Below are 288,358 nucleotides of genomic sequence, written 5' to 3'. Positions count from 1 at the left end.
GTAAACCGGCCTAATTGGTATAATAGGACCTGTAGACTGGCCAAGAGTGAACTGCTCGATGCCATAAAGAAGAAAGTCTCAAAGCCTGATATTCAACATAAGAGACAGACTTACAGATCCCTGATACAACATGATAAATTGGAATGGGCTTCAGAAAACTGGGAAAATTTAACATCAGCTTTAAAATTTAGAGATTCTCGGAGATTTTGGTTGATCGTATCTACTGGTACAACCGAACCTCCTGCAATTGTTAAAAACAACATTGCCCCAGATGTCTGGGAAAATCATTTTAGCACTCTTTATAGGGCCCCAACATCTGCCTCGGCGGCTCCATTATATGTTGTACCTAGTCAGGCTCAAGTAAATTTTACGTTAAGCGAGATTCAGCTTGCAATTTCTCAGCTTCCTGCAGGCAAAGCACCAGGGCTGGATGGGTTTCCAGGAGATCTGTATAAACATGAACCCAGAGTATGGGCACCTTATCTTACACTTTTATTCAATGCTATCCTTGATGGTCTGCCTGTCCCTTTCACATGGCTTGGAGCCGAAGTTGTGCCTATTTTTAAAAAAGGGTCCCCCCTGCTTCCGGGAAACTATAGGCCCCTTAGTTCAATAGATGTTGCCCAGAAGCTTTTCTCGAGGTTGATCTTGGATCGTATCATGGAATGGATTGAGTCCTCTGAGATTCTGAGCAACTATCAGGCTGGCTTCCGTAAGAGCATTTCCACAACTGACCAGATCTTCAGACTGTGTATGCTCTTCTGGAAAACAGTAAAGATAGAGGGCGGCTCCCTTTACACAGTCTTTGTAGATTTGCGTGCGGCATTTGACCTGGTTCCCCGCACAAAACTGTGGACTGTGTTACAAGATCTAGGCCTTCCAGGCCCACTTTTGCACATACTAGTTCGTCTCCACACTAACAACTATGCAAGGGTAAGATGTGTTAGAGATGGTAGCCTCTCAGCCAGATTCCCTGTCGATAGAGGGGTAAGGCAGGGATGTGTCCTCGCACCCACGTTGTTTTGTCTATATGTAAATGGCCTTATCTCCCACCTAAATGACGTACCTAATAGAGATGCTCCACGGCTAGTGGGCTCCGGCATTTCTGCCATTATGTTCGCTGACGACACGTTGCTTCTAGCTAAGACCCCTATGGGGCTTCAACGTGTCGTGGATGGCTTCGTCTCTTTTTGTACTGACCGGGGGCTAGAGATCAACACAGCTAAGACTAAATTTATGATCTTTAATCCCCCTAGGTCCCTTCGCCCTAATCCCACCATAAATGGAATTACCCTAGAGAGAGTCCATACTTTCGAGTATTTGGGACTAACTCTCAATGAAAAAATGACTTGGTCCCATCATCAGATAAAATCAAACTTAAAGTTAACTCAAAGAGCAGGTGGAATTTTGAAACTATGGAATCAATCTATGATTCATCCTATTGGTCCGCCGCTGGAAATTTATAAAATGCAGGCACGTGGGGCTTTAATATATGGCGGCGAACTATGGGGCATTGATTGTGCCCCTGAAATTGCAGCCACGGAAAACAAGTTCCTACGAAGCTTGGCTGCACTTCCATCTAGTACTCCGTTACTCCCCTTAAGGCTCGATATGGGACTGAGACCAATAAGGGAGGAACTAGGTGTGAAGCCTCTAACTTTTTGGAGGCCTCTTTGGTCAACCCCTGAACTCTTGAGTTACCGTTCCGAACTTATGGAACTCTACCTTCATCCAGCTCTAGGTAATATTCCATGGCTTAAGTACGTTAAGTGTGAACTTTTTAGGTTGGGCCTCCCGACCCTTTGGACAAAACCGTTAGAGGCCTGTGCAACTATATCCCGCAAAGAACTCGTTGCACTTTATCATAACTCTAATCTTTCGGCATCTTTTACAAGTGACTCTCTGGGATCAATGACTACCACTTTTTTAACCTTGAAGGACCACTATAAATTGGAAACTGTGTTAGATGACATAAATCCCATCGCCCTGAGAAAATTATTTTTACAATGGCGATACAATGCGCTTCCAATTAGAGCCCTCACTAGTAAATGGCACCCCCCCCACTTCTAAAAATTGTCCTGCCTGCTCATGTGAGCTGGAGGACGATATTCATTTACTGTTTTTTTGTCCCTCCTACATTAAATCTAGGAAAAAGTGGATCGTTCCAATTTGCAGGAACTGGGGCTTTAGGCACCACTTAGATGCCTATAGGCTGCTGAAAAGTGATCTTTCTCCTCCTGCCGTATTTGCTATCTGTAAATATTTAGCAGCAGCATGGTATATTAGAAGAATTCATTTGCTGAAATGAAATGTAAAATTGTTATCATGTGGTTTGGATTATGCTGAAGTATTCCTGTCAATTGCATCTGTATCCATTCTAGATTACAGTTGTCTTACTATTGTTTTTTATTGTTTTCTCAAAGATAATTTGTTTTTTTAAATTGTATTTGTATGTTTTCTTTTATGACTCGTCTGAGTCGAAATAAAGATTTAAGAAAGAAAGATTATGCATTTTTCCTCAGAGTGTAAGTGGACCCACTGGGGTCAGAGTTGGGGTTACCTGTAGCCCACAGGGTGGAGGCTGCCAGCTTGTTAAAGTCTGAGGTGAGGTGTAAATAACAGGATTGGGGTAAAAGAAACACTTTAGTGTGTTGTGTGGGACAGAGAGCTTCATTTATGATATATACCTGTTCTGAATAGCTCATTGAAGCCTTGAAACTTAATGTTTGCTCCTGCAGATCCACTCCTGCGATATCTCAGTGTCATGGCACGGTTTTAAATCCAGGACCCTCATTATAAAGACACAAAGTCATCTTGCCTTTCTGAAAGGAGGTGGGGTGAGCCCCACACCACACTCTAGGTTTAACTTCACATAATGGATTTTTACTCTTTAAATGTTTTGATGTCAGATGTGGAGTGAGAAATTTGGGAATGAATGATAAAATGATATTTTGTCATTTGTACACTCCCTTTCCACTAGCTACAAGGCCATTTGACATTTTCATTGTGACACCTTCTTGAGGAATTTTAAGGGGCACAATAAGGCAGAAGCCTGCAGTGGCCTTACAGTGGCACCAGAGTGTCACCATCACAAACACGTGCAGACTGAGCCTTTTAGTAAAAATGAAAAACGTAAATGTCCAGTATTTGTAAAGCTCTAACAATTAATTACCCGAAGGTGTCAAGGCGCTAGGGGCCACCGGAGAGATTAAGCGAGCTACTGCCCAGAGTCACATGGTGCTGGGCTGATCTGCCGCCGGCACCGGGGATTGTACCGTGAGCCCCGGGTTCCGGAGTCAGTTGCCCTGGCCGCTGCGCCACACCTCTTCCACTAAAAAGATGTGGGGATGTCTTACCTCACCACGAGATCTGTTCCAAGAGTCCCGCACCCTGTGGAAAGGAAGCGAGGTGACCCCAGAGCAGGGTACCCTAGGAGCAGTGCAACTGTGTAGGGTGTCCTCCCTGGCAGCTCACAGTAGGAGAGGGCTGTAGTAGGACTCCTACAGCCCAGCAGCGTCCATCCCTTCTCTGGAGATGAACCACCACCAGCTTGTTCCTCCACCCCCTTATATTCCTCCATGTGCACATCCACCATCATTAACACACACCTTTGAGTGTCTCCTTGGGACCAATTTAGAGGTTGATGATTGTGTGCATTTTTTCTGTTGAAGTGTTATGTAGCACGGCCCAAGGGTTTTAGAGCGCTTTACATGAAAACCACTTTTTTTTTACACAAGGTTGCCTTAATTTTTTTTAGGCACGTCGAGATTCTGTAGGACATTTACTAAGGTTTTGCATCGTGGTTGCATTACTTTTATGGCACAGCCTCGGTGCACAATCCTTTTTGGCATTAGTTAGAATTTGGGTTTCTGGTTGTCAGAGTGTGCACCCTTTATAAGCAGGAACCACAATCCAAGTCAGGGTAAGTCAGATATACACTAAGGGGCAGATTTACAAGCCCCTTGCGACATCTTTACGACACCGTTGCGTCACTTCTGTGACTCAGCAGTGTTGTAAACAATGCACTGCTATGTGACATGTTTACAACGTGACGTATCTAGTGAGATGCGTCACATTGGAAATCCCTGCGCTCCACTATACCTGCGTCAGGTATAATGTATGCAGGGTGGGCGTTCCATCGCAAGGAAGCCTCGTAAAAGTGACGCAGTGAAATCTACAAGATTTCACTGAGTCACTAATACGACCCCGCTGCGTCGAACCCTTATGCCTGCTTGAATCAGGCACAAGGAGTGACGCAGCATGTTAGGTATAGGGCGCCCCTGAGCATTGCTGGAGTTGCATCACGCTTGCAATACGACTCCAGCAATGCGCTGCCTTTATGACAAAAGATGCAACACGCATCTGACTATCTTTGCACCACGGTGCGCCGCATTGTAAATACGACACATCCGTGGTGGCGCAAGGGTATTTTTACATGTTGCATCTTTACTGGTGCATCCCTGCTACTATGCAGGGATGCACTAGTCCTTGTATATCTGCCCCACAGTGATTATCTGTGCTTACCCTCTGGTAGCTTGGCACAGAGCAGTCATGCTAATGTAAAGAGGCAATGTGTGAAGAAGTTGTGCAACAGAACACACAGTAACACAAAGAAACACCACGAAAAGACTGCACAGTCAAAACAAGATTAGAGGACAAAAATCCAATAAGTATATGTCAAAATATGAAGAATCAGTGAAAAGACAGCGCTTAGAACCAAATGTTGCGTTTGTATTTAAAAGAAGTCCCGCAGGACCAGGGCTAAGTCAACAGTTTAAGTCAACCGCGATGGAGCGTGGCCTGAGTACAGGAGCACAACGGGCTTAGGGAAGAGAGTACCTTTATCCTGGTCACAAAACATCTGAGGCAGGAAGTTTCAATAGATGTATCACTACTGCAATGAAGAGATGCGTTGATTTCACACACACATTGGTGGCGATGAGTCAGTTTCCGAAGACGAGCGTCTGAGCCACGATGCAAGATTCCAAAGCTGATGTTAACATTTGTTGAAGGGATGCATCGATCGTTCTTCGGTGGTGGCGGTGATCCAAACGTTTCTGAGTCGATGCTGACGCACTGGGCTTCTCCATACTAGTCGAAGGGATGAGTTGGTCATCATTCTGTGATGGCAGTGATGCGTCAGTAAATGCAGTGGCTCCAATGATGCTGCTCAGGCACCAAATGCAATTCGCTGATGATACTCCCACAGCAGAGTCAATGCTTTAGGTGCTGCTTCCAACAGACAGGAGATGCGTTGTATTTACTGGTGCAAATATTTTTGTCCACTTCTAGTGAACCAGGCACAGGAGCTGGTGTAGACAGTTTGATAGCCCTGTGTCTCAAGTAACATGAAGCAACCCAAAAAGCTCTTGGAGATCACTTTGGTTTCAAGGAAAAGTCTAGCTCTCTCTCAGCAGTGTCAGAGAGCAGCAGGTAGCAGGACAGCATAGAAGAAAAGCAGGGCTTCCATATCAGAAGGCCCACAGAGATTCAGTCCTCGGTGCAGCATAGCAGTCCTTCTGACAGAGATTATTTACAGGTCCAGAAGTCTCTGATTTGAGGGGGTCAGAGACCCAGTGCTTATGCCCAGCTGTGTCTTTCAAATAGGTAGTGACTTCAAAGAAGTGTCTTTGAAATGCAGAGAAGTCCTATCTGTCCAGCCCTGGCTCCAGACAACCTATAGGGGGTAATAAGCCCTTGGTGTGGGGACAGGGCACTACCCTTTCAGGTGCATGGGTCTACTCTTTCCTCCCATCCTGCCATGGCTGAGCAATCAGAATGAAGATGGCTACTCAAACACACTTACCCTGTGTTTGTAGCTGTCTAGAGGGAATGCAAAAAGTGAAGCTGTCACCCTTCCCAGACGTGTATTGGAGACAGGCTTGCTACACACAGAGCTGTAAGTGCAGAGAAATTTCCCCTTTCTAAAATTAGCATTTCTAAAATAGTAATGTTAAATCTGGCTCTACCCGTAAAGAGGATGTAACATTACCATTCCAAAGCTATGACAAATAACTGAGTTACTTCTTACTTCTGAGCATCCTGTTCCCATGAGGGGAATGGCATGGTGAGCAAAAAAACAATGGATTTAGGCGCAGATCTCTGTACTGGGGTGAATGAGATTATCTCATATGCTGATGATACTCAGCTTATGTATACCATCGGACCAAACCCAGAGCTCGACAAACTTCGTTTTGCCTCCGGAATGCACACCATCTATGACTGGATGACAAGTAATTGCCTCCAGCTCAACCCAGAAAAACAGAGGTTATGTTGATGGGAAAAGCCATAAATATCTGGTCTGACGACTGGTGGCCTATCCAATTGGGTCTGCCCCCCAACCCTAAACAGTCAGTAAAAAATCTCGGTCTGAAACTGGATCAGGCCCTGACCATGAAAGATCATGTAGCGGCGACAACAAGCTCATGTTATTATGGTTTAAGGCTTCTTAGGAAAATCTTTCTCTATCTGCCTACCTCCCAGCGCAGAACCCTAGTCCAGGCGATGGTTATTAGCCGTCTGGACTATGGGAATGCCTTGCTGGCTGAAGTGGGTCAAACACAACTGGCGAAACTGCAAGTGATTCAGAACACGGCAGCACGTCTGATTTTAAATCGCCCGGCAGGGTCAGCTTCAACCCCCCTCTTGAGGGAGTTGCACTGGCTAACAATAAAGAACAGATCTTTTTTCAAGATCTGTTGTCTTACATACAACGCCCTGAAAAAAACTGGTTAAATATTCCCCAGGTAGGAAACTTAGATCCAGCTCTTTAGACCTTCTCCAAGTCCCCAGAATTCGTCTTACCCACACTGGAGGGAGAGCTTTTTCATATTTAGCTCCGAGTTACTGGAATAAGCTCCCTATAGCTGATCTAAAAACATTCTTGTTACAAATTGAACTCCCCTCCGAGATGTAGCTTCTTCCTTTCCCTCAGTATAGTCTCCCAGTTAGCGCCTAGATGCCCCAGGGTGAGTTGTGCGCCTTATAAGAAAGATCTAACATAACATAACATAACATAACATAACAAGGTATGACATTGTTCTGCATTCTGTCCATGAACTGTTGTTTTTGCATTTGTCACTCCGAAGGGTATGCCCAGACGTGGGTCCCGTGCTCTCCATGCCACTGGAATCAAGCTATCCTGGCTGATGAGGGGTGAAACCCCGAAACCGGTCCTAGGATGCTTGTTGCCAGTCCAGACCTGGCTTGGCAGTTCGGGCTGGACTGTTACCATGAGGCACAGGGTCAAGACTGATTTGCATATGGCTGGGTTCAAACTGGAACGGCATGGTGAGCAAAAAAACAATGAATTTAGGCCCAGATCTCTGTACTGGGGTGAATGTATGACATTGTTCTGCATTCTGTTTATCAACTGTTGTTTTTACTTCTTTCTAATCAGGAATTACAAGTGTATTAATTTTATTTATTTATTTATTTAGAGTTTGTAGAGCGCGTAGTCACCACGAGGGTATCCCAGCGCTAGAACCTTGTTGCTCAGGAGGGGGAGCGGCTAGGTAAGAGACCGGATTAGGGGAAGAGGAGAGTTTTGAGGGTTTTTCTGAACCGAAGTAAATCGGGCTCTGTTCTGACGTTCAGAGGGAGTGCGTTCCACTTGAGTCCGGTGTTTACCGAGAAGCGGCGGCCCCCTATCCGGGCCTTTTTCACCATGGGGATCGTGATAAGGTTTCCGTGCTCTGAGCGAAGCGCTCTCGTGGGTCTGTAGGGGGTGATCCAGTTGTTTAGTATGGGGGGGCCGGTGTTATGGAGAGCCTTATGGGCCAGGCAGAGGGCCTTGAAAGTGACCCTTTCTTTGATCGGGAGCCAGTGTAGCTTCCTAAGAGCGGGTTTGGCCGATGATCTGGCCGGGGTGCTAGTTAGGAGTCTGGCGGCGGCGTTCTGAGCCTTTTGCAGAGTTTGGAAAGTGGATTCCGGGGCGCCCAGGTAGATGGCGTTGCTATAATCCAACCTGGATAGGATTAAGCCCCGGATCAGCATAAGGCGTGACTGGAAGGGTAGGAGAGGGATTACTTTCCTGCAGGATTTAAGTAACCCGTAGCAGGTTCCGGCCGTCTTTCTGGCCTGGGTCCGGAAGGTAAGGTCGGTCTCCAGCCACACGCCAAGGCTCTTGACCTCCTTTTTGGGAGTGGGAGGATCGCCCATGCAGGCGGGCCAGAAGTTGGAAGGGATGTTAGTGGTTTTTTGTCCGAGGACCAGGATCTCTGTCTTGGAGCCATTAAGCTTCAAGGCGGAGTCGCTCATCCACTGGTATACGCTGGTAAGGCAGTCGTGGAGGTTGGAGGGCTCGAGTTTGGGGTGGGAAAGAGTGACCACCAGTTGCGTGTCGTCGGCGTAACTGACGATGGTGACTCCGAAGGGTGAGACAAGTTCCTCCAGTGGGGCCATATAAACGTTGAATAATGTAGGGCTCAGGGAAGAGCCCTGTGGCACACCGCACTGGAGGGGGATGGAAGAGGAGCGGCTTTCGCCTTCCCATACTTGATAGGAGCATCGGGAGAGAAAGGACGAGAGCCACTTCAGGGCTTTGCCCTTAACTCCAACAGTCCCGAGGCGGTGGATTAGAACCTGGTGGCTGACCGTATCAAAGGCCGCACTTAGGTCTAGGAGGACCACTGCCACTGATCCTCCTGAGTCGATGATTTCCCTGGTTCTTTCCACTGCCACAAGGAGTGCAGTGTCTGTGCCTTGGCCAGGTCTGAAGCCAGTCTGCGAGTTGTTGAGAAGATGGTTTGACTCGAGATATTGCGACAACTTTTTGTTAACTAATTTTTCAGCGACTTTGCCTATCCAGGGGAGAAGTGAAAGGGGTCTGTAGTTGGAGAGGTTAGTGGGGTCAAGCGACGGTTTCTTGAGAAGCGCTTTGACTACGGCTTCCTTCCAGGTGGAAGGGACCACTCCGTGTTCCAGTGAGATATTGATCAGGGCAGTCAGTTGAGGGACTATGGTCTGCATGATAATTTTTGCGAAACGTATGGGGACGGGGTCGCTAGGGGCTCCGCTCTTGGTTGAGGCCAATGTGGTTCTTACTTCTTCTTCCGAGACCGGGCCGAGCAACTCTAGAAGGGGTTTGTCTACGGGAGGCGTCTGCTCCTTGGCTCTTTCTGAGATGTTGGAGTTGGCAGGTGGGAGGGAAGAGAGTATTTTTTTTATTTTTTCATCAAAGAAGGAGGCCAACATGGCGCATTTTTCCTCGGCTTCTTTGGGGTCCAGGGGTTTCTGGGGGGGGGCAGGGACACGGAGGAGTTCTTTAAAAATGGAGAAGGTCTCCTTGGATGAGCAGGCAGAGTTTTTTATCTTTTCCTCGAAATAAGTCCTTTTAGCGTCATGAAGGGCTTGTTTGTAAGCTTTCATGGAGCAGAGGTAGACGCTTTTCTCTTCAGCTGTTTTGTGTTTTCTCCATAGGCGTTCTGTCTTTTTACAATGCTTTTTGAGAGAGGCAAGGGCGGGTGTGTACCAGGGGGAGGGACTAATTCTTTTCATGTGTTTTAGCGAGCTCGTCAATGGAATGGAGCTGTCTAGAGGTTGGACTAGCCAATCCATGAGTTCTCTGTCCGCGGTATTAGGGTCCGTGGACAAAGGGAAGATGGTATTGCGTAGTTTGGCTTCCCATTCCTCTGGAACTAATTTATGCCATCGTCTGGTTTGTACCCTAGTTTTATAAGAAGGCCCTGGAGATGTGTCGAGTGGCCAGTGCATGGGAATCAGCATGTGGTCTGTCCAGGGCAGGGGGGTGGGGTCCTGGGCGTACAGGTTCGCAATGTTAGAGAAGATGGGGTCTAGGAGTTGGCCCTTCTCGTGGGTGGCTTTAGGATTTTGCAGGAGGAGGTCAGCTGTGGTGAGATCAGCAAGCAGGTTTGCTGCGGTGTTATTCGTAGGGTCCAGGAAATGAATATTAAAGTCCCCTAAGAGGAGGAAATTGGAGACCGAGATGGACTTGAGTAGGATATGGTCAATCAGAGTGCTAGTAAATTCCCCTAGGGATCCTGGGGGTCGGTACACAAGTATTCCGGAAAGGGAGGTGGAAGGAGAGATCTGGATTGTGAAGTAGCAGTTCTCACAGTCTTTAACAGATCCGGTCTCGATTCTGCATTTGAGGTGATCTTTGAAGAGTATGGCTAGACCTCCGCCTCTACCGATTGGCCTATTTAGGCAACATATTTGGTAGCCGGGGGGAGTTGCATTGGCCACATCGAAGTCGTTGTGCGGGGTTAGCCAAGTTTCTGTCAAAAATAGCAGATCTAGCCGCGAGTCCTGGACAAGGATGTTGATTTCATGGGCATGCTTTACCAGGGATCTGCAGTTCAGAAGACCGAGCCGGAGACCTGGGTGGCATTCCGTTTCCTCGAGGTTATTACAGAGGGTGCATCCTACATAGGGTGTGTCCTCCTTGTGAATGAATTCTCAATCTTGACCTATGAGAGGAGAAGGCCACACAGTAGTGTAAAACGAGGTTGGGAATTTTACACCACCTGGACATGCAAACCAAAAAGTGCATGTCCTACCTTTTACTTAATTCACTTTGCTTTATTAACTGCATATTCCATAAGTGAAATACTTCTTCATTGGTATATTGTTTTCATTAGGTCATTGTAACGAAGTCACAGAGTTTAACAATCCATCAATGTTTGGTTCACACAGTTGAGATTAAAGTTCCCCGATGCATTTCGGGTCCAGCCCTTCTTCAGGAGGTTCTCCCTGTAAAAATCAAGAATGCGTACTTTGATCCAAGGTCCGGAATGCGATTCCGTGATTTTAAAAGGCACAGTGCATGTTAGTATTCCCGAAGAGTGGGTTCTATTAAGAACTGTAATCGTGGGATTCGTGAAAAAAAATGTAGCAAACGTTAAATACTAACGAAAATAAAAAAAATAAAGAATAACACGATGTGAGTTTGCTACAAATTGAGCGGTGTACAGTATCTGGCTAATGGGATTAAAAATGTGTGTTAATAAGGTTATTAAAATTGCCGGTATATCGCCAAACAATCTTCATTGACAAAAAAAAGTGAAAATGAATGTGAGTACTGAAAGTAGCTGTGCGGTCCTTCGTAAGGTAGTCCTGAATGGTGGCATGCTTCGTGATCCGAAAAGCTGAAAAAAAACGTGATTATCTGGCTTGCTTCATTGCAAGCGTGTACGTTAGAACGAGTGAAAAACGGGAGCTAAAAATCGTGCTGATCAATAAGAAAATAGTAACGTTATTCGGAAAACAGGTTATCTGCGGTTAGTATATTTCATACCTGTGTGAGCGTTCAAACGGGCTTGCTCCGTGTACAAGACCTTCGCCTTGTGACAATAAACCGGTAGTAAAATTATATTGACGTACAACCCAGAAGTCAGCGTGAACGCGGTATGCATGGAAATAGAGATATGACTTACTGGGAATTACTAAGTGAACAAAATAACCGGCTCTAATACAAACATTACATCGTTGCCAAAAGCAGTTGCTTAATGAAGCATGCGTATGAGCGTATAGTTCTGTCAACAAACTCATGTACGAAAGAACAGGGTTAACATGGTTAGTTAAGTCCACCACTCGAAACTAAGATTGAAAAGTAAGTGTCATGAATCAAACGTCAATATCATGGATAATGATTGAAAATAACAAATAAAACATGAATGTCATGTATTAAAAAAGAAACTAAATTATGCATATTAACTCAATAAAAATTACAGTGCGTTACTTAGGCTCGTGCCCATGTGGGCTACCCTATGTTGGGAAGACTGAACGTAAAATCAAAACATGTCTTGTTGAACACAAAAGTAACATCCAACAGAAGAATGTTAAATCTACTGTAGCAGTACATTTTCATGAGATGAACCACAACATAAGCCAACTCAGATTTTTGATTTTGGAAAAAGTGGAAATCAAAGCAGGAAGAGATAACAAAAACGTTTTGTTGCAACGAGAACTTTATTGGATTTACAAATTGAATTCACTTTGCCCGAGGGGCTTAAATGAACGATTGGAATTCAGTTGTCATCTTTAAAACATAACAAACATTTTTTGTCTAAATCAGACGTACAAATGTACTGTCAGGAGCTTAAGCAACGCACTGTCACTTTTTATTCAGTTAATATGCATAATTTAGTTTCTTTTTAATGTTTAATTTCTCCTCGTTTTTACTTTTTCCACTAACTACTGTTAGATACAGAACCACTTCCATAGCATTAACTTGTGGAAAGGCATTTTGATTCCTTCAGGATATTCACAAATTCAGTTGGTAACTTTAAATGCCCATATTGTGTGATTTCAGTAGCCATGCTTGTAAATTCAAAGATTGGATGGTCAGATGTAAAATTTGGCCCTGAATTCTGGATAGGAAATCTGGTCTGTGTGGAAGACGATTGTGGTGTCTTCTGGATAGTCTTCTGGATAGTTGAAGAAGGTCTGTGTACTATCACTTCCTCGGTCATTGTGGTGCTATTGGAAGCATTTTCAGGTTCTTCCACAACCAGAATTAGTGGTATCAGTGGAAAAGCGCAGACAAATGGAGTCAACCAGTTGTTCCAAAAACCATTGGCCACTGATTGTGGTTCTGGTACCCTGGATGTGAAGTCTCTGCATTTTTTGTTTTGTGTTGCAGCAAATCAATCTTATGTTGGAATACCCAAGTCTACAGAAATATATTACATTTTTTCATCGTTGAGAACACATTTGTGATTTTCTTCCTGATAATGACTGAGAACATCTGCCACGATGTTTTGAACTCCTGGTTTATAAAACACTGTGAGCGATAAGCCTCTTGCTAGTGCCCTGTGCCACATTGTTTGAGCCTGAAAATATAATTGTGTTGGTTTTGTTCCTCCTTGTTTGGTGATGTAATACATCATTATGGTGTTGATTGTTTGAATTAAAATGTATTTGGCCATGAGAGATGGTAGAAATGCTTTCAGTTCTAATAGATTTATGTGGTGAGAACTCCCCTTGTGTGACCATAGACCCTGAATCATTAAGTAATTCATATGTGACCGCCAACCTGACAGGGAGGCATCTGTGATAATGGTTTGTGATGGAAGTTCCTTTTAGAAAGGAACTCCTAATAGGATTGTCTGTCAAGTAAATGTGATCTTCCCAGTCTCCTGTTTTCTGTGTGTTCTAGACAGTTTTGAAGAGGTCTCCTAAAAAGTCTTGCATTTTGGACTATGAATATTTATGATGCCGTGAATCCTAGGAGGGAGGAGATTTGATGAACAAATCAAATCTGCACGTTTCTTTTGTAAGTATATACTCTCTCTTCCAATTTGCTTTCTGTTTTGGTATCTATTTTTGCACCTTGAAGGGTTAGGCATTACACTGGTCATGTTATTGATGTGCTAAAATACATTTGAATACCGAGCCTGGTCAGTAACTTTGTTAAAGTTCTGAAGCCTTATTTTACCTTCAACTGGAAACATGCCTTTATCAGCCAATTGTCAAGAAACAGATAACCCTTGTTGCCTCAAATGAGCTGTGATCACTGCCATACATTTTGGGAAGGTTTGAGGAGCTGATTTTAGACCTAAAGGAAGTACAGCATACCAGGAATATGAGATATTTTCTGTGAGGCAGGAAACAGAAATTTGAAAATATGCATCCTGTAACTCTATTGCAGATAACCAATTTCCTTTTCTTATGTGTGGTAGATTTGATGAAGAGTAAACATCCTGGATATTTCTTTGGTCATGCATTTGTTGAGGAACCAAAGGTCTAGAATCAGTCAAAATTGTTTGGGTTGACTTATTTTTAACCAGAAAATATCCTGAATATATTCATTTGTTGAGATGGCCTGAAGGGAACTTTTTAATTGCTAGTTTTATTTGCTGAACTAACATGCTCTATGTTGCAAGTTAGATAAATGACAGCTTGATAGAGGATTTGGAGAAACATGACGTGGAACCTGTCTGAATCAAATGAAATATGCTTTTTATATGATTTTTAATAGCTACCTGTCCGTATTTATATTTTTCCACTCTTAGAGAAAGAGAATCACATCTCCCCCGATGGGAGCGGAAATCTGTAAGGGGGGGGGGGGGCAGATCTATATTGTTTGTTGTTTAAGAATGTTTTCCCTCTGGAATGGGAGGATTTTGGTGGAGTGGACTTCTTTTCTGATACCTCATCTGTTGTTGCCTTGGTGTTTGCCTCTGATATTGCGGCTGATATGGCGTTGTAGGTTTTTGAACCCTTTGATAAGAATACCATCTGTCTCTGGGCTTGTAATGTTTGAAAATAAAATTCTGCTCTTCTAATCCAATGAGTTAAAAGTTTTCCACTTTATTCTTCATCTGACCATTTCTTCTTCGGGTCGGTTGTCCAAAAATTGATGTGCCTAAAAAAGTTCACAATTTTAATTGAGTGTCAGGTTTTAAAGAGGACCAAAAGCCAGTCACTTGACTGAATGATGTAGCTGAGAGTTCAACCAAATCCACCTTGGCCCTGATGGGTTAGTCTTGTTGCCTATGTTATGGTAAATCAGAGACAAAAGATTTCATACCATCCCATATCTGTCCATGATATCTCCCCAGGTAGGCTGCTACACTGGCATTCTGTGAGTGAGTGAAAGCCGTACTACAGATCTTTATTCCTGTAGGGTTGATTCTTTTGATGTCTCCATCAGGAGGAGCTGTGGATCCTAGATCAGAAGCATGCCTCCTACTAACCACTGTAATTATGAGTGGGTCACGTTTAGGATCCATTTTTTAAAAATCAGGATCTTAATTCCTAAGAAGTCTAAGAGTGGCAGCTTTTACAGTGGTCAGGTTAAGAAATATTTTTTCCACAATGGCCAGTACACCTGGTAGAAGGGGCAGAAGAGGTTTTGGAGCTGCCCGTGGCTGCAGAGTTTCAAGATTTAAAGAAACTGCTGGTCGAGGCGTGTTTTTATTAATGTTCAATTTAGTCGCTCCTCTGATTAGAACATCCTGAAAGCTAAGAATATCATCTGCTGGAGATATTCTAGGTGGAGACTGTGGTGGTGACGTTAGAGTATAGGAAGCATGCGTCAGTATAGGGTGATCTTCATCCTGATCTTGATGGGGAACAGGATGCATCCCTTCTGTTAGTGGGTGCTCGGAGTGGTGAGGAGAGAGACACTGGCCATCTCAAAGCCAAATTTGACAGCGAGCAGCGACAGTAATTTGTTGACATTGGCCCTTCTTTTTAGGGGCAGCATGTTGCCCTCAAGCTCTGAACGGTGACGTTACTGGTCTTGACGTTGACAATCGGTGTGAATGAGAGTGGCATCGCTGGCGATGTCTTCAAGGTGATCTTTCATCTGTAGATCTCCCTCTCTCGGAGTCTTTGCCTTATTCATGATGTTTTACACAGATGGGACAAGAGGAAGAGCTTTCAAATCTTCTTCTTTTCTTTTTCTCTTCTTCTGCTCTCATATACAGCATCAGACCTCCTAATCTGATGCCCTCTCCTTCTCTAAGTGTTCTTTTTGACATCTTATTACAAATGTCACATCCTTTTGCCTTACGAGATGGTGACCGGCATACCACAGAGACCTTACGTGCATCATTACTTGCTTCTTCCTAATCATTAGAAGGACAGATGGTAAATAGAGAAGGCTTTCTGACAGAAAATCTGAGTGCAAAAATGCACAGTTTGTTTTTTCATGTTTCCACTCACTAGAAACAAGGCGTCATTAATGCAGCAACTCAGCCAGAGTCCGTGTGCCTCTTTGTAGTACAAGGAAGGTTTGGTGGTATTTATTACTGGAAGCCCCGCACCAGCTACACTGGCCGCCCTTCATGGTTCTGGTTCATTTTGCGAGGCAATCTTTTCTGGGACAATTTATGTTAGAACCGGACCTGCTTGCCCTCTGTGCAAATGCTTCCAGTGTGTGGCGAGTTGGGAGCTAAAGGAACAATTTCCTGAGGCTGCGAGCTGATGCTGTGATTCTAGTGAGTGGAAACATGAAAAAACGAACTGTGCATTATGGCTGACTGTACCTTAGCGCTGGGGGACAGACAAGCAAAGATGAAGGTTTACACGCATATCAAAGCGCTTCGTTTAAAGTTTAAAGTAATTTTCCCCTGCGCGTTCTGCAAAAGAATACGGCCTGCAGTGTTCAAAAGGAATCACGTGGGTCATTCAAAAGTCAGAGACTGCAGAAGCAGAAATGTTGGGAAAAGGAAGCCTATTGCCTTCATGCTATTTCCATGAATAAACGAAATACAGCAACTCAGCCAGAGTCGGTGTGCCTCTTTGTACTACAAGGAAGGTTTGGTGGTATATATAAATATACATGTGTGTATATATATATATATACATATATGCATAAACACAGTCAGCTCCTCCTGGGAATCTCGCCCGTAGTTGGGTGGTGCGTTAAGCCGGTAGAGCTACCGCCGGCAAATTCAATCCAAAAGTATCCGCAAATAAGCAACACACTCTCAGTAGCAATCGCAGTAACGAGTTTAATTCACACTGTTACGCGTTTCGGGAGTCTCGCTCCCTTGGTCACACAGTGAAGCACCATGACACAAACCTCCATAAGTACGTAGGCATAGTAAACATAATCAAAGGACTGCCGGTCTCAGTCACATACAGAAAAATGACTTTGGCGGCCATCTTGTAGTGCACGTAATATATACACATGTATTTAGTAAACCCATGTAATGAAACCAAGTGGTAAAATAAATGGAAATCATAGCATATACCACTTACTAGCTTACTGTTTGCTGTGTGACTAAAACATCATATCATCGAGACCTGCATATAAAACTCGTCATAGTGACTCATTGACAGAGAAAGGCCAACTACTAAGCCACAGGGAAACCGGCTTAGGTGGCCACCTCTCGGCAGTTTTCGAGTAAGAATGTTATCACAAGTGCTGGCACAATGAGATAGAATACATGTCGTAATGACAGTAAGTTAGCATATACAACATAGATATTTACAACCTATATGCGTCATAGTGACTCATTTTCAGAGAAGGCCAACCATAAGTCACTGGGGGAACGGCTTCGGTGACCATCTCACAGCAGTTAGGATGTTGGATATAATCACAAATACATAGAGACTGGACAGATTCATATACCGCGTCATAGTGACATACAGTCAAATTGATATCCAGACATCCTAAACCATATGTGCATGTGCAATTAAATACAATACTATAAACCAATACACGCACCAAAGTGTTGGTACCATGTAAAAAGAAAGCCTATTGCCTCTGTTTATATGTTCTGGCTGCAAACCGGCATAGACATCCATCTACACTCATACACGTACTCAAGAACAGATATACTAAATTTGATATTATTTAAGAAAATCATGAAAATAAAATAAATAAATGTGAAGAAAATGTGAAAAAAGAGGGTGTTTCCTTATCTACTCATCTTCGGATTTCATATCAGTGGTTACGAAGAAAAGGGTAGGAGCCCGTGAAGTGCTCGTGGAGATCCTTTCCTCCTGAAAAGATAAAGAACAAGAAAAGAGTGATTAAAAATATTACCTGTACAATATTTCCAATAAACACCTAAACAGGCTATACTTAGTTACACATATACAAATGGATGAAAACAACAATAATACAGGCTAGTCTTCAATGAGATGTGTTGCCAGCTCATCGTCTTGGTTATGGCCTTTCGGGAACTTAGTTTTAAGGTCCATAATCCACTTTGATTCTCGTTTTCTCAGACTCAGTTCTCTACTACCTCCTCTACACCCTACTTTAACTTGTTCCACTACAAAATAGCGAAGTAGGTTGCTGTTAGATAGATGGAATTCTGCAAAGTGTCGTGCAATGGGATAATGTGGGTCTTTGTTGTTCACTGCTCTCAAATGTTCAAGGACTCTCTTTTTAGCCATGTGAGTGGTGCTCCCTTCATACCTCTTTGCACACGGACATTCCAAAACATACACAACAAATGCCGTGCTGCATGTAAGGAACTGTGTTATAGTTTTCATGCCATCATTCCCTGGTAAATCAAATTCCTTAACCAGTTTGCTATTCCTGCAAGCCTTGCAATGGCCACAAGGGTAAAAACACCTCAAGTTGTGTTGGTTGGGGTCCCTATTGACAGTGACAACCCCACGTACTAGTATATCCCTCAGGCTTTTGCTTTTCCGATATGTTATTTTTGGTCTAGTGCTGATTGTGGGACCTATGATGGGATCATTTTGTAGAATATTCCAATTATCAGTAAGGATTTTTTGAATCTTATGTGATTCTTTGTTGTAAGTAAGAATCTCTCTTGTCTCTTTATTCTCCATCATGTTCTCTTTTGTCTTAACTTCTAATGTTTCTTCTCTTGTTATGTTCCTGACTTTGGATACCGCCCTGTCCAACACCCAATCTGGGTAACCACGTTCTCTAAATCTGCATAGCATTGTCTTTTCCTATTCTAGATATCCCTCTGTGTCACTACAGTTACGTCTTGCCTTCAGCAGCTCTCCATATGGTATACTCCATTTGAGTGTGTCAGGGTGGCTGCTGAGGGCATGAAGGAGACTGTTGCCTGCTGTTTCTTTACGGTACAGTCTCGTTTCCAAGATATTCCCACTAGCCGTAATCTTGATATCAAGGAATTCTATTTCCTCTTTTTGCAAATTGTGGGTTAAACGAATGTTATAGGGGTTGTCATTGAGCAGATTCACAAACTCTGTGGCCTCCTGTTCACTACCTGTCCAAATAAGAAACAAGTCATCTATGTATCTTAACCATGTATCCACTTTGTCAAGGTAAGTAGCATACTTCACATCTTTACGTACTTCCTCCTCCCACATATCTAGAAACAAATTCACGAAACTAGGCGCGAAACATGTCCCCATTGATGTACCTGTTATTTGTTTATAAAGGTCTCCATTAAACAGAAATACATTGTTACTAAGAAAAATGTCCATCATTTCTATCAGCATCTTAGTGTGGTCTAGATACATGATGTCTCTATCTATCCATTTATTTTACCACTTGGTTTCATTACATGGGTTTACTAAATACATGTGTATATATTACGTGCACTATATGATGGCCGCCAAAGTCATTTTTCTGTATGTGACTGAGACCGGCAGTCCTTTTATTATGTTTACTATGCCTACGTACTTATGGAGGTTTGTGTCATGGTGCTTCACCGTGTGACCAAGGGAGCGAGACTCCCGAAACGCGTAACAGTGTGAATTAAACTCGTTACTGCGATTGCTACTGAGAGTGCGTTGCTTATTCGCGGATACTTTTGGATATATACACACATATATATATATATATATATATATATATATATATATATATATATATATATATATATATTGTTTAGAAGCAAAAGCGTTTCCCCGTTTAGGGAGCCCCAAGCCCTTCAGGGTGGCCTCACCATGCGAGCACGGAGCAGCCCACGAATCCACACTGGAAGAACAGAAACGTGAGGCCCATTACCTGGAACATCTTTATTTCAAAAGTTTTACAGCAGCGCTTATTTCCTTCTGGTCCAACGTTTCGGCGGAATTGCCTTGCTCACGGACAGGAATGTAAGCGCCCAGGTGCGCTTGATCGTAATTTATTAGCTGCATCACGTGACTGCAATCATCAGTACTCTCGGTCCCATAATGCACTGTGAGGTAAGTTTGGCAATTTATAATGGCAGTCCATAACTGTTTGAAGCCCCACTGGCGAATTTCATCTTCACAGGCACTAATGTTATTTTAGGGCTCGTTTTTGGCAGGCAGGTGAGAAAATGTCCATATTGCAGCAAACTTCACTTGTCACTTTTGAAAGGCTGTTGTTACCAGGCACGATCACGACGGGAGGTAATCCCATCAGAAACCCTTATATATAGATATGTAACCTACTGGCGGTCGCCAGTAGGTAGTTATAGTTAGGACCTAGTTGCTATAGGAAAATGGCAACATTCTATTTGCAATAACTTTGGCGCCGATTGACGAATCTTCGTGAAATTTTCAAAACGAATTCTTTGTTGAGATCAGCTCCTATGTTGAAAGTTTGGGGGTGATTCGTCAAGGGCGGGCCGAGAAAAAAGAGGGTCCCAAAACGTGTTTTCTCCATGTTAATTTCCATAGGAAACTTTAGACAAGGCTACGGGTCAAACGGGTTAACGGAATTACCCCAAATTTGGCAGGGAGAAGGGTCTTGGTTTAGAAAGCACACTTTTGTTTATTTGGTGTAAATTCGTTCAGTAGTTTTTTGAGAAATATCAAAATTTACAGATATCGATATTTGGGAATTCTGCCATCTGATTGGCTGAGGCATTACGAGCACGAGCTTGTTGCTGATTGGTGGCGAGTGGTGCGAGCAGTTGCAACTAGCAAGTGTTGGTCGCCATTTTGTAATTCCGTGGAAGCGAGTAAGGTGAAAAAAGGGGGAAAAAAGGGGGAAATAGGAGGGTAGGAGCAACGTAACCTCTGCGGGGTGTTTAGGGTGTGCTACAGAGGGGGTGCGAAGTATTTACCCCTACCGGTGTGTAAGTGGTAGGCTATGGAAATTAAGTGAAGTATTGGGTAGAGTCTGATGCGGGTAAGGTGAGCTGGTGCAGGACTCAGTGATTAAAGCGAGAGCCCAAATTGTGTGTCTTATGCTGTGAAGTCATGTGCCGTGGCCGCTGCACTACAGTTGTGGAAGTAGTGTCCGGATGTGTTTATAACTACTAGGATGAACTACTGACCCGTACTGGTATGAAAGTCGTGGGGTACATCATATATGTGAGGTATTGTCGAGAGTCTCATGTTGCTAAGCTGAGCTGCTGCCGGAGTCGGGGATTAAAGCGTGAGCCCAAACTGTGTGTCATATGCTGTGAAGTCATGTGCTCTGGCCGCTGTGCCACACCTGTGCAAGTAGTGTCTGCATGTAGTTATAGGTACTTGGATGAACTTTTGTTTAGAACATTGTAGCTTGTGTATTGTGCTTAGGTGGTGTTGTATAGTCTAGTCTACCTCCCCGCCCCTTAATGTTAATACCCACAAGCTTTATTCCCACAAACATTTCGTATGTGGATCGATAAGTCTATTTTGCAATGTTGCTTCTTCTTCCTCTTGTAGGGTCAGGAGTTGGTTTCCCATGTCCTTGCAGGGCTTAGGGTTTGGCACCCAGTCAATTATTTCACTTGTTCAAGACAAGCAGACATTTGTGCAAGCATAGAAACCACAAGGAAACAGAGAAGCGGTCACCCTCCAAGGCCCAAATACGAACTATTAATAAATTCAGAGACAAACAGGTTAGAATACAAACTTAAATTAATTCACTGTATACCACTTACTTCTACTCTAACCCTGTTTACTTAATAAATCTTTTGCATTAATAGCTTAGTAGAACTTGCATAGGTTAGTTTCAGCACAGCATGTGCATTAGTGCGTTACTTTAAAGCGGCCATATTAGAAGCTATCGCGCCAAGCGACATAAAACGTCATACTACGTAGATGTAGTAGACGCATGCGCAGAGGAGTTCCCACGTTTTAGCGGCCATTTTAGGACACTCGGGTTATTCATTAGCGAAGCACATAGAAAAGCTTCCCCTAGATACAAATGTAAAATGTGGTGCACTGTTAGTACTCACAGACAGGTTGATTATAATGTTACAGGTTATTCGAGAGGATTGCATACGAGCAAGTTTCTTTTTATGCGAAAACTTACACCATCAGTGCCGGGCGTTACAGTAGTCTAAGCGGAATAGAATAAGAGCCACCACAACCATTTTCCTCAGCTCCATAGGAAGAAATGGTAACATTTTTACTTAGCATTTTTTAAAAGGAAAATGCATTGAGAAATAAAGATATTGTTCCTCGTTATGCAACCCTTGGGAAGGTGTAGCTTTTTGGCGCATTCCCAGGTCTATCAGGAATGGTAAATTTGGGAATGCATCATTGTCCATGGTTGTTGTGTGGGAATACCCATGCAGAACTCATAGAACGACTCCCTGGATCAGATTAATGAAATGCGACGATATGCATTACTCTGGATTCACAAAGCCAATCAGGGCCATGCCAGATGGCCTTGAGTGGCTTCATAAGCCACATGTTGGGAGTTTGGTTGCTTTTGCACCACGGTGTACTGTAAAAAAGAAACGAAACTCCTTGATAAATATGTCCCAATGTATTTAAAGGTGTTCCAGGTTCTGCACAAGCAGAGAGGAATTATTCAGTGTTTACGACTATCAATGAAGATCCTATGATGCAGAAATTAAATTTTACAAACGCTATTATTGCTGTAAATGTTATGAAAAAATACATTAAAAAGTTAAAAAGATGAATAGGAACAATTCAAAACTATATTTGCATGTCAAGCTTCTTTACAGAAATTAAAATAACGCAGAGTTCCATGGAACCTAATTGATGATGTTGAGGAGTTTAAACCATAAAACCTGGGTTATTATTAGACAGAAAAAAACTCAGTAAAGGAGATTCTAGATACAGGTTAATTTCAATACAGGAGTTTGAATGGCTACCTTATACCCTAATACCAAAAGTCAAGTATGACATAATTAATTTGTTAATATGGATGTCGATGTACGCAATGATATATGTCTGAATAAAAACAAAATCTAATCACTGCTGTCGAAATCACCCAATAGGACCTCTCCATTCACATCAAGTCAGAAATACGTGGTCAGGCAGGCCCTGCAACCTAGGCCTGAGGCTACTGATTGACAGATCACAGATGGGGTGGCCCGTAACCAGCAGGACAAATGCACCACAATGGCCCAGGGAGATTGGCCCCATTAAAATGTGCATGGTGTTAGGTGACACACGAAGTTAGGAACACTCAGCCAATGAGAACACAGCACATGCAGTGATCAAGCGCCCCCTATGCCAGACATCTGGACACGTTACCCACTGGCCCTCGTGTCCATGCAAGGTCGAGACCCACCTGCCTTTCTCATCAGATGGGAGTCATTTATGGCTCCATGACTAGGCCTATATTCCTCTCCCAAAACAGGATCTATGAATAGTTTTATGATGCTTCAAGAAATGTATATAAAGATGCTCAAAATTATTGACCTGTTTCTGTGTGCTGTGCTCCCGGGTGTAGTGTTTGATCAAACAAACTGTTCGTGTTTTGCCAAATGCCTCTTGTCTTTGTTGTTTTAAGGTAAATTTATATTCGAGCAACAACTTCCTGAGGATTGCAGAGATACTTACATTCCTTAGCATGTAAATAGCTAGGGAATTCTAGTAACCATTCACCCAATACAATAACCATGAAATTGATAACATACCTGGAGATCTCAGGTATGGACTATTCTACTCTACTGGAGAGAATAGGAATGTGCAATGTCAAATGTTTATTATAATTCGAATATTCAACGTGTTTCCTATTATCACTATTATCACAATAATTACCAGCACCCTGATACATAAGGTTGATTAATGAATTGTGCTTAAAAAGAAGCTTTCATTGTAAAATACCAACAAGTGTGTGTTGTGTGCTGTTTCTAAAGGCCAGGCTGTGGTTTCCCATCTCCATACAGTGCTTCCCCTGCAGATGAGAGATGCTCGGACAGTGCTGTCTGACTCCTAGCTTTAATTATTCATTGTAGCCAGAAGTGAGACACAACTGCCTGTTCCCCTTTTTTCCAAAGACGGCATGGTACATATTTTTCCTCTGGGGCATAGGAGATCTACTTGGGTGTGCTCCCTCCCGAGAAGTGGGGTTCACGACAAATGATCCTTTTTGAAGCCTTGTCACAAACAGGCCTTGCTGAAACATCAATCAAGACAGTGACAGGTCGGGGTAAACAAGTGTGGGAGGCAAGGTGCCCCCTCCAGAGTCTCGACCGAGGGCATCCGGCATGGGATGCATCTTGGCTCCCTTTTTAGGTCTTGCCTGAGCCAGCGCTTTAGCGCTGCTCTGGCGAGAGCTATTGAAAACGGGGATTTGGAAGTGCAAACAAGTGCTTTTCCAGACCCCAACTACAGTGCATGTGCGCCGGGTGCGCGCACCATTTGGCAGCCTGCGTGTACATTTCGCGGGCGCTTTGATGTTCTCAGTGAGCCGCGCGGCCACTGCGAACATCAAAGCGCCCGTGAAATGATTACTTTCACTTTAGCGGTAACGTTCGCACCTACTTGTCTTCAAAGCAGCAGCAACGCTTCCATGTCGTTCCGCTTAGTCCGTGTAATCTTGCAGGCACTGTATTTTCCTTTTGTCGTAACTCGTCAAACTAATTGCTTATTCAAATATTATTGTTCCTCAATAGAAACCGACATTAATAACAAGTGTGAACAGACATACTGTTATTTGTAGACATTTGCATAAGTCATGGGTTATGCCCTCCCCCCGTCGTGTTGCCTTCTCCCGCCCCACTCGTTGTTCTTGTTTATCTCCTTCATCTCTATTTTATTTCTACTTGCTTTCAGAGGATTGATATGTGTTTGACCCCCCGGATCCCATCAAGCTCCTCTATTCGTCCGCCATATTGGGTGCTGCACCACAGGCTTCCGGCTGGTCTTTCTTGCTGTAAAGTTTGATATCAGCTATGCTTTCATAAAGAAAACTGTTTTACCAGAGCGCCATTCCCCTGCTGATCAGACATGGATACGGAGGTACTGGACGCTGCGATGAGGCGGGGTGGTGGAGGCAGCTCTTTTCCTCATTCTTTCCCTTGGCCCTCCCCAGCAGTAAACTTTTCCATTCTCCAAACTTTTAGTGAATGGGCGGGTCAAAGTGCAGTGTTTTCTTTGTTTCGACCAGGGGCATACTTTGCGCACTTTGCTTTAAGAGACATGCTTCTGTCTACATTTCATGCATTGAACACATTGTTTTACATTTGTGAACATAAAATAAAGCCCCCATCTTATCAGAAATGTGCCCGCCCTCCTCCATCTGGCTGTGCTCTATGCAGTATCAGTAGACCCCCCTCTAACACCAGCCCCTCCTCTCCAGCCTCTGTTTCAGAGAGCCAGGGCTCCTCTGTCAAAATCTACCATTAATTTATCAATAATGACTGTTAAGCATTTGGAAGCTACATTTGTATTTATTTTCACGGCATGCTGTCTGGTTTCTGTAACTCTTGTGTTTTTTAATGTGAACTTACTGTTGGAGGTAGGGTATGTTTATGCGCAGCTCTTTTCATCATCCCTTTTCTTAGCTCCCCTCTCGCACGTAAATATTTTCATTCTCCAATATTTCTGGGAATTTGTGGGTTAAAGTGCATTGTTTTCAGTCTTTCATGCGGGGCATACTTCTCACAATACCGTGCTACTGTCTACAATGTATGCATCCTCCCCTCCCTCACGCGAATCAAGAGCTCACCTACATGTGGCATTACAGGCGCGCGACACCCATTGGACTCACAGGGCTTCAGCCCCCCCCCCCCCCCCCCCCCCCCCCCCGTCGCGTGTGGCAGCCCGGGATGAGACAGCTTCCGGCGCACACACAGTCTCACCCGAGCACTTCACAGGTCTTTAAAAGACCATTTGCATGTTAATGAGGCCTCGCTGTTGTTTCACCCCTTCTAAGAGCCCCTGCAGCTCCACTCTGCCTATGGCTTAAAAGACTCAGCCCCCGCCGAAATTTTTTCTTAGCGCCCCCCCCCGAAATTTGGCTCTAGTTGCGCCTCTGTGTGGCAATGAAGTAAACTTTCTATAGCCAGGACTGCGGGTTGTGTCGAAGGCGGAAGTGAGTGGATGTGGGTGCAAGTTTACTTGCTACAGAGTTTACGATGTGCACTCCCCCAGCCTCCCCACATGCTTCAGTCTTTTGTACACATAAAGGCCCCATGCGATACCTGCACCACTAATTATCGCACTCGAGTGAATAACAGCTGGGATAAAATTATGCAGCGAATGCATTGCTAATGTAATGCAACCAATCTTTTCAACGAGGGCCAAGCGACTATAAAAAGCAGATCCCCTTTTTAATTGAATAAAATAATTAGCGACTGCAGTTAAATATTTATTTTCTGTGAACAAAAGCTGCTTTAACTATCGAAATGAAGGTCATCTAGATTATGATAAATAAATGAAAGGCGTTACCTTTATCAACAGCTTGGCATGTAATACCGTGAAGGTCGATATCCAAAAACACCAAGCATTGGCATAGCCAATAGGTCTCGCCTTTGGGACCTTATAAGTGTTTAGCCATGCAACAGCTGAGGTTGTTGCAGTAAGGATATTGTGCTGCATAACTAAATACTTAGAAGGTCCCAAAAGCGAGACCTATTGGCTATGCCAATGCTTGTTATTCTTGATCTAGATAAATGGCTTGGAGACCCACTTACTGAAGGAGATGTTTTTTCAGAAAAGTAGGGAGTGTTGGGGTTTTGGCTGCTCTAGACTTCAAAGTTTAGAAAATAGTTTTCTTGTGAAACTATTGATGGTCTCTAAGGGAACTTGCACTACTTTTTGTCATTCAGAGGAGGCCTTTCGATTTCTAGAGGACTGTGTGGGTTTGGCTTAATTACTTCTATGGATAAAGGTATGGAATGCACCAGAATTAGGATTCTCTCAGCTCATCCTCCAGGATTGCTTGGCCTGGATACCGCTGAGTTAGGCTGACAGTATTCCCTGTCTTGTATATACACTGCAGTGTTAGGCTGACAGTATTCCCTGGCTTGCATATACACTGCAGTCTTAGGCTGACAGTAATCCCTGGCTTGTATATACACTGCAGTGTTAGGCTGACTGTATTCCCTGGCTTGCATATACACTGCAGTCTTAGGCTGACAGTATTCCCTGGCTTGTATATACACTGCAGTGTTAGGCTGACAGTATTCCCTGGCTTGCATATACACTGCAGTGTTAGGCTGACAGTATTCCCTGGCTTGCATATACACCGCAGTGTTATGCTGACAGTATTCCCTGGCTTGCATATACACCGCAGTGTTAGGCTGACAGTATTCCCTGGCTTGCATATACACCGCAGTGTTAGGCTGTCAGTATTCCCTGGCTTGTATATACACCGCAGTGTTAGGCTGACAGTATTCCCTGGCTTGCATATACACTGCAGTCTTAGGCTGACAGTATTCTCTGGCTTGCATATACACTGCAGTCTTAGGCTGACAGTATTCCCTGGCTGGCAAATACACTGCAGTGTTAGGCTGACAGTATTCCCTGGCTTGCATATACACTGCAGTGTTAGGCTGACAGTATTCCCTGGCTTGCATATACACCGCAGTGTTAGGCTGACAGTATTCCCTGGCTTGCATATACACCGCAGTCTTAGGCTGACAGTATTCCCTGGCTTGCATATACACCGCAGTCTTAGGCTGACAGTATTCCCTGGCTTGCATATACACCACAGTCTTAGGCTGACAGTATTCCCTGGCTTGTATATACACTGCAGTCTTAGGCTGACAGTATTCCCTGGCTTGCATATACACTGCAGTCTTAGGCTGACAGTATTCCCTGGCTTGTATATACACTGCAGTGTTAGGCTGACAGTATTCCCTGGCTTGCATATACACTGCAGTCTTAGGCTGACAGTATTCCCTGGCTTGCATATACACTGCAGTGTTAGGCTGACAGTATTCCCTGGCTTGCATATACACCGCAGTCTTAGGCTGACAGTATACCCTGGCTTGCATATACACCGCAGTGTTAGGCTGACAGTATTCCCTGGCTTGCATATACACCGCAGTCTTAGGCTGACAGTATTCCCTGGCTTGCATATACACTGCAGTGTTAGGCTGACAGTATTCCCTGGCTTGGATATACACCGCAGTCTTAGGCTGACAGTATACCCTGGCTTGCATATACACCGCAGTGTTAGGCTGACAGTATTCCCTGGCTTGCATATACACCGCAGTCTTAGGCTGACAGTATTCCCTGGCTTGAATATACACTGCAGTGTTAGGCTGACAGTATTCCCTGGCTTGCATATACACTGCAGTCTTAGGCTGACAGTATTCCCTGGCTTGTATATACACTGCAGTCTTAGGCTGACAGTATTCCCTGGCTTGCATATACACTGCAGTGTTAGGCTGACAGTATTCCCTGGCTTGCATATACACTGCAGTGTTAGGCTGACAGTATTCCCTGGCTTGCATATACACTGCAGTCTTAGGCTGACAGTATTCTCTGGCTTGCATATACACTGCAGTCTTAGGCTGACAGTATTCCCTGGCTGGCAAATACACTGCAGTGTTAGGCTGACAGTATTCCCTGGCTTGCATATACACTGCAGTGTTAGGCTGACAGTATTCCCTGGCTTGCATATACACCGCAGTGTTAGGCTGACAGTATTCCCTGGCTTGCATATACACCGCAGTCTTAGGCTGACAGTATTCCCTGGCTTGCATATACACCGCAGTCTTAGGCTGACAGTATTCCCTGGCTTGCATATACACCACAGTCTTAGGCTGACAGTATTCCCTGGCTTGTATATACACTGCAGTCTTAGGCTGACAGTATTCCCTGGCTTGCATATACACTGCAGTCTTAGGCTGACAGTATTCCCTGGCTTGTATATACACTGCAGTGTTAGGCTGACAGTATTCCCTGGCTTGCATATACACTGCAGTCTTAGGCTGACAGTATTCCCTGGCTTGCATATACACTGCAGTGTTAGGCTGACAGTATTCCCTGGCTTGCATATACACCGCAGTCTTAGGCTGACAGTATACCCTGGCTTGCATATACACCGCAGTGTTAGGCTGACAGTATTCCCTGGCTTGCATATACACCGCAGTCTTAGGCTGACAGTATTCCCTGGCTTGCATATACACTGCAGTGTTAGGCTGACAGTATTCCCTGGCTTGGATATACACCGCAGTCTTAGGCTGACAGTATACCCTGGCTTGCATATACACCGCAGTGTTAGGCTGACAGTATTCCCTGGCTTGCATATACACCGCAGTCTTAGGCTGACAGTATTCCCTGGCTTGAATATACACTGCAGTGTTAGGCTGACAGTATTCCCTGGCTTGCATATACACTGCAGTCTTAGGCTGACAGTATTCCCTGGCTTGTATATACACTGCAGTCTTAGGCTGACAGTATTCCCTGGCTTGCATATACACTGCAGTGTTAGGCTGACAGTATTCCCTGGCTTGCATATACACTGCAGTGTTAGGCTGACAGTATTCCCTGGCTTACATATACACCGCAGTGTTAGGCTGACAGTATTCCCTGGCTTGCATATACACCGCAGTCTTAGGCTGACAGTATTCCCTGGCTTGCATATACACCGCAGTCTTAGGCTGACAGTATTCCCTGGCTTGCATATACACCGCAGTCTTAGGCTGACAGTATTTCCTGGCTTGCATATACACCGCAGTGTTAGGCTGACAGTGTTCCCTGGCTTGCATATACACTGCAGTCTTAGGCTGACAGTATTCCCTGGCTTGCATATACACTGCAGTCTTAGGCTGACAGTACTCCCTGGCTTGTACATACACTGCAGTCTTAGGCTGACAGTATTCCCTGGCTTGCATATACACCGCAGTCTTAGGCTGACAGTATTCCCTGGCTTGTATATACACTGCAGTCTTAGGCTGACAGTATTCCCTGGCTTGCATATACACTGCAGTCTTAGGCTGACAGTATTCCCTGGCTTGCATATACACTGCAGTGTTAGGCTGACAGTATTCCCTGGCTTGTATATACACTGCAGTGTTAGGCTGACAGTATTCCCTGGCTTGCATATACACTGCTGTGTTAGGCTGACAGTATTCCCTGGCTTGTATATACACTGCAGTCTTAGGCTGACAGTATTCCCTGGCTTGCATATACACTGTAGTCTTAGGCTGACAGTATTCCCTGGCTTGTATATACACTGCAGTCTTAGGCTGACAGTATTCCCTGGCTTGCATATACACCGCAGTCTTAGGCTGACAGTATTCCCTGGCTTGTATATACACTGCAGTCTTAGGCTGACAGTATTCCCTGGCTTGCATATACACTGCAGTCTGAGGCTGACAGTATTCCCTGGCTTGTATATACACTGCAGTCTAAGGCTGACAGTATTCCCTGGCTTGTATATACACTGCAGTCTTAGGCTGACAGTATTCCCTGGCTTGCATATACACTGCAGAGTTAGGCTGACAGTATTCCCTGGCTTGCATATACACTGCAGAGTTAGGCCGACAGTATTCCCTGGCTTGCATATACACTGCAGTGCTAGGCTGACTGTATTCTCTGGCTTGCATATACACTGCAGTGTTAGGCTGACAGTATTCCCTGGCTAGCATATACACTGCAGTCTTAGGCTGACAGTATTCTCTGGCTTGCATATACACTGCAATGTTAGGCTGACAGTATTCCCTGGCTTGCATATACACTGCAGTGTTAGGCTGACAGTATTCCCTGGCTTGCATATACACTGCAGTGCTAGGCTGACAGTATTCCCTGGCTTGCAAATACACTGCAGTGTTAGGCCAACAGTATTCCCTGGCGTGCATATACACTGCAGTCTTAGGCTGACAGTATTCCCTGGCTTGTATATACACTGCAGTCTTAGGCTGACAATATTCCCTGGCTTGTATATACACTGCAGTCTTAGGCTGACAGTATTCCCTGGCTTGCATATACACTGCAGAGTTAGGCTGACCGTATTCCCTGGCTTGCATATACACTGCAGAGTTAGGCCGACAGTATTCCCTGGCTTGCCTATACACTGCAGTGCTAGGCTGGCAGTATTCCCTGGCTTGCATATACACTGCAGTGTTAGGCTGACAGTATTCCTTGGCTTGCATATACACTGCAGTGTTAGGCTGACAGTATTCCCTGGCTTGCATATACACTGCAGTGTTAGGCTGACAGTATTCCCTGGCTTGCATATACACTGCAGTGTTAGGCTAACAGTATTCCCTGGCTTGCATATACACTGCAGTACTAGGATGACAGTATTCCCTGGCTTGCAAATACACTGCAGTTTTAGGCCGACAGTATTCCCTGGCTTGCATATACACTGCAGTGCTAGGCTGACAGTATTCCCTGGCTTGCATATAAACTGCAGTGTTAGGCTGACAGTTTTTCCTGGCTTGCATATACACTGCAGTCTTAGGCTGACAGTATTCCCTGGCTTGCATATACACCACAGTGTTAGGCTGACAGTATTCCCTGGCTTGCATATACACTGCAGTGTTCGGCTGACAGTATTCCCTGGCTTTTATATACACTGCAGTGTTAGGCTGACAGTATTCCCTGGCTTGCATATACACTGCAGTGTTAGGCTGACAGTATTCCCTGGCTTGTATATACACTGCAGTGTTAGGCTGACAGTATTCCCTGGCTTGCATATACACTGCAGTCTTAGGCTGACAGTATTCCCTGGCTTGCATATACACTGCAGTGTTAGGCTGACAGTATTCCCTGGCTTGCATATACACTGCAGTCTTAGGCTGTCGGTATTCCCTGGCTTGCATATACACCGCAGTCTTAGGCTGTCAGTATTCCCTGGCTTGCATATACACCGCAGTGTTAGGCTGACAGTATTCCCTGGCTTGCATATACACCGCAGTCTTAGGCTGACAGTATTCCCTGGCTTGTATATACACTGCAGTGTTAGGCTGACAGTATTCCCTGGCTTGCATATACACTGCAGTCTTAGGCTGACAGTATTCCCTGGCTTGTATATACATTGCAGTCTTAGGCTGACAGTATTCCCTGGCTTGCATATACACTGCAGTGTTAGGCTGACAGTATTCCCTGGCTTGCATATACACTGCAGTGTTAGGCTGACAGTATTCCCTGGCTTGCATATACACCGCAGTGTTAGGCTGACAGTATTCCCTGGCTTGTATATACCCTGCAGTGTTAGGCTGACAGTAGTCCCTGGCTTTCATATACACTGCAGTGCTAGGCTGACAGTATTCCCTGGCTTGCATATACACTGCAGAGTTAGGCCGGCAGTATTCCCTGGCTTGCATATACACTGCAGAGTTAGGCCGACAGTATTCCCTGGCTTGCATATACACTGCAGTGCTAGGCTGACAGTATTCCCTGGCTTGCATATACACTGCAGTCTTAGGCTGACAGTATTCTCTGGCTTGCATATATACTGCAGTCTTAGGCTGACAGTATTCCCTGGCTTGCATATACACTGCAGTGTTAGGCTGACAGTATTCCCTGGCTTGCATATACACTGCAGTGCTAGGCTGACAGTATTCCCTGGCTGGCAAATACACTGCAGTGTTAGGCCAACAGTATTCCCTGGCTTGCATATACACTGCAGTGCTAGGCTGAAAGTATTCCCTGGCTTGCATATACACTGCAGTCTTAGGCTGACAGTATTCCCTGGCTTGTATATACACTGCAGTCTTAGGCTGACAGTATTCCCTGGCTTGCATATACACTGCAGAGTTAGGCTGACCGTATTCCCTGGCTTGCATATACACTGCAGAGTTAGGCCGACAGTATTCCCTGGCTTGCATATACACTGCAGTGCTAGGCTGACAGTATTCCCTGGCTTGCATATACACTGCAGAGTTAGGCTGACCGTATTCCCTGGCTTGCATATACACTGCAGAGTTAGGCTGACAGTATTCCCTGGCTTGCATATACACTGCAGTGTTAGGCTGACAGTATTCCCTGGCTTGCATATACACTGCAGTGTTAGGCTAAAAGTATTCTCTGGCTTGCATATACACTGCAGTGCTAGGCTGACAGTATTCCCTGGCTTGCAAATACACTGCAGTTTTAGGCCGACAGTATTCCCTGGCTTGCATATACACTGCAGTGCTAGGCTGACAGTATTCCCTGGCTTGCATATACACTGCAGTGTTAGGCTGACAGTTTTTCCTGGCTTGCATATACACTGCAGTCTTAGGCTGACAGTATTCCCTGGCTTGCATATACACTGCAGTGTTCGGCTGACAGTATTCCCTGGCTTTTATATACACTGCAGTGTTAGGCTGACAGTATTCCCTGGCTTGCATATACACTGCAGTGTTAGGCTGACAGTATTCCCTGGCTTGTATATACACTGCAGTGTTAGGCTGACAGTATTCCCTGGCTTGCATATACACTGCAGTCTTAGGCTGACAGTATTCCCTGGCTTGCATATACACTGCAGTGTTAGGCTGACAGTATTCCCTGGCTTGCATATACACTGCAGTCTTAGGCTGACAGTATTCCCTGGCTTGCATATACACCGCAGTCTTAGGCTGACAGTATTCCCTGGCTTGCATATACACCGCAGTGTTAGGCTGACAGTATTCCCTGGCTTGCATATACACCGCAGTCTTAGGCTGACAGTATTCCCTGGCTTGTATATACACTGCAGTGTTAGGCTGACAGTATTCCCTGGCTTGCATATACACTGCAGTCTTAGGCTGACAGTATTCCCTGGCTTGTATATACACTGCAGTCTTAGGCTGACAGTATTCCCTGGCTTGCATATACACTGCAGTGTTAGGCTGATAGTATTCCCTGGCTTGCATATACACTGCAGTGTTAGGCTGACAGTATTCCCTGGCTTGCATATACACCGCAGTGTTAGGCTGACAGTATTCCCTGGCTTGTATATACCCTGCAGTGTTAGGCTGACAGTAGTCCCTGGCTTGCATATACACTGCAGTGCTAGGCTGACAATATTCCCTGGCTTGCATATACACTGCAGAGTGAGGCCGGCAGTATTCCCTGGCTTGCATATACACTGCAGAGTTAGGCCGACAGTATTCCCTGGCTGGCATATACACTGCAGTGCTAGGCTGACAGTATTCCCTGGCTTGCATATACACTGCAGTCTTAGGCTGACAGTATTCTCTGGCTTGCATATACACTGCAGTCTTAGGCTGACAGTATTCCCTGGCTTGCATATACACTGCAGTGTTAGGCTGACAGTATTCCCTGGCTTGCATATACACTGCAGTGCTAGGCTGACAGTATTCCCTGGCTTGCAAATACACTGCAGTGTTAGGCCAACAGTATTCCCTGGCTTGCATATACACTGCAGTGCTAGGCTGACAGTATTCCCTGGCTTGCACATACACTGCAGTCTTAGGCTGACAGTATTCCCTGGCTTGTATATACACTGCAGTCTTAGGCTGACAGTATTCCCTGGCTTGCATATACACTGCAGTGTTAGGCTGACCGTATTCCCTGGCTTGCATATACACTGCAGAGTTAGGCCGACAGTATTCCCTGGCTTGCATATACACTGCAGTGCTAGGCTGACAGTATTCCCTGGCTTGCATATACACTGCAGTGTTAGGCTGACAGTATTCCTTGGCTTGCATATACACTGCAGTCTTAGGCTGACAGTATTCCCTGGCTTGCATATACACTGCAGTGTTAGGCTGACAGTATTCCCTGGCTTGCATATACATTGCAGTGTTAGGCTAACAGTATTCTCTGGCTTGCATATACACTGCAGTGCTAGGCTGACAGTATTCCCTGGCTTGCAAATACACTGCAGTTTTAGGCCGACAGTATTCCCTGGCTTGCATATACACTGCAGTGCTAGGCTGACAGTATTCCCTGGCTTGCATATACACTGCAGTGTTAGGCTGACAGTATTCCCTGGCTTGCATATACACTGCAGTGTTAGGCTGACAGTATTCCCTGGCTTGCATATACTCCACAGTGTTAGGCTGACAGTATTCCCTGGCTTGCATATACACTGCAGTGTTAGGCTGACAGTATTCCCTGGCTTTTATATACACTGCAGTGTTAGGCTGACAGTATTCCCTGGCTTGCATATACACTGCAGTGTTAGGCTGACAGTATTCCCTGGCTTGTATATACACTGCAGTGTTAGGCTGACAGTATTTCCTGGCTTGCATATACACTGCAGTCTTAGGCTGACAGTATTCCCTGGCTTGCATATACACAGCAGTGTTAGGCTGACAGTATTCCCTGGCTTGCATATACACTGCAGTGTTAGGCTGACAGCATTCCCTGGCTTGCATATACACTGCAGTGTTAGGCTGACAGTATTCCTGTATCTGTATTATTATTGTATTCCTTTATGGCTGTTCAAGCCACATAAATATTTATTGAATGAATGAATGGATGAATATCAAGAGAGGTTGTCAAATTAATTCCTTCGGCTATTTCCAACCATGATCGTGCAGGTTTACTGCAGTCCATGAATGGCACCAGGCTGGCATCTCTAAACCTCCAGCATTCGTCTTTACCTCTAGACCTCGGTTGAATATTATTTCGAGTTTTCCAAGGAGACGAGTGTCTTTTGTGCCAGATGGGTGAATCCTGCCTTGTTTTTTTTCATCCTCATGTCGCTTCAACTGTACAGAGATGAGATCGCCATATCTGGGGGGTGGCGGGTTTTGAAATGAGTGTCTAAAATGTACCCTGGTGTAACTGTGGTACAAGCATTGCACTTACAAGTCACATGTATCAACCTTTGTCTGAGCACTTAGTACACTTCATGTCTACTCACGCCCCACTAGAGTACGTATCATTTCAATTGTATTCATTAATTAATCCCTTCATATTAAAAACATTGCTCGGTTACCCTCATCCAGCTAGGGACCCTTGTTGGTCTTCAGTAGCCTTCTGGGTGGTGTTAACTTACGAGGAGCACCAAAACTGGTTTGGTACTCAGTTACCACACAAACACACATGCACGCACGTATGCATGCACACACACACACACACACACACACACACACACGCACACACATGCACGCACGCACACATGCACACACACACACAAGAATGTTTGTTTTGGACGCCTGAGTAACGAAGGACCATGTGGACAGTACTAGCTGGTTGTACACCCTTTCCAAGACCTGCCCCGTTAGCGCTCACTGATATAATAGGGGTTTTAAATGATATATTTGCCTTAAACACAAGACTTGTACAGTTTGTAGTGTGTACCATTAACTCTAGATCAGTTCTAGCGACTGGACCAGTAATACTGGGATAAGTACAATCAAACAGTCCCCAGACAATAACACTATCATGGAAAATGTGCCCCTGAAGTGTGATGAGATTGCCTACTGAATTGCTCAAAAGACCAAGCAGTGGGAGGCAGTCTATCCACACACTACATCCCAAGCCAAACATATAATATTGACTATGTGTCTTCCTCTTGCGATGGTGCCACCCGCAGAAGACACCTGGGGAAGCATATTTGCCAGGATGTTTGCTAGCATGCATGGCATGCCTTTATTGGCAGCTCTCCCTGGTGTACTGAAGCAAATATAAAACAAGCATAGGACTTATGAATGTTGTTTTTATTGCATCTTGTGCTTTTATGATTTTATCATTTTTTTTAAATCGAATAAAGCATTTATTGATTGATTGATTAAGTTAATGGCAACATTCTCTACAATTTCCTCCATCACCCTGCGTAACATTAACAGATAAACTCTAGTTCTCACTATACATCAGAGACTTGAAGCAGGTCCAGTTCAAGATCGTGACTGGAAACTACCAAAAATAATTGCAGAAATGATACCTCTGTTGGTCGTGTTACCTTGGCTTTACGAGCAGTTAAGCCAAATGTAAAACCTAGAAGTGACAGTGAATGGTCAGTGAAAGAGACATCTGCAATGGAAGGTTGGAAGGAAAGACAGGAAGAAAGCAAATACAGACTTGAGCTCCTCTTTTTCAGGAAACTTGTAGGGGTGATTATAATATAAGGGACTATGATAAGAATAAATGCATGGAATGGGATCAGCATTCACATCAATTTCAAGACACTGGTGGTAAAGAAGCAGAGAGGAAGTTAAAAAAGTACTGCATAAAAGGTGAATCAGGACGAAAAACTAAAGTCAGCATACAGAGGAATGAGAAAGGATTGTACTCTGTGCCTCCAGTTAAGAATATAGAAGGACTTTCAAAGAAACAAGCCACTACAGTTACAAGTCCTCATGCAAATCAAGAGTTGGGTGAGAGCTCTTCTACACAGCACCACAGAAGTCACCATAATGCATCGGAAGCTTCAGAAGTTTCAATTGACACATCCAACTAATCATTTCTTACGAGTTGAGACTCCAGATAAGCATTTATATCCTCCTGATAGGGTTTATAATTTATAGATACAGACTGAAGGGAAAGGATCTTGCATTATAAAAGCAGTCTTCTGATCGCCTTTATCAGAGAGAAATCATTCTCGCTGAAGAGGACTGGCCTCCAGTCTTTGTCAGGGAAGGGCATTGCTGGGAGGAAGCAATAGGGTAGCTTTTAATAAATAGACCTAATGTTGGAAAGTGGATAATTAGTAGTGATAAGTAGTGACCTACCCCTAGTAATATGGACACAAACACAATAAAAGGGTCAGTCATTTATTCCCTTGCTCAACCATTGATAGTTGGCTATGAGCAGGCAGGTGTACCTTAGGAGATAGGTGTGTAAAGCATTTAAAAACACCAATAAATTAAATAATTAAGGCACAACATATAATAAAAACCCAACTCCAAATTATAAACATAGATTTTATTTTTAGAAACAAATAGACACCAAAATGACAAATTTCCAATGAATTTTTGAAGGATGAACCTTTTTGCAGTGCTTAAAAACATGTAGCGCCACTTTGGGACATCTGGTCGTCCTTGACCGGATCAAATTCAAAGTTTGAGCCTGACCATGATGGAGTCCTGAGCAAAAAAACACAAAAAACTCTACCCCTATGATTAAAGAATGTACAAAGTATCATATATTTAACTCCAAAAGTATGGCACTCAGGTAGGAAAAGGACAGTGTGGCATCAAAACACATAAAGTAACCATAGAAATGGATGCAAGTGCAACAAAACGCAAGACGATCACAATAGAAAGGATATTGTTTCCTTTTATTTGGAAATAAATTAGGGAATTTGATTCATTTGTTTATGTTACTTTGCAATACATCAATAACATACAAAACATACTAAAAATCAGTACAGAAAAGGGATATAATACAGGTATGAACGAATTACAGGTTCCCAAACCGGGGGGAAAAAATAAGGAATAGGGGGACAATTTTTTATCAGACAAGCATGCATTCAAATTCAAACAGCTCGCATTCATACAGCATCGCAAAATTCATTCAGCAAAGACCAAGCAAACTTTCGAGGACCCATTCCCAAAGAGGAAGCTGTTATCAGCAAGATTGAGAAATCTATTAAGTTTGTTCCTGCTCCCTCCTTTAACACCTCTAAAGATAAGAATTCTACCCTTTTGTCCCTTAAAAACGACAGCAGTCTTACCATCAAGCCGTGCGACAAGGGTGGCGGCATTGTCCTTTTCGACACCAAAAGATATAAGGAAAAGATGCTTGAGCTATTGAGTTCCGCTAGACATTACTGTAAAATCATGCTCAACCCTGAATCAAGAATCAAGAAACGTATCCTACAGGAGGTAGAACAAGGAGTAGAAAGAGGGGACATCTGCACGTCTGAAGCTCTCTTCCTCACACCTACCTATACCCGCATTCCTATTATTTACGGCCTGCCAAAGACCCACAAGAACCAGTTTGATCCCCCTCTGAGACCGATTGTCTCAACGATTGGCTCAGCTACGGAGCCTCTCTCGAAATATCTTGACAGGTTCCTTCAGCCCTTGGTGGGCAATCTGCCGTCTTATGTAAAAGACACAGGGCATTTTATTTCCAAAATTGAGGGACTCGATTACAACTGCGAACACGAATTCCTTGTCACTCTGGATGTGGAATCTTTATATTCTAACATTCCCCAGATAGAGGCAGGCAGAGTAGTCAGCAACATCATCCAATCTGACCCATCATTATCAAACAAGACCTTCATGATCAAAATCCTTGAAATTGTCTTGGAAGAGAACTTCTTTGAGTTTGACGGGCAGCTATACCAACAAGTGCAAGGTGTTAGCATGGGGGCAGCATGCGCACCGAGCATTGCCTGCCTGTACATGGGTGACTTTGAGAAATCCAACATCTTTAATGAGGTCGCACCATTTTTTGAGAATGTGCGACACTGGTCGCGATACATCGATGATGTCTTTTTTATTTGGGCTGGCGACCAAGACTCCCTGGAGGAATATATTGAATGGCTGAATGCGGCTGACTGTAACATCAAGTTCACTGCCCATTCCAGCACTACGAGACTCGAGTTTCTGGATGTCTGGGTGGAACACCATGATTCCAAACTGGTGGTGTCTCTCTACACCAAACCGACTGCCAGAAACACCCTCCTGCATTTTGAAAGCTTCCACCCAAGGAGCCAGAAAGATGGGATTCCTTTCAGTCAGTTTCTGCGTTTACGCAGAAACTGTACTTCCATCAAGGATTATCTCAGCAATGCCGAAAACATGAAACAAAAGTTCATTGACAGAGGATATCCATCGAGACTAGTTAGGAACGCTATGAAACGAGCTCGTTTCTACAACCGAGAATCGATGTTTCAAAATAAAAGCCAGGAATCTATGGACAAACTTGTTTGTGTCACCAAACATTCCACTTTCAATAACAAGATCAGACAGATCGTTAACTCTGAGTGGCATCTCCTGAACCTGGGCGAACAACCATCAGCCATGCCCAAACCGGTTTTTGCGTTCCGCAGGGATAAGAATCTTAGGAACCTTCTGGTTAGAGCTAAGATCCCTAACCTGGGAACATGGCTACAACGGTCGATCGAAGGAATTTCCCCTGTGAGGGGAAACCACAAGTGCGGCACTTGCCATGCTTGTGCCAATGCCATTGTTGACACTTCCTTTTGTGCAAATGGGTTCACTGCTGTCCTCAAAGAGATTACCAACTGCAGAACATCGAACTGTGTCTATGCGATCCAGTGTCCCTGCTCATTGACCTATGTCGGCGAAACCTCGAGAGAGGTCAGAGTACGCATTGGTGAGCACAAATCTAACATCAGACGACTCAAGCATGCTGCTCCCTTAGTGGGACATTGGGCGGAAAAGAATCACATAGAGGAAGACCTACGGTGGACAATACTGGAGAAAGTACAAGCCCAAAAGGGCACGAATCCAGACAACCTGCGTAAAAAACGCGAAGTTTTTTGGATTTTTGTCCTTGATACGAAGAACAGAGGGCTTAATGAATCCCTTCCATGGGAAAATGCCATCATATAAGAGCTTTTGTGTTTCTTTGGCTTGCCTGCATCCTTGAACTTTACAGCTGATTTTTTTGATGCTTCTATCTCTCATCATCTATCTTCATCTTATTCTTATTCTGTTTTATGTTATTTTATCCTTTTTTTAAAACATTTTTTAGTTTTTCCATTTCTTTTATTCTTTTATTAAATAATGTCCCCTGTTTCTTTCCCTTGTTTTTTTTTTTTTTTTTTTTCTTGGCCTACTTTTGTGGTATCTCGCATTTGTGCTTGGCCATTTGGATTCCTTTTTATTTCTTTTTACTTCTACCTTACTTCGGCATTTATACGCCCTTCAGGACCACCTTTTTGGCCCTTTGTTTAGTGGATTCAAGCGTTTCACACATTTGCTACTCAAAAAATATTGCTTTTTGGGTGGTCCTTCGGCTGTATGCTGTTTCTTCGTTTATTTGTTTACCAATAGATGTCCCTCTATTCCGTCTTGGTCCGCTTACAGCCACTCCGATTGGTTTATATATTCCGGCGTTTTCGGCTGGTCGAAATTTGTGTTGCCTCGCGCTTTGATTGGTAGATTAGCTGGGAGGTTTTTACTTGGAGGACTTAAATATCTGCCCACCAATAGGGTCTTTTCTCGTGCGATCATCCCCGCGATATTTTCCACTTTGACCGTGTTCGTTTTGAGCGCTGACATCGGACCTATCATTGAGGTAAACTTTGAGAGACCGCTAGTGCAACGTTTTCATATATATTCTATTTTTGATATCTTTGTGGCTTTGTGCACCGTGCTGTCGTTCTGGACGATATTCTATTATCATTTTCATTTTCTTTTTTCTTTTTATTTTTTCTCATCTGCTGTTTAGCGTTCCGACCATCTTGGCCTTCTATATTGAAAATATCTCAGTTAACCTGATTCCGTTCGTTCGTTGAAGTGTGCTCCACGAAAGGTCCTTTGGACCCAGGTGAGCTGATCTCTCTGTATTAGGTGTTATCTTGATTGACAGCGGCTGCGAATTGCAATTCTTGCAGTTTTTTGTTGCTCAGTTTGTTGATTGAATATACTGCCATGTCTCTCAGTCCTGCCTTGATATCACATCCTATGAAGGTGCGTGCAGTCCTAACGCTTCTTTCCTTGTATGCTCTCGGTTTCTTAGGTTCCACGTGAACCGCCTTTGGAACCTTTTCACTACAAGTGTACCTGGAACTAAAACGGGAGAAATATGGCCGGATCTGTTTTTTTCTAACGGGTGCATGTTTTTCCCGCTCTACATTCGGCTGCCTTGGAATTTAGGTAAACTTCTTCGATAGACTTTTTACCTACCTTCTCTTTCCCCAGCAGGCCTGTGAGATTATTGTGAGCCTTTAACCCTTGAACAGCATTTTTGAATCGACATTTGTAGATTTTGAACGGATGTCCCTTATTTTGTCTTTTTCTTTTCACTTTACCATAGACTTCCCATCTGTTTATTTTTTCCTCTACTCAGGTTTGGAGAGATCTGCCTAAGAGCTTTACTGCTAGGAAACCTCTGGCCTTTTTCTTTGTGTCTTTCACGCAGGTAAGCGCGTGCATCTTCTTGTGTACCTTTGAGGCTTTGAGTCTGTATCTCTTTGCCTTGTTGTCTTTTCATGTTCATACATAGATTTCTTGTAGAAGAGTTATTAATGAGCCTTTTTGGTATATTGGCGCTTTTGGTGTATTTTTATACCTTTTTCCCTCTGTTAACGTTTCCTCCTTTTGCTATTCTAGGTGTCCATATTTATGTATGTATATATTTTTGCATATTTTGTCAGTTTGAATAAAACAGTTCTACAAAGAAAATTACACTATAGAATCCATAGTTTTCCATTTTAAGGTTTTGGCACTCAGTTTGGAGCTTATTTGTTTTTTTGTTCATCTGTATTGTTTTTTGTCTCAATTCTTTTTATTATTATTATTATTTTTTCTTTTTTTCTTATTTCCAGAGGTCCCAGCCTGTGGGGGTCTGTCTGTCACGCCCTGAAGAAGGTGGTACTCCTGGTTAGGAGTTGTTTCACCGAAACGCGCGTCGGCGTTGTTTGTTGGGCCTGCCATTCCCCCATTGAACTTCTCTATATACTTTGATAAATAGTTTTCTCTGACCATCTTGACTAATTATCAAAGTCCCCTGGGATCACCTCTTTGGGAATGGGTCCTCGAAAGTTTGCTTGGTCTTTGCTGAATGAATTTTGCGATGCTGTATGAATGCGAGCTGTTTGAATTTGAATGCATGCTTGTCTGATAAAAAATTGTCCCCCTATTCCTTATTTTTTCCCCCCGGTTTGGGAACCTGTAATTCGTTCATACCTGTATTATATCCCTTTTCTGTACTGATTTTTAGTATGTTTTGTATGTTATTGATGTATTGCAAAGTAACATAAACAAATGAATCAAATTCCCTAATTTATTTCCAAATAAAAGGAAACAATATCCTTTCTATTGTGATCGTCTTGCGTTTTGTTGCACTTGCATCCATTTCTATGGTTACTTTATGTGTTTTGATGCCACACTGTCCTTTTCCTACCTGAGTGCCATACTTTTGGAGTTAAATATATGATACTTTGTACATTCTTTAATCATAGGGGTAGAGTTGTTTGTGTTTTTTTGCTTACTTTCTATTTCCCCTACATCTCTACCCATATTGTGTGATTAGGGGTTGCCCTTTGTTCTTTGGCCATGATGGAGTCCTGGCTGGATATACTAAGCGGGAGGTCTCAGTTAAAATTTTACCTTCACACTTAGTTGTTTTCGGTGCTTTTTCCCTTGAAGTCGAGCAAGGTATTTTATCAGGCTGGATTCTGTGCGGGTTAACTGGCTTGACATTCTGTGAGTCTCCGGTCAAATCCTGGAAGTCTGGAGGTCGGGAGCTTTCAGGAGGATGAACATCATATCCAGGCTGGGTCTCGATTGAAGGTAGCCGGCTTGACTCTCAACGTCGAGTTGGTCACCTTATGGAGCTTTTTCCAAAAGTATATCCAAACTTCTCCTAACTTCTGGAATTTCTTCCAGAAGTTCCTCCTGAGGGTACACAGTGTCTAAAACACAAATCCAAGGGTATTGAATCTCCTAGGTGGTCCCTGGGATGTCTGGACTACAATTCCCACAATGTCAAATCCTAGAAACATCCACTGGACGCACTCCAGGATGGGGACATATGGTGGAAATGATGTAGGTGGGTTTTACTAACCTGTAGCTTGCAGGGAGTCCACTCCTTAGACCTTCAAGTCAGGCAAAGTTTTTCTGGTGATAAGTTCCACAGATGTTTCACATTTTTTTTTCCAATTTTTCCCTTTTTCTTCTCTTATAAAAAGCTGTATTATTTTGAATTTGGTATATTAAGTATCATGACTGATCTGTTTAATCATCCAACACGCATCTCTCTTAAGTTCACCATCATGACATAATATAATTTTAACTATAATGTTCTGTATGCTATAGATGTGCCTATTATTGCTCAAAACATGAAGGGGCAGATTTATGTTTCCAGGCGCATCCCTGCAAATCAGCAGGGATGCGCCAGGAAAGATGCGTCACGCAAGTTTACCCTTCCGCCACCACAGATGCGCCGCATTTACAATGCAGCGCATCGTGGCGCAAGGATAAACAGATGCGTGACGCATCTGATGGCGTAAGGGCGGCGCATTGCTGGAGTCACGTCGCAAGCACGACGCAACTCGAGCAATGTTTAGGGGCTGCCCATACCTAACATGCTGCGTCATGCCTTACGCCTGCTTCAAGCAGGCGCAAGGTTTTGACGCAGCAGCGTCGGAAAAGTGACTGAGTGAAATCTTGTAGATTTCACTGCGTCACTTTTCCGAGGCTTTTTCCGATGGAACGCCCACCCTGCATATATTAAACCTGACGCAGGTTTAATGTAGCGCAGGGCTTTACAATGTGACGCATCTCCCTAGATGCGTCACGTTGTAAATAAGGCGCAACATGGCGCTTGGTTTACGCCGCCGCTGCGTCACAAAAGTGACGCAACGGTGGCGTAAAAGTGGCGCAAGTCTAACATAAATCTGCCCCGAAGTTTCCAGAAATGCACAGTTTATTGCATTATTGTTTGTGATTTTATGTGATCATATCTTTTATGCAGTTACATTTATGTATATTCACTTAATGTTGTATGATGGGGATAATAAAACAATTCTAAATATAGAATGTATATCCTACTGTTCTGAAACTATGGATTTCCCTATACATTAGATAAATCCCTATACTTCTCTCTGCACATACAACGTCACAATTCAGACGTACAAGTCGGGATGACTTAAAGCCCATAAGACTAGACTGCATCCTAAGAAGACTCAGACCGTATTTTCTCAATCTTTGCAGAATCATTGACATGTCAGACTTTGTCTGCCTTTGACACGTCATAACCAAGAATCTGTGAAAGTATCAGGTTATTAAGACAATGACACTGATAAGACACCTGATGTATGGTCAATGACCTCGCTAGGACACTTGCTGCACCGTCAGTCTGAAACAAGTGCCATATTATCTTTATTTCAAGGACAAGCAAGAACAAATATGAATAGACATATTTTTACCTTACATGTTCACAAGAATCCGTCCAAGACTAGCATCTTGATGCACACAGACATTCCTAGGGTTGTGTCAGAAATTCCAATCTCAGATACGATATAGTATGAAAGACTCTTCAATCAGGCACTTTGGAGGAGAGGTCCTTCGCCCCAGCTTATTGTGCAAGATACTGCAGGAAGATCTGCAGAGTGCTGTGATGCTGCTGCGTCTCATTCTGCACTGAAAGTCTGAGGGCAAGACAAGCTGGGGCTCTCAGAGGTTACAGCTGATGTTTGTTTTCCTCTAGAGCGAACACTGGCTCCTGGCAACGACCACTTTTTTCTATATACGGATATGCAACGCATTGATGATTCCTAAGAAATTCTAGATGCGCTCTAGTGTATATAAGTAGGTATTAAGGTGTTAGGTGGATAGATGGCACTTTAACTGTGGTAAAATGTTCATTTTATTCTCGTTGTTAGCAACATGAATTGATGGTGTTTGAATATTATTCTCAGTGGTTATTTTAGATGTGCTATGCTACAGGATGAGACTATTGAAATAAACGTTGTTCAGTTAAATGATATATTTCTTAGTGCATTTTGTGTGTGAGATATTTTAAGGAGTGAAATTGAGCTTCTCAAATGACCACTGCATCTCGGAATTCTTGTTTAGACAACTGTTGGTGACACATAGGCACTAAGGCTACTTCAACTATGTATTGGGTCGGGTCTTCCGTGGCTACAATAACCTGTTGTTCATATTCAAGCACTATTGCTTTGAACTAAGTTAACATGTGTCACCTGTGGATGTGTAAACAAATATTGTAGAGGTAAACCGGAGTCTTAGTTTACACAGCAACCGTGTGCTTAGACAAAATTCAACTTGGATATACTATGTCCCAGAAAACCCATGTACCAAAATGTAAAGATGATATATTTCATGTCACAAAAGAGAAATGATAATTTAGTTTACTCAATGTGGGTTCTAATAAAAGTATGTTGCATTATAGAGGCTGTAACTAATTCTATTTTTATAATTAATGATTAATTAAGTTTTTCTTACTATTATCACAGACTGCCTCCAATACTTTTGCAAGGTTTTCTCCTCTTTCTTTGGGCACAACCGGTGCCAGATGTGCCCCCTAGACCTAGTGCTGACTGCTTCAGCCCATGAGCCTCATGCTCCCATTCATTTCATTGTGCCCTATGCATCTTCAGAGAGACTACCTATGGATAACATTCTAGCATGTTCTAGCACTCTGTGGGCTCATGGGAAATACCAGTGTCATAAGTTGCAAAATATTGTGGGCAAAATTAAGACCCCTCTGCAGTTAGGTGTGGATCCACAATCACTATTTATCCACCCCTCTGTTTTCCTTGATTACAACAATCTAATGTTACAATTTGAACTGTACACCTTCTGTGGTAGGGGTACGTCGGGCATAGGTGTTTGAGCATCGGGATGTAAGTCTTGTGTCACCAGAACGTAAAGATACCGCTGCATCATACTGGGTAAGGGGGTGCTTCCTGTCTCTATGTTTCAGTGACATCTACTGTAAATTAAGTACTATCATCCCCAAGGTGCAAGAACATGCAACACTGATCCCTGTTATGTGATTCGTTTTGAAGTACGTGAAATCACTTTCACTGACCATGCTATTTTGGGGAGCTGGGACCTTTCAGTAAAAAAATGAATTGACTATCCTATCCTGTATTTATGAACCAGGTGCCAGGGAACTGTTTTGCTGGAGGGCTCTGCATGTTTAACATGAATTTTAAATGTTCCACCTTTGCATTCAAGGAACTGACGTTGAGATATCCCTAAATGCAGGCCTGATCCTTCTTTCAAATTGCTCTCTTGAAAGCCAATTTCATCTCTTTGTTCCTCAAACTGTAAATCATTGGGTTAAGGATTGGTGTTCCGGTTGTGTAGATGAGAGATGCCATCCAGACATTGGGCTGCGAGAAGCTGGATAGGGGTCTGAAGTACATGGAGATGAGAGTGCCATAGTACAGGGACACCACCATGAGGTGGGAGCTACAGGTGGCGAAGGTCTTCTTCCGGCCCTCATTGGACACAATATTCAGGATAGTGGAGATGATGCGGGCGTAGGAGCCGAGAACAACAGTAAAGTTCCCAATGCCCACGAGGACTACACCGATGAAGATAGTGATCATGTTCACACTTGTGTCAGAGCAGGACATGAGTAGGAGTTGTGGAACGTCACAAAAAAAGTGGTTGATCACATTGGATCTGCAGAAGATCAGCTGACTGGTTGCTACCGTGTAAATCAAGGAATAAAGACCACCACTAATCCATGGGCCAACTGCCAGTCGCACACAGACCTCCAAGCTCATGATGGCGTGGTAGTGCAAGGGCTGGCATATGGCAACATAGCGGTCAAAGGCCATCACTGACAAAAGGAAGCATTCCGTAACAGCAAAGAAGATGTAGAAGAAGACCTGGGCAATGCAGCCATGATAGTAGATCAGCTTTGTCTTTGAGACGAGGTCTGACAGCATCTTAGGGACTGTCACCGAAGGGTACAGGATGTCCAGAAGTGAGATGTTGCTTAGAAAGAAATACATAGGTGTCTGGAGGTGAGAATCAGTGCTGATTAAGATGATGATGAGGACATTACCCAACAGGGTGGCAGCATAAATAAAGGAGAAAGACAAAAATAACGGAATCTGAAAATATGGAAAGTGTGAGAAGCCCACAAGGATAAACTCTATCACCATGGTCTGGTTCTCCTCCTCCATTGTGAAGATCTATCAATATAAAGGAGGGCATCGTTAGTAAGATTACAGAGAATGACAGTAGTTGGTGATTAACCCCAGGAACATCAACATCAATTATTAGCTAGCTCTGTATCAATACAGTCATCTAACCATGCATTCACTCCCACTTTTTTATGCATGTTTATCCATGCAGCCAATCTCTGAGTCAGGAGTGAGGGCGCTGTGAGCAAGACTGTCAAGACATGAATCTCACCCAACAGGTTGCAGCAGGACCCTTCCTTACAAACCCTCCTACACATCTCCATCACCATATTGATACTGTGGCGTGGTACCCCAGTTTAAGCCTAATATGCTGTGTGGACTGCTTCTGGATTGTTATAGGACACTGCCTTTGACCATGGTTTCGACCATGAGGGAGCCCACATGGCACCACCACCAAATTAAGTTCTAGTCCCTTCAACAAAAATCACATATGAACCAATGTGCCTGGAAAAAGTAGGTGGTACAATAGGAGGGAGAGGTGGCTGCAGCAGTGAAGCTAGAGGGTGGCAATGACAGCAAGGATACAGGTGGACATGGAAATGGTGCTCAATGAGCTGCAGATGGTAAGGGTCAGCATGTTTAGTGGTGGTCTTCTTTCTCACTGTTCATAGTGCTCACCTCTAGTGCTGTTCTTTAGGTGGGGTACTGATATGTCAATCAATATCATCATCATTATGTGTTGTGTGGTGTCTTCCAATTCAATTGCCTCTATCTTTTGTTATTTCTTTTCTTTTGACTTCTTTTTGTTTGTCCTTTTTTTCTATTTTATGCTGTGGGACTGAGGGCAGTGCAGTTGTGACGAAGGAGGACAACCAAGTAGAGTTAGGAGAGGTCTTGAGGCACCACCTGAGAATAAGGGACAACATACCTGTCCCACGTGCTCATGTCACCTTCCCTTTGGTATGATTGGAAGGAGGAGTACACTCTCTTTATTGCTTTCTAAGTTTGGGGCAGAAGGGCCTCAAGAGGAAGGGGAAGTGTACAACTGAGTGTAGGGACTATTGAGTGGAGTAAAGTGGGAGAGGTGGCACGTGGATTAAAGCTAATGTTTTTTCTTCTCCCTAACTCTTCATTGACTCCTAGGTTTTTGGCCAAAGGAATTGCTGGTCTCTCACCACTTCCACCAAGTAAGTTCCACACCCTAGTTAGCAGCTAAATTCAAAATAATACATTTAAATGAACTATGCCAGAGAGGGAGAAAGCAAGGAAAATGGCAAAAGGGGGCATCTGTTCCTGCTGTTATGAAGGGTGTAAGCTGCACTGGCGATTGGTCATTGTGTTGTGTTTGTTCATGTTACTTTTTTGCACTCTAGTTTATTTATATTGTGTCGTTTTCCTTGTGTTATAATTAGAGGGTTGAATGTTCTTAAAAAAATCTAGACACTGATTTCTTTCATCATTGAAAGGGGTGTAACTTGTGGCTTAAGGTTGCATCCTTGATCCTGGACATTACCCTTGCGAAGAGGGAGGTAGTGTCCACAGGTAGCAGCTGCTCACAGAGAAAAGTGGTACCGGAAGGGAGGTGCTCAGTGAGATAATGAACTATATAAACACCCGCCTCCTGTTCGTCCTGGAGAAGTACCGACCAACACTCAGAGGATGGTGGTGGTGGAGATGCTTTGATGTATCTCTCAGGCAGTCACTGAGGATCCTCCTCTCAGCCCTGCTGTCAACGAGACTAAGGAACTGACTCAAAACCTATAATACAGTGAAAATCCCACAGATCCACTCCAAGGGAGAGGGAGAGGATGTCAGAGAAATACATGGATCTGCAGAGCACAAAACTAGGATGCAATGACCCCAGGACCACTAAAGAAGAGAGCATGACTAGATGGGACAGTTTGTGTGTGAGAGTTTAGAGCCACATGAAAATATTTACAAAGTTGAATATCTTGAGCTGTCACAGATCTGCTTTGGAAACTGAACCAGAGAAGACACTATTCTAAGCCATCGCCCTGTCCCCTGCCAAGCACCGTTCAGAAATCAGGTGTTGTAATCACAATTTGTTTGGATTTACCAGTCTGTCAAGGAGCAAGAGCTCCTCATTTCCTCCTAACTTCCCATCCCTTGAGTATTTGTCAGGGCTCCTCAGAAGGTCTAAGCATCTGAATTTAGATTTCAAAATTCCAGAGCACAACTTTTACATTTCTTGAGTGCAGTGTTATCCGCTTCTTTGAGATGACGGACAGGATGTTTGCCTCAATCCAAACCATGATCACCGATGTCATGGACTAAATAATGTGTTACAAATATTGTATGTCATATGACATCAGAGTTTTCTATGTCTACCTGTGTCCTAGCAATGCCAGTGTGTGTCTGTGAACCTGCTACTCAGACTGTTGTCTGGTTACACCATGCCTGAAATCTCAGAAGCAGTAATTTACAACACATATAAAGAGCCTGATTGACTTGCTTATGGCGTAGGGCAGAGCCTCAAGCCTTCCTGCTGAGCTGCCCCACATCAAAGGAAAGGGCAGGAACGCACCATATCTATGAGATACAGAACATTCCTGTCCTCATTCACAAAGCTCAAGGAGCGATTGATGGACAGAATGTTGAACAAAATCAAACATTGACACCAGTGCAGAGATGTGGGCCTAAACCCATCGTTTTTTTGCTCCCCATGCCATTCCAGTTTAAACTCAGCCATATGCAAATCAGTCTTCACCCTGTTTCCATTGGGAACAGTCCAGCCCCCAATGCCAGGCCAGGTTCTCCCTGGACTGAAAAAGAAGCATCCTAGGACCGGTTTTGGGGTTTCACGCCTCATCAGTCATACTAGTTCTACTCCAGTGGCATGGAGAGCATGAGATCCATGTCTGGGCATACCCGTCCCACTCGGGGTGACAAATGCAAAAAGAACAATTGATAAACAGAATGCTGAACAATATCAAACATTCACTCCAGTAAAGAGATCTGGGCCTAAATCCATTGCTTTTTTTTTGCACGCCCTGCCATTCCAGCCATAAGCAAATCAGTCTGGACCTTGTTCCCCATGAAAATAGCCCAGCCCGAACTGCCAGGCCATGTTCACCCTGGACTGGAAAACAAGCATCCTAGACAGGTTTCGGGGTTTCACCGCTCATCAGTCAGGCTAGCTTGACTCAGTGACATGGATAGCACAGGACACTGGGCTGCAATTCTGGCAGGAGACGGGTCTTTGAGTGTCATTTGGCAATGCAAGGCGGCAGGTGGCATGGCGTCCTGTGTTTAGGGCGAGGAGGGTGCAAGCTTCATATCAGTGGAGGGGTCCGAGAACCAGGGTCTGTGGTGCTGGGCGTGGTCCAGGTGTGGATGGGCGCAGACGGCTGGCTGGAGGGCATGTCAGTGTCCCCCATTAATGTTGTGTGGGGGGCAGGGCAGCTGGGAGGTGGGAAACGTGGGGAGCAGGAAAGGGTCACTGGAGGGGGTGGGGCAACAGGGGAACATATCGTTCTGTTTTAGTATTTCATAGTTTTAAACCGTTTTATCTCTTCACCAATCCGTCTTAAGATCTGAAGCACCAAATTATGGTTTTAAAACGTGTATATGTATTGTGTTTTATGGAGTATGTACTGTATGTACCGTGCTTTTATGACTTGTACGTCGGATGAAGCTTGTTGGAATGATTGGTAAAAGAGAGAGGGAAGAAAAAAAAAGTATAAAGGGACAGAAAAAAAGAGTAAAAGGCAAAAACAGAAAAAAGGCAGATGCAGAAAGAGGCAAAAGAAGCTGAGAGACAGAAGGGCAGCCCAGCAGCAGAGCAGTGACGTTCTACCACTAGACCACCAGGGCTTCGAACTCCTAACCAGAGGGTTAGCAGCAGCAATGGGGGCAACAGCAGCTACCAGGCGGAGCTGTCCAGGGAAGTGAGCAGTCCACTATAAGAGGCTTGGGAAGAGGTGGAGGGCAGTAGTTGCAGTTTTGGGTACTTTGCATTTGCTGATTTTGCCTATGGTCCACCTCTAGCTGGCGGAGGGGATGGAGTGTTTAATTCAAAGAGTTTGTATGCATCTGTACTACTTCTTTGATTCTATACCTCTGATTCTTGTGGTCCTGAAGGACCCAAAGGATTGTGTCCCTCTCAGTCTGTATATTTGCCCCTGTGCTGCCCTCTCGCGGGGTTGATTGTTGCAAACTGGTGCAGTTCATGTTAATGTCACTAACTACCCCATCCCCACTGTATCTCACCGGGGTAGGAGGTGGGGTCTATCATTCATTGTTTGTAGCACTTTATGTTGTCACAAGGGTTTGGTACTGTTTGCCTAGACAATATCTTGTGCTGCAGAGTGAGGTTTCCAAATTTCTATTAACATTTTGATGATGACACAACGTGCATTATCATCAGTTTGAAGAAATGCAATTTCACTTATATTAGGCTTTTAAATTCTGCTGTTCCTTTGTATTCTGTACTTGTTTGATGATAATGTGTAGATTTAATTGCACTTTCTTCGAGATATGAAGCTTATGTTTTTGCACTTTATCAGACAAAATTCCACAATAAAATTATTTAGCCAAAAATGTGGTTGGAGGTTGCATGTTTGATGGGCATAGTTTTCAGTGATTTAATTTTTTAAGTAGACCACACCTGAAGCAGTGTCTGTGCTTAAATGATGCATGGAGGACTGAAAGACATTTTTATTACTCCAGTAATAGTCTCAAAATTCCAGAATTTCACATTACACAATGTTCTCTAAGGAAAATTCAGTTATGTCAATAATGCCAAATACTATAAAACAAAAGCAATATTTCCCATTGCTATATTTATCTTCAGAGTATCAGAAGTGGAAAGCCATGTGGACATTTAGGTACATCTTGGCAAATTATCCACGTGAAAAACACTAACCAACAGACAATCCAAATGTGCAGAGTTGTGGGAGCATCAGCAGTATCAGAGTTTTCATCCTTGTCTGTAAAATCCCAAAGCCCTGGCAACTTTACCAGCCAAGCATAGGTAAAGTATGATAGCACCACAGCATATGATAGGTTGCTACCCTGGTACACTAACGTGCCACCTGCATACTGGTTAAACACCTGCTTCCTGTGTCCTTTCAGGAGTGGGGAGATTTTTTCCATGTGTTATTTTATGTTATGCGATGTGTATTTGTAAAGTGCGCTATCACCGTCGAGGGTATCCTGGGGATGAGCAGGTATTTGTGTCTAGCCCTGCCCAGAGTGGGTTGGTTAATCATCCACAGGGTATCTTGGCCCTGAGCAGGTTTTTTGAGACTAGCCCTGCAAATAGTTAGTTGTGATGGTATCCTAAGGCTGGGCAGGTGTGTGTGCCTAGCTCTGCCTTGTGGTAGGTTGGTTAATCACCCACAAGGATAAGCTGATACTTAGCAGGAGTGTTTCCAAGCTCTGCATTGGGTAGGTTGGTTAATCACCCATGCGGGTATCCTCGCACTGAGCAGGTGTGCATGCCTGGCCCTGCCTCGGGTAGATTGGTTAATCACCTGTGACAGTATTCTAATGATGAGCAGGTGTGTCTGAATAGCCCTGCCTTGGAGTAGTTTGGTTAATCACCCTTGAGGGTATCCCAGTACTTTGCAGGTGTGCATGCCGATACCTGCTTAGGGTTGGTTGGCTAATCACCCATGAGAGTATCCTGGCACTGAGCAAGCATGTGTGTGCCTGGCCCTGCCTAGGAAAAGTTGGTTCATTACCTGCAAAGGTATCCTGGCACTGAGCAGGTGTGTGTGCCTGGCCCTACCTAGGATAGGTTGGTTAATCACCCGCAATAGTATCCTGCCTCTGAGGAGTTGTGCATGCCAGGTCCTGTCCGTGGTAGATTGGTTAATCACCAGGGAGTGTATCCTGGCACTGAACGGGTGTGTTTGCCGAGCCCCACCAGAGGGGGGAGGGGGGCGGTTAATCACCTGCAAGGGTATCCAAGGGCTCAGTAGGTGTGCCTAGCCTTTCCTCGAGTAGATTGGTAAATTAAGCCGCGAGGGTATGCTGGCGCTGAGCAAGTGTGCATGCCAGGCCCTCCCTATGGTAGGTTGGTTAATCACCCGCAAGGGTATCCTGGCCCTGAGCGGGTGTGCATGCCTATTGCTATATAACCGTGGGCAATGAACTCCGCTCGCGGAGGCTGCGGAGATTCGTTAAATACATATTACATTGAAAACATAGAATTCATACAATAATTCAACTCCACCACGTAGCAGAGATAGCTACTGCACCCACAAACCTTGGATAATACAACTTTACCTTTACATGCTGAAAAGCATAGAACCAATTCAAAAAAGTGAACTCTGAAAAATACCACGCAATGAGAGAGGTGATGATTTTGGGTTCACCCCTAACCTAGGGGGAGGGCAAGCAGATGCCTTGAACACAAATAGCATATCATGCTGAGCGATTAGCTGGTGGTCCCATTCTCCTACACACCACAAGCAAAGTTATGGGCAAAAATATAATGCTAACGAAAGGCTCAGCAAAGCATTATGGGCGAGATTCTAGAGTGCAGTGAATATTATAGTATTAGCTCTCAGCTGAGCCAGGAGAGCCAGCTGCCCCTTGAGGAATGATTTGATATTGGATACTATAATATCCACTGCACTCTAGAATATCGCCCCATAATGCTTTGCAAGGCCTTTGGTTGGGATAGTACTATTGCCCATAACTGTGCATGGGGTGGTCCAGCTTGGTTCCGCACTCTGCTTGATGCCCTGGAATAACACCTTCCACTGTCCCCCTATACGCTCGGCAACACTCACCTTGGACCTTGACATAGACTGCCATATTTTTCTGGTTACCAATGGCACAGCAATCACACTTCTGCTGAATTTGTCAATCCCTAAAGGACTCTGGCTGGCCCTCCACAGGGCAACAATGTGAAGTGGGGTTTGCATGGCCCTGTACTGCACCAGCTACAACACAACCACTGAATGTGAATAAACCATTCTAATTCACACAGATGTGTCATGGCTATGATCAATCAAGTATGTAAGTATGTATGGATGAATGTAGGGCCAGTGATTCAACAAAAAGGTACTCCCTGGGCAATGCTATCAATGTGCATGTCTGGCCGTGACCCAGATGGGAAGTGAGACACACATTGTCATTCAAATCAACACTCATCACAGTGAAGATGCGTACACTTTATTAGCATATGCGTGTCAGTATTGTCAAGATAAGTGCCACAACATGCAGACCAATGCAGCAGTATGTCAGAATGAGTAACATTGCCAAGCGCCGGTGTCCACTCAGGGGAAGTGCCTCACCTTTCACAGGTGTGTGTCAACCTGCATTGTTCGCTTATGTAGTCGGAGTCCAGGCGAATGCAGCCATGTCCACTGTTGTCGTGGGATATGTGACCAGATCTCCAAGATGCAACAAGGTGTCAGGACATGTGCAATGGGTTCAAATCAGTTGTGGCTGCAGGTACGTAGTTACTCCTTCATGAAAGCGATTGCAGCTTGGTAGGCCATCATTACCAACATGAGGTAGTTGTCGACTTCATCAAACAGGATGGCAAGTCCATCCATTAGCAGGTCCGGACAGATGTGCTGCGCCCACCCCCTTCCACCAATTAGCACTACAGCCCAATAGGGGAACGGTTCAATGAGGTCACTGCATTCAAGGATTTGTGCAATCTCCCTGGTCCAGCTGCCAGCATATATGCCAAGTAGCAAGGCATCCCATAAACGGGTTTCACGTTGACACTCCTGGTCGTCTGCCAACAAGGGGCGCACACACATGTCAAGATCCAGTACATCTGCCATCCTTTTGGATAGGCAGACATCCATACACCACTCGAATATGCACGATCTACAAGGCAACACAGGCTGAACACAGGTGACGTTGGCAAGGCGGAAGCTTAGCCAGTAACTGATCTGCAGCACTGCCAATGGCAGTGCCCCCAGTAAATGCAGCATTCGTGCACAGTACAGTTCCACGTGACAGGGGTTGTGCATGTGTGCGGGATGTGGAGCCATTGCATTTGTGGCTCATGTTGAAGCAGAACTGTTCTGACCTGCACCAATTCTGTAGATGAAATGACACATCTCGGATCAATGAGTTGTTTTAGTGTGCACCGGTTGTACGCCTGGGATGTTGTGGAAGTAAGTGTGATGGCCATTCCATGCAAGATTACTTCCAGCAAGGACTCCTGTGTGAGGGGTGTGTATACATTGGTCTCTCGTCGGGCTGTGTGTAGTGTGGGAGTCGGCATCAGCTGCAATAGCATCTGTCAGGGATTGCCGGGCACATGCAATTCCGAGGTCGGAGGTGCAGATGTGCTTCCGCCTGATAGTTCAGACAAAGGAGCTTTCATCCCTAGAGTAAGTTTGTAATCTGCTTGCATTCATGAAATGTGAAGTGGCTTGTTGCGGGTGGGGTGGGATGATTGCGACTTTGGGATTCATGTTTGACATGTCTTGCATGTGGTATCTGATCGGCATCACTGTGTGTTACGTTGCCTCACAGCTGCTCCTCCCTCCCCCAAACCCATTTACTTATGTGCGCTGCGCGATTGCATCACTTGCACTCCTACAGCACAGTATTGTCATGCCTGTCTTCCATGTCCACAAGCCTGAAAACTACACTGTGATGTTGGCCATTGAAGGTGGAGGACCACATGAGTGTAGGCCTTTGGTGAGGATAGGGCAGACACAGATGTAGGCTACATGCCTGGCTGAACTGGCGCTGCTGATGTGGCTAGACAATTGGCTCATGCTGCGGCAATACAGATACACACAACACTTGGCATGTATGATCCAGGACCCCAAGCGGTCTTGCACTCCTTCATTACTCCGTTCGTGCAAGCCCGCCCTCTGGGTGCATGCTACATTGCAACATTGTCGCTTACAGGGGGTGCCGACTTAGCTACTTGTCCAGGCTCTTACCAACTGCCTGAGGTGACATGGTTGCGTCCGTTGTCCACAGCACAATGTAATGTGGTAGGGCCCGGGGCCATCATTCATACATAATGACCACACAGACACACTTGGATAGATAGTGGAACTGGCTATGGGCACGTTCACCCGGCCCCTTTTTATTACCAGGATCACATATCCAGTGACGCCTGTGCTGGATGAGTGTGGGGTAATTGTGAGCCAGCCCTCACGAGTGGTTGGTGCTGGCAACAACTTGAACAGTGATCACTATTAAAGTGGAAACAGAAAACACCAACATAACACAAACAAATGTGAAGCATCATGGTGGTAACCGGAGCAAGTACAGAGGTCACCCAATATTAAATCAGAAGGGGCCATGACTTGTGGTGCACTGAGGTAGGGGCACCAGAGCTGAGCGTGCTCATGTGAAGAAATTGTCAAGGATTGTGTCCCTTCGGGATATTCCTATTGCAGCTGAAATGGGGTGTGTTACACTTGCCTCATCTTCATCATCATCGTCCCAGGTCTTCCACACTGCCTGAGGTGACATTGTTGCGTCTGCAGTCCACAGCACTACAAACACCAGCAGTATGTCCACATGGACAGGTCTGGGCTCTGCATACTGAGGTCTGCCCAGAACATCATCGCCACACTTGGCATTGTGTGCATTCTTATTCATGGGTAACTTGCCTCCTTCACACATACGTGGTTCCCACCTCTCCCCACATTCTGCTATTATGTGGCTGAGGGGCCATACCATTTTCGGAACGTCCGCTGTCCTGCTCTGCGCTGCCTCGGTTGTAGATGGGGGGGTGGGTCTGGGGGGGTAATGGGGTGGTGGCGGTGGGTGTTGTGGACCTCTTGGGTCTCCGAGCTGCATGATCAGTGTCTCCATGACATGTGTTGGTCTTCAGATGTGGCTCTGGGATGGGATCCCTTTCATAATACAGGTAGTCATCCTGCTTTACACCAGTAAAAGGCAGGTGTTAAATCCCTGCTGCTAACGCGCCTTATTGCCTGTTTTTGGGTCGCATCGCAGGTCTGGCTGGTCGTTGAGAATATCGTAAAGTGGTGTTTTCATGTGTTTTTGCATGGGAACGCCTATTCTGCATATCATTAGTGTTAGTTGTCACTCTCATCCGTGGCGATGCTTTTTTGCGGCAGCTATCGCTGGAAAACTGGCAATGTCGGCAGTTTGCACCAGCTTGAGAATGGGCCGATAATTCTTTCACCACTTTTGCTGTGCTAAAGTGCCGATAACTCAGCGATAAGTCCTTGAGAATATGCCCCAAAGTGTAAGATAGATATATGACATATTTTAAACAAAATGAGTCTAGCTGTTTAGTAACATCATGGTTTAACGTTATTCGCACATACTTGGTTCCCACCTCTCCCCACATTCTGCTATTGTGTGGCTGAGGGGCCATACCATTTCCGGAACGTCCGCTGTCCTGCTCTGCGCTGCCTCGATTGTAGTCGGGGGGGTGGGTCTGGGGGGGGCATGGGGTGGTGGCGGTGGGTGTTGTGGACCTCTTGGGTCTCCATGCTGCATGATCAGTGTCTCCATGACATGTGTTGGTCTTCAGATGTGGCTCTGGGCTGGGATCCCTTTCATACTACAGGTAGTCATCGTGCTTTACACCAGTAAAAGGCAGGTGTTAAATCCCTGCTGCTAACGCGCCTTATTGCCTGTTTTTGGGTTGCATCGCAGGTCTGGCTGGTCGTTGAGAATATCGCAAAGTGGTGTTTTCATGTGTTTTTGCATGGGAACGCCTATTCTGCATATCATTAGTGTTAGTTGTCACTCTCATCCGTGGCGATGCTTTTTTGCGGCAGCTATCGCTGGAAAACTGGCAATGTCGGCAGTTTGCACCAGCTTGAGAATGGGCCGATAATTCTTTCACCACTTTTGCTGTGCTAAAGTGCCGATAACTCAGCGATAAGTCCTTGAGAATATGCCCCAAAGTGTAAGACAGATATATGACATATTTTAAACAAAATGAGTCTAGCTGTTTAGTAACATCATGGTTTAACGTTATTCGCACATACTTGGTTCCCACCTCTCCCCACATTCTGCTATTGTGTGGCTGAGGGGCCATACCATTTCCGGAACGTCCGCTGTCCTGCTCTGCGCTGCCTCGATTGTAGTCGGGGGGGGTGGGTCTGGGGGGGGCATGGGGTGGTGGCGGTGGGTGTTGTGGACCTCTTGGGTCTCCATGCTGCATGATCAGTGTCTCCATGACATGTGTTGGTCTTCAGATGTGGCTCTGGGCTGGGATCCCTTTCATACTACAGGTAGTCATCGTGCTTTACACCAGTAAAAGGCAGGTGTTAAATCCCTGCTGCTAACGCGCCTTATTGCCTGTTTTTGGGTTGCATCGCAGGTCTGGCTGGTCGTTGAGAATATCGCAAAGTGGTGTCTTCATGTGTTTTTGCATGGGAACGCCTATTATGCATATCATTAGCATTAGTTGTCACTCTCATCCGTGGCGATGCTTTTTTGCGGCAACTATCGCTGGAAAACTGGCAGTGCTGGCAGTTTGCACCAGCTTGAGAATGGGCCGATAATTCTTTCACCACTTTTGCTGTGCTAAAGTGCCGATAACTCAGTGATAAGTCCTTGAGAATATGCCCCAAAGTGTAAGACAGATATATGACATATTTTAAACAAAATAAGTCTAGCTGTCTAGTAACATCATGGTTTAACTTTATTTTAACAACACATTTGACACAAACAACAGTTACAAAAAATAACTTTCAACATTGGAACTCACAAATAGAACTTAACCATCCATCAAACTACACATTGTCACCCAAACTCATTTTGAAAATTGTGCTGGTTTTTAACTTTTTTTCACTATTTCTATTAAAATAAAATGGAATCATAAGAACCAAACAAAGACCTATCACTTGTTGAAGTACTTGAACAGTAGCTGAACATGAAAATTCTTGTGATGAAGAACCACCAATGAACAAACAAAACATAGCTTGAGATTTTTTCACTATTCCATCTGTTAAATCAAAGACCACTACTAAATATGTGAAGTGCAGCACATGTGAGAAGACATTATCTCGGGGCACCGAAAAACAATATTAATGTGGTACAACAAGCATGTTTTACCCCTTACAAACATACCAGAAGAAGCAATATTAATTTACACAGAGAAAAAAAGGAGAGGAGTCATCAGTCTCCAGACCTCCTGCCCCTGCTCCTGAAAGCAAAGTTCAAGCTTAAGTGCAGAGAAGATGAATGTGAAAAAACATTTTTATTCTTCTTTTATTGCAGCAGTTCAAGCACTATTAAACAATTTAAACAAACAAAATGTATTAGGATTTAGAACATTAGGTAACCAAAACAAGATACAATGGTGAAGTGGAGAAGAAACTGCCTAGATGCAATTTAAGCCTGCAGGTATTGAAGTACCTCCGTTTACTTGGTATCTGTAGTAACAGAATGTAGTCCTGTAAGGTTTCATAAATTCCTTCCCTTCAGTTAAAAATAGTCTCTCATTTCTTATAACAGTGCTATAGACAATATCCCTAATAGGCCCAATAATGTCTCAGAAACTCATACTTTGTACACATTTCAACACAATACCACATTTTGTTATCCTAAATTGTCTTTATTTATTTAGAGTTTTATAGAGCACAAAAGTGACCCGATTAGGGTGTCAGAGTGCTTCACAGAGAAGAAGAAACTTTTAGTGGAAAAGAGCAAGCAAGCATAACTAACATCAGAGGGAGAAACAAGGCAAAAAACAGAGCAGGAGCAGAGCAAAGGTGACTACCTCAACATCTACCCTCTAAGGCTACACTGAAGTACACATTTTGCAACATCCTAGACAACATATAAGAGAGTGTAAGTTACAAATATCAAATTGGGTACTGCCAGGCCGATCAGTGGTCAGCCTCTCAGGAAGGGGGTACATAGACGATTAGGTTGAGTATGCAAAGGTTTGTGAGGTTATTCCCCACGGGAGTTAGTGAGTAAGCTAGGCCACAGTTCGGAGAGTGCTCTGGGAAAGTGTTAAGGCAGGAATTCACCCATTAGAAAAATCTTGGCTTCCTTCTTGATTCTTGATGAGTTTGGCGCTGCGAGTTCCAGACTCTAGGTGCGGCCCTTGAGAAAGCTCTGTTGCAGGTTTTCCTCTTCCGGCCGAAAGGTGGTTTCAGCAGGTCACTATTTTCTGAGCAAGGTACGTAGGAGCCTTAGCATGTAGAGCTTTGTGTGTGATAAAGGCTATTTTGAGTTCGATTCTGGCTTCGTAGGGAAGTCAATTCAGTGCCTTCAGGTGCGGAGTGATGTGGTCAAATTATTTTTAACCTGTTAAGAGTCTTGCGGCTGCATTGAGACAGGCTTTTAGGGGAGCGGTAGAGATTTTGGGCAGTCCTGAGAGAGTTGTACATCTGTATTCTATCCTGGAGATGACTAATGCCAGCACTGCCATATTAAGGTCTGAGGTATCTAGGAATGGTTTTAGTTTTCTGAGGTAGCTCATGTGAAACCTGGCTTTTTTTGGGGAGAGTGTTGAAGTGGGTCAGAATGTTAAGATTCTTGTCCAGTGTGACTCCTAGTGATTTGTCAGAGTCCACAATGATAGGGTGCAGTTCAGCTTGGGGATTGATTTGGCCCATTCTAAAATGACAGTGGAACTTTTAGGAGGGGATATTAGTAAGAATTTTTTTTTACGCATTAAGTTTGAGTTGATTACTGGCAAATCATTGCATAGTCAGCTTTAGCGCCTCACTCATTATCTTGATCTCCTCAAGGGATGAGATTTTGATGTAGATCTGCGTGTCATCTGCATGCACATGGAAGGAGATGTTGGCGCTACGCACGTTCACTGATAGAGGTTCCAGAAATAGGTTAAAAAGAGTAGGGGAGAGAGTTGCGCCTTGCGCAACTCTGGTTGTAGTCAGGGAGGGAGGAGATACGTTTCTATTAACTAATACTCTTTGAGAGTGGTTCCGCAGCATGAATTTAAACCATTAGAGAATGGGTCCTCCTAAACCCATCCTGTTTCCGAGTCAGTTTAGTAATTTCTCATGGTTTACTGTGTCAAATACCAACAATAGGTCCAGAAGAATTAAGAGGCATGTTTTGTCTTGGTCTAGCGCTTGTAGGGTGTCATCCACAATATGGAGGATTGTGGTTTCAATACTGTGATAAGGCCTGAAGTACGACTGACATTTATCAAGCAGATTACATTTCATGACGTGTTGGCTGAGTTGTTGATGCACACATTTTTCAAGCACTTTCACTACAAGTGAAATATTTGATATAGGCCTGAAATTGTCCGGCTCAGCAGGGTTCAGTGTCGTTTTGTTTAGAATGGGGAAGGACTTAGACCGATTTTAGTGAGTCAGGTATAGAACCTTGTGTTAAGGACGCGTTGATTATTGTGGTGCAGATGGGAATGATAGCTTGGCTGGCTGAGAACAGAGTTGGAGGGGAGCAGGTCATTGAAGTGAATGTTTGGTTTTATGGATGCTGGGATTTTGGAAATGTTGTGGTCATCATAAAGATTGAAGGTAGACCAGTGGGCTTCATTTTTAGGTATTTTCAGATGGGAGTGTGTAGTTGCATTGATCTATAGCACCGGTGGATGAGACATATCAACAGAGGCAGATCTCAGATCGATTTCCAATGCATTGATTTTGGCTGAGAAGAAGGATGGCCAATTTGTTTGATTGTTATTTGACCATTTCAAAGAGCTTACGAAATCTATTTTTAATGTGCTCCAAATCCAGTCTAAAGAACTCATTTTTTTGAATTGAGAATGTTTTTGTTGTACGCCTTCCTGGTCTTGCTAAGATGTTGTAGCTGGGGAATGAGGGGTGTTGTATCCCTTTCCGTTCTGTTAATCTCAGATCTCTCCTTTCCAAGTTTAGGGACCCGTGAAACCCGTGTTTATTGTCTTTTATCTGGATTCTTTTCAATTGTAATGGGGCTAGAGAGTCAATTATATCCGACATTGTTGAATTGTAGTGTGCCGTAAGTTTGCTCATGTTTGAGTGCTTAGCGGGCGGGGGAAATTCCATCTTGTAATGTGCTGCCCAGTTCTCATGGTCTCAGCTTTTTGTATCCCTACCAAGTGTTTCCGTTTCACTTATTGCGCTGGCCATTTCTTGATTGTGCCCTGTATACAGATGGTAATAATGTGGTGGTCTGACTAGTCACAGGGAGCAATTGAAGATAACCTGATGGCTTTTTCCTTTGAGATAATCAAATCCAACATAGAGCCTTTCATGTGGGTTGGCAAGGTCAGGCTTGAGTAAGATATTAGTCTGTTAGGACATCTTTAAGGATGTTGACCTGACTATCATTAAGGTCGTTCCAGTAGAGATTAAAATCCCGCAGGAAGATATTGTTGGAGTGGGGGAGACATTTGCTGTGATGATTTCCATGAGGTGGTCAATGAAAGGGTCATTCTTACCCGGGTAGTGGCAAAAGGTGTGCAGTTTGCACAATTGGTTGGATTTGTTCCTTATGGAAAGTATGAGGTGTTCGCAGGAATCAAGAGGTTCTGAGTGAAGTTGAGAAACAGCAAGGTCGGAGCGGTGAATGCAGGCTATACCTTCCCATTTTTTACTTCTCTGTCTAGTCTGACAATATGGTAGCTTGGAGGAGACCAGTAGATCCATGCAGGGCAAGGAGGCTTCATTGAGCCACGATTCTGTTAAGATCGCCACATCTACTTCTTGGCTAAGGATGAGGTCGGCGAAGTGAGAGGCGTGCTTCACTGCTGAATGGCAGTTGAGTAGAAGTCCTGATAGCGTCGTCGCTAAGTTCTCTGGGATTGTATTGTGACTTGAGTTGGTTAAGGATACTCTCTTCAGATTATTGCTGTTTACCCTTCTGTTTCTGAGTGGACGTTCTATTTGCGTTAATTGTGACCGTTCAAATTTTGTTTTCATTTTCCTTGTCAGGGCAACTGGTAGGATCAAGAGTTGGCTCATAGGATAGAAGTACAGCTAGTGTTTCATCCTCTGATAAATAGTTAAGCTATTTACGAGTGCGACATTACCTATTTGTTAGTGACATGGGTTGATGGCAGGGCTCACGTTATAAGATGAGCACTGCTTTTTGGATGTGTTAGAGTTTAGAGAGAGTTATCAGTGAGGTGTAAAATGCTCTTCATTTCAAGAATCACATTATGGATGTTCAGGGATATTTTGATTGTTTGGTGACTCAGTGCTTCTAGGTCCCTTTGAGTTGACTGAGAAGGTGGCGAGGCACCCCAGGGATCTGGGCAAGGATAGCTATTAGGTTCGGTGGCCAGGCGTGGCCAGAGAGAGTATCAATAAAAGGGCGGAGGTCGCTCGTGACCTTCCGGCCCATACCTGTGCACCAGTCTCATGTGTAATTACTTATCGCTCCCAGTCCCCACGTGGTCCATTGCATTAGGCCATTGGCGTCCGCTGAGTCCCGACACACGAGACTCTCACACTGGCGACAAGGGTGTGACCCGAGCCCTCGATTAAATTCCCCACGGAGCGAAGATGCGATCCCAACACTCACACGGTGCACCGGAGGCTGTGGAGGCCCGTAGAAGTGGAGCGGCCTGTCTGCTGTGTCCAGATCGCGTCACAGCGCGATCTAAAGTCGCCCAGACCCAGCACCTGCCGATGCATGTGCTGCCGAGAAGAACATCGGAGGAGCAGTGCGCGCGCGCGTCCAGCGCGTGACTCATCCTTTCAGCGGAGTGCCGGTAAGCCTGGGGAGAGACACGTGCGCGGCGGAACGCTGCAGCTACCAGCTTCGTGGGAAGTGTTTTGCGAGCCAGATACAACCAGATACTCACTCATAAAGCCAGTCACATAACCACACACTCACCAATACAGCTACTCATACACCCACTTATTTACCTACAAAGCCAAACATCCAGTCACTCATCCAATCAGCTTCTCAACACAGTCATTCATTCACCAATACACACCCTCATACACCCACTCACACAAACACTTATATATCCATTTACACATCCATAAAAGAACTCACACATTCCTGTACTCATCCATGTAGCCATTCACACACAAAGCCAATTAACGAAACACCTAATCAAACAGTCACTCACCCATACAGCCACTTACACACTGAGTCACTCACTCATACAGCCCTTCTGACACACACTCACTCACCCATACACTCACATCACAGAATCTCACCAGAACAACAATGGATAGCAGGTGAGGGCTCTCGCAAACTCCAGTGGGAATTTTAGGCTAAAATAAGAATCTCTAAGGTTGAAGGGGACATCTTTGGAAATGTACTGATTGCAACAATGTCTTACTCAATTAGTTTTCTGCTCATTGATCGTGCACCACAAGCAGGAAACCACTAGACCAACAGGGATTCTCTGTTTTTGGGGGTCAGCACCCCTGTGAAATGGGCCTTCACCCCCTGAGGGCATAATTATTATTATAAAACTATGTTTTCCCTTGTAATCATGCCCCACCAGGGAAAAACAAAAAGGTGGCCACATTTTTCTAGTTTTTTGTTTGGGGGGGGTTGGCCCACCCTGAAAAGTGGGCCCACTCACCCCATGGGCATCAATTGTATATATATAAGTAGGTTTTCCCCTGGGGACCATGATGGTGCACCCCAGGGTAAAACAAAATAGTAGCGCTATTGTTTGGATGGGCAGCCCCCCTGGACAATGGGCTGACTCCCTGCAGGGCATAATTATTTATTTTTGGGGCGTAGCTTGGACGGCAGAGCTGATGGCTTCCTGATCCTGCCGCTCCGCTGGAACGGAGAAAACAAACTCAAAATACTCCAACAACTATTGACGAAAAGAAACCAACATTAGAAAATTGAACTTCGGAAGTGCCAGGCCCAGAGGTGCTGCCCTCTCCAAGGGCCTAGACACCAACAGAAACGAGAAAAAAACGCACTTAGGAAGCGGTGCAAGAACGGACGTGAGGGGTAAAATGGTGGCATCCCAGCCCACTGCAGAATCGAAACCAACCACGGAAGCAGGTGTGCCACCGGTGTAAGATGCGACGGTGCTCTACTAACCCCAACGACAACAGGTACCAACAACGGCAGACAGAAACCCTGAAGAAAGCAGGTGACAAAGTGCACACAGCGAGAGGGGGCTGGAGCAAGAGGGCGCGAGGGCGAAAGTAACGGCAACAGCAGCGGATGGCAAAGGCGCTCGCAACACATGAAACCCGGCGCTGCAAGATCCCATGCTGAAGATCGGACTATCAGGAACAGAAGCGGGTGTCTAATGACCCCTTAAGAGACAATAAGGCAATAAGGAGATAAATAACACTAAAGACGATAAGTGCTCGGTCCCCTCGAAACTGAAACTGAAACCATAAAGAGCTCAGAACAGACCTCTAGTAATGGCGGCCGATGCAACAGGACCACAACAAGACCGCGTGAATACCTAGGCAAGCAGGACAGGACACTATGTGATAAGGAGTAGACAACAGGAAGACAAGAGCCTCAGAAGGAACAAGCACCGGCAATACAACACTCGGAGCTACAGTGCGCTGCGCCGCTGTAGAAGGCTCTGCTGAGGTTGTCCGAACGCTAAAGAAATCTCACCCTTTCAGCGGCAGCTGGTGTTTTACTGGAGATGGCAAGCCCTCCAAATTAAATTAAACTAAGCAAAACTCTTGCAATAAAATTTCAACAAAGAACAAACACAGAGGAGTGCTACATGCTACATGGAGGCTCATAACGAACCTCCCTGCAGAGCGAAACCGAAACCGGATCAATGAGTCAACCTTGCACACACTTCAAAATGGCAACCGCCCCAACAAAGGCTTAAGGGGAAGATACAGGCACTGCCCCAAAAGGCCTCCTTGGACCGCTGGATCACCCGCACACATTAAGGAACGTAACCCAAACTAAACAATGTAGCTTGCCCTGGTAGAACAAAACTCAATGTGGGATACCAGCGAGCGATAACCCAGGACTGCATAAAACCCGGCGTCACCAAGTGGGGACAGACACTACCCTCCTGAACTCTGAGGTACCCTGTGTTCATAGCAGAGGGGTCAAAAGCTGGGAGTTGGAGCACATGAAAAGGATAGCATGCTACCCACAGCTGTTAGCAGCTACAAGGTGGTCACAGTGCTCGGGCTACATACTGCCTCTTCTCCTCTCATCTCGCACTAGACCACAGGAACCTGAAGCACCAACTGTAGTGGATGTGGAGGACGGTGCCAGGACTATCAGATCTGCAGCACTCCAGGTGAAAGACCCCCACAGGAAGCTACTAGAAAAAGGGGAACGAACAGACCCATATAGGTGGCAGCTGAGATAGTGAGAGGGGGAAACGACAATGACGGCAAGAGGGACATCAACGTAACAAGCAAGGCAAAGAAGCAAACATGGCGGACAGAGAATCAAGACTACAGCAACAACTAAAGAAGAGCAAAGGTGAGCCAGCAATATCTGACTCACCGATCAAACAAAAGCCAGACATCAACAGCACCCTAGAAATTATCCTAAAAAAGCTAGCCGATGTTCACGACTTGCCAAAAACCACAAAGCACACCACGGACGCGATTCAACTTGAGATCGCAGTGGTCAGAGCGGACCTGAACTCAGTAAACATCAGCCTCGCAGCAGCTGAGCAAAGCATCAGTGATGTAGAGGACTCTACCCACAGCTCAAGTAAGGAGATGAAAGTAATATCCCAAATTACCGCGTCACTCTTGAAACAGACAGCGGACATTGAGGACCGCAATCGCAGAGGGAACATCCGAATACTAGGGGTCCCGGAGGGCTTGGAAGATGCAGCAGGCTCCTGCTCTGCCTCTCTCGAAGACCTGATCTCCAAACTTACCAACCTAAAATTCGATCGCCAGTTTGAGCTGGATAGGGCTCACAGAGTTCCCACTTTTAAATCTTCTAAAACCAAAGCAGCACGGCCTATCATCTGCAAGCCATTGATATCACAGCATTTTTTTACTACGCTCACAAAAATCGCTAAATTAGCTTGAAAGATCACAAGATCATCCTCACACAAGACTATTCCAAGCCCACTGTCGACACCAGGAAGGGCTTCCTTGCCTTACGCGACAGGCTCAGGAGCAAAAACATCCAATTCTCATTTGTGGGCCCCAAAAACATGTAAGATAATAGACAAAGGTAAACATCACTTTTTCATTGACCCCAAGGACCTGGCGACCTTCCTGGATGGCCAGGCAACACTAGACATGGAAACGTCACAAGCCGGCCCCACCAAAAGAAGACCATCGCCAGAACCGAATACCGAATGAAACATGACCTCACACAACACTAGAAGGGCAGCTCAAAGGTACCTGCTTCAAGAAGAAATCAACAACCAGTATCTACCTCAAATATACCTTGCACGGTGCTATTTTGGGCATCCAAGTACTGCAACCGTTATCTACCTCAGCAACGATGCAACATCTACCTCGAGCGACTCAGACCAACAGTCCCCAACAGGTACCCCATGTTGACATCCCAACATCAAGAAGGGAAAGCCATTGGAAGCACAGCACCGTATCCTTTTTAGATAATTATACTGTATAGGGTCTCTACCCAAAACGCTCTGTATGTATTGTAAGATAACAATGTATGGGCCCAAACTCTTAGGGAGTACAGCGGGTCAAACTACTCAACAGTAATTCTCCGTGAGGCGGGACGGCGATCCTGCCGTCGCACCTCTGACATACGAATATTTTCAATGGGGGGACGTGAAGGGGGTGGAAGGGAGTGAGGGGGGGGAGGGGAGCAATCCGCACTAGGGTTTCTCAGTTCTTTGACTTCTATATTATCTATCTCCCTTTCCTTTTTCACACCTTTTTTCTCTACAAAATGTATCTGGCAGATCCTGATAGCCAACGCATGTGGGAGACCACCCATACGAACACATCTGGTGAAAAAACATTTTTTGCTTGCAGAAAGCCTGGGGAACTTAGACACACAGACCCGTGGCAGAAGGGAGGTAGAACAAATAGGGTCACCTCCCAACCCCATAGTCCGAGATAGCGAATCTGAGAATTGGGTATACTGAACGGAGCCTACCGCCACACTACACCATAGTTGATGGCCCTTAATAACACACTCACCCTGACAATGGACCTCAACATAGTGTCCCTTAATGTCAAAGGTCCTAACCACCCTATTAAACGCCGGAAGATAACAGATTACCTATCTAAATCTAAAGGCGATATAGTCCTCCTACAGGAAACCAAACTATCCATGGAGGATGCCAAACTAGTGAGAGGTAATTGGATCTCACAGATGGTTTGCTCACCAGCCGACAAGAAGAAGCGAGGGGTTTTGTCCTTGATATCCAAAAGATCAAACATAACAATAGACTCACATTACCACGATAGTGAGGGCAGACTGCTAGTAACACATCTGAGGAGGGGGGAGGAGCTGATCCACGTAGCGAACATATACGGCCCCAACGCAGATGACCAATCCTTCTGGCCCGAGGTGTCATGCACGTTAGATAGCTTCCCCCAAAACGATCCCATGGTAGTGGCAAGGGATTTTAACATCCCATTGGACCACATTACGGACAGACAATCCTCCTGTCAATACCACCCCACGAACACTCACGCTGCACTCTAAAATATCTGTTCCAAATTCAACCTTAAAGACGCATTGTGCCTACAGCACCCCGACACTAGGGACTACACTTTCTATTCTAACCCACACAATTCCTACACCAGGATAGATTACATACTAATCTCGGGGTCTCACACGCACCTAATTGAACACTCTGAAATAGCGCCAAGACTAGTATCAAACCACTCATGTATCAGCCTAAAACTGAGCGGGTGCCATAACGAAGCCGTCTCCCGGAGGTGGCGGTTTAACAGCGAAGTACTATCAGACCCCCATGAACAAAACAAAGATTGAGGAGGCCATAACTGACTACCTCAAATATAACGACTCCCACCAATACATTCTGAGATGCCCTAAAAAGCGACCGTCAGAGGCATAATAATTGAAATTATGTCAAAAATAAACAAGAGTACAAACCGGAGATTAACTCAACTTGAGCAGGAGATCAAGTGCTTAGAAACGGCCCATGCAAAGGCCACACAAGATAATAAGCTCCTAGCAAAACTAACACAAAACAAATATGAATATAACAAAATCCTGAGCGAGAGAGCAGGATTGTGGTTTAATAAGTACAAAGCCTTTAATCTATGCGTAGCCAACAAAGAAGGAAAACTTCTTGCTTCCTACCTAAAACACAAACGCAATCAGTTTGCAGTTTTATCTATCACAGACTCAAACAACAAAACCCACACAAGGCACAAAGACATCCTTAAGCATTCCAAGAGTTCTACAAAGAACTTTACAAAAACGACCAGAACCTCAACCAAGAGGACTGTACAAAATACCTCGACAGAATCGGGCTTCCACAGTTAAGCACCGAGGACATATTCAGCTTAGGTCAAGAAATTAACTACACCGAAATTAAAATGGCGGTCAAATCACTGAAAATAAATTAAGCCCCTGGGCCAGACGGGTATACAGCCGCTTTTTACAAGACCGTCTTAAACCAGCTCAAACCAACCATGAAAAAGGCTTTTAACCACACTGCATTTAAGAGGGCAGTTCCACAATTCATGTCACAAGCTAACATGATAGTCATCCCAAAGGAAGGTAAAGACCACCTATCACCAAAAAACTACAGACCCATATCCCTCATTAATCTGCATTGTAAAATGTATGCTAAGATATTGGCAGTTACACTCAACGCGGCTCTCCCCAAACTAATAAGCAACTCCCAGGTTGGCTTCCTACGCAAACGTATGTCTAACGACAATACCCGACTTCTCTGTCACATATTGGAACATGTGACCACTAATCCAGATCCGGCAGTAGCTATCACATTAGATGCAGAGAAGGCCTTTGATAAAGTCTCCTGGACCTTCCTGGAACGCTGCATGCAATCCTTCTACTTGGGGGAGGGATTTATACGGATGGTTATGGCCCTTTATCGTGAACCTTCAGCTTGTATCATAGTCAATGGCTCACTCTCTGACCCCTTTACATTGCAACAAGGAACTTGACAGGGATGCCCACTGTCTCCTGCGCTATTCTTACTGGCCTTAGAACCCCTTAACCAGGATATAAAGTTAAACACTAACATAAAAGGGGTTGATATCAATGGCGTTGTTAGACGGACCGGGAGGGTCGGCCGAGGACAAGGGGAGAGGTCTCCGGGGAGAGCCGTCTCCAGCGATCGTACAGACGAGTAACTTCCCCCCCACAGATGTACACCACACGAAGATAAGGTTTAACGTTCTTTATAAGCAATCTTTAGGTACGATAGAATGGTACAAGGAGGTCAGGACTCAGGGGTCCCCTCGATTCTAGTCTCTTGGTTGGGAAAGGGGGTAGCGGGACAGTCTTGTTACCAATCTGGTAGATGCGATGATATGATGGATAGCTCACAATCCTCGAGCTCGGCGTTCTAGATGGACGGGCCGCGGCAGCGCCGGCAGGTCCCGAGATGATCGTAGGTAGTGACGGTCCGCGGCGGCGCCAGCAGGTCCCGGTGAAGGTGGTAGTTACAACGGTCCGCGGCAGCGCCAGCAGGTCCCGACGAGGATGAAGGATGCAGAAGGTTGCGGCAGCGCCAGCAGGCAGGACGATAGTTCGCAAGGCAGGGCTACGGCAGCGCCAGTAGTCCGTCAAGGATGAGTTCACGGTGTCTCTCGACTCCAGGATACAACTGCCTTCCTGCTCTGGAGCTGCCCCAGTTATAGGTCTGGCGCCCTTTGATGTCTGGACCCTCGCACTTGGAGGTCGGGAGGTCCGGGATGAGGGAGTCCAGACACCCAGCAGGGGGGGTGGAGCCAGCGCCCGGGGGAGCTGGGGGGCGATCGGCACCTGGCGGGGGAGAGCCATCGACACTTCTTTCTCCCATTGACCTGCCAAGTGGTCCGTTCACCTCCTGGGTGGATGGTGGTGCCGGGATGTCGGGGCCTGGCCAGGCCCAGGGTTAGGGTCGAGCTGAGGCCACGCGGCCTCGTGGTGCAGTGTCCAAGATGGCGGCCGGGCCGGGCGAGGGAGCCGGTAGTGGTTCGGCCCCATGATACAGAGATGTCCGGGGGCAGGAGTCCCGTATGAGACGGGGTGCGGGTTGCTTCTGTGGGTAACACCTGGAGGGCCGGGGCTCGGGCCCTGTCATGCGGGGAGGGAGCAAGCCCTTTATGTGGCCTGTCCAACATGCGTCCCCCCCAGCTGAAGGCGGGGAGAGTCACCCATCCTCTTGGGGACTCTCCTCATCGAGGCGGAAAAAGCGTGACAGGCCATCCGCGTTGGCGTGGTCTTGGCCAGGTCGATGTTCCACAGTGAAGACCATCCCCTGCAGGGAGATGGACCAACGCAATAGTTTGGGGTTTTCCCCCTGCATCTGCATTAGCCACTGCAGGGGCCGATGATCTGTTTGCACCCGGAAGTGGGTACCGAAGAGATAGGGCCGGAGCTTTTTGAGGGCCCACACAACTGCGAAGGCCTCCCTCTCGATGGTGCTCCAGCGCTGGTCTCGGGCCAGGAGGCGTCTGCTGATGAAGGCCACTGGTTGGTCAAGTCCCTCGGAGTTCAACTGGGAGAGGACCGCCCCGATGCCATGGTCGGAGGCATCTGTTTGTACGATGAATTCCAGACTGTAGTCGGGGGCCTGGAGCACAGGGGCAGTGCACATGGCGGCCTTCAGCTTCTCGAAGGCCGCTTGACAGTCTGGGGTCCAGTTGACCTTCTTCGGGTGGTTTTTGGATGTGAGTTCCGTGAGGGGCCCCACAATGCTGCCATAGTCCCTCACGAACCGCCGGTAGTAGCCGGTGAGCCCCAAGAAGGCTCGGACTTCGGTCTGCGTGACTGGAGGCTGCCAGGACTGGATGGCAGCGATCTTGAGTTGTAGAAGGGCCACCAGACCGCTTCCCACCTGGTGTCCGAGATAGGTCACAGACCCCTGACCAATTTGGCACTTGCTGGCCTTGATTGTGAGGCCGGCCCGTTGGAGGGCCTGCAGGACCTCTCGGAGGTGGTGGAGGTGGTCGGACCAGTGGCGGCTGTACACAGCAATATCGTCCAGGTAGGCGGCGCTGAACTCCTCGAGTCCCGCCAAGACCTGGTTCACCAGTCGCTGAAAAGTAGCTGGGGCATTCTTCATGCCGAATGGCATGACTTTGAAGTGGTAGTGGCCATCGGGGGTGGAAAAGGCGGATCGTTCTTGAGCCCGGGGTGTGAGACCGATCTGCCAGTAGCCCGCTGTCAGGTCGAAGATGCTGAGGTAGCGGGCAGCCCCCATGCGGTCGATCAGTTCATCCGCTCGGGGGATGGGATGAGCGTCGGTTCTGGTGACAGCATTCAAGCCCCGATAGTCGACGCAGAATCGGAGCTCAGGAGTGGTGCCGGGGGCAGCAGCTTTGGGGACCAGCACGACCGGGCTGGCCCAGGGGCTGTCCGAGGGCTCGATGACCCCGAGCGTGAGCATCTTTGACACCTCCTCTTGGATGCAGGCCCGTACCCGATCTGGTATGCGGTACGCCCGATGTCTGATAGGGGGACTGTCCCCAGTGTCCACGACGTGCAAGCACCAGGGGGTAACCCCTGGGGTGAGGGAAAACAGGGTCGCAAACTGCAGCAGGAGGTCCCGGCAGCCTTGGCGCTGTTCCGGGGTGAGGGCATCTGAGAGTCGGACCCCGTCCACGGAACCATCTTTCTCACGAGTCTTTAGGAGATCAGGGAGAGGCTCGGAGTCTTCTTCCGCTCCACTGTCTGTAGCCATCAGGAGGCTGAGCTCCGAGCGCACAAAGTGGGGTTTGAGTCTGTTGGCGTGGAGGACCCGGAGGGGGTTCCGTTGGGATTCCGTATCGATGAGATAGGTGACGGGGCTCTTGCGCTCGACCACTTTGAAGGGCCCCGTCCACTTGTCCTGCAAGGCACATGGTTCGGTGGGGGACATCACCCACACTTGTTGGCCAGGTTCGAATTCGATGGAGGAGGCATTTTGATCGTACCATTTTTTCATGTCCTCCTGACTGGCCTCAAGGTTCGCTTTCGCCATTTCTCTGAATCGCCTGGTCAGGTTGCGCAGGGTCAGGAGGTACTTGAAGACGTCTGGAGGGGTCTTTAGGGGGGCCATCTCCCAACCTTCTTTGACTAGGCTGAGGGGCCCTCGCACAGGGTGTCCGTACAAGAGTTCGAAAGGGCTGAAGCCGAGGGACTTCTGGGGGACTTCTCGATATGCGAAGAGGAGGCACGGAAGTAGCACATCCCACTGGCGACGGAGGGGCTCTTCCAACCCCCCAATCATTCCCTTGAGTGTGCGGTTGAACCGCTCGACTAGTCCGTTTCCTTGAGGGTGATAGGGGGTCGTGAATTGGTAGGTGACCCCGCACTGTTGCCAGAGGGACTTCATATATTTTGAAATAAAGTTTGTGCCTCTGTCGCTGACGACTTCTCGGGGGAAGCCCACCCGGGAGAAGATCCCCATTAAGGCCCGGCCGACCACCGGGGCTGTTACAGTTCGCAGGGGAACAGCCTCGGGGTTGCGGGTGGCGTGGTCCACCAGTACCAGGATGAACCGATGTCCTTGTGCTGTACGGGGGTCCAGGGGCGCCACAATGTCTATTCCCACCCTCTCGAACAGGGTGGTGACAACTGGGAAGGGTTGCAGAGGTGCTTTAAGTTTGCGGCCGCTCTTCCCGCTGGCCTGGCACGTGGGGCAGGACCGGCAGTGGTTGAGGACGTCGTTTCTCATCTTTGGCCAGAAAAAGTGGGTCACCAGGCGACTGTAGATCTTGTCCTGGCCCAGGTGTCCAGCCAGAGGGACATCGTGGGCCAAATTTAACAAGAAGTCTCTAAAACGGAGGGGCACCACCAGCACTCGACTGGCCCCTAACTCTGCGATTCTCTGTTCACTGTACAACAGGTCGTTGTCCCAATAGATCCAATGGGCTCCAGTGGTGTCCCCTGCGCTCTGGGCGAGGGCTTGCTAGCGGAGTCCCTCGAGGGAGGGACAGGTCTTCTGCTCTTGACGGAACTGTTCCTGGGTGGGCCCCCCTTCTTGACGCCACTGAGCCAGGTCGGGAAGGTCCTGGGGCTGAGCGAGCCCTTCGGGGGTTTGCTCTGGGGGGTCGGTATGGTCGGTGTCCTCTACTGGAGCGATCGGGGGAGGAGGTGCTGGCCATTCTGGTTCTTCTGGTCGGGGGATGGCACGGGCGGCCATGGACCGGGTGGTTACGCACGCCCAGTCCGGGAGGCCCAACATCCCCAGGTGCTCTCTTCTTTCTACGGCGGCCCACAGGGAACTCTCAAGATCATTCCCCAGGAGACAGTCCACGGGGGCATCATCTCGGACCGTCACCTTCAACATGCCGGAGACTCCTCCCCATTCGAAGGGGACGCAGGCCATCCGACATAGACTCTCCGAATTGTCGGCTGAACGGACGGGGCAGAGAATGTTCGGCAGGATCTGTTCTGGGGTCACCAGGTGACAGCGGACGGCCGTCACACTGGCCCCCGTGTCACGTAGTGCTTCGGCCCTGCGTCCATTAATGTTCACCCACTGACTATATTTTCTGGTGTTGGCGGGTAGGGGAGCCCGCGGGACCATGTCTCTTCCCCCTAGGCACGCTAGAATCATGGCGGCCGGTTCCCACTCTTGTTGTTCTTGTTCGCATTCTTCCTGTTCTTCGGAGATTTGTTCTCCCCCCAGAGCGGCGGCAGCTACCTGGCGGGGTCTCGGAGTTTGGTTCTGTGGACAGTTCGGGTCATTGGCGTAGTGGCCGACTCGCTGGCATCGGTGACACGTGACATTGGCTCGGAACCCCGGGCGCATCGGGGGGTTGCCCCGGCTGGCCGGGGGCGGGGTGCTGGCAGCGGGGGCGGCCGGGACGGTGTCTCTTCCTCGTCCCTGGCCTCCTCCTCCTCCTCGGGGACGGTGCTGACCTTGGTTGTTCCGGTTCTGTTCGTGCGGCCCCCTCCGGCCTACTCGGGTGCTTTCCCACCGGTCAGCTTCGGCGGCGAGCTGCCGTGGGTCAGTCAATTTACTGTCGAGGAGGTGCTGCCGGAGCTCGACGAAGCAGTTGTTAGAGAGGTGCTCCCACACCATGAGATTAAAAAGTTGCTCGTAGGTCGTTACGTGGCTTCCCTTGATCCAACCCTCGAAGGCTCGGCTGAAATAGTTTACATATTCCACCCAAGTTGTACCCGGGATCCGGGTGCAGTCTCGGAACCTCTGGCGGTACATTTCGGGTGTGAGCCCATACCGGGTGAGGAGGGCAGCCTTCATGTGGTCGTAGGATGTCATCAGATGGTCTGGGAGCTGTAACAGGGCATCGCGGCCTTCATTGACGAACCTCCCCCATAGACCGGCTCCCCAGTCACTTCGATCGATCCGGTGGGAGGTCATGGTGATCTCGTAGGCCTTGAACCACTGTTGTATGTCGTCATCTCGGAAATACTCTCGAACGACATCCTTGGGGATGTGGACTTTCTTTTCTGTCGCTCCTGAGGTGCGCGGTTGCTCGGGCACCCCCAGTTCTTTATTCTGCTTCCGTAGGTCTATTTCTGCTAGTTTGCGCTCGTGTTCGTACGCTAATCTCTTTTCTTCGAGCTCTCTCTGCCTCTGTTTTTCTTCCCATTCTTCTCGGAGCCGCAGATGTTCTAGGTTCAGTTTTTGTTCGGCTAATTTTAGTTCACCGTCCATTTTGAGCAGTGCCATTTCTAACTCATGTAGTCTGCTTTTTTCTCTCTCTTGGATCTCTTCCTGCGAGAGACCCGTTCTTCGCTCCTCGGGAGCCGTGGTGTTCCTCTCTGATGCTGCAATGTTTTGGTCCGGGGGTCTGGCGGCCCCGGTTTCTGCCCACGACTCAATGGCGTGCTTGAAATCGTCTTTGGTACTCAGACCGGTGGTAGCAATGCCTAGTTCAATGCAGAATTGTTTCAACTCACGATGGCTGTACTCTTCCAATTTCTCCATCTGGAATTTCTCGGTGGATCCGCTCTCTTTGGTTGTCATTGTGGTTTCGTCGTGGGGTGAGCTACTCTCTGTACGATTACGCGTTGATTCGGATCGCGCCTCTGGCCACCAATGTTAGACGGACCGGGAGGGTCGGCCGAGGACAAGGGGAGAGGTCTCCGGGGAGAGCCGTCTCCAGCGATCGTACAGACGAGTAACTTCCCCCCCACAGATGTACACCACACGAAGATAAGGTTTAACGTTCTTTATAAGCAATCTTTAGGTACGATAGAATGGTACAAGGAGGTCAGGACTCAGGGGTCCCCTCGATTCTAGTCTCTTGGTTGGGAAAGGGGGTAGCGGGACAGTCTTGTTACCAATCTGGTAGATGCGATGATATGATGGATAGCTCACAATCCTCGAGCTCGGCGTTCTAGATGGACGGGCCGCGGCAGCGCCGGCAGGTCCCGAGATGATCGTAGGTAGTGACGGTCCGCGGCGGCGCCAGCAGGTCCCAGTGAAGGTGGTAGTTACAACAGTCCGCGGCAGCGCCAGCAGGTCCCGACGAGGATGAAGGATGCAGAAGGTTGCGGCAGCGCCAGCAGGCAGGACGATAGTTCGCAAGGCAGGGCTACGGCAGCGCCAGTAGTCCGTCAAGGATGAGTTCTTCACGGTGTCTCTCGACTCCAGGATACAACTGCCTTCCTGCTCTGGAGCTGCCCCAGTTATAGGTCTGGCGCCCTTTGATGTCCGGACCCTCGCACTTGGAGGTCGGGAGGTCCGGGATGAGGGAGTCCAGACACCCAGCAGGGGGGGTGGAGCCAGCGCCCGGGGGAGCTGGGGGGCGATCGGCACCTGGCGGGGGAGAGCCATCGACACTTCTTTCTCCCATTGACCTGCCAAGTGGTCCGTTCACCTCCTGGGTGGATGGTGGTGCCGGGATGTCGGGGCCTGGCCAGGCCCAGGGTTAGGGTCGAGCTGAGGCCACGCGGCCTCGTGGTGCAGTGTCCAAGATGGCGGCCGGGCCGGGCGAGGGAGCCGGTAGTGGTTCGGCCCCATGATACAGAGATGTCCGGGGGCAGGAGTCCCGTATGAGACGGGGTGCGGGTTGCTTCTGTGGGTAACACCTGGAGGGCCGGGGCTCGGGCCCTGTCATGTGGGGAGGGAGCAAGCCCTTTATGTGGCCTGTCCAACAGGCGTCGAAATAAAATTAGCAGCCCACACAGATGATATACTGATAGTAACAGAACAGCCGAAGTCCTCAATCGGGGCCCTGATGCCTACAATAGCAGAATAATCCAGGCTCTCAGGGTATAAGCTAAACAAAGACAAATCTGAATACAAACCACTAAACATTCACTGCACAAAATACATCCTGGGGAAATCGGGTTTGGCCTGGCAGACAGCGCATATTAAATACCTAGGCATACACTTTGGTAGTGACCTAATGGACACGCTACACCACAATGAGAAGCTACTACTAGAAAAGATTATCCCCTTCGCTGCTAGGCCTTTTCCCCCCTGTGCTAAGCCTTTGTTTGGTTATTTGGGGTAGTGCGCGCTTAGGCCCCTGTAACTTTTTGACCACATAAGGTATCCACGCTAAATTTGCGGGGTCCCAGAAATTAGCCAAAAAACAGCAACATTTAGTTTTTTCGGGGAAAAATGGGAAAACAGGCTGCAAATGAAAGCGTCTGGGTTTTTATCTGCAAATGGTATCAATAAAGGGTTTGTGGGGTGTAATGGTGGTGGGGGTAGGGGCATTGGCATGCCCGTTTCGGGCAGCCCCCCACTAAAAACAAATGGTGCAAAAACAAAATCCCTGGCGTTTAGTGGGCTTTATGCCCCCCTGGGGGGCATATTGGGGGATACTGCCCCATCTGCCCCCCAGGGGAGGCAGAAAGACTAATTTTGTGGTGGGGTGGGGGCATCGGCATGCCAGTTTTGGGCAGCCCTCACCCCTAATTAATACCCCAGAAGAAAATCCCTGGTGTCTAGTGGGCTTTCTACCCCCCGGGGGGGTAGATTGGGGGCTACTGCCCCAATCTACCCCTGGGGGAAGGCTGTAATGGTTGTGGGGCGTGGGGGCATTGGCGTGCCCATTTCAGGCAGCCCCCATCCTAAAATAAAATGGGGCAAAAACAAAATCCCTGGTGTTTAGTGGGCTTTCTGCCCCCCCCGGGGGCATATTGGGGGCTACTCCCCCATCTTCCCCACAGGGTGGGCAAAAAGACTAATTTTGTGCCTGGGGGATGGGGGCATCGGCATGCCCATTTTGGGCAGCTTCCACCCCTAATGAATACCTTATAACAAACTCCCTGGTGTTTAGTGGGCTTTCTACCCCCCCCCATTGGGGGGGGGCAGATTGGGGGCTACTGCCCCCATATACCCCCAGGGCAGCAGAAAGACTAATGGTGCCAAAATATTTATGGGGGAAGTAAAAGCCCTCCTGGGGCAATCCCCAAGCAGAGATTCTCCCCTTTCCAACGTTACCTCTCATGAGCTTCTACCTGCTCAGGGGGCTGAGAGAGCCACCTGAGCTTGTAGAAACTGAAACTGAAATGAGCCTCTTGGCTCATTTCAGTTTTGGTTTCACTGAAATGACGTCAGCCTGACGGTGTGCGCCGATCGTCATTTAAGGGAAACCAGAGGGGGGGCCGCGGGAGCTGGGGAAGCTCTTCCCCAGCCCCGAGGCTATTCTAGCATAAAGGGAATCCCTCTGGTGGATTTCCCACGCGATGTTTCATGACGAGCTGGACTCGTCATGAGCACACAACCACTGTGTGCCATGATGAGTCCAGCTCGTCATGAGCATCGTAGGGGTTAAGAAACGTTTGGACTCTTGGTCCCCAAAATTCATAACGTGGTGGGGTAGAATCAAAACTATTAAAATGATGATCACCCCAATGGTTAACTATTTGATCAGTATGCTGCCACTCACAGATGATTTCCACCGTAAAGTCGATATCCTGATTTCTAAATTCCTCTGGGGCGGAAAGACGGCATGGATAAGCATTAAGAAACTAAGATTGGCTAAAACCCAAGGAGGGGTAAACCTAGCAGACTTCAGATTATTCCAGTTAGCTTTTCTAGCAAAACAAGACTCATACTGGATATCACCGCTGTCCGATTACATACCGGTATGGCTTCAGGTAGAGAGGGCCATCCTGAACATTCTGAGAACAATGGCCCTACTAACAGCAAATAGATACCCCCACACCTCCCAGTCTCATAGGATAGAATGAGAGTTTACTTATAACATCCTATGAGCAGATCTACCCATTGGGACAAGATAGGGAAATGGGGTTTAATACGACTGAACTCAGAATATAAAAATGCATCTTTTAGTAACAATGATTTTTGTGTTCTGTGAAAATACCACTTTTATAAAGTGCTTCTATGCTGGTAGTGTGGATAGATATCTGGCTTTGGAGTGACAGGGTGTCAGAGCCTTACTTGAAGTGTTCCCAGATTCTTCACAGGAGCAGAATGAAGCCGTTACCCAATGCCTCTCCAAAGAGCCCCTCAAACCCTGGAAATATTTTTTATGAGGGCACAGAGGAACCTCCGGGGGTAAAGGTGAAGTGGACAGAGAAGAGACAGTCTAGCCTTCTGGGTGCCTGCTGTAGAACTGCTGATGTAAACCTTTTTTCACAGCTGCAAAATAAAACAATAATTACATAAGCCCTAACATCTTTTAACTACTAACAATGATTTTCCTCTCCTTCTTCCTTGACCTTTACATGCCCTTTCTGACTAGACTTTGGCCTCTCTTCTGTTTTTTAGGGTTGTTAGCTAGATCTCTCAACCTGTTGTGTTTTAGTTTTCTAGAAAAGCCAGTTTTTTAAATACCTGAAAAACATTAGGAAGATAGCTCAATTAAACAATTCTATTTGATCTGTGATCTATTTATTACTTCAAAAGGATAACCTATACTAACTAACTTCTCTTCTCTTTCAGGTTTAAAAGACTATTTTCAATATGCGACTTGGTAGAACTGGTAAGTATCCTCTTTTATCTATTTAATGATGTATTTACATAAAGCACAAGTATATTCTCATGAAGCAGAACAGTCTCTTTCTTTCGAACTGCTACAAAGAAGAGTTCAAAGTGTTGTTCTTTCTGTTGCATCTTCATGAATGTGCTGACAAGAATTCAAGAGATTCTCCTGAAGAAAACTGGAACCGGTGAGTAGGCAGGATACCCTATCTACCGTCGGAATACTCGAAACGCCTCTAAACTACACTACTAAGACTCTCGATGAACTAGGCTGAAGCACAACCATTTGCGGTTGGGACTTCGGTGAAGTACGCAGAGCGGTGGGCGCGCTCGAGCTTCAAACGGCTCCTCGCGCCCTTCTTGAAACAACTAGAGTGCTGACTCTAGTAGGCCGCCATCTTGGAAAACCGCATCTGCACTAATGCAGTCCAAGATTGGTGTTGCCTATTGTTTAGATAGTCAGCGGAGAACATTCTCCTTGTTTTATTGACTATTATAGTAGCCCCTACAGTTTGGCAAGCAACCTGATTCTTCAGGTATCACTTCCTTACACAGGGGCTGGGGATGTGCATTTTCTTCAGACAGCCACTTGGGGGGGGGGTTGAGGTGTGTCCTGCCTTTCCTTGGTGAGTCAGGGCTGGGCTGAATAGACCTGGGCTGCATTTAAAGTAGTGGGAAGAGAATTCCTTGTACCTGAATGGGCTTGGTCTGCTGTGGACATTTCTGTCTCCACCTCCTGCTGGGAAGCTGGGCCCGAGAGCACCAAACTGGTTTGGACTAACCACAGACACTCTCTGCCTGGAAGAACAAAGAGAAACTGAGTATAAATATGGGGGCCCAGACCCCAGAACTTTAGAACTCACTTGAATCAAGGACCCTGCCAAGAACAAGAGCTGGCGGAGCTGCCAGGAGGAGTACTGCCCCTTTGCTGTGTTGTTGCTTTGTTGGGTTGGCCTGCAGTTGCTGCTTCTGCCTTGTGCAGTGAAAGGACTGGACTGAACTTTCTTTACGTGTGCTGAGTATCTCCAAGGGCTTGGAATAGAGCTTGCCTCCTCTTCTGAAGTCCCAGGGGCCACAAAGACTTCACCGACTTCTGGGTACTACCTCTGGAACCGTGCTTTTAGTTGTCACAGAGGGGGATAACAGCCGACTCTTTCGCTGGCTCCGTGTCCTGAAGGCACTGCAGAGGGCACCTCCGCATCTTGCACCACAACCCTGGTCTCACCAATGACCACCACTGCCACCATCACCGAGCCACTGCTTGCACTGTGACCAGTGGGCACCGCATACCACACCACCTTGTTTAACTTCATCACCCTGGTCTCACCGACTCCTTCGCTGCCTGCTGACTCCGACCCACATGACCTCACCGCAGCTTGGGGGCACGTATGTCTCACCACACACCACCCCGTCGCACAACACAGTCCAGACCGACCAAAGTCAGCTCCCAGTAAATGGCTCTGTCACCTATACTGTGATCTGTCAGCACTGTAACACACACCGCCTTAACCATGCATCGTAGCCTTGGTCTCCCAAGCGCCGCTTGACAAACGTCGCCGAGTCACTGCCTGCGCCGCGCTTTGAGGGGACTGCACGCTGCACCATTATGCTTTGCATTTGCAACCATGATGGTTGCCCATACTGGCTAGCACCAATGTGTCAGCCGCAATAAAAAGGTATTGTTTATGAGCATGCCAACACCACAACCGATGCAGTCAGACAGAACTGTTGGATTCTGTTATTTTCAGTATCATGGTAGCTACCGACTCCAAGGAACTGCATTTTTTTAGGTTATTCTTTCAAAGTGCATATTTTTAAGTACTGTATTTTGGATTCTTATCATTTTGTCTTGTTTTAAATATATAAAGTATTGGATATTTTTCTAAACTGGTGTGGTGTCCTTTTGTAGTGTTGTCACTGGATTACTGTTGGTTATTTGCAAATGCTTACACACTGCCTCTCAGATAAGCCTGACTGCTCGTACCAAGCTACCAAGGGGGTGAGCAGTGTTTATTTTAGGAGTGTAAGTCCCTTACCCTAAGAAGAAGGGTCCTACTTCGACAAATGTGCAAACCATTGCCAACTAGAGACCCCCATTTCTTACAGTTATCTGTACATCCTAAGAATGTATACAGCAAAGGCAGCGCTCTAAAACCTGTAGATTACCCTTCCACAATAAGAGTCATGGCAAAGATTGTATGGGAGCGTGTCCAAACACTTCTTTGCACAGGTTAAAACCTTTATTTGGACAACTTCTATACAGGAGACAAGCTGTTTAAAGCTGGCACTGTGGCCTGCGGTACAATCCGAAGTCTGCAAAAAGGACTTCCATAGGAGCTTGTTTGTAAGAAGTTCTAAAAATTCCAGAGCAATGAATTGCATTCTAAAGAACTGAGTGTTGTCAAATTTTCTGAAAAGTGTGATGTGCACATGCACACTACAATTAGTGATGAGAGCACTTCCTCTGTCACAGTTTGGGATCAAATGGCTGAATTTCACAAGCCCACCTGTATAATTGATTACAAGTATGTGGATGGAGTGTATAAGAATGACCAGGTACTTCGTCCATACAATGTGAGTCGTAAAACTCACATATGGTATAAAAAGCTGTTTACCCAACTGATCGAGATGGCAACATACAATGTGTATGTTGTTTACCTTCAGGCCCCAAAAGCCAATGTCTTTCCTTGACTTTTAGTTAACCGTCATTGAAAGTCTTACAGCTACAGAATCAAAAGCCTCCACTGCATATCGTGTGGAGGGCGTGGCAAGACTGCATGATTGACACTTTTGCTACCACATTCCTGCAACAGATAAAAATAGACCATATCATCATCGCAGACTATCTTCTAAGCAAGGAAAGAGGCAGGAGACTTGTTATTACTGTCCCCAGTGCCAATCTCAGCCAGATCTATGTTTTCCAGCTTTCTGTATGTAGTACCATACAAAAGTGAAGTATTGGGGAAAAAGACTGAGGAGGAGCTGTCCACATGTCAATGACTGTGCGTGGATTAATACCTTTCAAGGGCCACTACTTCACTAGGCAAGCAGCCTTTCAAATGTTTCCCTTAGTTGAGGAAATCTTGGACTTGATTATGGCGTGATTGATACCATTCTCTGCCGGCAGATGCTCTGTTCGCCGTATGACATGCATTACATTCACTGCACATAACAGTGAATGGAACATAGGCCACATTGTCACAGAGTACCCTGCGCAGCAGAAACTAAAGCATTTAGTAGTTTTTGAAATTCTCTTTAGGGAACTGAAGACACTCTTCCCAAGCATGTTGACCTTAGTTTCAAAGGTAGATATGCTCACTCAGTTCAGGGAATCAAGTCCTTGATGCATTGTGGACACCCCAACTTGCATCCAAAACCTGGACAGAACTGTATTTAGCACAGTGAGTCTTCTAAATATGCATGAAATACACATCATGAGCTCCATGTAGCTGCCATGGAAGGCATGGCTGTGTAAAGTCTAGCTGATATATGAGCTTATTGATTTTATAAATCATCGTTACAATAAATTAAAGATGAAAACATTGCCACAAATGGCTGTTTTTCCCACTCATTCTACATATTTATTTATGTTAACAGTCAGTTACTTTAAGAAATATTCGATGGATCTACACAAATGACCCCTTTCTGAATTCAGAATTTTAATAACTTTTCAGAAATGTAGAGCTTTCCACCTTCACCCAAGGGTTTCACACTGTTTTCCACCACAACCTGTAAGTAGACTGAAAACACACAATTTAGAAAAAATGGACTACCTCTTAGAAAAATGTCAACACTGTGGTTAACAAAATGTTGAGGGGCAAGTATATGGGATTACTCATGACTCTGTAGGAGACAAAGGCATCAACAGGTAAGAAAAGATTAGGCTAGGTGTGCTTTCATGGGGTTATTGCATACGTAGAAGGCAGATAGTCAAAGTAGTATGGACAAACATGCCATCATTTGATCTTCATCAAGTGACTAAACACACTCACCCTAACAATCTATTACTCCCTCACTTAATAAACTTGATGACTTGACTCTAAACCATATAGAATGTAGCAGTCAGGCTCCCCCTCAGCCTCTCAGCATGTACACACCATGTACCTAAAAGGGTTTCACTGTCTCCCATACCACATATGAGCCCTCTTCAAATTCCTCAATCACACATTGAAATCGCTACACTACACTGGCATAGTGCACCTCAACAACTGCCTCACATTTCAGAAACCACCCAGACACCTCTCTGCGGCACTGCACATAACGGTGGATGGGACATGTGCCACATCGTCACTGAGTACGCTGTGTGCCAAAAACTAACGTCCTTAGTATTTTTGGACAAACTCAGGAGGAATAAAAGTGAACTTGGAAAAAGCAATATAGGCCAATCAAGGAGAATTAAAAAAGTGTCAAATCTGGTATCAAGGTATTTATTTGGGATTTTATTATTAAACTGAATCACTGAGTGGTACTTCAGGATTGCGCCACTGCCACCCTTCACAAGCAACAGCCACAATTGTTGTCAGGGTTCACCACAAATGTCACTAAACAAAAGTTATACTTAGTGCTCTGGTAGCTTAGGACAAAAGCAGTCAGGCTTAACTCAGAGGCACTGTGGGGCATATAATCAAGACAGGCGATAAAATTATCGCCGCTTTAGCGGCAGAAAACTGCAGCTAAAGCGGCGATAATGGGCTTGATAATATGCTCTATGCAATTCCAATTGAAGCCCATGTTAGATGTCCTTCGCATCTAACATGGGATTCAATTGGAATTCCATAGAGCATATTATCAAGCCCATTATCGCCTGTCTTGATAATATGCCCCTGTGTAAGTTATTCATTTAGCTCTCAAACAGTAACAAAATGCAACATAAGAAAAATCCCACACCAAATTAGAAATATAGAGAAAATGTTCATAATAATTGTTCAAAAAGTAAATTCCTTTGCAAATGATTGGCCTCAAGAAGGAATAGGATCATAAATATAAAGTGACAACCATAAACTCAATGTACCAATAATCACAGTAAAAAATATTTATTTTATTTGTACAAAAAGATCTAAAATAACTACAAGAAAACATTGTGCTATATAAATAGACATGTTATGTAAAATGCAAACTACAAGAAACAAACAATAACGTTCAGACCTGATATGTGTTATGAAAATATCGAATACAGCCAAAGGGTACTTGATATGTAATAATCATACCAACATTTTTGACATCACAATATATACTAACAAAATCCAGTGAGGCAATTGACAGTGAGTGTTAGGGATTAACCGAGATCCTTTTTGCCCCTCGCCATGAGTTTGAAATGTTCCCGGTAGCATGACAGTAGGACTATAGCGGGGCTAAAAATATATTCCACCCTTCAGGATTGCTTTGAAGAATTTGAATTGGAATTTTGTCAGGACCCATTGCTTTAGAGAATCTAGCAACCTTTATATAATGAGTTATTTGCTAGGCAGTTGGAACCAAGATGCCTTAATTTTCTTATATCTTCTGATGATTATACTAACTCAAATTTCCAGAGCTCATATTTGAATTTTACAATTCACAGATGATGAAACTGGTGAAGCTTGTCGGGATTTCCTTGTTCCAGTTTCTTTAGAAATTAAGTTCCAGAATGCCTTGCTGGTTTTATTTTTTACCCCTATTTGAATATGGACCCAGATCTTATCCTTTTGGTCTTGGTATTTTTCCTCTTTTCTGCATTTGCAAAGTATTTTTTGCTTTATTATTGCTTTCCGACTGATTGCAGAAAAATGCTGGAACTTGTTTCTAATTAATCTATTTAAATGTTTTGTTTCATAATCTGAACTCTTTCTTTTTTGATACTTAGTACTCTTTTCTTGGCTGTTAAATTGTTCCTGAAGGGTAGCCACAATAGTGGAGATGGTGTCTTCATATCTTAATATAGGATCAGAAAGATTTTGGTGCAGATCTAATAGAGAGGAAATAATTGCATGATTCATTTAATTGATGGTGTTGGAATTCCACAATAGCCGTTGATTTTTATGTTCTACTTCGACAGTGCCATTCACTTGTGTTAAGGAGCATGAAGAAATTGACTGCGTTAGAACTTCAATTGTCAAATGCAATATTGCGTGATCACTTTCGGATGTAAATCTAATATATATGGATTGATCTTTTTCAATAGGTTCTGGCTCCAGATTACATAGTCCAGAATGGAGGAACTGAAAAAGCTTTTCCTCGTAAATTTTGCAGGGATATTTCCCTCTACTCTTCAATTCAAGATAACACCGTTCATTCCAATAACTGCGGAGAGAAATATTTTCCCATGCATCACTGTTTTTATCTTTATTAGAAATGTGGATAGTGGAATAGACCTTGCTTGCTTTTGATCATAGATCCCCCTTTTTACTTGAAGTGCATTTGAAATTTTCCCATTGAAATCTCCTGTCATGATTACGGAAGGGAATCCTTTTAGTTCTATTATTGATTTTTAAGATTTCTATTATTAATCAAAATCTGGTCGTGGTGAAATATAACTATTCAAGATTAGAAGATCTTGAATTGAGTCCAAACTCTCTTTCCAGTACTTAATCCTAATGGATTGAGCATTCGTAAGAGACAAGTTAATTAATTCCAGATCCCACTGAATTTCTTCCCATGGGAGGATTGCAAGTCCACCTTTTGCATGGCCCCTTCTCACAACAACCGCCGGGACATCATATGCAAAATAGTCTTTTTGATCGAAAGATTGTAACGCCCAAGTTTATTGAAGGGTCACTAGCACAGGAGTGGTTTCGTAAATTAATGCTAACTTTTCCGGGTCTTTCCCTGCAATGTTCCATGATGCGATTTTTAAGCCTCTGTTAAAAAGGGAGTTTATGTCCCTTGACCTGTTTGTTGCTGGTCAGATTACTGGAGATCCATGACCAAGTATCTTTTTTAGAAGGTAACTCTACTTTTTAGAGGATTTTTATTCCAAACTCTCCTTTCTCCATCTTTGATATGAACTGTCAAATTATCTTCAGAAGTTTTTGTTAGATTCTTAGGACCAGAAGTTATATTGTTATGGAGGAAATTCTTACTCTCCTTCTTCTCCAAAAACGTTTTGGGTGAGTTTCAATTTCCTCTTGCTTGACTCCTATTACGTAAAATCCATTTCTGTGAAGAGTTTCACTCTCTTTAGAAATTATTGAGGGGATCACATTGGACCAGAACTCTATACTTGCCACTGAGAGTTTAGGTTTATTCGGGAAAGCCTCTAGCTTTATTTCAGAAGTTGTAAGTGAATGGAGTGAATGAATCTTGTGCAGAAGGTTTAGAATTTTCCTGCGATTCAATGGGTCATTTTCCAGCAGGAATAAGTCTATAATTTCCATAATATGAAAATCACTATACTGCCCCTTTCCACTTAATTCCCCTGGAATTGGCAGAGTTTCTCCATTTGGTTTAGTCATAAGCTGTGGATTATTTATTGGGTTTATGGAGAATTTTGGAGCTTGTGGATTTAGTTGTTTTTGTTCTTCACTACTTTCAACTTTTGTATAGACTTTAGAAACAAAGAAGTTTGACCATTTGATAAGACTTGCTGTTCAGGGGATGTGAACTGCAGAAATTTTAATTTACGTGACTTTTGTTTTGGAAATCTTCGTTTTGTTCTTTCCTTTTTTCTTTCCCCCTTGATTTTTTATTTCTTTGTTCCTTCCTCCTTGATGTAGACCCTGACTTGTTTTTCATAGGAATTGATGGGATCGTCTTTTCTTCTTTCTTTATTAATTGGTTTTGTGTTCTTTTTGGTCTTCTCAGATAAAAAATTGGATGAAGTGGAATGACATCTTGAGAGTTATTTTCATTTTCAGGGTCCTTAAACAAATTTTGAAGGGAGTATATATTGTCATTCTTAATGATTGAACTTTTCACTTTTTTTGGTATCGTTCCAGGCGTTTGGGTCAGCTTTTGCTTCTTAACTGGTAAGTGAGCTTCTGTTAATACTGATGTTGTTTGGGGTTGCTCTCTTTCATCCCTGATTATGTCTGTTTTACTTAATGTAGTAGGATTTTTTCTTAAGTTGTTTTTTTCTCTTCTGGTCCACTAAATACTGAAGTATTCCTGTTTGTCTATCCAGAATCATGTCAGAATTTTCAATATAATTTTCTAAGTGTGCCAGTGTTGATTCCAAGATCCTCTGTAGTGTAGTTAGGATACTTGATACTGGCTCCTGCCTCTCGGGAGATTGTAATGTCATGAACAGTGAAAATATGGAGATTGAGAAAGATTTCTCACGAAGGGGTCAATTACAATCTCGTTCAGAAGGGCTCCAAATCGAATTCTGCTTTTCTGAATCCGATCTGAAACCCCTGTTTCGGACCTACTCATTCCCAGTTCCTAACAACCAAGTACGATGCCTGGAAATCGGTTCCGGAAGGCATTCGGACAGGAAGAGCCTTTCTAGAGCCGATTCGTACAGCTCTATGGACTTGGTTTCTGAGCGAGCAAGTACAAGGGCCGAGTTGGACAGCCTTTCTGATTCGGTCTGCCTGGAATGAGACGGATGCGGGTATTGGTCTTGAGGGGCCTGTAGCAGGCCCGCGTTCACTTTAGGCACTCCGAATCTGGCCCATGGGGGTACCCATGGGTCCCCCCTTTCCAACCATGCACCGTGTGGCAGGCACCATGGGGTGCCTGCCACAGGGTACAAGGTTTTTTCCAACCACCCCTTTCATCAATGGGAGCCTGTGTTCTTATACGGAATACAAACTCCCGTAGGAGGCAATGGGAGTCTGACCGAATCATATCCGGATGCCTACGGATGCATCGTAATCGTTCAGTTGGACTCCCGTGATCCGAGTCATACAGAAAGCATTCTTGGACCGATTCAGTAGGAATACTTTCCGGACAAGATCGTAATTGGCCCCTTTGTCAGAAATATTGCTTGGGGTGCTATTTTTTTAATTTTTTTTAGAGTTTTATATAGCGCAAACTAGACCCGAGACATCGGGTATCAGAGCGCTTTACATACCACCAGTTTTGTTACAGAAGGACACATTCATTTTTGTTAGGCATGGAGAGATTAAGTGATTTGCCCAGAATCACAGGATGTTGAGTGTTGTTGTCGAGACTCGAAACCGGTTCCCCAGATTCGAGATTGAGCTCTCTAGTCATAAGGCTACATTTTCTCCTCTCTATGAAATAGTTGTAGTGACTCCTTTATTGTTTTGAATCTCTCTAGTATAGGAACAGAATTATAAATTATATCAGGTTGAGTAAAATCTGCATCAGGAATTGTCTTTGGTACCACATCTGTGCTTTGACTTGATGATTCCTGATAAACTATATGATCTACTGCTATTAAATTCTCGGTTGCCTGTTTTTTCCCATTTACTTTAAGTGTCTCTGTAATATTATTATCTTTTGATTCCTCGTGTTCTATTTCTATATTATTGATTCGATTCTGTGATCTTTCATGTTCAACCTTCTCATTTGTACAGCCCATGTTAGAAGACAAGGGAAACAAATTTTTATCTCTATGTTTCCAGGCAGTACTCTGATTAAACCTGGGCGTAGTAGGCGTACCGGGGCTACTCAGAGGTCCATGGAGTTGCGAACAAACTCTGTGGAACTCCATTCTGCTATGCCACCAGCCTCCACTCCCCTATATTAACAAGTAATTCTACATTACTTAAAAGTCAATTAAAACCACTAACCTGTACTGCGGTGTCCCTGGGCTGCCCTCCTCCTCTTCCTCGCCATCTGGGTAGTCCTTGAGAAAACTGCGCATGCGTGCGCGCCCAAGCATGCGCATTTCCTGCTAGGAATGGATTTTCTCAAGGATTACCCAGATGGCGAGGAAGAGGAGGAGGGCAGCTCGGGGATGCCGCAGTACAGGTAAGTGGTTTTAATTTACTTAAGAAATGTAAAATTACTTGTTAATATAGGGGGTTGGAGGTGGGGGCTGGCCAGCTTCGCTCCGCTGAGTAGTGTGCGGAGATTTGCCTTCTCCGCATGTTTCGCCAAACGCGAAGGAGGCAAATCTCCACAAACTCCACAGGCGGAGCGGAGGTCTCCGCCAGGGCTTAACTCCGATATGGTCTGCTTTGCACTTATTTTTTCTTATGGTCTTTTCCGTGCCCATTCGTTTCATATGAATTGTTCTAGTTCTCAATTTCTTATAGATAATGGATCACTATAGGTTTTTGCCTGGTGGTTGCTACATGCAAGTGTTGAGGTTGACTTGCCCAGTTATACTGCTTGACCTGCCCGCCCGGGTCTTCCAGAAGACGTACAATGGAGAGACCGGATGAATTAAACAATGCTGCCTGGACTACAGTTTCACTATTGGCCTGGAATGTCCAAATAATTGAGTATTGCTGCAATCTTTAGTTGTTGGTGAGAAGGACACTATAGGCGGGACGGTGCCCCGGCTCTTGCCAGACCGCCTCAATGAACCACTGCTGGAACAACCACACTCACCATGTATAATATATTTCCAACTCTTACCAGTGCAAACCGTGGGCATAAACTCCTCTACGCCGGCGGAGTTCACAGAGTTCTTGGCACTCCGCACTCGCTTAGAGTGTGAAGTTCAGTAAAAAAAACTCCACCGAACTGCCGCCGGAGCAGAGTTTACTGACATGCGTGCTCACCTTAATAAATAATACTAAAAGAATGCGATCTTAAAGTTTAAGAAAACGGGCTACACGCCCATCCATTTAATTATGTAAGGGGGAACATGTCGACCTTTTTCTACAAGCGCCACTCCAAAATGCTCCGGTGCGAAGACAGCAGTTTTAAAAAAAAGGTTTGGGAGTGGGGCTGGAGGGGATAATGTGTTGTGTGCAGTGTGCTGCTGTAGGATAAGAGAGAGCCAGACGGGGTGCGAGTCTGCAGGTCAACAGTAGCACAGGGCAGGTAAGAGTTTGGACTCGGAGCCTGAGAGAGGTACAGGGGTAGAGAGGGAATCCACAACTAGAAGGTAGTCAAGGGACAGCTGACACCCCCGTGACACACGCACTGGAGTGGGCTCACATTCCTCCTGGGTCTCAGAGCCGAGGGATGGCCAGTTCAGGCCTCGGGACACACATCACAAGCTACGGAGTACGGACTGAGCCAAGCACTGAAGGAGGAGGCGGGCAAACTGCGAGGGACACCCTGCCCTCACTCCGGGCCTCAGAGCCGAGTGATGCTCTGTGCAGACCTCTGTGGGCCTGCCCTTTGTTAGCGGACATCAGATTCATCACCAGATGCCATTGCCAAGCCGAGCACAGGATAAAAGGTGAGTGAGCTATGAGAGACACCCTGCCCTCTCCCTCTGTCCTTGGGTCACTCACTCTTCTTACTCTTCCCTCCCCCTTATCACCCTTACCCCTCTTACCTCCATGCTCACTCTTTTTCCTCTTACCTTTCCCCTCGAGTCCTACTCCTCACGACTCCCCCACATTATCTTTTTTTCTCTCTCAGCTCACTCACACCACATCTTTTCAAAGCCGATATATATTTTGTTTACGCATGTAGCCTTGATGGAGCAATAACTCGTATAAAAGAGACTTGCTTGGATGCCATCCTCTCATATAACTCGTAACACTGTAATAATTGAAGTTTTGTATAAGCTAATCTACACCACATTCCATACTCTAGCTACAATGACGCTTGCTTATGTGTTTTACTAACAAATAACTCGAGTGAAACTTAAGATGGCTGCTAACGCAGGAATCTGTATTGCGCATGCATCAACTGCATCTGCGCAGTCTGACGGTCTTTCATTTGGAGGGAATTTTCTACAGCTGCGCATTTGCATCTAAAATGGCCGCTTGAGAGCTCACATGCTAAGCATCTGCCTTGCCAAAACTAAAACATGCTATTTACTAAATGCTAATGCGGGGAGAGTTATTATAAATAAATGGGATTAGAGTAGAGATAGGTGGTATACAATGAGATCATTTTATTTTGAATTGAATATGTTTCTTTCTGACCTCTCTACTAGTTCGTATTTGGGCCTCCGAGCGATACAGAAGTCCATACTACATGTGATTTTCGCCCAAGCGCAGTAACAACCAGCCATGATGGTGTACTTGAATCTCATCCAAGGCCACTTTTGCAACATGCCCTGAGAAATTTGAACAAGAATAAAGTCACATGCATACAATGTGTTGATAAAAATGTGAATGCGGGTGGGAAATAAAGCTTGGGAAAATAAATTAATGGGCGGGAACATTGAACAAAGAACTAAAGAAAATGATTAAACTTAGCATGGTGTGATGATCATCCCCCCCTTGCCTGTCCAATCAGAATTAGGAGTTTCACAAAGTTGAAAAATGAAGGGGTGGTACATGTCATTAGGAAGGTATAATTGAGGAAAGTTTAGTTAGTTAGAACAGGCTTGTGTGGCTGAGATGCTGAGAGACCGGGATGCTGTCCAAGAGCTGAACGAATGCTGAAGAAGAATCGAATTGCTGAACTTAAAACCTAAACTAAATTAAATTAGAAGAAGATCACAGAATAATCGAGGAGGAAAAATAGGGTAAAGAATTAGAAGAAGATTGCGGAAGAATCGAGGAGGAAGATAGTGTCAGAAAGGGGTGCAACGCGGGCGTCGGATCTAGAAGAGGTAATTTGTCCTGTCCTGAAATCCTGTCCTGAGTCTTTTTCACCTGATCTTTCCCTGGGGACCCTTCCTGCTGCTTTCCCAAGGGGTTGTTTCCACACCTACCTAGGTAAATATACTTCAGTGTAGTATGTCATTACACTGCTCTCTCTATTCCCTTCTTTTCTGAGTACTGTCATTGTGAAATCTCGTTATTATAGATGACTGAATAATCGGATTAATCGACTTTCCTTCCTTGGAGAAACGGAGTTCATACTGTATTTGATCTTTTGCTCTCATAAAATTAACTAGATAAACATTTAAAACGTTCCCGAGTCTGTGATTATTTCACACCGGAAAAAAAATTAGATCTATGTCATTTCACCATCAACTAGTTCCAACTAATACGTCCATCGACCAGAGGAAATAACTTTTTGATCGGTGAAAGGTTAGTTAAAATAACAGGTAACTAATCTTAAAGCATTTTACAGATAAAATTGACCCCCAGTGGTATTTACTACCCTATGTGAATGTGTGTGTTTATGGGCCCAGGTGAGTATGTGATAGTTGATTACCTGAGGTTGGTAACCCGCTGGACCAGCCTTCAAGGGATCCTAAGCCTTGCGCCGACAAAAACAGAGCAAAGCTGCATGATTAAATAATTATTTAACTGTATAAGCAATGCACACTCTTCCCACAGAGTACATTGTAAAAGTGGTGCCCTTGTGTTTTATTGCAGCCTACGTCCATCACGGGCCCTCCATCTCAGTCACCAGTACTGCTGACAATGTCATATACCAAGTGCTAACAATTGCTGGATAGCACACATACGCTACCCTTCTTTGTATACTGTGCTGCTCCTCAGCAGGCCTTGCATTCATTAATGTTGTTTTAATTTTTTGTATTAAATAAAACTACAGAAGTTTAGATGGAAAGCGTCACAGCAAAGTTAACGTCTTGTTGCCATCTTGTGGACTATAGTGGCAGGTCTATACAATAATTTATTTTATAAGTACCAGTGTAAATATGCATTGGTATAGCCAATAGGTCTCGCATTTGGGACCGTATAAGTGTTTAGCCATGCAACGGTTGATGTTGTTGCAACAAGGATATTCAGCTGCATAACTAAATACTTATAAGGTCCCAAAAGCGAGACCTATTGGCTATGCCAATGCTTGTTTACTTGTTTGAGGAGGAGCAAGGAGAGGGGGGGGGGAGAGTCCTGTGTCAGATTCTATGTGAATTAAGTACAAAGGCTCTAATGATGCGAGGAAGCCATCATGTGTGTTAGGAAGAAAGTGGTATATGCATCATACATATGGTTAAAGGGACCACAAGGCAATGATGTAGCGAAGAAATGTCACAAGTTAGGAGAACTGTGTCCGCAAGTAAGCAGACAAATATCACAGAAACAAGTCTAAACCTGAACACAGAAACAGTGTCAGGCAGCGTATGGGGAATTTTTTTTTTTGTGCATATTTATATAGCGCAAACTCGACCCAAAGGTATTGGAGCGCTTTACATGAGCACCAGTTACGTTACATAAGGACACATTCAGGCAGATGAGGTGATTTGCCCAAAATCACAGGATGTGGACGGGACCCCGAGGCTCCAACCCTGGTTTCCAGCACCAAAGTCAGCAGTCTAGCCGACGGACCACATCCTCTCCCCATATGAAATGAAATGAAATGAAATGAAATGAAACGTAGACTTATAAAGCGTGATTGCTGCCCTGAGGCGCCCAAGCGCTGACTAGAGAGTCAGAGGCGGTCAGCTGGGGGATTAGTTATGGGCGTTAAAGAGAAAGGTTTTTACTTGCTTACGGAAGGAGAGCAGATTAGGGTTGGACCTAAGTTGGAGGGGAAGGAAGTTCCACAGTTTGGCAGCATTATAGGAGAACATCCTGCCACCAGATCTTGTTCTCTTGATTCTGGGAGCTATGGCTAAAAAGGCCTGGCTAGAGCGAAGGTGTTTTCTAGGGTGGTACTGTGTGATTAGTTAACGGCTAATTGCCGGTCCTTTGTGCCAAAAGGCTTGATGGGATATGCACATTGCTTTAAAGGCAATTCTTTGCCAAACCGGGAGCCACTGCAGGCTACTCAGCCCAGGTTTGGCTGACAGTCTACGTGGCAACTGGAGCAATGTGCGAGCCGCGCAGTTTTGGACAATCTGCAGCTTCGGCAGTGTGTAGTCGGGGGCACCGAGATACAGGACGTTGTTAAAGTCCAGTCGAGACTGGATCAAGCCTTGGACGGCAACTTGCTTGGCCTCCACAGGTAGAAGTGGGAGCACTTTTTTCAGCATCCTAAGGAGGCCAAAACAAGTTGCAGAAAGCTTAATGGCCTGGGTGTTAAAGGTTAAGGCTTTATCCAGCCATACCCCCAAGCTTTTTATGTTGTCCTTGGGTACAGGAGGAGTGCCTAGGCATGGAGGTCAGAGGGAGTCAAAGTGCGTTAGGACAGCGGGGCCCAGGAGCATCAGCTCAGTTTTGTCCCCGTTAAGCTTAAGGGAGGATGTCATCATCCAGCTTTTTACTTCCTCCAAGCATTTCATTAACCCCATTTGTGCTGATTGGCCGTCCTCCTGCGCCAGGGAGAACACTAGCTGAGTGTCGTCCGCGTATGAAATGATATTAATGCCAAACGGACGAACAACCTCAGCCAGTGGTCTCATAAAGATGTTAAATAACGCGGGGCTTAAGGAAGAGCCCTGCGGTACCCCACAGCTCAGAGGTTTGCTGGAGGAGACCGTATCTCCCTCAAAGATCTGAAAAGACCTGTTGCTCAGAAAGGATTTGAGCCAGAGTATTGCCCTACCTGAGATTCCAACATCAGAGAGGCGGCGCAACAGCATATCGTGACTAACCGTGTCGAATGCTGCGGCCAAATCGAGGAGGACCACTGCCACTGATCCCCCTCGATCTAAGATCCTTCTGGTTTCCTCGGTGACTGCTAGTAAGGCGATCTCCGTCCCATGTCTAGGTCGAAAGCCTGTTTGGGTGGCATCCAGCAGCTGGTTATTCTCGAGAAAGTCCATCAGATGTATATTGATGTGCTTCTCTAGAATTTTGCTCACCCAGGGAAGCAGGGAGATGGGGCGCTAGCTGCTAAAGTCACCAGGGTCCAGGTTCGGTTTCTTCAGCAGTGCACGCACCATAGCCTGCTTCCTTGGGAGTGAGACAATGCAGGAGGTGATAGAGGCATTGAGGAGATTACTGATAGTGGGGAGGACAACCTGAATTACCGAGATCATTGCCTCTGGTGGAGCTGGATCACATGGTGACCCTGATTTTACTTGCCGAGCTAGAGATTCCAGGGATTCCTGTTCTAACAACGGAAAGTGTCCCAAAGTTGCAGGGGGTTGAATGGGAGCCTCCACCGGACTTGACCATGCCTGAGCAGCGGGGTCAAAATCCATGGCAGGAAATGAGGAGTAGATTTGGTGAACTTTTTGATGAAAGAATTCTGCCAAGTCATTACAGTGGGCTATTGTTTTACACGGATGCGTAGAGGGTGGGGGAGGTTTAGTGAGGCTCTTTACTATCTGAAAGATTTCTTTAGGTTTAGATTTTGCCCGCATGATTTGTATAGAGAAGTAGATTGACTGGGCAGTTTTTACCTCATCTTTGTAGGCTCTAATTGCCTCTCTATATTGGGTTTTATCGTCCTAGGAGTAATCCAAACGCCACCGTCTTTCTAATTTCCTGCAGTGTCGTTTTTTATCCCTGAGTTCCTCGGAAAACCAGGGGGCAGTTTTTGGTGAGCGCTTCGTAGTGATTTTACGGAGGGGGAGGGTGACCTCAAGAGAATTCGAGATCCACTCTTTATAGTCCTGATTGGCTGCGCAAGGATCCCCGTTACAGGGGGGACGGGAGGTAATGAGGCTATTGGACCAGGACTCCACTGGGAGTCTAGCCCAATTTCTAGCGTTCTTCACAATGGGGGTTAAGTGAGGTGTCTTGCGAAAAGACCATGTAAGGGGGACAAGTGAATGGTCGGTCCAAGGAAGACAAATAGGTTGCCCAGCCTTGAGCTCGATATAGTTGCTGAACACTGGGTCCAAAAGATGGCCCTTAATGTGGGTGGGTGAGTTGACCAGCTGGTCCAATTGTAGAGCCGCTAAATCATCCGCCAACTCAGTGGCGGTATGGTCATAGGCAACTTCAAAATGGAGATTAAGATCGCCTAGCAGTGTATAGTTTAAGTTGTGACCGACTCGGCCAGAGTCGGTGGGAGGGTCTTGTGAAACTGCTTTTGGGGGCCCGGCGGCCGATATATAAGGGTGCCTGAGAAACAGTTATTGGGGTTGAATTCAATGCTGAATGCGAGGCTTTCGCAGTCTGGAATTGATTCAGAGGTACATCGACAAGGATACTGTTCTTTATATATTATTGCCAGGCCACCTCCTCTCCCTACAGCCCGGTCCTTCCGCATAATTTGGAAGCCCGGGGGCATGGCTGATACAATGTCTGGATCGGAGTCTGGCGTCAGCCAGGTTTCTGTTAAGAAAACTACGTCTGGCATACGCTCCTCCAACATAAGAGCAATTTCCGTCCTGTGTTTGGGTAGGGACCTGCAGTTAAAGAGTAGCAAGTTGTAGTCCTGCTTCCTATCATGATGCTGGATAGTATTCAGCTTATATTTGCACATAGGACAGACCGCGGGCAATTCCAACGCTTGGAATGAGTGCAGACAGCCTCTTTCCCCAGTAGTCCTCATGCTAAGGAGGGACTCAGAGCTGTAATACCGTTTTCTGTCGAAGAAAAGATACAGGGGTTAAGGCCCCTGGTCCCGACCGGTCGCGGACGGGCGCAGGCGGGCTCGCCTTTGGCACACAGCCGGCGCGCCCGCTGCGCCTATCCGCTGCGCTTCCTAGGTGGGGGATCCATTTTATATCCTACAAGGGCGGGAGAGGCCGAGCACTAGTCTGCTCGCCCTAGTCCTCACCCAAGATGGTGGCCGCTAAAGAACAAGCCCCCAGGGAGCACCTGATTGATTGCAATGGGGTAAAAGACTGAGTATCAGGTCGAATATAGGCAGGTTAGTGCTGCGCTTTAATTATTAACAGTGTTAACAATTTACCAAATATTTAAAAACAGGATCTGTGCAAATGGAGAGAAGTGCACGTATTTTAAAAAGACACAATCTAAATTAAGCACACGCACAAAAGTCCCGGCTTTTCGCCTCAGGACAGTCACGGACACACACTCAAACAGTGCACGTGTGAATAACGGTGATTTTTTATATCCTACAAGGGCGGGAGGGGCCGAGCACTAGTCTGCTCGCCCTAGTCCTCACCCAAGATGGTGGCCACTAAAGAACAAGCCCCCAGGCAGCACCTGATCGATTGCAATGGGGTAAAAGACCGAGTATCAGGTCGAATATAGGCAGGTTGGTGCTGCGCTTTAATTATTAACAGTGTTAACAATTTACCAAATATTTAAAAACAGGATCTGTGCAAATGGAGAGAAGTGCACGTATTTTAAAAAGACACAATCTAAATTAAGCACACGCACATAAGTCCCGGATTTTCGCCTCAGGACAGTCACGGACACACACTCCGAAATTGGTATCGCAGGAGCCCCACCGGCATGTGAATCTGAGCTGGCGGGTCCCTTCCATAATTCTGGAGGTGATAAGGTCAACAACCGGGAGGAGGTAGTAGTGAGTTCTGAGAGAATTGCTCTTTCTCATCTTGCCCATACCTAACTTTGCGTCATTAATGCCACCAGGAGGCAATCGGGTGCCTTGAAATAACAACAGCAGGCGGCATCGGGAGCCTCGAATTCTCAAGGTGGCAGTGTACTACCTCAAGACCGACACTCCTGTAGCCGGTGTTGCTAACGTGTGTAGATCCTGAGACACAAGCGGTATCAAATGCCTTAGAAATTCCCGGCAGCGGCGGCTCAACATGTGGTCCGGTAGCCCTCACTGGTTCAAACACTTAGGGGGGGGGGGGAATGAGTCGCAGGAATGAACAGGTGGGTCGAGGTCAGGAGATGCCAGACAGCACAGCTACAAGACAGTGGCTCCTTCCGCGAGAGGTCGATAGGTTCAACTCTCGGACGATCGGGGGAAGGGGGCGAAGAGCAGCTTTGGCAGCAATACTCGGTCGTTTTAGGAGTGCGAACAAAAAGAAACACGTTTTTTGGCTAGGAGTTTCAAGTTTTTATTATGTCAGGAGTAGGGTACTGACCACCAGCATGTTTCTCAGCAGCAGAAAAGCTCAACTTTAAGTCTGTATACTGAATATATGATTCGTACTGTCCTATTATACCCATAACTAACATCAAAGGGAATGATCATTAACCTTTAGGGACAACAGGTGTGGACAAGTGGGTCAAGGTCAGGTGAAGCTGGACAACACAGTTGCAAGATGGCGGCTCCTTCCGCAAGGAGTCGGCCCATATCTCATATGATTGAGGAGGGGGAGAATGAACGGGTGCAGCGAATAGTTGTACTGACAGCACTGTGGGAGCTCAGAGGAGCCGACCCCTTTCAGGGTGAAAAGGCAGTGGCAGGTTCCAGGACATGGTGGGGGATGGCCTGATCTCCTCACCCACCTCAGAGAAGATGATTGGTTCCTTCGTCTGAGCAGAATGGTCAAGAACTTGGGCAAAGAGTGGGGAGCACAACTGGCGGCACCAATGACCTCGCAGTCAGTCCCAAACTGGCTGTGGGTCACTAAGCAGCACAAGCAAGCGCGCCTCACGCGGCAGCTGGAGGAGGCGCACGCACATGCCTTGCGCGGGAGGAGGGGGGCCTGCGCGATTCCCTTGCGGGAGCGATGATTGCTACCATATGACGCCGCTCGCTCCCGCAAGTGAATTGCCAGACGTGCACGCGTTGCCATTGAAGGCAATGGAACGCATACACGTTTTTGGCTGAAAAGTCGAAGCGATTGCTAAAGGTCTTTTGCATGCGCGCTGCGTAGGCGAGACCTAAAAATGGGTTTCAAAAGTTACTCTGAAGTTCACAGAACCACACAGAATTTTGCGGAGTTGTCCAATGACTCCGTGGAATTTTGCATCGTGAAACTCCGCGAGCTCCGCCCAGTCCTAATTTCCATCATACCTTTCTACTTCATTCCTGCACAATCTGTAAGTAGTCTGGGCAGACCAGCCAGGTTAAGAGATCCTGCTGGACCAAAAACCTAATAAAGTGAGTGTATCTCCCTGCTCCCATTAACTCGTGGGTCAAGTTGGTCCTACTTGGCCCCGGGGGCACGAATACAAGCAGGGGCAGGGCTGGAGCAGGAGCCAGCAAGGAGGGAAAAAATAGAACCAGAGCAAAGGCAGCCCTTACTGGCGTGCAAGCCTCACCAACCTAATGCCGGCTTCTTGCACACGTATACAAAAAAATGGAGTAACCCTGTGTCCCTCAGAACCGGGTATGTGTATTATACGGATACAAAGGTTCTGTTGGGGAATTACAATTGCTTTGCTTTGGAATGTTCACAACATCAATACATTACGTGTGACACGTATCCATGATTTAGGAAAACAAAAAATAAATGACAACACCCAAGCAATACTTTTTCATTCGATATTTTTAAAAAGAATACTGAATCAGTTGGGCTACAACAATACAATAGAAAGAATTGTGAAGAAAAAGTGACATGTAAACGATACACTTAATACACTAAATATAACAAAAAAGATTAGGCAGATGCAGTTTTTTTGATGATTGAGTCCATATGCTTGATCACATACGCATCATGTTCATGTATGAATTGATTTGTTTGAACTGAGACGTTGTGTAGACTCATTAATGTACGTCGACGTTTCGACCCTATGCTAAGCGCAAAATTTAGTAAGCGTCGCGGCGGGTCTTCCTCGGGACGAAGGGGTAGATGTGTAGCCTGCGCAAAAAGTCAATAATCACTGCGCGTGCGTTTAGGCTTCTAATTGCAGCAAGGGTCATTATGAATTGACCTCCAGAGGGGCACGAGTCGTGGAAGTCTGGGAAAGTTACCAGGTGATTAATCCTTTTAGTGCCAGTCGGGTATTTTACCTGATCTGGTGGAAGGAAATCTCTCCAGCTCTCAGTCCGAAGCAGTCCGAAGCCTCACCAACCTAATGCCGGCTTCTTGCACACAGCCGGAGGGCGCACCAGAGCCATCCTCACCCGACCTGCCGCTCTCACCGTCAATTGCTTCGGTTGTCGCTTCAGCTTTTGCCTCGTCTCCGGGATCGGCAGCCAAAGCTGCCACACAGCGGTGCAGCTGCTTGCCTGCTCCCCTCCGTCACTCATCGTGTCACTTCTGCATCACTTTCACAGGAGAATGGCACCCCAAGAAAATGGATTAAATAGACAAACATTTGAAAAAAAACTGGATTAATATTGTTGACTTTCCAGTCTTATGCGAGCCGGTAGTGCATCTTGGGTCTGGTGCACCATTTGGGCACCAGCTAGTGACAAGTACGTTCAAGTGTTTATGATCAGAGCAACCACCAGGGTTGCACACCAAATTTCTTCCTTTGAGCATTGGTTAAACTTTTTGATTATATGATTGTAGCAATCTCTTAATGCCCTGGGGAAGGGGTCTTCGACGAGCCATGAACTGCAACATCAGAATGTGAGTTCATCGGGTCTTTGGCTTTGCCAATCCTGGGAAGTAATTTAACAAGCATTAGCAAAGCCAAACTGAGCTTGAGTTGGCACCAGATAGTGTGTGTTGGTGGAGTGGTAACGGAGGACACATCCTGCAGTGGGGCATGAGGAGGAGAGGGAGGTTTGGGAGGTATACAGGTGAAGTGACAGTGGGGACAGGGCAGTGCATTCAAGAGTTTACAGTGGGGAATAAATAAAGTCCGAAGTAACCATCACAAAATTCCAGACAGCCGAGGGAAGCTTACACAGAAATGCAAACAGCTAATGGCTGAAGGAGGCTGGTGAGAAGAAGCATGGTCTTCTTCGACTGTATGAGTGTATTTGTGTGTGTCTGTATGCGTGTGTACTGGTGACCTGAGGTCTACAACACCCAGCTGAAGACATCAATAGGTCAGACCTAAAGCATGAGGGCATTCGGGAACAATATTTCTCAGCCACAACACCAGGAAGGTTGTGTCCAACCCCTTGGATATCACTAACTCCTCTCAGCATTTGATATGTTCTTACATTAGTTGGTTGGAGAGAAGAGAAACAAATCTAAAACATCAAAAGAAAATACGCTGAGAAAGGGATTAAGCACCTGAGTATTAATATGACTGGGGCAAATGTAAACCCACAATGGGATTTAAAAACTTAGAGACCTGCTGGGATGTTCATTTTGGGGATGATTAGATGTCATAAAGATGGCGGCGGTGCCTAAAGTGAACCAGCAATAAATGTATAATAATTCTAGAGCCTGATGAAAGACAACAGGTCCTTCAACAGGCTCTAGAGGATGATGAAAGAGAACAGGTCCTTCATCAGGTTCTAGAGCATGATGAAAGAAAACAGGTCCTTCATCAGGTTCTAGAGGATGATGAAAGACAGGTTCTTTATCGGGTTCTAGAACAAGACGAAAGAGAGCTGGTCCTTCATCAGCTTCTAGAGGACTATGAAAGACAAGAGGTGCTTCATCAGGTTCTAGAGGATGATGAAAGACAACAGGTCCATTATCAGGTTCTAGAGCATGATGAAAGACAGCAGGTCCTTCAACAAGTTCTAGAGAATGATGAAAAAGAACAGGTCCTTCATCAGGTTCTAGAGGATGATGGAAGAGAACAGGTCCTTCATCAGGTTCTAGAGGATGATGAAAGAGAACACGTCCTTCATCAGGTTCTAGAGCATGATGAAAGAAAGAAGGTCTTTCATCAGGTTCTAGAGGATGATGAAAGACAGGTCCTTTATCAGGTTCTATAACAAGATGAAAGAGAGCAGGTCCTTCATCAGGTTCTAGAGGACGATGAAAGACAACAGATGCTTCATCAGGTTCTAGAGGATGATGAAAGACAACAGGTCCATTATCAGGTTCTAGAGCATGATGAAAGACTACGGGTGCTTCATCGGGTTCTAGAGGATGATGAAAGACAGTGGGTACTTCAACAGGTTCTAGAGGATAATGAAAGACAACAGGCCCTTCATCAGGTTCTAAAGGATGATGGGAGACAAAAGTTCCTTCATCAGGTTCTAGAGGATGATGAAAGACAGCGGGTCCTTCAACAGGTTCTAGAGAATGATGAAAGACAACAGGTGCCTCATCAGGTTCTAGAGGATGATGAAAGACAACAGGAGCTTCATCTGGTTCTAGAGGATTATGAAAGACAACAGGCCCTTCATCAGGTTCTGGAGGATGATGAAAGACAATGGGTTCTTCATCGGGTTCTAGAGGGTGATGAAAGACAACAGGTCCTTCATCGGGTTTTAGAGGATGATGGAAGACGAAAAGGGCTTCAACGGGTTCTAGAGGATGATGAAAGACAACTGGTCTTTCATCGGCTTCTAGAAAATGATGAAAGACGTCAGGTACTTCATCGGGTTCTAGAGGATGATGAAAGACAACGGATCCTTCATCGGGTTCTAGAGAATGATGAAAGACAACGGGTCCTTCAGGTGCTAGACTATGATGAAAGAAAATGAGTCTTTCATCGGGTTGTGGAGGATGATGGAAGACAACAGGTGCTTCAACGGGTTCTAGAGGATGATGAAAGACAACGGGTCTTTCATCGGCTTCTAGAGAATGATGAAAGATGTCATGTACTTCATTGGGTTCTAGAGGATGATGAAAGACAACGGGTCCTTTAACAGGTTCTAGAGGATGATGAAAGAGGACCGGTCCTTCATGGGGTTCTAGAGCACGATGAAGGACAGCAGGTCCTTCATCAGGTTATAGAGGATGATGAGAGACATCAGGTCCTTGACAAGGCCAGAGAGAAGGAGTTGTGGGCAGGCACCAGTGCTTGAAATCCCAACTTGTGCTCATAGAGGAGGGTTTTCTCAGTCAAGAAACAAACCAAACTGGCTATAAATCAAGTTAGAAATTGTTGTCCACCTGAAACTTGTCTCTAGGGACAAACATACAAATAAAAGAAACAATTCCACAATTTCACATGCATTGTTGGAAAAGGACCCATAACTTTATATTATTAACCGTCCCCGCTGTGGTCGAATCACAAACTTAGGTTAACCAGCTCTCAGGTTAGGAGGAGCATCTGGGACAATGTGGGTGTAAAACAGAGAACCGTGGGCAGGACAAAAAACACATTCCATCGATGAAGTTAAAAGACTGTTCAATGGAACCTATCACAAGTATGGAACTATGCCAATAATATGTCTCGAAAAGCAAAATGAAAAATTTAGTATTTACTTCAATTCTTCAAAGCAGCACATCTTGGCAAGTGGGGAGACTTCGGGGGTCTATTGTGCATTTTATTCTTCCTGAAAGGTAATTTTTCACTCTGATATTGAAAGAATTAAAACTGAAATTGGAAAGCAAGGTAGAAAATGCCTACAGTGGTCAAGAGTGGTCCAGGAAAGTCAGTATTATAAGTGGTCACAACAAGAACAGGGGTTGGACTCGGTTTACGTAATTTGTCATTACCATGGTTGATACTTCGAGCTGGAAAGGCGCAGTAGGGCGGCCCTAATGGACCCAAAGCTGGCTTCAGTATTGTACCAGTGGTTGGGCTCGCCCTAAATGGGAAATGTCTAATGTGAGCGCGTGGTAAGGCTGCCATATCAGGTTGAGGTGCTTAACGACTGTCCATCCATCCTAGTGACTCCCTGATATCTTTGCGGTGCCAGTCATTTATTTATCTATGTGTTTGCATATTTAATGGTTTTATATATCTGTTAGACACTGTGAGGTCTGTTGAGACTTCACAATCAATGCCAACTGGTGAACAAACAATGGTCAAACAAGAAGAAAGATGACAGAGGCTTCGGGCACCGCTCAGACAGATATCGGCACATGCCACCCTGCACCCTGCACCCTGCAGACCCCACACTGGAGCAAGTGCATATCAGGCAGAAGTAAGGTGCAATGCAGTACTCCAGGAAGAAGCTGGGATAACACAATGATGGAGGAGGGGTTAGGCGATGACCAGAACTGGGATGTAGGGCAGGGAGCAGGGCAGTGTACAGAGCCGAGGCAGCTGCAGTGTACCAAGCAGAAGCAGGCCAGTGTAAAAAGCATGTAATGATGTATGTATATAGGTATGTTGGGCTCAGGAGCTCTTCTCTGTTCTTGGCGGCACAGTACATAGGATACCATTAGTAGCATTCTTACTGTCCCGCCCGTGCCACATTATATTTTAATGATTGAATGTGTATGCACGTGAGGCAGTTTCTCGTTTAACGACAGATGCACTCTGAGTTTCGTCGAGGAGAGACGCACTTCCATGTTGTCCGAGTTGCTTCTTATAATAAACATAATTTAACATTTTGGATTACACCTCATCAGTCTTATTCCTCCTGCATGGATCAGTACTTTACATTTGGCAACATCTGTGAAACATTCCCACGCATATTTCGTATATTCACAATTTGTTGTGCAACTCGACAAAAATGTGCTTTCTCTCTGAAAATCTTCACTACCTCTGGAGTTTTTCATCTTCAAGCTCTCCGGCATTGGAATTGCTAACATTTGCTTTGCATAGCTTGGATGTGTCGTTTTCACGCTTTTCAGCTGTACTAGTCTGGCTCCACTGCCCTCATTGTTTGAATGAAGCGGACTTCCCTCCAATACTGACATCATCCCGCAAGTGACGCTTGGCGGCCATCTTGGATTGGGCAACTCGGCGTTACAGGTTACTTCCTTGTTTGCCTCAGCAGTTGATTGACTGAAGCAACAAGTGATTCACCTCTGATCATAACCTCTTTTGCTTATGTTGCCAACAGTCATTTAAGGATCATTATTTTGGCAGCAAGTTTTCAAGGATTTCACAGGTATTTATAACTGTTGGTGAGACTACTTATTATTTTAATCTTTAATATTATTTTCTTCAACGTCTATAATTTATCATGTCTTCTGATCAGAATATAGTCCAAACACTGTGGTAAATTTGGTTATTCTCCTTTGAGAGCTATCTTGTAGCCATTGACACTGAAGAATACTCTCCCAGAAGAAAATTGGCAATTCTATTTAGCTATTTAGGCACTGAAGGGCAAAAGATTTCTGATAACTTACCTGTGGCTATTCCTCCAACGGGTGATGATGATGGATGGAATGTCTTTACAGATGCAATACAAAGACTTAACAAGAAGATTGTGGATCATGCAAGCGTCATTCTTGAAAGATTTAATGTCATGAAGAGAAAGCAACATCCTAACAAATCTGTTGAGGAGTATATAATTGCCCTGAGAAATCTTGCCGCTAATTGCAATTTTGGAGCTGCACTGGATACTTATTTGAGGGATCAATTTGCCCACAGCTGCCACTGCAAAAAAATACGAGAGCGTATACTAAGCTTCGGAGACCCTTCTCTTGCAGAGGTCATTGACATGGCTAGAAGCATTGAAAGAGCTTTAACTACGTCAAAATGCATTTCTGTTGGCAAGTTTTCCTCTGTTAATTTAGTTCAAGAAGATGCTTCAAGTGCTTCCATTAATGCTGTTTCTTTTAAAAACAAAAATGTTAAACCTAAGACAATATGGTATAGATGTGGTTCTAGGTCACATCTTGGAAAGAGCCCTTTGTGCCCTGCATTGGGTAGAAGATGAGAAACATGTAACAAGAATGGTCACTTTCAATCGGTCTGTAGAGGTAAGGGTGTTGTTCGCGTCAGCACAGTTTAGACTCATGATTGTAATGGTTCACGTTCTAATGAGCATGATGTTTGTGTGCTAGATGAAGTACAAAATTCTCACTCTGTTAAAGTTAAAGGTCCTTTTTGTCAGGTCACTTTAGGGGATTTTATATCAGAGATGATGGCAGACTCAGGAGCCCCAATCATATCTCATCAATTGTTCAGAGATCATTGGGGCACAAATGTCATCCTTGAACGGACAGATATTATTTCAAAGGCTTGTGGCGATAAAGAGATTGATACGCTGAGCTTCTTTTTTGGAAATGTTACTTGTTTGGGCAGGAATGTTTACACCCAAGTTTACATGGCTATTAAAGGGATGAATAAAGTGGGGTGGCAAGACCTGGCCAAAATGGGCCTTATGTTAGTACATGGTTCAGATAATCCTGTACAACTAAATGATATTTCTATTTTTTTGATTTCGGAATCTGGTGACTTAGATGTACAGGAGATATTAACTGAATTCCCAGAAGTTTTTTGTAATTGTATTGGCAAGATTACAAAATTGGAATATTTGATTAAGTTAAAACCAAATGCCATACCCATCTGTCATAAACCCAGGTCTATACCATTGAGCGTGAGAGATGATCTCAAGAAATTGCTTGATAAGTTAGTATCAGAGAGCATTATTCCGGCCACTGACTCTTCAGAGTGGGTCAGTCCCATAGTGGTAGTTCGAAAAAATGGGGGGGCATCCGCCTGTGGGCGTATTTGGGCACCTTAAATACAAATATTATAGATTACCATTTGGCTTAGCCTCTGCGGCCAGTGTATTTAAAAAATTCATGAACCGCATACTCAAGAGAATTGATGGTGTACAAGCATACCAAGATATTGTATTGATTTATTCCAAAACCAAATCTGAACACATGCTCATTTAAAAAAAAAAACTTGTGACGGTGTTTGAAAATGTTGGGATAAATCTAGGAAATGAAAAATGCAAATCTTTTGCCGACTCACTGGACACCTTGGTCATACCATCTCTGCATCAGGAATCAAACCAAAATGTTCACTTACACAAGCCATTTCACAAGTTTCCAATCCCAAAGACAAGGACACCTCAAGGTCATTTTTAGGCATGACAGAATATTATTCCAGGTTCATTGCTGGATAGGCTGGGGTAGTTCAACTCCTACCTGAGTTGCTTCAAAAACTCTATTTTTTGTTGAGATGACGTTGCTGAATGTGTTTTTAGTAAAATCAAGAAGTTGATCATTGGTGTCCTGGCACTGGCGTCATTCTCTCCTGGTCAGAGATGTTTTATTTCCGTTGATGCCAGTCACACGGACCGGGTGCAGTGTCATGTCACTGGGTGAAGGGCAAAGAACACACGGTTGGATTTACTTCCAGATCTTTAAGTGTTGCTGAAACCAATGTTAGCTCCATCGAAAGGGAGGCCTCAGCCTGCTCATGGGCTGCAGAAAAATCCCAAACCTTGATAAGGGGCGCCTCGCTTGACATCGATGCAGACCATAAACCTTTTTTATCTTTTATATGGTAATGGCACAGGAAAGGCCTCTGAGAGATTGGTCCCCATCTTGTCTTACTTACTTGAATATAACTTTATTATTAAGTACATTCCAGGTGCAGATAATGAAAGAGCGGAGTGTCTTTCTAGGGTACCACTGAATGACAACACTATAGAGAGCAAATTTAATGAGGTGGAATGTGTGGTGGCCGACATCGAAGACTTATTTGCTTCGGGAGCATGTCTTTCTTACAAAGAATGGCTTGATGCTTATGACTAAGATAATGTACTACCGTCTGCAGAGCACATGGTAGTGAATGGTTGACCCAAAGAACATTCTTTACCTGCTCCTTTGAAATCATTTGCTCAAATATCAGAAGAAATATCCCTAGCAGAAAATATTCTCATGCGGGGAGACTTATGCATCGCTCCGGTCGCACTCCGCTTTAAACTTTTCCAAAAGGCTCATGTAGGGCCTTTAGGAATTGGATGCGCCTGTAGGAAGTCAAAGGAACACTACTGGCGGCCGCGTTTGGACAAAGAGGTTTCTCAATGGGTCAATGATTGTCAGACATGTCTGGTTTCGGACAAACATTGGAGAACTGTCAAAACACCCTCATACACTGTGCCTATTCCAGATGACACTTGGTCGAAACTGGCTCTTGATTTTGCTGGTCGCTTTCACCTGCTACCTAAAGATAAAAGATACATCATGGTCCTAGTACACTACTTTTCTAAGTGGGTAGAATTTGAATTCACAAACACACCTAACACTATAATCAAAATTCTGTCTAGAGTATTTAATTCTGAAGGATTTCCCAAATGGCGGGCATCTCACGTCGTGCAAGATGAAGGACTTTCTTGCACGCCAGGATATAGAACAACTCAGGGCAGCCTTATACTCGCCTTCCTCCAATGGTCTTATCGAGAGGATGAACAGATTCAACAAAGAAGGAATCCAATCTGCTTTTCTTGCAATTTTCCTGTTGAAGATTTCTAAAAAACAGAAAATAAGGTAATATGTAACCACTCTCCGTTCCACCACAAACATTTCTCCTTTCAGGTTCCTTAGAAAAAGAGACCCAAATGCAACATATGCCCTGATTGGCTGAAAGAATTAAAAGAACAGAGTTGTGTGAATTGCTTGAAATGATAAACACATTTTGAGAGAGAATGTTTTGTGTCAGCAAATGGTACATAAATGTAATTTTGACTCCAAACATACAAGTAAGTATAGGTCCTGCTTTTCAATTGGCGATTGGGTAATAGTTACGAAACTCAACCGAGTCATTAAAAGTTTTCAGATCCAGTCCGTGATTTGAGAATATCTAAAGGCGCCCTCTTTCTGGATAAGAAGGGGTGGCGGAGCAAAAGAGCTGTCGTCAAAGTGTCTCAAGAACAGGCAGCTGCGATGATGGCGGCCACAGCTCCTGAAGCTCCAGATGTGGACTCTGCCTCGATGCTGGGTGCCCCGGCTGACCAAGAAGCGAACGCGCGCCAGTCGCCAGTCCCCTGATTCTGTCCCGCCCATGGGGTCCACTCCTGTCCCTATGGAAGCTGAACAGACGGGAGATGCTTCTATGCACAGGAACGTCTCTTCTCGTTTGGGTGCCTCGGAGGAACAGGCATGTCTGGTAAATTCGAAGTCTTCTCGCAATTGTAAGTTGCCTTCACAATTTGAAGATTTTTAAATGTATTATGTTTCTGTTGCAGAGAAGGGGGGGGGGTGTAATGATGCATGTATACAATTGGGCTCAGTGGCTCTTGTATGTTCTTGGCGGCATGGTACATGGGATTCCATTATTCACATACTTACCGTGCCACCCATGCCACAACAATGTGTTAATGATTGAATGCGGAGGCGCGTGAGGCGTTGGCGAGTCTGGAGTGCATTTAACGACAGATGCATCTGATCTTCGTCGAGGAGAGACGAACAGAATTCAACATTTTGGATGACGCCTCATCACTCCTATTCCTGCATGGATCAGTACTTTACAAGGGGGTAGGCGGTGACCAGAACTGGGACCTCACCTAAGGCAGGGTGCAGGGCAGTGTACAGAGCCGAGGCAGCTGTAGTGTCACAAGCAGAAGCAGGGCAGCGTACAGAGCAGGGCAGGACAGGACAGCGTACTGAGCAGCAGTAGCTGCAGTGTACAGAGCAGAGGCAGGGTAGAATACCGGAGTAGATGCAGTGTACAGAGTGGAGGCAGAGCAGTGTACCGAGCGGAAGTGGGACAGAGGCAGGGCATTGTTCAGAGTGGAGGCAGGGCAGTATACAGAGTGGAGGCAGTGCAGAATACCGGAGCAGCTGCAGTGTACAGAGCGAAGGTAGGGCAGTGTACAGAGTGGAGGCAGGGTAGTGTACAGAGTGGAGGCAGGGCAGTGTACCGAGCGGAAGTAGGGCAGAGGCAGGGCATTGTTCAGAGTGGAGGCAGGGCAGTGTACAGAGTGGAGGAAGGGCAGTGTACAGAGCGGAAGTAGGGCAGAGGCAGGGCAGTGTACAGAGTGGAGGAAGGGCAGTGTACAGAGCGCAGGCAGGGCAGTGTACGGAGCTGAATTAGGGCAGTGTACAGAGCGGCAGCAGGGTAGTGTACTGAGCAGGAGTAGCTGCAGTGTACAGTGCGCGAGGCAGGACAGTGTACAGAGCAGAAGTAGGGGAGTGTACAGACCAGAGGCAGGGCAATGTACAGAGCAGAGGCAGGGAAGTGTACAGAGCGGAGGCAGGGAAGTGTACAGAGCGGAGGCAGGGAAGTGTACAGAGCGGAGGCAGGGAAGTGTACTGAGCGGACGTAGGGGCAGTGAACACAGCAAAGGCAGGGCAGTGTACCGAGTGGATGCAGCTGCATTGTACAGAGCAGTGCCGGGCAGTGTGCAGCGCGGTATCAGCTGTAGGCCTGGGCGAAAATTCCGTTCCACTCGCGGGAATTGCAATAATTTGACATTTTCATGTTCCGCGGAGAGCGCGAAAATGTCAACATTTCCACAATCCACATCTTACCGGAAATTTTTTTCTTGCTCGTTCTGTAAAAAAATACATTATCGCGTGCTCGCGATCGCCTTACCTGAATCCCCGCATTCAGCGACAAGTTTTCCAGACCCGGTCGCGTTCTCCACGAGATGTTGCATTGTTGGTAGCCATTTACGCTGTCTCATGACAGTTCGCGCCCGCATTAACATCATTTGTCGCGCGATCACGTCATTCGTCGCGCGATCACGTCTTTCTTCTCGCGATCATGCACAGCGAGAGTATGAGATGATTGACATCTCGAACTCGTCATTCTCCACCGCGAGCGAGAACGTGAGGACGCGGGCACGTCATATCGAACGCAAGCAGGTGAGACAAGTGAAAACAAGATGGACGCGCCCATGAGCAACCGCATGGGTAAGTTGGCGAGCCGAATGATCACGCAGAAAATACCGCGAATGGGCGAGATTTTTAACATTTTCACGATAGTTTGCGAAAGTGAATTTCGCAAATTCCGCCCACCCCTAATTAGCTGCAGTGTACAGAGCGGAGGCAGGGCAGTGTACTGAGTGGAAGCAGGGTAGTGTAAAGAGAGGAGGCAGGGCAGTGTACAGAGCGGAGGCAGGGCAGTTTACCGAGCGGATGCAGCTGCAGTGTACAGAGCAGAGGCAGGGCAGTGTACAGGGCGGAGGCAGGGCAGTGTACAGAGCGGAGGCAGGGCAGTGTACTGAGTGGAAGCAGGGTAGTGTAAAGAGAGGAGGCAGGGCAGTGTACAGAGCGGAGGCAGGGCAGTTTACCGAGCGGATGCAGCTGCAGTGTACAGAGCAGAGGCAGGGCAGTGTACAGGGCGGAGGCGGGGCAGTGTACAGAGCGGAGGCAGGGCAGTGTACCGAGCGGAGGTGGGGCAGTATAGTGAGCGGAAGTAGGGCAGTGCACAGAGGGAGGCAGGGTAGTGTACAGGGCGGAGGCAGGGCAGTGTACAGAGCGGAGGCAGGGCAATATAAGGTAACCTTACAAAGGTGCGACGACACCGCCCTGTTTCAGCCTCCTATGAGTGTGACTCGATTACACACCTGACTGCCCGGGCCCACCCTGCGTCTGTCGCCCTCAGGAGGAACCGTGGGACCCCCTGGATGAGAGCTTCTAACACAACCAGGAAGAACCGAGCCAGGCAGAGGCCGAGGAGTCTGTAAACAGCACTTGTAAAGACACGTGTGTCGTGTCCTAAGGGCATCAATAAGGACAGACACGAAGGGTTCTATTCAGGACACTTTATTCTCGAGTCCTTACACCAGCATAGCCCTGCACTCGACTGCCTGGCTATGCCCTTTCTCCGCCCCTTCCTGTCCCAGCCCATACCTTCCTTCCTCCACCCACTCTGCTCCGCCCACACCAGCTACTAGACCACCTCATCTCTACATCTCCCCCTTTGTTAGCAAGAAATGAGTCACCACGAGTTACATTTCTTCAATCAGCCGCTTGGGCTGGCGGATTGTTTGTCGTGGTCTGAGTGTGCGGCCTTCAGGCACTGCGGCGGTGTCGGCGCCGGATATCTGTCCCAGGTGGCCATCACCGTCGCTCTGTGCTTCGAACTGTCGAGTTCCTGACAATGTCACTCGCGACTCAAGTGTCTCTTGTAGGCCCGGGCTGCACTTCTGAAAGTGGGACACATTTCTTGTTACACGCCTGTTGTCTGACTCCGCTGTCAGCATGGTACCTCTTTGTCGGGTGACCGTTAGAGGTTCCGCTCTGAACCTGCTATCCGTCTTCTTGCACTGCTCCTGCTTGACGACCACGCAGTCTCCCTCGTGGAATGAGAGGGACCGAGCACGTCTTCTGCCATCCGCGTATGCCTTCATGCTTTCTTTGCGAGCTTTGTCGGTGGCTTCCACTTCCCGATGGATGCGGCTGGGCGAAATGGGTCGTAGTGCCCCCTCCCAGGTGGGTATCCGTGTCCGGACTGGGCGTCCCAGCATGAGTGTGGCCGGGCATTTGCCGGTGGTAGCATGCGGTGTCGTCCGATAGGCTCGGAGCACATCATTGAGGGCTGCTTGCGGGTCTCTCTTGTCTAGAGCAGCCTGTTGGAATGTCTTTTTGAGAGTGGCCATGAATCTTTCCGCGGTGCCGTTGGCCTGCGGCCATAGTGGTGTTATCCGTCGGTGTCGCACATTCATGAGCGTCAGGAAGTCACTGAACTCCCGGCCATTGAAAGGGGGCCCATTGTCTGTTTTCACCTCAGCGGGTATGCCCCATGCTGCAAAGACTTCATCCAGGATGGTAAGCGTGGCAGCCGCGTTGGTGGATGGGACGAACCGGGCGATGGGAAACCGCGAATATTCATCTATTATGACTAACACGTACTTGCCCGACGGCATGGGGCCGTAGAAATCCATGGCCAGTTCTTGCCATACTCCTGGTGGCAGGGGCGTCATCTGAAGTGGTGCTGGCGGGTCTCCTTGCCTTACCACTTGACACTGCAGACAGTCTTTCAGAGTGTTCTCTACCATCTTGTCAAGGAAGGGGAACCAGACACGTTCACGAAGTGCTCTTTTCGTCGTGACTACTCCTCGATGGCTTTCGTGTGCCAGGTTGACGACTCCCTGTCTCAGTTGCTGGGGTATTACAATTCGGTTGTCCCGTAACAGTAGGCCATCGGGCGTGACAGATAGTTCTTCGCACACATTCCGGAACGCTTGCCACTCCTGACGCTTTGTGCTGTCACCCCTCCCGTCCTCCGGCTCTTCGTGCCGCCACCTGTTGGTTCGGACCCTTCGGATCACCTGTTGTAGCATGGTGTCTTGCTGGGTGGCGTCCAGGATGGCCTCTAGGGGGACTGCAGGCGGTCGCGCGTGGTCCACCCCAAAGTGGATATATTCGTCTGCCATGGACGGTGTGAGTCGCTGCGAGTCTTCCGGGTGGCGCGACATGTAGTCGGCCGGGTTGGCAGCCTTCCCTGGCTTGTGCACGATTGTGAACGTGTATTCCTGCAGACGGAGTCCCCACCTCTCGATGCGTGGTGGCATTTTGGACCTGGGGTTGCCATAGATTGTGACGAGCGCCTGGTGGTCTGTTACCATGGTGAAATGCTTCCCGTAGATGAACACGTGAAAGTGCTCACACGCCCACACGACCGCAAGGCTCTCCTTTTCCGGTTGGGAGTAGGCCTTCTCCGTGTCGGAGAGGCTCCGGCTGGCGTGCGCCACAATGTGGCGGTGGTCCGTGTCCTTGTCATATTGAGCCAGGATGGCTCCCAGCCCGACGGGGCTCGCGTCCACTGTTATTTCGGTCTTGCGATCCGGGCTGAAATAGGCCAGGCTTTCCACTGTGCCCACAGCTTTCTTTATGTCCTGGAATGCTTGCTCGCATTCAGGGGTCCACTCAAATGCCTGCCCCTGTTTGGTGAGAGTGCGAAGTGGGTGACTGATGGTGGCATAGTCCTTAATATATCTTGAGCAGTAACTCGCCATGCCGAGGAACGACCGCACGTCACTGACGTCAAGTGGACTCTTGGTGCTGTTCAGAGTACTCACTTTGTCAGGGTCTGGTTGCATTCCGGCTCCAGAAAAGATGTGGCCAAAGAATTTCAGTTGCGACTGATGGAACTCGCATTTCTCCCTGTTGAGTGTGAGGTTGGCTTCCAGTAGAGCATGACAGACCCTGTCTAAGGCCGTGTCGTGGATTTGGAGTGTTGCCCCGTAGACGAGAATGTCATCGCTGTAGTTCAGCGTATTTGGGATGTGATGTATCGTTTGCCGGATGGCTTCTTGGAATATTTCCGCGGCTGATGAAATGCCAAAGTTCAGTCTCTTGTATCTAAACAACCCCAGATGTGTTGCAAACGTCGTGATATAGCGGGAACTCTCGTGTAGTTCCAGCTGATGGTAGCCTTTGTTTAAGTCCAGCTTGGAAAACACCCTCGCCCCATTGAGGGCGGCGATCATGTCACTTAAGTGGGGTCCCGGATGACGCTCTCTCTCAATGGCGGTATTGGGCATTCTCATGTCCACACAGAGTCGTACTTTCCCTGGTATTCCTTTCTTCGGTACTATCACGACTGGAGAAACCCACGGTGTGGCGCCCTCTGTCCGTTCGATGATGTCGGCGTCCAGCAGATCCTGCAGCTCCTCCTCCACCGCTTGCTGGAGGTGGAACGGTACCTTCCGCGGGTGTTGGGCAACCGGGCGGACCTGGTCATTTATGTGGAGGCGGATCTGGCCCCTGTTCATTTTTCCGAGTCCGGAGAACAGCCTCGGGAACTTGTGAATGGTGTCATTGTCACTGGTGACGCGGTACAGGATTTCCACCAACTTCAGCCGTTCAGCAGTCGGGAGACTGAGGAGACAGTCAGCTTCCGGTCCCTCGATGACGTGAATTACAGCCGGAATAGATGTTGTTTGATGCCTCAGTGTCGTGGAAAACTTCCCAAGGCAAGGGAGTGGCTTCCTGGACATCCAGGTGTAGACACGCACATGTGCGGGATTGAGCCGAGGTCGAGGGTTCATCTTTTTGTATTCCGTCACTGGGATGTAGTTGAGGGATGCGCCACTGTCCATCACGAACTTCGTAGGATGCGTGCCAACGCTGATGTCCAGCCGAGGGTATTTTTTTAGTTGGTCTGGGTCGGCGATCATGTTGGCATATTCAACGGAGTACTCATGTTCACTTGAAAGTGATTCGGAGTCTCTGGATGGTGACCTTCTAGACCACCGTGAGGACCGCGACTCCCTGCTGGACTGAGAGGACTTGGAGGAGGACTTCCGGCGGTCTCGTACCGCACGCGCGTGATGACGGCGCGTCTCGCCTCTTGGTGACCTCGTGGAGGCTTTTTCCTTCTCCCGGCGGTAGTCCCCGCACATTGTCTCAAAATGATTGTTGCGACCACACTTGTGGCATTTCTGTCCCAGGGCCGGGCACGCCCCGATGTGTGGGAAGTCGTATCCACAACGGTAGCATCTTCTCAACGGCGCCTTCTTCCCATAGTCTTGACGCCGGCTTCTCTTCCCCGAGTCAGGCCGCCGATGGCCAGAGCGACGGGGGTGTCTCGATGGCGGCCGTGCTTGTCGTTCCCGTTCTTTCGACCCCCGGCGAGGGCGGTCGGTGCGCACTTGACACACTACCTCCTTGCGATCCACGCGTCCTGCCTCCATGGTCTTGGCTTGTTCTTCCGTCTGATCATGGAGCCTTGTGATCTCTTCTATTTCGTCCAATGTGTGGCTCTTTTTTAGTAGCTTCCTGCGTAGCGTCTCTGACTGGCAACCGTCGATCACCCGCAGGCGTATGGCGTCGTCCGTCGAGAACTTGTCGAATTCACAGTGACGCGCCAGTCGCCGCAGCCTTGTGATGTATGAGCCCATGACCTCATCCTTTTCTTGTCGCGCTCTTTGGAACACGTAACGTTCGTAATCTACGTTCTTCTTGTGCACAAACTTCCGATCCAGTGCTGCACGCACGTTTGCATACGTTCCCGCGTCTGCGGCAGGAAGTTCCTTTATCATCTTGCTGATGTCCTTGCCCACGAGGTTCCGAAGTGCGATCATTTGATCTTCATCCCCTATCACCTTCGAGCCCTTGATGTAGTCCTCAAAGTCCTCAATCCACTCTTCCCAGCGAGGGCCCATGCTGCTCCCAACCACGAGCGCTAATGGTTCTGGGGGGCGCAGGTGCGACAGCCCCATGATGATCGGCTTCGCATCCTGGCGCGCTGGAGACTGAGCAGGGGATCCGTGGTTCGACATCGTGGTGCACGTGCGATGTGCGCAGCGTCGGCGCAAAGCAGGCCCAGGGACTCCTACGTGGAATCTTGCAAGCTATATTCAGGTATGTTCCTCGTTTCCTTTTTTTTTTTTTTGTATTAGCCTGTGCTTGTTTAAATTTCAGCTTTGCCTGACTTCAAAATGGCCGCCCGGGTCTACTTGTATGGGGCGTCTGGAAATCCGCCTGACTTCAAGATGGCCGCCGGCTGAATAACGCGCGTAGATACCACACGTGGTGCCGGGCTCTCACTCCATTCATTTCAGGACTGCGCGCTGCTCAGGCGGCCCCTCTCATCATCCGCTTCACTCACTGTTCGGCAGCAGGTAGGCGGGCGGGGTCTCTCTTCGCGCTCACTGCTCCAATCTGCCTCAGGGGACGCGCGCGTCAGCGTCGTCGCTTCCCTTCCTGCCGTTCCTGGTGCCGGCTTCTCCTCAGGCAGGGCGCGCCTCGCGATCCTGTTCTTTTCTGTTGCGGGGCTTTCACACGCTTCGGGTGTGTCGCGAGTGGCGGCGCTTCCGCTGGTTTTCTTGACCAGCCCTTCACCGGACTCGCTAGTGTGCTGATGTTCCGGGGAGAGCAGCTAGCTCGATCCCACCCTCGTCGCCAGCTGTCGTGTCCTAAGGGCATCAATAAGGACAGACACGAAGGGTTCTATTCAGGACACTTTATTCTCGAGTCCTTACACCAGCATAGCCCTGCACTCGACGGCCTGGCTATGCCCTTTCTCCGCCCCTTCCTGTCCCAGCCCATACCTTCCTTCCTCCACCCACTCTGCTCCGCCCACACCAGCTACTAGACCACCTCATCTCTACAACGTGATTCAGCCGCCTTAAAAGAAGGGGCGGCCCAGGGCGTCTGCCCTCCTTACAGCTTGTCTTGAAATATTACAGTGTTTGTTTATCATCCGTGCCCGAGAGGGCGATCACGCGAGTAATTCGCCATGGTTGGAGCACCCTGCGTGAACAGCGGAACCGAATGGGATCAAGTTTGAGGGCAGTGCGACTGGTGCAGTTGCACCTGGCACGTACCTGGGGGAGGGGGGCGAGCTATATTTAGAACTATCTCATAGGGTTTAAAAGTACCTGATGCAGAGTTCCTTGTGTGCTCAAATGTTTTCAGGTGGCAACAAAAACGTCAATTTTAGTCTAGTGAGTAATATTCCTATTGTAGAAAGATGGGAGCTTTGTCAAGTGGCAGTTTTGACTTACAATAAAGTAGCGCAGAGGGTTAATGTGCCTGCTGCAAAGAGCGTGTTCGATACAGAGCGCAGAACTGCATTTTATGTCGCTAGCTCAGTAGGTTGCAGATTTTGACACAAATATCCTTTTATTATTTGCAGTTAATAAATTATAATTCTAATCTAGACGAGTGTCCTATGAATTGTAATCAAGAGCGTCATGCAAGCTGCCCGATACAGGCTAGAAAGATCTGTTTCCCCACTCTTTCATCACCCTACTGGTGCTAAAACGGGTTCCATGGGTAGAAATGCATGCTTGTTAGTAAAGCCAGCCACTGTGGTACCTTTTAAAACCAGCACGCCTGCTTCTCCAGGCCAAACACTCTTACAATAACCTGCCTGCTGGTATCGGTGACACGTGACGCCCGCACCTTGTGATCCTCTCTGTCGTAAGTAACATTCCCTATCGAGTGATGTACACATGTAGGAACCATTGTCTCTGTATCATGTGTGTGATGTAAAGTGCTCTGACGCCCTACACTGGTATGAATAGCGCTGTAAACCAACTGAAATACCTGTCAATGAGGGACTATGGAGAGATGAGGGTGGTTGAGAGGTAATCAGTGGAGAAGGAGGTATTGAGGCCCACCAAACACTATTGTCGCACCAGCCGCCACCACGACCTTATAAGCATTGGACACTTCCAATGACACACACATCTCTGCGGCAAGCACTCAACCCACCGGGCTATGAGACGAGGTAAAGCACTCCCCCTCTGTCAGTCCCTCCCCTCTGTGCTCAGATACAGCCCGCCTCTGACTGCAGAGGGGTTGGCAGCCCCTGCCTTTTCCTGTTCACCTGCCGGAACCCACCTTGAGGTGGCCCGCCCTGTGCCAAGAGCCTGGATGGGGCGCTCAGAGGTTGGTGCAGGACACATCCCGGCTGATGAGCCTGTGGGCATCTGTGCTGCCCTAATATAGAGGTCCCCTCCCATACCTCCACACTGCTGCCTGGCACAACCTGTCACGCCACAGAGCAGGAGGCTAACTGCCCCCCTGGCGTGAGCCTGAGAGAGTCAGCAACAAAACTCCCCCCCTGGTGTGAGCCTGCAGGGACCCAGCTGAGGGACCAATTAGAACTTGAGCCCAGACTTCCAACAATCGTTTACTGGAATTATTATCCGAAGCCAGCCAGTCAGGCAGTCACAAGCTTGTATTCGGCTTCGGCCATTAGAAGATGAAACCACAGCCTGAACAGCACAGAAGATTCAATGCAGCCCTTCCACATTCCACATTCCAAAACGACACACAAAATCAGTTAAAAGGCACAATAAAAACGTTCAGCAATAAAAACAGGACAAGCATTTACAATGCAATGGTCTCGGGAATATTAGAGGTAGAGCTATTGGTATTGCTCATTATTTTTTTATCATTTTTGTATCCCTAAATAAATGGCATTGTCATTTCTATAGGCATTAGCTTTTTTTTTTGCATATGTTTGAATTTTTTGAATCCAGATATATAATACAACAAGTAACATTACACCTACAACAAGCCAGGGCTATCAGCTTTGTCAATGGTTGTTAGTTGCATAAAATAAATAAGCAACGACTATGGCTGTGTGGTATATAATATTGAAAATGTTTCAGTTTTTAAAATGATGAGACTGTGAAAGAACTAAGACGAGTCTCTTTGAAGTTACCTCAAAGTCTTTGAGCAGGGGTACCCTTAGGGTGAGGGCAGACATGCAGAGCCCGATAGGGACCCGTCTCTGCAACTGCTTTGAAGAAGCGCCGGTGCTTAGCACCGGCAAGACCCGGCACACTTAAAGCCCTGAAGCGGGTGCCACATTCAGCACTGTGTCCGGGAAGATAATCGCAAACAGCTTGGAATTAACAACTGTCTATGACAGACCAAAGCTCTGATGGTGGAGAGAGTGGGTTTGGGATCAGTGGTTTGACAGCTTGTCAGGGGGCCTAGTCGAAGTAAGGAAACGCGCCATTGACTGATGTGTGAACTGGGAAACACAGCAATATTCCGAGTGCAATGAGCTACTCTGGCCTGTGTCCTGGTGTCACTGCTCCTGCTCCACCAGTGGAAATTATGCCCCTGTTCGGGGTAGCTGCTCTTCCGCATGCCACGTGCTGTACAAATATTCACCATACCGTGTGTCGGGGCCCTGCGCACGCTGTGCGGGGCCTGCCTGGCATGTGATGCCACTTCCTACTGTACCACCTGGAATGCGGGTTGCCATAGGAATGTAAGGTCCGTGTCCAAACCGCCACCGAGACTCGGACAGTTTTTCAGGGATGTGCACCACCCCGTGCCTCAACCCCTCCACCTCTGTGTGCACGTGCTTGCAGGGGCAGGCATGCAGCGCCACCCCTCCTCCGCCCCTCACACAGACACACACACACACACAGACGGCCGGGGAGCCGGGCCCGCAGCAGCCGCTCATCTGGTACGCATTTGCAGACTCTGAAGTAAACCTTCATTAAGTGGCAGGAGCACACTGCTTCCGATTCATTCACCAGCGCAGTAAAGCGCTCAGTTTTCTTTCACAGAATCCCCAGGGGGGCCTAAAAAGCACCACGTCCAGGGTGAAAAGTGATTCTGACGGCGCGTCGCTCTCCGGACTCCCAAATATAAACTCCCCTGCACGTCTCTCACCCTCAGACACTCGCGCCCCTGACTCGGGTTCCGCTGAATTCTCCGACGTCTTTCATGAACTTGCCATATTTATTCAAGAGGTCATGAAAGGAACATTTTGTTTCCCCGCCCCCAGTTATTTTATAGACCTAAATTAAGCCTGCGCCCTCACCTCTGCTCTCAATTGACTGCATGGGAACACTGTAAAGAAAATGAAAGGGAAAAAAAAGTCACACCCAGCTGCTGATGAATGCGCGTGTTTGTTGGCGCTAGTCCAGCGCCTCCACACCGCGAGAGCAAAGGAACCTTCACTGCTCTGCAGAAGCCGTCTCCGCCGGCCCTCCCGCCTTAACCACCCCACGACCCCCCACCCCCTTTATTTTCAGAGAGGCATCGGGTGGCGAAAAAGAAAACAGGCAGCAGCGAACCTGATTCCAGAATAATTATATCCGGCTTCTGTCCGCCTGCGAGTAACGGCTTCCTCTCTCATCACAACGAGTGAGCCTCTGTAGTGCCGAATCGGCCTTTCCACCAAAGAGTCACGGGCCTCCAAAAATCGGGAGGGGCTTCTCCCAGCCTGCAATGGAGCCATGATCCCGGAGCGCGAGCTGGATGCGAGCTTGGGGCTCTAAAAAGGGAAGACGGCGGAAAATGCAAGCCTTTGCTGCCTGCTCTCCACCTTCCTTGAGACTGCCGCGGCGAGCGAGCCCAGCAGCCAGTCTTCCAGCCGAGACCTGAAAATGGCGGATGGAAGCTTCGAAACTTTTTCGGATTCGGGGGCGTGTTCCTGCTGTTCTAAAAGGGCGTGGCTAAAAAGTGGAAAGAACAGCAGGGAACACGCCCTCGAATCTGAAAAAGACGGAGCCTATTTGGAGAGACGGCTCTCTCCTCCAATGGCTGGCCTCTGTTTAGGAAGCCAGCCAATGGAGGAGAGGCAAAAAGAGAGGCGGGCTAAAGAGCCACTCTCAGAAACATTAAATCTCCGACTTCCGGTTCTGCCTTCGGCAGACCGAACGGTACTCGACCTAAAAAACAAGAAAAACGGCCAAGAAATACAGGATTAAAAGTTCATAAATTGAATAGAGTTTAAAATGTTTGCCACTTCTCATCCTAAGGGCTTATTGGACGTAACTAAAAAGAGAGTGGCAGGGAAACTATGCCTCAAGGCGCTGTACTTATTGCAAACATAGCACATCCGATCTGTGGCCAGATGACCGCAGAGCAGGCCATAAACACTGCTGCCTGCTCCAATAGAAAAACCCCAAAAAACCATAAAACGTGCAAGACATTTCTTACAAGTGTTACCACACGGACAGCAGGTCATATAGACACCCAGGTACCCTGCTGCGGAAAGGGTACCAGAAGGGCAAAGTGGCACATCTGAACCTGGTTCGATACCATCTATGTTCATGGTTTGTTGTCCATCCTAAACATGGTTCCTTCCCTTCTTCATGTCGGATCTTGAGGTATCCACAGATTGTGTTCATAGTCAGACTTTTTCAAAGCTGGCATCTTTCCTAAATGTGTAAAGAGGGATTTCACCACTTGTCGTCATTCTCATTTGGGGAAAAAAAACACATTTGGGAATCCAAGATCGGTCAATCAACTTTTAACCTAAAATAGCGAGGGAATGGAATCCATGCGGCCTGACCCAAGACAATCTTAGATTACTAATCTGTAAGGGTGGGTGGAAATTTTATAATCGCGTTACGCAAATCTTCGCGAAAACGCAAAAAATGATCACGAACACGCGGAAATATCGCGAAGACGCAGAAGTTTTTGTCCCGCCCGTTCGCGATGTTTTTTGCGTGATTGCGTTAGAAATGTGTCGCCAACTTGCCCATGCGGTCGCTAATGGGCACAGCCGTCTTGTTTTCACTTGTCCCGCCAGCTCGCGATGCTATTTCCTGTTCCGGGTCACGCAATGCATGCTCGCTCTTGTTTGCGTTAGGTATTTCCTTTTCGAGAACGCGTATTGCGTGTTTGCGATGCTTTTTGCGTGCTCGGGGGGGAAAATATCTCGCGAACTTGCCCATGCGGTCGCAATGGGCGCGGCCATCTTGTTTTTCACTCTATGCTATGGTTCTGGGGCCTGATTTTTAATCCTCCCTATATCTTTTTAATCATTTGCTTCTGAAAACTTTTTTTTGATCTTTTTTATTTATTATCTCTCTCTCTATTTTCCTGACACTCTATTTTTTGTCTACTTTTTTGTTTTTTAACTACTTTTTCACTCTTTTTCTATTACCTGCTTTTTTCATTTCTTTTACTTACTTTTTTATTTTTACCTTTTCTTTTCCGCCCCCCGCCTACCCCAGAACCATGGCAAAGGGCCACAGGGGGCATCGCAGCCCGAGCCGCGACCGCCTTCCTTGTGGAAGGCAGTGCCCACAAGGGGTGCAGGCACGGGCCTTATTTGGGGAGGTGAAGTTGGCTGCACTGGTTTTTTTTGTGCAGCGCCACCTCCCCTTAACCCTGGCAGCAGGTGGCAGGCCTGGGTCCGGGTACGGGCTCCGGGAGCGTCGGCAGCGGTGGGGGAAGGTGCGCCGGGCAATGTTTCACTGCTCGGGTGTTCGGCGCAGCCAGAACCAGCTAACGCACTGGTGGTCCGATATCCTGGACCGGGAGCAGGACCTGCTGGACCTGCTAGGAGTGGAGGTCCCGGGTCTTGGTGAGTAGCTATTTAATTATTACTACTTTGTGTCTGTTCTTCTGCTGTCTTATATATTGCGAATATATTTTTTTTCCGACCAGCTAGAATGCTGCTGCTTATACACATTATGGGTAATTTACGTTTAAAAGTCTTCTGTGATTGTTATGACACTGGTGCTCTGCGCTACTAATCTTGTTATTTGCAACTTTGCGTTTGCGCTCATTTTGCGTGATTATGTAAGAGTTTATTTTAGAAAACTTGAGTTAGGTAATGCTAGAGTGACTCTAGTCCTTCCTTTGTCCCGTCACTAAGAGATAGGGGTGGATTGATACTTAGGTTTAGTTACTTATTATATGTTTGTAATTTTTTAGTGGTCTGCGACGCCCCCTCTATTACGTCACGTGCTGCTGAGTGCTGCTAGTGCTTACCCCAGTCCTTGGTAGAACCTTTTGTAGTTTTTTTCAGTGAGTGCTAATTGGCTTAGCACTAGCAGAACATCTGCATCAACGAACCAACAATTTTGTATATGCAAAAATACAGGCATATGTCCTCCATTTATGCATTTTTTGAGGACTAAAAAAAGTGGAAATGCTTACTTAATGTACAATTGCCACGCCGGGAATAGGTGGGCTCGGTTTTACATAAAACTCAGATTTACCAGTAGCTCTAGCCATTGAGTCCAGTCCTTTGGGTTGTCCTCTTGTACTCCTTCTAGTCTTCTTAATCTTGACGCTTTATTAATCTTGAGGCTTTTTGACAATTCCCACCAACAAAATGCCCAACCAGATTTCACAATTTTGATAGGATAGGACATACTACTACTGTTGTGGGGATTTTGCACATACAGAACTTTGCACAAGAAAATAGGATGTTGGTGATGGGATTTTGGACCTTCCTCACACCTCAATCAGAACCCACCACAATCCCCTGCCCGACTAGTTATAGTAGTGTCTCATAACTATTAGCTCTCCGAACCCTCCCAAGATACCCAATGAGTAGACAACCCAGAACATGACGCTCCCGACCTCTCAGTCGGGGAAGCAATGCACATGCACACCCTTCCTTTCGCTCGCTCACTCGTGTAAGTCCATCCACACCGAATACCACCGAGTCTACGTAAGTTCAAAAGTTTTATTTGCAACTGACAAGCTCTGTACGTTGTTCTATAATGCAGCACCAACAGCAAAGTGCATAAGATTAAAACAATAAACATTGTTACACTTAGTTACACTTACAAAAACTACAAGTCCATAGAACGAAGAAAAAAATGCGAAATCATGATAAGTGAACAGTGGTGGAAGCACCACCATCCGCTTGGTAGGAATATAGTTTATATAAAATTATAAATGAAGATCTCTTAGCAAATTCTGGGGACCCCTCACCTTAGAAGAACCTAGTACTTGTTACATCATAAGCTCCGCAAAGCATTTCTCAGTCGTGCCAAAAAGTGTAGCATCTTTATGGATAAGCAATATGGACTAACACCAGAATTCCATAACAAAGTGGCTTGTTTTGTTTGACCTTGTATGCAGCGCTTAGACAGTAGCAGTATGAGCTCACGTGGGCTCAAAGGCATCTTTATACAACAAGCTGCGAGGTAACGTGTGCAAAAATAAAAGACACAAAGGTAAAATGGTTGCATGGCTCGGGCTAACTAAGCAACGACTCGAATGACCCTAGGGACCATATAAATACTAGTGTCTACTCTACTACTACCTGATTTGTACTAGTGATGTATGTTGTATATATATATATGTATTACTATTAACTCATTTTTCAATCTTGCTAGTGAAAAATAGGGGGAGGTGGATAATGACACCTAACAAATGTGTAATGTTTTTTCAAGGCGCACTACCAACCACCAGTGCCGGGACCAGAGGCGACGTGGCTGCTGACGGAGGAGAGGAGGAGGCGGCAGTTGCAGGAGGAGCTGCAGGGGGTGAGCCAGCAGCAGTGGCGGGCGGTGGTAAGTTAGATACCTAATCCTTACTTATTGACATTACACTCACTGCAAGGGTGTGCTGTATGATACTGTACAGTTGACTTACTAAGTAAGAGGTTGTTGTGAACGGTTGAAGACACCCTTTACTTAGCATTAGTAAAAGCATTAGTGGCGGGAGTGTTGTTGAGTAACCAAGGGCCTCTTCTATCTGATGATTTCAACTCAGCTGTGAAAGTTTTATGGAGAAGACTAAAAGTCAGATCAGATGACCTTGATAGATGGGTTGAATGAAAAGGGAAAGAAGAGTGAGAGGAAAAAGGACGGGCGAGATTTAAAATTTATGACTGACAGAGAAGGATTTGTGGGATGCATGCAGCATGCATACTGGTGGCTGATAGGAATCAGAAGCATTGTTGGTTGAATGCCTGAAACTCCCACAAATGTTAAAGTCCAAGAAAGTGGGAGGATAGTACATGCATACCACAAATGTTATGTGCTTGCTGGTGCTACCTTGACACTATGTGTAGAAATATTTGTCTTACTGCTTTGCTAAGAGTATATTTTACAATAGTCTTGTTTTTTCTTCTTCATATATAGCTACTCCTTCCAAGGGGAAACCTGACCGGAAGGAGTTGGCAGCCAAGGCCCTGCGTCGGAAACTGGAGGCAATACAGAATGAATATCGACGGCTGGTGGTCCTGGAAGAGGAGGAGGAGGAGGCGGCAGCAGCTGCAGCCTCCTCCAATGCCCCGGGCCCCAGCCACCGCCCTCCAGTGGTACGGTGCCACCGTCTGTCAGCTGCCCGCCGCCACCCCTCCATCAGTGCTGCCCCCCCCGTGGATGCAACTGCCGCGCATTGAAGCACTGTGTTGCTCGCCTGGAGGAGCAAGTTCGTGTCCTCCTGAAAAAAGCCCGCCGAACTTAGACCTCGTTCTTATTACCCCTTTTTCAATTATTCTTGGGGTGGGTTTTCTTCACGGACATTGGTTGGGGTTAGGGAGAGGGGTGGGTCAGGTGTGGGATTTTTTTTTACATAGTTTATTTTTGTTAGGGTATTAAATAATATATTTCTATTTAAGTTTGCATACAATGCTGTTAATGTTTTCTGGGTGGGGTTACTGTTTCACATCACACTGTATCCTTCTTTCCTTGCTGGTGCAGGGCCGCACACAGCCAGTGTTTGATTTTAATAATTGGATGACTTTGTAAGACAGAAACAAATAGATGCAGCACCCATCACTGAGTAACTTGTCCTACTACTAGTACTGTCAGTCTCTTCAACTCTAGGCACTCTGCAACTGGACTCAAAGGGGTGTGTGAAATTGAATTAATGAAAACATGTCCATTATTAATGATGCCTCCCCCAAACTTCTCTCACCTTTGCTTGATGTTGAACTTAGGCACAGCGATGGCTGTATGGTGATGGTTTTCTTACCTAACATGCCATGGTTGTGGTGGTGGTAGTAGTAGACAATAGCAGCAGCATTTGCCAAAATAGAAAATGAGACAGTCAGTAACCTGAGAGAGAGTCTTCGAGGAGTAGTAGAATGAAGTACAGTACAGAACAGAACTTACTGCCAAACAATAATATGCCCAAATACAACAAAACATAATGGTGGTGGAGATAGCCTAGTAGTACACAGCAACTCTAGTTGTGTCGAGTCACTTGACTAGGCCTACAGCACACTGACACAAGCGCAACTGTTAGTGCTGTGTAGGAGGAGGACAACGAATGAAAATCCATTAATCCAATCATTGCCGTGAATTAATGCTGATGTATTAGCCGGTTCCTTTGGTAAAAAAAATACCTCACAAATATACTGCTCAGGTGCGTTGAAATTGAAGTACTGTTGCTTTTGCCACATCCACCCCAGCAAGCGTGTGATAAATTATTGATGTACATTTAATGTAGTCATACCTCAATAAGTCACACAGCCCGTGGGGAGAGGGTTAGGGTTTGTTGAATGGTTGGGAAGGGGGTTTTGGGAAAAGGTTTGAGAAAGAAAAACAGTATGCATGGACAAACATCAAACAACAGAATCTTTGTAGACTACCATCTCCATATCAATATGTTAAGGGAGAAAAAGGAAATAAGGCATGCATGATGATTGATGATAAGGAGAGACCCGGATTACATACAGTTTGTGTTCAGTGTTACGGGGCTTACTTTTACAGACAGCAAAGAAAATTTTAAAATATCTGTGGGGATGAATTATAGACAGAGAGCAAACTTAATAATGCCAGTAATAACAACAAGAACACACTGTTGTAATGATTGTAGACAAAAAAATGAATCAAATTATTTAAAAGATGAAAATTTATACTGTTACTGTGTTATCCGGGTCAAATGGTGAGTTGAATCTCAGCATTCCTCTTGGTCCTCCCTTCCATGGATGCTCCGTCTATCAATCTTGGGTGATGCCACTGCCTGCCTGGCAGATGTAGATTCATTGGTAAGGTAAGTGTGCATTGTTTTCCCAAGTATAGCACAGGGTAAAGCCCGGCCTGTAATTATAGATGGAAAAACAAAAGGGATATTGAGATTGAAACCAAGTTGAAAAAAATGCACAAGTTAATGATGTAGTGCAACAAGTACACTTTCCGAGGCGGCATGGATGCATCATCTCTATTCTAGTCTGTTTCCTGCATTAACCTACAACACCAACAGGACAGAGCAGGCCCACGGTGACGGCACCCTTTGCACATCCTCCATTTAGAGTACATTGTTTGAAAGAGTTGGACAAAGCAACATAGCATTTTACAATTTACCGCAGTCATACCCCCGCTACACTTGACTCCACTGCTACACAGACATTTAGGTCTGCTGTGGTTGTTGTTTACTTGTTTACCTTATATGCCACTCATTTAACGGCTTGATTTATTCCATCAATCATCTCCGCTCCTTGTACTGAGTGACTGTGAAGATACTATGTCACTGTGGTCATCATGATGGTGTTGTTCAACTCAGTCTGGGTGTACCGAGTGAGTCCCCTTCCTATATTCAAAATGCAATGCATCGGCCTGCAGTAGAAGTACAAATTTGGTATTAAAAAAACAAGAAGGGAAAAGGGATTTGAGTTACTTTTAGTGTGTAGATTATTAAATAAAGTACACAATGAAGTAACTTCATGCACAACAAACAACAACAAAATCATCACTCAGTCAGCGTCCAATGCGTGGCATCATTCAGTACCTGTTCCTTCTCATCTTCAGTTAATGGGCAGTCTCTCTCGGATCACAAAGGAGGATAGCTATAGTAGTCATCATCAATCATGTTCCACTTATTTTGGAGGGACTTGGATTTTTTTTTTCTTTTTTCTTCTATTTTGCATCATCCAATCATCATCATCTGACTTCTTGAGGGCAATGCATTTAGGGAGATTCAGGAGGATGGAGGAGCAGGATTTTGAGGAGCGTACTGTGATATGCAGCGCAGCCAGTCGAAACTTGTATATGGCAATAAAACAATTAGAAGACGGTGGTGATGGATTTGTTGTGATTCAAAGTTTCTAACCAGAAAGACAGATACACCAATAAAAGAAAATAAGTGAGGAAGACAGTAAGGACTGGAAGTGCAAGCCTAATTGTCAGGGAAGTATAACTCATCCTCAAACTCTGGGGGTTCAACCAGAAGTAGGTAATCATCATCTAATACACCAGTTCCGTCACCTGAGCCGCTGTCCTCATCTTCCGCCCTTGATTCATGTATTGTTAATTCGGTGGTATAAAGTGCTGATTCATTTTGATCATTGTTAACCTCTCCATGTTTTTGGGTGAGAGACTGGTTCTTCTCACTGTTGCAATGGAACCAGCAGCACTGAAAACACGTTCTGAAGAGACACTTGCGAGAGGCCAAGTCAGATAGTTTATAGCCAGCCTGCTGAGCACTGGCCATTGGGCCCTTTTTCCATACCAATACCTCAATGGGTTTTGATCAATGTACACATCTGTTGGGTAGTCCAGATAGGCCTGAACCATCCGCTTAATGTTCAGGGGTGTAAAACTTTATTCAGGCTCTTTTCTTGTTGCATCAGCACTGGACTTACCAATGCCTTGCTGTAAATACCAATCCTGTAACGATTTTACTGGGCCTGAAGATACAGCTCTTGCTGTTGTAGATAGTGTTGGTGAGTGTTCTGAGCCAAACGCACTGCGCTCAGGCTCCCAAGTTGAACTTGACGCCGGATGCCCTGCTGCAGTACTTGTTGTGGGTTTATCTAGCGGGCTTTTAATTAGCAGCCGTTCATTTTCCAACTTACTCGCTGACTCAGCTATCCACGTTTTGTACCGGGCAACATCCATTTCTGAAAAAGGAATTAATGTCTTCAGTGCCCATTTTGTCCGTGGATCCAGAATTGTGGCACAAATGTAATGTTTTTGTGACAAAATCTTATTGTGCACCCTTGTATTGTCAGCTAAGCGATGAGCTAAGCTCTATTGTCAGCTAAGCGATGAGCTAAGCTCTCCACCAACTCATAGGTTTCTTTTTTTCCTCTACATCTTTGTATGCTTCTGACACCTCCTTCAGCTGATGCTCTAGCATTCGCAACAATGGGATAGCGTGGCCCATAGTACAGTCCTCCTTGCTGACTTCACGTGTGAAGACCTCGAAAGGAAGAAGCATCTCAGTCATGCATTTAACTAGGCACCATTGGTCCATCTGAAGGCTCATGCCTTTCACAGTAGCATCCCCTCTTCGCATGACATATTCACTGATTGGCCTGTACTGCTCAATCAGACGGTGAAGCATGTAATAAGTTGAGTTCCAACCTATTCCCACCTCCTGGACGAGTGCTTTGAGTGGCATTCTATAGTCATGTTGAATGATCCTCAGCTGCTTCCGAGCTTTAAAAGAATGGCTGAAACAAGTGCATATTCTTCTGCAGATGGTCAATAAATTGCTGACTATGGCTTCTTTTTTCAGAAAGTCTTGAACAATGATGTTAATGTAGTGCGCCAAACACGGAACCCTGAAATAGGAACCAAGCTCCATGGCCTTAAATACATTACTGCCATTATCCGTGAAAACAAAACCAATCTTAAGCCCTCTTTAGGCGCAGCCATTCAAAAACCTTGCTCTGAAACTCTTTCAATATGTTTACAGCAGTATGAGATTTTTCCATGGCGAACATGGATACAGTTGCATGTTTCCGAGTAGCTTTAAAAATCTCAGCTGCGTCAACAGCACCTTCTGATAGCTTATCTCTAACCCCCACAAATGAGACCCAGTGTGCAGTGATGCACATGTAATCAGTGGCTTGGCAACTGGTCCACATGTCTGTTGTCAGGTGGATATTGTGAACAGCACTCTGCTGCAAAGCTTGTCCAACCAATTCCAGCACATCATTATATAGTGCTGGAACAGCAACTCTTGCAAACAGGACCGGCTGGGAACCTTCCATTTAGGGCAGATGGTTGACACAAATTCAAGGAATCCCACCCCTTCCACAAATGAAAAAGGAAAAAGGTCCAGGGCTAACATTTTATCCAGCTTCGTATTGTACAACCATGCCGTTGGGTGGTTGCGTTGGTACTGCCCCTCCAACCTAAGCATGCTGTCCATGGTAGGCTGGATTATTTTCCTTTGTGGTGCAGTTTTCTTCAACCCAGTTAAGCTCAACGACGCACTTTGTTTCATAATCATTGCAGTACTACTCGGTCGCCTTGGTGTCTCAGCCTGACTCAGACTTTTACTGCGGTGCCACTGAGATGTTGCTGAGGAGGATGTGGGTGGTACCATTACACTACTGTGGACAGGGCTAGAATTGTCTCCCTCTTGTTCACCTTCCACCGCGATAATATCCCCCCCTGATTTTTCATGCCCAACAACAATGGGTTGAGTTTTACTTTGTTCTATGCAAAGTAGGTGAGCCTCCCACCAGATAGTGTGGTGTATTTTGAGATAACTTGTTTGGCCTCCGGTACCATAGTTTGTACCAAGCTTACCCCGCCGAACAGCATTGCGACAAATTGAGCATATAGCAATGCTCACCTCCTTACTGCTAACCGAAAAGAAGTCCCAAACTGGGGAGGAGAACTTTCTGGTGCTGCTGGATGTGCCACTTTCAATACCAGATGAACTGGAGGGAGCGCTTGGAATGTGACTCTGAGCAGCTACACTGCGACTTCTACCACTACCTACTGAGGTGGTGGTTGAGCTCGATGTAGGTCCCTGCCTTTCCTTTGCAAATGCAAATATGGAAGTTGGAGGTCGTGGTGGTGTTACCTGTGTTGGTGGTATCCGTGCTATATCCCTTGCAGCCATTTTGGATAGGGTAATAATGTTGGTCACCGTATACTTTGGGCCGAGAGTGATGTCCGTGATGATTGGCTCGTCATCATCATCATCTCCCTCTTGTACATCTACCTCCATAACTCTAGGGCTTTCTGGAACCTTCTTTTTCACTAGCCTGGTCTTGTGGCGTGCATCACTCTCAGACTGAGCTGGTGGCTTCCAAGTGGCATCAAGATCATCAGAAGCGGGTCTTGAAGAAGAAGATGATGGAATAACCCTCCTTTTCCTTGCTGGGGGTCTGGAAGACAATGGATCTTCTGAAACAGTGGTTTGACCCCCTTTGTCTGCAGGAAGCTCGATTTCCTGAAATGCCCCTACTTCAGGAGGAACAACCACTATTGTGGGCTGTTGTTGTGGTGGTTCTTGCGGCAAAAGATGCATGCTAAACCACACTGCTGTGCCTTTTTAATGCAATAAAATGCAAAAACGAAAATCCACAAGGCAAAACAAGGTCTGCAGGGTTCACACCAACACACCAGGCACACACAACAAAGGCATTTCTTCAACACCCCCCCAAAAACAGAAATCCCCCCCAAAAAACACAGGGAAAGATTTACTACTTCTGGCACATCTCTGCCAATCAGCAGGGATGCGCCAGAAGAGTTGCGACGCATCTGCCCACCCGTGCGCCTCCACTGATGCGCCGCATTTACAATGTGGCACACTGTGGCGCACGGATGGGCAGATGCGTGTTCATCCCCCCATGGAAAGGAGGCGGATTGCCGGAGTTGCGTCGCAAGCGTGACGCAGCTCCAGCAAGGCTCGGGGTGCCCCTATCCCTAACAAGCTGCGTCAATCCTTACGCCTGCTTCAAGCAGGCGCAGGGTTTTGACGCAGCATGGCTGTAAAAGTGACTAAGCCACTTTTCGGAGGCGTTACTGCACCAGAACACCCCCCTCCTGTGCAGCAATGCCCACATGTGGCGCAGGGCTTTACAACATGACGCATCTCCATAGATGCGTCACGTTGTAAATACCCCACAGCATGGCGCTGGCTTTGCGCCGCCGCTGCGTCACAAAAGTGACGCAACAGCAGCGCAAATCTGGCGTAGGGGCTTGTAAATTTGCCCCACAGTTTCCAACTCAATCCAATGCCATCCATGCCAAAAATGATGTTTGAAAAACATTCAACACACACCAAAGGAACAGTTGCTTCATCATGCACCCACCCATGACTAGCTCTGGGCCTACTGGCTACCCCCAACAATTTAAAACAAAGAATGATAAGTACCAAAATTGTAGTTGCAGCAACTGCAATGCCCCCTATCAAACAGACACAACACCAACTTACTTGTCCTCAAATCCAATGATAATGATGCCGCAGACACAAAGAGTGATCCTTCCAGCTGAAATCCAAAGGCAGAATGAACAGGAGATGGACAAAGCACTGGGAGGAGCCTGATAGACAGGAACAGGAAGTTGGAAGCTCTGTGGCACTTCCTCCCTCACCCCCCCAAAAGTTTTTTTTTTTTTACAAGGACTCCTTTCACAAAAAAGGACAGCCAAATGTCAATCATAGGAGTTTTTTCCATCCAAATCATCTTTTAGAGAAGGTTTTATGCAGCTAGAGTTAATATTCTTCTCCAAATCAAAAATTTGGCGTGTTCGCGATCACGACGTTCACCACTCTTCCGCCGGATGGCACGTCCGAAATGATGTGTTCGCGATCTCATGGTCTTTGTCGCTGTAGAGATTGACGTGTTTGCGACCTCACGCTCTCTCTCGTGCTGGAAAATGACATGTTCGCGATCGCAGACTCTCTCGGTGTCTGATGGCGAGGAGAATGACATGAACGCGATCGCAAACTCTCACGGGATAGCGCGACTGGCTATCAACATCTCGTGGCGCACACGAACGGATTGAAAAACTCGTCGGCGAACGCAGGCATCCCGGTAAGGCGATCGCGCACGCGAGAATGCATTTTTTAAAGCGCGAACAAAAAAAATACTTCTGCTTCGCTGCAGGTTGCGACACTTTTGGCATTTTCTCGCTCTCCGCGGAACGTGAAAATGTCAAAATATCGCAATTCCGTGAGCGGAACGGAATTTGACGCCCACCCCTACTAATCTGGAGGATTCAGTGTAGATGGACAGTAGAACTGCCAGAGATCTTGGGTGCTCCAACCCTCTGCACCAAAAAGTTATTTTCTATTTGAGTTTTTTCTGCGACGGTGTACCCCCAGACTCCATCCCCGTAGGTACCCATGGAAAGACATCTGCTTTTATATAAGGAAACCAATCTTTCATAGGTTTATGGCTGAGTTTTCTTGCGAATCTAAAAATTGCCTCTACTGTCCCGGCATTTTATAGGATCTCCTGGTCAGAAGCTTGTCCCAGCTCATGTTTTTCTCCGGCAAAATTCCAAGGTAGTTGAAACTCTCCACCCTAGAATTTGGGATTCCATCAATATACTGGCTTCGTGGATGTGATTTTATTGGACGGCAAGTCATAATATATGATTTATGGAGATTACCGTTCAGTCCAAGACCCCCCACAAATTCATGCATGAATCTAGCAGCAGTTGCAGACCGTTTGCAGTGCATGAAGTAAGGTAGGGGGCTGGACAGCTCCCTACCATTGGAAATCCTTTCCTGTTTTCCCAGCACTGAATCCAAAGAATTTATATAAACAAGCATTTGCAATGCAATACGTCTCGCATTTGCCTGAGTTAGAGCTATTGGCGTTGTGAATGACACTGGGGCAGATCAACAACAACCGGCGATAATTATCACTGAGCGCACTTAGCGCTTGGCTAATTATTGCCGGCTAGCGCCGATTTTTATCGCTGAGATAGCGTGCTATTAGCAACGCTTATCTCATCAGCGATAAAAATGCTAGCGCTAACTGGCTAACGTGAGATTATCGCTGGAAACCCAGCGGTAATCTCAGGTTAGCTAGTTGATAGGGACTCACAAACTTAGCCATGATATCCACCTTCCATAGGATATCATGGCTAAGTCAGTCCTGAAGCAGGCGTAAGCAAAGTAGCGATAACAGGGGTTATCGCTACTTTTCCTGACGCTATGCTTCATAGCGTTAGGCTTGCTGATAGGAGAAATGTCGCTTAGCGACATTTCTCCTGTCATGCCAGGTCTGGAACGCCCACTTTGCATCTCATTAGAGATGCAAAGCTGGGCGTTGGGAATCCTGACGCTAAAGCAAGGTTTCACGCGTTAGCATGACCTTGCTGATTAGGCGATAAAATTATCGCCGCTTTTCGGCTGAAAACGGCCGCAAAAGCGGCGATAATTTTTTATCGCCTGCTTGTTGATATGCCCCAATGTCTTTTATGTATGTGTTTTTGTTTGGAGTGGATGTATGCAGTGTGGAGTGGAAATATGTTGGTTGAATTGGAACTGTTAGTTGTGGAATTTTGTGGGTTTGAATTGTGTGGTGTGTAGTGCATTTGCGTAGTGGAATTATGTGGCATGGTGAATTGATAGGGATATGAGCTGCACAGAATAGATAGAAACCAAGAGAGAGAGGGATAGGTAATTTGTGCACGAAGCAGTGAAAGAACTCCACACAGAGGAGCAGAAAGAGTATGAGAGAAAGAGAAAGAAGGGGATCGCAGGTCACAGATGCATAAAAAGGAAGCTCCTGTGGAAACAGAAGACAACCTAAGAAGGGAAGGAGCGTGAAAATGCTCGGGAAAGAAACTGTGATCGCAGAGCTGTGAAAGAGGTGGGAAGAGTGTGTGAGTGAGTTAGAGAGAGGTGTGAGAGAGTACGAGAGAGAGAGGGATAAGTGGGAGGGGAACCCGGGGAGGTGGAAAAGTGCACAACATGAAGAGGTATAGGAAGGTAGGATGTGTAAGCAGGAAGTATAGAGAGGAGACAGGGAGTATGAGGGAGGGATGAGAGGTGCTCAGTGGAATTGCGAGATAAGAGTGGTAGTGGTAGTTTGAGGGAGAGAGGTGAGGGGCAGTGGATGTGTGGGGGAGAGATGACATGGTTGGTGGAAGTGCGAGGTAGAGATGGGTTGTTCTTGAATTGTTTGTTGTGGAAAATTGTGTTGTGGAATTGTGTGGTGTAGTGTGAAGTTGTATAGTGGAAATATGTGGAATGGTGTGCTGTGGAATTATGTGGATAGAAATTAAATGATATTACCTGTCATGGAAATATGAAGAGTGAGATTGCGTGTGATGGACTCTATTATGTGGAATGGTATTGTGCATTGTGGAGTGCTGCAGGATAGACTGGGGGAGAGTGTCGACGTTTCGACCCTGGTGCCATGAGGGTAATTTATATCCTCTGCAGGCGGGTCTTCCTCAGGGCTGTATCCTGACTGTACCTCACCCTAGGTTGCCTTCCCTCCCTCCATCCTGAGGAAGATTCACCTGTAGAGGATATAAATTACCCTCATTGCACCTGGGTCAAAACGTCGTCACTCTCCCCTAGTGGGCCTGTACCTGATATCACCCCAGCCCTGTCTTTTCACAGATGAATGTTCTCTGTGCGTCATCAGAAAATCATGAAATGAATATTTGTAAATCCATAAGGGACAGCCCTATCTGTAAAACTGGTGACACTATTAACCACGACCAGTTTTACCAAGGATATCAGAATGTGTAATTGATTGGTTATTGAATTTTCCTTTTGAATTCCTCTCCTTTATATCTGTCCTACCTCACGAGCACTTTCCTTTTTCACACTCCCCTTGGAGCAACCTCTTTCTCTATTTGCAGCATTGAATATGGTGAACTGTTATAAAAGTAACTAAAAAATAAACAGTCACTATTGGAGCGATGTTTTGTGCCTTTGTGTCTTTTGAGGATATACTTGTTTGCGTTGCAAAGAAAATGGTGGTACATTAATGATACAATGCTAATTCAATATGTACCGGATGCCCTTTGACTAATGAATGTTTTTCATAACTGAATTGTAGCTTTAAAGAAGTCTAGGACCATTGTTTCCCATACCAATGGTGAGCATCCATGGCATATGACTGTATCACCTGGGAATCCAAAGTAGTCTGTCCATATGAGGCATTTGTACATGGGAATACATAATGATAATGACAAGATGATGTTTTGAGACTGCATTTCTCAAAAACTGATATTTTAAAGGCAGTTTTAGTTTTCAAAAATGGGGTTTCTTCTGGAAAATTGAGTTTGTGTGCCCACAGTGGAAAGTAGTTTTAGATAGAAAAATGCGCATTTTCAGAAACTGGTGAATGATAATTCAAGCTGAGCTGGGGAGACGTACTGCTGTGCTTATGTCCTTTGTGCCACTGGGCATGTCAAGATTTGAATGTTACTTCATAAGTCAAGGAAAGGCATTTAATATTGAAGAACTTTTTCCCAGCATTTCTGCTGGTAACCACACTTGGTATACTTGGGTGGTAACTACTGAAAATCTTGCTTTGTGTGGTCATAGTGTAGTCACTATTCTACAGGTATAAAATTTGCTAGTAGCTCGGGAAGACGTTCTTTGAGCAGAAGTAGCTCTCACTACAGGACAAGTTGGCGACCGATCTTCAATTGGAATGACTATTGCATCTGCACTGACATACAGTTTTACTGATAAACGTACACAGCACACAAATGATAATTGTTATGGTGACACTGACTGTAATAACGTTTTTCAAGAGAAGATAATGTGTGGAAATGTCATCACCTAATGTAATGATTTGTTTTGATTGCATTCAAATATTTGTTTCCACCACATTCTGAAATCAAAAAACATGTTTCATTCGTGCTTTCCTTATTCTGAAATATCTGCACAGTTAATTTACAGACATTTACATTTTGTTTTGTGCTAGAAACAAAATTAACATGGTAAAGCATACCCAGAGTAGCCAGCATGATTGTCACATAAATCCCCTCACTTTGAAGTCAGAGAAAGAAACACCAAAATTCCTGGAAGACAGACCTTGACATTTGACCTCTGACTTTGAATGCACAGCACATGTGACAAGATAAGAACAAGATTTAAAGACCTGTTTACAGAAATTGTGTAATGGTGGAAGAATACAATAAAACGGGTTTGGGCAAGGAAAGGGACAAACTCAAGTTGGACAGCCTAAAACAAATAAAGCCAGCAAACAGAGACCAAGGAATTGTGAGTTACAAACCACAAAGCCAATGGTAAGCAATGGCTGGAATGCATTTCCGGGGAACCTTTCCAAATGTCCCTAAAATGTTGTTAGCAAACCAGAGAGCTGTGCTGTCTGGTAGGCTTTGACCCCAAAACAGTCTCCCTTGCATTCCACTGGTGGTCACAGTGAAACAGACAAGAGAAAAATGGTGAGATGATCAATGATGTGCCTTAAAATGTCTAATGCCAATGGCTGAAGGTTACGGAGCTAAAGAAGCCAATGGCTTCGTGAGTTACATCCAAAGTCCATTAAAGTAAGTTCAGGAGCCTCTAAACAAAAACAAAAAAGGAGGCTAGGCAACCCATAACCAGCCTACCCTCTTCTCACCTCCATCCCACATGTAGCACTGACAATGTGAAAGAATCAAGTCATTCTCCAAAAACTCCATTCTATTGCATATTAACTCAATCTGTTAAAAGGTGCAGAGAGCTGGCGTGCCCTCCACCTCACCAAGCTTACTCTGGTTATTTTTAGAGCTTTCTTTGTGTCAAACCAGTCTTTCTTTGCATTTATCTTGTCACATTCTTTACACCTCCACTGCTCCTCAGTAGCAGATGCGCCCGTTTCTCACCAGCCATCTTCATCCATCTAGCACTTTCCAAAACGGAAAGCAGTAGGTCTTCGACTGAACTGAACACAACTTCCCATTGACAAACTGTTGCAAGAAGTCCCAAATCAATAATAGGAACGCACTGCTCTTGAGCAAAAAAATTGATTCTCTGTATACAAGTCAGACATCACTCAGAGGGATGATTAGCTCATGGATGTGAGGTAGGTGAGTGGTGGAATGGCACCCTGAATGTCTCTGCTGTCAGCAAGAGTTCAGGCAAATAGAACAAGATCACCATCACCAACAACAAAGAGGGGCTGAGCAAAGAGTAGATCGAGAGGACGGTGCAGGAGGAAGAGAGATACAAAGCAGATAATGAAGCCTAGAGAGAGAAGGCTGCTGCCAAGAACTCAGTTGAATCCTATGCCTTCAACATGAAAAGCACTGTGGAGGACAAAAAACTTAAAGACAAGATCAGTAAAGAAGATCTTGGACAAATGTAGCCAGTCCGTCTCCTGGTTGGAGAGCAACCAGCTGGCAGAAAAGAAGTACGAGCACCAGCAGAAAGAGCTGCAGAAGGTCTGTAGCCCCATAATCTTGAAAATCTACCAGTGCGGGATGCCTGGGGGAATGTCCGGTGCCGTCTTTGGCGACCAGGCTTCACGTGGCGGTGCCAAGCCCCGCCCTACTATTGAGGAGGTGGATTCATCTATCAGATGCCGTAGCATTTTCTTTCACTTGTGAATGACTAGTGGGCATGTTAACTCACACTTGTTCAGTTTTCTGCCCCCAAATTATAACATTACAAATGTGATTTCAATAGGAAAATCACTTTGTTTCCACCTTATGTTGACAACAAAATATACATTAGTCCAACACGTACTGGTTTCTCTCACACAAAGACTTAATTTGAGGACCGTTTCAAATCCCAATTGTTGTGCTTACTACTTTTAATTAGTTATGTTGAACTCTCTATTTCATATTGGTATTCCACGTTCTGTCATGTTGGTGAATGGGTTTAGAGAGATTATCTGTCAAATATATTTTTGTTAAGAAAAAGACTACAATAAAGCATCAACAAATTATAATGTTTTCATTTTTCTTATTTCAGAACCATCTGATTGTGGCATTAAATTACCTAGCTGGGTTATTGCCAACTAAAGTGCTGGCTGTTTGGGTGGGTTAAATGTGGGTGGGGATCTGTAGCTTGTGTGGTCTTTAGCTGTTTATTCAAGACTGCGTGCTGTGATTAGCCCATGTCATGTTGCAAATTGTTATGCATACTTTCAAGGAGATAATTATGTTGGGACTGTTTCTCTTTGGTGCTACCATTGTTTCATGGTAATTCGTGAGAGGCGCATTAAATGAAGTAACATAGAGCCCCATTTAAAATACTTTGCAATGTTGGGCCAAACAAAAATAACGCTGCAAAACATTGCGTTTTTAATGGTACTGGATATTGCAGTTTCGCTATATGCTGAAAGGGCCACAGGGGTCATCCACTGATTGTTATGATTCTCCTCTCCACTTTCCAATCCTGCTTCAGGTCTACACACATCTCCACTGCTCATGCCTGCTTCCATTGTCCAGACCAGGTGGCATTTCTGGCACAACTGCAATGCCAATACTTTTCTTCAAGGGGCAGCACATCTGTTCACCTTCTCAGTGTCTGCATCTCTGCATGGGGTCTGATTCAAGAAGCAGACCTTGTATTTTTGACGGTGCTCTATTTTTGGTGGTCTTGTACAGTGTGATTTTTAAATTCTGTGTGGATGCACCACACAATACCATTTCGGGAACAAATGTTCCTTAGGAGAGGTGTGGCACAGCGGCCAGAGTGGCTGACTCCAGAGCGCACAGCTCACTGTTTGATTTCTGGTGCCAGCAGTTCACATCACTGGCGGCCACACGCGCGGCTGGTGTGGAGTCTACTTTTTTCATTAGGCTACGGACGTATCATGGTCTGGCCTTTTGATGCTCTTTCACCACTTCATGAGCATGTGTTCTACTAGCGGACATTACACTTCGTTTCTTTGATGAAGGACGTCACTGCAGTTAACATTTATTAGCTCTTGTATGCACTAGCTGCTATATCTTTGGGACTCTTTTGCAGTTGGCCACAAACAACGGGGGACTTATTTGATACGGTTGCATCGAGATTTTTTCTATTTTTGCACTCGCGATCACTGTTTGTGGACCTTTTTGTAGCAGACCACGATTACCAGTGTACATTTCATCCCAGTGGTTGTTTTGGGAAAGTCAGTCTTATTACATGATCGTTTTGAGTTCATACCAGATCTTCATTCATACTTATGATCCGCTGTGTCATGGATCTTCTGCCTACAACATTGTTATTGTGCCTTGAGAATGTCTGAATACAGATGTGTACAGATGAAACACGTGTTGGCTTCAGTATTTGCTGGGAATTTCTTTAACATCAATCAAAATAATTTTTCAATGGGAGGTGTTTGTGAATTAGCTCTTAAGCCCTGCACAGGATTGGAATAATTATACTCACCTTATGACTATAGGTATTGATCATTTTATTGTATGATGAACAAATGTCCTAAACATTTGTTTTGGATTCATTTAAATCAATAAGGGTGTGCTGTACTAGCTTTCTTCTAAATGTCCAATTGCATGTTATTTGTAACGTGCTGATAGGTCCCCGTAGCTACCCTAGCACCCCTATATACTTACATTCAATTACTATTCACGCTTGTACTTGTTATTTGTCAAACTGTCTTTTTTGATGTGCGTTTTTTCCCTTTTAGGGAACGCTACTACCAAACTTTTGATTGGAGATGCAGAGTAGGCGTTCCCGAGCAAAAAGCCGTGACACCATTCCACACCATTCTCAACGACCAGCCACAATGGCCATAAGATCCCAAAAGAGGCGATAAGGCGTGTTAGCAGGAGAAAATTAATACCTGCTCCAACCTGTGCAAAGTCGGACAACAACTGGTAACAGAAAGAGAACCAAGCCCAGAGCCACACCTGAAGATCCACAAATGCCATGGATCTACTCATCATGCAGCTCGGAGCCCCAACAGGCCCACAACACCCACCGCCATCACCCCCAGGACCGCCACCCTCACCCGAACCACCACCCTCCCATTGGACCACCACAGAGGCAGCGCAGACAAAGACAGCGGACCTACAGGAAACATACCAGCCTCACAGACGTAACACCAGAGCATGTCATTGCCCACTACAGGCTCAAAAGGACAACCATCCTCTGCATCCTGAACATCATTGCCCACAGGCTGACGGTAGCAACACAGCGGACAACCAACATACCTCCAAGAGACAAAGCTGCTGGCTGTACTGCACGTGTTGGCCTCTGGGACATTCCAACCAACAGCTGCCATAGTCAGAGGAGTCTCACAGCCAGCCTTATCCAAGTTCCTCACACCTGTCCTGGATGCCATCATCAGCTTGGTACCCCAGTACCTATACTTCCCCCACACTGTGCATGAACAGCTGGAGACCAAGCAAGGATTCTACGCCATAGCTGGATTTCCGCACATCTTGGGGGCAATCGACTGCACACGTGTCCTACTTGTCCCCCCTGCCGACACTGCACACAATTGCCGCAGCAGAAAGCACACGCATGCAATCAATGTGCAGGCAATAGTGGACCACCGGGGACTCTTCACCAATGTCGTCGCAAACTACCTAGGCAGTGTGCACGACTCATACATCTTCCGACAGTCCATCATCAACCGGCACTTCCAGGATGGCACCTACGGAAAGGCAGTGCTCGTTGGTAAGTACCAAATGGACACATCACACACCTCAACTCAACAATCATGCAACCCACAACTTTGGCAATACACATGTCACAATCCCACAAACAACATGCCAAACAACATACCCACCCACCAGACCCAACAGCACAACTTACTGTGGCAACCTGGGCTAGCCATGTACATGACCCACCAATGGCATGACACAGCCACACACCAGCAGAATGTGGAGGTAGGTTGCAACCAGGCATGTGCCAATGAGGCGAGTGACCCTTGAATGAGAATGCACACAATGCCAATTGTGGCGTGGATGTGCTGGACAGACAGCAGTATGCAGACCGCAGATATATCCATGCTGAAAAATACTGGTGGTGGTGGTAGTGTTGTGGACAGTGGATGCAACCATGTCTCCCCAGCCAGTGGGGAAGATCTCAGAAATGTAGCTTGTTACATCCCCCTGTAAGCGTGTGCATAGTGGGCTTGCCTGGCGTATGCCAGGCTAGCGCAGGGGTGTGAATAAAAAGCACGTAGCCCTGGGCGTGGTTCTCTTCCTTAATGCCCAACGTCTCTGCCAGGGCGGCGCCTCTCACCCCGCCACAAGGCCAACGCCGTGTGTGGCGGTGACTGCGATCATGTGTGCCTGCCGCAGCCCAGGCCACAGCTCCCCGAATCAGTCTTGTCCACCCCTGCGCATCCTGGCCACACTGTACACCTGCCGACACTGGCGTGTCTCCAAAGTGCCCACCACGTGCCTGTGCCAGCTCCATGCCTGAGGCCCGCAACCATGGCAGACTCCTCAGACCATCAGGGCCTCTGCGAGCAAGGCACGCAGAACTCCTTCCCGTTGACGCACACCACCGGCATACACAGTGGACAAGTAGGTTGCACATGTGGAACTGAGTCTTGATTACACAAAGGCAGAGTCCATATTTAAGGCAGAGCTCAAATCCCTATACTCCCTTTGATGTGGTGCCACCAACTCCTTGCATAGCAGTCCGACCAAACATATCTGTGGGCCCTTGCGGACTTCTGCCTTAGGCCTACACACCGGTCCAGCAGGCCTCAGACAAATCCTTTCCAGTTCGTCCAAGCCAGGACACAGCATTGTCGATGTGTGCACACCCGCCCTGCTCTGGTGCCTCCACCTACATCAAGCAGCAAACCTTTCCACATGCCATTCCAACACCATGTGTTGGTGATCCAGGAGTAGCTGGCAGCACAGCGGTTACCCCATGCTGACCCCTGCCTCCGGCACACACTGCGGTCGAGTCAGACACACATTTGGAACTGACTCTAGATTTGTCAATTGCAGAGTTGACATCAGTGTACATGCCTCATCACAGACTGCATCCCCTTCCAGCTCTGGTGCCACTGGCTCTGTGCCACGTGAGTCATGGGCACCCTTCCATTGGGCTAATTTGGCATCTGAGTCCATGGTCTGGGGGTTGTCTTCATCATGAAGCTGATACTGACATGGTGGGATACAGGAGACTGTAGCATTCATCTCCTCCATGATACCTGTTTCAACTTGCTTCTGCCCTCTCCATCATTCCCTGGATGGACACCTTCCACTGTCCCGAGTAACACTCTTTGACATTCTCCTGGGACATCAACGAGGACCTGCTCAGCTCTTGTGACCCTATCTCAGTGCACCACAAGTCACCGTTCCATGCGGGTGTGCCTGTGCCTGCCACAGTGCATCCTGTGCCACTAACTCTGTACAGCTACATCTGTGTCTGCCCTGTCCTTACCATAGGCTTACACGCACGTGGCAGCACACCTTCAGCATACTACATCACAGTGTCATTGTCAGGCTTGTGGACATGCGCAGACGGGCATGGCGATGGTGTGCCGTGGGATGCAGGTGATGCAACCGCACTGCGCACGCTGGTGAATAGGCTCGGGGGGAGTGTGGAGCAGCTGTGAGGCTACGGACTACATATTGATGTCGCTCATGTGCAACAGGCAGTACATGTCATACAGGAATCACATAGTCACACATATCCACACCAATGACACAGTGAGCCTGCCAACACATCATGCCGAACCAACTGTTGACTCATGTCTCTCTGCACTGTCACAGGTGACCAGGGATATGCACTCTGTGCTTGGATGATAGCACCCCTCCGTGCCCCGAACCACAGTCCCAGAGGCAGTACAAAGCGACCCACAAATGCACCGGGGGCATCGCGGAACGCACATTTTACGTGTTGAAGTCACATTTCAGGTGCCTGGACATCACAGGTGGACGGCTCCTGTACAGGCCAGACATTGTGTGCAAGATGATCGTTGCATGTTGTGCATGGCACAACATATGTGTACGCAGCAAGGCACCATGGATACCAGTTTCGGAGGCACCGGACGATGAGGATGAGGATGAGGCAGGTGGACCATGCCCCACTGCAGCTACAGCAGGAATAGCCTGCAGGGACGACATCACTACACATTTCTTTAGATGATCAAGTCACACTGTGACTGTCCTTGGCATTCATGGGACAGCACAGATTGATCACAGGCACGGAATTTGCAAATAAATGCCTTTCAAACCTACATTCACTAAGTGCATGTCACTCATCTATACCGGCACGTTACTAAGTCATGTGTGAGTGCGACATGTGTTAATGGCGAGTTTGTGATGTGTTCATGGATGGTGGGTGTGTCACCTCTGTGCTGTGGTGTTGTTTGGGGTGTCACGTATTCAAACTGCCAGTCCTGTGTGTCACAGTTGGTATGGTATCCCACTCTTCGGCGTTTCACATGTGTCCAGGGTCATTCCATTTCGGTTCCATTTCTGGCCTATAGGTGACATCAGGGCTCATTACGGGGTCGTTTATGTACCACCTTGCCCCCTGTGATTCAGATCCCACAACATGTCCAACATGTACATAAGCGGGAGTCACTGCCCCTACATTCGTCCACGCTGGCATGATTGATTGCTCATGGTCATGAGACGTCTGTGTGCAGGAGGGGTTGCTTATCCCTCTGCAATGCCGTTGGAAAATGCGGTTTCACTGCGTGTTCCAAGCATGTGTCTGCATTGGCACAGTTTACATGCAGGCTGAGTGTCATTCTACATTGTGACTGTGTGGAGATGCCTATGTGATGCGGGACGATGGTCATTTGTTCTACGTCACGGATGTGGGAGTGTGCTCGTACATTGTCATGTCGCCGTTCTTGTGCTCTGCTTTTGTGTTGCGTTTTCTAGCATGAGCCATGGGAATTGCAGGCCTGTTGCTGGTTATCGCAGATTTCTGTATTGCGGTTGGCCTCAGCGCTACTATTTTGGCGTTGGTGTTTCGCATTTTTGCGGCATGGTGTTGTGTTTAATGCAGTCATTTAACGTGTTATCGCATGGTGCCTCCTGATTGTGAATACCACGTTAACATGGTGTTGTTTTCCCGCGATGGACTGAAATATGCAAAGTTGCGCTACACTAAATTTGCGATGGTTATCACACGTTCTTGAGAATATACCCCTACGTTTTTACCCTTGGGCTCCAGCTCAGGCCATGTTTTTAATAGTTTATCTCTTTTCAACTTTTTAATTTTTGGACGTATTTATTTGAATACTGTATTTTCCTGAACTTGCCATGCATTTTATGTTTTATTCAATTCCTGAATCTGAGGCGTATGAGCAAACTGTAAATTACACTTTTACGGTCTTTTGACCGAAGAAAGTTAATTGTGTAATAAAGTGCAGAGTGAATTGAAGTGAGAGAGAACCTGTTTGTTTCTGGCCTGAGTGTTGTTGTCCTATAGAACATGTGAAGGATGAAACTCAGCACTTCCTTAACTCACCGAAAAATAACTTAGAAAATTAATATGGGCTGAAGCATTTAGCAGTGGTTTGCACCCACTGACATTAATCTTTTGTGCTTTTTCTCATCCTCATGTCAATGAATCATAGTTTTTAACTGTCCAGGGATGGGGCTGACATGTGGGGGTAAAAGTGCAGTGCATAAAATGTGTCTTTTTGGGTTGCACAGTAACATGATATATTGTACAAGAGAGGCTTTGATTGTTTTTGAGATTTACTGCTTTGTGGTTGGCTGGCTGAGGTTGGTGGCAATAGCACACATCTGTGAATCCTACTGCTGCCCTCCTGTGGAGTAAGCTCTTGATTGTCCCACAGCAGTAGTCAGAGATTAATGTCAAAAGACATGCTTATATGGCCATAGATTCCATATTAAAGACACAAGTTAAAACACTGTAATGTCCTGTTGCCTACTGGTGCAGAACATTATACAGGAAAGGCTTGGCTTGGGGAAGAGGTTTAACTCACTCTTGCTATTATCACAAAGCCCCAGGATTCAGGGTTTTATTTCCACCTGTAGAGTAGTTCCTTTAGTACCCTGTCATGCAGGACCTAAAATGTTTACGGATAACATATACTGTGGGTCTGGTGGCAGACTAACTCTGTACACCCCCGCCGCATATATTAGCCTATGATTTGCATTAGCTAGCTCGCAGTGCCACTAGAATTTCCTGCTATCAGAGAGATTAGGTTTTGGCAACATTAGAACACAATAACCTCAGACTCGTGGAAACAATATGTTAATTTTCACCTAGTCACTTGTGCATGTTTGTTTTTGCTCTCAGAGAGATACAGAGAAGAAACAGTAAGGGCGTTTACAATAAGAATTTATTGTAAAGTAGTTCTTCTCATGTAGAATAGGTGCGCTGTTACAACTGTAACACAGTAGCAGAGATGCAAAACCAGCAGTACAGTGAATAGAAAGGAATAGTATTGTTCTACCATTTTTCAATAGTCATGAACATATACATGAATAAGAAAATGCATTTATAAAATGAAGTGTGTACTCCTAAGATGCCTGACTAGATGTACCTAAGTATACCTAGCATGTGAGTAGGTGCGAAAGAGCCTAAACCTAAGAGCCTAAGTCTAAGAGCCAAAGTCTAAGAGCCTAAGTCTAAGAGCCTAAGAGCTAAGAATCCCACTAGGCTTTAGTCAAACCCCCATATCTGAAATAGTGAGAGTGTGGGACTTCGTCCTGGACTTGAGCTGGACACCCCGCAAGGGATCTTCAGACCACTGTCAGCTGGAGCGATGGCATGCCGGAGCTGCAGCGTCTCTGGTCAGTGTGTCGGCCGTGAAGTCTCGGGTCCCTCCTGCTTTCTGATAGGAAGAGGTGCTGTATTTATACAGTCTATGTATGTGTGTTACCCATTGTTCAGTATGAGGATGATGTTGGGGATTAAACCTTGTGTGTTGATGGGAGAGGTGAAGTGTACCTCCTGGAGAGTGTACTCATCAATTATTCATATGTGCTAAGGATGACGTCTTAGCATTATCGATTGGGAAAAACCCACCCTCGGTTTGGAACTAGGTGAAAGGTTTAGTCCATAAAAGGCTGCAGTCCTTATAAGGCGTGATGTCCGTATAAGGCATTCTGTCCTTATTTGGAATTATGTCCTTATAAGGCTCGTTCATCTGAAACACCTGGAGCTCATGTAGGGAAAGTGTACGATGTTACCTGGACCTATATTAGAGTACCGATATGAAATATAACACACCTGCCGGAAATGAAATGTTATCATTCCCAAGGTCCAAGAGTATGTAATATCGAGCCCTGGTGAACTTACATTGTTTAGTAAAAAGAATAGAATATTGTTATAAATTACCACCTTTTACATGATATTTCCCAACATTTTTACCTTGACTATCTTGTTGACCATAAACCTCTGTGCACCTTACCCCAACTAATCAGTGTTTTTGTTCCCTCTCTAATCACAATGAAATTGGTATAAACCTGATTGGCACCTTTAAATTGCCTATAAGTTCCTAGTATATGATAAAAGGTGTACCCACAGTCTATAAGTTGAGTGTCACCAGTGGGCTGCGGCACACATTATGCCATCCACTAACGTGACACAACAAAACCGCCCTCAGGCATACATTTGCAGCCTGGCAGAGCAGTTTTTAAACTGCAAATCCAAGCTGTCAAGATAAACCCTTTTGACGGGCCTAGGCCTTCCTTTTTTAATAAGGCACTCCTCAGTAGGACATGTAAAGGGTTAATGTTCCACACATCCTTACAGCAAAAATCCCCATCAGCTATTTTCACTGTAACAAGGTTGGCTGTTTCCAAAACAAATTATTGGATTACATTAGTACACCTTTTAATGCTAATTTCAAGTTGGTAGCAGCTAGTTAAATATTGCAAGGACTTTTTTTTATTATGAAGCCAACTCTGAATTAATAGTAAAGGTAAATTGTATCTAACTATTAAGGTAAAGGGAATTTATAAAAATCATCTTTTCTCCGGCCAAGCCTCTAAGACCTTTCTGTATGTATTTTAACTGTCATTGTGCAGCAGATACCCTTGTAATGAGGTGTGAATTGCTCCCAGGACAGGGACAAAGGGTTTTGGGTGTGGGGAGGTGTTATTCTTCACTTGACAAAATGGCCTGGCGTTAGTGTCTAAGCACTTCATTAACCCGAAAGGAGGCATACCCTGTCACAGGCAGACATAGCGCACAGCTTTCCTTGCTCCATGTATTGCCCTTCTAGGCAGGCTGATGCAAAACCCTCTAGGGGATTAAATTCCCCAGAACTGATTTAGAGTGACCACTTGGGAGGGGTTATCCATTTCCATAGCCATACCTCTGGGTGGGCACAATGAGCTCTGACCATGGGAAGACAGGTTCTCCCATTTTGGATTTAGGTATAGAGGGGCAGTATAGGATAGAAAACAATAAAACCCATAAGATGTTCTGGAAAAGGTGATAGGCTCCCACTGGGAACTTTATCTCATTGGTTAGTGAGCAACCAGGAGTTGCCCCACCTACAGGCTGGCGCTGGCCATAAATGTGACATCCCCAGTCCCATCATCAGAATACTGCTATACCTGAGAAAGATTCATAAGAGGACTACACTGCTCTATGAAGACCTGAGAAAACGGAACCTTTTTTCCATGTACGCAGAAAGGACTCCAAGGGTCATAAGGCTGTTTCAGCAACAGGGACACAATAAGCTTCAAGATGCCTTTTCCTGCTGACCAGTTTCAACTTGACTTGACATAGTCCCTTGTGTTTGCCTCTGCTGCTGGAATGAGTCCTTACTCCTTAATGCTGTCCCAAAGGTCCTGGGCCCTCAGCTGGTGTCAGAGTGTACTGCTCCCTCCCTAACCCTAAAACCTGAGACTTACAAACTGAGAAACAAAGTTGGACCTAGCCCCAACCTGACAGATAATTCACTGAGGGTGCATCGCTGCTGGGAAACAGTTAATAGCAGCTCCTGTTATATGCAGTCAACTGGCATACGGCAATGTTAAACTCTCTTTAGCTTAGTCTTGCAACCTTGCCCCACTGAGGAAATCTGCTGCCTGAATCCGATTGATGTTGAGGCCAGTTCGGGCTTGAAACTCAACTTTTCCTGCTCAGAGCTTTAGTGTCTTTGTCAAGGGCTTCACCGAGACCTCGTTGTCAATAAGGCCTTCTTCAGCCAAAGCCTGCTGACTTTATCAGCTGAGGACCTTCTGCTGCTCTGAAATGTTCTAAGTCTAAAGGTAACATTTTAACTGTATCCAACGCTTGCTCGATCGCGGTCAGCCTTAGCTGTCACCTAAGTGGTGGTGGTGGTGGGGCACAACCAGATGACCTCGGTTGGATCCTAAAACCTTTTGGGTCCATTTTCAATAGGTGTGGGTGTAACTGGTGCAATTCTTCGTAGTATAATAACTCATGTTTACCACAAAATTAACCATTATAATTAATATTTGTGAGAAGCATAATCCAGCTTTTAGCACTATGTTCTTAGTGCAAAATAGAGTCTTGTGTCCAAAATGAGCCTGAGGATGCATATTGTACTAGGAAAATAGAACTTAATGCTGAAGGACATGCACGGCAGTCACCAGAAGCCACTCAGTCTCTCTTAGTTCATTAATCCTGTGATCCTGAGGTAGGTGTTTTACCCCAAATTACTCAGGCTCAGATCAATCAATCAATCAATCAATCAATCAATCAATCAATCAATCAGACAGGCAGAACTAGCATTCAGGAAGGCTCTGAAGACCTGGCTTTTTAGCCGTCCTTAAAGGCCCCTCTCTTACTGCCGAGTCCGCCACTGGCACGGGACACCTCCGTTGGAGGTAGCTGTGGGCTGAATAAATGACCATTGATTGATTGATTGATTAATTACTCATGCTAGAATAATTGTTTCCTTTCAGAAATTTCACGCCACAGGAGTAATGCGTAATTACTGAAATTACTCTGATTACTGTGGCATAATAACATTTTACTCATCCCTAATTTTGAATTCAAATTTTAGAAATTCATATCTCCGGTTCCATTTATGGGTTTTTTGTTGTTCTGGTTTCATTTTATTTATGAAATATTCTCTGTATTTCTAAATTGGTTTGGGATTTTGTTTGTGTTCTAGTTTGACCTTATTAATGTTTGAGCACTGCAGAAACACTTTACATATTGCTTCTAAAGTTAAGCCTGTCTACTTTGTGCCATAGCTACGAGAGGGTTGAGCTCAAGTTTACTCGAAGCTCTATTATAAGTCTGGTGGTCCACAGACCACCAGGTTCTCGGGGGCGTGATGGTCTTCCAACCGCCCTATTACAATTAGGGCAGTAGGACCAGCATTGCCCTGCTGCAGCCATCAGCAAACCGCCATCGCCCTGCGGTGTTGCGGAGGTTAGGAGGCCGCAATATGCTTAGCGGGATCATCACGGTCCCACCAAGCATATTATGAATTTCCTCTCCGACATGGTTTTTATTGTGGTTCATGGCTGAGAGGAAACATGTGCCTCCCTGTGTGCCTACACACCAGTTCCTGCACAGCATAGACTTTACAGTCCGTGCCATGCAGGAGCTGTTTTTTGTGTTCACACTGTGGTGCCCATTTCTGGAGGCACTGCAGTGGGAATGTCAAAAAAAGCCCGCCAGGCATGAGAAATAGTTTTAATCTGGTGGGTGGCCTCACCAGGGGTTTGGCGGTGCCGCCGCGAGGTGGACCCGGTGCCGCACATCAAACTCGTAATCAGCCACATTTGTGGTTCACACTGACAATTATAGTGATAATTATTTGCACTGGCATTTCACTCCTGTCAATTACTAACCCAATTTCTTACAATTATCCTATCACGTATTTCGTAGCCAGTTGCCAGTGAAAGAGATTAGTCATTTAGGAGCGCTGTGCATGTTCAACATAATGTTTAAGTGTTTCACCACTGCATTCAAGAAGCTGATACTGAGATATCACTAGATTCAGGAATAATCCATATTTCCTACTTTTCGCCTCAAAGCCCCTATTATCTCTTTGTTCCTCAAGCTATAAATCATTGGGTTAAGGATTGGTGTGCCAATTGTATAGATGAGAGCAGCCATCCAGACATTGGGCTGTGAAAGGCTGGCCAGGGTTCTGAAGTACATGAAGATGAGAGTGCCATAGTAGAGAGACACCACCATGAGGTGGGAGCTACAGGTGGAGAAGGTCTTCTTCCTGCCCTCCCTGGACACAATCTTCAGGATAGTGGAGATGATGCGGGCATAGGAGCCGAGAACAACAGCAAAGTTCCCAATGCCCACGAGGACTACACCGATGAAGATAGTGATCATGTTTACCCTTGTGTCAGAGCAGGACATCTGCAGGAATTGTAAAATGTCGCAAAAAAAGTGATTGATCACATTGGATCTGCAGAAGGTCAGCTGACTGGTTGCTACCGTGTAAATCAAGGAATAAAGACCACCACTAATCCATGGGCCAACTGCCAGTCGCACACAGACCTCCAAGCTCATGATGGCGTGGTAGTGCAAGGGCTGGCATATGGCAACATAGCGGTCAAAGGCCATCACTGACAAAAGGAAGCATTGCACAGTGGTTAAGAGGATATAGAAGAAGAGCTGGGCCATGCAGCCATGATAGGAAATCACCTTTGTCCTTGAGACGAGGTCTGACAGCATCTTAGGAACTATCACCGAAGGGCACAGGATGTCCAGAAGTGAGATGTTGCTTAGAAAAAAATACATCGGTGTCTGGAGGTGAGAATCAGTGCTGATTAAGATGATGATGAGAAGATTCCCCAACAAGGTTGCACCATAAATAAAGGAGAAAGAAAAAAACAATGCAATATTCAGATATTGAAAGTGTGAAAAGCCCACAAGGATAAACTCTCTCACCATGGTCTGGTTCTCCTCCATCATGCCACTCTGTAAATATAAAGGAGGGCATAGTTAGTGGGTTTACAGAAAATGACAGCAGTTAGTTGATGAATACGTACAATCTTGCCTTTCACCAGTGTCATTATGCATTGTGTGTTGTCTTTAAGTTGAATTGTCTATATCTTTTGTTATTTCTTCACTGTTCTTCTCTTTTTCCTTTGCTTTTTTATTGTGTTTTAGACTCCAGGTCAAGGGCGAGGCAGTGGTGAGAGAGGTGGACAACCAAGTAGAGTGAGCGGAGGTGTTTAGGCTCAACCTGAGTCTGTCTCCCAGACTCACTGTCTCTCTCACTTTCAGATGACTGAAACGAGCGCCGGTGGAGGAGGAAAACAGAGTGGAGCAAGTAAAGTTGTTAAGGCACCACCTGAGAATTCAATGGGTCTCTTAAACTCTTTTCAAGGCCTTAAATAATTTGGGGTCAGAAGGAGTCCAAAGGTCCTAAAGCGTGGCCCAACCTGCCACTACCCATAAGAGCCTCCTCCTCACTTCTTGAATTCCACAAGAAGCTGAAGGCCTGGCATTTTGCGTACTCACCATAGGACATAGTCATGACTAGATTCACTCCTGCTCAGTGCCAGGATACACTCCCAGGTGATGGTGCACTATACAAATCTGCATAACATATAACATAATATAACATAGAAAGGGGAAGTGAACAACTGAGTTCAGTGACTAGGGACTGGATTAAAGTGGAAGAGGTGGCACATGGGGTGAAGTTAATGTTTCTCCTTCCCCCTAACTCTTGCTCTCTGTTCGCTGAGAGAGGTGTGGTGCAGCCGCCAGGGCAGCTGACTTCGGAGCACAGGGTTCACGGTTGGATCCCATAAGGGTGAGTAGTTTGCGCTGTACAAATACGGATTTACATTAATATTTTTTATTTAGTTGACTCCTTGGTTTATAGCCAGAGGTTCTTCTGCTCTCACCACACACATCAGGAGTGTTCTGCACCCTTGTTAGCAGCTGACTGGGAACACTGTATATCATTGGTCCATGTCAGAGATGGAGGAGGGCAGGGAAAATGGCAAGAGGGGAAATCCATTCTTGCTGTTTGGGGGTGCTAAGCTGCATTGGAGATTGTTGATTGTATTGTATTTATTCCATCATGTTACTTTTTTACAAAGTAAATTATTTCCAATTAAAAGTTTCCTTTGTGCTGTATTTTTTGTGACTTATAATTACAGGGTTGAGTGTACTCAAGTTCTGTTTGGACATTGGCTTCTTTAATCTTTATAGGGGAGGACCTTGAGGCTTTAGGTTGCATCCTTCATCTTGGATATAACCACTGGGAAGAGGGAGGTAGGGTCTACAGGTAGTAGCTGCTCACAGAGAAAGGTGGTAGCCAAGGAGAGGTGCTCAGTGAGGACATGATCCATATAAACACCTGCCTCCTGCTGGTCCTAGAAAAGTACCGACCAACACTCAAAGGATGGTGCTGGTGGAGATCCTTTGATTCATCTCACCTCAGGGTTCAGGCGGCTACTGTGAATTCTGTGAGAGATTGAGGATCTGCCTGGACACCTAAAACCAACCCAGATAATTCCACAGATCCACTCCAAGGCAGAATGAAGAACTGCAGAGCACAGTACTAGGATGTAATGAGGACCAATACAGAAGAGAGCATCATTAGTTGGTACACTTCAGGTGTGAGCATTTAGAGCCACATGAAAGATTTACAAGGGTGAACATCGCGTGCTCTCACAGATGTGTAATCTACCTTTGAAACTGAACTAGGCAAGACTGTGATGTAACCCATGGGCCTGTTCCCTGCCAAACACCAGGTCGAAAATCACGATTTGTATGCACAATTCGGTTACAATGTTTAGATTTACTAGTCTACCTCATTTCCCCCAAGTTTCCATTCTTTGAGCATGTGTTAGTCCTACACTGTTTGTGCCTCTCATCATCCAAATGGTCTGCTTACCTCAGTGGCGTAGCTAGAGCTTGTGGCGCCCGGGGCTATCCCTAAGATTGCCGCCCCGGTGGGGGAGGGGGGCCGGGGGGGGGGGAGAAAGGACAGCACGCACAGCTGAATACACCAGTGACCGGCAGTACAAAGGAGGACACACAGACTGCATGATCTATCTGGGGACTCAGAAAAACCACATGCGACATCTATCAGAAAGCTGCGTGAACGATTACCTGGTAATCACCTCAGCACAATGTAAACATGCACATACATGACACTGTTCGGGGATCCGTCATTTACAGCTGACAATAAATGACCAAACATCATGGTCCCCCCCATTAAAGCAGTGGGGACGTGCACAAACGTGATGTGCTCTGAGGACCCAGAGCCAACTTAACAGTGTCGAAGCCTGTAATTCTTTATCTTTCAAAAACAGCAAATTAATTATTCACAGGGAATGACTCACTGGGTGCCCTTAGAACTAAACTCAGCACAAAGGGGTCAGTCAGCTCCACAACCTTGCCAACACAGACCAGATACAAAGCCCGCTCTGGTGGCCCAATGGCAACAACCAGGGATCACGCCCTGTCATTACTTCTAAGCAGCAGCAACCAACTCCCTGGGACCCAAAGCCAGCTTGTAATAGTGCATCTCTCCTTCAGAGCAGCCTCAGCACACACATGGTGCACAGCCTACCCAGGGGCCCAAAGCTAAAATACAGGGAGTGGAGACACATTGTCATCACAATCCTTAAACACAGCTGTAGGGGCCATGGGAATATGTTCAACCCTATCCAGGGACTCCGTGAATAATCAGAAGAAACAAGAAACATTACATTTTTCTGCAAGTTTGTTTTCACATTACTTTCATGGTAACCAACAGTGTTAAAAGTCAGCAAAAACAGTAAAATCATAATAACGTGTCTAGTATGGAACGCCAAGGCTGTGTAACACACGTCCCTGTAACACACGTCTTCAGCTGTCTCCCAGACCCGAATGTAGGCATGGCAGAATCAAGGTCTGGAGAAAAATAACCACTTAAAAGAAGTCCGGATATGAAGTAAGTTATGTGTGCTTTTACGCATGTGTGTTTCAAAATGTCCACGGCTCAATCATTGGACAGTGGTAGCTTGCTACTACTGGTATCGCTCTACTCACAGACATCCAGGAATAAAGCCCTTCATCAGATCCCTTACGCATTTCAAAAGGTTCATAACCTTAGTGGACACAGACCTGGATGCGCCTAGACAACTGCTGACTAACTGGAGCAATCACACTGGCAACCTGCGATCACAACTGGAGCTCTCGTAACCTAGGCCCTGGTGCCCTGGGATCAGAGAATACCAGGTTCTTCTCTTGTATCTTGTATCTCAATCTTTTGTGTTCCTTTCCTCTCACAAGCCAAAATGCTTAAGGTAAATAGCTCACACAACATTCAACTCTCTCTAGAACTCTAGGCTCTACAGATGAATGCATTATTTAGGAAGAGAGAGTAGAAAGGCTTGCCTGTGCTCGCAGGTAAATGTATCAATGAGAGAATGGAAGCAGAGAGGTCAGTTTATCCCTGCTGTTTCCTGAGGAGAATTACAAGAACACATCAACATAAGGGCAGGGTACAGACTGACATTTACCCAGAGACAGGTGCAGTAGCCCACATGTCTAACTGGCGCTAACAGCACAGCCACCACTAGCTCAGATGAAGACTTATTCCACACTCAGCGCTTATAGTACAAGTATCACTCATATGTCACAGATAGCAAAAGTACTACTTACGTGCCACAGTGACCACAGCTATCATCACATGTCAAAGGCAGCTGATTAGTACCATTCATCTGATCAATCCCCTGCTCTTCTGGTTTATTTCTTACTCAGTACAAACAGCAAATCTATCCTTTAAGGTTTTTGTCAGCAGAGCTACTCTCACCAGACAACAGAGCATTCCCAAACAAGTTACAGGGAGCAAAGCTATGCCTTAATAGCAGCTGAGCTATCCCTGGATCGGTGATTGTCCTTCTGACAATCTGTCTGCACGGTGTCTAAGCAACTAGGGAACAGGGAACCAGTGAACAAGAGGGGTTCGGGAACTAATGCTTGCAGGATGGCGTTTGGAGAAAGAGAGCCTCTCATGCTTTAGTGGGACAGGTAAAACAAAGGAACCGGGAGACACAATAGATCGGCCTTGGAGACAGAGAGACCTCAATATTGAGCGGCTTTAGGCTGGGAAAAATCAGGCAAAGTAGAAATGGAAGGCCAGAACAAGACAACAGAGACATTGAAAGCAAGAGACAGGCCAGTTCCAACTACAAGGATGCAGGCAAATAAGAACCTCGGGTGGAATGTTTGAATTTGAACCTAGATGAGGAACAATGCATACCAAAGGAGAAACATAAAATCCACAAATATTGCACTAGAATGACTCTTGCATCAACCACCTGTGTCATGTAGAAGGGCACATGGCATTACTTTCAAACAACACTACCATAGCTGACACTAATTAGGGGGAAGGATTCAAGGCCCTAACCTCCACTGTGAACCACCATGCAGAACCCCCAAACACACTCAACATTAACACAGGTTAGGCTGGAAAGTGTCAAGAGTCTCTCCTCCCCCCCAACTCCCTTTATAGAACAGCTCTATGAGGATAACCAATGTCTTCCAAGCCAGCCACCCACATTAATGTGATTCAGTTCCTCTACTGGAAAACCTCTGATGGATGAATCACAATGTCTGCATAAAGTGCCGAGGCCAAGTAATTGGCTATCTCTGAACCATATCTGGCAGGTCAACATAACAGAACTGCTGCTACACATGCTAAACAATGCTCTGTGTGTTTGGAAACGTTGCATACCAGCTGTCCATACTGTCCCTATGCTGTGTGTGAATTAGCGAAGCTTTAAGAGACCGTTCCACTTAAAAAAACAAAAGAAATCAAAATGACTGTCCTTGTCAATTTTTTTTATATTTAGCTGCTTACAATTGTGTTTCCATTATTTTTTTATAAAATTTCCCAAATTAAGCTTGAATATTGACGTTCAAACAGTTTGAATCAAACTTCTATGTAGGTACACCAGGAATACACTGTTGTATGTATCAAGTCTGCATCATCTAGGGCTGTAAGGGCACAGCCTGTCACCATTTCACATAATTATATTAAAAAGTAACGAAGTGTGCAAGGATAAACGTTTCCTGTCTCTGTCCCCAGTTCTCTCACAAGAGGAACCTAATAGACAAGAACTGCGCCGGGGCTTACCTGTTTGAATGAAGCTCCCCTCACGCTACATTCCACAAACAGTGCTCCAGGTTTAAATGTCTCGTCCTCGCAAGCACCAGGAGACCCCAAGCCTAGGCACCCCAAGCTCCGCTGCACAGCGCCGTCCACAGGAAGCGAAAGCACTATTTTGTGTCCCGACCCGGACCAGACCCCAGGCGGCGCGCACAATGAACCCGGACGCCTCCGCCCAGCGTGCAGTCAACCTCGCAGAAGCTCGTGCGACGTCACGGGCCTATGCTAGGTGGTGGTGGCGTGCGTACGCTGCAGGCAGCAGTTGCAAGCAGCAGGTGGCGGTGCGCATGCGCTCGTACTTCAAACAGGGCCGCGCGCGTGGCACTGGTGGCCCATTGCAGTGGCCTTTATAATTTATTTGGGGACACTGACACTACTGTAACAGTAGTGTCAGATTCCCCAAATAAATTATAAAGGCCGCCGCAACGGGCCACCAGTGCTGCGCGACCGCCACCCCAAAAATAGTGCCGCCTGGGGCGGACCGCCCCCCTCTTAGCTACGCCCCTGGAATCAGGTGAGTGAGATGGGGCGTGAGAAGATGGGATGAAATGGGAAAAGGGAGGGTGGGGAAGGGAGATGCAATGGTGACTGAAGTGTAATGGATGGAATGTAAGTGGATGGAAAGAGATGGGAGAATGGTGGGATGGAATGCAATGGGATAGGGGATGGGAAAGTAAAAGGGATGGGGTGGTCTTTGGGATGGGCTATGATGCGAGGTGATGTGATGAGATGAGGAGAGGGTAGGTGGGGTTGGGGTTTGATCTTGTAACGTTCAGATGGGATGGATTGAGAAGATGGTGAGGTAGGATTTGATGCAAATGGGATGGGGTGGGGTGAGATGTGAGGGAAGAAATGAGATGTGAGGGAAAGGGGTGAGATGGGCATGGTGGGGGTTTGGTTTGATGGGACAGGGTAGAGTTGTGGTATAGGGTGGGACAGGAAGGAGTGGGCCAGGGTGGAATGAGGTGTGATGAGAAGGCAGGGTACACTGCTGCATGGTAATTGTTACTTCAATGCTGCACACTGGAGAACTGAATGTCAGCCTTGGATACATGGAGAATGTGAGAAAGGACAATTGTAAGAGCACTTTTCAAAAACTTCAAATAAATAAGAGTTATTGGCACCTGAAGCATTACTACAATAAAAGTAAATTGGATTTTTTTTCCAAATTAAATAACATATTCTATAATTACTCACAGAGTGCTCTGGTTATCAACCTTGAAAGGATGAAAGGCTAAGATCCACTTTACTGTGATTCAAACTTCTGACCTGCAGGTAAAACTAGAGGTCTTAACTTGCTGGGCCTTCTTGCTGGCTGCTGACGTATTACCACTCCTCCACCCACTCCTTCGGCATCGTAGTGCAGTGTGTGCACATTTTGAAACATAACTAATCAGTCCAGAAAGAAGTGCGGAGGAGCTATTCAGTTTCACAGTCCCGCAGGTTTTATATTACTAAAGAGAGAGAGAACGCACATATTAGCCCCACCTTCAGGGGCTGGAGCCTACTTCTGCTGCTAAATTAGCTGGGGTAAGGCTGATTTTGGATATTCGCACTGAAGAGGAGAGAAAGAGTTGCTTTGCTGCAGAAGATGCAGGGCCTGCGCCACTAAAACATTTTACAAATGCAGTGATCCAACCTCACGAGCGGGCGGTGGGGAGGGCAAAAGTTTAAGCATTATCAAAATTTCAGGCACTTTTGTAAAATGCGAGGCATTTTTACAAAAGTGTTGATATTGTGATTTTTTTTGCAATCATGACATCCTGAAGGGTTTGATTTACACCTTAAACAATAAGCATGCTAAATCTATTCATCGGTTTCTATGAAATGGTAAATGCAGTTCATCCCGAAAGTTTCCAACAGTCAGTTTATGTGGCATTTAACCGTTTTTCTATGAAATCACGTACAACCCTGTGGAGCAGGTAGGCACAGACTATGGCTGGTGCTTTGAAGAGACAGCCATTGTCACTTGGTGCTGTGTATCTGTGAAAGCATGCAGAACTTCCACAGATCAGACCCAGTGATGGCTCTCTGTGATCTCACTTCCAAGCAATCACCTGCTCGCACACAATCACCTGCTCACTCGCACGCAATCACCAGGCCTCGGGTCATCTACTGCATGCATTAGCTAGGCTGTGAAACAGTGGCGGTCTGTAGCCAATCAGTTCATGGACTGTCCAGTGCATCACACGTGAAAAACTATTTCAAGATGTTATGCACCTACCACATGTTTACTGCAGAATGTGTAACGTCATGCATATGGTTGCTAGATATCACAGCTGAACACTGACACACAGGCTCACCATAAACCCATGGCAAGTTTAATTCAAGAAACTAAAGAAGCTATAAACATATCACAAACACACCCTCCTTCACCCCCACTCAGTGGAGTGTGAACACGGAAGCACATTGGAGCAACTGTGCTTATAGCAGAACTCACAAAACTTGTGTACTTTGACATTTTTTTTTTTTGCATATTTATATAGCGCAAACTCGACCCGAAGGTATTAGAGCCAGGGCCGGCTTAAGTGCTGGTGGCGCCCTGTGCGACGTTTGTTGGCGCCCCCCCAATGACCACCTCCACCACCACAGGTATCTCTCGCTAGCACCCTTTAACAGTGACCAAGTCTCCATAACCACACTCTCTCAGATGCACTGAATTAGTTATAGCGCCACTCATACCAGTGTAGGGTGTCCGAGCACTTTGCATCACACACACATTACACAGAGACAATCAATCATACGCGTGTAAATCAGTGTATAGGAAATGTTACATAAGCCAAAGGACTAAAAGTGTAGGAGTCACATGTCATCCATACTGATAGGCAGTATAGTTTAAGAGTGCTTGGTGTGGAGAAGCACAAACTCCGAGGCAAAAATGAAACCGCGTAGTTGGGAGTTTTCTTTAATAATAAGAATCGATTTCAAGCCAAATTAACCCTTTTTGCAACATTAATTAATGTTCTAATAATGTATACTCTGCAGTCTGTATGCAGTTCCAGGATGAAAGTTAATAGCTCACTATACTATATTAGGACTTTAAGTTATAAATTGCAAGTAACAAAAGGATGCCTCTTTTGAAAGCAGTAACCTGCTGATCTGTTTGCATCATACGCACTCTGTAATCTACTTGGTACACGTTCTTTGCAGCAGGAATATTAACCCTCTGCACCCTCAACTATACAAAATGCTGATCTCTCGCCAGGAAGGTAATTAATTACACGAGTTATCTTGACATTTATGTAAGGCCTGGTAATTGGGGGGAATGGGGAGGGGAGAAACGCTGCAGCAGGTGCTTCAAAAGCATAATAAAACTTTCAAACACGGCGCCGCCAGGAAGCCAGCACCTGGTGTGGTGACCTCGAGGCTCGAACAACTCTGGTGTCCAGCACCAAAGGCGGCAGTTTAGGCCGGCCGAGGGACCACATCCTCTCCCCTTCATCTAAAATCACTTACTTGCGAAGTTGCGCCCGGCGTTCTCAGAAAGTGCCGTGGAGGGTCCTCTGGTCTCTGCCCTGCCTGTAGTCCACGTCCCCGAACAATCAACTGCTTCGAGCCTAGGGCGGTACATCGCTTCTAGACTCGCAGATTTGTATTGTATCTATCTTCTCTCTGCCTGCAGCTCCGTCGGCCTGCCACCACCTCCGCCCAGATCGCTGTCAACCTTGCAGAAGCTCGTGTCCTGCGACGTCACGGGCCTATGCTAGGTGGTGGCGGGCGGTGCGCATGCGCTTACATTTCAAACAGGGCCGCGCGCGCGGCACTGGTGGCCCGTTGCGGCGGCCTTTATAATTTATTTGGGGACACTGACTGACACTACTGTAACAGTAGTGTCAGTGTCCCCAAATAAATTATAAAGGCCGCCGCAACGGGCCACCAGTGCCGTGCGGCTGCCGCCCTAAAAATAGTGCCGCCTGGGGCGGACCGCCCCCACCGCCCCCCCCTAGCTACGCGCCTGGCTTACCTTTCTGTGTAGTAATCAAGAGCCATATTTCATTGTGCTGTTAGACTGTGTAAAGATAGGTCTAAATATCTGAATCTTGATTTCAAAATACCAGAGCAGCACTTGTATATCTCTTGAGTGCAGTGTTGTCCGCTTCTGTGAAATGATGGATAGGATGTTTGCCATTGTCTTAGTGCAAACCCTGATGACCCATGTCCAGGACTAAATAATGTGTTACAAATACTGTACGTCCTATAACATCCTGAATTGTTTTATTGTCAACCTATTGTTTACCTATGTCCTACATATGCCAGTGTGTCCGAGGGCCTCTGGACTAAAGTGGACACATGTTTACAGTGTTGGAGAAAAGGGGAAAGTCCTTTGACGACCTCTCAGCAATCCAGCATTGTGGGTCCAACTGGAGGTACCAGGAGGGCTAGTTGGCCCCCAAGGACACTCAAGAGCCAAGGGGACATTCCCCTCAACTTGTAGTGCACCAGTAGGCATGTTTGCAGAGTAGGGGAGAAAGGGGGCATGTTTACTGGAGGTAACAGGAGGGGTAGTTGGCCTCAAAGAACATTCTAAGGCCATGGCCCCTTTCTCCATCTGGTACCTCCTATAAGTCCTACATATTGTGTTTCCTGAAAGCTGGTCGGAGGCCCAGCCCCCTTTCTCCACCAATCTACAAGCATAATTACTACTTAAAAAAACATAGAAATTCACAGAAAAAAACAAAGGTTACAGGGACCAGTGGCGGCCTCTATGCTATGGCGGAGTAGCGTCCCCCCACTGCTTTTAAGCAGTGCATAATAGAAAAATATAATGATAATAACTTTGCCTTATTATCATTTTATGCTTTTATCTGCTTTGTGGGTGTGTGTGTGCTTAGGGCTGCTCTGCTATGGGAGCAGGGCAGGGGAGGAGTGGTTTGCCCACTCCTAAGTGAGCAATGACTGTTTGTCATGTGCACATTCCCCGTTCTCTCTGCAGCCTGCATTACAGCCTACATGGAGAACGTTCGCAGGGCCCCATTCCCTGGTTGAGTGTTGAACCAGGATGCTTAAAACCAACCACAATGTGGAGAGCAGGAGCAGAGACGCGGGACCCTACTGCAAGGTACTTTGTTTTATATATGTGTTCCATTCGACTACACCCGCATCCCACCTGCAACCCCCCCGTGCTTGCCCCGCGACCCACGAGACATGCCGGTCTCCACTGACAGGGACATTATAGTTAGGCATTAGAATTTTAAAAAACCTTAGAAATTCACTGAAAAAAACAGAGGTTACAGGGACATTATAGTTAGGCTCACGTTTCACTTGCACAAAACCAGTGAAATTCAGCAGTTATAGTTAGCTGAGCTAGCTATAACTCATGCCCCGGCAATACACTGCTTATGACCTCATAAATGACATCACTCATGACATGGTCAGTGACATCACTGGTGACATCACTGATGGATGATATCTCAAATGACATCACTGATGACATCATCCACAGAACCTCTGACGCATCCACTCACACCCCCACATAACTTTTCATACACCCACTCCAACTTCCATACTCACTTTCTCAAACCCATTCACACACCCATACCAGTACTTATACAGCTGCTCACTGATTCATAGATCAACATGCACATCCACACACTCACCCAAATAGCTACTCACACACCCACTCACTCACTAATACAGTGACTGACATCCACTCATACACCCATGGCCGAAGGCATGCCAAAGGCAAGCCCGTATGCACCCGTCCGGGTCTGGAACGTGTCTAGCACCAGGAATGCTGCCTTTTTCTCTTCAGGTCAGGGTTCGACTACGAAATCCATCTTAGCCTTAAATAAAAACCTCCCAAACTGCAACTACAACTTTGGATGTAGAAAAATGGGAAGAGCCAATCGGCTGTAAGAATTGCAAACATGTTTTTAGGCACAAACAGCACCATACCCACTCTCTTATGTAGTGGGCTAATAAATTGCAGGTCTATGTGCAAGCATGCCCAACACATTTGCGATTTAATAATAAATGACAATCTTGATTGCCTTTTCGTCACCGAAACTTGGCTGAAGTCCTGGTGCAATCCAGATATTGTCAATGCTCTCCCCCCTGGCTACCTCATTCAGAGATTAGACAGATTAGAACAATGTAGGGGAGGTCTAGCAATCATCCACCGTAGCTCTCTGAGGTGCTCAACATCCCAACTATTAGACATAAAAGGAGCAGAGGGCATTAGCTTCTGCTTCCAATTAGAGGACTCCCTCGCATTTGCAGGAGCACTACTTTACCGTCCATCAGTGTCCCATAAGGCCTTTTTGGAAAATATTGGAGACATAAAAGGCTATGCATGTAGAACTCGCTTACAAAATAGCGATTTCTAAACATTCCTTAATTGCTACTCGCAAATTGCGAGTCGCAATTAAGGAATACCTCCTCATTGATTCCTATGGGCCTAGAGGCCCATAGGAATGAATGGGAAGACTTTCTCAATTTGCTAATCTCAATTAGAGAATCGCAAATTGCTCATGCTATTTCAAGGGTGCCAGGGCGTCAAAAAGACACCCTGTTGCACCCCTGAAATCTGCATATGAATACATCTTGCACACACACATGCCCCAAGGGCATGTGTGTGTAAAATGGAACTTTGAAAAATGCACTTTTCAAAGTTTTTGCAAATTACCATGAAGTTCAACTTCATGGTAATTTGCTCCCCCTATTAGCGAAATCGCAAATTTTTAAACTTTCATGCATTGCATTTAAGGAATCTCAATTTGGGATTCCTTAAATGCAATAGCAATTTAAGGAATCGCAATTTAGAGATTCCTTAAATTGCGATTTTTGCATTTGGGATGATGCATCCCAAATGCAAAAATCCCAGTCGCAAAGGGGCGGATTCTGAGAATCTGCCCGTTTGCGACTGGCTTTTGCTTTGATGCATGTGGGCCATAGTGAGCAAACTTGCTCTTAGATTCCCCAATTGCACTTTGTCAGGAGACATGAACATCCATCTTGACGAAATAAATAACAATCCAGGTGCAACCTGTATCAAAGATATTAGAGACACACTCGGCCGGAAGCAGCGGATGTTTTCCGCTACTCACAACGCCGGTCACTCGTTAGACTGTATTTGCTCCAACCTTGAAACTCTCAAGCCCCAGTTGACCTAACTTGGACAGACGCAAACTGATCCCCTTTGAAATCATAGCCAAGAGTGGGTCTACTATCAAGGGGCACGTCAGGTCCCATCAACAAGATAAGCCCAGGTGGAAGGAGATGACAGCCCACCCTGATCTCCATCCAGCTGGCTAGCCTGCAGACCCAACCTGCAAGGAGACCCAATAGTAGATAACCAGCTTTTTGTGCAGCAGATTCACACTTTGAGGGACTGTTTTGCCCCTCTCGGCCCACACAACGTCACGACCAAAAAAGAAGCCCTCCACCCCTTGGTTATCACAAACCCTGAAAGAATTACAAATTCATTGTAGGTTCTTAGAACGCAGATGGCGTCGTAATTACGAGCTGACGGAGCTAAGTAAATTTAAAGCTGCCCTCAAAAAATATCATACACAGATTAAAATAGCCAAAAAAGCTTACTATACAGAAGTACTCAAAACAACCAATTCCTACCAAAAAGCCATCTTTAAGATAGTTAATACCTTCACTAATCCTAAAATCTTACAACAGGAGATCACCCCCTCGCAGTCCCTCTGCAATAGCATAATAGATTACTTCGAACAGAAAGTTTAATACTACAAAAAGATTTCTCCCCTCCCTTTTTTCCTCCCAAAAATAATGAGGCTGCCTTAGGCAAACTTTTAGGCAGATTACTTCAGAAGAATCGCGTCAGGCGATCCTTACCAATAAATAATACTCCCCCTTTGATCCCTGCCCTCCCCTGATATTACATGCCATTATTGACACTGTGAATCTCATCATAAACAACATAATAAACGTCTTCTTGTCAACGGCTAAGATTCCTGCAGAATGGAAGCTTGCAGCTGTAGAGCCTCTACAAAAGAAACAACTTGCGGACCCTTATACACTCTCCAATTTGCGACCTATTTCTCTCCTACCCTGTCTCAGCAAGATCACAGAAAAACTCGTTAACATCCAACTTACAACATATCTGGAACAAGCAAATCTACTCCAGCCCAACCCATCCGGTTTCAGATCTCAACATTCCACTGAATCGACCCTACTGTTCACGGCTGAATCTCTTAGAGCCACCCTTGACCTGGGAAAAAATGCAATCTTGGTGTTATTAGACCTGTCGGCCGCGTTTGACACTGTCTCACATGTAATCCTCCTAGACCGTCTTGCATCATTTGGTATCTCCCACATAGCCCTGGCATGGTTAAAGAATTTTCTGCCGAATCGCAGACAAGTTATCACACTAGGCAAATATAAATCAGAAGAAAAACCACTACTCTCTGGCGTACCCCAGGGGTCTAGCCTCAGCCCCACACTTTTTAACGCCTATATGGCCCCATTGATTAACTTGATATCGTCCTTCAATATAGAGACCATCTCATTTGCAGACGATACACAGCTTATTCTGGTTTTGGACAAGAACACCACATAGGTGCAAGAAAACCTATGCCTATGCCTTGCCGCTACCTTCAAATGCATGAAAACTAACCATCTAAAGTGTAATTCCCCAAAAACTGAAATATTACTATTGGGACAAGGGAATGCTTTCTCTCCAAAGATTTTGTGGCCAGGTGACACCAACCCCCCACCCAACATAGTGAATGTGGTCAGAAACCTAGGAATAACATTTGATGCCACTCTTTCCTTCATACAGCAATCACTGGCAGTAGCTGGCACTTGTTTCCATATAATAACAACTCTCAAAATGTTTTCTGATCTGCTTCCCATCTCAGCCAGACAGACAGTTGCAGTGGCCCTAATCCCTTCCAGACTGGACTACTGCAACAGCCTTTATGCAGGTGCCAACAGTTCTGTTTTGAACAAGCTTCAGATGGTTCAACATGCCGCAGCATGTTTAGTGCTGAAATGGCCGAGGAGGTCCTCTTCATCAGCAGCCTTAAAAACACTTCACTGGCTGCCAATTCATAAATGAGTGCTATTCAAGGTCCTGATAATTACCTACAGGACTGTTCACTCCTCAGGTCCTTATTATCTTCGAACCAGATTTATGCTCTATATGCCCTACCGGAGTGTTAAGTCGTCTAACGCTTATCTGCTAAAAATACCAGCTTTTAGATTGGCCTCGAAAGGAGGAAAATCGCTTGCAGTGGTTGGGTCTAAAGCATAGAATAAACTCCCAATCCAGATTCGTCAGATCCAATCCAAGACTCTCTTTAGGAAAGCCCTAAAGTTCTGGATTTTTTCAGCATCGGACGCTCTGTGCAAAACTCTTATCTAACACCTGCTTCCCTCGCCTTTGGCAGTCACCCAGTAGGTTTCCAACTCTGGGTTCCGTTCAGCGCCAAGATGCTCTTTGGAGTGACAGTAGCAATCTACAAGTGTCTAATTATATTGTATTATATTACATACAGCCACTCACACACTGAGTTAGTCATCCATAGAGGTATTCACACACCTACTCACTCACCCATACGATCACACAGCCACTTACTCACCCATGCAGTTACACACATACTCACTTACTTACCTATACAGATACTAACATGTACTCATCACCTAAACAGTCACTGACAGAAACACACACTCACAGCCACTCTCACATTCAGTCGCTCACCCATACAGTCCTTAACACACACATTCACTAACCCATAGAGCCACTGACTCACCCACTCACTCACTCATCCATATAGGCAGTCACACACACTCTCACCACCCACACAGACACTCAGACACCCATAACGGTATTCAGACAACCAATCACTCTCTCATATAGAAACTCACGTACCCACTCAGACATCCATACAACCACTTAGATACCAACTGACAGATAGATACAGACATTCACACAACCAGTCATTCACTCATTCATTCACTGGGACACCAAATCACTCACTTATACCGTTAGTTATGCACCCACTGAATCATCCAATCAGGCACTCATACACCCACTGATTCACAAATAGACCTTGGTATATATTTAACAGTCATAAACTTTTTTCAACCACTCACAGTGTTGCAATTAGTGATGTCATTTGAGATGTCATCAGTGATGTCATCAGTGATGTCACTGACCATGTCATGAGTGATGAAATATGTGAGGTCATAAGCAGTGCAATGTGGGGTGACAAGTTTTAGTAAGCTCAGCTAACTATAGCTGCTGAATTTCACTGGTTTTGTACGAGTGAAAGCTGAGTCTAACTACAGCAACCCTGTAACCTTTGGTTTTTTTCTGTGTATTTCTATTGTTTTTATTTATTCCATATCCTAACTATAATCTATAATGTCCCTGTAACCTTAGTCGCCAGTAGGTAGTTATATTTAGGACCTAATTTCCATAGGAAAAGCGTTTTTTGATTTGCCTATAACTTTGGCGCCGTTTGACGAATCTTCACAAACATTTCAAAACTAGTGGGGTGCTCTGGTCAGCTCCGGTCTTAAAAGTTTGGAGGAGATTTGTCCAGCGAGGGCTGAGAAAAAAGGGGGTTCCCAAAACACATTTGCCCCATGTTAATTTCCATGGGAATCTTCAGACAAAGCTACAGCCCGAACTGCTGACCGGAATTACACCAAATTTGGCAAAAAGGTAGATCTTGGTTCAGAAAGAGACCTTTTGTTAAATGGTGTAAATCCGTTCAGTAGTTCCTGAGAAATGTGAAAAAGAAAACGTTTCAATATCTATGGTCGCGGTGGGTTCGCGAACCCTCCCGAGCACAAGCTTCATTCTCATTGGCTGCCAACACTCCAAAGCAAACACAAGGAGATGATTGAAGGAGTGATGAAACTTTTCAGACACTCACCCCCAGTCACAGATCTGGGTTGAATCCATCATCATTCTTTAGCTCACTCCACCACCCCAGTTCAGACATAGCTATATGCAAATCGTTCTTGACCCTGTGCCTCATGGGAACAGTCCAGCCCGAACTGCCAAGCCATGTCTTCCCTGGACCATAAACAAGCATCCTGGGACCGGTTTCAGGCTAACAGCCCTCATCAGCCAGGCTAGCTTGAATCCAGTGGCAAAGTGAGCAAGGGACCCACGTCTGGGCATACCATGCCAACTTAGGGCAAACAAAGCAAACACATGGAAATGATGGACGTAGTGCTGAAACATTTCAGACACTTACCCTCAGTCACAGATCTGGGTTGAATCCATCATCATTCTTTAGCTCACTTTACCACCCCAGTTCAGACATAGCTATATGCAAATCAGTCTTGACCCTGTGCCTCATGGGAACAGTCCAGCCCGAACTGCCAAGCCATGTCTTCCCTGGACCGTAAACAAGCAGCCTGGGACCTGTTTTGGGCTAACAGCCCTCACCAGCCAGGCTAGCTTGAATCCAGCGGCAAAGTGAGCAAGGGACCCACGTCTGGGCATACCATGCCAACTTAGGGCAAACAAAGCAAACACAAGGAGATGATGGACGGAGTGCTGAAACTTTTCAGACACTCACCCTCAGTCACAGATCTGGGTTTAATCCATCATCATTCTTTAGCTAACTTTGCCACCCCAGTTCAGACATAGCTATATGCACATCAGTCTTGACCCTGTGCCTCATGGGAACAGTCCAGCCCGAACTGCCAAGCCATGTCTTCCCTGGACCAGAAACAAGCATCCTGGGACCGGTTTCGGGCTAACAGTCCTCATCAGCCAGGCTAGCTTGAATCCAGTGGCAAAGTGAGCAAGGGACCCACGTCTTCGCAAGCCCTCCAAACCAGGAACTGTTGGCAGCCATTTTGTGACTCGGTTACCGAGTCAGAAGAAATCTGTTGAAAAAAAGGCTGAAAAACAAGAAAAGGGGGCAGTGTAGGAACACCCTTACCCCCTAGGCCTGCTCTGGGGGTCCCACAAGGAACCCCAGGGCCCCAATTTGTTTTTTAAAATAAAAATAGAAGTTGCGGAGTCTGGGGTTATTAAATAAGGGGTGGGGGGCTCGGGGTCTCCCCCAAGCCCCGGGGACCACCACCTCCCTGGGACACTAAAAATTGAAAATTGGTTGTCCGTTATGCACCCCCAAGCCCTGGGGACCACCACCTCCTTAAGAGATGAAGGAAGGGGGGCTTGCTCCTGCAATGTCCCGGGGTGCCCAACCCCAGGACATTGCTGTTTGCTATGACAGGGCGGGAGCACGGCTTCCGCCCTGTAATAGCAAACGCTGCTTTGCTTGATTGAAGCGAGAGTAGGAAAACCTGCAAATGAAGCAAAGCAGGATTGCTTTTGGGCAAGGGGAGCTGCATGTCAGCAGCTCCCTTCGCTCAAAAGCAATGCTGGCTCCCACAGGAGGTGGGGAGCCGGCGGGACCGTGGGGGCATTGGGGCTCCCCCCCACGGTTCCAATCACAGTGGCCAGGACCCAGGGGATGGGGTTCCCGGGGCCGTGCGGTCTCCCCCTTTTTTAAATAAAAAAAAAAAAAAAGATTTGGGTAATGTCCCTGAGTATGGGCCCCCCGGGGCAAATATAAATTAATGGTAGTGGATGTTTTTTTTTGCCAAAGTTTGGAGTCTCGACTCTAGTGCGGCACTCAGCGTGGCCCCCTGGTGTGAACGCGATGGGTGCGCGCCTCCCTTAGTCACGCAGGGTGCACGACTCCAAGCAAAAATAATTACGATTTTTTATATAAACCTAGGTTATATGTTGGGTTATTCAGTGGCTCTAAAAAGAGCACTTGTTTTCATTGGGAGATTGTTGTAGCTACATGCAAGTGCGGATGCAGAGCTTCAGGTTGTTGAGAAACACTCTGTTCCCTTGATCAGTGAAGTGTACTCCATCACTTCTGTAGATGCCATCCATATGGAAACGTAGATTGTTGTTATAGATGGAGCCCATCCTATGGTCTCTGAGATAAGCAGAAACAGCTTTATTGACATTTTTTCTAGCTTTCTCAATCTGAGGACAACATTGATTGGACCACTTCCATTTCTGTCTTTGGCATATGTTAGAGTACACAAAGACAGTTTGGGGGGAAAGCAACATCAATTCTGTGAATGTGTCCTTCATTAGCATTTCCAGACCTACCCCAGTCAATGTGCTTAGGTCATTGCCACCACATTGCACAATCATGAAGTCAGGGGGTTGGAGATGCAAAAAGGTTTGAACCAAAGGCATCAATTGGTGCCACTTTAATCCTCTCTGTCCAATCCATTTAATGTCTACATTTTGCAAAGTTAGGTCTTTGTCAATACCTCTGTGTTCAGCATACCTTTTGCACCAGAAAACATAGCTGTGCCCAACAATCCGCACAGAAAGTATCTTGAAGGGATGTCTGTAGGTAATCAAAAGATGTCTGTGGCTGAGGTAGTCATTTGCTAGAATGAGAGACATCTAACATGATGGAGAAGATGCTGTTTTTAAGAAAATATAGATTTGATTGGCTGTTTAAGAAAATTGTACATTTAAAAATAGGGTGCTTTTTACTTAATTTAAAAAGCAAGTTTCTTATTGGTTAGTAAAAATGTTTGAAAGGTACAGCAGAAAGGATAAGGTCATATTTTGTAAAGTCAACCACACCTGCTGTTTCCATTTGTAACATTGTGTGGTGAACTTGAAAATATGGTGAACTTGTGACATGTCAGTTAATTTGAATGCTCCATGAAATGTTGCTATGGAAACTGGCATTAAGAAGTTGCTAAGGGTGATGGTCTGTAACCAATGTAAATTTGTTTTACAATTTGAAAAACTCTGGGAAGCAATGTTATTTGTTGCTTATGTGTATTTGTATGGAGAAATAGAGGGAAACCTTGCCATTACTTGTTTTATCTTGCTGAGTCTGGTGATTTATATTGATTGTGTGTAAAAGAAAATCCTGTCAGATATTGTGAGATTTTTCATTCAACACATTTATTTGCAATGTGAGTTATACATTTGCGAGGTTTATTTGAAATAAAATTGACATTATTCTAATACTGTGTTGTTTGAAATATATTATTAAATGTAGAGCTGTATATTGGAGTTTGTTTTATTGTACTTAGATGTTGTTTAAGAAAGAGTCTGTACAGTAATATGTGTATTTTTTAAGATGATTACTGATGTTATTAATTAAGCTTGTTTTTTAGGTCCATACAAAGGTATAGCTGAATGATGCTGCATATTTTTAGATAGCTGGTTGAAGATGCAGCACAAATGTGTAGTTTGAAAGATGTTCATATAAGGTGTCAATAATTATTTTTTTTTTATTAGTTTTTACAAAAGGTAAAGTTAAATAATACCACATATTTTATTTTAGAATGGTGAAAAAAGGGGGTGTTAATTAGGCTTCTTTTTGTAGTCTAAACAAAGGTATACTTGAATGATGCCATATAATTTTAGATACAAAGGTGAAGATGTACAACAAAAGTGTGGTTTTAAAAATGCATATAACAGGATCTGTTAATTAGCCTTCTTCCTTAAGTCTGTTGAGAGGTATAGTTGAATGATGTTGCATATTTGTAGATAGAATGGTCAAGATGTAGCTCAAAAGTAAACCATCACATATGACCCTTGCAGGCATGTTGTACTTATCTACTTAACTAAATAGTATGTAATGACTCATCTATGTGTTCAGATTCTATTTATACAGTTGTATGAATGCTTAGTGAACTATTGAGAGGTGCCTGACCAATTACAGGACTGCAAAAGTAGTGAATATATCATTTTAAAACTACATGAGATATGATTCCATATTCTGCAAACACCCAGTTAGTATCCAAGCACTACACGTGCACTCATGCAATGACCCAGGCACTAACTCATGCACTGCTACAATCCCCTGAGCACTACCCATGCAGTCCAGCCAACCCCCTGTCAATACCATGTACTTATCTAATCGCTCCGCCAAAACCCAAGCACTTATAAATTCACCATGCACTCTCCTTGCAGTACTCTAATCATCCAGTCACTACCCATGTACTCATAAATGACTCAGGCACTAACACATGCAGTGGTACTATCTCATCTATGCACTGCACATGCAGTCCACTAATCTCCTTGACACTACTCATTCACTGCTTCAATTACTCAGATAGTACCCATGCACTCCTCTAATAATCCCGCCAGTACCATGTACTAAGCCAATCAGTCTGCTAAAACCCAAGCACTTATAAATTCACAATGCACTCTTTTTGCAGTACTCTAATCATCCAGTCACTACCCATGCACTTATGCAATGACCCAGGCACTAACTCATGCAGTGGTACAATCACCCGTGCACTGCCCATACAGCCCTCTAATCACCTTGGCACTACTTTTCACTCCTTCAATTACACAGGTAGTATCCATGCACTCCTCCAATCACCCCGCCAGTACCATGTACTAATTCAATCACTCTGCCAAAACTCAAGCACTTATAAATTCCCCATGCACTCTCCTTGCAGCAGTCTAATCCTTCAGTCACTACCCATGTACTCATGCAATGACACAGGCACTAACTCATGCACTGCTACAATCCCCTGTGCACAACCCATGTAATCCAGCCATCTCCCTGTCACTGCCTCTGCACTCCTCCAATCACTCAGTCAGCACAATGTACTTATCCAATCACTCTGCCAAAATCCAAGCACTTTTAAATTCACCATGCACTCTCATTGCAGCACTCTAATCATCTTGTCACTACCAATGCACTCGTGCAATGACCCAGGCACTAACTCATATACAATCACTCCGCCAAAAGCCAAGCACTTATGAATTCACCATGCGGTCTCCTTGCAGTACTCAAACTATCCAGTCACTGCCCATGTACTCATGCAATGACCAGGCACTAACTCATGCACTGCTACAATCACCTGAGCACTACCCATGTAGTCCAGCCATCTCCCTGTCACTGCCTATGCACTCCTCCAATCACTCAGTCAGCACCATGTACTTATCCAATCACTCCGCCAAAACCATAGCACTTATAAATTCACCATGCACTCTCCATACAACACTCTAATCATCCTGTCACTACCCATGCACTAATGCAATGACCCAGGCACTAACTCATTCACTGCAACCATCCCCTAAGCACTACCCATGCAGTCCAGCCATCGCCCTGTCACAACCCATGCACTCCTCCAATCACCCATCCAGCACCATGTACTTATCCAATCACTCTGCCAAAGCCAAGCACTTATGAATTCACCATGCACTCTCCTTGCAGTACTCGAATCATCCAGTCAGTACCCATGTACTCATGCAATGACCAAGGCACTAACTCATGCACTGCTAATATCCCCTGTGCACGACTCATGTAGTCCAGCCATCTCCATGTCACTGCCTATGCACTCCTCCAATAACTCAGTCAGCATCAATGTACTTATCAAATCACTCCGCCAAAACCCAAGCACGTATACATTCACTATGCACTCTCCTTGCAGCACTCTATTCATCCTGTCACTACCAATGCACTAATGCAATGACCCAGGCACTAACTCATGCACTGCTACATTCCACTGAGCACTACCCATGCAGTCCAGCCATCGCCCTGTCACTACCCATGCACTCCTCCAATCACCCAGCCAGCACCATGTATTTATCCAATCACTCTGCCAAAAGCTAGGCACTTATGAATACACCATGCAGTCTCCTTGCAGTACTCTAATCATATAGTCACTATCCATGTATTCATGCAATGACCCAGGCACTAACTCATGCACTGCTACAATCCCCTGAGCACTACCAATGCAGTCCAACCATCTCCCTGTCACTGCCTATGCACTCCTCCAATCACCCAGTCAGCACCATGTACTTATCCAATCACTCTGCCAAAACCTAAGTACTTATAAATTCACCATGCACTCTCCTTGCAGCACTCTATTCATCCTGTCACTACCAATGCACTAATGCAATGACCCAGGCACTAACTCATGCACTGCTACATTCCACTGAGCACTACCCATGCAGTCCAGCCATCGCCCTGTCTCTACCCATGCACTCCTGCAATTACCCAGCCAGTACCATGTACTTATCCACTCACTCCACCAAAACCCAAGCACTTATAAATTTACCATGCACTCTCCTTGCAGTACTCTAATCATCCAGTCACTACCCATCTACTCATGCAATGACCCAGGCACTAACACATGCAGTGCTACAATCCCCTGAGCACTACCAATGCAGTCCAACCATCTCCCTGTCACTGTCTATGCACTCCTCCAATCACCCAGTCAGCACCATGTACTTATCCAATCACTCTGCCAAATCCCAAGCACTTAAGAATTCACAATGCACTCTACTTGCACCACTCTAACCATCCAGTCACTACCCATGTACTCATGCAATGACCCATGCACTAACTCATGCACTGCTACAATCCCCTCAGCACTACCCATGCAGTCCAGCCATCGCCCTGTCACTACAATGCATCCTCCAATCACCCAGCCAGCACCATGAGCTTATCCAATCACTCTGCCAAAAGCCAAGCACTTATAAATTAACCATGGAGTCTCCGTGGAGTACTCTAATCATCCAGTCACTGCTCATGACACATGCAGTGGTGCAATCACCTGCGCACTGCCCATGCAGTCTTCCAATCACCCAGCCAGCATTATGTACTTATCCAATCACTCCACCAAAACCCAAGCACTTATAAATTTAACATGCACTCTCCTTGCAGTACTGTAATCATCCAGTCAGTACCCATGTACTTATGCAATGACGCAGGCACTAACACATGCACTGCTACAATTCCCTGTGCACTACCCATGCAGACCTCTAACCACCTACACACTACTGATTCACTCCTCCAATTACCCAAGTAGTACCCATGCAGTCCAGCTATCACCCTGTCAATACCCATGCACTCCTCCAATCACCTAGCCAGCACCATGTACTTATCCAATCACTCCACCAAAAAGCCAAGCTCTTATAAATTCACCATGCACTCTCCTTGTAGTACTCTAATCATCCAGTCACTACCCATTTACTCAAGCAGTAACCTAGGCACTAATTCATGCCCTGCTACAATCCCCCTTGCACTACCCATGCAGTCCAGCCATCGCCCTGTCTCTACCCATGCACTCCTGCAATTACCCAGCCAGTACCATGTACTTATCCACTCACTCCACCAAAACCCAAGCACTTATAAATTCACCATGCACTCTCCTTGCAGTACTCTAATCATCCAGTCACTACCCATGTACGCATGCAATGACCCAGGCACTAACACATGCAGTGGTACAATCACCTGTGCACTGCCCATGCAGTCTTCCAATCACCCAGCCAGCACCATGTACTTATCCAATCACTCCGCCAAAACCCAAGCACCTATAAATTCACCATGCACTCTCCTTGCAGTACTATAATCATCCGGTCAGTACCCATGTACGTATGCAATGACCCAGGCGTGTTAGCTGCTATAATCCCCTGTGCACTACCCATGCAGACCTCTAACCATCTACACACTACTGATTCACTTCTCCAATTACCCAGGTAGTACCCATGAACTCCAACAATCCCCCTGTCACTACCCATGCACTCCTCCAATAACCCATCCAGCATCATGTACTTATCCAATCACTTTGCCAAAACCCAAGCACTTAAAAAATCACCATGCACTCTCCTTGCAGTACTCTAATCATCCATTCACTACCCATGTACTCATGCAGTGACCTAGGCACCAATTCCTGCACTGCTACAATCCCCTGTGCACAACCCATGCAGTCCAGTCATCGCCCTGTCACTACCCATGCACTCCTCCAATCACCCAGCCAGCACCATGTACTTATCCAATCACCTCACCAAAACCCAAGCACTTAAAAATGTACCATGCTCTCTCCTTGCACCACTCTAACCATCCAATCTCTACCCATTCACTCATGCAATGACCCATGCAAAAACGCATGCACTGCTACAATTCCCTGAGCACTACCCATGCAGTGCAGCCATTGCCCTGTCAATACCATGGACTCCTCCAATCAACGAGCCAGCATAATGTACTTATTCAATCACTCCACCAAAACCCAAGCACTTATAAATTCACCATGCACTCTCCTTGCAGTACTCTAATCATCCAGTCACTACTCATGTAATCATGTAATGACCTGAGGTTCCGTGTGGGACGGAACGACACTTTTTGGGTGGTGACGAATATGGGTGAGTTGGGTATCTACGAACCGCAAATGACGAGTATAGTGGGTGTACGCAGTTTCGCTACGCTACCACGTATGGTTCGTCTGATTTTTGGGTTCGTTCATCTGACCCCTCGGGTTCCATTTTAGATACGGCATCCATTTTGTTTCTTGCCCTCAAGTAGCCAGCGAACGGACTTTGTCCGCTTCGTGACCCTGGGACTCCCAAGCTTACACGAGGGACACGTGTTCTTTGGAGTATGAGTTTTATGACGAGTGGATCGACACGACGAAGGCAGATGGCCCCGCTCAAGGCTCATCTTGCCGTGCCGGTCTATTGTTTCAGCCATGCATACATTAGACACGGTGTCTCTGATCCCGTTATCAAGTTCCCTTTATTACTCCTAACACTCTTCTCTAATCTGTTGTGCATCCTTGTCCTTTCTTTGCATCTGTTCTTGCCCCTTCTCCTAATGTGTTTACGATCAGGATGGAATGTGTTTTATTGCAGAGAAGATATGTTTTTACAGTTGGGAACTGGCAATACTGTTGTAATTATGTTCCGGCCTCCTGAAACATGAACGCGACCCTTTTGAAGTTTATTATGGGAACTGAGTTGTAATCTTTGTTCACTATACTGTTCTATGGGAGAAACGTGTATAAAAGGAGCGATCCACTTTTGCAAATTGAAACAGTCTCCGAGAACCTACACGCTGTGTACTTCTTGTGACCTCTGTATCCCTGCAGTAAATAAACGCTGATCTCTGACGTCGCTGGAAGTGTCCCGTGTCTCTGTGTTTGGTACGCCAGAACAGGTAACCCGCGAAGGTTTCAGGTGTTGTTCCCTGGCACCGCTGGGTCTTAGACAAACCCAGTCCTTCAGTTGGCGCCCAACGTGGGGCGACATCAGCGGTACCGGTCCAAAGCCCGACGATCGTGAGGAACTTCGTGTGAAATCTCCGAGGGAAGGTGCACCCCGCTTCATCGATCCAGTTGTCGAAATAAGTGGCCCGACGTCTTTTCCCGCGAAGATCCCCGCCTCCTGACGGCTGCGACGGACTGATGCCCTGACTGTCGACCTGTTTTGGCGCCTGGCGTAGTCCTTTGTACGGCGAGACGATAGACGGGCCTTCCTGGTGACGCCATTGTTCTTTCAGTTAAGTATTTGTGGGTCGCTCCCAGTGTTCCTTTGTTGTTTGCATGGTACCATAGCATTTGCGGTTCTTAGTTGTTGGGTTTTATTTGACGATTGCAATTGCCAAAAACCGAGGGTCTCACAAAATTTTTTGCGAGGATATCATAAATTCGATAGCCCTTGAAGTTTGTAAACTCGGTTAGTGTGCGCGATGCCTAGCCGTAGTACTTTGTTTGGGTTTCTCAAATGTTGCAGAATGGATTCCCGGCTGGAGGATTCATGTCCGATACCTCCGGTTGGAACTCCAATTTATGAGCTCTATAGTCGCCATGGCGTGGGTCCTATCGTGTATAATGAATATTGGGTCCGCTACACTAAACATGATGGTGTTCTTAGTTGGCCACCTCATGGTAGTTTCGAAACTGCCGTTTTAGATAATTTGGAAGCTAAACTGTTTAAAAAGAAGGCTAGGCCGGCCATGTTTGATTCCTTCCGGTTGTGGCGGAAAGAGGCCAAGCAGAAAGAAATCAAACAGAGTAAGAAAAATAAAAGAGACGGTGTTATTGCGGTGATGCAAGATGCTGAACAGTATCAGCGAGACAAAAATGAGAAAGAGCAGGAAGTTAGTGCTCGACTTCATCATATGGCGGTGGATAAATGTTATCCGGTGCTACCGTCTAATGTCGATAAGCCAGGTGAAGAAGCGGTAGAGGATTCGCTATTGTCTTATCTGTTGAAATCACCACCTCCCTATGCTCCCGATACTCTGGGTCCTGTGATTCTACCTCTTCCTCCACCTGCTGTTTTGGCGGCCGCTGGTCAGCCCACTGTTCCTCCCGCTCTCCCGCATCCCTTTGTGCCACAAATCGTCCCTCCTCTTTTACCGGCTTCTCTTCCTACTGCGCCTTTTCAAGTCCCTCCTCAGTCTGTCGTTCCCACTACTCCTGGTGCCGCGTCAACTTCTATTGCCTCTACCCCTACTGTTGCTGCGCCTGCATCTTCTTCCTCTTCTCCTTCTGTTCGTAGTCGTCTCCTGACTGCTGTTGCTACTCTTTATTCTCTGCTTTTTGGGCCAATACTTGGCTCGACTCTTTCTGATGCCGCCCAGCGGCGTAGTCAGCTTCCTGATGATAGGGAACGTGAATCGCTGGTAAAAATGGCACGTAAATGGATACGTAATCCCGTTAAATACTCTTCACGTGTAGTGTTTGAAACATTTTCTCAGTTTAATGCGCCCACTCAACGATTCGTGTTTGAGGAATTGTGTAAATCGTTGAAGGAGGAGTGGGATCACGATGTGGTAGATAATGTACCGTCAGAGGTTTCTGATCTCCAGCATCGGTTCACAACTGGTGTGATCGTGGGTGACAAGGTTCGAGAAGCTCTAGAACGTCTGTTATCATTTCGATGTACAGTGCAACCTCGAGCATTGTTTAAGGAAGAGACTGCAGCGTGGATGGCACAACCTGGTCAATATCCGATGCGGGAAGTTCCCCCAGTATGGATGCCAGGTGATCCTAATGCTAACCCTGCTGTCCCAGGCCGTTTTCAGAGAGTGTGGATACACCTCCCTTGGAAACGATCGGAAGTCTTACAGGTGAAGCAAACTTTGCCTGATCCCCGTAAAAATCCAGCGGGTTATTATAAGGAGTTGTCCCAATTGGTGGATGCTACTGTTATGAACCTTGCTGATATTGATATGTTGTTTGGCAATGTAGTGCCTCAGCCGATTTGGGCGAAAATTCGTCACGAGAATCACGCGGCCGAGTTGGGCGGTGATTGGGCTGCCCTTACAGCGGCAGACGCTCAGCAAGTTGGTGGGGCTAAGCCTGAGCAGCTTATTGTGGAATTGCCCCAGAGGATAATTACCCTCATGAAAACGCTTATGCCGGCGATGCGCGTCAATTGGGACAAGTTGTCCGCGTGCAAGCAAAAGAAGGATGAAAGCGTATCCGACTTCTTTACGAGATTCGAGGAAGCATTTGTCGATCATAGTGGCCAGGACATGGGTTCAGAAGGTGGTCAGCGGTTGTTTGTTGATAAGTTTGTATCGAACTTGTTGCCCGAACTTAGCAATAAGTTGAAAAATTCTGAGAGTTCATGGGCTGTTTCTACCACTGCTCAAATATTGGCCACGGCCCAATATTACGAAAATAGGGAAAAGGAGGAAAGTGAACGTGCAGACAAGAAAACAAAGGATCTTAAAACTAAGGTCCTATTGCAGCAAGCGTATCCTCCGCGCTCAAATTTTAATGATTCGCAACAGCCACAGCCAAATAGATCGCAATCACAGTTCTCTAGATCGCAGACGCGAAATGACTCTCCCGCACCTCGTTTTGTGTTGGGATATAATCAATGTGCGTACTGTCGAGGGGAGGGCCATTTGAAGTTTAATTGTCCGGTTCTCCGTGATAGGAATAATGGTGTGTCAGCTCGAGGAGGTCGTGGTGGTCCTCAACAAGCTTCACGTGGTAGAGGTCGTGGAGTTACTCAGAATCAGGCCGAGCGTTTTGCCACTTCCTCAGACTCGCAGAATTGTTTCGATAGACGTGAACAATCGTGAACAATCGTCTGGTAGATCTGCACAGTATCATGTGGATGACCATTACGTTGAGCATGATGTTGATACGGATGGTATCTACTAGGACAGCCATAGACAAAGGAAGGGAGAAGTATCAGTTCCGGTTGATCAGAGAGGGCCTTATGTTGCAGTAGCCACATTGGGCGTCGTTGAGCCTTTTCTGTTGGACACTGGTGCAGCAAAAATTTCCATGATGCATTCGAAACTCCATGGCGCGCCTTTGTCTGGCTTAACGAATGTTTCCGTTGGATTCTCTGGCGCCCCCGTTAGCAATCCAGTCTCTAGCCCCTTGCCCCTTACGATTGGGTCTCATGAGTTAGAAGCTCCTCTGATTTTGACTACTGGTTGTGGTGAGAATCTTTTGGGCTTGGATTTGTTGAAGAGGTTACATGCGACTTTGTACTGCTCTCCTACGGGTGTGGAGCTTACATTGGGTGAGAATGTGATCTCCCCTATGTATCTGTCAATCGATAAGCTCCCGCCGGAATTGAGTTCTCTTCCGGTTTCTTTGTGGGCAACAGGTCCCAATGATGTGGGCCTACTGAGCATCCCACCTTATGTTGTTCAATTGAAAGCTGATGCGCGCTTACCACGCATACCCCAGTATCGTATTTCCCTTGATGGTGAACGGGCACTATTAGCGATCATTTATGATCTGATCGGTAAAGATGTTATTGAGGAGACACGAGGTAACGTGTGTAATAGTCCCGTGTTGCCTATTTTGAAACGAACTGATCCGTCCAAGCCTCCCGTGTACCGTCTAGTTATTGACTTAAGGGAAGTAAAAATTGTTGTCCCGCAGTTTCCTGTGGTTCCAGACATTACAGCTTTACTGACTCTGATTCCAGCCTCTGCATCGTGGTTCTCGGTAATCGATCTGAAGAATGCGTTCTTTAGCATTCCGATTGCTGAGGAAAGTCGTGATTTGTTCGGATTTTCGTTAGGAGGTCGCAGTTTCCGGTTTAAACGCGCACCTCAAGGCTACTGTGAGAGCCCATCGATCTACAGCCAAGCTCTTAAAAGTCAACTAGATGCATTTGTGCTGCCAACTGGTGCGGCTTTGATTCAGTACGTTGACGATCTGTTGGTAGCTGCAGATACTGAACAAATTTGCCGGACTGCTACTGTGTCACTATTGCAGCATCTCTGTGACTTACACCACAAAGTGTCACCTTCTAAGTTACAATATTGTTGTCAAGAAGTTACCTACTTAGGTCACTTATTGTCAAAGGCGGGAAGAAGGTTGACCCCTGAAAGAATTGCAGCAATTGCTCGAATGACTGTGCCGACGACCCAGAGAGATGTGCGTGCCTTTTTAGGTATCACGTCATACTGCAGACAGTGGATTCCGAATTTTTCACTGTTAGCGAAGCCATTGATAGCTCTCACGTGCAAGGACGTTTCGACTCCTTTGCCATGGACGGAGGAATGTCAGAAAAGTTTTTCTGAACTACGTGATGCACTGTGTTCGGCTCCTGTGTTAGGTACTCCTGATTACAGCAAGCCATTCACATTATACGTTCACGAGAGGGAAGGTTGTGCGTTGAGTGTTTTAACGCAACAATTCGGTGACAAGCAGCGCCCGTGTGCATATTTTTCCTCAACCTTAGACCCGGTAGCGAGAGCGTTGCCAAGTTGCTTGAGGGCGACAGCGGCAGCAGCGGCGTCTATTCGGCAGTCCGCAGGTCTTGTTATGGATAATATGCTCATGGTGATGGTTCCGCATGCAGTTGATACTCTTTTGAATCGGACAAAGACTCAACATCTGATGAGTGCAAGGTTGTCTGGGTACGAGCTGACCCTTTTGGCAAGTCATATACAGATTAAACGTTGTAATGTACTGAATCCGGCGACATTGTTGCCGATTAATATGGAATCAGATGATGTGCCGCCACATGATTGTTATTTACGAACTGAGGAAGAAACAAAAGGTCGCGTGGACCTAAAAAACACTCCCTTGACGGATCCCGATGGTACTTTGTATATGGATGGTTCGTGCTTTAAATTGCCGAATGGTGATGTGACGACTGCGTATGCTGTAGTGACGTTGAGCACGGTTGTGGAAACTGCGAGATTGAATCAGAATTCAGCGCAAGCTGCAGAGTTGATTGCATTTACAAGAGCTTGTGTTTTGTCTAAAGGAAAGCGAGTGAATGTGTTTACCGACAGTCAGTATGCATTCGGTGTTGCGCATAATTTTGGAAGATTGTGGAGAGAAAGAGGATTTATGACATCGCATGGTACGAAGATTCAGCATGGGCAGCTTGTGAATGACCTTTTGGATGCACTTACACTGCCTAAACAAGTGGCGATTGTTAAATGTAGTGCACATCGGAAAGTGATGGATGATGTTGGTCATGGTAATGCGTTTGCGGATGAGATTGCTAAGGAAACGGCTAAGGATCTTGCGACCCGAATGTATGTCACGAGTTCAGTGAGGTGGCCGATGGAGACTGGTATGTGTGAAAATACTATTGAGAGTGTGAAAGCAATTCAGAACGAAGCTACTAAAGCCGAAAAGACTAAGTGGAAAGAAAGTACGGGAAAGTTGGACATGCATGGATGTTGGGTTGACCTGACGGAATGTCAGAGGTGGATGTTACCAGATGCGTACGTATTAGCTGTTGTGACGATGGCTCATGGGTTGTCACATATCAGTGCGAAAGGAATATGTAGGCTTTTGTCACCTGTATGGAGAAATGAGGGTATTGCTAAGTGTGCCGAGAGAGTGGTTAAGAACTGTATGGTGTGTTTGATGCACAATCCCGGCAAAGGCACTCCCACTCCACCTGGTCATTTTGCTCCTCCTGTTTGTCCCTTTGAGGTTATCCAGCTGGACTTTATCCATATGGAGAGATGCAATAACCTAAAGTATGTTTTGGTTGTGGTTTGTGCGTTCTCCAGATGGATTGAGGCCTATCCTCTTAAGGATAACACTGCCCTGTCCACAGCAAAAATCCTGCTGAAGGAATACTTTCCTCGGTACGGAATGCCACGGATTGTATGGTCGGATAATGGAAGTGAGTTTGTGGGAAGTGTAATGCAGAGTGTGTGCAAGGGTCTTGGAATTCGTCAAAAATTCCATAGCGCTAATCATCCACAGGCAGCGGGTTTGGTTGAAGGGTACAATGGTACCCTAAAACTAAAGCTCGCCAAGATCCAGGCTACGACTGGTCTATCATGGCCTGATGCCTTGCCTCTGGCTCTCCTATCGACCAGAGCGACCGTACACTCTCGAGTAGGACTTAGCCCGTATGAGATTGTGTTCGGCCGCCCTGCGAATATTTGGGGGGTCCCGAGACCAAGGGCTTTTAATAGTCTTGAGTACCCAATGTTAATTGATTACCTGCATGATTTGACCACTAAACTACGGTTAATCCATCAACAGGTCTTTGAAGCTCTACCGGCGCAGACAGAGGGCCCTGGACACCAGCTCCGGCCAGGAGACTGGGTTGTTACCCGAAATTTTGGTCGGAAGCGTAACTTGGAGCCAAGATTTGTAGGACCCTTTTAAGTCTTATTGACGACGAGGACTGCGGTTCGACTGGAGGGCCGGAAGAATTGGGTACACGCCAGCCATACGAAAAGGGTACCGATTCCCTTACCATCGGATGGTTGGGTGAGGACTGGGATTTCGGCAACAGAAACTGAGACTCCTTTGCGCTTTGTGCCGTTTACCGACGCTCAACCTGTGGGGAATGATTTGTCACTGCCAAACCCACATGTGGAGTCATCGGTAGCAGAAAGCCCAAGGTCTGACTCGTTGTCCACTTCATCGAATACTGTTGCGCCAGCCGAACAATTGTTTGTAGAGCAAACTCGACCTGGAAGAAGTCGATACTTTCTTCGTTCAAGGACTAATAAAAATTAGATTGTATATTTGCTTTTGATGTTATGAACATTATGGACAATTATATCCTTTCTTTTTAAGTTTTTATGTGCTTTCCCACGGCTTAGAGATTTGTAATCTGAACTTTTCGAGGGAACCTCTCCATCCGGGTCACCGTAGGGCCGTGCGGGTACTCCTTTCTGTTTAGCAGGTTTCTGACGCTAGGTCGGTTACTTTTGTCGATTCCTGGGAACTCCTGGGGATTGATAATCGCTACTCAAAACGAAGTGCGTCAAGTACGTCACGGACGGTTTGTAGAGGATGGTATTCTCTAAGCTGTTGGAAGTAGAAAGGATGTCGGCGCAGAGATCAGAATTAAGAAGAGTTGTATGTACAAAATGCTTTTTGTTTCAGGTGTTCCTATTGTTCCTGACCGTATCTATGTTATTGGTGGGTGGAGTGTATTTTGGAGTACAGTTGTTATTACCTTCTGTTTCACCTACCTCTTCTCCTAAACTGAGCTCTCTCACCACTGTTTCCCCACACTCTTTTCATCCCTTGCCTCAACATGAACAGGTTAGGCGTGCGGAATTTATGAATAACTCCTTCGTTCAACTTCTACATCAGCATCAGTTGGTGATGAATACTACCAATTGTTGGGTGTGTGGGTTAATGCCACATACCATGGATAGGGGTATTCCATATTTGGTCCTTACAGCTCCCAGGGTTCGGCTCGAGCATTCCAAACTATGTTCCGTAGTGCACTAGATTCCTACCCCAGTCGAGAGCCACGTTCTGCCAATTTTGGTCCTGGGCCGTATCACAAACCTTTGGCGATAGCGATAGCGGATTTAGATAGAGATGTTTTTGATGCATCGCTTATCCCAAATGAAGAGGTACAGGCTTATAAGGATCTGAGCGAGGCTGAGTATAGTACGTCAGTGGGTGATAGACAGCTTAAGAGCTCGTCCCCAATATGGATTGTACCACACCTCGGTAATTTCTGCTTGAAAGGTCTGGGTCGAAATCCGAGAGCACAACTTGGGAACAGTGCTTGCACTGACACGTATGTTCTGCCGATGCTCTCCTCCCCTGTTTTTCTGACCGCCAAGGGCACTTATTTTGTATGTTATGAACGCGCATATACATGGTTACCCCGTGATTTTTCGGGTACCTGTTATATTGCGAATCTTTTACCACCGACTTTCACAGTTGCCTCAGATTATCACAAGACTAGAGTTGTGAGAGGCGTTATTAGCAAAGAGGATACTGCCGGTCAAGAAGCAGGAGACTTCTTTAAGGGTTTCTTGCCATTTTGGGGACCTATGGTTAATAGTAGGAACCTAAGACAGCTGACACGTGTAGTAGAGTCGACTGCTAATATTACTGCAAGTGCCCTTGGTAATCTCACAGCTGAACTTCAGGCGGATAGACTCATGACGTTGCAGATCCGTATGGTTCTAGATGTTGTTCTCGCAGATAGAGGTGGTGTGTGTAAAGTTATCCATTCGAGTTGTTGCATTTTTATTCCTGACAATGCTCCAACTGTCTACCAAGCCATCTCGAAGTTGCACAAGATCTCCGAGTCCATACACGTGGACGAAGGTAATTGGACGCTACTAGGATGGTTTTGGAGCCTGATGTCAACTTGGGGTTGGAAGATTCTGATGATCGTAGGAGTTGTTGTAACGTTCCTGTTCACGTGTTGTCTTTGTGTACAGTGTGGTCCTGCCTTATGTGGCCTATGTGCTACAACGTGTATAAGACGACCATCTGTTACCAAGGAGACGTTGACGAATAGAATGATGTTCCAGCAGCAACTGAGCGATGTAATGTAATGTAATGTAATGTAATGTAATGTAATGTAATGTAAAAATTATTTATAAAGCGCGACATTCACCGGACGGTTTCTTGGTGCTATTCACTTAAATCAACGAGAGGCAGAAGCAAAAGCAAGGAGAAAGAGATTTATGAATAGATACCGAGAAACAGGTGGGTTTTTAGGAGGGACCTGAAGTGAAGATAAGAGGAGGAGAGTCTCAATTCCAGCGGTAAAGAGTTCCAGAAGGAGGGTGCCAGAAAGGAGAACCTAAGACCGCCGTGTTTTTTGCGCTTGAAGCGGGGAGTCTGAAGGAGCGCAAGATGAGAGGAGCGGAGATTCCTAGAGGGGGTATAGGGGTGCAAAAGGGAGGAAATGAAGGAAGGGCCGGTGCCTGCCAGAGATTTGTGGATTAGGCAACCAAGTTTAAACTTGCAGCGCTCCGAAATGGGAAGCCAATGGAGGGCCTTGAGGAGGGGACGGACGTGGTGGTGTTTCGGTTGTTGGTAAATAAGGCGAGCTGCTTGGTTCTGAATGAGTTGTAGTCTGTTGATTTGATATTGAGGGATGCCAACGTATAGGGCGTTGGCGTAGTCGATTCGGGAGATGACTAATGCCAGTAGTACCAAGGTGAGGGCTTCAGTGGTTAGAAGATGGGCTATTTTACGAATCTTCCGGAGCTGGAAGAAGCAAGAGGACACGGTGGCACTGACCTGATGCTGCATTGAGAGGTCTTGGGAGATGAAAACCCCAAGGCTTTTCACTTTGTCAGCAGGGTGGGGGGAAGGGCCGAGGGAGGAGGGCCAGAAGGTGGAATTCCAGGGATTGGAAGGGCCTCCGACAAGAACGAGCTCCGTCTTGTCGGGGTTGAGTTTGAGATGGTGTGTGCCCATCCAATTACTGATGTGACAGAGGGTGGACTGGAAATCTAGAGCCGCTTCGTCCGAGGAGTCGAGATTGAAGACGAGCTGAATGTCATCTGCATAATTAAATGCTGTGACATTCCTGCCGCGGAGGGAGCGGATCAGGGGGGTGAGGTAGAGGTTGAAGAGAAGGGGTGACAGGGAAGAACCCTGCGGGACACCGCAGGTGACTCTCGTCTGGTTTGCCGTGAACTGAGAGAGACGGACCGATTGATGGCGGTCTGCAAGGAAGGAGCGAACCCAATTAAGGGCCGTCCCGCTGATGCCTGCCTCTTCGACACGGTCGACTAAGATGGAATGATCGACCGTGTCGAAGGCTGCTGACAGGTCTAGAAGCACCAGGGCTTGACTGGTGTTGGAGTCGGCGCCTCTACGGAGTTCCTCCATAACAGAGAGGATAACAGACTCTGTCGAGTAGGCAGGTCTAAACCCAGCTTGCTGAGAGTCTAAGAAGTTGGAGTCCTCGATGAAGGAACTGAGGACGGTGGTCACGTGCGTCTCGAGTACCTTGCTTAGGTAAGGCAGGAGAGAAATAGGGCGGAAGTTGCCCAAGACCGTGGGGTCGGCATTGGGTTTTTTTAATATCGGGATAACTTCGGCGTTCTTGAATTGGCTGGGAACCACGCCGAGCAGCAGGGAGTTATTCAAGAGGGCCAGTGGGGGGCCAGGGCAGGACAAAAAAGCAGTCCGGAGAATTGCTGGGGGGCAGCAATCAGTGGGGGAGCCGGATGAGACTTTATGAAGCAGGGAGAAGAAGACTTCTTCAGATATAGGAGGCAGCTGTGGCAAGGAGTGAGAGTTGAAAGAGGGAGCAGCCTCTGAGAGAGACATTACTGGAGGGCTGGAGGAAATACTGTTTTTGATTTTACTGATTTTGTCGATGAAAAATTGGTTAAGGGAGTCACAGAGTGCCTGAGAAGGGAGGGGTTTGATGGTTACTCTGTCCGGGTGTGAGAGTTCCTCCACAATCGCAAAAATGTCTTTGGATTTATTCACAGAGTTGAGAATTTTTGTGGAAAAGTAAATGGATTTTGCGGATGAGATTGCGTGTTTGTATTCTCCAGATAGTTTGAGGAAATGGGCTTTATCTAAGGGGTCGTAGTTTCGACGCCAGCGGCGCTCAGCTTGGCGAAGTCCTAGTTTGAGGGATTTGAGGCTATCGGAGAACCAGCGGTGAGCGTCGTGAGGACGCTTGGTACGGATAGACTTAAGAGGGGCGACTATATTACTGGCAGATTCCAACCAATCGACGAGAGCAGCTTCCTGGGAATCTGGAGGGCCTAAGCCAGGTGGGACGGAGGATGTTAGGGAGGAAAGGAAAAGGTCAAGGTTGGCTTTATTCCAATTGCGAGCCAGGAGGCTAGCGCCACGGCTACGGGAGGGCGGTGGGGGGACCAAAAGAAGGAAAGAAATTAAGGAATGGTCCGACCAGGGGCAAGGGAGGATTGTGAGTGCTGTAATGTCGAGGTTGTAGGTCCAGACCTGATCTAGGGTGTGGCCTTTAGAGTGGGTCGCCGTGTGGATGTGCTGACAGCCATTGAGGCTACTAAGTAGGTCAGTGAAAGCCAGGGAGTGGGGGCTTTCAAGTGGGTCAGACGGCCAGTAATTGAAGTCTCCTAAAACCAGGAGTTTGGAGTTGTTGAGTGTGAGCTGGGATAGAAGGTCACCAAAAAGGGAGAGGAAATTGGGCATGGGTTGAGGGGGACGGTATACCAGAATGCAGGTGAGCGGGGACACCGAGGATTCGAGTCTGGTAACCAGGCAGTCGGCCTGGGGGATAGTGAGTAGAGAGAGGGAAGAGAATCTGAGAGGAAATTTAATAATAGCGGCTACGCCACCTCCGGATTTACCAGCCGGACGGTTGGCTTGAAGAATGTAATAGCCAGGAGGAATAGCTGCCAGAATGTCAGGAGAGGAGTCCTCTTTCAACCAGGTCTCGGTTAGGAACAGGATGTCGGGGCGGTCTGAGTCCAAAAGGTGGTATATATCGTGTTGGTGGCTGACAAGAGACCGGGTGTTGAGATATAGAACTGCTAGCTCCATGTTAGCAGGTGACTGGGCAGGCTGAGTGATGGAGGATGGGAGGGCCCTGAGCTCAGGGAAAACGCGACGAGCGTTAAGAATCCCGAGTTGGAGGAGTTTTGAATGGCAGGAGAGGTCTAGCGGGAAATGTGAGTGTAGTGCAATCAAGTCCCTAGGGGCATAGGAGGTAGTTGGGGCAGAGTGACAGGCCCCGGGCCCCTGCCGGCCGCGGACGGGCGCAGACGGGCTTGCCTTATGCGCGCTGATGAATATTGAAATAGATTCTGATCTTGACTAGTGCTTGCCTACATGAGGGCAAAAGGAGCGTCTGAGGTTCCGTGTGGGACGGAACGACACTTTTTGGGTGGTGACGAATATGGGTGAGTTGGGTATCTACGAACCGCAAATGACGAGTATAGTGGGTGTACGCAGTTTCGCTACGCAACCACGTATGGTTCGTCTGATTTTTGGGTTCGTTCATCTGACCCCTCGGGTTCCATTTTAGATACGGCATCCATTTTGTTTCTTGCCCTCAAGTAGCCAGCGAACGGACTTTGTCCGCTTCGTGACCCTGGGACTCCCAAGCTTACACGAGGGACACGTGTTCTTTGGAGTATGACTTTTATGACGAGGGGAACGACACGACGAAGGCAGATGGCCCCGCTCAAGGCTCATCTTGCCGTGCCGGTCTATTGTTTCAGCCATGCATACATTAGACACGGTGTCTCTGATCCCGTTATCAAGTTCCCTTTATTACTCCTAACACTCTTCTCTAATCTGTTGTGCATCCTTGTCCTTTCTTTGCATCTGTTCTTGCCCCTTCTCCTAATGTGTTTACGATCAGGATGGAATGTGTTTTATTGCAGAGAAGATATGTTTTTACAGTTGGGAACTGGCAATACTGTTGTAATTATGTTCCGGCCTCCTGAAACATGAACGCGACCCTTTTGAAGTTTATTATGGGAACTGAGTTGTAATCTTTGTTCACTATACTGTTCTATGGGAGAAACGTGTATAAAAGGAGCGATCCACTTTTGCAAATTGAAACAGTCTCCGAGAACCTACACGCTGTGTACTTCTTGTGACCTCTGTATCCCTGCAGTAAATAAACGCTGATCTCTGACGTCGCTGGAAGTGTCCCGTGTCTCTGTGTTTGGTACGCCAGAACAGGTAACCCGCGAAGGTTTCAGGTGTTGTTCCCTGGCACCGCTGGGTCTTAGAAAAACCCAGTCCTTCAGACCCAGGCACTAACTCATGTACTGCTACAATCCCCTGAGCACTACCCATGCAGTCCAGCGATCTCCTTGTCACTGCCTATGCACTCCTTCAATCACCCAGTCAGCACCCTGTACTTATCCCATCACTCTGCCAAAACCTAAGTACTTATAAATTCACCATGCACTCTCCTTGCAGCACTCTAATCATCCTGTCACTAGCCATGCACTCATGCAATGACTCAGGCACTAACACATGCAGTGGTACAATCACCTGTGCACTGACCATGCAGTCTTCCAATCACCCAGCCAGCACCATATACATATCCAATCACTCCGCCAAAACCCAAGCAACTATAAATTCACCATGCACTCTCCTTGCAGTACTATAATCATCCGGTCAGTACCCATGTACTTATGCAATGACCCTGGTGTGTTAGCTGCTACAATCCCCTGTGCACTACCCATGCAGACCTCTAACCACCTACACACTACTGATTCACTCCTCCAATTACCCAGGTAGTACCCATAAACTCCAACAATCCCCCTGTCACTACCCATGCACTCCTCCAATCACCCATCCAGCATCATGGACTTATCCAATCACTCTGCCAAAACCCATACAGTTATAAAATCACCATGTACTCTCCTTGCAGCACTCTAATCATCCAGTCACTACCCATGTATGCATACAATGACCCAGGCACTAACACATGCACTGCTACAATTCTCTAAGCACTACCCATGCAGCCCATTCATCTCCTTGTCACTACCCATGCACTCCTCCAACCACCCTGCCAGCACCATGTACTTAACCAGTCACTCCAACAAAACTCAAGCACTTATATATTCACCATGCACTCTCCTTGCAGCAGTCTAAACATTCAGTCAGTACACATGTACTGATGCAATGACCCAGACACTAACTCATGCACTGCTACAATCCCCTGTGCACGACCCATATAGTCCAGCCATCTCCCTGTCACTGCCTCTGCACTCCTCCAATCACTCAGTCAGCACAATGTACTTATCCAATCACTCCGCCAAAACCCAAGCACTTATAAAATTACCATGCACTCTCCTTGCAGTACTCTAATCATCCAGTCCCTACCCATGTACTCATGCAATGACCCAGGCACTAACACATGCAGTGGTACAATCACCTGTGCACTGCCCATGCAGTCTTCCAATCACCCAGCCAGCACCATGTACTTATCCAATCACTCCGCCAAGACCCAAGCACCTATAAATTCACCATGCACTCTCCTTGCAGTACTATAATCATCCGGTCAGTACCCATGTTAAAATCTGGTTTGCGATGTCCGTCCTTTGATGAACCCCCTTCCTCTGCCCTGCCCCGCTCCCAAGCCACCACCTGGTCCTGCAGCAGCCATTTATTGGCCCCCTTCCTGTAAGCAGTTGCCCCGAGTCAAAGGATCTCTGACTAATCAAAGGCCTCCCACCCCGTGCGCTCCGATCAGATACCCCATTCCGGGAATCGACAGAGTATCCTGCTGTGGAATAGCCATCACTTACTGTAGATATGTGTGGGAACGAGCTTGAAGTGGGGATTCCAAGGATGTCTTTCCGTGCATCAAAGTCTCAACAAGAATGTGTCACGTGTAATAAAGCAATAAACCTGTGTATAAGAGACCAGGCCTCAGTGATGTGGTTAGAGCACCTCGAGACGATACCTTGCTGTCCGATCTGATGTGTTCTGCTCCGACGGAATAAAACTTTGTTTCCTGCCTTCCAGTCTCCGGCGCCTGCCTCTTTTGTTGGTTAATCATCGAATGGTATAAGAGGCGATTACCGCCGGGCAATACTTGAAAGGTTATCGACTGAAACTGCCGCTACCATTTAACAGCCATGTACGTATGCAATGACCCAGGCGTGTTAGCTGCTATAATCCCCTGTGCACTTCCCATGCAGACCTCTAACCACCTACACACTACTGATTCACTCCTCCAATTACCCAGGTAGTACCCATGAACTCCAACAATCCCCCTGTCACTACCCATGCACTCCTCCAATAACCCATCCAGCATCATGTATTTATCCAATCACTTTGCCAAAACCCAAGCACTTAAAAAATCACCATGCACTCTCCTTGCAGTACTCTAATCACCCATTCACTACCCATGTACTCATGCAGTGACCTAGGCACCAATTCCTGCACTGCTACAATCCCCTGTGCACAACCCATGCAGTCCAGCCATCGCCCTGTCACTACCCATGCACTCCTCCAATCACCCAGCCAGCACCATGTACTTATCCAATCACCTCACCAAAACCCAAGCACTTAAAAATTTACCATGCACTCTCCTTGCACCACTCTAACTATCCAATCTCTACCCATTCACTCATGCAATGACCCATGCAAAAACGCATGCACTGCTACAATTCCCTGAGCACTACCCATGCAGTGCAGTCATTGCCCTGTCAGTACCATGAACTCCTCCAATCAACCAGCCAGCACAATGTACTTATTCAATCACTCCACCAAAACCCAAGCACTTATAAATTCACCATGCACTCTCCTTGCAGTACTATAATCATCCAGTCACTACTCATGTAATCATGTAATGACCCAGACACTAACTCATGTACTGCTGCAATCCCCTGAGCACTACCCATGCAGTCCAGCGATCTCCTTGTCACTGCCTATGCACTCCTTCAATCACCCAGTCAGCACCCTGTACTTATCCAATCACTCTGCCAAAACCTAAGTACTTATAAATTCACCATGCACTCTCCTTGCAGCACTCTAATCATCCTGTCACTAGCCATGCACTCATGCAATGACTCATGCACTAACACATGCAGTGGTACAATCACCTGTGCACTGCCCATGCAGTCTTCCAATCACCCAGCCAGCACCATATACATATCCAATCACTCTGCCAAAACCCAAGCAACTATAAATTCACCATGCACTCTCCTTGCAGTACTATAATCATCCGGTCAGTACCCATGTACTTATGCAATGACCCAGCTGTGTTAGCTGCTACAATCCCCTGTGCACTACCCATGCAGACCTCTAACCACCTACACACTACTGATTCACTCCTCCAATTACCCAGGTAGTACCCATAAACTCCAACAATCCCCCTGTCACTACCCGTGCACTCCTCCAATCACCCATCCAGCATCATGTACTTATCCAATCACTCTGCCAAAACCCATACAGTTATAAAATCACCATGTACTCTCCTTGCAGCACTCAAATCATCCAGTCACTACCCATGTATGCATACAATGACCCAGGCACTAACACATGCACTGCTACAATTCTCTAAGCACTACCCATGAAGCCCATTCATCTCCTTGTCACTACCCATGCACTCCTCCAACCACCCTGCCAGCACCATGTACTTAACCAGTCACTCCACCAAAACTCAAGCACTTATATATTCACCATGCACTCTCCTTGCAGCAGTCTAAACATTCAGTCAGTACACATGTACTGATGCAATCACCCAGACACTAACTCATGCACTGCTACAATCCCCTGTGCACGACCCATATAGTCCAGCCATCTCCCTGTCACTGCCTCTTCACTCCTCCAATCACTCAGTCAGCACAATGTACTTATCCAATCACTCTGCCAAAACCCAAGCACTTATAAATTCACCATACACTCTCCTTGCAACACTCTATTCATCATGTAACTACCAATGCACTCATGCAATGACCCAGAAACTAACTCATGCACTGCTACATTCCACAGAGCACTACCCATGCAGTCCAGCCATCGCCCTGTCACTACCCATGCACTCCTCCAATCACACAGCCAGCACCATGTACTTATCCAATCACTCTGCCAAAAGCCAGGCACTTATGAATTCACCATGCAGTCTCCTTGCAGTACTCTAATTATCCAGTCACTACCCATGTACTCAAGCAATGACCCAGGCACCAACACATGCAGTGGTGCAATCACATTTGCACTGCCCATGCTCGCCTCCAATCACCCAGCCAGCACCATGAGCTTATCCAATCACTCTGCCAAAAGCCATGCACTTATAAATTAACCATGGAGCCTCCGTGGAGTACTCTAATCATCCAGTCACTGCCCATGACACATGCAGTGGTACAATCACCTGCGCACTGCCCATGCAGTCTTCCAATCACCCAGCCGGCACCATGTACTTATCCAATCACTCCGCCAAAACCCAAGCACTTAGAAATTCACCATGCACTCTCCTTGCAATAATGTAATCATCCAATCAGTACCCATATACTAATGCAATGACCCAGGCACTAACACATGCACTGCTACAATCCCCTGTGCACTACCCATGCAGACCTCTAACCTCCTACACACTACTGATTCACTCCTCCAATTACCCAGGTAGTACCCATGCACTTCAGCAATCCCCCTGTCACTACCCATGCACTCCTCCAATCACCCATCCAGCATTATGTACCTATCCAATCATTCCACCAAATCAAAAAAAGCACTTATAAAATCACCATGCACTCTCCTGGCAGGACTCTATACATCCAGTTACTACCCATGTACTCATGCAATGACCCAGGCACTAACTCATGCACTGCTACAATCCCCTGTGCACTACCCATGCAGTCCAGCCATCGCCCTGTCACTACCTATGCACTCCTCCAATCACCCAGCCAGCACCATATACTTATCCAATCACTCCACCAAAACCCAAGCACTTTTAAATTCACCATGCACTTTCCTTGCTGTACTCTAATTATCCAGTCACTACCCATGTACTCATGCAATGACCCAGGCACTAACTCATGCACTGCTTCAATCCCCTGAGCACTACCCATGCAGTCCAGACATCTCCCTGTCACTGCCTATGCACTCATCCAATCTCCCAGTAAGCACCATTGCTTATCCAATCACTGCGCCAAAAGCCAAGCACTTATAAATTCACCATGCACTCTCCTTGTAGCACTCTAATCATCCTGGCACTACCCATGCACTCATGCAATGACCCAGACACTTCATCATGCACTGCTACAATCCCCTAAGCACTACCCATGGAAACCAGCCATCGCTCTGTCACTACCCATGCACTCCTCTAATCACCCAGCCAGCACCATGTGCTTATCCATTCACTCTGCCAAAAGTTGAGCACTTATAAATTAACCATGGAGTCTCCTTGGAGTACTCTAATCATCCAGTCACTACCCATGTACTTATGCAATGACCAATGTGTGTTAGCTGCTACAATCCCCTGTGCACTACCCATGCAGACCTTTAATCACCTACACACTACTGATTCACTCCTCCAATTACACAGGTAGTACCCATGAACTTCAACAATCCCCCTGTCACTACCCATGCACTCCTCCAATCACCCATCCAGCATCATGTAATTATACAATCACTTCGCCAACAGCCAAGCACTTATAAAATCAGCATACACTTTCCTTGTAGTACTCTAGTCATCCATTCACTACCCATGTACCCATGAAGTGACCTAGGCACCAATTCATGCACTGCTACAATCCCCTGTGCACAACCCATGCAGTCTAGCCATCACCCTGTCACTACCCATGCACTCCTCCAATCACCCAGCCAGCATCATGTTCTCATCCAATCACCTCACCAAAACCCAAGCACTTATAAATTCACAATGCACTCTTTTTGCAGTACTCTAATCATCCAGTCACTACCCATGTACTCACGCAATGACCCAGGCACTAACACATGCAGTGGTACAATCACCTGTGCACTGCCCATTCAGTCTTCCAATCACCCTGCCAGTATCATGTACTTATCCCATCACTCCGCCAAAACCCAAGCACTTATAAATTTACCATGCACTCTCCTTGCAGTACTTTAATCATCCAGTCAGTACCTATGTACTTATGCAATGACCCAGGCACTGACACATGCACTGCTACAATCCCCTGTGCACTACCCATGCAGACATCTAACTACCTACACACTACTGATTCACTCCTCCAATTACCCAGGTAGTACACATGCACTCCAACAATTCCCCTGTCACTACCTATGCACTCCTCCAATGACCCATCCAGCATCATGTACTTATCCAATCACTCTGCCAAATCCCAAGCAGTTATAAAATCACCATGCACTCTCCTTACAGCACTCTAATCATCCAGTAACTACCCATGTACGCATGCAATGACCCAGGCACTAACACATGCACTGTTACAATCCTCTAAGCACTACCCATGCAGCCCAGCCATCTCCCTGTCACTGCCTATGCACTCCTCCAATCACCCAATCAGCACCAGGTACTTATCTAATCACTCTGCCAAAAGCTAAGCACTTATAAATTAACCATGGATTCTCCTTGGAGTACTCTAATCATCCAGTCACTACCCATGTACTCATGCAATGACCCAGGCACTAACACAGGCAGTGGTACAATCACCTGTGCACTGCCCATGCAGTCTTCCAATCACCCAGCCAGCACCATGTACTTATCCAATCACTCCGCCAAAACCCATGCACCTATAAATTCACCATGCATTCTCCTTGCAGTACTATAATCATCCGGTCAGTACCCATGTACTTATGCAATGACCCAGGCGCGTTAGCTGCTAAAATCCCCTGTGCACTACCCATGCAGACCTCTAACCATCTACACACTACTGATTCACTCCTCCAATTACCCAGGTAGTACCCATGAACTCCAACAATCCCCCTGTCACTACCCATGCACTCCTCCAATAACCCAACCAGCATCATGTACTTATCCAATCACTTTGCCAAAACCCAAGCACTTAAAAAATCACCATGCACTCTCCTTGCAGTACTCTAATCATCCATTCACTACCCATGTACTCATGCAGTGACCTAGGCACCAATTCCTGCACTGCTACAATCCCCTGTGCACAACCCATGCAGTCCAGCCATCGCCCTGTCACTACCCATGCACTCCTCCAATCACCCAGCCAGCACCATGTACTTATCCAATCACTCTGCCAAAACCCAAGCACTTATAAATTCAGCATGCATTCTCCTTGCAGCACTCTAATCATCCTGTCACTACCCATGCACTCATGCAATGACCCAGGTACTAACTCATGCATTGCTACAATTCCCTGAGCACTATCCGTGAAGTCCAGCCATCGCCTTGTCACTACCCATACACTCCTCCAATCTTACAGTCAGCACAATGTCCTTATTCAATCACTCCACCAAATCCCAAGCACTTATAAATTCACCATGCACTCTCCTTGCAGCACTCTAATCATCCTGTCACTAGCCATGCACTCATGCAATGACTCAGGCACTAACACATGCACTGCTACAATCCCCTGTGCACTACCCATCCAGACCTCTAACCACCTACACACTACTGATTCACTCCTCCAATTACCCAGCTAGTATCCACGTACTCCAACAATCCCCCTGTCACTACCCATGCACTCCTCTAATCACCTATCCAGCATCATGTACTTATCCAATCACTTCGCCAAAACCCAAGCACTTAAAAAATCACCATCCACTCTCCTTGCAGTACTCTAATCATCCATTCACTACCCATGTACTCATTCAGTGACCTAGGCACTAACACATGCACTGCTACAATCCTTTAAGCACTACCCATGCAGCCCATTCATCTCCTTGTCACTACCTATGCACTCCTCCAACCACCCTGCCAGCACCATGTACTTAACCAGTCACTCCACCAAAACCCAAGCACTTATAAATTCACCAGGCAGTCTCCTTGCAGTACTCTAATCATCCAGTTACTACCCATGTACTCATGCAATGACCCAGGCACTAACACATGCACTGCTACAATCCCCTAAGCACTACCCATGCAATCCAGCCATCTCCTTGTTACTACCCATGCACTCCTTCAACCACCCAGTCAGCACCATGTACTCATCCAATCACTCCGCCAAAACCCAAGCACCTATAAATTCACCATGCAGTCTCCTTGCAGTACTCTAATCATCCAGTTATTACCCATGTACTCATGCAATGTCACAGGCACTAACACATGCAGTGGTATAATCCACTGTGCACTATCCAAGCAATCCTCTAAATACCTAAACACTACTCATTCACTCCTCCAATTACCTAGGAAGTACCCACGTAGTGCAGGAAACCCCATGTGATCTAATTAGAAAGCATTTCACTGGTTTAAATGTGTGAGAAGTTGGCCTGTATATGCTGGTCACTAGTTATAGTGGCCACCTTGCACCAGTCCAAATCGACTCTTAAGGTGATAGGTTTAAAAGACAATCTTTAAAGAAAGCTATCCTAGTGGTAGCTGTGGAGAGCAGCCTTCAGGCTAAGTCTTGAAGGAGTGTTAAGCTTATTGTTTTACCATCGATAACCTCTTGAATGACCAAATGAAAGAGTAGTCCACACAGGTATATATATAAAATATATGTATTTATTCTAAACAGAATCCCACAAGTCTCTTTATGAGGCTAGAGGTAAAGTAACAATTCACACAAGTATTTATAGATACAATAAATAGCACTGGAATTACAGGGCCCCAGGGGGGTACCAAACCATATATTAAACAAGCATTTGCAATGCAATAGGTCTCGCATTTACGCGAGTTTGAGCTATTGACATTGCAAATGGCAATGCCTTTTATTCTCGTTTTTGAAACATTAATAAAAGGCATTGTCGTTTGCAATGTCAATAGCTCAAACTCACATAAATGTGAGACCTATTGCATTGCAAATGCGAACGGCTGTTCTGCCGTTCCCCTGGGGCACAAGCAGGCATCCACTTCTGTGAGGACGGCTGATGTGAGCAAAAAGACAGAAGTGGATGCCTTCTTGTGCCCCGGGGGGACTGACATAAAAAAAAACACTCCCCACTTGGTCACCTGCATCCAAAATGCAGGTATTAACTGAACATGGTTCTTCCAATGTGGTTAGCTGTGTTCCTGACCCTTTGGGAGAAGTAAGATATCAGTTTTTATCACTGCTTGGTAGTTGGGAATTTCCTCAGGCCTCCATTACTGCTCACAAATGGTAAATAGTGCTTGCAAGTAGCCATGTGTTTGCGGCTCAGTATTTGTAATGATGTATATTTTGCTCATTATGCATCTGTAGTGCGGGGACTGACCAGGGTTGAACCCAGATATGTTCGCTAAAGCGTCAATTAATATCGGCACCCCTCCCACTTCAGCCATTCCACATTGCACCCAATTTGCCATTTTTTAATGCGTTGCAACCCCAAGGAGGCCAGTACTGCTTTCTATAGAATATTGGGTGTATATGGCACTGAACCGCAAGTGCGCAGCAGTGTGCGCCAATAGTGATATTGGTCCTCTAGCTTGAAACATAGAGACAGTCGCGACCTAGAACAGGGCACTAGGTGCCCAATGATCTGGGAACCGCCATCTGATCATTTTTTTACACACAACTCCATGGATTGCGCCCTGCTACTCGTCTGGAAATCCACAGGCTTTGTTCTGCTAGGCAGTACAGTTTAAAGTCAGGGACACTCAAGCCTCCACTTCCAGCCTGCCTTTTCGAAGTTCCCACTGCAATTCTGTAATGTTTCCCATCCCCTATTAAGTCAGAATATCATGGGCTTTTTGGTATAAAGCAGTAATATCACAGTATTGTCTATTCGGTAACATACTTGTGTTAAAAATATTCCTCTTACTATATTGTCGTATTACATTTTTTAGATAAAATATTTTAAAAAGTGAAAAACAGAATAGTTGTAGATGTTAAAAATAATAAAAAGAATCGTTTGTTCTGCTGAGAAACTTCCTCTTCCGGATAGCATTCACCAGAATCAAACGGGGCGTTTTGGGGTTTGCTTCTTTCAGCTACTGGCATCCTTGACTTTGCCACTTCCTAACCTCTGCTGGCAGACCATATCTGCCTTGTAACTCATTCATTTTATATTTTGATTGAACTGTCATCCTGCTCTTGGAAAACAGGTCTCTTGGTTGATTTTCCTATCTGGCTATCTGTTAGTGATATGGTTCATTTATTTATTTTCCTCCAAGTGGCATAAACTGGGCATTAGGAAGAACTTGGGACAAAATGGAGGTTTTGAAGGGAACTTTAAAATATGTCTGGAGTATATTAAAGACACAGAAACAAGTATTATAGTTCCTCTGAACTTTATTATTCATCAGCAGCAAGGAATGCATTACTTGATATTTCTTTAAAGCAGGGTTCTCCAAACTTTTCTTTAGTGAGAGCTACTTCTGATCAGTGAAAATCATTGTGAGTTGCTGAAGACCAAGCCACTCGTTCAGTGTTACTGGACACTCAGTTTTATTGAATGTAAGCCTTTTGTCCATAGAGCAAAAGACTAAGGTTTCTACAAAATACTTTGTCTAGGGGCACTATGACAGGGCTGCGATGTATGTCAGTGAGAACGTGGTCTTCTGGGATATATGAACATGTGTGCGTATGAATGGGACATGTGTGTACAGGTAAATGAGAGCCGGTGTCCTATGTACATGTGGCGCAAAACATACCTTTTGCCAAATGTGGCACTGTAACACGTATAATGCAAACATACAAACATTTATTTTACTGGTAGAAATTTAAAGTGCAGACAAAATGTTCTGCAAAAAATGTTCCTAGTATGGAACATTTTGCTGCATTTAAATGTCTCTCTCTTAAAAAGTGTCGCATTTAAAAACAGCAGGCAACTTGCACCCAGCGGCCTGCAGACACTGCGCCATATTTACAACAGAAAAATACAGCCATTTGTTTAAATAGGAGGAATTTGAAGTAAAGAAACCTGCTTCATAAAATGTTAAGACTTAATTGAAAGTAGAGAAAAACCTTGGCTCAATGCTTTATAGAAATATTGTTATCCTCTTTAAATTTATCCCATTTGAAAACAAGCATTGGCAGAGCCAATATGTCTCGCCTTTGGGGTCTTGTAAGTGTTTAGGCAGAGCTATTGGCTTTGTCAGTGTCTTTAAGCTATGTTGTAGAGCAGCATGTTGAAAAGTTATAATAAAAACGTATTTTAAGCATTTTTGTTACCTTATATATAACCAATAAGACATTTTTAAAACTTTGAACACCTTTTTTGAATCATTGTTTTTGTACGTATAATTTTTCAAAATAAAGTGTTTTCATAACTTCATATTTCAGACCTCTGATGTTTTGATGCTTGGTAGAGTGTTTACGAGCTTAAGTGGCCCATTTACTGCATTAGATTGCTAAAAAGGAGTCCATATTTACAAACTGAGGCAGTTTAGAACTTACAAACATACAGAGAACTGGTGAGCCATCGAAATCTTTAAGGCGACCAGATCAGGTTACTCAATACTTAATTTAAGAGCAGACAAACTACACGCTGCACATCATTTAAAAATCCCAAACAAAAACAAATAAATTATAAACATTGCATTTCATACCACTACAGCGCTGGTATAATGTGCCCCACCGGCCCTCCCCTCCCCTTTTTCTACTCTATGGGAATCTGAGGAATCCCAGAAATATGAACTTTATTTACGGGTTTTATATAGCGCCAGAATCACCCCATACGGGGTATCTCTGCACTTTAGACTGCTGATTGACCACTGAGGAAAGTGCGATTAGAAAAGATGTGTTTTCAGTAATTTCCTAAAGACCCCTAGGTTGGTACATTGACGAAGATGTAATGGGAGGAGATTCCAATAACGGGGTGCCAGATAGGAGAACGCCTTACCTCCCATCCGGGCAAATTTGATGCGAGGGGTTTGCAGGTATGCAAGTTGGCTTGATCTCAGTAGTCTTGTAGGAGTATATCTGACAAGTTTCCGAGCAAAATAGCCAGGACCCAAGTTGTGCAGGGATTTAAAAACCATGCAACAGATTTTGAATCTGACTCTCTTTTTTATGGGGAGCCAAAGGAGGTCGTGAAGCAGAGGGGCTGACGGGGTCCTGGGAAGTGCGTTGTTTACTAATCGGGCTGCGGTGTTCTGGACCACCTGCAGTTTGTATAAAGATTTTTCTTTAGCTGCAATTAGCAAAGCATTGCAGTAGTCCAATCTGCTGATAATCAATGATTGGACCAGGGATTTACGGGTGGTTATAGGAAGAAAGGGGCAAACCCTACGCAACATGCGGAGAGTGTGGAAGCAGGTGTTGGCGGTACTGTTAACATGTTCTTCAAGAGTAAGATCATTGTCCAGGCGCACACCCAAGTCCTTTACAACATCTTTAGGGGACGGGGCAGAGCCCAATTCCTCTGGCCACCAGCTAGGGGACCATCTTAGTTTTGCCTCTCCAAACAACATGATTTCTGATTTATCAGAATTTAGTTGTAAAAAATGTTCCCTCATCCAATGCGCAACTCCTTTCATGCCCTCAGAAAACAAGTCCAGGGTAAGTGGACTAGCTTTGTCGAAAGACATCAAAAGTTGCGTATCATCGACATAGGATATGGGGTCAAACCCAAGCCGTCTGAGGTATCCTGCCAAGGGGGCTACATAGATGTTAAACAATGTAGGGCTCAAGCAAGAGCCCTGAGGAACCCCCTTGCTGATACCGGTGGTTGACGAGCTATAGGGACCAAGATTGACAGTTTGCGTCCTGTTGGTCAGAAAATCAGTCAGCCAACTTAGCGCTTTACCTCTTACACCCATCTCCTCAAGTCGGGTGATGAGGACCTGATGAGATATGGTGTCGAAGGCAGCAGACAGGTCAAGCAGGACCAATATCACTGCCTGACCCTTATCTGCTGCCATTCTGATGTTGTCTATGACCTCCACTAATGTAGTCTCCGTACTATGTTTTGGACGGAAACCGGATTGTGATTCATCTAAGCATTGGGAAGATTCAATAAACATGGAAAGATGTTTGTTGATATGTTTTTCGAGGAGTTTACTGAGGAGGGGGAGTAAAGAAATGGGTCTGTAGTTGGTAAAGTCCTCAGGTGACAGCTTCACATTTTTCTTAATGGGAACGACCTGGGCTGCCTTCCACTCAGCCGCAAGGACACCATCCTTCAGTGACTTATTAAGGATAGCACAAATAGGACTGGCGAGCGAAGCTGACAAAGTAGCTGCAATTTTGGCAGGCATAGGGTCTAGCGGCGAGCCAGATTTGGTACTTTTTAGGAGAGCAGCAACTTCCGATAAAGAGCATAAAGGGAAGGTATCTAGGGTGTGTAGTGTCTCCTTAACGGGGATAGAGTTTAGGGGCTGACTGGGGCAAGGCCTAATAGTCGAGGTAATTTTTTGATATATTTTTTCAATTTTCTGAGACAAATAATTTGCTATATTGTCACAGAGGTGTTGTGAGGGAGCAGCATCAGTATTACAAGCTTTTGGATTGGTAAATGTATTTAATATTTGGTAGAGCGTACAAGAGGAATTTACGGCATTGTCAATCTCAGTCGCAATATGCGTTTTGCGGGCGAGCCTCAAATTTTTGTGATAAATTGTTAAAGCATTTTTGAATAAGATTTTATCATTTTGATTGTGTGAGAGGCGCCAGGTCCGTTCCAACTTTCTGCAACGGGATTTCTCTGTTTTCAGAGTAGGTGTGTACCATGGGGCTTGCACGCGTTTAAGAGGGTTGAGTTGTAATTTAGATGGAGCTAATTGGTTGATAGCTGCCTCAAGGTCAGCATTCAAAGCTGTTACATAGTCCTCAATGTCATCCAACCCATTGAAACGTGGGGGGGTAAAGAGATCCTGAAAGGATTGAGGAGTAACTCTACGCCACTGTCTGAAGACTCTAGTGGGTCTGGTTTCATGTCCTCCTAACTCCTGTTTGCTTAGGATTGAGAAGTCCACCAAATAATGGTCAGACCACTCAAGAGGAGTCGTCGCATTGTAGCGGATGTCCGAGGAGTTGGTTAAAATAAGGTCGAGCATGTGCCCGGCCTGATAAGTGGAATTTGTGTTTATAATGCTTAAACTTAAAGTAGATAGGTCTGCTAATAAGGAGTGAGTTTCCTTGTTGCTAATATTTTCTCCCTGGACATTAAAGTCCCCAAGCAATAAAAAGTTATTAGTGGAAATTGCATGCGGAGAGATTATTTCCAGTAGTCGACATGAAAAGTTAGATAAAGGTCCCGGTGGTCGGTAGACCAAGGCGCCTTTCCAACAGAATTGTGAATGTAAGTCAATTCTGAAAATCATTATCTCCATCAGGTTGGTGCAATGCTGTTCAATAATAGTTACTTTAATAGGGTCCTTGAATATAATAGCCAGACCTCCGCCTGCCCTGATAGGCCTGTCTTGCCTTTGAATGCTATAGCCCTCCGGGAGAGCGATAGCAATATCGGGATTAGAATGAGGCTTAGTCCACGTCTCGGTTAGAAACCCAATATGGGGATGGTTAGAGGCCAACAAATCCCAAATATTAATAGCATGTTTGGGTAGTGAGCGCACATTGGCCAGGAAGCAATTCCAGGTTAATATTGGTTTAAGTAACGCATTTGGAGGCTTTAGTTGGGAAGGTAGTATCTTCGAATTAGTACTATTGTGAGTTAAGCATTGAAATCTGCAGTGTCTGCAGGAGACGGGACCTTCTAGGACAGCTGGGAACACACATGCAGGTCTATGAGGATTACTTTGATGGCTCTGAATTCTGATGGCTATGAGATCAGAGCTGGAATATTTTATACTTACCGGAGTATTTACATGCGGTTCCAAGGTAACATTAGTAGGGGTACTGGCCACTGGCAGCGTCCTGGCGCGGACGGGCGCAGACAGGCTTGCCTTTGGCGCGCCTTCGGCGCGCCGCCGGCGCGCCCGCTGCGCGCGTCCGCTGCGCGTTCGCCAGGCCATAGATTTTAAACCCCAGTGCCCCGGAAGTGGTGGGGGGAGGGGGAGGAGTCAGGCCCTAGGTCCACCCTCCGTGCAATCGGCACAAGCCGTGACGGACCGGGGTGCAGGGCGGCTCCAATGAACAAACAACGAGTAAGTGATTGTTAAAATCTTAAAATAATGAGAACATGTGCAAAGAATGCAATCTAAGCGTAATCAGCACCTCAGCAGCGCTCAGCTCTGTCCGCTGCGCGTTCGCCAGGCCATAGATTTTAAACCCCAGTGCCCCGGAAGTGGTGGGGGGAGGGGGAGGAGTCAGGCCCTAGGTCCACCCTCCGTGCAATCGGCACAAGCCGTGACGGACCGGGGTGCAGGGCGGCTCCAACGAACAAACAACGAGTAAGTGATTGTTAAAATCTTAAAATAATGAGAACATGTGCAAAGAATGCAATCTAAGCGTAATCAGCACCTCAGCAGCGCTCAGCTCTGTCCGCTGCGCGTTCGCCAGGCCATAGATTTTAAACCCCAGTGCCCCGGAAGTGGTGGGGGGAGGGGGAGGAGTCAGGCCCTAGGTCCACCCTCCGTGCAAACGGCACAAGCCGTGACGGACCGGGGTGCAGGGCGGCTCCAACGAACAAACAACGAGTAAGTGATTGTTAAAATCTTAAAATAATGAGAACATGTGCAAAGAATGCAATCTAAGCGTAATCAGCACCTCAGCAGCGCTCAGCTCTGTCCGCTGCGCGTTCGCCAGGCCATAGATTTTAAACCCCAGTGCCCCGGAAGTGGTGGGGGGAGGGGGAGGAGTCAGGCCCTAGGTCCACCCTCCGTGCAATCGGCACAAGCCGTGACGGACCGGGGTGCAGGGCGGCTCCAACGAACAAACAACGAGTAAGTGATTGTTAAAATCTTAAAATAATGAGAACATGTGCAAAGAATGCAATCTAAGCGTAATCAGCACCTCAGCAGCGCTCAGCTCTGTCCGCTGCGCGTTCGCCAGGCCATAGATTTTAAACCCCAGTGCCCCGGAAGTGGTGGGGGGAGGGGGAGGAGTCAGGCCCTAGGTCCACCCTCCGTGCAATCGGCACAAGCCGTGACGGACCGGGGTGCAGGGCGGCTCCAACGAACAAACAACGAGTAAGTGATTGTTAAAATCTTAAAATAATGAGAACATGTGCAAAGAATGCAATCTAAGCGTAATCAGCACCTCAGCAGCGCTCAGCTCTGCTTTGGGCTCTTAAACATCATTTAGGAGGAGAGCAGTAAATCTTCACCTTGCACGACTGTAAGGGAGCTTTAGCAGGAAGATTGCAAAATACGGTTTAAAAGCTTCGGTGACACAGCCTTTGCTAACAGCACTAGGCTACAAGCTTGAAACACGGATATGCTGGCGGATGACGCACACACCATCGAGTGATTTCATTTCCACATGCAGTATAATTTGTGAAGATGAAAGTGGACTCGCGTGACCCAATCACTCACATTGTGTTTTAAAGAAGAATGGTAATACAGCATGACAATTTCCAGTAAAAGCAATCATTTTCACCAAGCCCCCCTCCTGTTGCGCATACACACACACACAACATAGCAAACGAATGCTGTTAAGTGTACCGATTAAAAGGCATGTGCCTTTTATTTCTAACGCACGCATGGTGCAAAATGACATTTGCAAAATGTCAGAAGTGAGCTCAGTGGAACCCCTGAATAAATAAATGAATAAATAAATGGACAACTGGGTGAATATATTACCAGTGAAGGGCATTTTTTGTGAAGTAATCTGGGTACTATATGCTAATAGATTGTAACGACCAACACCTGCACGCCCCACTCGGGAGTCTATCGGAGAGAAATTACTAGCCACCATGATGCCACATGGGTCATCCATCTCTGTATGCTGTGCTGGTACCGCCAATGGAGTAGGGCTTCCTCCCTTGGACGTACAAACTGCAACAACTATTACTGTGGAGCATGGGTGTCCGCAGAAATTTTTCCAGGGGGGGGCGAACCTGGCAAATGAAGGGGCGTGGCTAATGTTAATCAATAGGGGCGAGGCTAAAATGGCAGACAATCAGGATCGGGTAATGTTCAGGCCAACCTGAGAAAAACAAGCATTGGCATAGCCAATAGGTCTCGCCTTTGGGACCTTATGGCTGACTCACTGACTGAAGAACTTATATAGCGCACTTTTGCCAAGGCGTCTTGGCGCTGGGTAAGTATGATGCCGGCAGTATAAGTATTTAGTTCTGCAGCAGGTCCCAAAGGCGAGACCAATTGGCTATGCCAAAGCTTGTTGTTATATCTGGGCATGTTGAGAGGCTAGGGGACTGGGTCTCGATGTCGGGTTGGGAGCACAGCAATGACCTACTCAATTTGAATGCGTAGGTAATAAAACCAGAGGGGTGAAATGAAAGGTTCACTACCAGGAATAACAGGAAGGTAGAAAGTTAGGCTGGTTAGAAAGGTAAGGCGGGGTAGAGGCAGGCATGGTGGTGAGGGGAGAAACAGATGCATGCTAGGAGAGCGCTGTGAGGGAGTGAGGCGAAATGGGAAGAGGCACTGAAGGTGGGTCGGGTAAAGACCGTAGTGAGGCAAACAGAAGGGTAGCGAGGGGTGAAGGGTAGACAAAGAAGTGAGGTGTAGAAGAAAAAGATTTAGGAGCAGAGACAGGTAAATCAAAGATGGAGAGGGCACAATAACGCAGCCGTAGAACGTGAGAGAGCCAGGTAAAGAGAGGGAGAGGTGTGTTAGAAACAGGTAGAGACAGCTGAGGAAGAGGGAATGATAAAGACTGAGGTAGACAGGTGAGGTAGAGGGGTGCGTTGATATAAAGGAAGTGCAGGGATGTGTCACAGATGTTACTGAAGAGGAAAAGAAGTAGAGATATTGAGAAAGAAGTAAGGTACAAAAAGAAGTAAAGGGGTGAACAGAGGTAGAAAGAGTGGAAGGGGAGAGAACACGTAGAAGATGAATGGCAGGGTAAAATGAACGATCAGGCAGTGAGTGTGAGGAGTGGGATACAGAGGCATATGTGGCAGTGAGTGCGAAGTGCGGGGTACAGAGGGATATGTTGTGGCAGTTAGCGCAAGGTGTGGGGTACAGAGGGATATGTTGTGGCGGTTAGCGCAAGGTGTGGGGTACATAGGGATATGTTGTGGCAGTGCGCACAAGGTGCGGGGTACAGAGGGATATGTTGTGGCAGTGCGCACAAGGTGCGGGGTACAGAGGGATATGTTGTGGCAGTTAGCGCAAGGTGTGGGGTACAGAGGAATATGTCATGGCAGTTAGCGCGAGGTGTGGGTTACAGAGGGATATAAGGCAGTGAGCGCAGGCAGGGCCGGCTTTAGTGCTCGTGGCGCCAAGTGCGACAATGCTTTTTGGCACCCCCAATGACCACCTCCACTACAGGTTCTTCATAACTATCCTTTGACAGCGCCCCTCAAGCCTCTGTAACCATTCAGTCTCAGGTGCATTTAATTCATTTTATAGCGCCGCTCCTATCAGTGTAAGGTCTCAGAACACTTTACATCACACAGATTACATAGAGACAATCAATCATAAGTGTGTAAATCAGTGCATAGGAAATGTTACATAAGAGAGAGGACAAGAAGGTGTAGGAGTCACACGTCATCCATACAGGTAGGCAGGATAGTTTAAGAGTGCTTGGTCAGGAGAATCAGAAACCTAGAATTTAAAACCTAGCACCATGGATGGGGGGTTCTCTTTATTAATAAGAATTGATTTCTACCCAAATAAACCCATTTTGCCACATTAGGATAATGAAAAACTGGGGGGAAATCATAACGCCCTAGCCCAGTTTGCATGCATCTTTGATAACAGTTTTTTGCTCACTGTTCCACATTAGGATTTTAACTCATAAAGAGTTATCAACAGTATGGTCTCTCTGACAAAAGTGTGACCCACTGACCTATTTACATTACATTATACGCACTTTGTGAGCTGCACGTTCTTTGCAGCAAGCATAGTAACCCTCTGCGCTACCTTAGGATGAGTAGAAACTTCCATTACACAAAACTTTGATCTCTCCCTCCCTCTCTCTCTCTAAGGAAGTGCATTAATCACTGCAGTCATTTAGACATTTTTATTGGTGGCTGAAAATTTCTAGGAGTCCAGGAAAGAAGCAGGTGCTTTTAAAATCCTCATATTAGGGCCCCCTACACGAAGTCAGCAGCCGGTGCGGTGGCACCGGTCGCACCGCCCTCGAGCCGGCCCTGAGCACGAGGAGTGGGGTACAGGGGGATATGAGGCAGTGAGCGTGGGGAGTGGGGTGCAGAGGGATATGAGGTAGTGAAACACAGGGTCGGGACGTCCTGCCAGACATGATAGGGTGCGCTGGCCCGAGGAATAACTCTTCTCCTTGGACCCGACTTGGCTGCAGAATATGTGCAGTCTAATTTCTGCTCTGGTTCGGAAACTGTTTGGACCAGGGCGCTCGTCTGGGATATTGTGCTGCAGCTGGCACTGGGGTGGAAGGCACATTTAAAAGGCCCGCTGTACTAGGTCACATGATAAGAGAAAGAGCAGTGTTGCCATCTTGAAAGGTGTTCTTGCCTATGCATAAATATAACAGCCTGCCCTCCGAGAACAGCGCCTCTGACATCGAAGCGCCAAACAAATTACAAGCATTGGCATAGCCAATAGGTCTTGCCTTTGGGACCATGTAAGTGGTTAGCCATGCTGCACATTATCCTGGGTGCTCTGCAGAAATAGCGATCAGAGTGACGGTGTGGGACGGCTGAGAGAGGAAATGAAATGCAGACAACGGGAGGGGGACGGGAGCATGGCGAACACGGCGGGAAGGGGGGCGGGAGCAGAGTGAACACGGCGGGAAGGGGGGCAGGAGCAAAGTAGAAAACTGGAACCGGAAGTACAGCGGGAGAGGGGCGGGAGCATGAGCATGAAAAAAAATTATATTCCGAATGACTTTTCTACATACATTCAAAAAATCCTTCTCTACGGCATGTATAAAAGAGTAAAAACCGAGCAGCCCTGTGGCGGCAGTCAGAGCAGGCACGGATCTGTGCACAGCTCAAGCCTCCCTGCTCTGGGTGGGTGTGCACTGGCGGTCCTTGACTAGGAGGCAGCAGTGACTATGGCAGAGAACATCCTGCCGTGTGACGCGCCCCTAGAGCAGTCTCAGCCATCTTGGGGCACTTCGGAAGGGGTCGTTAACATGATGCAAGACTCATATTTTCCAGTCGACGGAGGCGAAATGAAAACGCCAATTAAGAACATTTAATAACAGCAGCCTTTCCTCGCTGTTACCGCGCAGCAATCCGAGATGGCCCTGGCGTGACCTCTCCGTGCTGTTGTGCAGCGTGTGGATGTCATGCTGAAGTAGCCGAGGAACAGTGCGTACATATTAAACACGCCCGCCTGCCAGATCGATGCGAGGCACTGTGTAAATGTATGTAGAATACCCGAGAACGCCTGAGTGCGTTAATTAAAAAAAAAAACATGAAACCGAATGCTGTGGTTGGGAGAGTGGCTCGCAATTACGTTAATTTAAACAAGCACTGGCCGCACGCGCGCCTTGCGCTTGAAGTTAAAAAAAGAAAGAAAAACAAAGCAAGCCCGGCGGAGCGTGGCACGCGCGCGCTTGGGGGCAGGGTAGCGGACCCTTTGAAGTGCTCCCAAAAGGCGGATTGCATGGCCGCACGATGCGCGTGATTGTGCGCGTGCTAGCCATGCAATCCGCTTTTTGGGAGCATTTTTCAAACCCGCTTTCTATAGTCTCGCTTTGCGATCGCTTACGCGATAGCAAGGTCGAGACCTAAAAAGTGGTATAAGAACCACGACAATTCTACAGACAATGCCTAGGGCATTTAGGATCGCTGGCCCCTTGAGAACCCACCCCAGGTGATGAGGAAGGGGACCCACGGGAGGCGCGTGCAGTGGAAATAGCTGCTATCGGGATCTCCATTAAAGCCTATGGAGAATGTCGCGGTTTGATTTAAACAGATTAAAGACACTTCTAGCAGGAGTTCAAAGTTAAAAACTTAGAGTTAAGCTTTTGAGGAGCCCACAACTATGGGAGTACCGACGTACCACTGTTACCTGCCCCAGGGAAGCCGGGTGCGTAGGTCGTTTTCGATGTCGGGTCGCGGTCTTATTTTCAATGGGAAAATGTACAAAACTGCTGCTAGTTAAAAGCGTTGATGATGCTGTGAAGAATGAAGTTGTAGATCTTGTAGAGAAGAACCTGAAAGCAGAGGGGACAGAGTCTAGGTCACGGCACAGTGACCAGGGAGCTCAAGGAAAAGAGCCCTTCAATGTCGGGTGCTTCAAGTGGAAAAGGTGTAGCTTGGATCTGCAGCCACGGGCTCCGGGAGGTGTCAAGGAAGGCCAGCTTCTGGAGGGCGACTGTCCCACAAAGGATGAGGGTTGCTGCGGTGTTAGTGTCCGGATTGGATCCACTAAGCCTTGGCAACTGCAACCCACGCAAGATGAATAAATCAGCTACTGGTGCAGACCCACGAGATCTGAGCAAGGTGTCCTTCAAGGAGACTGTAGAGCAGGCCTGGGGAAACCAGGGGAACTCTTGAAAGTAAAGATTGACCTCCGCTAGGGCCCACAGGTTGAGAGACAAGGGACCATGGGAGGCAGCAATTTGGAGTGCGTAAAAGGGTACCCACAGGCCACCGGAGTGAGCTAGGGTGCTGATCTTTGGCACAGTTGCTGCTGAGAGGTTTGCTCAATAATGGGCTACAGCACAGCTTCCCCACTGGTCAGGGTTGTGTGCTATGCAAGTGGTGGCTGGTGTCCTGGGGTATTGGGGATCTCGGCACCCACGCGGTCCACGGTGCTCAGACTTGCTGGGCACGCTCACTGGCCTTTGGGATGCTAGGAAAACCACCTCAAGGTTTAGAGGAGTCGTTGATGTCCGAAGGAGCAGCAAAGTCCCAACCGGGTCATTTGCAGTGTTTCAGGTGCCTGCCAAGCAGGGGGATAACTCCTTTATCCCAAGGGAGATTTCTTCAGTCAGCTGGGCAGCAGCTCGTCGAAGGTCAAGTCTGTGAAGTCCAAGATTAATCTGATTCTCTGGGGCCACGTTATTCACCTTTATCCACAAGATTAGGGGAGTGTCCAGATCAGTGTCCACCAATGAGAGTTGAGGCGGGAAAGGGTGGCTACACCCTCTCCCCTTTGTGTGTTTTCCACCTGGGCGAGGGGCAGGATGCCCCTGAACCGGTTCCAGGCGGTGTATGCAGAATGTAGGCGCTGTAGCAGCCTACGTGCAACACTGAAAGGCATCCTATGGTGCACCCACCCAGTTCCAATCCACATAGCCTGTCTGGGAAGGTGCTGGCACCTCCCTGCAACAGGATCCCTATTGTCCAGCTGCCGAGGCTGGGGTTTTGCCCAGCAACAGGCAGCCAGAGTCGTGTGGGTGGCGGGTAGCATCCATTTTGTGGTACGTGTGCACTTTTAAATTGGTGTCTAAATTCTGCCGCTTTTCCCATATCGCCCCTCTAGCAGGGGGGAATCGTGCCCTCATGCCCATGACTGGACTGGGGGTATGATTCCTACATGTTTGAAGCCAAACACGATATGGTTCTGTATAGCCATTCTCAAGTTATCACGCTATTGCGATATACTTATAATATGGTTAAGAGTACATGGTATGGCTACACTACAAACAACCTAGCAATGATTTTTACGAGGGTTGCAGAGGGGCCCTACTCAGGTAGGGGTCCCCCCTCACACATAACCCAGCACCCTGCCTTGTAGGATTAGCAAGGCCTGCTTGAGGGGTGACCAATGAGAATACATGTGTTGTACATAGGTGGGGTACAGGGTACCTGTATCCCTGTAAGGGGGTGCAAGCACCACCTTACCCAGACTACAGTAGTGGTCTGGTGGTGTCATTTGGTATGGCTGTCCCAGGGGTGGCACAATAAGTGCTGCAGCCCCTGGTAGGCCTCTGAAGGACCCATGCCCTGGGTACCTAGGGTACCATCTACAAGGGGCTGGTAGGGTGTCCTCAGTGTCCAATTGGAATGTACCTAGGGTACTCACATCAGTTTTAGGGAGGAAGCAGATAGGCTGGGGTCCTGGATAGCAGGATCCTAGCCAGACTAGTCAAAAAACATCCAAATACCAGGCAAAAAGTTGGGGGCAACCATATAGTCAGATTCCACCTTCCTGCAATATGTAGAACGTGTTTCTTTAGTAATAGAATAGTATATTTCTCGGATTCCAGGTCATGATGGTAGGCTTGTCGGCAGCATTGGGGGGGTGGTGTCCAGCGTCTGTTCGCTGAAGTTGTCGTAGAGGACCTTGATCTTCAGATGGAAGTAGGAGCTGAGCTTGTCACAGAGTTTCTTGGAAGGAGTGACGTCCGTGGCTTCGCTGGGGGTTTTGCGAACTGCTGTTTGATGTTAAACAGTTCCTTGGCGTTGGTCATGTTGGTCTGGACTTTGTCCCTTATGAAGGTCCATTTGGTGTCTCTTATGCACTGGTGGTATTCCTTCAGGGTGTCCCTGTGGTTGTTCCGTGCTTCCGTGGTTTTCTGGTTTCGCCAGGTTTTCTCTAGGCGTCTGCAGGGACGTCTGGCTTCTTGTAGTTCTGTGGTGAACTGGGCGGCCTTCAGAGTGCGTTGTTTGGCAGGGTGGCGGAGGGGTGCGAGCTTGTGGCTGCGGAGTTGGTGTTGGTCGAGGCGCTGGGGAGGTCTTGGAGGAGGGTGGTATTGAGGTGTTCCTCTCTGACCTTGCTCCAGTTCCTTTGCGGCGGGCGCCAGGGGGCTTGGGTGCGGTGGTGGTGTTGAAGGTAAAGTGGACACAGTGGTGGTCCATCCAGAGGGGCTGGGTGGTGTGGCTGAAGCAGATGTTTGTCCCTCCTGCGAAGATTGGGTCGAGGGTGTTGTGGAAATGTGGATTTTCCTGATCAGTTACGTCCCCTATCTTGGACCCCAACGGTTCTATATGCATGTTACAAGTACATGTATGTTCCCTCCAGTTCCAGTTTCCAAGACGCAAACATATGTGCGTCCACCGTCAACATGTTCTCTGTCAGATCCGCCATCAATGGGCTGGATATTCGATTCCTAAGTATGAAAGGCCACCGACTTTATATGGCTAAGTTACTCCATTTTTACAGTTCAGGCAAGTAGGCCCGATTCTGTCCTCAAAGCCTTTCCCTGCTCTCTGTCTCTGACAGCTTCAGCTTGAGCTCGCATCTGTATCCATGAACTTTGTCCTACTCCCTGTGCAGCTAACGGTGCCTGCCTCGGCCAGTTTCGCCCGCCTGCCAAAAAGCTGTATTTCACCTTCGAATTATCTACTTTGCTCTTCAGCCGATGCATTCCTGTCTAGTGATTTAGGTAAACATTTCCTTTAGCTCACAAGCAAAGGACTCGGCCTTTCCGTCCTCCTGCAAGTAATTCATAGCCCTGTTGCCATGGAAAGTTTTCTGCCCCTCGCATCTCATATAGGCACTTAGACGCTTGTACACGCACACACAGTCAGTATAGAATAGATTCTGTCCGAGAGTCCTTCCTTGTGGATAACATAGTTCTCTAAACATAGGATGTTAGATATGATTTGGGATTAGGTTGACTTGACCCCCCAGACTTCTTGTCTCCACATGTAGAGCTAAATGTCAAGTCCCCTTCACCCCCTAGTTGCACGTCAATCACACGTCATGCTGCTGCGCGCGCATCTATGTTAAGTATTATCTTATAGATCCACCTATGTATGATAATCAGAGCCAATCATGTTTCTTTTTGCTCCTTATTACGCCTAGTTTCGATTACGTATTACTATGTCATTTCTCTTATCAATTGTTACGCCTTTTGCATTCGTTTCATTGTAATGTATGACCTATAAAAGTTACTTCTTGTCAATAAAGTATTGTACTTCACTTCCTGAAGCCTCGTGGTGACGGAACCTGAAGGCCGCCACTCGAGTCGGCCATTTTGGAATAAAGCCCATTCAGAAAATCTCTTATACCACGGATTCTGCCTCTCATTATTCTGAGCTATTTTACTTTATTTTAGATTCCGTATGAAATTCAGTCGAGGTGAAAGAATATTTACCACATAATGGCGCCCGAATAGGGACACTTTCTCATCTCACGCGCCGGCGGTGCGTTGCAGGCCCGGTCTCCTGCCACAGCTGGACGGACCATAAACGCGTACCAGCAGGATTTCCTGTAGCTCCCTCCGGTCAAGCGGGGGCGACTGAGGCTGCGATCAACCCAGACGAGGCGGTGAGAAGTGCGAAGTATCCCGACCAGAGCCTAGCTGAGAGAGCAAGATCCGAGGTATACAGAGGCCCACCAGGTTTTCGAAATCCCGATGTCCAGAGGGTCCGCTGTCCGCAGTCATCGAGTCCCGTCCATTCTCTGAGGCCTTCCGTTTCAAGGAGCTACTCGGTGAGTACCATCGCCGGGGAGGCGTGTTGACGCGCACATAGGTTGTGCCGGTCAAGACGGATTTGGGTACACAAATCCGGTCTGCACTGTTTAGCAGTGTATAGGTACTGTTTAGCAGTATATCAAGTATTCCGAAGTATTCAGTTATTGTCAAGAATTCAGCTTGGTGATTAGTTATGCAGACTGTCATCATTGTCGGTCATTTTTAAAATGTTTAATGTTTAATGTTTAAAGTGTTCAAATGTCTTGCATATTGTGGTATGAATGATTGTTCATTGTTCACTGTTCATTATTGTGTTTTTTTCGTATTAAGTGAGTTCAAGAGTAAGTATCAGATCAGTTGTCAAGATGCCGCTCTTCTCGAAGTTAAGACAGATTACTACCAGAAAAGGGGTGCTTGAAGAAGCAGTTCCTATTCCTCCTAGGGACACTCCAGGGCATTTTATGTATCACAAGCATGGCTTAGATGCCATATTATTTCTTGATTTATGGGTAGATTATACCAAGGGATTGCCGGAAAGTCAAAGGTGGCCCGCAGCGGGAACCTGGGATGCAGAGTGCATCATGAAAGTGGAGGAAGAGTTATGGAAAAGAAAAGTCAGACAGTCACAGAAAGACGCTGTTGAGTTATGGCGTAAAGAATCTCATAGACGTACAGAAAAAGCACGTAGACAAGAAGAGAGGAGTAAAGAAAGTTCAAAGGAAGTTCAAGAAAATCTATTAATTGAGGAAGGTATCCGAGTGAAATCAGAACAAGTAGATAGACAAAGAAATGCTCTTATGAATGGTATGTATCCCCTCCTAGCCGAAGGACTACCTAAGGCTGTTCCAGAGATGCCAAAAGACTTGCCACCCCCATTATTTCCAATTAAGGTACATCCAAAAAGGCATCCCAGAACCGCAGAAGATGTTTTTCTTTCCTCATATCTAGATGACGCAGCTCCCGAGTATGCTAACCCCGCACCACATAGACCGTCTGGCGGAGGGGTTCAACGTCAGGATCAGGTATCTGTCCCCGTGCAACAGCAAGTCCCGACACAAGCTCCGGCAAGCACATCTGTTTCCGCATCTGTCCCCGCAATCGATTCTACAGTGGTATCGACACCTATAGTTGCTGTGTCACGTTCGACGAATCCATTCACTCCCGACGCCCCTGAAGGGGCCACGGGAGGTGCTAGCAATACTTTTACGCCACCTAGAATAAATAAACTTGTTTTTCAAGAGTCAGCGCATTCACGTACACCCAAATTCGTAAGTGAACGTACGCTTAAGGAACTCCTTATAGATTGTAGATATGACCCGGTGGTCGGTAAAGAGGACGAAATGGTCCTGGCATCATTACGTATCAGACGAGCCGCCGAGTATTTAGCGAGGTTACCAGGAATGACTACGCATCTAGATAAAATATATCATTTTGTCCAAACAGGGCGAGACCCAGAATGTATTAACAGAGCTATGGAATTCCAGAAAGTAGAGATACAGGGGGAACTGTTACGTTTCCTCATAAACTGTGTGATCAGAAATCAAGACCGTCCGGGGGTAGACCCGAATGCAATGCTTATTCTCACAAGATGGAGCCAGAATATATCCGAAGGGAGACACGATAAGAAAAACTGTATAATAGCCATGTGCCGAAAAATCCGTAGAGAAATAGAACGTATTCATGAAGAAAGATTGGAAACAGACGAGTTCGAGCAAGATGAAGTGTCCGAATCAGGGAATTCCGCAAGACAGTCAGAGACCATAGCCTACGTAGGCAGAGGAAGATCCTGTGATAATACTAGATGCTTTTCTGATCCCATACACTCTGTATGTCCAAATAATAGCAGAACGTATCCGACGCCTGTAATAAATCTGAAGTCTCCTGAACATTTGTTTCAAGCCGCAGATAAAATACTACGAGAAAGAAGGGGTTACCACCTCCTCGATTCCATGGATGAGCAAGAATTAGCCAGATCAGCCGTTCACTGGATTGACAGTCCTGAAAAATACGGTGATGAGACCGTAGCACACACGTTTTTTTAACCTCAGTGCAGATGAACAACGTTTAGCTGGAATCTATATGATTCAGCAACTCCTTATATTATATAAGAGCCAACATGCTGACCCTGGTCCTTTACCTGATATATTAACGGAACTACTCACGAACAGATGGAGAGGTTCTAGTAACAAGTTAATTAAAGAAATATTAGTGTCACGTAAACAGTATGTCCTTTTTGTAAGTCCGGATTCTTTCTCGCTGCCCCGCAAAGAAAGAACGCCGTATTATATGGATAGACAAAATCCCTTACGAGAAGTGCACCCAATAAAAGGCGAAGACAATCAGTTTCACCGTGTATTTGTATACACACCCATATCAAAAATTGAATTGTTAGAAATGAAGAAAGTAGTACCAAGTCATGACAAAGACCCAGCGGGTTTCCACCGAGAAATTAAGGACATGTTACTGATGGGAGAGTATACCTATCCTGATATTATGACGATATTAAAGGTGCTCTTACCTGCTGGCATTTATGAAAAACTGAAAGAAAAAGAGTGGGAAGTGGGAGACCAAAAGATAGATTGGACAGCATTAGAAACGGAAGAAAAGGCCCGAACTGCAGGTTCAGGGCTCGGGGATAAAGTCAAAGCATTACCAGGTTTACTAGTACAAGTACTGCCACGTTTATTAACTACGAAAAAGGAAGATTGGGGTGCAATCACGGCCTGTAAACAAAAGCATGATGAAGACACAAGTGATTATTATGCCCGATTTGAAAAATGTTTTGGAATAAATAGTGGTATAAAAACAAGTAGTGAGTCGTATCCACATTTATTTGTGACAAAATTAGTAGAAAATGCATTACCTCCAGTAAAGAATAGAATATTGAAATTCGAGAGTACCTGGCAAAGTAACACTCCGTCACAAATGCTACAAATGTTACAGTATCATCACAATAGAATTAGAGATGAACAAGAACACGAACAAAGACGTATGAAAGATACAAAAATGAAAATGCTAGTGTCTCAGACAGTACCGGCTGAAGGACATAAAAAGGGTATGACACAGTCCGATTCAGCAGGACCGGTAAAAGGGACATGCAATTATTGCAAAAAGCCAGGTCATTACGTACACGATTGTCCAGTTTTAAAACATAATATCGCCATAGGTAAAACACAAGAAAGATCACGGCCACTCAGACAAGATCAGAATGAACAAGGAGCTATGCCACATTCCCAGGCCATGCCAGCCGCACAACAGCCAATACAGTTTGTGCCAGCTGCACCACCGTTGCCTGCTACTGCCACACAAACCACAACACGACAAATGTATCAGACTGCACAGTATGAATATCCTGAGTATCAGCGTTACGCATGAACCAGCCTAGAGAGGGAAGTTGACTTACCCCTTATCGAGATTCCTGTAGATCAAGAAGGACCTTATGTACATAGTGAATTATTAGGTCAAGATAGAAAATTCTTACTCGATACAGGGGCAAGTCGAACAACTATAAAACGTAGTGAAGTTCCAGGGGCACCCCTCTCAGGCTCTCAAAATATTTCCCTTGGTTTTTCAGGAAAACCTATTGTTAATGAAGTATCACAGCCTCTTCCACTTACGATAGGACCTTTGACACGAACTACAGATTTATTGCTTACTAAATCATGCCCAGAAAATCTGTTAGGAATTAAAACTCTGAAAGCCCTAGGAGCCATAATATGTTGTTCTCCGGAAGGAGTAAGGTTGTTTTTACGTGATTTTAAAGGTCACTATGTGTCTAGAGACATGGATCCCCGACTACAGACTTTACCAGCACATCTATGGGCACAAGGCCCTACTGATGTTGGTTGCATGAACATTACCCCATACCGAGTTACACTCAAGGCAGGAGTGGTATTACCACGAATGCGACAATACAAGTTACCGCAAGATGCTGTAGTGGCTTTGCTGAAAATCATTGATGAGCTAATTGCCCAAGGAGTAGTTGTAGAAACAGACTCCAATGTATGTAATTCACCGATAATTCCGATTCTTAAACGAACTGATCCTACTGCTCCGCCAGTATACCGATTGGTCATTGATTTGCGTGAACTAAACAAGTGCATTGTGCCACAATTTCCTGTGGTTCCCGATATATCATCATTATTGACAGCAATTGATTCCGAAGCAACATTCTTTACTGTAATTGATCTCAAGAATGCCTTTTTCAGCGTCCCAATAGATCCGGAAAGCCAATATTTGTTCGGATTCAGTTTAAATGGGCGCAGCTTTAAATTCTCACGCGCTCCCCAAGGATTCACAGAAAGCCCCAGCATCTACAGCCAAGCACTGAAACGAGAACTTGACAGTATCCACATGCCAGTCAATACTGCCCTGCTTCAATATGTCGATGATCTGCTGATCACCGCGAGAAGCGAACCCGAATGTGAAAAGGCTTCTCTGACAGTTTTACATTTTCTAGCCGACAAGGGGCACAAGGTGTCTCCTTCTAAGCTGCAATTCTGTGTCCAGCGAGTTATTTATCTTGGTCACTCGCTGTCCAAGGAGGGAAGGCAGCTTACACCAGATCGCATCCAGTTAATTGCTAACATGTCAATACCCCAGACACAAAAGGAGGTGCGGGCTTTTATAGGCCTCACTTCATATTGTAGGCAGTGGATCCCTCAGTATGCATTTCTAGCAAAACCACTCATTCAGTTAACCACACAGGAGGCAGCCACATCGACTGTTCTCCCTTGGACTCAGGAACATACACAAGCTTTTGAAAGCCTAAAGGAAGCTTTATGTCAAGCACCTGTTTTAGCAACACCATGTTATAGCAAACATTTTACACTCTTTGTTACAGAACGCGAAGGTACTGCCTTGTCAGTACTCACTCAGGAACAAGCAGGATCACGCAAGCCATGTGCTTATTTTTCCAGTACATTAGATCCCGTAGCTCAGGCTTTGCCCGCGTGCCTGAAATCAGTGGCGGCAACAGCTTTAGCAATCAGACAAAGCGATGCCATAGTGTTAGGACATCCATTGACAGTACAAGTACCACATGCAGTAGAAGTTCTTGTGAACCGAACACAAACACAACACTTGACCATAGCAAGACTTACCGGTTATGAACTGACATTGTTTCAGCCACACATAGAGATCCGACGGTGTAATACATTGAATCCTGCTACACTGTTACCTGTAATTGGAACAGACCCACTAGCTCATGATTGTGTTGAAATCATTGAAATAAAGACGAAACCTAGACAAGACTTGACAGACGTTCCATTGTTAGATCCAGACCTGACGTTGTATGTAGACGGATCGTGCATGAGAACAAGTACAGGAGATTTAGTGGCCGCGTATGCAGTCACAACAGACACTGAAGTTATTGAGACAAACTGTATAGATACTTTGTCAGCCCAAGCAGCAGAACTTATTGCTCTAACACAAGCCTGTATTCAAGCCACAAATAAGAAAGTTAATGTATACACTGACTCACGTTATGCATTCGGAGTTGTACACGACTTCGGCGTGCTGTGGCGAGAGAGAGGTTATTTAACTTCCCATGGTGCCCACATTCAGCACGGACCCCTCATTCATGCCTTATTAGACGCAATACATCTACCCACTGCTATATCGATTATGAAATGAAAAGCACACACGAAGGTTACTGATATCATTTCTCAAGGCAATGATTTAGCTGACAGAACAGCTAAACAGACTGCTCAGACTCGCACGTTCGACATGACAAAGCCAATAGTTCAGACACCAACACAGTGTATGACAATTAAGGATCCCGCACTTGACGTAATTGACATACAGACACATGCTACTGCAGAAGAATTAAAGAAATGGACTGAACTAGGAGGGATCCAGACAGATCAGGGATGGATGACGAAGGAGAAATCTGTATGGTTTCTTCCTGACTCTATGGTCCAAGCCATTATAGCTACAATTCACAGCCCGGCGCATTTAGGAGAGAAAGCTATGCTAGATAGCATTCAACACATTTGGTTCAATAAACATTTACGAGCAGCAGCTAAACAAAAAGTCCGTACCTGTATGATATGTTGTCAGTTCAACCCAGGAAAAAGTGTTCCCGTAGAACAGGGTGGATTCCAGACTCCTGATCATCCTTTTGAAGTGCTCCAAATGGATTATATCCAGATGGAACGATGTCGAGGATTCAAATATGTTCTGGTAGTTGTCTGCGCTCTCTCCCGATGGACTGAGGCGTACCCAGTATCAGATTACACGGCCCCGACTACTGCCAAACAGTTAGTTCGAGAATTCTTCCCACGGTACGGTTTACCACGTGTTGTATATTCAGATAACGGCCAGCCTTTCTCATCCGAATTAATGAAACATGTCTCACTTTTGTTGGGATATCAGTGGAAATTCCACTGTGTCCGACACCCCGAGGCAGCAGGTCTCGTGGAACGACATAATCAAATTTTGAAAATCAGATTGTCTAAAATATGTAAGGAGAAAGGTGTTGACTGGATAGTAGCCTTACCAGTTGCACTATTTTACATAAGAATGGTAGCACACTCTCGAACAGGGCTATCCCCGTATGAGGTGATCTTCGGAAGACCACCAAATATGTGGGGGACGCCTATACCACGTAAAATAACTGATGTTAATTGTAATATGCTGACAGATTACTTGGCTTCCTTGATGTCTGCACTACAATCTTGTCGTTCACAGGTAGCTGCAGCTTTTCCTGACAACACTGAGGTGAAACCCCATGACGTTGCTCCGGGTGATCTGGTGTTTGTGAGGAATTTCGATCGGAAGACCCAGTTGGAGCCCAGGTGGAAAGCACCGAAGCTAGTCCTGCTGACCACAAGAACAGCCGTGAAAGTTGAGGGCCGCAAGGGCTGGATACATTCCAGCCACATTAAGAAATTTCATGGACTATCCTCGGATATAGACACTGTGCCCTGCACTCCCTCACAGACTGATTCAAAACTTCCCTTTGTTGAACAGAATGACTCTCAGTGCTATAAATTAAAGCTTAGGCCCAAACAGTCGAGCAATTTGATTGTTTAAGTCCTCTCCAAGGTGAAGCGGTTGAATTGTCTCTGACATGTATCCCTTGGACCTGAGTAGAGAAAATACCCGAGAAATGTTGAAACGACAGGCGTATTGTAAATCACTGCGTAGCTACTGTATGAGGACATTATTAATTCTGTTTTTATTGAGTCTTTTAATAATTATTACGAGTGTGATTTTGCACATATATCATCCTATTTCTAGACATGTTTATAATGTTGCTGCTGAACATTCTTTTAGTGACCTACCGCCACATGAATTATCTTATAGACTTGCGCTGCGCAATAACACTTTCATTAGTATGTTACATCATTCCCATCAGACTAGTAATGCCACCAATTGTTGGGTGTGTGGCCGACTCCCTCCCTATCAGAATAACAAAGGAGTTCTGCCTTTCTTTCCACATCCGTTCACACATAATGGCTCCTGTGGAGCATGGTTTAGTTTACTAAATTCCATAGACCCAGACACAGCAGTTTATCAACAACATTGGATATGGGGAAATCTGAATCTAGTTTTATTCAAAGTCTGTCACCCTAATAAGGAGGGTCACCCCAGTAGAACAGGGACTGATCTAGAAAATGAAGTGTATAAATTAGGTAATTTTACACCTAATCTTATGATTCTGAATGTCAAATCTGAAGTTGAACTAATTCTGCCCACTATGTCAGTATTTCCAGTTAAAGGTGAATTATGTGTAAGAAAAGTTGGTTCCATACATATGGGCCATAGCCAATGCGTTACTACAGTAGAATATAGTGATCAAGGTAAATCTTCATTTAGAGCTTCTCGCCATTCTTACTTTATATGTGGTCAGACGGCATATATGCGTCTGCCTCTAGATTGGGATGGTACCTGTTACATAGCATTCCTTTTGCCACCTGTTTTCCTAGCTCCCCCTGATTATTATCGAAATGTTCATTTAGTACAGAATAGAGAGCGAAGAGACCTCCCAGTTGTCGATTATACTGAGACGGCATGGGACAAGTATGTAGATTTCAATAAAGGTATCTTTCCCTATATAGGTACAATATCCAATAGTAAGCTGATACGCAGACTAACCAAGACTCTTGAAGCTGTAGTAAACGAGACTATAGCCGCCCTAGGCAATCTGACAGAGGAACAATCAGTGATGAGAATTGTTGTTCTCCAGAATCGTCTTGTCCTTGACGTCATCCTGGCCGATAGGGGCGGAGCTTGCAGGGTCATCGGATCCAGCTGCTGCATATTCATACCAGAAAATTCGCCATCTGTATATAAAGCTATAACACGCCTTCATAAGATTGTAAGCCAGATACACGAGAATCCAGGCACTTGGACGTGGTCCGGGTGGTTTTGGAGTGTGATATCAGCCTGGGGATGGAGAGTTCTATCCTTCCTAGGTATTGGCTTTCTTATGCTCTTCAGTTGTTGTTTATGCCTGCAATGTGGACCAGCGATTTGTGGTCTGTGTGCCACATCATGCATTCCATATCAAGGTTCTCGTTCAAAATGCCGGAAGAAGAAGGAAGAAGAAATGATGCTCCATGAGCAAATCGATGGAATGATGAAGATTGATATCTCTTGAAGGGCAAGTAGGGGACAAGGAGGGAATGTGGAAATGTGGATTTTCCTGATCAGTTACGTCCCCTATCTTGGACCCCAACGGTTCTATATGCATGTTACAAGTACATGTATGTTCCCTCCAGTTCCAGTTTCCAAGACGCAAACATATGTGCGTCCACCGTCAACATGTTCTCTGTCAGATCCGCCATCAATGGGCTGGATATTCGATTCCTAAGTATGAAAGGCCACCGACTTTATATGGCTAAGTTACTCCATTTTTACAGTTCAGGCAAGTAGGCCCGATTCTGTCCTCAAAGCCTTTCCCTGCTCTCTGTCTCTGACAGCTTCAGCTTGAGCTCGCATCTGTATCCATGAACTTTGTCCTACTCCCTGTGCAGCTAACGGTGCCTGCCTCGGCCAGTTTCGCCCGCCTGCCAAAAAGCTGTATTTCACCTTCGAATTATCTACTTTGCTCTTCAGCCGATGCATTCCTGTCTAGTGATTTAGGTAAACATTTCCTTTAGCTCACAAGCAAAGGACTCGGCCTTTCCGTCCTCCTGCAAGTAATTCATAGCCCTGTTGCCATGGAAAGTTTTCTGCCCCTCGCATCTCATATAGGCACTTAGACGCTTGTACACGCACACACAGTCAGTATAGAATAGATTCTGTCCGAGAGTCCTTCCTTGTGGATAACATAGTTCTCTAAACATAGGATGTTAGATATGATTTGGGATTAGGTTGACTTGACCCCCCAGACTTCTTGTCTCCACATGTAGAGCTAAATGTCAAGTCCCCTTCACCCCCTAGTTGCACGTCAATCACACGTCATGCTGCTGCGCGCGCATCTATGTTAAGTATTATCTTATAGATCCACCTATGTATGATAATCAGAGCCAATCATGTTTCTTTTTGCTCCTTATTACGCCTAGTTTCGATTACGTATTACTATGTCATTTCTCTTATCAATTGTTACGCCTTTTGCATTCGTTTCATTGTAATGTATGACCTATAAAAGTTACTTCTTGTCAATAAAGTATTGTACTTCACTTCCTGAACCCTCGTGGTGACGGAACCTGAAGGCCGCCACTCGAGTCGGCCATTTTGGAATAAAGCCCATTCAGAAAATCTCTTATACCACGGATTCTGCCTCTCATTATTCTGAGCTATTTTACTTTATTTTAGATTCCGTATGAAATTCAGTCGAGGTGAAAGAATATTTACCACAGTGTGTCCACCTTTGTGAGTGGGCGTGTTGAGCAGCTGCTTCAGTCCGAGGTTGGCGAGGTTGTTGAGGAGAGTGATGGAGTCGGGGTCATCGCAGTTGTCGAGGTGGAAGTTCAGGTCCCCGAGTAGAATGTAGTCCATGGAGGTGATGGCGTGGGGTGCGACGAGTTCGGCGACTGTGGTTGCAGACAGGGTGCGAGGTCCCGGCGGTCTGTAGATGAGGGTGCTGCAGAGCATGGTCCTGGGGCTGGTCTGGATCTGGAAGTGGAGGTGTTCTGTGTTGAAGTGGGGGTCGCTCGTGCTGGATGTGGAGAGTCGGAGAGGGGGTCTTGTGTGCGATGGCGAGTCCTCCTCCTGGGTGGCAGGGGTGGTCCTTTCTCCGGATCTTGTAGTCGTCGGCCATAGCAGTGGCGATGTCGGGCCAGAGTTGGCGTTGGTCCAGGTTTCCGTGAAGAAGGTGACGTCGGGCGAAAGTTTGCTGATCAGGTCCCAGATCTCTACGGCGTGCCGATGCAAGGAGCGCTCGTTGAGGAGAATGCATGTCAGGGTTTTGGCGGTGGTGCATCAGGCGGGCCTTCCGCAGTGGTGGTGGTTTTGTCGATGGTGAAGGATCTGCGGCAGAGTCTGCACAAGAACGGTCCATGGGTGGTGTTAGGTGATGGTGTAATCTGACGGTCTGCGCCTGCTAGGCACCGCCACCATTTACCCAGTCCTGTCTGCTCTGCCAGGCAATCCTGATGATTGCCTCTGGCCGAATCGTGGCGGGTGGTCTTTGCACCCGCCACACTTGCGGAACGATTCAACCCCACCATCGTAATGTGGCGGGGGAAATTGGCACTCAGATGGCGGAGGGCCCGCCACTGCACGACTGGTGGTGGCGGGCCTCCCTCCATCCAAATGACCCCCTAAGTAACTAGCAGCAGGGTAAGCAGTGAAGTCTGTCTACTATTTGCAAGACCACTGGTCAAATAATAAATATTCTCTACTATTTAGCTGGCCATGAAAATACCAGAGAGAAGACACTATTTACCAAGCAGCTGACTAAACCGCCCCTACATCTCTGAAATTAAATTTTCTGAAATGTAATTGTAGGAAAGTAGGATCTGCCTCTTAAGTTAATCCCCACTTTTTGCTGGTGTTTCACTGTTTTTTGACTTTAGTATGGCTGGGACATTGCGATTCAGGGCCCCAGCAAGCTGCTTCCAATCTAAATTGATTGTGTGTACTTTAGGTACACCACAGATAGGATCCTGAGGTATCCTTGAGAGTCCCTAGTATGTGGTGTACTGTGTACCCAGGGAATAGGTACCCCAGAGGCCTCCCAGGGGCTCAAGCATGTATTATGCCACCCCTGGAAAGCCACCCAAAATGACACCACAGGTCTGCTTCTGCAGCCTGGGTAAGGTGGTGCATGCACCCCTTACTGAGGTATAGGTTCACTATACCTCACCTATCACTGCACATAGTAACCTATCAGTCACCCCTATGGCAGGCCTTATCAATCCTGAAGGCAGGGTGCTTGGTTATATGTGAGAGGGTGCCCAGGTATGAACTGAGCCCATCTGTAGCCTTCGTAGTCTCTTCCCCGGGGTTGTCAGTGGTGCAGCCTGACCAGATACTCTTAAGTGCATTATATCTGAAACGGTTAATACTAACTGGACTGGCTGCACAGCAACATGTTGTGTTTGGTGTTAAACACCTTGGAATCATACCCCCACATCCCATCCATTCTTGCTATGAGATTATGATCCCACCCTTCTAGAGGGAGAGACATGACAGTACTGGTATACCCAGTAGAAATTTAACAGAGCCCTGGCATCACAAAATGGATGCTGCAGCCACAGACACAAGTCTGGCCTCCTGCTGCTGACCGAACTCACTCTGGCAGGGGAGGCCTGGACAATAGGTTTCCTGTCACAGGGTTGTATAACCACCTCCCAGACAGGCTGATGTGTATTGGGGCTAGGTGGGAGCACTCTCAGAGTGCTTTGAAGTCCTGCACTGGGGGCACATTTGGTGTCCCTGTGCATAGTTTAGCTCAAACCGGTTCAGGGGCTTCCAGCCCCTGCTCTGGCATGAAACTGGACAAGGGAAATGGGTGTAGCCACCCCTCTTTCCAAACCCTCCCATAGGTGGGTCCCTAGAGCTAGTTCAACCCCTTCCTTAGATATAAGTAAGGAACCTCTGTAACCAGAACTTTAGATATCCCTGGACGAAACTCTGAAGCTGAAACCTGGAACTTCGACGCTCTACTAAAGACTAGAGGACTGAAGAAATCTCCCTTGGGGTCATGGAGTGACTCCCCTGCTTGGCAGGCACCAACAAAGCATTTTGCCAGTCTGCATTTCCAAAGCTCCCGCCGGACTCCAAAGAATTTGCAGCCCAGGAAGAGGATTTCCAGACATCTCAACGGCCGACCCGAGTCCCCAGCAAAGCTGAGGCCCGCAGCCCTCGTGAGTAGCGTGGAACCAGAACTCCTGGTCGCTGTGCACTTTTGCAAGTACATTGACTTCTCGACATCTCTTTAAGTCGTGCATGGGGTTACTTGCAGCCCCCACGTCGAGCTGAGAATCCACCGAAGATCATCGGTCTAGTCACCCAGAGTGACCCATGGGCCGACATTTTGTGTTTCCTCTTGAGGCTCCTTCGAGGTCCCTGGTCCGTCGACTGGTGGGTCCCTGTGAAGGCAACTTTGATTTTCCTTGAGCTTTCCTGGTTTCTCCAGACGTGCCCTGACTCCCTACCAAGTGGTGAGTCCCTCAGACCTTGCTGGTCTGCACCGAAGCATCTTTCTCCTTTCTGCGCGGGTTACTGTTGCCAAGGCTTGTTTGTCCAATCCGGGGCACCGACGCTGCAGCACTCGACATCCTTTGTGGGACAGCTCGAATCCAGCTCCTGGTTGTCCTCGATGCCTCCTGGTCGTCTAGGCTCAAGAGTCAAGCTTCACCTTCTTCACCTGACACAACCGACATCGGTGGGCATTCGCCTATCGTCTTCCTGGTCACTGGCAAGTGACCCAGACTATGTCCTCTCGGCTTTCAGGTTCTTCACATCTCCGATCCAGGCTTGGATCTCTTCGGACACTTCTAATCTTCCCGGCAGCAGCATTTCTTTGCCAGCTCCCATTGAAAACAACGATGCAACCCATTTGACACCTATGCACCCGGCTTCCCTGTGGGTGTTGACCCTAGAACTTCTTAAGTCCCAAAGGGTTTGGTCCTAGTTTGTTCCTAAGTGTCCCTAATCTTTAAAAATCTAACCGCGACTTCACCCATAATAGCTAACGGGAGCTCGCGGCTGTGTTCTCACACTGCACAAGGCCTCCGTGGGTCCCCTGTGTCACTACTTTGGGTGGTTCCCTGGGGTCCCAGCGATTCTACAGGCTCTAGGCCTTGTGTCTAGTAGTTAAGTTGTGGTTCTTATACCACTATTTTAGTATATGGTTTGGCTCGCCCCTAGGGCCTGACGTGTATTTGTGCTATTTTACTGTCATATTTGAAGTGTAACTTATGTGTTTTGACCTCCAGTCTCATAAAGAGACTAGGAGGGTGTGTGTAGAAATAAATACATATATTTTGAATATATACCTGGTGTGGTTGTCTTTTCATTTGATCATTCAAGAGATTATAGACTGGTAAAACAAGCTGCTTTACATTCCTTCAAGACTTAGCCTGAAGGCTGCTCTCCATAGCTACCACTAGGATAGCTTTCTATAAAGGTTGTCTTTAACCTATAACCAATGAGGGGTTTTTTGGACTGGTGTAAGGTGCCCACTATAACTAGTGGACAGCATATACCAGGCCAACTTCTCACAGTAATGACTTTGAAAAAGCCTTAAAATGCTGCAATAGTGTTTGATGTGGGATGAAAAGGAAGCACATCAGAACTTCAGTGGCAAAATATTTCCTGTGACTGACATTCGCCAGACTGAGTTGAAGCAGTGAAAGCTGCAAATGTCATCCTGTGTGTACCCTGTGTCTGTGGATATCAGGGTCCACGTCATGACAGACTAAGGACAACATATTCCTTGGCATGCCCACTGCCCTTCTTCAGACCATCTCTTTTCATATCTATGACTGCCTTGTTCCACTCATGATAAAGGCCCCCAGGATTGAAATCTCACTCAGAAACACACTGGTAATGTGGGCATGCTATTTATAGTCTGCTATACGTTCCAATGGATAATCAAAAGAAGTTTATTATGTAAAATATTACTTTTAAAAGGATAAGCTTGCAGTTGTGAATAGCTAACATGTGCTTTGCCTCCTGAGGGTAACAGCAAGTGCCTCTCAACTTCACAGGAAGTGGCTTCCCCCAGGACTTGAGAAACCTGAGCCTGCAGCTTCCAGAGACCTTGTGACCCCTGTTATTGACTCCACCCCCTCAAACCAGCCCTTGTGACCCCTGTTATTGATTCTAGCCCCTCAACCCAGACCTTGTGACCCCTGTTATTGACTCCACCCCCTCAAACCAGCCCTTGTGACCCCTGTTATTGATTCTACCTCCTCAAACCAGACCTTGTGACCCCTGTTATTGACTCTAGCCCCTCAAACCAGACCTTGTGACCCCTACTATTGACTCCTCTCCCTCAAACCATACCTTGTGAGCCCTGTTATTGACTCTTCCCTCTCAAACCAGACCTTGTGACCCCTGTTATTGACTCCTCCCCCTCAAACCAGACCTTGTGAGCCCTGTTATTGACTCCACCCCTCAAACCAGCCCTTGTGACCTTTTTCATTGATTCTTCCCCCTCAAACCAGACCTTGTGACCCCTGTTATTGACTCCACCCCTCAAACCAGACCTTGTGAGCCCTGTTATTGACTCCTCCCCTCAAACCAGACCTTGTGACCCCTGTTATTGACTCCTCCCCCTCAAAACAGACTTTGTGACCCCTGTTATTGACTCCAACCCCTCAAACTAGACCTTGTGACCCCGTTATTGATTCTACCCCCTCAAACCAGACCTTGTGACCACTGTTATTGACTCGACTCCCTCAAATCTGCTGAGTCAAACTATATGACAATGCACGCAAGCCAATGCCTGAAGCACAGGTTTCAATGTAAAGCGCATTCAAACCAGCGTGTTTCCTGTTCATTAACCGTGCGATTGGAAAAAAAATATTAGTATGCAGCAGGCATACAGCAAATATTTCCTTTTCTATTGCAGACAGAATTCATTATGTAATGTTTAGAACAGAACACTGTTTAAACTCATATATCATGTTTACAAACCAAAGTGTTATTCATGCAAACATACAATGATGCATGTCTGCCAGTACTATGCACATGCAAATCAATATGGTAAACATGTAAACAAGTAGGGTACATATGAGGACCAGTATATCATGCACGCAACTCAGAATGTAATGCGTTAATATCAATGCGTTTTAACAAACACTCTATACAAACCAGAGCATCATGGACGTCAATTCACCAAAATGCCACTCACACATACATATGCTTATTCATACACACACACTCTGCCTACACATGCGCATACACTCACGCATACACACACACTCTTTTTTGGTCTCGTCTTGGCAGCGCATGCGCTGCATGCGCTGTCTCAGCGAGACTAAAGTAATCTGTATATTAGCTTAAACTTCATGTAATCTGTTTTTCCGCTTCCTATTAGCTTACTTGTGGTATTGCTGTTGTTATCTCCCTTTCTGTTGGCTGTTGGTCTTTTGCTAACTTCCTTGTAGTCCCGATTCAGCGATGCCTAACTAAAGTTTTAGTCCGCTCCGCTTGCACTTCTTTTCTCTTATCTTTACTTTGTCGCCTTTATGAAGACGTCCATCTGTTCAAAGTCTATTGCACCCCCCCCTCCACCACTCCCCCTTGATTCTTCCGACGCCCGGCCTCAGGCATGTCAAATCTGCCCAGAGACGATAAGCTTATCTGTGCTCGAGGATTGGCTTGGTAAATGCTGCAGTCTCTTGGGCAGAACTAACAAGCTGAATCAGGGAGTGGCGACGGACTCGGTATAAGACACTTCAACTCTTTCGATTCCGAGCGAAAAGTTCAGAATGACTTGAAGCCAAAGCTGTGATCACGAAGTGAGATTTGATTTTTGAGCAGCTGTAGTTTCTCTGCTGCCTCAAAGAGCGCGTGTTTTCTCAAACTGCAGCACGCATTGCAACCGGACTGACTAATACCTGATAATTCCAAACACAACTGGAAAACACATTTGTTAAATTAAAGAAAATGACAAACGCTGTTGAAAATACATTCCCTGCATAGACTAGAGAGATTACAACTAAATTGGATCCGACAAGAAAGCAGAACCGAGCCACTTATGCGCAGTAGTTTGATTCTGATGAAGATTAGCCGTCTACAAACTGTCTGTTCCATCTGGAAATATTTGACAAGCACAGGGGCATATTATCAAGGCAGGCGATAAAATTATCGCTGCTTTAGCGGCAGAAAACGGCGATAATGGGCTTGATAATATGCTCTACGGAATTCCAATTGAAGCCCATGTTAGATGTGCAGCCTAGAAGTGCTCATCTATACTACATCTCTGGCTCTCCCTATAAATTGTTCATGATGTTTTTAACCGTAAATGCGCAGATTTTCACAGCTTGCATAGCACCCGGGTTTGAGTTGTTTCTTAAGCTCTCCCAGCTTTAGCGAGACGATAAAATAGAGTTACAGAGATGACTTTACTCGCCTGCCGAGGATCACATGTTGGGGTAACCCCTGGCTCAAGTGCTTCATTTAAAAACATGAGTTACACATGTATGGTGATGACGCGCTCGTCTCGTCACTGGTCTCACAGTCATATCACGGGGAGCCCACGCTACCCATCTTGACTGATTCTTTCCCTTTCCTTTGCTGGGTGGTATCCACTATCTTTTTGAAACTCATTCTTTCCAAAACTGAGCTCCATATCACCGAGAGACTCTTTTTCAACTTGAACCCACTAAGGTGGCAGCATTAATAGGTCCCTTGCCTTTGCTCTACCAGAACCAGTGCAGTATTGGCATCCTCATCTAAGCAGAGCTGCCGCTGGAAGCCCATGTTGCAAAGGTGTCTAGCAATTGGTTCCAGAGACACACAATCATACACCTGCTGCGACCACCCTAGTCCAGTGTCAAGTCTGTCTATCTTGTGGCTCCTGGTCAACTACAGCCGGTGCATTCACATGGCTACTCACAGGCTTCCAAGATGCGACCACGTGAGTCCATCCTCCCAGTGAAACAGAGCGCTTCAGAAGCTCTGATGAATGCACATCCGTCTGCCAGGGATTCAAAGGGAAAAGAAACAAATGATGGACGGAATGCTGAACAGTGCAAACATTCACCCGAGAAGATCTGGCTTGAATCCATCGTTCTTATGCTCACCACAGCACCTCAGTTCAGACCCAGCCATATGCAAATCAGTCTTGACCCTGTGCCCCATGGGAACAGTCCAGCCCGAACTGCCAGGCCAGGTCCTCCTTGGACCAGAAACAAGCATCCTGGTACCAGTTTCAGGGCATCACCCCTCATCAGCCAGGCTAGTTTGAATCTAGTGGCACAGTGAGCACGGGATCCACGTCTCGGCATACCCTTCCCACTTAGGCGGCAAAAGCAAACAAGCATTAAAAATGCAATAGGTCTCGCCTTTGATTAAGTTAAAGCCATTTGCTTTGCGATACAATACCATTAGCAAAGCAAATGGCTTTAACTTAGTCAAAGGCAAGACCTATTGCATTTTCAATGCTTGTTTAGATAAAGTTATCAAAACTGCAAACACGCATACAACATACAAACATTTAAAGCATTTTTTTACTAGCCTTAGCAGACAGGGAAAGTCATATTCCAGCTATTTGTACTCCATTTTGTATTAAACTAATAGTGAGTAATTTAATATTATTCACTATTAGTGTAATCAAAAATTGACAAACAACGAGGTGAGTGAAGCCCCCACCCACGTCCATCAGGATGAGCTGCTTCTGTTTATGTCCCTGATTTTTCCACTGCTGATGCTGGGGGTTGCAAAGGCAGTGCCAGGGGTCACAAAGTGAATACCATGGGTTGCAGCAGTGACCCCTGGTGACCCCTAAGTGACATGCATGCAGAACATTACAAGAGTGAACCAACACAGTGTGTATGTGGCATAGAATGATTTGTGTCAACCAGTATATACCAGATGCATGTCAGCATGGCATGCATGCAAACCAGCCATTCATTCATTGCATGGCAACCAGGATGACGTGCAAACACACCAGCACGGAATGGTTTCAAGCAACCGATATATTACATGCACAAATCAATAAAATACAGGTGGGAAGTAATGTATGATGTATACAAACTGTACAGTTTAGCACCATGTAACGCTTTCAAAGCAACAGGCTTCATAGCTGACTGAATCTATCACAAACACAAACCTGTACATTACAAGAGTGAACCAACATAGCATATATATGAATCCATACATTAGTCACAGACACTAATATGTTACTCTTGCAAATTGATATGAAATGCATGTGATTGAGTGTGCTATGAATGCAACCAGTAGCATGTGGGAGAAAACCAATATATGATGCATCTCAGCTAATACGTCAGACGCGTGGACCAGAGCGTGGACCAGAGCGTGGACCAGAGCGTGGACCAGTGCGTGGGCCAGAGTGTGGACCAGATCGTAGACCGGTGTGTGGACCAGAGTGTGGACCAGTGCGTGGACCAGAGCATGGACCAGTGCGTGGACCAGAGCATGGACCAGTGCGTGGACCTGTGCGTGGACCAGAGCGTGGACCAGTGCGTGGACCAGAGTGTGGACCAGAGCATCGACCAGTGCGTGGACCAGAGCGTGGACCAGTACATGGACCAGAGCGTGGACCAGAGCGTGGACCAGTGCGTGGACCAGTGCATGGACCAGAGCGTGGACTAGAGCGTGGACCAGAGCGTGGACCAGTGCGTGGAACAGAGCATGGACCAGAGCGTGGACCAGAGCGTGGACCAATGCTTGGACCAGAGCATGGACCAGTGCGTGGACCAGAGCATGGACCAGTGCGTGGACCAGAGCATGGACCAGTGCTTGGACCAGAGCGTGGACCAGTGTGTGGACCAGAGCGTGGACCAGTGCGTGGACAAGAGCGTGGACCAGAGCGTGGACCAGTGCGTGGACCAGTGCGTGGACCAGAGCGTGGACCAGAGCGTGGACCAGAGTGTGGACCAGTGCGTGGACCAGAGCATGGACCAGAGCATGAGAGCATGGACCAGAGCGTGGACCAGAGCGTGGACAAGAGCGTGGACCAGAGCGTGGACAAGTGCGTGGACCAGAGCATGGACCAGTGCGTGGACAAGAGCGTGGACCAGAGCGTGGACCAGTGCGTGGACCAGTGCGTGGACCAGAGCATAGACCAGAGCGTGGACCAGAGCGTGGACCAGTGCGTGGACCAGAGCGTGGACCAGAGTGTGAGAGCGTGGACCAGAGCGTGGACCAGAGCGTGGACAAGAGCGTGGACCAGAGCGTGGACCAGTGCATGGACCAGAGCATGGACCAGAGCGTGGACTAGTGCGTGGACCAGTGTGCGGACCAGAGCGAAGACTAGAGTGTGGACCAGAGCGTGGACCAGAGCATGGACCAGAGCATGGACCAGTGCGTGGACCAGAGCGTGGACCCGTGCCACAGCACAGGAGTTGGATGCAAACCACAGAATTGTGCCTATGAACCCATCCATTATGAAGGCAAACAAGTACAGTATGCCTGCAAACCAGTGCATTGTGCATGCGCTCCACCGTGTTCCATATGGACCAGTGTTTACTGTGTGTAAACCAATGCACTGCACAGACACAGCACGGGGCTGTTCGTATAGACCGGAACATAAACCAAATGTTGATTTTAAAAAATGCGCACCTTACACTGCATGCTTGGTCGTGCCTGCCACTGTGCTGGACTAGAGGGCCAGTCGTTTACCTGCTTTGTTAACCAGCACCCTGACTCCTCCCTGCACCGAGCGGCATAGCGCCCGCTGCAAACCAATGCAACTTGTGTGAACCGGAGCTCACGCGAGCGCGTCCAACGTGCTTCATGCACAGACCAATCTATTCACTATTTGAACCACTGCAAAGGGCGTAAACCAATGCGTCACGAATGAGGTCATTGAACCTCGACCTGTTTGCCACCTCACACTGTCCCTCTTTCTCAGATGTCCTCTCTACTGCGCATGCGCTAACTCAAGGTTTTGAGAAAGTATGTGCATTTTAGACACATTAATGTTTAAAAACCTTTCCACGGCTGTACACTCCACAGGTCACGTACTCAGGGCCGGCTCTAGGGCAGTGCAACCGGTGCCACCGCACCAGGCGCTGACGTCCGGTGGGCGCCATGTTTGGATGTATATTATGGCTTTAAAAGCACCTGCTGCTGCGTTTGTGGCCTCCAGCAATTTTCTGTGAGCAATAAAAATGTCAAGAGAAGTCCGATGATGAATGTTTTACCTGGCGAGTAGGTTCATGTGCCTGCGGCAAAGAAGGTGCGCCGTGCAGATCACACAATGCACAGATCGTAACTCGGTCAGTGAGTCATGGCTTTTGTCAGAGATTCTTTTGTTTCTTGCAGTTTATAAGTGAAGCTCCTAACATAGCACTGTGAGCTATTAACCGTCATCAAGGAGCTGCTGCGAACCGCAAGGTACAGATGAGAGCGTTGGGATTCCTTCTGCAGTCTTTTATTATCCGAATATTGCAAAAAGGGTACATTTGGGTAGAAATGAATGTGTATTATGAAAGAGAACCCCCAGCCATGGTGTTCTGTTGTAAATTCTGAGTTTGTGCCACTCCGCACCACGCGCCCCTAGACTATCCTGCCCACCAGTAGGGATGACATGTGAATCCTGCCCCTGGAGTCCTCTGTCTTATGCCACATACCCTAAAGGCTGATTCACACACATATGCAATGGTTCATTGTCTCTGTGTAGTGTGTGTGTGATGTAAAGTGCTCTGACGCCCTACACTGGCATGGGTTGTAAGCATCAAAGAGAGAGCGGCTGCAGAGACTTGAGGGTCCCTGTCCCAGGGCGTTAGTGAGGGCATCGGTGGCGACGGCGGTCACTGGAGGGCTCCCACAAACACTGTCGTTCGGGCGCCATCAGATGGTTTGCGTCTCCATCACACAAATACAAAGACACCTCTGAACCTTCCGCCCGCACCGATCCTACATTTCCCAGAACCCAGCAGTGGCCGCATCCCGAGCCCTGTCTGTGCCCGTGCTCGGCCGCAGAAGGAAGAACTTGTGCTGTGCCATGCAAGGTGTGTATCAGACTATAAATAAATACAATATCATCTGATAATTATTGTGGATTAAATAGAGTTTACCAAAATATTGTGCCATTTTGTGTGGATTTCCTAGCATTAAATCGAATCATGAAACATTTGTATAAATGATCTTAGGACACCGTGGGGTTTGCGCCATCGGTGCATCACTTTTCCCATATTGAAAGGGAAGCGCCGGCAGTGCGAGGGCTTGTAAATCAGCCCCTCTGCTTTCACAGAAGATGTTTCGGCCTCAGTACTCTGGCCCCCCCGTTGTATAGCAGATGCATTACCTTAGGAACAGAGGCCGGCCTCCTTTTGGAAGTGTTGGTAGAGTGCAGCGCCGCCAGGACCCTTGCCGCGCTGGCCTGCACCAAGAGTAATCGCAGGAATCTCTGAAATGCGCTGCACGACTGTCCTTTCCTCTGCGCTGGTATACAATGCGCCACCATGCGCCAATGCAGGCACCCTTTCGCCATGGCGCGTTTTACGGGTGACTTTTTCCTGCAGGAATGGACACCTTCCTGCACAACAACGATCACGAGAGGTGTTTTCCTCCTTCTATCTGTCCTGCATAATGCAACTCACATAAAAAAGGAAAACTGAGCATAAATAAAGGTAGCTCTTCTCTTTGCTCCTCCCATACACGGCCCCTGGGGAGACGCAGAAATCTGATGCATTTCCAGGTTTACGAAACCTTGTCAATCTGGGAATGCGTCAGAATCCATGCATGTTGCATGGGATCACCCACAGCAAGAACATTGGAACGCCCCTTTCACACAGAGCAATGCATGAAAGGGGGCCATATTTACAAGGCCATGAAATGTCACGCAGGGTGACTTTACGGGGCCTTGTAAAAATGGACTGGCACACTGCGCCGCAGGAGCGTCAACAAAAGTGACAGACCGGTGGGGCAATCCACTAGTAAATAGCCCCACAGTGACGGCCCATATTTACAAGGCCACGCAAAGCCATCCTGCGCAGCTTTTAATGGCCTCGCAAGGCAAAGTCCTACTCTGTGTGGAACGGGCATTCCATGGGTGTTCCTGTGTGTTTTCCCAGGTAACACCCGTGGTTTTTGACGCTTCTTCAAATTTACAATGTAGCGTGAATCTGGCGAAGCACAAAAAGTAACACCTCCCAGAGCAGGCGTAACACGGTGAAATGTTTACATTTCTTCTTGCTTTTTCCTGTTTCCACGTGTGCCACATAAAAGGAGAACATCTCCTTTGATTATTTTTGTGTCCCTTCCTGCACAAAAATAATCCTGCCAACAGCATGGTGCTCGGGTGCATGCCCTGGCGCTCAGCTGCAGCTTGTGGGCTGGCGCAGGTAAAAAGAATAGGAATGCGCCCTATCTTGTAAATATGGCACATTCCTGCCCTTTTCATTTGACGAAGGGCAGCGCCACGAGGCTTGCAGCCAGAGAGTTCCTGCATCCGCCCCCAGCATTGCCGCTCTGAAGCTGCAAACAGTCTGCTCTGCTCTGGGCTTCACAGCTCTCTTATCTGCAGGGCGGTAACTTATGCAGTTAGCACAGGTGCAGAGCTGCCTTTTGTGCCTTGTGTACAGTCGTGCATCATGCTATGGACCAATATCTTGGAACATGACAGCTCACTGAGCTGCAGCAGAGACAGACTATGACACACACATAAGACAGAAACCCAAAGGTGAGAAAGCCAAGCCCCAGGTTTCACCACTGACACTATGCACTAGTAGACAGTGTCAAAAACTGTGAAAGGGCACTCATTGTATAACCTAAAAAGGGTGAAAAACCAAGGTATTCATGACATATGACAGACATTTGTCAATCACACACATCTTTGAAGCAGTCAACTGAACCACCATGCATAGTCTCCTGCTTCAGTGTCTCCCTTGCCATGCAGAGTCCCCCTGCTTCAGTGTCTCCCTTGCCATGCACAGTACACCTGCTTCAGCGTCTCCCTTGCTTGCTCAGATAAATGTGCCTCTGACCACATAGCCGTTGACATTTATTGCCATTTAATACAAGTGCTCGTTTTTTCCTACCTGGTGGAGAAGCGCCTTGTGCTGAAAGTCCAGACAGGTCTTTCTCACATACATCAGATGCCAGTGCATAAGCCACCCCAGCTGATGTATCTGCGGACATCTCTGAGCAGCTCTAATATAGGGTCCCCCTTCCATGCCGCCACCACGCGCATCGCCAGGGTTCAGGCCTTCAGGGACTCAGCCCAGGGACCAATTAGAAAATGTCTTCAGGCTTGCAATAATCTTTCAGTACAATTATTATTTGAAAGAAAGAAGTTGAGCACAATGTCCGAAGTGCATTTAAATATTGTCTCAGGCTTAGAGGGGCTGAAGCCCCTTGGCAGATATAGACGGTTACATCTGACCAGGAAGTAAATCTTTTCCACTGTTCAGATCTGCTGTCAGCCAATTAGCTTTAAGCTAACACAACTAAAATGTCCCTGCTAGTGAACTATTGAAACACTATGAATTATTCCTAAACTAATTAAAACAAACCAAGCCCATTGCTTGCACATTTCGAACACAATTGGGTTTTGATACAAGCACCAGTCAAGGAACAGGCACCAACCCGGGTTCCACATCTCATGATGCAATGTCTTTAAGGAAGAAGCTAAAACATGCAATGCAACAGGAGGGTGGTAGAACTCCTGTGAAGGTGCACTGTCAATCAATCAATCAATCAATCAATCAATCAATCAATCAATCAATCAGTACGTTTTAGTAGAGTGTGGCTGTTCATCCGCAAGAGTATCCTGGGGCTAGGTTGCTGGGCTCAGTTGAAAAGCCAGGTCTTGAGTCTCTTCCTCAATTCTGCCAGAGACGGTGCTGACGCGGGGGGGGCGGGGGAGGCTGCTCCAGGACTTTGTGGTGAGGTAGGAGATCTAACAGCCTCCACTGAAGCAATGGCTGATGTGTGGTGTCTGTGTGAGGATGAGGGGGGTGAGCGATGGTCTCTGGTGGGTTAGTAGAAGTTCAGGAGATGGTTGATGTAGGCTGGTCTTTGGTAGTTTAGGGCTTTGTAGGTGTGTGTCAGTATCTGAATTGGCGGGTAAGAAAGACAAGTCACCAGGTTGCAGATACTGATGTACAGGTGCTTGTACAGCCTACACAGGACTCTCCTCTACCCACATCTCAGCCTACAAGTACCCCAGTTGACTAGCTTGATTTGCCCACAAAGTCAAGTGCAACTCTGGTCTTCAATTCAATTATTGAGCGAATGCAAACCATTGGAAAGGGTGTATTCACCTGCAATATCCAACATCCCTCTATAATTTCCCAGATGTCAACCCTAGAAAAAGGAAGTTCTAATTTGTCAAGGAAGTAGGATTCAAGGAGGTTGTGTTGGCGTGCGATGGCTGCGAGGGGGCTCATGTAGGCGTTGAAGAGGGTTGGGCTGAGCGAGGAGCCTTGAGGAACGCCGCAGATGACTTCGGTGGCTTCTGATCTGAACGGGGGGAGGCGGACTCTCTGTGTCCTTCCGGTGAGGAACGAGATGATCCATTCCAGTGCCTTCTCCTGGATTCCGACGTTGCTGAAGTAGGATTCAAGGAGGTAGGCCTTGGCCATGCAGACAACATGCACTGCCAAAGCACACACATCAGCCTACTGGGGTACAACACCAATCTGTTCAGACTCTTTTAAAATAAAAAAAATATTGAGCAGAGAAAACAGACAGATCATACAGAAGAAAGTCATCCATAAATAGTCAGAATAATGGTAAAAGATTTGACAAAAACACTCCATAATAAATAGTCTCTTATCTCACCTCACAAAAAATAGCATAAATTCATATTACATATTCAGCATTACCTATAGAAAAAGACGAATTAGAATGAGAATAAATAAGACCATAAACCCTTACCAAAACCCTAAAGCTATGTTGCCATCACTTTCTTTTTTTTCTCAATTTGCGTGAGTGATGAGAGCGTAGCCCTAAATCTACAGAGTGCCCCTCCCCACTTTGCGTAAGCCTCTTCGAACTGATAGGTCTTGTCCAGCTTAGGGAGCCACTGGCCAGTTGTCGGTACTTTCAATGATCTCCAATTTTGCAACACTAGGGATCTGGCTACCACTAGTGCTATGAAAGCAAAGTATTGCCAACATTTTGGCAGCTGGAAGCCATCATGGGAAAATCCGTATAGGGCCAACAACGTTGAGGGGAGAATGACCAAGGACATGTAGTGACTGATAAACCTAAAAAACCTCCTCCCATAAGTTCTGCAGTCTAGGACATGTAAACAAAAAGTTACCAATTCTCCCGCCTCCTCCATATTGCATCTAAAACTCTGATTAGGAGTTGATGGGAACAGTTTATGCGATCTAAGAGGAGTGCAATGCGGCAATGCAAACAATTCCCAAACTCACACAACAACTGCCATTCTTTGCTATCGAACTGACCATGTTTGGAGCGTCTCCTCAATAAGCCTCATATTCACGCCCTGGCGAGGTACCCGATACCAATTTCCAACACTGCTCAGACTCTTCTCAAAAAATGCTTCAAGGATTGAATTTTCCATCCCATTAATCATTGTATAATTATTCTTAAGGGACCTGGTATTTGCATGAAGCTTTACCACAAGCCTTGACTTTGGGGTTCGAAGTGCAGTGCAAATGATTCCCATATTATCAAGTGGTTACAATTAGAACGATCGCCCAGCTTCCAGAGCCCCAGATTGTTAGGACTGTGACACCCCCGTGAGTGAGCTGTAGACCCCAGAGCTCACAGCAATGCTGGGAATGTGTTGCAATTGAGATTTTGACCTTATATCTTTCTTGGGTCATTTCATAGTGAGAAGAAGCACAGGTAGCTTCATTGCTCTTTCTCTTGGCATATGGTTTAGCATAAAGTTGTCAAATTTCCAAGAAGGTGCTGCCAGTGGAGGTAGAGGACTAACGAACGCAGCTCGGTGGTAGGTGGAACATTGGGGTAATCCCAGGCCCCCCCTGCTCTATGTCTAATTACAGAATGGTTAGCATGACCCATGGTTTTTATTTTGCCCATATGAACTCATGAATAACTTTATCCAACTCCTTGAAATATGAGTTTGGTATTTTTAGTGGAAGATTTAAAAACAAAAAAAACAACAAGGGGAGGATTGACATTTTAACTAGGGAACCTCGGCCCACAAATGACAGAGTATTTAACGTCCATCTTTCTAAAAGCCTTTTGTACCTTAGTAGGGGTATTTCCATAATTTAATTGAAACAATTGAGAGAAATCAGCTGTAACCTATAATCCTAAATATCTTATAGGTCGTAATGGCAAAAATGTGTTCCCCTCTGGGAGTTGAACCTCTGAAGAATTGAACAGAAGATGCTCGGTTAACTTTTTATCTGCCCAGGGCTGTACATGCCTGGATTTCCCCCGATGCAGCCTGGGTGTTTGCCTTATCTGCCTTCAAATATAAAATCATATCATCGGCGAACAGCTGTATTTTTGCCATCCTTCTTAAAGGGGCCAGGATTGATGTATTGGAGTGGATTTTTAACGCAAATGGCTGAGAATAAGAGGGGAACTGGGCAACCCTGTCCAGTGCCACACCTAATCACCACCTCTCACACCTGTCCTGCATTAATAATTATCTTTGCAACCACCCCAGTATATATTCCCCTTAACATCTCTATCACGCTGGCTGGAAAACCAAACTTCCCTAAGACAAGAAAGTGGGCCTGGCAATCCACAAGATCGAACGCCTTTTCCACATCCATCATTAAAATAACAGCTTTATCCTTATAAGCTGAAAAATACTCAATCGCCTGTATTTAAAAGAAGGTATTGGCTGCCATTTTTCTACCAGGCAGGAATCCTGTTTGGTCTGCATGGACCACCTGTTGTGCTCAGCCTGAGATCCTATTCACTTAGATTTTCATAAAAAGCTTATAATCTACATTTAATAAACCTATTGGGTGATAGGAGCTCAGGACGTTCGGGTCCTTATCCTTTTTCAAAATGGTAATAACCACTGACTCCTTAAATCAATCAGAAATGGGAGTCCCTTCCAAGATTTGATTATACAAGGATATTAAAAATGGAGAGAGCTTGTCTAAAAACATCTTAAATACTTCTACCAGAATTCTGTCATTTCCAGAGCTAGCCATCCCTCTTACAGTTTTGATCAGTTCTGAAAGTTCAATTGGTTTATTCAAGGCTGCGCTATCAGCCCTAGTGGTTTTAGGTAACCAGAATTCAGCAAAGTAGCTCTCGATATCCTGTGGTTCTACTATCTGAGCCTCAGCATACATTTGCTTAAAATGGGATACAAATATTTCAGCAATGCTGTCTTTATCACAGACCAGAGTTGCAGTGCTGGGGTCTCTTATGTGTCAGATTAATTGCCTACTCTGTTGTGTTTTGGTAGACCATGCTAAAAATGTACCTACAAGCTGGCTTTCTTCATAGACTATCTGCTGAAATGCTTTACTCCCAGAGATCTCTTCTAAGATAAAAAAAAATGTACTTGCTCTTTTGCTGTGGATAATTCCTGCTGTAACACCTTCTCATCAAGGTCTCTTAGGGGCTTGGATTTAAGATCCGCCCTAGCCCAATCTACAGATTTTTGTGGTGATTCAATCTTCCGGTGCCTCTGCTTATATTTGTTAGCTTTATATTCAATCACCTGCCCCTAAAAAGAGGCCTTAAAAGCTTCCCACACCATAAAACCCAAGGATGTATTAATATTCTCTTTAAAAAGGCCCTCCTCCACCCGCAGGTTTCACCTGCGCCTCATCCCTGGTGGTCCTGTGGACCTCTGTCTGCATTCTCTTGTTCTGCTTTTTTTCTCCTTTTCACTTGTTTTTTCCCTCACTTCTATCTCCCCCTTCACTCTCCTTCTGGGTCTTTCCTCCATTTTCTGTCATTTTCCCCTCATTTCAAGCTCCCCCTTCACTCTCCTTCTGTGTCTTTCCTCTGTTTTTCACTCGTTTTTTACACTCATCTCAATATCCCCCTTTCACTCTCCTGTGTCCTCTGTGTCTTTCCCCCACTCTTTCTTGCACTTTTTCTGTCGTTTTCCCCTCATTTCAAGATCCCCCTTCACTCTCCTTCAGTGTCTTTCCTCTGTTTTTCACTCGTTTTTTACCCTCATCTTAATCTCCCCCTTTCACTCTTCTGTGTCTTTCCTCCACTCTTTCTTGCACTTTTGCTGCCTTATTTGCACTCTCTCTTTTTCCTTTTTCCTTTTGCCTTTATCAGCCCATTTTTCCCCGCCTCTGCTGCCCCCGCGGCCCCTCCCCCCAGCACGACCAGTGCGACCGGCTCAATTCAGCTCCCCTCTCCCCTACCAGCTGTCCAGCCCTCCCCGACCCCTACTTAATGGCAGCCGTGCTGCTGAGGCACCGAAGGCAAGCTCGTCTGCGCCCATCCGCGATCTGACTGCCACCAGTGCCAGGAACCCTGGATCTCTGCACCGCCAGCGCTACGACCCAGCGGCACTCCACGCTCTCAACCCAGGCTGCAACAACAACTGCAAGCTACCATCACTAGCCGACACCCACGGACCCTTCAGCTGTCACCGCTGCCGGCACACCTGCAGCACAGCCAAGACCACTGACCCAGTGCAATCCGCCTGCAAGAACACAACCGAACCGGAGACCCCGCAATGCATCCTCCTCAACGTCTGATCCCTCCACAAACACGCCACTGAAATCTGGGACCTCCTCGGCAGCACTACCCCGGACATAGCATACTTTACCGAAACCTGGACCACCACCACCTCAGGACCAGACATCGCCATTGCCATTCCCCAAGGATACAAGATCTCCAGGAAGGACCGCCCCACCTGCCCGGGAGGAGGAATCGCCATTGTCCACAAATCCACCCTCCGCCTGAGCACACTCCCTGACGAGCTCATAGACCTGATGGAACACCTTCACTTCAAGATACTGGCCAGCCCTACCTCCACCCTCTGAGGAACCTTCATCTACCGACCCCCTGGGCCCCGCAAACTTTTTGCCAACTCCATCACGGACATCATCTCGCCGCATGCCATTGCATCCACCAACTGCACCGTACTGGGAGATCTCAACTTCCACCTCGACAACCAACTGGACCCCAGCATCCCTCCTGGACAACCTCCACAACATTGGACTCCGCCAGATCGTGACCGAACCCACGCACTCAGCAGGACACACCCTCGACCCCCTCTTCACAACAGGAAACTCCATCACCTTCAGCCATACCACCGAACTCCCATGGAATGACCATCGATGCGTCCACTTCACCTTCAGAACACCCACCATCCACAGACACTAGCACCTGCAACAACGAAGAAACTGGATCAGAATCACCGACGACCAGCTAACCTCATCACTGAGCAACTCCACCCCAACAATCACGGGAAACGAAGACGCCAACACCACAGCCCGAACCATGCACAGATGGGTCTCCGACAGCGCCAACACCATAGCCTCCCTCAAGAAAAAAAAAACCCACGCCAAGAAATCTGGATGGTTCATCACCGAACTTCGAGAGTCCAGTCGCTCTTGCCGCCGCCTTCAAAAGGCCAGGAGGAACATCAAATCCACAGAAGCCCACAACAACTTCAGAGCAGCCACCAGCGCACACCACCAACTCATCAGAAAAACGAGGAAAAAAAGCAATTGAAGACAAAATCTCTACTCATGAACACAACAGCAAAGAACTCTTCAACATCATAAAGGAGTTTGCAAAATCCACCAGCGAGTCCACCGACGTCCCTCCCTCACAAGACCTCTGTGACAGACTCAGCACCTTTTTCCACCACAAAATCAAGAGCATCTACGACAACTTCGATGAAGACAACCAATACACTGATCGACAACTGGACAGCCCTCACCACCGAAGACACACTGAAGACGATGAAGTCAATCCACTCCGGGGCCACCATGGACCCCTGCCCCCACCACATTTTCAACAGAGCCGCCGACACCATCGCACTCATGTTCTGCCACACCATCACCTGCTCCCTGGCAACCGCCTCATTCCCTGACGACTGGAAACACGCTGAGATCAACCCCCTCCTGAAGAAACCCTAGGCGGACCCCACTGACCTAAAAAACGACAGACCCATCTCCCTGCTCCCGTTCCCAGCAAAAGTCATTGAGAAAGCCATCAGCAGCCAACTCGCCACATTCATCGAAGAGCACAACATCCTCGACTCCTCCCAATCCGGTTTTAGAATAAACCACAGTATGGAAACCGCCTTCCTCGCCGCAACAGACGACATCTGTGCCTCACTGGACAAAGGAGAAACAGCAGCCCTCATCCGCCTCGACCTCTCAGTGGCATTTGACACAGTCTCTCACCGCACCCAACGGATCCTCCGCCGCTGCTGGAGCAAAATCACCGAAGACCAACTACGTGCAAACCTCGCTCTCAGCCCACCCACCGAACCCTCCAACACTGACGACGCTGCCCACAGCCTCAGACACTGAATCGAGGACTGCGCCAACATCATCGCCCCGCTAAAGAACCCCCCCCCCCCACAGAGACACCAGCAAGAGGGCCAGCTGGTTCACCCCAGAACTCCTTGCCTCCAAGCAAGCCTGCCAGAAACTAGAGAAGGAATGGCACAGTGAACAAACTACGGACAGCCACGCAGCACACAAGGACGCCATCCGCAACCACCACCACCTCATCAGGGCGGCCAAGAAGACCTCTTTCAAAGACCGCCTCGACAACAATGCACACAATAGCAAGGATCTCTTCAACATCGTGAAGGAACTCTCCAACCCCAGCTCCAACACCAACGACATCCCGCAGTCGCAAGCCCTGTGCGACTCCCTCGCCACCTTCTTCCACAGCAAGATAGCAGACATCTACGACAGCTTCAACACCCAAACAGCCCCAACAGAGAGCAACACAACAGACCCTCCGCACACCATCGACCATGACTCCCTGCTAGCCTGGGCCAGCGTGAGGGTCGATGACACCATCAAGACCATGAGCACAATCCACTCCGGGTCTCCGTCAGACCCATTCTCGCACCACGTCTTCAACAAAGCAAGCAGCTCCATTGCACCCAACCTACGCAACATCATCAACCTCTCCCTCAAGACCGCGACCTTCCCAGAGAGCTGGAAACATGCCGAGATAAACGCCATACTCAACAAACCTAAGGCAGACCCAAGAGACCTCAAGAACTTCCGGCCCATCTCTCTGCTCCCCTTCCTGGCCAAGGTCATCGAGAAAATCGTCAACAGACAGCTAACCCGATACCTCGAAGACAACAGAATCCTGGACCCTTCCCAGTCAGGGTTCCGCAGCAACCACAGCACCAAGACTGCCCTCATCGCCGCCACCGACGACATCAGGACCCTGCTGGACAATGGTGAGACTGCAGCACTCATCCTCCTAGACCTCGCCGCCACCTCCGACACCATCTGCCACCGCCACTACGCGCACGCCTCCATGCCGCAGGGATCCCAGACAAGGCTCTGTAATGGACCACCTCCTTCCTCTCCTGCAGAACCCAAAGCGTCCGCCTCCCCCATTCCGTTCCAAAGACTCCGAGATCATCTGCGGCGTATCCCAGGGATCCTCCCTCAGCCCGACGCTGTTCAACATTTACAAGGCCCCGCTCGCACACGTCGCCCGACAGCATGACCTCAACATAATCTCCTACGCTAACGACACTCAACTGATCCTCTCCCTCACCAAGGACCCCATTACCGCCAAAGCCAACCTCCATGAAGGAATGAAGGCCCTCGCCAACTGGATGAAGATCAGCCGTCTGAAGCTGAACTCGGACAAGACGGAGGTCCTCATCCTCGGCTCCAACCCTTCAACCTGGGACAACTCCTGGTGGCCGACGGCACCGGGGGCAGACCCGACACCCACCGACCACGCTCACAACCTGGGAATCATCCTCGACTCAACGCTCTCAATGACCAAGCAAGTCAACGCCGTCTCCTCCTCCTGCTTCAACACCCTCCGCATGCTGCGCAAGATCTACTGATTGATCCCGACAGATACAAGAAAGACAGTCACCCAGGCCCTCGTCAGCAGCAGACTCCACTACGGAAACGCCCTCTACGCAGGAGCCCCGACCAAGCTCATCAAACGACTACAATGCATCCAAAACGCCTCGGCACGACTGATCCTCGATGTACCACGACATGGCCACATCACCCCCCACTTGAGAAACATGCACTGGCTCGCCGTCAACAAGAGGATATCCTTCAACCTCCTCATCCACGCACAAAAAGCACTCCACAAGACCGGCCCAGCCTCCCTCAACAGACAGCTCTCCTTCTACATTCCCAACCGCCAGCTACGCTCTGCCGACCTCTCACTCGCCACCGTCCCGCGCATCCAAAGAACAACCACCGACGAGAGATCCTTCTCCCACGTCGCTGCCAAGACACGGAACACCCTCCCACTGAGCCTACGACAGACCCAAGACCTGCTGTCCTTCAGGAGGATACTCAAGACCTGGCTGTTTGATCAGTAGCGCCCCCCCCCCCCTGTGCCTTGAGACCCTCGCGGGTATGTAGTGTGCTTTACAAATGATTGATTGATTGAATACGCAGACTCCACAATGCAGGGATCCAAGACAAGGCCCTCAACAGGATCCGCTCCTTCCTCTCTGGCAGAACGCAGCGGGTCAGACTCCCCCTATCCTCTCGGACCCTACACCTACCACCCGCGGAGTTCCCCAGGGATCCTCCCTCATCCCTACGCTCTTCAACATCTACATGGCTCCGCTCGGCACCATTGACAGAACCTACGGACTCAACATTGTGTCATACGCAGACGACACCCAATTCATCCTCCTCCTATCCAACAAACCCAACACTGCCAGACACAACTTTCGAGAAGGGTTGGAAGTTGTCGCCAAATGAATGAAAAACAGCTGCCTATAACTAAACACCAACAAAACGGAAGTACTCATCATGGGCCCAAACCCATATGTCTGGAATGACACCTGGTGACCCCCCGCCCTCAGAAGCCCGCCCGCCCACCCCCATGGACCACGCACACAACCTGGGAATCATCCTGGACTCAGAACTTAAAATGGACCGCCAGATCAACTCCGTCTCGTCCTCCTGCTGCCACACCCTCTGCCTCCTACGTAAGACCTGCAAATGGATCCCCCTCGAACACAGAAAGACCATCACTCACGCCCTGGTCACCAGCAGGCTCGACTATGGCAACACACTCTATGCTGGAATAAACAAAAACCTCACCCGCAAGTTACAGAACATCCAAAACACCACCGAAAGACTGGTCCTCAACCTGCCAAGACACTGCCACATCTCCCAGCACCTGCGCACACTCCACTGGCTCCCCATCGAAGCTAGAGTCACCTTCAAGATGCTAACCCACGCTCACAAGGCCCTCCACGACACCGGACCAGCATACCTAAACAGCCGACTCAAATTCCACGCACCTCAAAGGACCCTACGAACAGCCCAGCTCTCCTACGCTGTGGTCCCCCGCACCAGAAAGACCAGATCGGGAGGCCGCTCCTTCTCCTTCCGCGTGGCCAGAGCCTGGAACGACCTTCCGCTCCACCTCAGACAGATAACATCGCTCCCCATCTTTGCAACAAGCCTCAAAACCTGGCTCTACGACAGACCCCCTCCTTGATGGACTGGAGCCTGCGACCCCACACCCCCAGCGCCTTGAGACCCTTACGGGTGAGTAGTCGCGCTTAACAAACACCTGATTTGATTTGATTTGACCTGCTTAAATTCCAGAGTTTCTGTGATCCATACTAGATCCGAGAACAGGGCTTTATCAAAGTGCCACCTGGTGTTCTTTCTTTGGGGGGTGCGTAAGCGTATCACCAAGTAGACTATCGAATGGTCTGAAAAAGAGTTAGCAAGAATTTCAGACTCTTCTTTTTCAAGTTGCTTATCAGAAGAAGTCAAGTCGTGAATATGTTTTAAACCTTGCTGAGTAACATGTAAACTGTGTAGAACCTGAGTGATCTACCTGCCAAGGATCTACTAAGGCAACATCTTCTTTCATGATTTTTAATAATTTCACAGTCCTTGGTTTTAGCTATTGTTAGCCTTATTTGAGATATTGATACCTAAATCTTGTATAAAGTTAAAATCCCCCCCTTAACTATAGGGCCACGGGCCTTTATTGACATATCATATATCTGTTACAATGCTTTAAAATTATCAAAAATGTGTCCATCGTAATTTGAATGAGACAACCCCCAGTGAATACAACTTCAATCCAAATCCACCTGGCTTCATCATCCCGGATCACTTCTCTCAACTCCCTATCCAGTGTAGATGAGAATAAAATACCCACTCCTGTGCTGCCCTATTGGCTTAGGCAAAGTATGCTCGGGAATACTTTCTAGAGAGTGATAAATTGGGGGTATTAGACGTAAGATGTGTTTCCTGCAAAAAAATAATTTGGGGGAAGAACAAGCCCAGCCATTTTAACACTGCCCCCCTTTTATGAGCATTTAGTAAGACCATTTACATTGCACAAAATTATCTTTAGCAATTAAGAAATTCTTCAAGATTAAACATAGCACAAATACTTGTTGCGTGCTTCCCTTTAATATACCCCATTTCATATAACCGTGCTTGTTGGAGTTGCCTCAAACCCCTTACTACTATGTATACCGCAGCTGGCCCTTGAGCCCCTGCTCTTACTCCAATCTTGTACCTTACCCAATTCTGACCAGCTGTTTCTCTGCCCTTTTTTTGATGCTTCACACAACCACCCCAGCACCCCTCATCCCCCACCACCCTGAAGCCACCTGAAGAGGGGAGTGGCCCTTGACTCTCTTCCTCAGCCCTCCCAACAAACATGGGCGATTTGGCCTGGTGCCTAACCACACGCCTATATACCCTCCCCCTCCAAGCTACTTAACCTAGTTCTTTAACAACCATAAAAAAACCTCTGTAAAGTGCTGGCAGTATAAAAAGAAAAGTGTTTGTGCTTCTTGTGCTTATACCGGCTACAAATAGGAATTTATACCTTAGTTTATATGCTGAATCTGAAACTCTGTTGTTGAATAAATAAACTGGTAAACCACTTAAAAAGATTAAGAAATTGGCAAGATTGTGTTTTATAAAGCACATTTTTAATACCTTGGGTTAGTCCCAGATTCAGGGAGCCTTAAAGAGCCCTTATGCACAAGCTCCCTTCAGAATAAAGTGCAACGTGCCAGTGCAAATCCTTATTTCAAAACCTCTAAAAACCTGGAATACGATTGGCTTAAGCTACTGAATGACCATGAAAAGAGATTAATGCCATTTTTTCCATAACAGTGTAAAAAGATACTAATGGATAGATCTAAAAGGGAGAGAAAGTGCAGAGTGAAAGTTAACACAATGTATAAAGTGCAAAGTGCAAGGAATTAAACCTACTGAGATTTGCAGGAGATCACACACAAACTAGACTTAATATATTGAATTCAACTGCACTTCAGATGCATCTAGATGTATTCCAACAGACTAGCCCACCCCACATATTTCTACTTGCTGCTTGCTTGGGTTGCACTTTGTTATATCACTTGAGCTTCCTCAAGAGTGGAGCAAAGATTGAAATGGCCTCTCCATGGGACTTTCAATTTGGACTGTTGAATGATCGAGGCCTGTGCTCCTTCGCTCTTAAATTGGACAATCAACCTTACAAATGCTCTCTGCTGACGCGCTGCAAACGCCGACATATCAGAGAACACTCTCACCCTGGCCACTTCAGGAAGAAAGATATCCTTCTTTTGTATTGCCTTACTTAAAATGGCCTCTCTAATGTGGAAGTCACAAAAATTCACAACCCTCGTCCTTGGGTACTTAGCCCCTGAAAGTTTCTGGGAAGGAACCCCATGGGCCCTCATCATAGTAAGGTCCTCCTGTGCATCCTCAAGTATGTGCTCTCTGATCAGAGTTTCCATATACGACAAGGAGTTGGACTGGCCATTTAAATGTTCACTGTCCTCCGGTATCCCTGTAAAGCGCATATTTCTCCATCGCTTCCCTCTTCAATTGATGATATTCCACCTGGCATCTGGTCTATAGATTGTAAACGGGAGTCCTCCTTATTGGGGTTGTCTACCCCTTTCACTTTCTTGTTCTCCTTGAGTGCTTTTGTTGCTGCCATTGGTGCGGTCACTGTACCACTTCCAGTGCCCTTAGTCTCCTGCAAGTTGATGGAGGGCTTCGGATCCTTCACTTCCCTTGCCTTTGAAGAACTGTCTGGAACCACAGCATTTTTCACCCTAGCATCCATCTCAGTGGTAGCAATCTCTAGAGGAGACCCAAAAAAGGCCAATGCCTGAAGAGAGGGACCCGGGGATATTTGATCCATTGAATTATTTACAGTCGCACTTATCTTCTGCCAAATGTTTCCTCTACTTGCTGCGAGGATGCGTGATGGCGCTGCTTTCCTCTTATTGCTCCTGTTCCCCTCAAGATCATTTGCAGCGTGCTTCACCAACCAGACCTTAGGATGGTTTATATGTTATTCCTCCACTATATGAGCACGCTGTTATGTTATGTTATGTTATGTTATGTTATGTTATGTTAAGCAGTTTTATAAAGCGCAACAGCTGCCTCAGCAAAGAGGCGTCCCGGCACTAAACAACAAAAGAGCAGTAGGCAAAAAACGCTCAAGGCCTACAGAGACGGGAACAAGAATGTCTTGATTGCTTTCCTAAAATGGAGATAATTAGTAAGCCCCCGAATGTGGACCGGCAGAGAGTTCCACAGCAGGGCCACTCTATGCCGGAAGAAGCGCCTGCCAGCGCGGGCTTTCCTTACCCGGGGAATCACTACTAGACATTGTCCCATGGATTGAAGTGATGGTGTGGGAGTATAAGGTAGAAGAAGATTGAACAATATTTAAGGGGATGCCAGCTTCAAAATTTTAAAGGCAAAACAAAGTGCCTTAAACTCAATTCGCCTGGCTACAGGTAGCCAGTGAAGGCGACGAATAGCACTGGTCACTGAGCAAGTTCTACACAAGCCCAGGATAGATCTAACAGCCGCATTCTGGACTCTCTGTAGCCTCTGTATTTCAGATTTATTTGTTCCTAAATATAGCGAACAGGCAGACTCGAGCCTTGATAAGATCAGGGCCTGAATAATGGTCTGCCGAGTTATAGCGTCAAAGAAGGCCAGAATAGATTTAAGCCCACTCAGCAGACCAAATGTAAATGTAAATGTAAATGTGTTTGAGCTTATATAGCGCACTGCTACCCGCTGTGGGTTTCCCGGCGCTTGCTTAGGGAACCCGTCCTGGTATTCCCCTGTGAGATAGCAGGGTATCCACAAGGTGAAAGTCAGGCATCCCGCCGCGAGGGGCCGTTGTGGAGATTAAGCAAGCTATTGCCCAGAGTCGCAGAGTGTGAACCCGTGAGTTGTGGAGGCACCGGGGCGAGAATTATCGAGTCCGTGGAATTTTTAGCCCAAGACCCGCCGAGGTGGGGAATTGAACCCTGGTCCAGGACCGATCTCAGCTTCCAGGTCTGCCACCTCTAACCCCTGAGCCACACTTCTCCACAAAGCAAGTGCCTGCCACCTTTTTCGTCTGGATCTGAAAATTAAGTGAGCTGTCCATCCAGATCCCCCAAGTTCTTTACTACCGGCTTGGGGGTAGGTGCCATGCCTAGGCTGGCAGGCCACCACAGGTCACTCCAGCGGCCATGGTTCCCTCCCACCAACAACACCTCAGACTTGTTAGTATTCAGTTGTAGACAGTTGGCGGTCATCCACTCGGCGACTGCCGAGAGGTCGCCATGGAATTTCCTGGCGTCCTGCTCGGGGTCACTCGAGAGGGCCATCACCAGCTGAGTGTCGTCGGCATAGGAAACCATGGTCAACCCTCTGCTCCTGGCAACCTCCGCCAAAGGTTGAACATAAAGATTGAAGAGCAGGGGGTTCAAGGACGAGCCCTGTGGGACCCCCTGATCAATAGGGAAGGTGCCAGAAGCAAAAGGGGGGGTGACTACCTGAAACGTCCAGTCTGCCAAGAAGGAGGACAGCCATCTGAGAGCTAACCCAGTGACCCCAACCTCAGATAAGCGTTTTAGCAGGATGGCATGAGACACAGTGTCAAATGTGGCACTGAGATCCAGAAGAATCAGCACCGACGTCTGCCCTGCGTCCAAGGCCGCCCACAGATGTTCAGTTATGGCCAAAAGTGCTGACTCGGTACTATGACTGGGTTGAAAGCCATTTTGAGACGGGTCAAATCTCCGATGTACAGTAAAAAAATCCTTGAGGAGGGAGGTAATATAGGCCTCAGTGATTTTCGCAACCCAAGGTAACAGGGAGATGGGACGAAAGCTTTCTGGTGTATGAGGATCTAAGGAGGGTTTCTTAAGCAGCGGAAGGACCCTGGCCTGTTTCCAAGTCCTGGGCACAACTGCCTCACTCAGAGACCCATTGCATTGATCACCGCTTCCAAAGGGTGGATAATAGTAGATAATATTCTTTTAAATTGATCAGGCTTCAGAGGGTTAGCGGGGGAACCTGATTTAACCTTGGCGCAGAGTGTCAATAACAGTTCTTGTGTTATGGGAGGAAAAGTTTCAAGGACCCCGTAAATATGTTTGCAAGAGGTCTCAGAAAGGCCTATAGGGACCATAGGAAAGTTTTTATAAATATCCTCGACTTTCTTAATGAAGAAATTGGCCAATTCTTAGCACTGCGAGTCAGAAGTAATCCCTGAACCTACAGCGTTCTTCTGAGTTTTGAGCCCCGTCACTATGGAAAAGATAGTCTTGGCCGGGTTAGAGCTACCCCTGGTCTGCTCAGCATAGAAAGCGTCACGCTCAACATGAAGTGCCCTATGATAGCGCTTAATAGCAGCACGATAAAGAGCCTTGGAAGAAGAGTCAAAGTCCCGTCGCCAGACTCTCTCCAACTTCTTACAAAGCTTACGTAGGTCAGCCAATTTTGCATTATACCAGGGGTTGGGTTTATTAGGCCGATTCCTAGACAACCTAGCAGGAATAAAAACATTCAGCGGCCACAAGATCCAATCGGAAAAGGTAGAATAGGCCTCGTTAGGGTCAGTCGGAATGACCGGAGAGGTGGCTGCAAGATGACTTTGAAAATGTTCCCAGCTCAGTTTATGCCAAGGGCGCTTGACAGACGAGGTGCTGACTGATTTGCGTGCTGGCAAAATATCGTAGATCACCATGGTGACTAAATAGCGGTCAGACCAATCCCTAGGATCCGGAACAAGGACCTCAAGAGACGGTATGTTAGTGAAAACGGGATCAAATAGATGCCCAGCCACATGAGTGGGGCCGGGGACCCGTTGCACGAGCTGACAAGCCATGAGGTCAGCCAAGAAAGATAACACAGTAGCGTCAGAATCATTTTCTAAGTGCAAATTAAGATCACCTATGACAGAAAAATTAGAGGCATTGACTGCTAAAGTGCTAACTATCTCAGGCAGGGCAGCTCGGAACTCTGTGGACGGACCCGGAGGGCGGTAAATCAATAGTCCTGACATTGTGTAATTACAATTAAAGGTTATTTTAAAAGAAGCACATTCACAATCAGCAACAGTCTGTTTGATAAAAGTGCAAGGAAACTTAGTTTTAAGAACAACTGCAATGCCACCTCCTCTCCTAGGTCTATTAAGAGTATAAATCATATAGTCTTCTGGAAGAGCGAATACTTGCTCCGTCCTCTAGTTTTTATGAAATGTTCTCGACTAGTGCAAAACTGCTGCCCCCTCTATCACCAAGAGACTCCTAGCAAGGCAGTACTTGCTCCGGGACCCCAGCTGTATAATGGGGCAACTTCCTGTCCAAAAGAGACCGCCTTACTTCAACGCGATGCCTGGCATCAAAGGGCTCCCTTCTTTTCCTCTCAGTGCAACACCCGGAGCAGCTCCTGGCTTTGGCTGCTTATCCTCGTTGTCCCCCGCTACCAGGGGCCGGTGACCGACAGTCCCGATTGATATTTTTTGTAATCTTCTCACGGGTTCCCGAGACTGACTACTGCAATCAACCATGCATCTGGCAGCCTCACGGCTCAAGACTCCCGCCTGGCGTCCTAGCCCATTCCTTTTAACATGGTAAAATTATCAAATTAAATTTGGCTCACTCCAAATTGGCACATTTAATTTACTTGTAATTCTCTAGTAAAGTAGATCTTTCTCTACAGAGGGCCTGTAAATTAAATGCTACTAGTGGGCCTGCAGCAATCATTGCATCATCCACTAAAGTAACCTTTTCCAACTTGTCTTCATCCATGAAATGCAGCCTGCAGTGCAGTTTTAAACTGCTATTTCGAACTGGCAAATTAAACCTTTTTTCCAGGCCTAAATCTTTATTTTTTAATACATATAAGTCATCCCTAAGGTAGGCCCTAAAGACTCATAGGGAGGTGTACATTGTATTAAAAGAAAGACATGTGTCCAGGTAGAGAAACTCCTAAAGTAGCTTTTTGACTGCTGCATGGCCTATCATTTCCACTGACTAACACCGAGTTACCTTAATACATTTTTAAGCAATTACTTGGGATTGTGAGCAGGTAGAGTCATCATGTTTACATTCAAATGAATTGTAATTTAAAATTCTCTTTAATAAAAAAGTTGGATTTTAAGTCACAGTTCTAAAAATTACACTTAGAAAGTTGACTTCTTGTCTTAACCATTTGAAGCCTCTACTAGTATCCTAGGTCACATGACTGTGAATGACTCTGCTGTTGGGGTTTTTGTATTCCTACCAGACAGCGAGACAATGGGCTCTGGATAAGGCAGGACAGCTGGGGTGGAATTTTGCCTTGCCTTACTTACACTTCAAAATGTTATGTAGTCACATTAGGCCCTGGCGAATAAACTATCCTTTTACATGTTCATGTTTTAAACTTGACATCTTTCTTGAACAGTGACATTTGAAACACATCTGCTAGTGAGCATGTATGCATAATGTTCTCTGAAAAGTGTTTTTACTTTCATTTGCAAAAGTTGTACATTTTCTTTACCATTATCGTAATACTGATTACTCTGTTTTGTTTCCTTCTATTGATAATTACAGCATACATATTTTACACAAGAATCTTGTTGTTTCAGTACATTTTTGAAATGCCAATTCAAGTATTGCCTTTGCTACCAAATGAAAGGGCTCTGGATCTGTTTCATTGATTTCCTCGTGGAGTCAGGGTTATCATGTACTGAGGTTCCACATACCACCTGTTACCTTGCTAGTTTAGGGGTACTTATGGTGCACAGTGAGCTAGTCAGGACACAGGCCAACACAATCTGATGGCCAACACAATCTGATGGTGTGCATGAACTCAGTCACACACTGTTTTATGTTTTTTGTATTGCCCAACAAACGCACAGTTTTACCGCAAAAGTATGAACCGTACAACATGGTGCCACCAAAGTTCTAGCTTGGGTACTTATTTAAAGGGGTTCCCGAGCAGTTTTTCTTTTGTGTGCCAAAAGCCTCTGCTCACATACTAACAGGAGATGTCCATGGTGTTAGAGAATAATCCTCCTCAGCTAAGTAGGGAAACCCTATTTTTTAGCTGTAGGTTGTTGATGCTTGGACTTTAAACAGTTACCCTCTCTGAATTCTATATGTTCCAAATACTTCAATGGCTAATCCAGCACAAGTGGTTCTACCAATTAATCAAAGACGTGCATTAATACAAATGAACTTACAGCACAGACTCCTGTGAACGGGAGGGTATGTTACCATCTGGGTAGAGCCCCATGAAGCGTACACAACAGGTATTCTATTCTTGGGTTACATTCCCAGCAGTAAATGCCAACCCAGGGAATTTTAACACTTATGCTGAAGTAGCAGTACCAAATCAATTTAGAGGATATGAGGAATTAGAAATCCCGCTCACTTATTAGGAATATATGATTTGCTTCCAGAGCGCCCTACCAGATACATTGGAAAACGTCAGACTAGGTCCTCTCAGCACTGAGGGGACAACATTGCCACTTTTAGCCAGTTGTACACCATATCCAGATATAGAAAACATTACAGACGTAGAACTTGGAATACTATACAGGGATTTAGTTAAACTATGACGCCATTCGCAATGAAAACCAGCATGTTGCACTGTAAAAGTGTTCTGCCAGTTTGTTTTTAAGGCCTGCTCTTGCCCAGCCATCTGCTCATGTTCCTGTTTCCCTAGGCCCTATTCAACCCAACTCAACTAATTCTGCTCCACCGGTCACCCTTCTTGTGATATTTTGTAATTACTTTCCAATTTCCCTGTATGTTTATATTACTTTTTTCTCTTGTTAGTCTTTTCTGTGTACCTGTCCCACCCAACTCCTACCTGTGGGAAAAGCAGGCAGTTTTCATGAAACCCGCACCCCCTTTGGTAGACGGCTGCGCAAAGGGCTGGTGCTCCAACACATGTTTAGGCTGACCGAGGTGGCGGCTCTAGTTTTTTTTACATGCAGTACCACCTCCCCCCATGCTGGCAGCAAGCCCGGTCTGACCTAGCAGAGGTGGGGGAGAGTGCAGCGCTGCATGCGATGCTAGACTTGTGTCTCTCGCACCCAGCAGCAATTGACACACCGCTGAGCTGACATAATGGACCTGCAGCACCATGGCACACGGATTCCTGCATTGGCATAGGCAGAACTTTACATGCCAGCTCACCGATAGAGCAGTAACAACGTGTCACATATTAGTAAATATGGCATTCCGACTCACTCCCTATCACGCAGAGCAGCAAGTTGTCTTGCTGCGTTACGTGATATTTTGATGAATTTGCTCCCATGTTCACAGCAGATGAGGCTCATTTCAGGGGTTGTTAATGTTGATGTGTGCCACTCACATAAACTATTTTACTTTTTTGGTCCAGAGCATGATTGCCTCTACTGTCTGTATTTCAAAGGAGTGGGCATGGTTTCTCTGTGTGCTTTTGGGTGTGAACTGTCAGCTGTGCATGTGGTCCACATAGTAGTGGGGCATGTTGCCACTGTGTCAGCCTGATCAAGAGGATGTAGCACTGAAGGATCTACATGGTTCTCTTTCTCTTTCCTCCTTTCAGAAGAACTGAAGAATCAGGCAAGAGGGGGGAGGCCATTTGCAGCCGCAGCATGGTCGGGGCCAATAGCAGGGGATGAAGCTGGTGATGCCCTGACCACAGAATGCATTCCTGCTGCTGCTTGTAATGAATGTTTTTAATTTACTTCTTACTTTAACTATTCCCACCTAGTGTGTATTATCATCATTCTGTAGTTTTTCATTTTCCCAACTTCCTTTGGTCTCCTTTAATGTTTGATCTGCACTCATACTCATTTGTGTCTTCAATATATTCCCGGTTTTTGCAGCTGACTTCCTCCATGTCTGTAGCTTTTTTCCCTACACCACTGTTATAGGGACAGAAAACTTCACCTCACCCCTCTGCTTTGTATCGTTGCTCCATCTCTGTGCGGTGAGACTGACTTTGCTCATTGCTTTCGGAGTGTCAACATTTCAAAACTGTATGAAGCAAGGAGGAGGAGCCATTTACTATTTTATGTTTAGGGTTAAACCAAAGTCAAGTAAAGGCCTGCTTAGTCAGGCTGTAGATTTGTTTGCCACTAAATCCCAAAAATCTAATTATCTATATTCAGACAGTGTATGTGACCATAAAAACACACAATAAAATCCATTTGCATTGCAAAAGTCCAGATAGAAATATTTAAAACATGAATAAATTACATAAATTTAAAAAGAACACCATAGTGAAAATCATCCCAAGGACAATTTCAGATCTGCCCCTCTTTATAGGATGTAAAGTGCTTATTCAAAAGCATTGGACGCAGAAGGCGCAACCTAATGGAGTCATCCAAAGTGGAAAAGAGCATAAAGTGTGCAGTGAATTGGGCAGCAACACAACATGGGAGGGAAGCATGCCAAGTACCCCCTATGGGAGACGGCACTAAAAATGAACTGTGTTCGGTCTCAACCTGGTGAGATGGAATCTATACTCTGGGTTCATTATCCACTTTAAATGAGGTTCCATGCCTGTGGCTACAAAATGTGCATGTTTTTCATGTACCTGATAACTTTCAAGTCTTATTTCCTCTGTGTATGATTCAAAAATGCCTTTGACTATCTCTTTAGATTTAGGAACAATACTTTCAGGTGAGTTAAAGAGGTGACTGTGCACCAGGTTGTAGAAGGTGTTTGTTACAATATCCAACCATTGGATAACAGTCATGTTATCTAGTCTTAGCAATCCACCCTCACCGGCCTTAAAACTCTGCCTTAAGAGTGCAACATCACTTTAACCACCCTTATTATAGGTGCCATGCTGATTTGATCCTCCATAAATCCTATTCCCAGTTCCAGATGTGCACTACGGCTCAAGGTAGTTTTAGGGATAGCTAAAATCCTGCACAAAAATCTATTTTTCAGCTACTCGTAGTTTCCTAGCAGCAACATAACCCCATACTCTGGTTATATATGTGTCAACTGATAGACTCTTAGAACACGATTCACAAAAGTAAACTTAGACGTTTAGTCTAAATCCAAGTATGGACATAAAGATAGTAATTGTAAATGTCCTTGATGAATTCCGACAGTCGTAAACTTGGAGTTTAGACCAATCGTCTAAGTTTACCTTTGTGAATCAGGCCCTTACTTTTATAGAGCTGGACCATCTCCAGAACTGGCTTGTAACCTAACCTTCTAATCTAAATATTGATTCGGTGTCTGCCCCTACTTTTTGCATTCTTGGAGTCATCAACCTATCCCATGTCCTGTATGCATCCACTAAGGATACCTAGATAATTACAAGGAGATACTTTTTCAAAAGGTGTCCTACCTCAGATTTAGACTTAGGGCCTGATTATGAGTTTCCACCAAACCCATGGTGGCGATATGGGTACCTCCGCACCGGCCGTTCGACTCCCCTGTCACGAGTCAGACTGTCAGGGGACAACTATTCCAGAATCTCGGGTGATCTTGCAGCAGTCTGAGGCCCGCAATATGCTGGTGGTGCTGCTGCGTCACCGCCAAGCATATTACAAGTTTCTTCAATGCCACAGTTTTCATGGCCGTGAGGAAACTAAGAGGGCCCCCTATTGCCTCTGGGTCATGGGGTGGATTCAGGGGGGCACATGTTGTGTTACCCTGCATGCATGCACCCAAGTTTCTGCACGGCATGGATTGCCTCAGTCCATGCCATGTGGGAACGGGCTTTGGCATTTCTATTGTGGTGCCTTTCTAAAACTCACTGCCTGGGACCGCCAATGCACCGCCTGCTGCTCTAATAATGTACTCATAATCAGGCGGGCGGTGTGTGGACGAGTTTGTTGATGTGGGAGCGGGCACTGGCATTGTGGCCCACTCCTAAACCGCCAAACTCTTAATCAGGCCGATAGTGTGTTTGGGGCCATAAGTCAAGATAGAGGGTTTTTTCTGGTTCACGTTGACCTCAAGCATAGGCTTGAATACATTAAAACCTTTCAACAGATGTTTGAGGCCATTGGCTGTCAGTGCTGAAAGGACCGCGTCATCAACATGAAGCAAAATCGGGACTTCCTAAGAGCCAATCCTGGGGGCTTCTTTAATACACAATAGTAAAGCAGTTTTTAAAGATTTAATATCGAAGAAAAAGAGGAAGGGGATAATATACAAACCTGCCTAACCCCTTTGACAACCTTTATTGGAGCTGTGCAATCCCCATTCTGTGTATAACGCACTCTAGTGTGGAGTCCCGGTGTGAACGCCTTACAAGATCCAACAAAGCCTGCAACTAAAAATGTCCACTTTCTTTTTTCGGAGTACCAACTTCTTTTTTTCCTAATTTCAGAACAGTCCATCACCACCGACCCCAACTTGCCCTATAGGACCGAAGCAGGCTCGACGGTCTGTGACATTTTGTTTCCTGGAAACCCATGGAAAGTGGAATCCCTGAGGATATGAAGTGTCTGAGGTGAGACTATTACTATTTATAGTTTCTTTTCTCGAGTAATATGATTATCCTACAGTGAGGCTGATAAAACTGTCACGCTGGGTTTAAAATTTAAAATGGTTAACGCACACTCCTACTTCGGGGTTGGGCGGTTATCAATCACCGACTACGTGTAGGATGAGCATCCAGGTTTGAACGCGGGTGGCATGGTTTGGCGAAAGTGCGACTAGAGCCAGCGCCCTTCCCTATTGTCTCCATGAGGCACGACTAAAGCTAGTTTCTAAATGTTCCTTTCACAGAAGGCTGGAAGGTTGCCACATTGTAAGTATGTGGTGTGGTTTGCGACTGACTCAGAGTAGGGTGCACCTTAGCGTGTGCATACCGCTCGGGCAAGTATATTAGGTCCTGATGAAAACCTGGTAATATCACGCACAGGTTGAAACATGTAGACCACCACGATCACTTTTTTACATATAGACCCCACAGGTAAATTTAACCTAAGTTGATGTCCCACTTTGTTTTTAACTATTGTCTTATTGCTCCGTATTAAACTCTTAGGGAGTTAAATAAAGACGAATTTTAACCTCACTATTTCTTTCACTTACACGATTGTTGTGAATAATTCTGCTCCACTGTAAACAGGTGTTGAAGCAGACCCGGGTGGCATTCGGCTACTAGGGTGGGACCCCAATGATGAAGCATGTCACCAACTAGGTTGGTGAGTGAGGGGTCTTTGTAGAAACGGTAATCTTTCCTTTTCCTCCATGTATCCCGCCTCATCTCCTTGATATTCTATATCCACGGGGTTTACTCCTTCATTTGTTTTTGATTCATATCCCAGGGGGACTGGGAGTATTCCTTGAAAGATCCCTCACTCTCTATTTGTTAATCAGAGTTGCGTGGTTATCTCCATGGCACCATAGTCACATCTCTCTGTCTATGCGGCATGATGAGCTGCTGGGCACAGTTTTGAGGCACGTCGCAACCGCAAGCCATCCCATGCTGCTGTAACAGCGTTCTGCCATCTTGTGGTTGTAGGCAATCTGTCATCGATGAGCACACTTGTTGTGGCTTTTGCTTGTCTTCGACCAACCGCGTGTGGTATGGTACATTGTTAGCCACACGTGAGAAATCGATGCAACAAGCAAGTTGGGTGAGCTTGTGGAGCATGCTGAGTTTCGTTACGTCGTAAGATACTTTCGTTAGACACTCTGCACAACATCTGGATTAGTGTGGATTTAATTGCCTTGAAATGAGGTTTTGGGCACTTAATTAGACTGCAAGTAAGCAATAAAGTGCCATAGATTGGATGATAGTGGAATTTTGACATTTCGCCTATGGTTTCTGATAAGACTGTTCCAGTGCTGCCAAAGTGAGCATCGTGTCACAGGAGATGCTGTAGTTTGTAAATTGTATTTGACAGGACATCCGCTTATATTTCTACTAAAAAAAAGTATTCTTCACATACAAGAAAAGGCCTTGGTTACTCTATTGGCCCACAGTCGTTCTTTTAAGTCAGTCACGTGTTTAGATCAAACATGTTATTTGGCCATACTTTGTGTTTTGGCTTCAGCTGCATTCTTAGGGTTGGATGCTCTATATGGCAGCATGGTGTTAAGTTACAGTTTACATTACATTACGTCTCGGGGTACACAAGGCAAAAGTGTTTACAGAGTTGTAGTTCTCGGGTGAGAGGTCTCTCACCGGCAATGGTTTACAATCTAATTGTACTACAGTAATTGGAATGGAGTTTGCATTGACTAATGGATCATTTTGTTTAAATGTTCTTCTTTATCACACTGTTTCGTGACGCCATAGTTTACACTTCATTTCACATGGATGGCCCTTGAATTTTAGTGGGTGGTAGTCACATTGTACTCCCTTACATGAGGGTGGTTCTGGTTTTTCTGGGTCCCTGTGTTGGTCTCCTTCTATGTATTTTTTGTGTGTGATATTTAACGAGTGTAAGTTGTCATGCGCTGCACGCTTGGTGTGCAAGTTTGGTCTGCAGGTTTGGTCTGTTTTGTGTGTAAGGTGCCATGCACTGCGCGTCTTGTCGGTTGTGTGTAAGTCGCCCTGCCCCTCATATGTTGTGGTCTTGTGTGTAAGTCGCCCTGCACCTCATAAGTTGCATTTAGTTTTGCTTCCCTGAGTTTGCACTTTTTCTCCGTCTGTATAATTTCTTGTCTTGTTTATAGTTATTCCCATGTTTTTTCACACTTTCATTTTTCATTTAAAAGGAGGGGGATAATGTTATATCCTCTTAGTGTTAATGCATATTACCCAGCAAAGCTGTCTCCCTGCTGTTCAGCCAGTGTGAGAGTTGGTATTAGAATGTTGGTGTGTCTGTGATGATTGGAATGCTTGGGTGCCTGTGTGGATGAGTGGTGACAGTTGTAGATGGGCTGAGCATCAGGCAAGCTGCTCCTGGTGGGGCTGGATTCTAAGGAACATCATTCTATTGGACTTTTGTACATATTTAATATCCTGAACCAGAGGCTAATAAAGAAACCTACACAACTCTTCTTGGCTTCCTGTCTTAAGAAACAACACATTGCAAACAGGATTGTGTTTGTGCAAGAAGGAATACCTTCCTGGATACCTTCCTGCTCAGAAACAATCCTGAGAGCCATTGTCCTCTTTCTATGTGTGCTGCAGGATGCAGCACACATAGAAAGAGGAAACAACTCCTCGTTAAGCCTATCCTGGGGATGTGTTGACACATTCCCACGTCTACCGCTAATGGTAAATCTGGGAATGTACCAAAAGCCATGGGTGACACGTGGGTACACCCACGCTCCACTTATTAAATGCTTCCTAGGATCAGAGTATTGCAAGGTAGTGATTTGAGCTGCCTTGAGTTACTCTTGATTTATTAACCCCTTCAGTGCCCATGACGAGATAGTCTCGTCATGGAGCGCGGTTGCGCTGTGCCCATGACGAGACTATCTCGTCATGAACCCCGCCCGCTAATGAAACGCCCGGCACAGGGCGTGGAAAGGGCGGGGCACTGAAGAGGTTAAGCCATTCACAGCAACACAAGGTGGCCTTCCATGGCTTGATGAATGTGACTTTAGTGTTTCTGCACCCTTGTGCCCCCTTGTGTGGCACAAGGGTGATTCAAAACCATGATAAATGTGGGTCATAATGCTTTGGAGGACATCATTTCTTTTTGCAACCCTTTGATTTGTTTTTAAGTTAAGGATTGAGCTATGCACCAGAGACGCTGCTTCTTCACTGACACTGGTGAACATGTGTTCCCTCTGGAGCAGATGCAACAGTGGAATTGATTGGCTCCTGATACTGTCATAATCTCTAAAGGAAGTAGCATTTGTATCAGGCTCCATTGCTTTGGCAGTTGCAACCCTCTCCTTTGAATGATATATTCTTTGATACAAAAGGCATTACCGTTTGCAGTAGTTTAAGTTCCCATGTATTAGTACATCTTGTATAAGGGCTTTTATAGGTAGAATAGTAGTAGTAGAAGTATCCTCAGCTGTTCCCAGGCTTTGAACTGAATGGCTGGAATGAGCAAGTAACCAGTACGTTGCTGACTTCTTTTTTTAGAAAGTCCTGCACAATTAGATGAATTCAATGCACCAAATACGCCTCTGAAACATTCACCATCGGCCCTGACATTAATTATATTGCTGCTATTGTCAGTAGCAACAAATTTAATTCTAAGACCCCTTAGTTTAAGCCATTCGTAGACCTTGGTATTAAATTCTTCCAAGATGTTGATAGCTGTTTTTGATTTCTGCATCACAAACATCACAACTGTTGTATGCTGCTGAAGGCTCTGAAAAGCTTCATCCACAGTGAAACCAGCAGCTAGCTTTTGCCTAACTCCCTGGAAAAGCACCCAGTGGCATACTTACAAGGAGTTAACCCCGCTAGAACGTCACTTTTTCCAACGTTAAATTCTTTGCCTTATTTACAAGGCAGCGTTAAGTCACGGCTTAACGCCAGCTTGCAAATAATGCCCCTTATTCATGCAGCTCTTAGTGTGGAAGGGGCTTGCAGTGGTTGTTGCAGTGGGCGTTCCACTACAACACCCATTGCTTTTTGACGTTGCCCCATATTTACAAGGTATTGGACAGGGCCAAAAATATTGTTAGGGAATACCTGGTCTTAAGCAGGCGATGTGAGGAGAAATGTTTGATTTCTCCTTGGATTTTGCCCGTTTCATGTGTGCTGCATTCAGCAGCACTCAAAGAAACAGCAAATCGCCAGTAAAGATTTGTTATGTGCAGGAAGGTGTTCCATCCTGCGCATAAACAATCATTCCTGCAGCGCAGTCACTCTTGCAACATGGTGCACGGGTGACTGCACTGGTGCTCGGCAGCTTCTTCAGTGCCAGCGCAGGGGGAAATGCAGGGGTGCGCCGCATTCTTGTCAATACAGCGCATCATTGTGTTTTGAAACTGACTGAGCGTGATGTAACATCGCACTCAGCCAGTTTCTAGTAAATATGCCTCCCGGTGCAGTGATGCACACAATATCTGTTGCTTGACAAAGGGTCTATATCTCCGTCATTTCGTGGACTGACTGGACAGCGCTCTTCTTCTTAGTTTTGCTCTTCATAATGCAGCACTGGCACGGCCACCCACAAAATAGCTTTAGCTGAGAACCTTCCATTTTCAGCAGAGAGCCTCTACAAACTCCAGGATGCCCGCTCCTGCCACAAACAAAAAGGGAGGCGGTCAAGCGCTATCATTTTAGTCCATTTTCTGTAGTAGAAATGTGGATTGTGTGGTTCCTGTGCTACATTGCCTGCTTTGTGAACATAGCCTTAATAGTGAGCTGTTTTTCTTGTGTTACTGCTGGCACATGCGACCAATGAACACCAACAGCAGATAGGGTACCTTGGCGCTTTGGGGTGGGAGTTGGTGAATCCTGCTGTGCCTTGTCCCATGCAAAGGATGCTGAGGGGAAGGATTGTACTGTACGGGAAAGACTTAGAGTGCTGATTTGCGAGATGCTGCTCCTGCCATCCTCATATTCCTGCTTTTTCTGACTGCCTTCTTCCATCACTTCAGGTGGTGGTTCCCTCTCACCACCACCAGCTATGCTTTTCAGGTGTTTTTTCCACATGATTATATATTGCTCTTTCAAATGGGACATTAGGCCTCTGGTACTGTAGTGCCCACTTGGCTTACCACAACACACCTTCTTATGGTAAACCGGAGCACATTGTTAGGTTTTCTTCTCATGTTGCTTATCGTAAAGTAATTCCGACCCGGGGAGGAGATCTTTCTCACTGTGCCAAACCTGAAGAACTGAAAGTAAAGCTAGGTGGCTGTGATGCCATCATCGCCACCTTCCTCACTTGCAACACTTTTAGGAAGCTTCCTTTTCCCTTGTCTCTCAGAATCTGCCGGGGCCCAATCCATGTCCAGATCGTCAGAAGGGGGGCTTGGAGAAGAAGGGGAGTACTCTTTTCTCTCCTTGCTGGAGATCGTGAAGGTAATTGAGGAAGATCAGTCTTTTCAACAATACCTTGCTCAGCAAGAACCTCAACCTCCTGCTGTTCTGCTCCAATGCCCGGGAGATCTGTTTTTTTTATGTGGTTTGTGACTGCAGCCATTCCAATTCAGATTTACTGCTCTTCATAACTGGAGCCACTGTACCGCTGAGAGACATGGCCTTAATTTGTGATGGTGGTGGGGCCATTGATTTGGGAATCTCAGCCTCTTTCTGCATAGAAGAGGTTGCAGCAGGTATGTCACGTTTCCTGAAAAAGGATGAGGGCTTGATGCCTTTGATGGCTCTGGTAACTTGCTTCCTCTCCTTTCCACTGACCACTTTCTTGGCAGGGACCTCCTTCTTTGGGGTCATCTTCTCGGCACTAGCCGTTAAGCACTTCGCATTGGGAGCAGAAGCACTTAGCAGTGGAGGACTCTGTCACTGTCAGCGGATTCCTTCAGGAACTTCAGTACCGTGGGTGATATCTTCTGCAGCACCTGGAAGCAAAGCAACAAAAAAAGAATCAGTGAAAGGTGGACAATAAGTATGTAGCCCATGGAACACAAGGGAAGCCATCATCATCATCTCAAAAGCTTAACAGTAGTTTACCCAAAAACATGCATGAACATTACACAAAAAAGGTTAGTTTGTGTCCTACCAGAGCCGTGGTGTGAAGTAGAATGAGCCATGGTACGAAGTGGAACCCTATAGTAGGCAGGAAAAGAACGGAAGGAGAAATACATTGCATAATGGCTGGTGAGCGTGTTATTATTGAGAAAGACAAAGTCAATGTGAATAACAATACATTCATGTATAAAAATTAAATTGCATCTTATCTACAGATTCCCCGTTGTGAACTTCACGTCAGCCCCAACTCAGAAATATGTAGTCAGGCAGGCTCTGCGACCCAGGTCCGAGATCACTGATTGACAGGTCCCAGGTGGGGTAGCACGTAATCGGTAGACAAAAGCACAAACAGGAAATTCCAGATCAACCCCACAGATAGGGGCAGCGACAGCACAATGGTCCAGGTGAGATGTAAAGCACACATGGCCGGAGGGGAATGCCTCTTTCCAAAACACCACAAGCCATAAAGTCATATGCTACATAAAGTTAGGACCACATAGCCAATCAGGACACATCGCACAAAGTACATGCAGCAGTTACATGCCCCTCATGCCGGGCATCAGGACACGTTATCTACTGGCCACATAGTGTCCACGCAATGTCAAGGCCCACCTGGATTCCTCATTGAAGACATTAATTATTAATCTATGGCTCCAAAGACAGCAGTTCACATCCTTATAAAAAAAGGATCAGTTGAACTATTTTATGGCATTCAATGACATGTATAGAATCTAGTTCCGTACGATTGCAAGTTGAGACAGTTCTCAGACCCTGTGCCTGTAACTGTTGTCCTGGCCGAAATGTTTAATTAAACAAACTTCCGGTTTAGCCAAACTCCTCTTGGTTTTTCAAGGTATTTCATGGTCAAGGAACATTTTGGCGTGCCACCATTGGAGCTGATTTGTACCTCAATCCTGACTGCAGCCAATGGAAGGGGACCCTGCTCGAATGGATTCACATCTGTACATCAAGGAAGGTAAGCTGACACCACAATTGATTGAAAGTTCTGCAGATTTCATGGGCGTAGTTCCTTCCTAAAGCAGCCATCACCGAAGGTAAGAGACTACATCAGAACCTTAGTAAAGCATTTGGTGTATGGCAAACTAAGGAAAAGCGTAAAAAGATAACCTGAGTGCCCTGCCTCTGACAGAAGTCTGCCATTCTACCTATTTTAATTGTCCTAGCTGAGTAGTCATAATGCAGCCTTGGAGGCAATCCCGCAGGAGTCACCTTTTCTCTATAGTCGGGACGCAAGGAATGGTGAATATTAATGACAGTATTTATTGTATGCCCGCTATGGCTACCAGGACGCTATATTTCTTGTAGAACTATCCTGATTGGATGGATTTGGCACCTCAATCTTATTCTTAGTCTGAAAGGGTTTCTCAGTGCCATTGGTTTTCTAGACGTGTTGGTTGCTTGGACCCGCTGGGCATGATGCAGATGGTACGCTTGGCCCTGGGTGTGATGCCTTCAGTCCCTCACGGTGAGTAGTCACGCTATACAAACTCCTAATTGATTGATTGAATGATTAGGATCTTTTAGGAAAAAGATTTAGTGCTGGGAGATTAAGTGTAACTTTTGATTGGCCAAGAGTAGCCTGTGGTTTTTGAGTTATTCTCTTTATCCACAAACTATTGTTATTATCTTTGTCCTGGAGCTGATATTGACAAACTATAAGGCTCATTTAGTCCTGTGTACTGCGCAGAATTTCCCCTGGTCACAGGCTAGCATGCGCTCGGAGCAGGCTAAAGAGTTTTTGAGAAAGCCATCCTTTTTTCACAGTCAGTTTTTTGGGTGTTGGTCGCTTGGACTGCTGGGCATGATACAGATGGTACACACAGTCCCTGCTAGTTATACAGGGTGTGATTATTGATATGTGATTTTGTTGTGTTGTTAATTACTGCAAACTGTGGGGCTCATTTATGAGCCCCTGGGTCACTTTTGCGCCACCGGTGCATTACTTTTTGTGACACACCAGTGGCGTAAAACATGCGCCATGTTGCGCCATATTTACGAAGTGACGCATCTAGGTAGATGCGTCACTTCGTAAACCCCTGCGCTACATTACACCTGCGCCAGGTATAATGTATGCTGGGCGGGTGTACCCCCACAAGAAAGGGTCGTAGGAGTGGCGCAGCAAAATCTATGAGATTTCGCTGCCCCACTACTAGGACGCCAATGTGTCAAAAGCTTACGCCTGCCTCATGGCAGGCGTAAGGGTGGCGCAGGAATTTTGCTGGAGTTGCGTCAGGCTTCCGACACAACTCCAGCAATGCGGCACTTTTTGCGCCGACAGATACGTCAGTTATACTGACGTATCTGTCCTTCCTTGCAACATGATGCGTCATATTATAAATATGACGCATCATTGGTGTCGCAAGGAGGGCGCACTGAGAAGTGACTCATCGCTGCTTTCACGCAGTGATGCGTCACTTCTCATAAATGAGGCCCTGTGTTTTTTCTTAAGTTCTGTGTTTTTGTTGATGATCTAACGTTTCATATGAGGGAGCTGCTATTTCTCACAAACTGTATTTGATGCCAAGAGTCAATACTAGCTTCACTGGACTATCAGTCCCAGGATTCACTGCCCCAGAGGGAGGGGCTTGGGCTGCCTACATGTGCAAAAGCACTCTATCACTCCGGTGCCGTGAGCCATGGGCTGGCATGTTCTGTACCCGTCAGTGACATAAAGAGGCAGGGCAAGGCCACCACCATTGGTTCGGACAGAACTCTAGATCCCTATAACTCGTGCATCTGTAGCCCACCCCTGAGGTTTGTGTCTATGTTTTATTTCCATGGCCTTTGGTCTTTGACTTAGCGCTTGAAATTGGTTACCGCTGCTAAATGTGTGAAAACTGCCAGTTTGCAACAGTGGCTCTTTTTTAAGCATTCCCTGGGGTATGGCTCGGACTACCACCGTGATCTCTTGTTGACTGTATTTGGTCTATGTTTATGTTCATATTAGGACCAACCATAGCAAGGTTTTGATCATGGTGAAAAGGATACACCCGGGTGTGTCAGCAGCCAAATCTCCCAACAAAACTCGAGTCTCCCCCTCCATTTTGAAAGATATCACCGGTGCCAAGGGGGGGATTGAGAGGCAGATCATCAGCATCGAGGGAACCTTAACTATGATCATTCTGGAATGGTCCCAATTACTGAAGGGGCGAATGTCATCCCTGATCATAGTAGCTTAACTAGAAGGGTGCAGTTGGATGGTTCGGAACTGGATGAGAGTGATGCTAAATCTCCCTCCTCATGGCTACTAGTCACTCAACCCACGAGAAAACACCTTAAAACTCCAGCAATTGGACTCAGCCCACTTCCGACCTTCGGGTTGGGGTGCGCCGTCAAAAGAAAATCACTCCCCAGAGCCGATCAACATCTAAAAAGTCCAACAAAGTATCAGATAATAACTTAACTGAGGATCATTCCCAGTTGGTAGCCTCAGGACAAGCTCTCACGAACATGGTTAGGCTCTCATTCAGTGCTCTCACCAAGCAATTAAAAACCACTGAGAATACTGTCCTAATGTGTATGGATCTGCTGGGGAAGGTTCATGTGCCGTCTGACTGCCTGCCCCCCAGGGAGGGATAATACAGTACCCCCTCAGCACCTAGCGGGCCGAACCAACTCTGTCGAGCCCGATGTGAGTAACTCCAAACGCCTCCAGTCTTAGCCGGCGCTCCCACTGCACTCCTATCTAATTACCTCTCAACTGGTGGTAAATGTAACCCTACCTCTTCGTTCCAACTGGTCTGCGCGGCCCCTGACAATCAATTCTTCATGGCACTTTTTAAGCGCATTGTTAGCTAATAACGCTGTTAAAGACTTACAGTGTTTTTACCCTATTTCTAAATCTGAGCGCTTGGATCTTCCCCCTGCAGCAACACCTTATGTGGTAATTTTAGCTAATGTCCCCTCCCTTTCTACCTCAGCTCATGAATCCTGGGTTTCCCTCAGGAATAAATCCTTAAACTGGCTAAATGCAAGGGTGGGGTTGGATGGAGCACTTTTTGCAGAAATCAAGATGATAAGGAGAGTTTAATAGGTTGGTTTGGGGCGTAAATCATTCCATGGTGATTGTGTGGTGTTATCTTTCAAATTACCAGAACTAGTTGAAACTATACTAGAGAGAGCCAGCTCTACATCCCTGACCACTCAAACAAGCATTTGCAATGCAAATAGGTCTTCCATTTGTGAGTTAGAGCTATTGACGTTGTAAATGGCAATGTTTTTTACCTACACATTTTATTTTTGGAGTGAATGTATGTAGTGTGCAAAATCCCTTGGAAAGGTCAGGCACTTCATAATAAATACATTGAAAAAGACGCAAAGTGTGGATTGTGTCAACAATTGCTTGGCACGTACCTCATGGGTGAAGTGTCACCACACATGCACACCATGGTGCTTTAACAATGCGAAACTCATTAATAAAAGTAGTGCTTGCAGACTAACCAACGCAATCAGGATCGGATCATGTGAATCCGAATCCCGCCTTCTCTTTCATTTTCTAGACTATTTGACTCACTCTCCTGCGTCTTGGTTATCCCCAAACACTTGGAGGCAATGAAGTTTGCCAAGGGGGCGGGGGGGCTTCACGGGTACATGATGATGTATTCATACCCTAGTTGTAAAAGGTCGCCCGGTGCTATTGGTTAAAAGTGTGCCGATTTCATTAAGATATTAGGAGTACTTTACTCGCATCTATGAGAAAATCGACATTAACTAAACAAAATGCCAGAATGCGTGTCAGTTTTCACAGTGTTTTAGACAGTACTGGTTGCTTAGTTTCTTTGCATTTATTTTTGTATTTACTCTTTTACACAGCATCCAAAGTAGGTTACCTAACCCCAAAGCCCCGAGTTGTTAAATGACCCATAGAAGGGAGTGTTTTACAGTTAAGCAAATGTGTCCAAATGTAATTTTGGTAGTGCCATTGGTATCAGCCAATGAGGTACTCGATGAGCAGTTATTTAACTACACGTTCAAAACATACGGTATTGTGTCTGTTGTTTGTTTGTACACAACCACCTCTTTGAATGTGTTTATTAACACAGAGCTTCATCTACCAGCTAGTGCTCACAGAGGGGCAACTAAAGCACAGAACAAAATTTATTCATTTATCCTGATTGTGAAGGCACCCGAAATGTTTAGGTGCCTGCCCGGAGAGGCTAGGGATCCCAGCGCTTGTACAGACTCTGCCGTGCTCCTCTGCACCAGCAGGGCACAGCTCAGAATCTGGCGCTTCTGCCAAGAATAGGTGAGGGGAATGAGGTTGGGGCATGCTGGAGTTGCCGGCAGATTTCCAGGTTGTTGAAAGTGGTGATTCTGACATGAGGCAATGGAGACTGACTTTGTCTGTTTGTCTGCACAAGTCTATTTCTCTACCATCTACCGGGCTCACTGTCATGTATCCATTCATTTCTCTTTGTTAGAGGTGCGCGAGCCAATATATTAATTAACAGGTAGAGCCAGCTGGAGATGGACCAAGCGTATACAAGTCAGTGGGCGAGCCGTGAAAATGATCGGCATGTTAATCATACAGTAAACATGATGCAAATGTGCGATAATGTCTCTTCAGAATTATAAAAAGTGCATTTCTTTAGCGCGTCACCTCAGTACACAAGATTATAGCACTGAATTGAGAGGAAGCTATTAAAAGCGCTTGTTTTAAGCATGAGTTAAAACACTGCCGCACCTCCCGCCCGACAACAATGCCATTTGTGAACTGAGGCGTCAGTTGCCATGCATACCCCGAATGTTGCCTAGAGTCTTATTATATTTAGAGTAACATTAAAATCTAGTTCATTAAACACGAGAAGTTTTTGTACAGCACGCATCTTGAACGCGCATATTTCAAGGTGGCAATAATAAAGATGAAAACGGAAGTGCTGGCAGGCAGGAAAACACGAACAGGAGTGGAGGGGTGGCGGGGGGCTGAGAAGTCACAGACTGAGGGAGGGGGCGGTGGAGTGGGGAGACAGGGAAGAAAATAGTGTTGGGAGTAAAGGGGCCTATAGCCGTGGAAGGATACAAATGACAAATGAGGAGGGACTAACAAGCCTCAAACCAATTGGAAGGCAGCATTTTAAGTCAAAAGCCAATGGGCAGAGAGTGGGCTGAGCTTCCACGAAGCTTCCACACTACAGCATATACTGCATGTCTCGCAAAGCGATGGCAGCGCATTTGCGCTGCAATGCTAGGCAAGACCTAAAAGAAAATAGTGCCAGGAGTAAAGGGGCCAATAGCAGTGGAAGGATATAAATGAGGAATGAGGAGGGACTAACAAGCCTAAAACCAATTGGAAGGCAGCATTTAAGACAAAAGCCAATGGGCAGAGAGTGGGCGGAGCTTCCACGAAGCTTCCACACTACATTATATACTGCATGCCTCGCAAAGCGATGGCGGCCCATTCGAGCTGCAACGCTAGGCGAGATCTAAAAATGTTACTTTTACCTCTTATTTTTTTTCCAAGCCTCCTGTTTCCCAACAAATTTTCCATCAGCCCTCCCACTTTGGCTGAGAGCAGTCTTCGGCTTCATCATTTCCAATTGTAACTCACAATAGATTTGATAGTCTGTCCACACTTAAGGTAGTCGACTGACTGGAGGCTTCTACTATGCCCAGTATTGGTCTTTCTGTTGGAAATGTTATCCTCCCTGAGCTGAGTACTAGCACCTGTCCAAATACAATGGCTGAATGTAATTCCCCTTCTTTACAGTCTGGTCCTCATAGGGTCTCAATAGTCCCTCTGATGGACCGATCCCAGATGAACCCCCTGTTTTAGCTAACACTGTTTTATTTTGGAATGTTGCAGGGCTGCGTCACGTGTACTATGATGGAGTGGTTAGACTTTGTGTCCAAGTTTCATATGTTATGTTTACAAGAAGCTTGGTCTCTGGACCCAATATATCTTAATGGTTATAAACATTTCACTCGCCAGCAATTCCTTCTATTTGTGGAAGACCCTAAGGGGGTTTATGTATTTATGTGTCAAATAAGCTGGCTCCCTTGAATATTGCAATGATTTTGACTAAAGTGTATTATCAGATCATTTCCAGTCAGATTACATCATACATTACTTTGTTCATAGTACATTTTTATAACAATGCCCGTGTGCGGGACATTACTTCCACCCTCCATCAATTAGATACTGACCTCAAGTCACTTTCCCACTGGCTGTAGGGACTCAATCATTCTATGGGGTGGCGATTTTAATCTTCGACCCAGCAAGGTATGTGGGTTAGATGCCCCAGATAAAGGTAATATTACCCACTTTTTACATGCTGGTTACGGGGATTTGTTAAATGATTAACTTTTTAAATACAACCTGAATTTTTGTAATGAAGTAACTAGCCCCCCAGTTGAAGTTAAGAATACTTTTAACGGGAGAGGGAAGAACAGTGTCATAGACTACCTGTTGCTCCCTTTGCGTTACTCAGTGTTAGTCTTAAATTTTTCTATCCACGACACTGTAATTACTGATCACTCCCCTCAGAGTGTCGCTTTGAATATCAATCTCCTCTTTCATACGGGGGGTTAATCAAAGCGTATCAACTGTGGAGGATATTGAAATCTCCTGTTTTAACTGCTACTCTCTGAGGTGGTCTATGATAAACCCAATCACATTTTTAGAAAACTTAATTTATAACCAGTGGCCTTTGACACTTGTTTAGATGAGTCTGCAGAGGCACACAAAGTCATTGAGGCCTTTGAACAAATCAGAAAAGGAATGAAAGAAGGGCTTACTGCCAATCAGAACAAAGCAGGTTCGGGGAATTGCAGCTGGTTTGACTCTGCCTGCACTAGAGCCCTTAGGAGTTTAAAAGCAGCTCTGTGTAAGCAACCTAGGTCCACCCAGGAAGTTTGGGAGTGTAGAAATGAATACAAGCTTGCCATACAATTTCACAAAAAAAGTACGAAGGTGGAGTCCTGGAATTAACTACTTGAGGCAAGCCTGAAGAACGACAACACAACCTTTTGGCGCATTATTGACTCCCCGTTCCTAAAATAAGCAGACAGTCCCTGCATTGAGATCGCCATGACAGAGGCTGAATGGTTCGCCCACTTTTCTAAGCTCCATTCAAACCAGGGGGTTAATGCCACTGCACTTCTTACGTTGGCACCCATGAGTGATTCTGCAATAACAACACTCCCAACCGACCAGATTTATCCAGACTTTACCTTAGACAATTTGTTCCGGCTCTGAAGGCGAGTAATGGAGGTAAAGCGCTGGGTCCTAATGGTATTACCTTTGGTTTGTTTAAATCCAATACCGACCTTTGGGGCCCCCTTTTAACACTTCTTTTTAGAGCCTGTTGGAGTGATCGATTTTTAAGTACCTGGCCAGAGACCTTTATAGTTGCCATTGTCTGGATGCCGGCGGGAGGGCAGCATTGGTTATGCTGGACCTCTCGGCGGCATTGGATACGATGCCCCATTCCTTGCTTCTTGATCGCCTCTCGGAGATTGGTGTATCCGGGTCCATCTGGGGTTGGATCAGGTCCTTCTTGGAGGGTCATTCGCAGCAGGTCTGGCTTCCACCTTGTGCCTCTGCTCCCCAACCAGTGGCCACGGGTGTCCTGCAGGGGTCATCCCTTAGTCCCCCTTCTTTTTAACATCTATGTCACCCCGCTGGTTCATTTAGCGGAGGCGTTAGGGGCTAAGGTAATGGCTTATGCTGACGACACCCAGCTTCTGTTCTCTTGGGGACGAGACGATGATTCAGTCCTCTCAGTGCAACACTGTTTGGCTTCTGTATTTCACTGGCTTGCTCAGGCACAGCTTAAGTGCAATGAGGAGAAATCTGAGATCCTCTTCTACGGTACATTTCCTGCCAACTTCAGAGAGAAGCTGTGGCTCCCAGGTTTCCCTAGTTCAAAGGGAGACTCTGGCAAGAATCTGGGGGTTTGGTTCAATGAGAACTTGACTTTCTCATCTCAGGTAAATAAGCTGACTGGTACCTGTTTTAGCATCCTGAAAACTCGGAGGAAGTTTTTTCCTCTCCTTCCAAAATCGGCAAAGGACACTTGTCCGCGCTCTGATTCTTTCCCGTCTCGATTACGCCAACGCACTGTATGCTGGCCTCCCGTGTTACCTCTGGAACAAACTGCAGGTGATACAAACCTCGGCTGCCAGACTCCTGCTGGGCCTTTCCAGCAGCAGCAGTGTGCGCTCTCATTTGCGATTTCTGCACTGGCTCCTGGCGGAGGCTCGAATAAAATTTAAATATCTATTGCCCACAGAGCTCTCCATGGTCTGGGACCCATCTACTTGCAGAAGAGGTTCGCTTTTCACATTTCGGTGAGACAGTTGCGTTCTTCCTCCCAACTTTTGGCGCAGACCCCTCTGTTCAACCACCAAAGGCTTGGCGGGTGCTCTTTTGCCCAGATAGCTGCGCTCGCATGGAATGCATTGCCATTGGCTTTGCGCGGTGTCAAAGATTCTGCGATTTATATAACATAACATATATAAAAAAGGGATATTGCAATAGCCCTGCGCAATACAGACCTATTCCATTGGACTTTTTAATCAATATTGGCTGGATGTAGTCTTTTAGGCAGACTGCAGGACAGGGCTGAGTCCAACAGCATTATCTCAGATCTGCAGTAAGGGTTCCACCCAGGTGTAGGGACAATTGAGCAAGGTGTTAATTTGAACCTACTCATAGGGAAATACATGCATATTAAAGGAGGCAACCTGTATTTAGCATTTGTAGATCTATCCTTTGCTTTTGACTTTGTTGTGCATGACAAATTATTGTCAATCATGCTCACTGTGGGCATAGATTATACAATTCTGAATTTTTCTCAGACATTTGCACGCATCGGGACGGGGTGGAGCACGTTATGGATTAACAGTGATTATTTTCGCCCATTTAACATAGAAAGCGAAGTCTGTCAAGGATGTGTACTTGCTCCATTCTTGTTCAACCTTTACATTAACAGTTAGGTAAAACCCGTGCAAGCAAATGTACTGACCTACCTCAAGTCGGGCATCAACCCATCCCGGCACTTTTATATGCTGATGACGCTGTATTAATGGCCCGCACGCCTCTGGGCTTACAGCGTTTACTCGATGAATTTATCCAGTTCATACAGGATCATGGTCTGGATATTAACATTAGCAAAACCTTTGTGATAAAACGTGGGAAAAGAGTAACTAACTGCTGTGATATCTTGATTGAGGGTACCAAGATCGTGTTTACGCCAATTTTTTCATACTTCTGGATTTTATTTGACAAGGAAGGGAAATGGAAGAGTGTGGTTAAGTCCAGGAGGCTTCAATTTCTTGAAAGCCTAGCGGCCTTGAGGAACGTCTTTAGGAAACTGAGCATTAAAAACCTGAGAGAAATGATGACCATTTCTAAGACCAAATGCAGACTAAATGCTATGTATGGGTCGGAGTTATGGGGCTATGTGAGTGTTGATTTACTCCAGTTAGCAGAATATGCATTCCTAAGGGATCTTCTTGCTCTCCTGAGAAGTGTTTCCACCTTTGTTTGCCACTCGGAATTGGGAGTCCCCCATTTAGCGATGATTAAAAACCTGCCAGTCTTGCACTGCCATAAGATATGGACTTCTGACTATACTGAGCTTAACCGTTCCATTGTAGAGCTTTGCCTCAGCTCGACGTCTGCATTTAAAATTCCTTGGCTCAAATTTGTGCGCGACTTTTTGGCCGATATCGCTCATTCTGAGTATTTTGACCACCCTGAGCTTCTGATTAGCATCCCAAGGAAGGGTCATTAACATTAAAATGCTGCTCTATGGAGTTTATCCTCTAGGATTAACAAACCCTCTGCTTTGAAGAATCAATTGAGTTTGACCAGCTATGATATGTAACCGCGTCTAGTTAATGTATATAATCTGCGTCATAGATTTGACCAGAGACGGTTTCGGATGGACTTCTTTAATCATTTAACCAGTTTTTCTATGCCCAAGCACTGGCTGCCTGTGCCAGTGAGATGGCCATGTGACACAGTAGGGCACTATGCATATTCCCTTTTTCTGGACATATTACTCAGATACTCAGTTGCTGCTAGAGCGCTCGGTGAGGCCAGCCCTCCACTCTTAATTTAGAAAAAACGATATTCCTGTTTACTGTGAGATTTTGCACATTGCTTTTTGCACATTTTGGTCGCCTGACGCACTGTTTTAAAATTGGTGAAATAAGTCCTTTTAATTCAACGTTGGCACTGTATGCAATTTTAAGTGTGCTCGCTTTTATATTTGCTCTGCCTTACCGTGTAGAGGTGTATTTTAGCCGCTAGGTCGCAGTCCCCGGTCCGTCGCGGCAATTAAGTGCCGATTGTACGGAGGGACGCCCTGCGACTCCACCCACTCCTGACCTCAGTTCCGGTCACGGGGTACATTAGGGCGATGACCCGCCGGCCGCGCAACAGTTGCTGCTAGAGCGCGCGGTGAGGCCAGCCCTCCACTCTTAATTTAGAAAAAACGATATTCCTGTTTACTGTGAGATTTTGCACATTGCTTTTTGCACATTTTGGTCGCCTGACGCACTGTTTTAAAATTGGTGAAATAAGTCCTTTTAATTCAACGTTGGCACTGTATGCAATTTTAAGTGTGCTCGCTTTTTATATTTGCTCTGCCTTACCGTGTAGAGGTGTATTTTAGCCGCTAGGTCGCAGTCCCCGGTCCGTCGCGGCAATTAAGTGCCGATTGTACGGAGGGACGCCCTGCGACTCCACCCACTCCTGACCTCAGTTCCGGTCACAGGGTACATTAGGGCGATGACTCGCCGGCCGCGCAGCGGACGTGCGCAGCGGGCGCGCCGAAGGCGCGCCAAAGGCAAGCCCGTCTGTGCCCGTCCGCGCCCAGACCGCGACCGGCACAGGCCATACTGATATTCCCGTCCAGCCTCAACCACTGCTCCGGTCTCGCGAGGCATTGCTAACTCTCCGTTGCGCTCCCTGCGCCAGCATGCATCGGCTCGACTTTGCTAAAGGGTCAGACCTTTCGAGTTGTAACACATGTGGCTACTTACCACCTCGCGATCGGGGGCAGCGTAAGCAATCTCAGACCTACTTCAATGCGTGCCTCTTAAATTGCAGATCACTGGTCAAGCATGCACCGGAAATTTGGTCCCTTCTAAGTGACGGGTCCTGGGATGCCTTGTTTCTTACTGAGACCTGGCTTACCCTGGACACAGTGACGTCCATCGCTCTTGCAATTCCACCTGGCTTTAAGATGTGTCACGCTGACCGTGAGGGGGGCAAGAGGGGGGGCGGTGTGGCCATTATCCTGAGAGACACTTGGAATTTGGTGTCCTCCACCCCATCGTTCGGGGACGGCATTGAAGGTCTGTTTTTTTGCATTCACTTTAATCCCTCTTTTTCACTGGCTGGCACCCTTCTTTACAGACCTCCAGACTGCTCAGCTATGGCACTCCAGAATTTATGCAGCCTTATTGTTCAACTGTCTGTCAAATACATAAACTTCATGGTGTTAGGTGATTTTAACTTACATGTGGATGACGTTAGCTGTTCACAAGCCACTCATTTGGTATCCTCCTTGGAGGGTGCCAACCTTATCCAACTGGTGTCTGCTCCCACACACACAGCTGGTCACACACTGGATCTCATTTTCACCTCCCTCGCTAATGTTGTTATAGCATCTCCCTCCCCTTTAATCTGGTCTGATCATTATTTGATCCCTCTTACTTTTCCTCTGCCTGTCCCCAAACAAACTGAAGGCCCCCACTTTATCTCTAAGAGAAAATTGGAAAATCTAAACGTTGCAGATTTATGCGACACCCTACAGGCTACCCTTCCCAGCCTGGCATCAGACCCAAACGCCGATGCTAATTCCGTGCATAAATGGATTGCAACGGCTGTGGACTACGCAGCACCGGCAAGAATTGTTAAATCCGCAAGACTATCTCCCTCGGCCCCCTGGTTTTCACTTTCCCTTAAAAAATCCAGGAGTGAATGCAAGAAACTTGAACGCGCGTGGCGAGCTAGCTATGATGACCAATGTAATGTAATGTAATGTAAAAAATTCATATAGAGCGCAACTTACACCGGACGGTTTCTTGGCGCTAATCATTAACTTGAGAAGAGGCGCAGAAGGAAAGAAGAGTGCTTATGTATAAATGCTGAGGAAGAGGTGGGTTTTGAGAAGGGACCTAAAGTGAGGGTAAGAGGGAGAAAGTCTGAGTTCCAACGGAAGTGAATTCCAAAAGGAAGGAGCTAGAAAAGAAAATCTGAGGCCTCCATGTTTTTTGCGCCTAAACCTGGGCATCTGGAGGAGCGCATGATAAGAGGATCGGAGGTGCCTAGAAGGAACGTAGGGGTGCAAGAGAGAAGAAATAAAAGAAGGACCGATGCCGGCCAGAGATTTATGAGTCAAACAACCAAGTTTAAACTTGCAACGCTCCGATACAGGAAGCCAGTGAAGGGCTTTGAGCAGAGGGCGGACGTGAAGATGTTTAGGTTGATGATAGATCAGGCGGGCAGCCTGATTCTGTATCAGCTGTAATCTTTTAATTTGATATTGTGGGATGCCTACATACAGAACATTGGCATAGTCAATCCGGGAAATGACTAATGCCAATAGTGCCAGAGTAAGGGCCTCAGTGGTCAAGAAATGAGGTATTTTCCGGATCTTCCTAAGCTGGAAAAAGCAAGAGGACACAGTGGCACTGACCTGGTGTTTCATTGAAAGATCATGGGAGATGTAGACTCCCAGGCTTTTCACCTTGTCAGCCGGACAAGGAGAGGGACCAAGAGAAGGGGGCCAAAAAGTCGAATTCCAAGGGTTGGATGGGCCTCCGACAAGAACAAGCTCAGTCTTGTCGGGGTTAAGCTTAAGATGGTAAGCACCCATCCAATTACTGATATAACAGAGGGTGAGTTGAAAATCTTGAATCGCTTCGTCCGATGAGTCAAGATTGAAGACAAGCTGAATGCCATCTGCATAATTAAATGCAGTGACATTCCTTCCCCGGAGGGAGCGAATAAGGGGAGTGAGATACAAATTGAATAGGAGTGGTGACAGAGACGAACCCTGCGGAACGCCGCAAGTGAACTTCATTTTATCAGCCGAGAACTGGGAGAGTCGGACAGATTGGTGGCGGTTCATCAGAAAGGAACGGACCCAACTAAGGGCCGTCCCACTGATGCCCGCCTCTTTGACACGGTCGACCAAGATGGTATGGTCGACCGTGTCAAAGGCCGCCGACAGATCTAGGAGAATCAGGGCTTGACTGGTATTAAAGTCGGCGCCTCTACGGAGTTCCTCCATGACAGAGAGGATAACCGCCTCCGTCGAATGAGCAGGTCTAAACCCGGCTTGCTGGGAGTCTAAGAAGTTAGACTCTTCAATAAAAGAGCTGAGGACTCCAGTCACATGTGTCTCGAGTACCTTACTCAAGTAAGGGAGAAGGGAGATAGGGCGAAAATTACCCATGACTGCTGGGTCGGCATTAGGTTTTTTTAATATAGGAACCACCTCAGCGTTCTTAAACTGACTAGGAACCTCACCGAACAGAAGAGAGTTGTTCAGGAGGGCTAGTGGAGGGGTGGGACAGGCCGAAAAGGCAACACGGAGAATCGCAGGAGGGCAGCAATCCGTGGGAGAACCAGATGAAACTTTATTTAGCAGGGAGAGAAAGTCTCCTTCTAGTATGGGGGGAAACTGAGTTAAGGAGTGGGGATTAGAAAAGGGAATGGTATCTGTAGGGGGCATCACCGGGGATCCAGAGAGCATGCTATGTTTAATTTTGCAGATTTTGTCTATGAAGAATTGATTGAGGGAATCACAAAGAGCCTGAGATGGAAGGGGTTTGAGAGTCACCCTATCGGGATGTGAGAGCTCCTCCACAATGGCAAAAATTTCTTTCGATTTTTGTGCAGAATTAAGAATTTTTGTGGAGAAGTAGGCAGTTTTAGTGACTGAGATGGCCTGTTTGTATTCTCCGGAAAGTTTTAAAAATTGTAGCTTTTCTGAGTGGTCGTAGTTTCTGCGCCAGCGGTGCTCGGCTTGGCGGAGTCCCAGTTTTAAAGATTTGAGGCTGTCCGAGAACCATCGATGTGCGTCATGAGGACGCTTAGTTCTGATTAGCTTGAGGGGGGCAACCTTGTCGCTGGCGGACTCTAGCCATTCGACAAGTGCGGCTTCTTGGGAGTCTATGGAGCCGGGACTGGGCAGAGCCGAGGAAGTTAAGGAGGTAAAAAATAAGTCAAGGTCTGCTTTATTCCAGTTGCGGGCTAAGTGGCTAGGGCCTCGGCTGCGGGGAGGCGGTGGAGGGACCACAAGAGAGAAAGAAATTAAGGAGTGATCCGACCAATGACAAGGTGCAATCGTGAGCGACTTAATTCCTAGATTGTAAGTCCACACTTGATCAAGAATATGGCCCTTAGAATGAGTGGCCAAGTGGACATGTTGGAGGCCGTTAAGCCCACTTAAAAGGTCGGTAAAAGCCGAGGAAAAAGGGCTTTCATAGGCGTCTGATGGCCAGTAGTTGAAGTCTCCCAGAACCAACAGTTTGGAATAATTGATTGTAAGCTGGGAGAGTAGGTCGCCAAAAAGCGAGGGAAAATTAGGCATAGGTTGGGGGGGGGGCGATATACCAAAACGCAGGTAAGAGGAGACACCGAGGATTCAAAACGGATGGCTAGGTAATCAACCTGAGGGATAATGGGTAGGGAAAGGGAGGTAAACCTAAGGGGAAGTTTGATAATGGCGGCTACGCCGCCACCCGGTTTCCCAGCTGGACGGTTGGCTTGAAGGATATAGTGGTGCAGATCAGGGCATACAAATTCTTCCTACTTCCACGGATAGAGTAATTTCACAGATACACGCACATGCACTCATCACACACTTGGGCCCATTTCACTAACATACGCTCGATTACTCTATCAGCACTGAACCTGCGGAGAGAAAACTCCTAAACACCCTGTATCTACAGTAAGGTCAATGCGATCAGTTTGATACTGTCCTGAGTCATGATATAAACAACAATAATCAAAATAGAGTACTCAATAATTGAGAAGAAATAACCACCAACACTGTATTTAAAATAATGGTACTTTATCTAAAATTAGTTTAAAGAAATTCAATCAAGCAAATCATTATTCTCATAGTTACCTATTCTAGCTAAATGTCATGAATGGGTCAGGACAGGTCTCTCAGTAAAAGTCTCCCGAGTCGCCGTCCTCACAGCATCGATCCTCACAAACGCAGGTTTGGGAAGAAGTGGCCTCAGACCCTCTCTAGGCTAACAATACTTATAGCAAATCTTTCAAAAATAACGCAACATAAAATGTTCTGAATATCCGTTGAACCGCTGAGCAGAGCGAGCAGGAAAGGATGTAGCATCGCTACATTTGAAAAATCTCCGCTCAGAAAAATCACAAAAATAAAAAGACGGAAGAAGGAAACTCGAGTTTTGCAAATGTTACTTTCGTGCACACATTTCCTCGGAACCACCACTGTAATCACAAAGTTCATTGTGGCTCTCTTGTCCTCCAAGGTTATTTGGACGCTTGCCTGGAGTCACTGTCATCACGGAAACTTTCAAAACTCCAGCAGAAGCCATAGTCAGGTGACTCTCAACAAGGCCTCTCGTCATCTCATATTCACTCGAGCACAGGCTGTAAACGGCAGCCATTTTCCTTAAGGCCAAAACGAACCATCTTAATTGAAAGAAACACAAACAACATTACTACATCATTGCAATGATTAAACAGTGTTAACCCCACTAATACCCTTATGTGTATGTAATTATCTAGCCTTTTGCAACACAGTAAAGCATTAATACACGGTATTTCAAAATCGTTTTGTGCTTTAAAACAAACAGCACTTAGCAACATTCATTTAATTAAACCTGCACATTATTATTAAGCAACATATATGCATTCCCACGTGTAATTTCTCCTGTTAATTGCGTTGGTTAGTCAGAATTTTCACACAGAAACAAATAATTAATGATTACAAATTAGTATTTTAATTCTCGACATATAGACAAAACTGGAGCTTAAAACCCAATACATTTTCAACAGAAAACTCTGCTCCAGCAATCCCCCCTTTGGTGATATTATCACCAAATAAACAACCCAAAAAAAATTTAGTCCCATTTTAGGAGAAATTGAAAATGTCTTTTTTCTCTTTTCACAACACTACACACCAGACTCCCTTTCATCATCCCTCTTCGTTTCCAAGTAAACACTCTCCCTCAATTCTTCTAATTCTATTTCTTGTGGTTCTCTTTTTGACCTTTTATTTCTCTTTTCAATATTTCTTTTGATTAATTTCTTTTTCCCTCCCCTGTTTTTACAACACAAACACACCAATCTTAGTATCAATAAAGCAACAATTACACAAGTCAAAGGAAACAATATCTTACCTATAATAGTACTACCTATTTTCGCAATAAAACTCTTAACAGCAACTATTTTATTAGCTATTTTGGTCCAGATACTCTCAGCTTCCAGTGGCACTAATTCTTCATGCAAATCAGTAATATTTTTGATATAGACCTTCAGGTCTTTGCTTTCATCAGGAATGTAAGTGCAACAATGTTGAACTTTCAGCATTCCGCAGACCCCACCCTCCTTGGCCAATAAAATATCAAGGGCAAGTCGATTTTGCATAGACATGGCACGTACGGCAATCATCTCCGTATTCACCAAAAGAAACCCTCCAGCGGTATTTGTCGATAAGCGATCCACCACTGTTGACAGTTTCCGAATTCCATATGCATCCAAAGAAATTCCCACTGTTGGAATTAAAGCTCCAAAAATATCACCTACAATTTCTGACCAAGTTTCTCTCTTAAAACGTGTTAATAAATTAATATGTTCTACGTCTTCTATTCTATCTATATGAAAGATCTTTGGAAAGACCAGGCCCACATAACACGTGCCATACCAATGGTCAGGCAACCTGTAATAAGCCTTGTTCCCACAAACATAATACACTCCTGGGAAAACTGGATCTTCTCCTCCCTTGAAACCCCATCCTGTTGCAATGAAGTATGTATCATGACACTCACTAGTCCCAACAAAATATGTATCATATTGGGATCTCTTTCTTGTAATGCATAGCTTACTCTTCTGTGGTGCATCTAGAGCTAAAGTTGGACTAGCCCCATTTCTCAATTCTTTCCCCATCTCAATGTCCCAAATTGTCTCACTCATTTTATATTTCCTTGCCTTTTCATGCAAACTCATTCTCCTTTCCTCCACCATGTTTAGAAAAGCCTTCTCCTCTTCTTTCAAACTGCAAGTTAAATTGTTCTTAAAAATGTAATCTAGTGTTAATTCTTCTTTCTCAATAAAAATCTCACCAAAAATGTTAGCTTCTTTAGCTGGATTCAGCTTTTTGTTCATAGGCAATTGCCCAAAAATATTATCTTTGTTAGACATCTCATAATCTATTTTCCCTAGCAAATAAAAAACACTACTCAATACACTACATGAAATTCCATACGTTGCTGGTAAATGGTGATAAGTAACACCCTCTGAAACGGATGCAGGTAACTGCATACATACGTAGCAATCCCTTACTTCCATCGTCTTCACATATTCGTACTACAACTTTGAAAAAACATTGCTAGAAAAATCATTAATTGACCTATCTTTATGTATGTAAGCGTTACTAATTCTAGTTGGAACTACTTTATGCAAACTTTTCTCTGCATTAGTCAAATTCTCAGTATGTATTTCAAATGTACCTATTGTAACTCTAAAAGTAACTAATAAAGCTAGTACACCCCATAATAGCATTAATAATCCAGTACAGCAGCAGCACATTCTACACCATCTTTTTAAGAAGGCACATCTACTTTGATTATTCTCTATGTTAGCCATTTTACTACTTTGACCGTGTCTTTTTACTTAGCCTCTATGTCATGCCTCGCGATTCAGCCCCTACAGGTGGCAAGTATATAAGGGGCGAAGAGCTTGTACACGCCGCTTCGCATTCTAGCATTGAGCCCCATTTCCGTCCCGAGAGCTGTTGCCTGACTTCCTGTAGCGTTAGTTCCGGTTTCCTGTTTTGAGTCGTGGACGTTTCCCGGCTCCGGTGGTTGTAGCGTTGTGGATCCTGTTGTTACGGAGTGTGGACGGGGTCCTCTCTCTCCAGGATATTGGCGAGGGTTTCCCCTGGTTGTGGCATCTTCATGCAAGTAAGGTCTGCTGGGTGTTTGGAGGTCCAGGGGTTTCCTGTCTCGCGTCACTTCGTACTAAAGAGGTAGACTGACATTGACAGAGCGCATTCTCCATTTCCAGCGCTCCCTGTCGTGGTGTCTTCATACCAACGCCTCGCTTATCCATGTGTTATACCTGAAATCTTATTAGGTGTAGGTATAGTTATAGTTTTACCTGCTGTTAAGGTAACTCCAAGGTTGGATATATTTGGAGTCTTTTCCTTTGTCCTATTTCCACGACCCCAGTATCATTTCCTCCCTTCACCATTATATCCATCCCCTTCGTCAACCTGAGCTGCTATCAGGAATCCGGTGGTGATATATTGCGAGGACCATTGAGTCGGGGGTTAGGTTTCCCACTCTTCTACACAATAAGCAAGGTACTTGATCTTCCCCACCTTACCTATGTATTAACGGAATACTCTACCTCCCTGGGATTATGACCTTGGTATACTTATTCCCTGCAGCTGCCCACAAAGGAACTACTACTTAGATCACACCTGCTGGTTCCTACAGACTTATACATAGCAGCAGACGATATTCCTGGTAGGTGTTGGGGAAATACAGAATCGAAGGAGCACAGGGGGGCGATACAGAGATATTCCACTAACCACCTTTATATTACAGCTGGGAGACCTTCTTGTTTGCCCTGTTACGATCTCTTACGCTCCTGTTGTTCCTCCTGCCGGAATCACCTATCAAGACCTACCGGATCCCCCCACCTATCCTTGTTTTGTTTCCCTGTTTTCCCCAGTGGGTTCTCCGCACTCTAGAGTCTGATAGAGTCGGGGAAACACGGGGGACGACTGTGGACTTATCTTCACGACTCCAGACGCTCCTGCAGAACATCCGCGATCCTTACAGAACGCGAAGACCTTATAGAATATTCTGCCCGAGCGCCATGGAGCTAGGTGTGGTTACACTGGCAGACGTCGCCGGCATGCTCGGCAATCTGCAAGCGGAAACCCAGGCATTATCTGCCAGAATAGATTCCCTCCAGCATCGACAGGAGATGGGGGCCGTGGGAGGGAGAATTGATCCACCCAACCCAGTGATACAGGTTACTACCCCTACCTCCATCCCGTTAGCCCCTCCAGAAAGGTTTTCGGGGGATGCTTCGCGGTGTGCCGCCTTTCTTAGCCACTGCCAGCTGCATTTTTCTTGTAAGGCCACCTGCTTCCCCACAGATCAGGCCCGGGTTGCATTTATGGTTTCCTACCTTAGTGGGGCGGCCGCGGACTGGGCTATACCTCTAGTGGACCGGGATGACCCTTTATTGTATGATTACACCGAGTTTAAGAGGGAGTTTCGCAAGCTTTTTGATAGACACACATATACACATTCTGCAGACTCTGAACTATTGTCTTTGAGACAAGGCAATCAAGACCTGGTTGCCTACATCACTACATTTCAGAGACTGGTAGTTGAATCCAATTGGCCCGAAGAAAAGCGGGGTACACTGTTTTACAGAGGGCTACGGGACGATTTAAAAGACGCCCTTTCACAGATAGTGGACCTTCCTGTAGCCTGTCCTGAGTTGATAGACCTTGTGGTGAAAATTGAACATCGTATCCAGGAAAGGAAGCAGGAAAAGGGGAAAGGAGAACAGCGATATGTTCCCGCCAAAGCAAAAGGAGTTGAGGTGGTCAAAGTTCCCGATGATAGTGAACCTATGCAAATAGGAATAGTGAGAGGGCCCCTAACTCCTGAAGAACGACAGAGGCGTCGCACCAACAGACTGTGTCTCTACTGCGGGAAGGCCGGTCATTTCCTGCGGTCATGCCCCGTAAAACCCCTACCTCCAAAGAGTTCAGGAAACTAGAAAGCTCAGGAAACATGGAGACAGGACTCCTGGGCGTTTCTGACCTTACAGTCTCCTCCTCTGACCCTGAATCTAGATCAGTCACTCACCTCTATGTGTCAGCTTACCTTTCAGTAGAACACCTGGGTTTGCATGTGGCCATCATGATCGATTCTGGGGCCTCTGGTAATTTTATGGACGAGAAGTGGGCAACTGACAACGTTATTCCATGCGTCAAGAAGGAGGTGCCCAATGCGGTCATCACTATTGATGGCCGTTCTCTTGTTTCAGGCCCCGTAACGCACAAGACATGCACCCTCCATATGCATATAGACCCGAACCACCATGAGATTATTGAATTCGACTTGATTCGCTCACCTCAGATACCAGTACTCTTAGGAATCCCTTGGTTGCAAACACACAACCCAATCATTGACTGGAAGGCAGCCACACTCCAGTTTCGTCCTGTCAAACCTCTTGATACTAGGGCCCCAGTAGCTCTTGCAGCCTCTATGGTGGACCAGACTGACACCAGATCCGAGCTGCCCGATTGTTACACTGATTTGAGCGCGGTATTCGATCCTAAAGAGGCAGACGTCCTTCCCCCGCATAGGGTGTACGACTGCCGCATTGATTTAGAGGCTGGGGCTCGAATCCCTTGCAGCAGAGTGTACGCCCTTACCGAGAAGGAGAATACATACCTACGAGAATACCTGGACACTATGCTGGAGAAAGGGTTTATTAGGCCTTCCAGATCCCCTGCCTCCTCATCGCTGTTTTTTATTCCTAAGCGTGAGGGGGGTCTTCGATGTTGCATCGATTATCGGAGATTGAATGAGGTTACTATTAAAAACAGGTATCCCTTGCCCTTGATCTCCTCCCTCCTTGACAGAGTACGTAATGCCAACTATTTCACCAAATTGGATTTACGAGGCGC

General features: G+C 46.3%; 2 protein-coding genes across 2 annotated transcripts; both read right to left on the bottom strand.

Moving 5' to 3' along the window:
• Positions 1 to 46,207: 46,207 nt before the first annotated feature.
• Positions 46,208 to 47,125, bottom strand: LOC146839337 (olfactory receptor 5V1-like). The gene has a single exon (XM_085650782.1). The coding sequence runs from the start codon at positions 47,123 to 47,125 to the stop codon at positions 46,208 to 46,210; it is 918 nt and encodes a 305-aa protein (XP_085506908.1).
• Positions 47,126 to 150,717: 103,592 nt separating this feature from the next.
• On the bottom strand, positions 150,718 to 151,653 carry LOC146839336 (olfactory receptor 5AS1-like). The gene has a single exon (XM_085650344.1). The coding sequence runs from the start codon at positions 151,651 to 151,653 to the stop codon at positions 150,718 to 150,720; it is 936 nt and encodes a 311-aa protein (XP_085506470.1).
• Positions 151,654 to 288,358: the final 136,705 nt, after the last annotated feature.

The sequence above is a fragment of the Triturus cristatus genome, chromosome 4_1 (assembly GCF_964204655.1).
Source record: "Triturus cristatus chromosome 4_1, aTriCri1.1, whole genome shotgun sequence".
Classification (NCBI taxonomy): domain Eukaryota; kingdom Metazoa; phylum Chordata; class Amphibia; order Caudata; family Salamandridae; genus Triturus; species Triturus cristatus.
The sequence above is the reverse complement of the archived record's forward strand: the minus strand, read 5'-3'. Positions and strand labels throughout refer to the sequence as shown.

Excerpts from the sequence above, each read along its gene's own strand:
- LOC146839337 (XM_085650782.1), bottom strand. The coding sequence starts at position 47,125 with ATGGAGGAGGAGAACCAGACCATGGTGATAGAGTTTATCCTTGTGGGC.
- LOC146839336 (XM_085650344.1), bottom strand. The coding sequence starts at position 151,653 with ATGATGGAGGAGAACCAGACCATGGTGAGAGAGTTTATCCTTGTGGGC.